At 41.0% G+C, this 267,373-nt stretch overlaps 4 protein-coding genes across 11 annotated transcripts in view; all 4 read left to right on the top strand.

Annotated features, from left to right (window-relative positions):
• The window catches only part of LOC114665731 (interferon-induced, double-stranded RNA-activated protein kinase-like), a 120,444-nt gene extending 108,500 nt beyond the window's left edge, over positions 1 to 11,944 (top strand). For all 5 annotated transcript variants that reach the window (XM_051919651.1, XM_051919650.1, XM_051919653.1 and 2 more), the window contains exons 21-22: positions 9,192 to 9,254; positions 9,351 to 11,944. In XM_051919651.1, the coding sequence (XP_051775611.1) occupies positions 9,192 to 9,254; positions 9,351 to 9,470 (183 nt within the window). In that variant the 3' untranslated portion in view covers positions 9,471 to 11,944. The remainder of the gene's footprint in view (positions 1 to 9,191; positions 9,255 to 9,350) is intronic.
• Positions 11,945 to 28,311: 16,367 nt separating this feature from the next.
• On the top strand, positions 28,312 to 84,030 carry LOC114642200 (interferon-induced, double-stranded RNA-activated protein kinase-like). Its single transcript, XM_051919241.1, has 16 exons — positions 28,312 to 28,633; positions 28,726 to 28,759; positions 42,991 to 43,083; positions 45,512 to 45,638; positions 50,341 to 50,456; positions 59,362 to 59,488; positions 61,849 to 61,895; positions 66,700 to 66,808; positions 67,541 to 67,605; positions 74,306 to 74,413; positions 77,060 to 77,158; positions 77,938 to 78,124; positions 79,892 to 80,035; positions 82,448 to 82,552; positions 83,001 to 83,063; positions 83,159 to 84,030. Exons 1-16 carry the CDS (start codon positions 28,312 to 28,314, stop codon positions 83,270 to 83,272), a joined length of 1,860 nt encoding a protein of 619 aa, XP_051775201.1. The 3' UTR covers positions 83,273 to 84,030.
• Positions 84,031 to 95,874: 11,844 nt separating this feature from the next.
• Positions 95,875 to 159,711, top strand: LOC114642199 (interferon-induced, double-stranded RNA-activated protein kinase-like). Of its 4 annotated transcripts, none has more exons than XR_007933609.1 (21): positions 95,882 to 96,201; positions 100,525 to 100,625; positions 102,709 to 102,818; positions 104,660 to 104,786; positions 109,936 to 110,042; positions 113,302 to 113,428; positions 114,374 to 114,432; positions 119,220 to 119,291; positions 122,259 to 122,319; positions 122,500 to 122,549; positions 124,038 to 124,098; positions 125,956 to 126,005; positions 136,786 to 136,909; positions 139,702 to 139,769; positions 143,876 to 143,995; positions 145,424 to 145,555; positions 147,709 to 147,895; positions 153,789 to 153,932; positions 156,546 to 156,642; positions 158,200 to 158,262; positions 158,349 to 158,425. XR_007933609.1 is itself a non-coding variant. In XM_028791175.2 (21 exons), exons 2-21 carry the CDS (start codon positions 100,536 to 100,538, stop codon positions 158,466 to 158,468), a joined length of 1,974 nt encoding a protein of 657 aa, XP_028647008.1. In that variant the 5' UTR covers positions 96,028 to 96,201; positions 100,525 to 100,535; the 3' UTR covers positions 158,469 to 159,711. The 4 variants fall into 4 exon arrangements, 2 of the variants coding, with proteins under 2 accessions (XP_028647009.1, XP_028647008.1); XM_028791175.2 differs by having other exon boundaries at positions 96,028 to 96,201; positions 156,546 to 156,647; positions 158,349 to 159,711; XR_007933610.1 differs by lacking the exons at positions 156,546 to 156,642; positions 158,200 to 158,262; positions 158,349 to 158,425 and adding an exon at positions 152,686 to 152,862 and having other exon boundaries at positions 95,878 to 96,201; positions 153,789 to 153,928.
• Positions 159,712 to 168,796: 9,085 nt separating this feature from the next.
• On the top strand, positions 168,797 to 171,596 carry map1lc3c (microtubule-associated protein 1 light chain 3 gamma). Its single transcript, XM_028791178.2, has 4 exons — positions 168,797 to 168,956; positions 169,058 to 169,113; positions 169,198 to 169,304; positions 171,269 to 171,596. The coding sequence occupies exons 1-4, from the start codon at positions 168,899 to 168,901 to the stop codon at positions 171,459 to 171,461; spliced, it is 414 nt and encodes a 137-aa protein (XP_028647011.1). The 5' UTR covers positions 168,797 to 168,898; the 3' UTR covers positions 171,462 to 171,596.
• Positions 171,597 to 267,373: the final 95,777 nt, after the last annotated feature.

The raw sequence follows: 267,373 nt of genomic DNA, 5'->3' as shown, positions 1-267,373 counted from the left end.
CCACTCGGGTCCCCAACAATGAGGATCTTACAAACTAGATCACCCTCGGGGAAATGCGCCACATGGCCGTAGTGCCGTAACTGACGCCCCCTCACAATGCAGGTAGTGTGCCTCATTCGGGACTCCATGAGCAACTGCTCATTCGACACAAAGTCAAACCAATGGTACCCAAGGATTTTACGGGGAGACACAGTACCAAAGGAGTCCAGTCTTCGTCTCAGGTCACTGGATTGTGTCCGTGTCACACAACCATATAGCAAGACAGGAAGCACCAGGACTCTAAAGACTTGGACCTTCGTCCTTTTGCATAGATAATGGGAGCGCCACACTCCCCTTTCCAATGACCTCCCAATCCGTCTACTCACTTCATAGGAAGAGTCACTTGTCACTGCCAAGGCAAGTAAACCTCTCAACAAGGTCAACACTGTCCGCAGACAGACACACTGCTGATGGCTGTGCCCAAGAGGTCATTAAAGGCCTGGATCTTGGTTTTTATCCAGGACTCTCGCAAGCCCAAACACTCAGACTCCTCACTCAGTCTCTCTAGCGCCCCGATCAGAGCCTCCATTGACTCTGCGAAGATCACAGCATCATCAGCAAAGTCAAGATCAGTGAACCTTTCTTCACCAGCAGATGCCCCACAGCTGCTGGACCCCACGACCTTGCCAAACACCCAGTCCATACAAGCATTGAACAGAGTAAGAGCAAGAAAACACCCCTGACGAACCCCAGAATCAACTGGGAAAAACACAGAGGTCCTGCCTCCACTCTGCACAGCACTCACAGAACCAGTGTATAGGCCGGCCATGATATCCAGCAACCCCAAGAGGATCCCGTGAATCCTCAGGATGTCCCACAGGGCAGCTCGATCAACTGAGTCGAACGCTTTGCGAAAATCGACAAAGGCTGCAAAGAAACTCTGCCGATATTCACGTTTGCGCTCCATGAGAACCCTCAGTGCCAGGATGCGGTCGATGGTAGACTACTTAGGTGTAAAACCAGACTGTTCCGGTCACTGGTAGGTGAGCACGTGATCACGGATCCTATTGAGGACGACCCTAGCAAGGACCTTATCCGGTACCGAAAGCAGTGTTATCCCCCTGTAGTTGCTGCAATCCAGGTGATCACCCTTCCTTTTCCAGATAGGGATGACAAGTCCCATTTTCCAGTCAGTTGGGATGATGCCACTCTCCCAAATGAAAGCAAAGATTGCTTGCAATGCCAGGAGGACAGCCTTACCACCAGCCTGGAGAAGTTCACCCCGGATACCACAGATCCCTGCAGCCTTTCCTCCCCTCAGCTGGTTCACCACCTGTGCAATCTCAGTGAGATTGGGTGGTTCACAGCTAATTGGAGGATCAGCCTCAAGAACCGTGGACCCAGAGATACCCAACATCCTAGCCAGAGGATCAGCTTTGAACAACTGCTCAAAGTAGCCAGCCCAGCGGGTCACAACTGCAGTGTCATCCGTAAGGACCGTTCCATCAGCTGCCCTGACTGCGACTCTCCGAGGAACAGATTCAGATGTGTGTAATGCTTCAATTTCTCTGTAAGCAGGACATGGGTTGCTAGACCACAGATGGTGTGTCACTTGCTCACAGATTCCTCTGACAAACGCCTCTTTATCTGCCCTCAGAGCCCTCACAGCCGTCCCTCTCAGTTTGCGGTACAGACCAGAGTTGCCATTGAGCCGTGCACTGCGTATCGTCTTGATGATATCCAGGGTGCCCTGCGAGATGAAACACCTCGTTCTGGGAACACCGGTAACACCAACACAACCCTCAGTAACCTTCAGGGTCTTGTCACAGAAGGTCTCCCACATCACATTAGGATCGTCTGTCGTACCCAAATCTGAAAGTTCCTTACACAAATTGCGTGCAGACTCATTAGAAACAGCCTGGTCTTGGAGTTTGGCCAAGTCCAGGCTCATTTTCCTAGTAGGTGGTAACCTACTGGACCTAAGCTGGATCCAAAGAGTAGCAACAACAAGTTTGTGGTCAGAATTCACAAACTGGGCACTTCTGTAGACCCTGCAGTTTTGCAAGAGCCTCCAGCATCTGCCCACGAGAATGTGATTGATCTCCTTCACCGCACCACCAGTATTGGAGTACCAAGTCCAACAATGCGGTTCAGGGCGCTGGAACCATGATCCAGTGATTCGCAGCCCCTGACCTTTTGCAAAGTCAAGGAACATGGAGCCAATTTCACCATGGTCGCCAGACCCATGGAGACCGAGACAATCATCATAGCCAGCCCTGTCAATGCCAGTGGCTGCATTGAAGTCACCCATGACCAGAGGAGTATCACCTCGTGGGCACCCGTCAACCACCGAGCGAAGTTGCGAATAACATTGAGATGTTGTAAAAAGGAAAAACCCATTTCTTTACTTTGTTCCAACAGCTTTTGAAACAACGTTGTATGTGGCAACTCATTTTTTGCCAACCAATACATGGATCTTAAAGCTCCCACAAAGGCATCTCTCTGTAAGTTATTTAACACAGATACAGATCTTTCAATTTGACTGATTCCAGTTTGCTCTAGTACACGCTTTCCTAAAAGGTCAGCAGAAGACTCCATGTGGGTTTTACTTTTTTCATGGTCCAGCAAGCTTTCTTTTCAAACTCCCTCCTTGGGGGGTGTTTGTTTGAATATTTTATGCACAATGAGCATCACATACCATTTTCTTTGACCATTAGCCAATCAAAATCTTTAAACCATTGTTTGTTTATGCCGGATAAGCGGTGCTTAGATTTATCAATTGGCAGAGTGTGTGCTGAAGAGATTTCCCCTGATGGACCAGCCTCCGCAATGCCTTTGGCTGTAATTGCCACATCAGGAGTTGACGCAGCACCGTCATTTGTTTGTGGCGCCTCTTTTCTGAAAAAACTGAGCAGTGTTGTTTTCTGAACACTTTTTTCTACTCATTTTGGTAAAACGTTTGGAAAAAATTAAAAGTACCTATGAATAGGACTTTTGAGTGGGAAAGTGGGAGCCTGTTGGATATTCAATGCACACTTGCACTACGGCAGGGCAAGATACGAACAAAAAAAGAATGGCAGATGGGTCACTTTAACAAAACCCTCAGCAATTCAGTGAAAAAACTTTTGCACAGTGTGTGCTGCAAGGATTTCTGCACACTTTATGCAATATGGACGCAGGTCTGAATATGTGCAAATATGAGAACGGCAGATGGGGTAACTTTAACAAAACTCTCAGTATGAGCAAATATAAAAACGGCAGACGGAGTCACTTTAACAGGAACCACAGTGAGTGCTACAAGGATTTTTGCACACAGAACACACCTAATGCTTAACACTAGAATTACCAGAGCCTACGAAAAAACTCGTAGATCCGGCCCACCTTAAATCGCTTCTTAAAACCCTTCTCACCTCTCCGCCAGCGTCTTTTGTCATCTAAATGTACTGATAAAGACAAGCTGCCAGCAGCCGGCTATTCCATCCCCCCAACGACTTAGAACGTAAACAAGCTTTTCTCAGCTCATGCCTTGATTGATTATCTGGGAGTGAAGTGGAGTTTTAGGGTAGAAATAATAAGATTGTTATTTGGAACACACGCATTTCATATGTGTTGCATTTCTACATTAATCTGTGTAAACACATTGTTAAAACAGAAATGGTTTACAATATTCTAGTAGCAAATGACAAAATGTAGGCATAAACTATATAATGTATGAAGCCTGAAGTCCAAATATCAAAAAAACACTTTCACAAAAGGTACAAAAAAAAAAGCCACCGCCAAAAAAAGCCGCCTTAGTGTGCGACTTTGACACGCATTAGCTATCACTGCTTCCGTGGCGCAACAGTATCAGTTGCTGACTGGGAATCCAAAGGTCGTGAGTTCGATCCTGCACAACTCCATTTTGAGAAGTGTTCTTATTTTCACTATTTTAGAATAAAAAGATACATTTGATTTCAGTCTGTAACAGCCAGTGTAATTTATGATATTATTTGTAAAGGTTAGCTTATTTTTTGTTAAAATTCACTTTTCATTGTCTCAGTCGCGTTCAGGATACTTCCCTACCGCCCCCCACCTGACACTGCTGTTTTCACATAAAGACGCTCTATAGTTCTGCAGTGTATCACGATACATACGACCACGTGTTTTTTCCCCCCAGTATTGCCAGTCCCCACGTGTTGCTGTATGCAGTTTCTTTTGTACTCCCGGACATGCAGAGGAAAGCCTAGTAAAGAGCAGTAACTTCAGCGCTATATGCAATCATCAGACACTCCCCATCTGATACTGCTGTTTTCACATAAAGACGCGCTAAAGCTCTGCAGTGTACTGAAGTGTCTGCATGCACTTTTCGTGGCATTATACGTGTATTTTTTGAGCATGCCCATGTAGCTCAAACACAGGAACATATGTTGATGTAAAAGTATAACAAAACAGGTGCACTTTTATTCAAGACTATAACCGAAGAAAAAAGAAAGCAAGTTACAGTAGGCGGTTGATATGACAGCTTGCGTGGTGCAATGCTAAGAACTGCTGATTTCCATTCTGTGCTATATAACTGTTAACATTTGAATCTGATGATTGCATATAGCTCGGTCTTATTCAGTGTGCGCAAGAACATGCAGGTGGCCAGTTGCTGCGTGCTACAACGCACATTTTAAAAAAGAAAGAGACAAATATATGTGACGTTTTAAAGAAATCATTTTATGACGCGAATAGTACCAATCAGAAAACATCGTCGAAGTAATGCAATATTATTTGAAAACGAACAGCGTCAGATCGGGTGTGAAGTTATACTGGCGCTGTTTGAGTCAGATCAGAAGCTGAATAAGCAGAAAAAGCTCCTGTTCTGACTCTAAGTAAAAAAGCATGAATTAATCAACAGAAATAACCGCGATTGACATTGTAAAGATAACGATTTACAGTGCATACCAATTTATAAATTCAATGTCCGTTTGAGGAAAAAAAAAAAAACTTTCTTCAAAGCTGGTAATCGAACTCACGTCTCTGTAGCACAACAGGGCTGTTGTGCCCCAAGTCAGCAAACCGTAGCGTTAAGCCACAGAAGCTGTTGTAGCATCCTTTTTGTGAAAATGTTTATTTGATGTTTGGACTTCAGGCTTCACAGATTCTATAGTTTATGCCTACATTTTGTAACATTTATTACTAAAATATGAAAAAGTTTCTGTTTTAGCAATGTGTTTACACAGATTACTGTAGAAGCGGAACACGCATGAAATGCATGTATTCCAAATAGCGATCTATTATTTTCATTCTAAAACTCCAGCAGTTCAGTCACTCCCAGATAATCAAACAAGGCATGAGCTGGGAAAACTTAGTGAACGTTCTGCGACGGTGGGGGGTGGAATAGCCAGCTGCTCGCTGCTCCTCTTAATCAGCACATTTAGAAGACAAAAGAGAGGTGAGAACGGTTTTAAGGTGGGCCGGATCTACGTGTTTTTTCGTAGACTCTGGTAATTCTAGTGTTAAACAACCGTATATATATATTGGTTTGCTATGTACTGAACAAGAAGAGAGCAGCTGTACGCTTACCAGCACTACACAGACTGCACTAAGAACAGAGACGTCACATCCTGACGCCCTTTTTCTGATATCTAACAGGCAGGTTCCACTCGACTTTTTTTATTTTATCACTCCTCCTCTCGCCAGCCCATTTCCACATCCTCTTTGCTTGTGAACTGCCACTCCGCTCCCACTATTACCATGTACAGCCCCCTCTCAAAAGCCCACCTCCCCATACTCTTTGCTTGTGAACTCTGCTCCGCCTCATCCCCGCTATTTGCTTATTCAGCATCGAGTAGTCGGCAACATCCCGCCCCGCGCCTCTCCCCTCGCCACATGCGATCCTGCTTCTAAAATATTTGCCTACCCGTACCTCTCGTCCCTTGCCATCTCTGCAGATCATTAGATCTGTCTGTGCCTGTAGATCTGCGGCTGTCATCTCGCAGTGTCTTGCAAGATGACAGCCGGGCGCTCAACTAAATTAGCCAGGCGGAGCACCTGGCTAATAGACACTAGGGAGAACACTGCTGGTATTTCCCTTTTTACAGTTATATGAAAAAGTTTGGGAACCCCTCTCAGCCTGCATAATAATTTACTTTCAACAAAAAAGATAACAGTGGTATGTCTTTCATTTCCTTGGAACATCTAAGTACTGGGGTGTTTTCTGAACAAAGATTTTTAGTGAAGCAGTATTTAGTTATATGAAATTAAATCAAATGTGAAAAACTGGCTGTGCAAAAATTTGGGTTCGCTTGTAATTTTGCTGATTTGAATGCCTGTCACTGCTCAATACTGATTACTTGCAACATCAAATTGGTTGGATTAGCTCGTTAAGCCTTGAACTTCATAGACAGGTGTGTCCAATCATGAAATATAAAGGTATTTAAGGTGGTCAGTTGCAAGTTGTGCTTCCCTTTGACTCTCCTTTGAAGAGTGACAGCATGGGATCCTCAAAGCAACTCTCAAAGATCTGTAAACAAAGATAGTTCAGTCTCATGGTTTAGGGGAAGACTACAAAAAGCTATCTCAGAGGTTTAAACTGTCAGTTTCAACTGTAAGGAATGTAATCAGGAAATGGGAGGCCACAGGCACAGTTGCTGTTAAACCCAGCAGGTCTGGTAGGCCAAGAAAAATACAGGAGCAGCATATGCGCAGGATTGTGAGAATGGTTACAGACAACCCACAGATCACCTCCAAAGACCTGCAAGAACATCTTGTTGAAGATGGTGTATCTGTACATCGTTCTACAATTCAGCACAATTTGCACAAAGAACATCTGTATGGCAGGGTGATGAGAAAGAAGCCCTTTCTGCACTCACACCACAAACAGAGTCGCTTGTTGTATGCAAATGCTCATTTGGACAAGCCAGATTCATTTTGGAACAAAGTGCTTTGGACTGATGAGACAAAAATTGAGTTATTTGGTCATAACAAAAAGCACTTTGCATGGCGGAAGATGAACACCGCATTCCAAGAAAAACACCTGCTACCTACTGTCAAATTTGGTGGAGGTTCCATCATGCTGTAGGGCTGTGTGGCTAGTTCAGGGACTGGGGCCCTTGTTAAAGTCGAGGGTCAGATGAATTCACCCCAATATCAAAAAATTCTTCAGGATAAAGTTCAAGCATCAGTCACAAAGTTGAAGTTACGCAGGGGTTGGACATTCCAACAAGACAATGACCCAAAACACAGTTCGAAATCTACAAAGGCATTCATGCAGAGGGAGAAGTACAATGTTCTGGAATGGCCGTCACAGTCCCCTGACTTGAATATCAACGAAAATCTATGGGATGATTTGAAGCAGGCTGTCCATGCTCGGCAGTCATCAAATTTAACTGAACTAGAGAGATTTTTTGGAAGAATGGTCAAGAATACCTCCATCCAGAATCCAGACACTCATCAAAGGCTATAGGAGGCGTCTAGAGGCTGTTATATTTGCAAAGGGAGGTCAACTAAGTATTGATGTAATATCTCTGTTGGGGTGCCCAAATTTATGCACCTGTCTAATTTTGTTATGATGCATATTGCATATTTTCTGTTAATCCAATAAACTTAATGTCACTGCTGAAATACTACTGTTTCCATAAGGCATGTCATATATTAAAAGGAAGTTGCTACTTTGAAAGCTCAGCCAATGATAAACAAAAATCCAAAAATTAAGAGGAGTACCCAGACTTTTTCCATATGACTGTAATATTAAATGCACTAACTTAACTTTTTCATTTATACTTTAAGGGTAGTGCAAGATTCACTGTTCCTATACACCTATAATTTGTCTCACTCCTACCTTTTTGACTTATTTGTATGCAAGGCACCCAATGGAGACATTTTTTTTCCACATTCAGCGCGTCCATAGTAACATCTCAAGGCTGCTAATTTATATGTAACAGTTAGGCTCTTCTCCACTGTTCCTAAAATGACATTCCTGTCACTGCAGGCTCAGTTTTATCTGGTAAAATGAAAATATAATAAAATGATGAGAAAAAAAACAAACAAAAACAAAACCATATACAGTCCTGGGGTGGTAATGTTCTACAAACTGCCAAAACCAGTTGCAGTAATACATCTTTTCTTGTTATTATTTAACAATGTCTCAAATGTTTTCTGACTTTTGTATGGTCCTTTAAGGTTTGTCTTGATTGGCAATGCTCCACGCAGGTAATGTATTGAGCCAACACCACTTTCCTTTGCACCAGTGTTTCTCAACTTTATGGTCTCACAACCCAGTTTTGGCTTTTTAAGTTTATTGATGAACCACACGCAGTAATTGCAAATCGGCCACTTGGTGAAATGAGCGTATTCAGGGGTCCCCATTGGTGTAACGCAGCCCTGCTGATCACTTAGGTGTCCCATCGCGATCCATTCATGAACCAACAATGGCAACCCACGATTCATAGGCAGCAACCTGGGTCATAATCCAGTGGTTGAAAAACACTGGCTTAGGTGATCCACTTGTGAGCCAAACTCTGAGTTTTGCTTGTTATTACTGACTTTAAGATGAAGAAAAGGAGAAGGTGGAGTGTCAAACTTAGTGACTAAAAGTAGTTAAGGAAGTGTGAGTGTAATTTTCTTATGAGTGAGGGACCCACATGATGAGCAGATACATTTCAAACGCTTTTGCAAGTCTTCTTTGTGTTGTGATTACCTGCTGTGTCATTATCAGCCCCATTGTTCATCATCTGGCACCCACGCAACCTACCTCTCCTTGAAATTTATCTTTTTGGATACACAGCCACTGTGCTGCTGTATAGTTACAAAATTTCCATGTGCACCATGCAGTGATAACATCATGTGTCTCAAAGTCTGTGGCCATTTTTGTCACATGATCCTCATTCCTAGTTCAAACATGTCAGGTATAAATGAAGCTGAACATGGACCCAGTGTGTGGATGCTAAGACCCGGACATTGGTTTGTGTTGCTTCGTACCTGCAGTTAGAGTATGCCTACCCGTTATTTACACCAGAACCACAAATGCAATGACCTGTACACTGTGTGACTGACATTTGGCCAATTTAACATATCACTTAATGCCTGGTCCCAAATGGAGCCAAAAGTCGGTGAAAGACCACATCTAATGAAACATTGATATCCATGGGAAAAGATAACACTAACACCTTTAAATATATGTTTGATAATTGCAAACATACCTTCTCCAAGGGGATTTATTTTAAACACTTTATTTTTTTGTGTTCTAGATTTGGCCAGATGTAAGAGAAGGACATTTCCCTGAACCATTTTGTAATGAGCATGGCCAAGAAGTAAGTACTGTTTGTTTCATAGAAATTCCTTGTAAAACTGAAAGTAAAGACTGAAAAATAACACCTTTGTTAAAACTGATTTCACTATTTTTACAGCGTTTACTTATTAGAGCGATGCTTTCAGAAGATCCAAAAAACCGACCAACAGCAAAACATCTTTCCAATCGAATGGGCAAAATGATAGAAAACAATTCTCACAGTTCAAATACTGTATAGGAGACATCTGTGAAGACATGGGAGAGACTGTATAGCTTCATATGTTGGATTCTAAACAAATGTATATCCTTCTGGAACTTAGTGGACTCCGTTTCTTGCGGTCTGAAAAGAGGCAAAAGTCAGGGGGGTGTGCTTTAAGGTAGCCTTATGAAGGCAACAGTTACCCAAGTGCAAACATTTTTTATAGACCTTTTACAGTCTTTTAAACATTAGCCATCATGGCAACCTCTTATTCTTCAGACTCGGTCTTAGGAAATGGAATTGCAAAAGGCATTTCTAAATACTCCCAATGTGAGCTCGCTTGTTTGTCGTTTACTTCTATTCCGCAATATATGATCACATTTAATGTGGGAAATATCAGCTAAAATTTTTTTCTTGATGAAGTAATCATGGGTCATAATACTGTTTTTATAGTTTTAATTGTGTAAATTGGAAATGAAAATCAGGTCTCTGAGAGTTTGATGTCAAATATGCTTAATCTATAATGTAAATGAAATTAGTTTTAAGTTATGTTTGCACTTGTCACAAATGAATGTCTTCAACAAGATCAAGTGTTCTGTTTAAAAAAACGATTATTGCACGCAATTGCACCAAGCTACGGCTTAACCATGTCGATCCCCACTCTCATTTAGATGCATAACTGACTTGAGTTCCCTACCAAGTTACATTTAGAGACGGAGGAAATCCCTGGAAAGAGAAGTGTCATAAGAAAAATTGCTGAACATTAACTGCACATCCAGTCCAGCGTACTGTTTTTTACTGGGTTATAGCATGTTGGAAACTATTAACTCTCTAACTGTTAACATCTTGAAAGATTACCACAAACTGCGAAAGAAGGCGCAGCATGTAGAGTGATTTTACGGGAGTATGCTTTTATGGGGTCTTTTCTATGTATGTTGTCACAAAGTACTAAACAGTGACTCTTCTAAACATACTAGCTTGATGTCACAGTTGAGATGTGTTAAATAGAAACCAAGTCTGTGCTCCAGAGGTCTGAAGCATCTACATTGTGTGGTTTTTCTGCTAAACAATTGTCGACTTTTAGTTTGAGTCTTGGGTGAAGTATGAAAAAGCAGCATGAAGCTGCGTTAAAGCACTTTATTTAATAAATTGTGCCTTTTGTCGACAGATGAGTGGCATCCTATGTAATGGGTAATGGGCTTAAAGGAATAGTCCACCCGAAAATATTTTATTTTATATGTATTCTATATGCTTTGTAGGGATTGCTGAGAAAAAATTTTAATCTCATGTTTTCATGCAGAACAGCAGTAACAAAGCTTATGGTTTAACGGAAGTAGGCAGTCACCAACGCTGGACAACAGCAAAAAAATGTCAAAAGTCCATAGGGAAAAATCTCCAGTTACTCTTTTTTGTTTTTTTTAGTTATATACACCAAAACGTGGAAAAAGCAAGCATTTTTTGCTTAAATATTGTTACATCGATTCCTCTGGTAAAACAAAAGCAGCCCACAACTTGTAAGCCCTTTCACATGAAGTTGTGCTTTTCAGTTGAAGACCTTCCTCTCACTACACTAATCAAGAATCCTGTCTTCAGTTCAAAAGTGTGACCCCTGTGTGAAAGGAGTGTGGGCTTCTTTCATTCTACCAGAACAGGGGTCCTCAATCACAGTCCTGGAGGGCTGCAGTGGCTGCAGGTTTTTGTTCTAAAATTTCATGGCTTGTTAGTGCTTTAACTGTGCTATGTCAGGTAATTCTTATATTCTGGATTTTCTTTCCCTTTCTAAGGATATCATCCAAATGACTTGAAGGCTAAAATGGATGAGTAATTCTCAGTCCTTCACTTTTTCCTCTTCAATTTCCTTCCAAGTATTTAATTTAACCCAATAGTGCATGATAAATACACACGAGTGGAAATGGTAACAAGCTAAATGGAGACATTCTCGTCTCTTTTGTCATTTGCATGTTATTGCTAATTAGGAGCAATTAAAAGCCAAGAATATGGCTGTTTAAGACTAAAATAAGCAGTAAGGGTTCAAAATCTTAACGAGCGAGACAACTAAAGTGAAACAGAAGTGTTACTTGAGCAATAAGTGCTTCTTATTAAGCATTTGGGTTGGAGCAAAAACCTGCAGCCACTGCTGCCCTCCAGGACTGTGTCTGAGGACCCCCGTACCTGAGGAATTGATTTTTCAGTATTATTATGTAACATAAGTAACAGAAGATTTTTTGTTTGATCCAGTATTGGTTGCCACTCTCTTCTATTAAAAAGCATAAGCTTTGACAAATAACGTTTAAAAAAAAAAAAAAAAGACTATTTTTCACTGGATATTCCTTTAAGGAAGGCAGTTACTTCTGTGTCATTTGAAGAAAAGCGAAAGATGTGCAGTCCAAATGAATCCTAGCCTCAGTGTCTTTGAATCATGTAAGCAGTCCCACTGTATTTGCTAACGTGTGTAAAATTTGACAAGAGTGGACGCAGATCACTGAAGTAATAAATTGTCAGATATCATTGAGTGGACTGTCTCTTTGTTTCATTTTGTTTGCCATGTTTCCTTTCCTTTCCAGTTGTTCTTGTGTTGAATATCCTCTGCTTTTGGCACCACTCCGGGCCTCTTGCTTCACAGTGACTAGGCTGCCGTCACCAGCCTCAGGGTTTGCTGCTTAGGGGTGGCCCACTCGTCTAGTGGTTAGCACTTTTGCCTCTCAAATACACATTCAAATTCCGTGTTGTTGTCAATGTAGATGTTGCCTGTTCTCTCCCCGTCAACACGATTTTCCACCAGTCGCTTCAGATTTTCTCACACATCCTTATGGACGCATTGTTGAGTTAATTGATGACACTATTTGGGGGTGGTCTTCCTACAGGGTGTTGACATGTTTGTAAGAATACAAAAAAAAATACATTTCACAAACCTGTTCCCTCTGAAGACACATCATGAAAAAACTGGAGTACTGGGCGTCACATTCTCACATGGAGAAGCTGTGTCCAAACTCTGGATCACTGAGCTAAAGGAAGTGAGAATTCAGGCATCTGATTTCTAAACTGCAACTGCAACGATGTCTGTGTCTCTTTTCAGCCTCACTACATTGTGGAAAGTAAAGAAGTATGACACCAAGTCCTGGAGGCCTTCCTCTTCCTTCAAGTCCCCACTATTTAGCATCTCTGAGGAGCTACATTAAGCCAAACACCTGGCCCACCATGACAATAGAAAGTACAATCATGGTGACCTCAGGATACTTGAACTGCCACAATTTCATGCTTTTCATCAGTCATAATGGCAACTTGTGTCTGTGAGGCTGGGCACTCAGACCGACAGATCACAACACATACTGGCTCTCAAGACAAGATGATAATGACGACAGTAGGTAGGTGTCTCACGTCCACCCAGAAGAATCTGGAAGGCCCTGAGGAATAGCATGAAATGACAAGCAAATCACACAACCGCTACATCTCATCAACACTTCCCACCATCGACAGCACAGGTGTCAGCCTCACTTCTTTTTAAGAGGCAGTAACAGCAGCAGATTTTCTTTTCAGTCGCATTCTTCATTAGTAACCAGTCATTTCAGCTAATGATACTGTCACACACGTGCACTTGGGAGTCAACCAAAGAGCCCAGAAGATGGCAATTCCACGCCACACCAGGGGGCGGTGGGTTGCGCTAAACCTCTCTCTTTTCTATCCGCAGATCAAACACGAGAAATTCTGCCTGTGTCCGATTATGGTCCAACAACGTCACTTCCTGTTCCTGCCCCAATGACATCACTTCACTTGAACCGCCTTAAAAATCCTCCATACTTGAGCAGTTCTGTTTTGGACTCATAACCTGTACACATTGTATGTAAATTTAAGCCTTTTGTAGCCAGGGAAACTATACGGGTAGCTGCTCTAAACCTTTGTTGTGTGTCCGGCTGTTTCTTTCACAGAATACACTTCTTTGGCCTTAATCTCAATGGACCTACCTCTTGAGATTGTCATTTTTTTGTCCTCCTTAAACCAGGGAACACAACTTGTAGTCGGGGAGGATGTTAAACTTCCTTTTTCATTGCCTTGAGGAGATTCCCTACTACATGACTTTGTGACGTGTCAGCAGCACAGTCTCCTATTACCAAAGCATTGCGAGCCAATAAGGTGCTGACTTTCCAGGTAATGGCCTTCCATATTCCTCAGTGCTGCATTATATGCACTGTACTTCTGGGTGAGCACTCAGTGGTTGTCTTGGAAAGGTGGTGCCCACCCCTAAAGTACTGCTGTCACTGTCCTGCTCCACAGACAGATTGAGGAGATCGTTCCTCCCCCAAACTATGCGACTCTTTAATTTAACATTATACATAGTTATTGTCTGTTTTTTCACCTGCATTATTATCATTCTTTAATTTAATATTATTTATTGTATCAGTATGCTGCTGCTGAAGAATGTGAATTTCCCCTTGGGATTAATAAAGTATCTATCTATCTATCTATCTATCTATCTATCTATCTATCTATCTATCTATCTATCTATCTATCTATCTATCTATCTATCTATCTATCTATCTATCTATCTATCTATCTATCTAAAGCCAAAATTAAACCTCTTTGATCCTGTCAGGGCAAGTCACAGATTGGCTGGACCGATTTGCAGAGAGAGTTAAACTAAACGACTAACAGTCAAGGGAGAGCGCCACAACTGCCTCCTACTCGCTAAGGTTACGAAAATGATGACACCGACTGAAAGTTCTGATTGGACATTTATGCATTTGCCATCCTGGGTTTGAGAAAGTTCAGCTACAGAGAAGAGCCTTAGTTTACTGTTTTACCGCTCATGTACTGTATATTATTCTTCTCAACATGTTTGATATGCGGGGACCGTAAACATGAGACTTGGTGCCAAGAGATTGTCCCAGGGCCATAGCAAAAAGGACAGCGGCTGTACAGGCTTTAAAAAGATCGAAGAGCAGCGCGACAGCAGCACTGACAACGCGAGCAGCATTATACGTCCTGCAAGAAAGAATTTAACCACAGCCGGGGCTGGAAATAAAGGACAAGTATTGTTTTTACAACGTCACGTGAGACCAGGCAGTGGGCCATCATTTAAAACAAGTCCACAGACATCTAACCTAGCAGTTGTTGGATTGCTTTTGGCAGACAAGCATCATGTGCTCCCAGCTCTTAAAACAACGACATGCGACAGGCAGAAGAGGCAGCTCACAAGCAGCAAAAAGACAGCAGATGATCCAAAGGCATATCCTTAGTGTGCGTTCAGCCGCCTCCCCACCCTTCACAAAATGAGCAGCATTATGCGTCTGGCAAGAAAGAGATGTAACCACGCACTGGGCTAGAAATAAAGGACAAGTATTGTTTTTACAAAAGTTTTTAAAGTAAAAGTGAAAATAATGCATATGTAACAATTCCCAAGAAAATAACAATCTCTTTAAATTGTAGATTGCCTGCCTAAGGTAAAGTCATCCCTGATGAATGGGGATGTGGGAATGAGGGGTCCTTTCATCGGATTAGCGCTATATCAGATGTGGAATGGCAAAATGGGGGAGGCAGCTTGATGAATGAGGTCTCCAGGACTTAAAACAAATCCAAATCATATTATGTGATATCATCTAATGTGAAATTCTACTCTGTACTTCTAGAATTTTTATTTTTATACTGTATTGAGGATTTATTCTGTTCTATGTATTGTACTTTATTTTATTGACCCCCTTCTTTTTGACACCCACTGCACGCCCAACCTACCTGTAAAGGGGTCTCTCTTTGAACTGCCTTTCCCAAGGTTTCTTCGATTTTTTCCCTACAAGGGTTTTTTTTTGGAGTTTTTTTCTGGTCTTCTTAGAGGGTCAAGGCTGGAGGGCTGTCAAGAGGCAGGGCCTGTTAAAGCCCATTGCAGCAATTCTTGTGTGATTTTGAGCTATACAAAAATAAATTGTATTGTATATCTGGTAAACCAAACACGGGGGTGGGCGAGCGAAGCAAGCAGGGGGTGGAGCCCCCTAGTTTTATAAAAATAAATGACATATAACTAAATCATTAACAAATTACACAGTTTGCTTTGAATTTATAAAACTTAAAAAAGGTGCAAGATGCCATGTTGATATCAAATTTCAAGCTCAATGTCAAATTTTAAAAACGTGATATCAAATTTCAGAAATGTGATATCAAAATGACAAAATATAATGTGAGAATTTAAAATACATATGCATACTTTGATGAAATAAGAGGACAAAAACCAAGAAAAAGATTTGGGGAAGCTTCCCCATATGATGTCCTGCATTCAGGTAACTCAAAAAAAGACAGTAATATGGTCAAAAAGTTGAAAAAACATTTGACCAAACGACAGACAGTCAGGTTATTTAAATAATGGTGGCAGGAAGGGAGTTGAGGGCAGACAGGATACAGTGTCATCATGGGTGGCCGGAAATGACGTCATCAGAGCTGGACTGGAAGTGACATCATCATGGTTGGCCAGGAGTGATGTCATCAAAGGTGGGTCAGAAGTGGTGTTTTTACAATGAGCCGGAAAAGATGATACCAAGTGGAACTGGAGTGGAAAAGAGTTTTAATCTTCTGGGGCCTCATGTATAACGCCGTGCGTAGACCTCACTCTATAACATGGCGTAAGCACAAAAGCAGGAATGTGTGTACGCACAGAAAAATCCAGATGCAGGAATCTGTACGTACGCAAACTTCCACATTCTTCCACTACATAAATCCCGATCAGCGTGAAAAGTAACGCACGTGCTCGCGCCTTCTGTCCCACCCCAACTCCTCCCAGAATTACACCTCTTTGAATATGCAAATCAATATAAATAGCCTTGCTGTGAAAAGACAATGGGAAAAGCACAGGGGAAATATAAGAATTTCAGTGAATACCAAGTGGAAGCAAAGGAAAAACGTACTATTTGTTGATTTAAACAGTGGTATAATCAACAAAAGGAAGTTGATCGAGTGACAGAGTGTCGGAGAAACTCAAAAGCTCAAGTTCACAAAGTCGCACAGTGCCCGAAATAAAAAAGAAATCACATATCAAAGTCGCCGTGAAAAGGCAAGTTGTAGCCCACCGTCTGAGTGTCATATGAAAGCTTATTAGGGTACAGACAAAAAAATAGGCACACAGTGGGAAAAAAGCACGAAATGTCAACTTTAATCTCGAAATGTCCACTTTAATCACGTAATTTATTTTGCCATTAAAGTAGAACATCATAAACTTCATCTTAAAATCGTTTAATTTACTAGTTTCTCAAATCCCACTGTAACTAAAGTAGGACGTTAAATGCTTTGTTCTGTATTTGATCTTCTTTGTGCTCTGTGTGTGAATCACTACCTGCTTCTTAAACGGGCTTTCTCTTTCTCCGACAGGACACATAATCCATTACATTCGTGATATTACAGCTCTCTGAATAATTAAAATACTGAGATGTATACGTGATATCTTTTTCATGATGATAGGAATGAAAGCATGTTATTAAACATGGGAACACGGTGGCGCAGTGCTTGTTCATGTCTCACACAAGAGGCTTGCTGCACCATGCCTGGACCTTCAATGAAATAATTTATTACAGAAGTACTGTCTCTTTCAAACGTACTAACCTCCAATTCCTGTCCTTACTTTTCTTTCTCCAAATACCCAATCACCACACAATCAGCTCTGTAATAGACGTGAAGCCATTTGTAAGCTTAGAACGCCGATTCTTCAAAACTTTTAAGGAACATTGAAATATCTTCGTAGTACATGTTTAATTATTCTATCCGTCTATCTTTCCAGTGTCACGTCAGCACCAGCAAGAATACAACGCAATGCAAGAACAATCCCTGAACTAGCTAGCGCTGCGGCACCGTGTCCTCACATGTTTAATTATTAACAATACAGATAATTTAAATGAAGTTAAAGTTTTATCTGTATAATATAATCAACATATTTTGCTGCATTTCATCTTAAAAATGATATCGTCATCACATGTAAATACGCACTTCATGAAGTGGCGCAGGTTGTGCAATATTATAACTGTAGTGCAAGTTTACAGTGAGGTAATTGTACTTATAAGTAAACAGTTCTACAAGGAGCACATGATGGACTGATTGAGTGCGTTTAGAGTTCTTGGGATGAAACTTTTTCTAAACCGTGAAGTCCGTACTGGGAAGTCTCTGAAACGTTTTGCCGTGGCTCAGGCAGCGTCTGCTTCATGCTGTGTACTGATAATTCTCTTTCCGATCAGCTGCTGCTGTGATTCACACTCAGATACAGTGATATAAATACTCCGAGTGGTGCAGTGAGAGTAATATGGAAAAAGATGATCTGCTGTGGTAACACCTAACGGGAGCAGCTGAAAGAAGAAGAAGATGCATTGAGAGTAACAACGCTAAAGCAGTTATGGTATTTGGAATACTATGGCTATTCCCTGGACCATTATATTGCTGCAGGTTAATTACAATCAGATGCATTACACTAATAAACAATATGCAGTTAATTTCAGTGTATTTATAAAGTCGCGTCAGGAATGTGGATCTAAGAAAGAAAGGGTGACCACACAGGAACAGTAGCACTGTTTTGATGCTGGGTGCCGCCAGTCTGCAAAACCGAGCGGAGAAATTGCGTACGCCAGGGTATGAGGTACCGTGGAAATGTGTGTGGCTTTACGCCAAGTTTAGGTTTTATACATCGCGATTTGAGCGTGGAAATATTCATACGCAACATTTCTGTGCGTACGCACCATTTATACATGAGGCCCCTGATGTTCTGTTAAAAGAGGGAGACCGTCATTAGCACTTCGTTCCAATCCCTTATCTGTTATTATTTCACGCTCACTTGGACCCTTTTACTGCCCCCTAAGTGCACGTTTGTGACTATACATATACTAGGGGGTTCGCCCCCTGCTCGCTTTGCTCAACAACCTCCCTGGCCTGCGCTACACGCCAGCCACTTCGCATCTCTGCCGCTCGTGTTGTGAAGAGGGGAACTGAATGCACCCCAAAGAGAGACAGACGCTCCTCCGAAACCCCCTCTTAAATGGTGATACAATGGGAAACAAACAGTTTTTTTTTACCTCCTCTTTGCTCCATCAGCTGCTGGATTAGACCATCCAGTTTGACTGAACTTGAACGGTTCTGTAAAGAAGAGTGGGCAAATATTGCTCAATCTAGATGTGCAAAGCTGATAGAGAAGTATCCCAACAGACTCAAGGCTGTCATTAAAGCAAAAGGTGGCTCAACAAAATATTGTTTTCATTTAAGGATGTAAAGCAAAAAAAAATGGGAATATTTCGAAGGGGGTCATTCTTTTCTATACCACGTAGCACCTTATCATACATTTACATGCAACTCAAGGTGCTTTCCACAGATTAATCAACAAAAACAAAGATATACCACATTTACTTGGATTATTATCATTAATTAATACTATGAAAAACTCTAATAAATGTTATGTATATGAAATACAAAATCAACAAGGTATTGTTAATCAAAATTTAACCACTAAAGTGCAAAACAAACCTTCACTCTTATCAGAAAAAGTTTTTCTAGTTACAATATTTATACATTAAGGCTGACAATAGAACAACCAGATCTAATTAATCGCTCACCAATACCTTAAACATCTGCTGTAACAACCAGTGCTACGTACCATTGTGAAGACGGGGGCTGTACACACCCCAAGGAGATACGGCCACTCCTCCGAAACTCCTCTGAAACGGTGATACATTGGGAAACAAGTAACAGTTGCTTTATTTACCACCTCTTTGCTCGATCAGATGCTGGCTTGGTGCTGTTGCCGCCGTGCTCTGTGATCTACATTTCGTGTGACGCTTCGAACATTTAAAAGCCTGTACAGCACATGAATATTCAATCTCTTTTCGCTGTTCCATTATTTCACCAAGTAATATTTTCACTTTATTTGCGCTAATGCAATATTTACTCTCATGTTTTGAGACTTTCAAATTTTCCTACTTCCATTTTTTCTATCCTGCTCTGCTTGTGCATCATGGGACTTGCTTCCAAAGGTTATAAGTATGACGTGACTTGTCCGTCTTGCGGGAAGTGAAAGTGTCTCTCTATCTCTGTTCAAAAGATTTATCTTCAGAAGATCACGTCTTGTCGTAAGGTTTTTTTTTATAATTGAGGGATATATTTACATTTTACCTAAGAAAATATGTACATGGCAACCCATTGAGTAGAAACAGTTTGATGTTCTTAAAGTTAATGAAAGGAAACAAAAGCAAATAAATCAATCCATAGCAGTTTCTGTTGATTGACGATGTAGGTGAAGTTCTTGAAGCCTGAATGTGAATGTTTGACAAGCTGACACGGAGGAGAAGAAAACCAAAAACTCCTACGATAGGCCATAGGAGAAACACAAACCTCTGGAGGGTCACGGTCAGAAGACAGAGATGAGCAAATCAAATCGTTAGGTCTGATGGTAATCGGTTTCTGCATCATGGAAGTCAGAATGACTTTGGCCAGCTGGTCGCCCTTCCTCCACTTGGCACAGGTGATACATTTGGCACAGTCATCAATAAAGGTGTCCAAGTCCTCCTCATTTCCTTCAGTACCCCAGGTGACTTCAGAATAGAACACTTTGAGCAGTTGTGGGTGGCACATAGCACCACCACAAAGGATGGGAGACAAAAAACATAAAAAAAGAACGGATTAATGCAGGGTGCTTATTAATGCATCAAGGAGCTAAACTTGCAATCAGATTACTATATTATAATATAATTACTGGAAAGCCAGACTAAAGAAGGGTTTTTAGAAGTTTTTTTGAAATTTTCCACAGATTTTGCCTGACTTCCACATTATTCCACATTTTCCTGAATATGTTCAGAAGCCATTAAGAAGGCAAACAGAATGTCAGGTTATATAGCGCCTTGATGTGTGGAGTACAAGTCCAAGGAGGTTCTGCTCAACTTTATAACACACTGGTGAGGCCTCATCTGGAGTACTGTGTGAAGTTTTGGAGATTAAGAGGAGACATGATGGAAGTGTTTAAAATTGTGAAGGGAATTAGTCCAGTGGAATGAGCTCATCAAGAACTCGAGGACACAGTTGGAAACTTCTTAAGGGTAAATTTCACACAAACATTAGGAGGTTTTTCTTTACACAGAGAACGATAGACACTTGGAATAAGCTACCAAGTAGTGTGGTAGACAGTAAGACGTTGGGGTCTTTCAAAACTTGACTTGGTGTTTTTTGGAAGAAATAAATGGATAGGACTGGCGAGCTTTGTTGGGCTGAATGGCCTGTTCTCATCTAGAGTGTTCTAATGTTCTAATATTTTTAGGTGTGTAAGAACAGAATACTGCATCACTAGTACTTTTATGCTTAGATCTTGGAATAAGCAAACTAGAATTTGCACACCTAAGACTACAATTTGGTACATAAGGAAACAGGCATTCTGAGATGTAGATAGGCTTAAGATTATATATACAAGTAGAAGTATTTTAATTGATTCTAAAGGACACTGGCAGCCAATGTAAAGACATCAATATTGGGGATATACGCTCATATTTTTTCCTTTTGCTTAAACTTCTTGCTGCTTCATTCTGGACAAGCTATAGCCAATTTATATCATTTTTAAGGTAAATCTCTTAGGAGAGCATTGCAGCAATTTAGTCAGCTAAATACAAATGCATGTATTGATTTCTCTGCATCTTTAAATGTTATAAGAGATCGCACGCTTGCAATGTTCCTTAGATGGAAGAAAGTAGTCGTGGTAATATTATTAAAATTAAGGTCAGAGTTAATGATAACACCTAAATTCTTGACCTCTGGTTTGATTTGCAGGGCCAGATGATTAATTTTGTTTCTTTAACCCACACAAGTGCTGAATGAATAACACATGCAGAGCTCTTTTAGAGACTTGCTTATCATTTGCAGGAACAACGTAAGATATTTCTTAGACCTAAATATTATTTTGGTTGACAAAGAATACATTTAAATATACAAAGGCTCAACATCTTTGGCAAGAGGTCATTTGTTAACTAATGAATGTCTTACTTTATCGCACTGTTCACTATTGGACCTCAGGTGATAAACCTTGGAGTTTGGCTCACAATCTCACTTCCTTACTACTTCAGGTGCTCTAAATATTTACCTTATTACTTCAATCGCTCCAGAAATAAAGACAAAGTATAAAAATTTAAAAGCAGCTTGGTATTTATTAAAGAACAATAATACCAGTAGAGGATAGTATAAAAGAAAATGTATATTGCAAAGTCTGAATATACATATAATCTTTAGAAAAAGCTTACAAAAAAGTGTCAAAGATGAACGTCCTTGGGTGGCTTTCGATCTAGGAGTCAGTATCATTCATGAGATGCTTTAGCTGACGATCAGATGAAATCGGTCACACGTCTCTCTCCCACTCTTTACATCGCTTCACTCTCTCCTGACGTCGCTCTCTCTTCTGTCCCACAGACAAGTTGTATTTATTTTAAAATTCCACGTGGGATTCCAGAACACACATTTAATTGGCTGTCTGTCAATATGATAAATGACTTTGCTTAAAGTTTTTGATCTTTTAAGTACGTCCGGCATTTCTTCCTTTCCCAAGCTGTAAACCAATTTGGCAATTCCGAATCCAAAGGGTACCCATCTGTTCACAGGATGTAAAGTAATCAATAGAGTCGGAGACATCATCCTAATCTTCCACTTTGTTTGCACAAAAGTTTTAAAAGTGTGGTACAATTCAGGAAGAGGAGATGCTTTTATGTTAATTACCACCTTGTAAAGTTAAATAAAAAATATAATAAAAAATGCAATTTAAAATCACAAAACTACAGAGATGGAGTAACGGATAGACTGTTACTCATCCTTTATGTGTTTTTTCTTGGAAAATGTTATTTTTAATCATATTTCCCTTAAGACAATGGTGAAATTCTATACAATATCTGAAAGTGCCGCTGCTGAAATGCTACCGTCACCTTGTAGCCGTACATACGGTACACCATTAACATATTAAGTTCTGCTGCTTAGAGTCTAAAAAAGAAAATCTCTGGCACAGTTTTGTAATAACTTCAAATAAAAATGCCCAATTTGTAACACCCATGGTAAAATTACACTTTTTAAATTAATGTGCTGTCTGTTTAGCTACAGTTGTCGTAGTTGCAATGTTATTTCATAATGTTGCAAGTCAAATTTGTATAGATTTTGCTGTTTGTATTACCCTCAAACTTACAGTTTCTGTTTCAAAGTGGCAGTGATATGTCCTTTATACAGAAATAATGTATGATCAGCTGGAAGACGTTAAGCAGGGACTCACAGCTCGAGTTGAAACAGCGGAACAACTGGCATCTAACGCCGATGAAAAAGCCACAGCTGCGAACTCCGAATGCAAAAAACTTGGAGACAGACTTGCAGCCCTGGAGAATGGGTGCAGAAGAAATAATATAAGAATTGAGGGTATACCTGAGAAACGAGAAAGCTCAAGCCCAGTGAAATTTGCAGTAGAATTACTGTCTAAAATAATTGGAGATGACTTTAAACTCGACATTGAGATAGCCACGGCTTATCGCACAAACAGACTAAGCGCCTTTAAACCTAGGTCTTTTATTGTCCGCTTCGAGCGACTACGATGTAAGCTTGATGTGATGGCACTTCTCAGACACAAGCAAGAGATTATATTCGAAAATAATCTTATTCGTATTTTTCCCGACTTCTCACCATCAACAGCTGCAAAACGCAGATCCTACATCGACATTAAAAAGTTGCTACGGAAAGCCGATATCAAATACAGCCTCTTGTATCCCACCAAACTGAAAGTGGAAGTTCAAGATCAACATATTTTCCTAAGCAAAGAAGAAGCTGAAAAGGAACTAAAGAAGCTGTTTCCGACACTTTTTTGAAAGTTAACAAGGAGCCATATTCTATCAAGGCACGGGAAGGACCTATGATCTGCTCTCTGGATCCATGTTTAAAGAGACTGGTATTATAATTATACATCCTTTTCTTTATCTGGACTTTATATGTTTATGTTTTAAACATTAAAGTTATAGAGTTATAGACATGAGTGTGAAAATGTGGAAGTAGTTAAAGTAGGATTCGTTTTTTTTCCTTTTTTTTTTTTTAAATTATTTTACTATACCTTAAAGTAGACTGTTTAACTTCATACCCTTGGTTTATTGCTTTTTCTACTATTTATACAATTACCATTATACTATTAAAGTAGGAATCACCAGGTTTACCCTAGACTAGTTTTTAAAATCATTCCCAGGGTTGATTCTTTTTTTTTTTTTTTTAATCTTAATATCTTAACTTAAAAGCACTGAAGATTATTTCAAGCTTAAATACTGTTAATGAGAATATTTTCGGCAGATAGTATTAAGAATTTAACTACAAAAGATATCTCTGTTTTAATTCTGTAACGCCGCTGCAGGGTGGGGTTTGTTTTGTTTTGGATGTGCTCTGTCTCTTCGTATGTCAGAGGACTGGAACATCGCGAAGTGGGGTCTAGCCTCATGTGGGGAGGCAAAATGGGGGGGTGGGGGGATAAAGGGGGGAGAGAAGGAGAGCAGGTTATATCTAATCTATTCTTGTAATCCATATAATTATAAATATCAATGCAACAATAGGCTAAAATGCAATAACTCATGGGGAATCTTGAAACTAAGATTAAAACTGCCATATTACCAATTAAAACTATAAATGACATTAAAAACTCAGAATCAATGTCTCCATGATGGGACAGCTAACTTTGTGAGCTGGAATGTTAAAGGCCTGAATCACGAATTAAAGAGAAAGAAAGTATGCTCTCACCTAACAGGCTTAAACGCTAAAATAGTATTTCTACAGGAGACCCACTTACTAACCAAGGATCAGTTCAGATTACAAAAAGGCTGGACTGGCCAAATGTTCCATTCTAGCTTTATAAAGAAAACTAGAGGGGTGGGACTTCTCATACATAGAACAGTTCCATTTGTAGCATCAGAGGTAGTGTCGGACCCTGAAGGGAGATATGTGATGGTCATGGGCAACTTATATAACAGTAAAATGATTTTGATAAATGTTTATGCACCCAATGTCGATGATAAGGAATTCATGCAAAATCTATTTGCATCCATTCCCAATGTGAACACTCATAAAATTATAATGGCTGGGGACTTTAATTGTGTTTTAAATCCACTCTTAGATAGGACTCCTGTGACAGGGGGGACGACATCTAATACTGCAGAGATAATTACACAGTTTTTAAATGATCACAACTTATCAGACCCCTGGAGGTTTCTTAACCCAAACTCAAGAACATATTCGTTCTACTCACCAGTGTATTATAGCTACTCAAGAATTGATTATTTTTTTACAGATAATAATTTCCTGCCTACAATTAAATCATGCAAATACGACACAATTGTTATCTCTGACCATGCCCCTCTAGTCTTGGAGCTAAAATCATTAAGCCCCTCACACTCACCTCGCAGATGGCGTCTTAACCCTCTTTTATTGGCAGATGAGAACTGCACAGAATTTATATCCAAACAAATCAGCTTCTTCCTAGAGACAAACACGTCCACAGAGGTTTCTGCAGGAACACTCTGGGAAACTCTAAAGGCTTTCTTAAGAGGACAGATTATTTCATATCTTTCCCACAGAAATAAATTAGAAACCAAGAAAGTGTCAGAGCTAAGAAATGAAATTACTAGAATAGATGAAGAACAAGCCAGGCGTCCAAATGAAGTTCTCCACAGGAAAAGGCAGGCCCTGCATACAGAACTTAACATCTTAACAACTAAAGAAACTGAACAACTTATTTATAAGTCTAGACAGCATTACTATGAACATGGAGAAAAAGCTAATAAGCTTTTAGCTCAACAAATTCATAAACAAGAAGTTCACAATGCAATACCAGTAATCACCAACAAGAATGGAGAAGAAATCATCGACCATAATAAAATAATGCACACATTTAGAGATTACTATAAGTCTTCATATTCCACTGAGCCCAAAGAAGACAACACACAATCTAAAGCATTTCTGGATACATCACAGATACCACAAATAGATGCTTTAAGTGCTGAGGAACTGGATAAACCTCTAACGCTAACAGAATTACTAGACGCTATAAAGTCACTACAAAGCGGGAAATCATCAGGCCCTGATGGTTACCCCGTAGAATTTTATAAGAAATTCTCCACTCAGCTAGCTCCCCTCTTATTGGCAACATTTACAGAAGCTAGAGACAACCAAATACTACCTCAAACATTTCGACAAGCATTAATCACCGTCTTTCCTAAACAAAATAAGGACTTGTTACAATGTGCATCATACAGACCAATTTCACTCCTGAATAATGATGTTAAGATACTCTCAAAAACCCTAGCTAGAAGGATGGAGAAAGTGCTGCCCTCAGTAATATCACAAGATCAAACTGGATTTATTAAAGGCCGACACCTATCTTCAAATCTCCGACGCTTGTTTAATGTAATATATTCACCAGCAAAATCAAACACCCCAGAGATATTACTATCATTAGACGCAGAAAAAGCATTTGATATTATTGAATGGAATTACCTTTTCACTGCATTGGAGAAATTTGGGTTTGGCCCGAATATTTGTGCATGGATCAAACTACTGTATACCAATCCAGAAGCTTCAGTTTGTATTAATAACATTTGCTCAGACTACTTTAAACTAGAACATGGTACCAGACAAGGATGTCCCTTGTCGCCACTGTTGTTTGCAATCGCTATTGAACCACTGGCGGTTCACTGCCGAAATTCTTATCAGATAAAGGGGATTGTCAGAGAAGGACTGGAACAGAAAATTTCTCTATATGCAGATGATATGGTTTTATATATATCAGACCCAGAAAACACTGTCCCCGCTGTTTTATCAGCACTAACAGAATTTCAAAAGATATCTGGTCTTAGAATTAATCTGAATAAAAGCATACTCTTTCCAGTGAATTCACAAGCATATAATATTAGATTAGACACCCTACCTTTTACCATAGCAGATCAGTTTAAATACCTAGGGGTAAATATCACAAGTAAACATAAAGCTCTTTATCAACAAAATTTTGGCGTCTGTATGGAAAAAATTAAGCAAGACTTGCATAGATGGTCAACCCTTCATCTCACTCTAGCCGGAAGAATTAACATCGTTAAGATGAATATCCTTCCTAAACTTCTCTTTTTATTTCAAAACATTTCAATATATATCAATAAATCGTTTTTTAAACAGTTAGATTCAATAATAACCTCATTCATTTGTAACTCAAAACACCCACGTATCCGAAGAGCGACCCTACAAAGACCTCAGGCAGAAGGTGGCATGGCTTTACCTAATTTTCAGTTTTATTACTGGGCAACAAACATACAAGCCATAAAAACCTGGACACAAATAAATGCACATACACAGGCTTGGTCTGCAATAGAAGTAAAATCCTGTAGTACTTCTTTATACTCCCTGCTCTGCTCTCCAATAAATGAAAGTTATCGCAAATATACTAATAACCCAGTTGTGCTTTACTCACTCAGAATATGGAACCAAATTAGAAAGCATTTTAAGATGGAAAATCTTTTATCAGTGGCACCTCTGCAAGGGAACCACCTCTTTCAACCTTCGCAAGTATATCCAGTTTTTAATACCTGGAAAAGTTTTGGGATTAAAATGCTCAGAGATCTTTATATAGACAACATATTTACATCTTTTGAACAATTACGTTCAAAATTCAACCTCCCAGCTACACATTTCTTTTACTATCTTCAAATTAGAAATTTTGTTAAACAGACACTGCCCGATTTCCCCCACCTTGCACCCTCCACAATTCTGGAAAAAATACTGCTCAATTTCGAGGAAATAAACACTATTTCCGCAATATATAAAATCTTATTAGAGTCCCTACCTTTCAAAGATCCAAGAGGACATTGGGAAGAAGATCTCTTAATCAATATATCAGAAAAGGAGTGGAAGGTAGCAAAGCAGAGAATTCACTCGAGTTCTATATGCGCAAAGCATAGAATTATTCAACTAAAAATTATATATCGAGCTCATCTGTCTCGCTTAAAACTGTCCAAAATGTTTCCAGGGCAGGATCCAACCTGCGAACGCTGCATCCAAGCTCCTGGGTCACATGTTCTGGGCCTGCACCAAACTAACATCATTTTGGACAAAAATTTTTAAGTGCCTCTCAGACAGCCTTGGTATCACAATTCCTCCTAACCCACTAACAGCTGTGTTCAGTGTTCTTCTAGACGGACTTGAAGTGGAGAAGGACAAGCAAACTGTGATTGCATTCACTACACTCTTGGCACGCAGACTTATTTTGTTAAACTGGAAGAATCCTAATTCTCCTCTTATAAGTCAGTGGGAAACAAATGTTTTATATTATTTGAAATTGGAAAAAATCAAATTTTCAGTTAGAGGATCTGTATAAAATTTTTTCAAAACATGGCAGGATTTAATCAGTATTATTTTAGAATAAGAGAAATAACTATTACCGCATTTAACTCCCTTCTCCATCTTTTATTTACATAGATATTTACTTCTCCCTTTCTTTTGTTTAATGTTGCCTTATTAAAAAGCCTTAAGCAATTTTCCTTTAGCTAAGCTCTCCTTCTCAGGGGTGGGGTTTGATTTGTCTTCAAATTTGTTGGGTTATTAATTGATCTGTTTGTATGGAATGATTACAATGAAAATTAATAAAATAAAAATATAAAAAAAAAAAAAAAAAGAAATAATGTATGATACAATTTATAATTGTTATGGTAAAATGTTAAATAATGTTGTTTTAATCCAAATAAATTGGTATATGACAGCTGACAACAATGCACATTAGTACTGTTTTCTTCATGTCTGACTGTGAATTATAGTTAGTCCGGCTGCCTCGCAGCTTGACTGGTAAGACTGTGTGAGAGTGGGCCCGGCCTGTTAAAGACTGACATCCACTTCAAGTTTATTTTCGATGATATTCTCAGTTCTTCTGGAGGTACAACCAAATAACAAATTTAAATGGGATGCCTATGCAAGTTTTGGTCCTCTATGTAACAGTGGAATGGTTTGCCCACAGCACCCAAACAAGGTGCTGCCCTCCTTGTACATCCTGGGGCTTCTTCCTCCATTCCTCTTCCTCCTGTCATTTCAGCTTTCACCTCCAGCCTTCCTCTCCAACTTGGTTGTGAAGTGGCTTTTAGATCCTCTCACGGCGTCTTGGACAGCCTGTATTAGCTTCAGGTGCACCAGACCAGAAAAGTCTTTGCTGGCTTTTCAAGTCCTTAAACTCCAGTGTATGCAAGGAAGGGCCTTGCTTGTTTCCTCAGTTAAGGGGCTTATCAGGTCCCAGATGTCTACTTATAGAAATGTCTTTTTGTCTTTTCAGGTATTCTTTCCAAAGTTTCTGATGAGAGCACCAGGTATCCTAGTCTACTGTTAGGCCACCTTCTTTCCAGTATCCCAGAGGAGCACTAAATACTTTGTGAATGCTAGGAGGTGCCATGGAGCCCCAAATCTCAAACATGAACACACAAACACAATCCTGGGTTCAAATAAAGGGGGTTTACTATAAATACATTGTACAAACAAGTAAACAAATGTCTCTCCTTCCTTCTCTTCCTTTTGTCTCTCCTCCCCTCTCCACTGCACTGCTACTCCTCCAGTCGAGTGTTACCCACCTCTGCTCCCAGCTCTGACTCGTCTGGACAAGGCAGTGCAGTTCCTTTTATTGAGGACCCGGGAGTATTTCTGGTGCCAGGGTTTTTGCATGCTGGAAACACTTCCGGGTCATATGGAAGTCCCAAATAACAGAGAGTGTATCTTCCTGCAGCAGGGCTGAATAACCAGACTACAATTCCCAGCATTCCTTGCTGGTTTCTGAATGGACACTAATATCCAGGGCCGCTGCCATCTAGTGTCCTGGGGGAATAAACATCCTGCCCTGTCCTTCCCTTGTTTCCCGTCAGGGAAGGTACTACGAATATAGCTGGTTTGGGTTAGCTGTCCATCTGCCTGGGGCTTCCCATCTGATTAAGGAACCTTCCTCTCCTTTGGCTGGGATGTCTGTCCATCCACTTGGGGGATTTTGTTTGGGTAAGGCACCTTCCTCTCCCTCAGCTGTCCACTTGGGGCTTCTCATCCAGGTAAGGTACCTTCCCCTCTCCTGGTCAGGATTCCCATCCCTCCCGTGTGGCACTTACAGCTTCTATCCCCATCAGCTCTCAGTCACATTGAACCTATTGTCATGATTTCCTTTTATTACTACCTGAGTTTTACTGTGCAGTACAAAATGGAACTTAATAAACTGACAGACTACAGACATGCATCCTTAACATCTCACATCATGAAAACTGCGTAAACACTTGTAGTTACTAACCTGAGTCATCTGGTGAAAACAGCACTCCGTCCAAAGCACTTTGTCTATTAGATGCACATTTGGACAGGATGATGTCGTCATTGATTTGTAATACAGGTCCTTCTCACTGGGTGTGACGAGGATGGACAGGATTAGAAATGAGTACATTAGAGGGTCAGCTCAAATTAGATGGTTGGGAGACAAAGTCAGGGAGGCGAGATTGCGTTGGTTTGGACATGTGCAGAGGAGAGACACTGGGTATATTGGGAGAAGGATGCCAAGGATAGAGCTGCCAGGGAAGAGGAAAAGAGGAAGGCCTAAGTGGAGGTTTATGAATGTGGTGAGAGAGGACATGCAGGTGATGGGTGAGCAGCCGAAAGAAGAAGAATAATTCACACATATGAGGTCCATGTTTTTGACTTCTGTGGTGCCTTTAACAACACAGAGCCCTTACTGCTCTGACATAAGTAAAGATCAATGAAGCTAGGTGATCCCAGATTCTCTTCCATTTCTTAACATAACAAACGGACCACTGTTTGAGGCTGCATAACTGTGTGTCAACTTAAAGGTTTGGTAGGTGACACAGGGGCTCTCCAAAGAACTGCTAGCTTCCTTCCTGCTTACCCTATCCATGTCAGATGGTTAGTAATATTCTAAGACCATTTGCTGAGATTTTTCCTCGGGTCTGCCATTGTGGGCTGTACAGAAGGCCAGACATGATTAATACATCATTAATACATGATTAATTCATGCATTAATTCATGCATTTATCTGTAGTAGGATTGACTACTGCAATGCGGTGTTCACTGGATGTTCAAACTGTTCTTTATACAGCCTCCAGTTAATCCAAAATGCGGCTGCAAGAATTATTACAAGAACAAGAAAATACGAACACAAAACTCCAGTTCTTAAATCCTTACACTGGCTCCCGGTTAAGTTTAGGGCAGATTTCAAAATCCTTCTTTTAACATATAAAGCATTAAATGGTCGAGGTCCGGCTTACTTGTCTGAACTTATCATGACTTACAAACCTGAGCGCACATTAAGATCTCAAGATGCCGGTCTGCTTATGATTCCAAGGATTAATAAAATAACAGTGGGAGGTCGAGCTTTTAGTTACAGGGCCCCTAAACTGTGGAATGGTCTGCCTGCTACTATAAGAGATACCCCTTCGGTCTCAGCTTTTAAATCCCAGCTGAAGACTCACTACTTTAGTTTAGCATATCCTGACTAGAGCTGCTGATTAACTGTACAGACTGCATCTCTATTGTTAGTCATTAGCACTAAAACATAAGTAACATGACAGTTATAATTGTATAATAACCCTCACTTATTCTGTTTTTCTTCTCGGTACTCAAATGTGGCACTTGGTGCCACGGCCCACCTGCCAAGTTGTTTTGCCTGCCTAAGGAAAAGTCATTCCAGATGGAGGATCGCAGGAATCGTGGGAAAGAGGGGTCCTTTCATCGGATTGGCTGGCCCAACACTGTTTCAGCCGTGGAATGGCCAAATGGGGGAGGCAGCTTGAAGGATGAGGTCTCCAGGACTCCACACAAATCCAAATCTTATTATGGGATATATCATCTACTGTTAAATTCTGCTCTGTACTTCTAAAATGTATATTTTTTATTTCTTACTATATTGAGAAATTGTTCTGTTCTGTGTACTGCACTGTATTGTATTGTCCCCCTTCTATTGACACCCACTGCACACCCAACCTACCTGGAAAGGGGTCTCTCTTTGAACTGCCTTTCCCAAGGTTTCTTCCATTTTTTCCCTACAAGGTTTTTTTGGGAGTTCTTCCTTGTCTTCTTAGAGAGTCAAGGCTGGAGGGCTGTCAAGAGGCAGGGCCTGTTAAAGCCCATTGCGGCACTTCCTGTGTGATTTTGGGCTATACAAAAATAAACTGTATTGTATTGTATTGTATACTGAGACCTCACATCTACTCGCAGTCCTGACCTCACTCCCGCCTGCCGCTCTGGAGACCTGCCTCCTCCTCCTCCTTATCCACTCTAAATTCGCCACTTTTCTCTGGTTGAATCAGTCGTGTTTAGACTCAGTCCTTTGAGATTACTCGCTGGGTGTTTTCCTTGTATTTAAAATTCCACAAAGTTCAAGTATACAGGCTGGATCCCCAAATCTCCCTGTCTCTCTTGTGTTCTTTCACTATATATCTATACATGTACAGTATATATAAAAACCACTGACTCACTCATCATGAAATTTTCCGAACCATGAGGACTTGGGACTTAAAATTTGGAATGTAGGTTAACCTTGGCCCATAGCTGCTCACTAAGAAATGGTTTTAAAAATTTTGTGATCCAAGTGAATTCTGTCTGTATGTCTGTCCACTTTCATTAGAGAATTACCTAATGGATTTAGATTGGGTTGTTTTCTATAATTTGTTTGAACTTTCCATTTGTTTTTGTGACTTCTCTCATCGCGCTAATTACCATAGTTCGCTTGTGGTACCAATGTATTTATGCAAATCCCGCTGACGATCCGTGGAGCAAGATGTTCTTGCGGGGTTGTAGGCACGCCGCTCCCGCGGCATGTGTGTGGGCGCACCTGCTGCGCCGAGCCATCCACAAAATTATTTTTTTCTGGGATTCCCTGCCTTGGAACAGGCGGATTGTCCCATCTGGGATGCCATTGTGGAGACTGACTCGGACACAGACAGGCAGAGACACTCATGTCACCCAACACACGTTTATTTACAATACTATTTACAATTACTGTGCCACAAACCCCAATCTTCCCCAAAGTCCAGGCCAACCACTCTGCCTCTTCGGACCACCTCCTTCTCTCATTCTGTCACCTTGTCCTGCTTCCACCCGACTCCAGCCTCGAATGAAGGGAGGCGGCCCTTTTTATCCATACCCGGATGTGTTCCAGGTGTGCACCGGCAATCCCGCGGACACGCCCCAGTGTGGCGGAAATGCCGACTGTCCTCCCGGAAGCACTCCGGGTGTTCCCTCTCTTCTTCCCCCCAGCACTTCCTGGTGTGGCAGAAGTACTGGGGTCCAGGGTCCTTCAGGCAGGGGGATGCTCCCTGGTGGTGACCCTGGGCCCCTACAGGGTTGGGCTTCCAAGCCCCTGTAACCGTGGCCCCCAATACAACCAGGGCGGACGCCCCCTCACGGTCTGCAGGAGGAATGAGCCCTCCTCCCATCTTCCTGGGCATCCCGGCCGGGCATGAGCCCCGTCTAGGTGCCACAATATATATATATATATATATATATATATATATATATATATATATATATATATATTGTCACAGATGGCCAGGATCCTCTTCGTTGGAAGGATCAGGGAAGTGTTACCTCCCCTGGGACGCTAGATGGCAGCCCCCATGGGTTGTAGTGGTGCCTTGGACTCCAGCAGAGCTTCATGGGAGATTAGGAGTTGTCTACAGCCCTGTTGGGAAGCGGAAGTGTCACCAGGAAGTGCTGCCAGAAGTGGGGCAACAAGCACTTGAAGCAGTTCCGGGAACCTTATATAAGGGGCCAGTGGAGAGTACTCGGGAAGCCAGAGTTGGGAGGAGGGAGACGAAGCTTGCTGAGGAGGAGTGGAGGAGAAAGAAAAAGAAAAGTAGTGTGTGCTGTTGTGCCTGTGGGAAACGGGGAAGGCGTTTCCCACGAGGTGAAGAAAATAAAAATTTGTGTTTTTATGAGTGTGTCTCCTGCATCTGTCTGTGTCGGGTTGGGTGGCTGGCACATCCCCTAGTGGTTTTGTCACAATACATATGTCTTACATAATGATATCTATATATAAAATATGCATCTGATATACTGTGTATTTACTTTTACATATTTGGCTGATGCGTTTTCCAAATATATTCAAGTACATTCATTTTTGTATTTCAGTTATGCATAGTTGAGGACATAGTTGAGGACAGGTTCATGGCAATACCTCCCTCGGAACACGAGAGGGCAACTGCCCTGGACTGTGTCGGTGCCATCTCCAGGGGAAGCTCAATCCTGCTGGGGCCAGTAGCCTCCGCCAGGGGGCACCTGGACATTCCCAGAGCCCTGGACTGTAGCACTTCCACCACACCTAGACGTGCTGCCAGAAGAGGATCTGGGTGCACTATAAAGGAGGTCGCCTCACTCCGTTGGAGGAGCCAGAGTCTGGAGGTGGAGGACAAAGCTTGTGTGGAGGGGAGTGATGACGGCAGAGAAAAAGAGAAAGAAAAAGGAGAAGAGAAAGAGAGAGAAAAGTGTTTGAGCAGAATTGTGGGACTGTCTTTACTTGTACGGAACGGGGTAGACGTTTCCCCCAAGGGAAAGAAATAAAAGAGCGTGTTGGTTTAGCACTTGTGTGTTACTATGCCTGTCTGTGTCCGGGTTTGGGGGGCTGTATGACCCCGTAACTCCACATTGCATAAATTGGAACCTACCAAACCTTTTAATATGATATGTGAGTGAAGAACAAGAAATCCGTTGCTACGGCTTTATCCCTGCGTTATCTACATCGTGACATATAAAGCAGAATCCTTCATTGTGATTCTTTATCTGAACTGAAACTTAAAGGAGAGCAAAACCAACCGCAGATTAATTTACAAGCCAGGAAACTTTAGAAATACAAGAGTAATCGATATGAATAATAAACACTGCTTATAAACTCTTACTGCTGACGCTGTTTCTCTAGCTTGATGCTTTGGGAGTTGTCATTAGGTAATTGTTCTACTAAAATGGAGTCAAAGATTTGATTTTAATTATGCGAAGGTATGCGGACATCTTCACGGAACTCTCCAAGATAAAACCCGCCCCAGGTTTGCTCTCGTGCTGGAGCTCTGAATCTTGTTAATAAAATTAGAAAAAATTAACAAGAGCAGTAAAGACTGGATAGGAGTGCTACTGTCCGACAGCCATCGATCCCAAACCACTGCGACCCCTGACCAAATATACCTGAGCTCCGAGATGAGGCAGCGGGGCAATGACAAGCGGCTGTCAACGTTCAGTGCGTTAGTTATTTCTTATTAGGCGCATATGAAGTCTTATTTCCATTGAAAGGTAATTGATATGAAAAAAATCCCCTTAATTTTTAAGAATATACGGCATATTCGATGTATCCCCACTCCACACACCCTGATGCTCACTGCACTGATTTTTCTCCAAATAATGAGGGGATTTCCCCCTGACGTGACAATATTTGCCAACTCCGTAATGCCGAGATATACGGCTGGGCCGATGTTCGCTTTTTACTTTTCAAATGGACACCAGAAGTTCTTTTCGTTATTCTTTTTGGTAGCTGCATGTGTCTCTCAAGAATATACATTGATAATATTTGATTCGTCCTAAGGAGGAAACTTAGCACGGAAGATCAGTGAAACTGCGTCCTAATCTCAGTCTCTTCTGCCAGAACAGCTTTCATAAATCCACTCAAGTAAGTCATCTGTTTTGTAAAGTTTGCCTCCCGAAGAGGTGTGTCCTTTTTGGGGTTGTCACTGAAACGAGAATGCGAACAGAGCTCACGGCAAGCACATCTGGTTTTCATATCCAATCGGACTGTCGGGTGTTCTTTCTTGTCGTGACGTAACGGCGGAGAAACTGAATCTGTCGTTCAGAAGAAATCTGACAAGTAGCCTAACACAGTGACACTCGGGTGGCAGCTTTTACAGTGGACACAGACTGCGAGTTGCACAAAAGTGAGTACTTTACTGTGTGTGGCTGAAAAAGTGACATGTCATGAGGTGGTATTAATGGTAATAAAGGAACACTTTGATGAGCGCAAAACATTGGCGGAGTTGACTGTCTTGAGGTCCGACGAGCTTCGCGGGGCAGGGGCGCATTGCTTTTGTACAGACCCATCTTGTATCAACATCCTTATTAAAACATACAATAAATGATTTAGAGAGGGGCTCGCTTTCTAAGGTGTTGTTGGTGGGATTGTGTGTGTGGGTGCGTGTAGGCGCTCATCGAAGAGATTTGTGTTTTGAACATCTGGAGAATAAGCCCGACATACGCCAAGTACCTGCACCTTGTCCACACCTGACTGGTACTCGCCTGCGCCCATCTGGCTCCCTGAGATCCTGTTCAGACTACAAAAGTACAATTGGAATCAGCGTTCAGTTGTGCTAAAGTTCTTATTTGTAAATCGCCGTGTGATGAGGTCTTCTACAGGAAGGCACTGTAGAAGTGAGGCAGTTTATCCATCCCTATGTTATTCCGTTAAGGGGTCGGACAGTGATCAAGTCAATCAAGGTCAAGTTGAAATCTGTTATCATGTGTACGCAGCACGAAAGTAACAAAATACCAACAACAGACAATGCATACAACACCAAAAACGAAATCTTTTAAGAAACACACACCAGGTATGCTCATGCAGTTGCCCTGGTAGCAAAGGGTGCAAGACATGAACCAGCAGGGGCAGATTAACAACCTTTGGGAGCCCATAGATTGAAGGCCAGCCTCGAGATTAAAACCCATCAACGTGCTCCACCTCACTGTGCCTTACCTTCAGTGGCCCGCAGCAAGCATGAAATGCTAAACACTCTGTGACACTTGATGCACGCAGCGTTGCTTTGAACATCCCATTGTAACAATACAGTACAGTGTGGGTCATAGAAACGTGTACTGTGACCAGCTTTAACACCAACCATTTAATATAAGCAGCAGTGCTTGAAGGAATAAGCAGTGAGAATCAGTTATGAACAACACAATACGAGCATCAGGCGGCAGAAGCCTGTAACACCCCTGAAGAGAAAAAAAAAAAAGACCCCAAGCTTCGAAGATGTGAGAAGAGTGACATCTGCTGGTTGACAAAGTCATAGCAGTCCTGACTTGGCCCTCGGAGGAAGCTCGCATTCGAACTGTTGTTGATCTCCTGGTTCCAATCGGACGTGTGCACTAAGCGCCTAAGAACACTCTGTGTGTTCATTTTGATGGTCATGTTGTTATTAAAATGCTGCAATAAATGTACTTGACATTTTGAATATTTTAAATATGGGTGATAGTTTTCTACAGTTTAATTTGTTAAACGTGCTGTCCTAAAGATGTAATATGTTGCCATTGTGGCTATTGCGGCGCGGTGCCAGTGCTCACCTGCACTGAATGCTGTTCATATCTGCCTCTCCATAGAGGACCACTTGCTGCTGCCACGCTAGTTAGAATTGCCATCAGGCTTGCTGTTTATACAGTGCATCCAGAAAGTATTCACCGCGCATCACTTTTTCCACATTGTGTTATGTTGCAGCCTTATTCCAAAATGGATTAAATTAATTTTTTTCCTCAGAATTCTACACACAACACCCCATAATGACAACGTGAAAAAAGTTTACTTGAGATTTTTGCAAATTTATTAAAAATAAAAAAACTGAGAAATTACATGTACATAAGTATTCACAGCCTTTGCACAATACTTTGTCGATGCACCTTTGGCAGCAATTACAGCCTCAAATCTTTTTGAATATGATGCCACAAGCTTGGCACACCTATCCTTGGCCAGTTTCGCCCATTCCTCTTTGCAGCACCTCTCAAGCTCCATCAGGTTGGATGGGAAGTGTCGGTGCACAGCCATTTTAAGATCTCTCCAGAGATGTTCAATCGGATTCAAGTCTGGGCTCTGACTGGGCCACTCAAGGACATTCACAGAGTTGTCCTGAAGCCACTACTTTGATATCTTGGCTGTGTGCTTAGGGTCGTTGTCCTGCTGAAAGATGAACCGTCGCCCCAGTCTGAGGTCAAGAGCGCTCTGGATCTGGTTTTCATCCATGATGTCTCTGTACATTGCTGCAGTCATCTTTCCCTTTATCCTGACTAGTCTCCCAGTCCCTGGCACTGAAAAACATCCCCACAGCATGATGCTGCCACCACCATGCTTCACTGTAGGGATGGTATTGGCCTGGTGATGAGCGGTGCCTGGTTTCCTCCAAACGTGACGCCTGGCATTCACACCAAAGAGTTCAATCTTTGTCTCATCAGACCAGAGAATTTTCTTTCTCATGGTCTGAGAGTCCTTCAGGTGCCTTTTGGCAAACTCCAGGTAGGCTGCCATGTGCCTTTTACTAAGGAGTGGCTTCCGTCTGGCCACTCTACCATACAGGCCTGATTGGTGGATTGCTGCAGAGACGGTTGTCCTTCTGGAAGGTTCTCCTCTCTCCACAGAGGACCTCTGGAGCTCTGACAGAGTGACCATCGGGTTCTTGGTCACCTCCCTGACTAAGGCCCTTCTCGCCCGATCGCTCAGTTTAGATGGCCGGCCAGTTCTAGAAAGAGTCCTGGTGGTTTTGAACTTCTTCCACTTACTGATGATGGAGGCTACTGTGCTCATTGGGACCTTCAAAGCAGCAGAAATTTTTCTGTAACCTTCCCCAGATTTGTGCCTCGAGACAATCCTGTCTCGGAGGTCTACAGACAATTCTTTTGACTTCATGCTTGGTTTGTGCTCTGACATGAACTGTCAACTGTGGGACCTTATATAGACAGGTGTGTGCCTTTCCAAATCATGTCCAATCAACTGAATTTACCACAGGTGGACTCCAATTAAGCTGCAGAAACATCTCAGGGATGATCAGGGGAAACAGGATGCACCTGAGCTCAATTTTGAGCTTCATGGCAAAGGCTGTGAATACTTATGCACATGTGCTTTCTCAATTTCACGTTGTCATTATGGGGTGTTGTGTGTAGAATTCTGAGGAAAAAAATGAATTTAATCCATTTTGGAATAAGGCTGTAACATAACAAAATGTGGAAAAAGTGATGTGCTGTGAATACTTTCCGGATGCACTGTAAATGCCCCCCCAAAGCTGGCACCCAAGCTGCTCCTTTGTATGATGGAATGCCACCTAATCATTTTGGCGACTCTTCCCCAGGCTGGTGCAACTTCTCAGCGCTGTCACAGCAACACTGTAAAGAACAGAAATCCATCTGCACTCTGAGTTGGGCACCGGGGTGACACTCACATATTATAAGCCAGCAATGATTCTGAATTATGTGATTTTTTTATATCAGAGGGATTTTTGCTTTGAGACAATGTGAAAGATGAATATTTTCTACCAGTATTATAAGAATTGGTTTGGACATGTGCAGAGGAGAGATGCTGAGTATATTGGGAGAAGGATGCTAAGGATAGAGCTGCCAGGCAAGAGGAAAAGAGGAAGTCCTAAGAGAAGGTTTATGGATGTGGTGAGAGAGAACATGCAGGTGATGGGTGTGCAGAGGACAGGAAGATATGGAAGAAGATGATCTGCTGTGGGAGCAGCCGAAAGAAGAAGAAGAAGAAGAAGAAGAAGAAGAAGAAGAAGAAGAAGAAGAAGAAGAAGAAGAAGAAGAAGAAGAAGAAGTAAGATTATAAGAATACTTGTACCAAGTGGCAAAGTGAATCCTAACAAGGTTTAGGAAATGTGCTTGTGCTACTGGACACATATAAGAAAGCTCAGAGAAGGAGTCTTGAGTGGGTTAGAATATTAAGGACACATGATGAGCTCCAGTAGAAAAGACCAGCATAACAGAGTGTTTACTTCACTGTTGGATAACAAGATCCTCACATTTGCATTTAGTTCAGTATCTTCTCCATATAAAATACGAGCAGTAGTTTCAATTCTTGAGGGACAGCTCAAGGTTTTGAAGCAGTCAGACCACTGCCAATGTTTAAGTGACGTTTGAAGCTTTGTACAGCATCAGTCACATGGCATAGCTTTGAAATAATGTGCTTCATTAAACTGAAACGAGCTTTGAAGCCTCTGTGTCAAACATTTTATCCCTAAAACCAAGAGGAACATTTAAACAACAACAAGGTTTTGGTGTGTCTTCTGAAGACCCTGCCACATTACATGACTTTTCCAATGATTTTCAGTTGTTGACTTTATTTCCACAATCTTATCAATTTGGAGGCAGACACAATGTGCTCCAGTGCTCTCCAATTGTGTCATCTCACATTCCCAGGGACTCAGCACAACAAGTCCGCAGCTCGTCCTGTCAAATCAAACAGGTCTGATTTATTTTGTTAGTCGCTGGGCAGGTTTTGTGTATATGAGAGCAGATATTCGATGGGCACTCACCTCGACGTACAACGCAAGTAAAGAAGCGATGAGGAATAAGAAATGCAAGTGTTTTGGACCTGACAGACAGAAGAGAGACTCCTCTGTCTAATGTCCCGTGTTTTACTTACCACAACAGAATGGAAGAAAAGAGGTGATGCCTGAATTCACTGTATTTGTAAAGCTCTTGCATGGACACCCACTCTGTCAGACAGCCTGCTATTGGCTGTCACAAAAAGGGTCATCTTGTGATACTTTGCATCTGTGAAGCTATGTTGAAAAGTCATCAGACAGTCATTGAATTTAACATACTGCCATATTTAGGTTACAAGATTGGGAACTGCAGCCCTCCCCTCTCACTAGAAGTCATGTACAGCTTTACAGTGTTAATATGTTCTGTTTGTGGGTTTGTGGGTGGGTGGCCATGTTCTCCTACAGGATCATCCTTCATGGAGTCAATTGGTATACTTAATGAAGGCACCAAGCAAAATAAAGCCCAGTAGGACACATCTGGACAGCTGTGGCCAGCCACCGATGAGGGAAGACACTCCTCTCTCAACATTTAATCCCTGTGACCTCACAAAAGTGGCATTTGAATGAAATGTCAGGAACCTTATTGCCATATTCTCTTAGGGGCCTTTAGCCCTTTGTTGTCTGACACATCTGCCCAGTAAGCAGGGAAGGAGCGGGTCTTGAAAAGAATAAAAGGAGGAACAGGGTGGCAGTGCATGGACAAAATCTCAAAGTCCACTGTTTCTGCTGCACAAGAGAGTTCAGACTTTCATGCATGGTTAAGAAGTGAAAATGAGGATTGCCAATTAAAATGGGATCTATTCTATGCATAGGTGGGCACATCACTGAGGAGCACTCAGCAGTGGCAACTGTGGTCAAAATTTAACTTCTTATTAAAGAAAGAAACATCCTCTAACAGGACAACTCAGTAATCAGGTAGGAGAAAAGCTGTTCATTGTATCTTTTAATTACTGCTCGGCAAAATGCCTTGGAGGGAGAATTCTTCAAAAGCAGTCTGTTACAGCCTGGTCAGAGAAACCAAGAATAGAGGTTCATTTTATCAAATGCTGAATTCACATACAGTGTCAGTCAATGCATATATTTTACTCTGGTTGGTCCGTTCGTTTACACCCAAATGATTTATATAAAATAAAAGTCTATTATATTCTAGTCTGGTTCTTCTTATACTTTTTGAGTTGAGCCACCACCCTTCAAATTTCTGTGCATATAACAACTGACCATTCTCGTTGTTTACAGGACATCTGCTGATTTCTTGGTCATCTCTCAGTCAGCCTTCAGTTCATTTTGTGTATTAGATCAACCTTTCTTCTGGTACATTTTTTATTTACTTGACCATCTAAGTATTTTTCCTAAACCAGTTCTTGTATTTCAGTGTACATTTTGTTGTTCACTTGACCTTTATCTGGTTTCCGACATTTATTAACCCTTTATTCTATTTCTTAAAAATGAATGCTGTGTTACCCTAAAATTATTCTTCCACACATCCAGATCAGGTTTGCTTCTGCAAGGGAGGGTAGCATAGAAACTGTTTGGGCACCACTGTGCTTTTAATGAGATATCTGGGAAAATGAATGGTGGACCCAGGAGGGCAGTAGATGGATTGGGAGAGCATGGGGGGGTCATGAGGTCGCTGGAAAGGGGTGTGTGGCACTTCCGATATCTATGCAAAAGGGAAAAGGTCCAAGTGTTTAGTGTCCTGGTGTTCCCTGTTTTACTATTTGGTTGCGAGACATGGACGCTATCCAGTGACCTGAGGCGAAGACTGGACCCTTTGGTACTGTGTCTCTTCAGAGAATCCTTGGGTACTGCTGGTTTGACTTTGCATCGAATGAGCGGTTACTCATGGAGTCCCGAATGAGGCACATTATCTGCATTGTGAGAGAGTGTCAGTTATGGCACTATGGCCATGTGGCGCGATTCCCCGAGGGTGAACCGGCTCGCAGGACCCTCATTGCTGAGAACCTGAGTGGCTGGACCAGGCCAAGGGGATACCCATGTAACATTTAGCTGTGACAGATAAAGGGTCATTTACAGAGGGTGGGAATGGACCACTTGTCTGCCTGGGGGGTTGCCAACCAGGATCCCAAGCTTTTTCATTCTGTGGTGGGTGCGGCAACGCGTTGTACCAGTGCATGCTCCCCAACCTGACCTGACCTGACCCTGGAGGTGACACTTTTGAAGATACACTTTCTTCAAGTAACAAGAGTGCTACTTGCCCTGTTGCATGGCTCCACCTCTGAGTTCTCACTGTTCTGCTGTCAGACACTGAGTTCTTTATTTTTTTATTTTTTTATTTTTATTAATTTTAATTAAAAGCAAATAACAATTCACACAATCAATTCAAACTGAACAACACCAAAATTCAACCCCCACCCAAAAGTAAGGAAAGAGAGGAGAGCTGGCCAACAAAGCAAATGTTTGAAGCTGCAAAGAAGGAAGAGTATGCTTTTCCCTGAAACGGAAGTGTCACACACGTGCTCACAGGGGGCAGTCAAAGGGCTTAACTGAGGGTAAGATGTCAGCTCGGGGGTTGATGTAGTGCACTAACCTCTTTTTTCCTCCACTACAGATCATCAGAAGGTAAGCCCAGCTAAACTGGTATCAACTTCTGCATTCTTGCCAACCACTGACCTCACTTCTGCCACTTCTCTCACGGATCTGCCTCTTCCTGCACACCACCTATAAAAGCCATGCACCTCTCCTCCATATTCAGTTCTATTAGGACTCAGCCCTTTGCGATTACTCGCTGATTTATTTTGCTCTTTTACGGTATAAGTGGTGGATCCCCAAACCTTTTTCTCTCTGTTCTCTCCCTTATAATAGAAGCTTATTCTAAAATGTTATTGATTAGATCCTGCCATATTTTAGATTTTTTCCAACTTCAAATAGCATAGAACATCAGTTACCCACTGACTTACAAGTGGTGGGGTGGGATTTTTTTCAGTTAAGCAAGATAAGTCTACATGCTAGCAGTGTAGCAAAGGCAATTACAGTTTGTTTTTCCTTCTCCACTTTAAACCCACCTGGTAATCCACCAAACATGGCTGGTATTGGATTAGGAGTGACTGATAGGCATGCAAAGATTTTTGTCCAAAATGATGTTGATGTAGTGCACGGCCAAAGCAAGTGGCCCAGTGAGGCGGGAGCTCGATCGCAATGTTCTCAGGTTGAATCTTACCCTGGAAACTCAAGTTCATTACAAATAATCCACAGGGTACACTGCACTGGCCCTGCTTGTTAGACTGGTCTTCATTGTTGTTTTTCCTTTGGACTCTTTCCAGCTCACAACGAAAAACACCTCCTGGTATGGACTACATATCCCGGCTTTATAAGTATGGGCAACAGAATTCCTTAAAATTGAAGCTTGTGGAAAAGTAAGTTGTGATTCATTGTTACTCTTGAAAGATGCAAGTCTTTATATCTTTGAGTTGATATAAAAGGGTGTATTTACTACATTAGCATATTGCAATTCTAGCTTGTCAGATCAAGCAAGGTGACAGCCATGACACACCAAACCTGCAATGCAGAAAAAATAAGAATTTTAATGATTTTTTAATGTACAACATACATAACCAAGTAATGTATAGCTAACATTCTCAGAACTGTCCAGTTTGTGGCCTTCAGTATGCGTGGAACATTCATTCAATGATAGCCTTTACTTACCTTTACCTGACTTATTATGTCAATCGCTTAGAATTATCTTCCACATATTTTCTTAGGAAATTGTGACAAAGAGAATGCAAAACTGTCCTGGCATGCAAAATGACCAAGTTTCTTTCAGAAGACTACTGGTATATTGTGAGATGTGTTGTGCTACATCAGGTTACTGTATGTGGCTTTTCCGGAGATTCTCAGTTGTAGCCTTCATTTTCATCTTGGCGAGTTGGAAGCAGTTTGGTGTTGGGCTCCCATGAATCTGATGCAGTGGATACAGTTCAAGATCTTCATTTAACATTCACATCAAACAGCAGAATGGAATAAAATGTGATCCCAGTGATTTGGACTGTGGTGTGATTGTTGGTACCAGACAGGTTGGTCTGAAGTATTTGTGTAACTGCTGATCTCCTGGGATTTTCATACTCAGCAGTCTCTAGAGTTTACTCGGAATGGTGTGAGAAATAAAAAACATCCAATGAGCAGAAATTCTGTTGACGAAAATGCCTTGTTAATGACAGAGGTCAGGAGAAAAGGGTCAGACTGGTTTGAGCTGACAGAAATGCTATGGCAACTCAGATAACCACTTGTGGGGTACAAATGTGAGGATCAGAAAAGCATCACCACATGAACAACATGTTAAACCTTCAGGTGGATGGGCTACAACAGCAAACTGCCATGTTGGGTTTCACTTATGTTAGCCAGGTACAGAAACACGAGGCTGCAGTGGACAGCTGAAGAATGGAATAGCATACTGTAAATTGGTCTGATGGTAGGGTCAGAATTTGGTGACAACAGCATGAATCCATCCACTCAGCCTGCCTTGTGTCAACAGCCCAGGTGGCTGATGGTGGTGTGACGGTGCGGGGAATGTTTCCTTGGCACACATTGGGTCCATTAATACCGATCAATCATCACTTGAATACCATGGCCTATTTGAGTGTTGTTGTTGACCATTTGCATACCTTAATGGCCACAGCTTACTCTTCTTCTGTTGACTACTATCAGGATGCAATTGCACCATACCACAAAACAAAGGTCATCTCAAACTGGCTTCCTGTACATGACAGTGAGTTCAGTGTTCTTCATTGGCCTTCCCAGTATTCAGATCTGAATCCAACAAAACAACTTTGGGATGTGGTAGAGCAGGAGATTTGCAGGATGAAGGTGTCAGCATGGACCACAATCTCAAAGTAATCTTTCCAGCATCTCATGGAATCCATACCATGAATAACTGAGTCTGCTTTGGGAGCAGAAGGAGGCTCTGTCCAGTGTTAGTATGGTGGTCCTAAGAATTTGCTCAGTCAGTCTATATTATAACATAACAATCATAATATTTAAATAAATAAAACAACAAAAAAATGCATATCTGAAAATTCCAAAAATATAACATAAAGACCCCAGGGAAACTACGACACAGATTCATTATACACATGATATGATTTAAACAAAAATGTTAAAATCGACTTCCTAAATGTTCTATATTTTTGAATGTTGCACACATAAATGAAAGGTTTGTTCTGCTTGATTAAAATTAATGTGTCGATGCAGTTATATATGCTGTGAAGACAGAATAACACCAGAGAGACACATAAAGGTTTGGGACCCAGTCCCGTATGCTGTAGGTCGTGAGGATAGCTGTCTTGTCAAAGTAACAAAGACTTCCATGAGAAATTGTTTGCATGATACAGTGGATTTTTATATGTGATGGACAGGAAATGACAATGATAATTGACAGTGACGTAGAAACGATGAGCCGGAGGTTATAAGACAGTTTGGAGGCAGAAATGAGGTCATCTGGAGTGAGCCGGAAGTTAGATCTTTTAATGGAGTTGTATCTTCGGTACCCGGAAGAGGACTAGTGTCTTGGATGGATTTTGAAAGGAGTTTCAGAAAGTAAGTCTTCTAATTGTCGGTTTTCCTGAAGGACAAGAGAGAGAGGCATTAGTGCTAAACATCAAATCCCCCTTGTAGTTGTATTCCTGCTGCGTTGAGTCCGTTGACTGCCCCCAATTCACACGTGTGTGACAATGCATACAAGATGTCAAAATCCAGCATATGAAATTCAGGTAATAGTAGTTGACGATTAAGCACAAAAATGTATGCCTCAAGTGTTAATTCTTGTTAATTTTTTTGTTCTTTTATTAGGTTTTCTTACCATGTTCAAATTGATGAAAGAGAATTTGCTAATGTGATAATGAAAAGAAAAAAAGAAGCAAAACGTGAAGCAGCCAAACTTGCATATGAAGAACTTACACGAGAAGGTAGTAGACAGGTAATGTAAAAAAAGAAACAAAATAATAACCATAATTACAGGCAAATGGAATTTTGGAGCATATTTTATGAAGATGTTGGTTTAAGGTACAACACAAGACACAAATTCTTTTCTAATTCATGTCAGTATGTCTCCCTTAAGTAGAAGCAGTTCCTGGTCAGGCTTGATTTCGCCTGTGGTAGAAAGTCTTGTTATTGTTGTTGTGATTGCTGAACAAAGGGGAGGCCACAACCTAAAAATCCTTCTCTGAAACACAGCCACTGATACATTTTAAACATACTGTATTTGCTTTAATTAAATAACAAAAACAAGAGCCTTAAGTAGTCACCTCAGGTAACTGCGGCCATAATGACTTCAGTATGTGCGTTTCGACATGCTGGTGTCAGAGAATTATTATGAGGAAAATCACATTCATTAAGAATTGTAGTCAGCCAGAAACTGGTCAAAGACAGAAAAAGACAAACAAGAAGGCAACCAAAACATGAGGGCAAAATGCAAATCAGAAGTTGAGAACAAAACTGAAAATGATAACCTGAGAGAAGGACTGCTTGGATGTGAAACTATGTTAAAATTCATAAACAAGGAGTTTTATCTGCCACAGGATAAGAGAATGATGTGACCACCACCCTATTTATCATGTCACATCCCGAGACATAATTGAGGTGATGATGGTAGCCATGTGATGCATTAACTTGCATCACATAAACAAAGAAATGAAACACAAACAAAAACAAACTTTTCTAATTTGCTTTGAAATAATTCAACGATCTCCTGAATTATTTGTATTTAGTGTAATCCTGTATGTATTTAGGAAGGGAGGATGAAGGTTACCAGGCATGAACAACTCTGTTTTAAATAAATGCTTTATCTGCTCTTGTTTAATATTAATGAGTACTAAAATAAAAATTTTAGATTTGATAATATGAATACATACTTCTGCTTTACACTGAAAATATCTAAAACTGTTCTAAAAGTGATGGTACACCAAAAACGTTTTCCAAAACTATAAATACTGAATATTTGGTGGACCAGATCTAAGAGAGAGACAGAGAGACACTGTGCAGAATTCTCGTGCAGGAGTGGTTGTGGTCAGAGAAGGTGAGAAAGGCTACACACCCCTCCTAAGATGCACCCTTTTGTAAAAACATTCATCAGTGCTGGGGTGTGGCATGAGGTTGAGAGTGAGAGGAAGCTCTTATGTCAGACCCCATGTGAGCAGTGGGAGAACTTTGATGCTGGAAGGAGCGTTTCTTGACACACTTTTGCTGAATGATTCAATGTATGAAAGTCCTCAGTGTTGGTGTGTAGAGAGAGGATGTGCAGCATTGTCCATAATCACACTGAGGTTTCTCTTCATCCTCTCTTTTGCTATGACCTCCAGGGGGTCCAGAATGCATCCCAAAACTGAGCCTGCCCTTTTATTTGGCCTGTTGACTGAAAACCATCACAGGTTTTTCCTCAACCTATTAACTAATCCATGGGTCAGAGCCATGAAAAACTGAAAAACCAAAACCAAACAGCAAGTCGCAGGCTCAGAAGATGAGTTGTCAAGTTTGGCTTAATGATGTGGAATACCAGCAAATACAGGTACAAGTTGAGAATAGGGATGGAAAGGCAGCCAACTGTATAAGAAATAAATCCATACTTTCTTTCACCCTTTTGTCATTAACATGAGCATCTTAGTGTCCATCAAGAAGATAATAATTTTGGCTGGATGTCTGATGTAATTCCTTTTAGATCTTCCATGTATTTCCCTTCTGTATGAGACTCACGACTGGTTGAAGTGGTATCACTCTGCTCCTTGTAACTTCTTCTGTTTCTCTCTGTCTTTATATCACTCCTTCCTCCTCTCTCTGACCATCTCCTATTTTTAAATGTGTGCTGCTTTTATGCCTCAGTACAGTCCCAAGCAACAACTCTGTTGACACCATTAGGCATAAGGTAGAGAGATGGCCCTAAACCATTCTTTTGTGTGGCACTATTCTTTCCATTCAGAGGTTAATTTCCCTTAAATGATTGATCTTAGTGAATAATGAATGAGGTAATGAATGATGTAGGTAAAGAATGAGGGATTTTTAGAATTGCTTCCTAAAGCACTTCATTGTTAGACATTTAACAAATGAATTTAAAGTAGTTCTTTGTTGGACTCTTCCCCAGTGTCCACTATATATATATATATATGTAGAATGTCGTAAAGAGGTTCCAAAATGTTGGGGTGATACACATGCAGAGCAGGTTGGAGATTATAAAAGCAGTGGAATTTGAAAGGCTCAAAAAAAAAAACATTGGCGTGATACACATACAGAGCAAGTTACAGATTATGAAAGTAGTAAAATTCGAAAGTATCAAAAAAATGATAGTAAAGATTGCATTAGCACTAACAAACGGAAATTATTACCCGGTGAAGTAACGGTACAGTGAATAGAGATCGAATGTATGGACATAGGTGATATGTCAGAAGTATGTAGATATTGTTTTGAAAACTTTATAATTCAAAATCTCCCAATAAAAGAACACTTATTTCAGAGTTTTTGAGTATTTTTAGGTAAACATAACTTCAACATCCCTAGAATTTGCAAAATTACAAACAAAATAAAACAAAACACTACTGAAATCTCCAAAAACCTTTGTACTTGTGGTAAGATGTTGTCGGAACTGTGCCTGTTACACTTGAACTTCAGCCTTCAAGTTTAAATTGATCAGCGCAGCTGCCGAGTGGAAACATTTGCAGCTTGCCCTGGTGAGGAATATTTCTGTACTGTCTCAAAAGAAAAATAAGACGTAATCAAAACACACTTGGATCATAACCAGGAAGTCAAGATGTACTTACCAAGTAAAAAAAGACAACTAGCGTCGTAATGACAAAGTCACAAAATGAAAACAAACAGTAAACATACATGGTATAAAATACATTTCAAAACGGTAAACAGAAGCTCAAAAAATAAAAGAACTACTTAAAAAAATAGTCCTGGGAGTGTAGAAAAATTAAAGACTGAAACCAATTGACCACAATTTCTGTAGACTGTGGACACCTTTTTGTCTTACTGTACGTATGTGTAGTAGTACCAGAAGTAGGGCCGTCAGGAAAACAGAGTACAGTACCATAAAATTCTGAATGTCCAACTAGAACACATTGCTCTTCTTCAGTGCCTGGATGAACATCACTACACGAGAAGCAGACACCTAAAATGTATAAGAAGACACAAAAAAAAAAAATAAATGACACAAAAAGTGATCTGGGAACTGTCTGTTTAAATTGTGGTCATTGTAATCTCAGGGGTCCCGAAAGCCCAGGTACAAAATACTTTCAAAAGTTGCCCACTAGTGAGGGAGAAAACACCATCAAAACCCAGACTAGAAACCCAAAGGGGCCAAGACAAATCTTAATAAAATAAAAATGTTTATTTTCAAAAGACTCTGAAATGCACAAAGTTCTGTTAAACAAAAAAGATTTGCCTGAGTAGAGAACAAAGTCCCAATTGTAACAGCCAGAAATCCCAGTTATAAAATGGAACAGAGGTTCAAAAATATCAGTAAACCCAGTTCCGATCCAAAATCAATAGGCGAGGTCGAAAACAGAGCAGAAAATCACAAGCGATAGCAACAGCACAGAAACGCAAGAAAACACTCCACTGCCAGCGCGTTCAATGACCTGCTGGGAACTGTGGGAGGCCCTCCCTTAAATTGACTAGAGGGCTGTTCCTGGCAGTGATTGGCCAGTGGCCCCGCCCCTTGGGGAGCCACCCACAAAACACAAGGGACCTTACCTAGGCCACGCCCCTTTCCCAACACACACACACAGAAAAAGGTACAGGATAAACAAAAGAAACATTAATACAAATAAATACTACAAAATGAAACAATACAAACATAAAACACAACTGTGAACACCGGCTGGGGGAAAATGCGGGCTGAAACATGACAGTAGTAACCACAGCTGTAACACACCCCAAGTTCAACATGAGGGACAGTGCAGCTGCCAAAAGGTCCCCGTGAGTAGCAGGATGTTTTCTTCTTCCTTCTGTTTTTCCTTCTCCTTCTGGAGTCGATTCTTACTACTCTTCCCAGACATAACACAACTGATCTTGATGTTGTCCTACCTCTGTTAGAATCTGGTGTTTAATTTTTTTATGTAAATTTCTAGACTATTTTATTGATATATATACACCCATCTTGGGGGATTTCTGCCCAATAAATTCATTTTTAACATTTGTTTGTTCCTGCCGATAACATTTTTTTTAATCATTATATCACATCACCATTTTGTATTCTTATGGTGCCATCATTTTCTACACTTTAGTGTGATGGATACCATGAAGATATACCCAGAAGGAATTGGGATTCTTTAAGTCAATATTGGGTAAATTTGTGAGGGTTAGCAGTTCTCTAGTGGTTACATTCTTTTGTATTTTGGGTTTAACGACTTTGCTTTTTGATTAATGTTGTGGGTTTGCCAAAAGATATTCTTGACTTCCTTGTTTTGACTGCGTCCATCTCCTGGGCCTGTCGCTTTAAAATCTCAGACGTGAGTCAGAATAGCCTCCTGTTTTATATCCGCTGGGTGTTGTGGCCTCCCTGTAAAGAGCAACAACTTTGAATGACATGAATGGGTACAATAATGGTTCATATAAATGTTTTAGCCTTAGAATTGTATTTCATGCTGTCATTTAATCACTTTGTCATTCTGGATCTTTTTCTTTAGTCTGCGAGTAGAACAAAGTGGGGTATGCCGTCACTTCCATCAGGGAGTGAAGACTACATATTTTGGCTTAAAGAGTACGGGAGAAAGAACAACAGAGTTGTCAGATTTGTGAGAAGGTATGTAGATATTCACCTCGAACAAGTCTAATTTGTACGTCATTTCATTTACCTAAAGCACAGTACAATGCAGAGTGACACCTTGGCACAGCAGTTAGCCTTAAATTCAATTCCTGGCTGACTCAGTGTCTGAATGCAGCTTGCTAGCCTTGCCCTCGTCCTTGTAAGTGTTCTCCCATATTATAGAGTTTATTTGCAAAGCTAAACTGGCCTGGTGTGTCGTGATCTGCGGGAGTCCCAAAAGCACAGTTGCCATAAACACTTCCAATGTGGCCCACGACTAGAAACCCAAAGGTGCCGAGACGAGTCTTTATAAAATAAAAGGTTTATTTTAACACAGGCTGTGCAAGCCCCAACGCTCCAAAGAGCACAAAGGAATTGCCTGAAAGGCAAGGTAATACACAGCAAACAAAGTCCCAATACGGAATCCAGAAGCGTGGTCAAAAACAGAGCAGAGCGTCAAGAAATCAACAATCACATTCCCAAAACGAAATCCAAAGACAAATTTGAAAAATAAAGCACAGGGTCAAAAATCCAGAAAACAGTAGCAATAGCACTAGTGTGTTCAATGAACTGCAAGGAATCATGGGGAGGCCCACCCTTAAATAGGATGGAAGACCGTTCCTAGTAGTGATGGGCTGGTGACCCGCCCCTGGTGGGACCACCCTCAAAGCACAAGGGACAAGGACAAATGAACAGAAAGAAAAATGTACATAATAAATAAAATAAACCTTAATACAAATAAATGGCATAAAATCACAAGAAACGAGCAAGAAACACAACTTTGAACACCAACCAGGGGGAATATGCTGGCTGAACCGTGACATGGTGTGAGCAAGTGTGTGTGTGTGTGTGTGTGTGCAGGAGTGTGCTCTGTGATGAACTGGAGTCCTGAGCAGGTGCTCTCCATACCTTGCATCCAGTGATGTTGAAATGGGTGCATCCAAAAAGTGAAGTTTTGTGCAACCTTCGGCTTTATAAAATGGATGAATGGATACATTTCAAATATGCTTAACTTGGATTCTGGTTGTAAATGTAACGCTCGTATGTGTCTTTCTATACAGGGGTGTATATCTCTTTGGATTTTGTGCTTTTTTGTTTTGGGATTAGTAGTTTATATTGCTATCACAAGCAGAGAAATAGTCCCTTATTGTGACCGTGCGCGTGCCTCTTCTCAGTTGGGAGCCTCTTGAACCAGACACTGTCGATAGTCTTGATCGAGATGAGCTGTACAAATGAGGACACCACATGAAGCAAGGGGAAGGTGCAAAAGAGTTCAGTGCTTTTATTAAAACCAATCAACCAAAAGGTGTTCAGAAAGAAAGTGAAATGCTCAAAATTCATAAATAAATAATTAAGTGTTAAGTGGAGGTTAAAATAATCCCAATAAATAAATCAATACATTAAAACAAGATTAAAAAAAAAAAAACACTGGCAGAAAACAGTCCTTTTTTAAAAAGCCCAGTGCATTCCTCTATTAACTGGTGGCTACTCTGCTTGTCCTGTACGGGCCTTGCAGCAGAGGAGTCACCGTAACAGCAGACGCAGCTGACATTCCTTCAGGTCCAGTAGCCTGCCATCCCATGGCTATGGAAAGGCTCCCTTGCCGGACCAAGACTTGGTCCTCCACAGCCAGGGCGCTCATGCTGAAGCTCTCCTACCAGGCCTCCTCGACCCCTGCTGCCTTACCGGTCTTATATGGCGAGTTTCTCCTTTAACACACATTTCTCTGGCTCCCCAAGTTGCTCAGCCAGAGTGATTACTCCTTCAGCCCCAGGCATCAGGCTCTCATTTCCCAGCTTGCCTGCCTTCTCTCACTCATGCCTGCTCTCCTCAGCTCGCTCACACCGACTGCTTCCGCCTCCTGCCCACCCCTCTTTCTTTCTTTCTTTCTTTCTTTCTTTCTTTCTTTCTTTCTTTCTTTCTTTCTTTCTTTCTTTCTTTCTTTCTTTCTTTCTTTCTTTCTTTCTTTCTTTCTTTCTTTCTTGATCCCCTGCTCTTGCACTCGCAGTTCCCATTTTTAAAATGGGGGTGTGGTATAGCTGTGTCGATTAGCAGCTCGCAGTGCCAATTAGGGTCACGGATGACCACATCGTGCCCAGGAACCACTCTCACCACGCTACCACACCCTCTCTTAACCAAGACGCTAGTTCAGCGATTATTTATTTATCAGTCGCGGACTTCACTTTACCACACTTACAGTTAGGTCCATTAATATTTGGACAGAGACAACTTTTTCTAATTTTGGTTCTGTACATTACCACAATGAATTTGAAATGAAACAACTCAGATGCAGTTGAAGTGCAGACTTTCAGCTTTAATTCAGTGGGGTGAACAAAACGATTGCATAAAAATGTGAGGCAACTAAAGCATTTTTTTAACACAATCCCTTCATTTCAGGGGCTCAAAAGTAATTGGACAATTGACTCAAAAGCTATTTCATGGCCAGGTGTGGGCAAGTCTGCCATTATGTCATTATAAATTAAGCAGATAAAAGGCCTGGAGTTGATTTGAGGTGTGGTGCTTGCATGTGGAAGATTTTGCTGTGAACAGACAACATGCGGTCAAAGGAGCTCTCCATGCAGGTGAAAGAAGCCATCCTTAAACTGCGAAAACAGAAAAAACCCATCCGAGAAATTGCTAAAATATTACGAGTAACAAAATCTACAGTTTGGTACATCCTGAGAAAGAAAGCAAGCAATGGTGAACTCAGCAACGCAAAAAGACCTGGACGTCCACGGAAGACAACAGTGGTGGATGATCGCAGAATCATTTCCATGGTGAAGAGAAACCCCTTCACAACAGCCAACCAAGTGAACAACACTCTCCAGGGGGTAGGCATATCGATATCCAAGTCTACCATAAAGAGAAGACTGCATGAAAGTAAATACAGAGGGTGCACTGCAAGGAGCAAGCCACTCATAAGCCTCAAGAATAGAAAGACTAGATTGGACTTTGCTAAAGAACATCTAAAAAAAGCCAACACAGTTCTGGAAAAACATTCTTTGGACAGATGAAACCAAGATCAACCTCTACCAGAATAATGGCAAGAAAAAAGTATGGAGAAGGCGTGGAACAGCTCATTATCCAAAGCACACCACATCATCTGTAAACCATGGTGGAGGCAGTGTGATGGCTTGGGCGTGCATGGCTGCTGGTGGCACTGGGACACTAGTGTTTATTGATGATGTGACACTGGACAGAAGCAGCCGAATTAATTCTGAGGTGTTCAGAGACATACTGTCTGCTCAAATCCAGCTAAATGCAGTCAAATTGATTGGGCGGCGTTTCATGATACAGATGGACAATGACCCAAAACATACAGCCAAAGCAACCCAGGAGTTTATTAAAGCAAAGAAGTGGAAAATTCTTGAATGGCCAAGTCAGTCACCTGATCCTAACCCAATCGTGCATGCATTTCACTTGTTGAAGACTAAACTTCAGACAGAAAGGCCCACAAACAAACAGCAACTGAAAGCTGCTGCAGTAAAGGCCTGGCAGAGCATTAAAAAGGAGGAAACCCAGCATCTGGTGATGTCCATGAGTTCAAGACTTCAGGCTGTCATTGCCAGCAAAGGGTTTTCAACCAAGTATTAGAAATGAACATTTTATTTCCAGTTATTTTATTTGTCCAATTACTTTTGAGCCCCTGAAATGAAGGGATTGTGTTAAAAAAATGCTTTAGTTGCCTCACATTTTTATGCAATCGTTTTGTTCACCCCACTGAATTAAAGCTGAAAGTCTGCACTTCAACTGCATCTGAGTTGTTTCATTTAAAATTCATTGTGGTAATGTTCAGAACCAAAATTAGAAAAAAGTTGTCTCTGTCCAAATATTTATGGACCTAACTGTAGGTGGTGCACACTAGAGAGTTTTGGTAATTCAATAAAGAAGTGTGAGTAGTCGGATACTCTGCGTCATTATGGAAAAAGTCAGTGTCGGTGTGTGTTTGTCAAATTAGTAGCACGCAACATAACACTGGGAGTGCAGTGTGTTTTCTTGTGTTTCTGTGCTTTTGCTATTGCTTTGTGATTTTCTGGATTTTGAACCCTTGCTCAGTTTTTGACCTCACAACTGGATTTTGTATTGGGACTGCGTTATTTGATATTTTTTGATCCTCGGCTTTGTTTCGACCACCACCTTTGGATTCTGTTTTGGGACTTGTTTGCTATTTCTGCCTTCACTCTTTAGGCTTCTCCTTTGTGCTGTTTGGAGCTTCAGGGCTTGTAAAGCTTTTTGCTAAAATAAAACGTTTATTTCAATAAAGATCTGCCTCGGCCCTTTGGGTATCTAATTGTTTTCCCCCTCTAATGGGCCACTTTCGAAAGTGCTTTGTGCTTTCGGGACTCCAGTATTTCATGACGCTTATAGCACCTGAAGTCACTTCCACAGTGGACGGGCATCAACCAAGAATTGTGTTATTTTGCTGCCTTAGATTTCCTTTACTTGAGATTTGTTTAATGGCCATTTTGTCCATTTAAGTCTTGGATCTTTCAAGTTTTTGGTTTTTGGATTAAGAAATTGGTTTTTGGCTTTTTTTACTTGTATTTTAAGGGTAATCAGTTTTGGCTTTTGCTTTTCATTTGTTTCTTAGTATTTTGAGTCTACGTTTTAGATTTTTAGATTGCAGACAATAAGAGTATTTGATTCTTTTTTTTCTTTGTATTTTATTGATTTTATTGTAATCATTCCATACAAATAGATCAATTTTTACAAAAAATGGGATTGAAAACAAATCAACCCCCACCCCTGAGAAAGAGAGCATGGCCAACGGAGTAAAACTTAAAGCTAGTAAAAATAAATAAATTGAAGAGTTTAATAGGCGGATAAAGATAAATGGAGAAGAAAAAGAAATGGGAAGAGAATGTGCTTCCTCAGTGCTTTAAGAGCTTATTCTAAAATATTACTGATTAGATCCTGCCAGGTTTGGATAAAGTTCTGCACAGATCCTCTAAGTGAGAATATGATTTTTTCCAATTTCAAATAATATAAAACATCTGTTACCCACTGACTTAAAAGAGGTGAGTTAGGATTCTTCCAGTTTAGCAAAATAAGTCTGTGTGCCAATAGTGTAGTGAAGGCGATCACAGTTTGTTTGTCTTTCTCCACTTTAAGCCCATCTGGAAGAAGACCAAACACAGCTGTTAGTGGATTAGGAGGGATTGGGACACCAAGGCTGTCTGAAAGACACTTAAAAATTTTTGTCCAGAATGATGTTAATTTGGTGCAGGCCCAAAACAAGAGTATTTGATGCTATGTATAATTAAAGCAAACAAGTTTAACAGGCTCCATTGAACATTTAGGCCCTAAAGAACAACAAACACAAGTATACCTCTGGCCACTTCCACAAAAGTGGTGACACCAGTGATTTCCAATTAAGAGTCACTGGATGAACTAAAGTAGGCATCCGTCCATCTCAGAACATGATGGCCAGTCTCTCTTAGTGCTGCTGAGTACAACATCTGGAGTGGCTCAGCAATCTGATCCTTGCATGGCGGTCCCTTCTGCAGGTACTGCATACAAGGTTGCATTTTGAAACTGGAGCCTGAGTTTGTTGTCTCTGCCTCCTGCGTTGTCTTCTGTCCTCTAGCTGCTGATTGCATCTTTCTTTGCCTCTCTTGATGGCTTCTTGACCGACCCAGTGCCAGCCACTTCAGTTGCCTGTGAGCTGTTCCCAATTCTCTGGGTCAATACCTTTCATCTTTAGGTCACGCTTACAGATGTCTTTATACTGCAGTGCTGGGCAGCCCACTGGACGATGTCCTCTGGCCAGCTTGCCATACATGACACCCTTGGGAATGCAACCTTCTGGCATTCGATGTACATGTCGTCTCTGGCTAAGGAGAAGATGCAAGCTCAGTCAGTCAGCTTGCTCCAGTATGGCAGTGTTGGTTACTTTGTCTTGCCATGTGATGTGATGTGTCTACAAAAAATACATGAACTAGGTTATAGAAATAACCCGTGGACACCACAGCTTTCTCATTTGGTTGCCTGTAAAGCAACAGGGTTCCACATGCTAGGGAACTAACTGCTTGAGCAATAAAGAAACCATATTATGAAACAACATAAAGATGGGAGAAGCTACAAGAACATTGGTAGGCCCCAGAAAATAAGCCAAAACACAGTTACAGCAGTGTTTAGGAGATATAAGACAAGCCACACTACCAATAAACAGAAGGAGAAAGAGATCTTCCTTCAATAAAGATGCTAAACACAATTCACAATTTACATAAATTTGCATTGAGAAACAGATTGGCAGGTGTGTCCGACTTGACACAAGGATTATCTGTGGATACTGATGTTTCAGTGACTGCTCAGACAGTGCAAATAAGATGGCATGAAGTCAGCCTACACTGACCACCTCCAAGAGGAAAAGCACTGCTGACAAAAGAGCAGAACACTGCAAGATTAAACTTTGCCCATGTTTCTGAACAAAAAGCGTGAAAACAAGCCTGATGAACATCATCTGCCTATTCTTTGGTCAGGTGAAATGAAAATAAATTTGTTTGGTTCAGGAGGGGTTCATCATATTTGGCCTGAACCCAGCCAGGACTTTGACTGTGACTGCATAGTGCCGGTTGTGAGACTTAGAGTTTGCTTGTTTGAGGGGAGATGACATTAATAGATGCCACAATAAATGGAAGTTTGCATACCCTGTACTATAACAAATAATTGACTCCAGCGCATGACAGAGTTTTGGGGAATAGTCCTGTATAATGTCCAGTGGACAGATCAAAATTAAATTTGGGTCAAAATGAAATTTGAAATAAAGCTCAAAATAAACATTCAAATCAGGTTCAGGTACAGGGGGGTATTTATACAAAAAGAAGATGGCTACAGGAAATGAGATAACAGGAAATGATGTCATCACGGCAGGCCCGGAAGTGACGCCTTCAATGCAGGGACGGAAGTGGAAAGGTGGATTGTGTAACGGAGTTAAGTGCAGTTATTTGTCGTCTTTGTTTCTGGAGGAAGAGAAAGAGAGGCTTTAGTACCCATCAACACCCTTTCATCTCGCGAGCCTTTACTCACCTTAGGGCGTGCTGGCTGCCTCCTAAACGCACGTGCGTGACAACCCACATACTCTATAAAAAGATGACTGTGAGTCAGTCCTAAGAAGCTGGACACCATTTTCCACCACACTGTAAACATCATGCAAGAGTTTTTAACAAAGAAAAAAGTGAAAACTATGACCTGGCCAAGCTTGTCCCCTGATTTGAATCCACATTTGTGGTATTTTAAAGTGGAAGGTAGAGCAACAAAACCTTTCCAGGAAAGAGAAGCTGAGAAGAACCAACTGTACAGAATGGCAGAGCATCTCTTCACAGATTTCTGTTAGACTGATCACATCCATGCCAAGGAGGAGTAATTATGTTATGAAAAATGAAGGTGGGCATGCAAAATATTAAAAAAATAAAAATAAACAAAAGAATGGACTCTCCTTCCGAGAGCCGATTGGTTCTTACGTATAGACCTTTCCTTACTGCCTCATTAGTCACTTCTTTCAGGTTTTCAATGCATTGCCTTAATTCCTCTTGGATTTTGTCTAAACAAATAAATGTTTGTAATTGCTTAACATTTTAGTGATAATGGCCAAGAGTGTATTCTTTTACGTATGCTCTCTCTATAAAAGTCTCTTCATTATAACATAATTGATTGTCAGGAGAGCTCAGAAGAATTAAGCAAAACGTAAACACAATAAAACATGGCTTAGGTTTAGGTTTATTTGTCATATATAGGTTAACACAGGGTCAACATACAATGAAATGTGTATGACGAGAAAAACAAGTCACTCAGTCTAGATCCAATAAAGCTAAAAAATAATTAAAAAAAAATACAAATTAAAAATAAAAAAAATTACAAGTTAAAAATAGACAAGCCATATAAAATAAAATGTGTACATTTTAAAAGAAGTTATAGAGCAATATGAGTTGAATGAGCAGCAAGTACAAATGACAGTTATTGCACAGATAATGTTTTATAAGTACAGATGCATATTCCATAAAGTGCAGATGCATGTTCCAGTCAGTATTCAGAGTGTGTGCAGGTACAGTTTGTGTGTGAGTAGTGCAATGTAGATGTAATGTACAGTAAGTGTATGTAAGTGTTCAGGTGTTGATGTTGAGGAGTCGAATGGCCTGGTGGTAAAAACTGTTCTTAAGTCTTGTAGTCCGAGCAGCAAGACCCCTGTATCGTCTGCCAGACGGTAACAAGGAGAACAGCTGGTGTGATGGTGGTCCTTTATGATGCTGCTTGTCTTACGCAAGCACCGATGGAGGTAAATGTCTTCAATGGCAGGGAGACTCTTGCCCGTGATGTGCTCTGCTGCCTTCACCACTCTCTGTAGTGATTTCCAGCTGTTGGCAGAGCAGCTCCCATACAAGACGGTAATGCAGCCCGTCAGCAGACTCTTGACCACACTCCTGTAAACGTTTGAGGTGATGTTGGCATTCATGGCAAACTTTCTCAGCCTCCTCAGGAAGTAGAGCCGCTGGCGAGCTTTCTTAACCACAGTGTCTATGTGAAGGGTCCATGAGAGATCCTCGGTGATGTTTACTACAAAGAACTTGAAGCAGTTAACCCTTTCAACTTCTACGCCGCTGATGTAGATGGCCTGGTGTTCTCTGCCTTGCCTTGAGTCCACGATCATCTCCTTGGTTTTGCTGACGTTAAGAGACAAGTTGTTATCCAGACACCAATTACTCAATGCCAGCACCTCCTCTCTGTAGGCCGTCTCATTGTTGTCAGTGATAAGGCCTATGATGGTTGTGTTGTCTGCAAACTTGATGATGGTGTTTGTGCCGTGTTTTACAATGGTGACATATAATGATTAAGCACTTGCAATAAAGCAGGACTAGTTCTTATACTTATTACTTTGCTTTTTTTAATGGTTTTTTTTTGTCAGGTGGACTTCCCAGTACATAACTAGTAACCAGGAATTTGATTATGCTGTAGCTGAAATAAAAAAAGAAGCAAAACACAAGGCAGCAAAGATGGCATACGAGGAACTCATTAAAAACGGCCATGCACAGGTAATGAGAGACATTTGGACAGTGCAAACATCAAACATTTCTGTTACTTTGGATTTGTAATGAAATAATACTGTGAGAACAGTGGTGTCTTGTTTAATCCAGTTGTCATTAGGCAGGGATAGCTGTGTAAATGCCTGTATTTGCAAAAATAACCCATTTAATAAAGTAGTTAGCCACCTAATACAGCATTTCATCTGCAAAAGAGACTAAAATGTAGAACTTAATTCAAGCACACTTTCCGTGAATAAGGTTAAAGGCTTTTAAAAGGCAGCCTATAATAATATGGCTACGCCAGTTATTTGCTCCTGGAGTCCACTGAGTTTGCAGAAATGGTTAAACATGTACTTCAGTCCATCTCAGCTGCCACACTGTTGAGTAAGTAACTCAGTTTTATGCCTTTTTATTAGTGATTAAAGACAAAACAACTGCTTATGCTCCACACAAAGACTTGGCAGTTGAATTATTTTTTCTAATCCTAGTGAATAGTGTACTGAAGATAAAATAAAACTTTTGAAAGACGCACCCAAAAGAAAGTTATTGTCTTAAGCTGGGTGGCGCAGTGGGTAGCGCTGTTGCCTCACAGTTAGGAGACCTGGGTTCTCACCATGTCTGTATGGGTTTCCTCTGGGTACTCTGGTTTCCTCCCACAATCCAAAGACATGCAGATCAGGTGCATTGGTGATTCTAAATTGTCCCTAGTGTGTGCTTGGTGTGTACGCCCTGGGGTGGGCTGGCACCCTGCTGGGGTTTGTTTCCTGTCTTGTGCCCTGTGTTGGCTGGGATTGGCTCCAGCAGACTCCCTTGACCCTGTAGTTAGGATATAGCGGGTTGGATAATGGATGGATGGATGTCTTAAGCTAAAATTGTTCAATGCAAAAGACCATGATGGATAGAGGGTCGCTTTGGTGCTTTGCTGATAACTGATAATGTTGGAGAAATGCAGAATCAATACAGATAACGGCAATGTGAAGTTGTTTTTCAGTGTAATATAAATACTGACAGTAACATTTCAGGCTTTATTTACTCATTCCGCCTTACCAGATCCCCTAAATACCAGCCTGCCTACAGTTTCTTATTTCATTTGCACAAATAACTAGTACAAACTTTCAAGGGTCTTTTTGCGGTGTTCCAGACTATTAAGCTACAGCCTCTTGTAAATGCCACAAGTAAATTCACCTTTTAGTGAGAGGCACCATATTGCAGGATGGACAGGTTGGGGCCTACCAACTCACAGACTGCTTGTTGATCTGCAGACTCTAAACTAGTGACAAATCGACTTATCCTTGTGCTGTTCTCATACATTTCAAAAGGAATTATTGGACTTAAATAGAAAGAATTATACTTTTTATATAATGATGACAGCATTCAAGCTGATCTTGGTTTTAGGAATTGATATTTCATGAGTTAAGCCAATATGTCGGTACTGTAAAAATTGCTTTAATTAATAGTGGAGAAGAAAGGCAGCAGCCAAATGAGTCTGGTGGGTCAAAAGTGACACTGAGTTAATGTAGGACACTAATGTTCTTTATAACGATGTATAGAGAGATAGAGAGGTTGTTAGCACACAGTGATACAGCGCATTGCCGTACCCACCACATGACAAACCACCCGAGGATCCCAAATTAGGACCCAAGTGCAGCCGTGCAGTGGGTGACACCTCAGCAAACGATGTACAGAGCAGAAAGAAAACAAACATATTTGCAATGTTTTATTTGTTGATATTTCTGTATATATATCCATAAAGCAATAAGATGTCTGTCCTTCCAGCATCTGTGCCCTTGTCCGGGCCACAGGGTGCGAATGTCAATGGTTGGTGTTGGATAATAATCCACGTGGCATACATCTGGGTGTCACATGGTCCAGCATTCAAAACAGGGTCGGAATGTCCAATGAAAAAAATGCAACAAGATGTACAAAGAAAGAGGGATGTAAAGCATATATGGTGAGAAAAGGATCATAAATGCATCATGTAGTCGAAACAGAAGGACTTACCTTTGTACCATTAAAACAGGGGTTATGGCAATGCCAGTCTGTTTATAAAACCTTGTACACTTTATCATCCATTCATCCATATTCCAACCCGCTGAATCTGAACACAGGGTCACGGGGGTCTGCTGGAGCCAATCCCAGCCAACACAGGGCACAAGGCAGGAACCAATCCCGGGCAGAGTGCCAACCCACCGCAGACACTTTATTATTTTACTCAAATTCAGACTTAGATTACCACACATATAGAAAAAGTGCATTTTAATTGCAATCCACATGCTTTCTAGCTATCTCTTTCTATATAAGATAATAATACACAGTACAGTATTACTATACATAGTATAATAGCTAATATAATATCTTCTTTTTTTCAGTTTTCAGAATCACATAACGGGTCTTTCTCATTTTCTACATGCACAAGGTAAGAACAATTTTCAATGAAATTGGTTGGTAATTTAAATAAAATCATAATATTTTTTCGCAAATAAAAAAATGTTTTCTATTAAATGAAAATGTAGACCCTTTTCTCTTGTTTATTTAAGAAGGACACTTTCTAAAGTTTGTGATGCTGACTTAAAATATTACAAAGAGCCATCGCTGATGCAGAAAATGACCTCCAGGATTGGCAAGCTGTGCCCCTCGGACAGAGTTTAGGCCATAGTCTCAGCTGGGCCTTAGCTTGGGAGATGAGTACGGGTAAAGACTCGCTGTGAGTTTGAAGAGGCAGAGAGAGAGATAAAGTGATTCATGTGTTCACTCTGACTGCCCTGATTTAAATGGATGGCAGCAATGACAGCAAGCTGCATCACTTCGAGTACAATATGAGAAAGAAATCTTTAATTCTGTGGGTCAGATGGGAAAACTATATAAAGGAAAATGTAAGAAGCTTCTGCATCAGTCTCTGTTGGGGATATCATCAACAGTTCTCTCCTTGAAGACCAAGGTTTTGACTGACAGTTTAGGTTAATATGTCCTTTTAAAAGCTCCAGATTAATTTGTTTATAAAGGGAGGGCAGGCTTCACATACTCTGGGCATTTCCACTCTGGCTGTTGCAGCACTTTATAGGCACACTTACCAAGAGCATGTCAGCCCATACTTGTGAGAACAGCTTACATTTATTCAAGAATTGACTCAAAAAGCTATGCTGGCCTGTGTCAACTACAATGTGTTGCATAATTGTAGGGATTCAAAATAAACAGGCAGGATCCATGTAATCGTGTGTTTGTCCAGTTTAGAGGGACAATGAGCAAGACTAACATATTTAACTAGTGTTAGACATGGCATGTTATGGGACAACAACAACAACATTTATTTCTGTAGCACATTTTCATACAAACAATGCAGCTCAAAGTGCTTTACATGATGAAGAAAGAGAAAAAAGACAAAATAAATAAGAATTAATATAAGGGAACACTAATTAACATAGAATAAAAGTAAGGTCCGATGGCCAGGGAGGACAGAAAAAACAAAAAAAAAACTCCAGACGGCTGGAGAAAAAAATAAAATCTGCAGGGGTCAAAGGCCATGAGACCACCCAGCCCCCTCTAGGCATTCTACCTCACATAAATGACCTCAATCAGTATTCAGGGTTCACATGGAAGAATTTGATAATGATGGTTATGTGGACCTCTGGCCTTTAATCCATCAATGGAGGGACATCACGGTGCTTTGATCAGGTGGTGGTGGAGCAGAAAACCGGAAAAAGAACAGAAGATAGAGTAGGGGTTTGTACGGATTTTGAATATGAATACCATGAATAATAATGATAATTAATTGAATATACAGAGCATCAGGATTTAACTAAGGTGAAGTTATGAGAAAGCCATGTTAAAATAATGAGTTTTTAGCAGTTTTTTTAAAGTGCTCCACCATATCAGCCTGGCGAATTCCTATTGGCAGGCTATTCCAGATTTTAGGTGCATAGCAGCAGAAGGCCGCCTCACCACTTCTTTTAAGTTTAGCATTCGAAAAATAAGCAGACACTCATTTGAAGATCTAAGGTTATGATTTGGAGTGTAAGGTGAAAGACATTCTGAAATATAAGATAAAACATAAGCAGGATTTTAAAGTCAATTCTAAATGACACAGGTAACCAGTGTAGTGACATCAGAACTGGAGAAATGTGCTCAGATTTTCTTTTCCTAGTTAAGATTCTAGCAGCTGCATTCTGCACTCGTTGCAATCAATTGATGTCTTCTTTGGGTAGTCTTGAGAGGAGTGCATTACAGTAATCTAGTCGACTGAAAACAAAAGCGCAAATTAATTTCTCAGCATCTTGAAATGTTAAGAGGTCTAACTTTTGCTATATTTCTTAAGTAGAAAAATGATATCCTAGTAATCTGATTAATATGTGATTTAAAATTCAGGTCAGAGTCAATAGTTACCCCTAAATTCTTTATCTTCGTCTTGACTTTTAATCCTAATACATCAAGTTTTTTTCTAATACCCTCATTATATCCATTATTGCCAACCACTAAAATTTCTGTTTTCTCTTTATTTAGTTTGAGAAAAATACTATTCATCCATTTAGAAACACAAGTAAGACATTGTGTCAGTGAACCTAGAGAGTCTGGGTCATCAGGTGCTATTGATAAATACAGCTGTGTGTCATCAGCATAGCTGTGGTAGTTTATGTTATGCCCCGAGATAATCTGACCTAACGGAAGCACGTAAATCGAAAAGAGCAGCGGACCCAGGATAGAGCCTTGTGGAACACCATATAGAATATCATGTGTCTCTGAAGTATAATTACCACAACTAACAAAGAAGGGACACCAGAAATGATACCACATCAAAGACTCTGATGGTGGTTTGCCAACAATAGTGAAACTGGGGTATTACAAATGGGAACACATTTAAACTCTTTCGCTCTGTATTTTATTCCTGATCCTTGCAACAATTCCTGTAAAGAACTCAGTCTCAGTTTTCCTTCCTGCATACACTTTCCTTATTTCCATTGGTGTTACCTACTACTTGATAGTCATTACTTAGCTGAAATAATTCACTTCCTTGATAATAACATACAGTACTTAATACAGTCAGTCAGTCAGTCTGTTATTCCGCTCATAGTAGTACATTTTTTGCTCATTATTACCCCATCAAAATAAGCCAAGTCATTTTATTTTGACATTAAGTCACTTTAATATCTGTCCCTTTGATATTATGTGCCACCTTTCACTTTGGTAGTAGTATTATTTGCACAATTCTCACTGCACTGGCATTATTGTATGTAGTGTACTGTGATGACATTATTACTTCAATGTTTGTATTTAACTTGGTAGAATTAATTCTTGTGTACTGGTACTTGAATTTCCCTCGGGGTCAATAATCTATCTATCTATCTATCTACAGTGGTGTGAAAAACTATTTGCCCCCTTCCTGATTTCTTATTCTTTTGCATGTTTGTCACACAAAATGTTTCTGATCATCAAACACATTTAACCATTAGTCAAATATAACACAAGTAAACACAAAATGCAGTTTGTAAATGGTGGTTTTTATTATTTAGGGAGAAAAAAAAATCCAAACCTACATGGCTCTGTGTGAAAAAGTAATTGCCCCCTGAACCTAATAACTGGTTGGGCCACCCTTAGCAGCAATAACTGCAATCAAGCGTTTGCGATAACTTGCAATGAGTCTTTTACAGCGCTCTGGAGGAATTTTGGCCCACTCATCTTTGCAAAATTGTTGTAATTCAGCTTTATTTGAGGGTTTTCTAGCATGAACCGCCTTTTTAAGGTCATGCCATAGCATCTCAATTGGATTCAGGTCAGGACTTTGACTAGGCCACTCCAAAGTCTTCATTTTGTTTTTCTTCAGCCATTCAGAGGTGGATTTGCTGGTGTGTTTTGGGTCATTGTTCTGTTGCATCACCCAAGATCGCTTCAGCTTGAGTTGACGAACAGATGGCCGGACATTCTCCTTCAGGATTTTTTGGTAGACAGTAGAATTCATGGTTCCATCTATCACAGCAAGCCTTCCAGGTCCTGAAGCAGCAAAACAACCCCAGACCATCACACTACCACCACCATATTTTACTGTTGGTATGATGTTCTTTTTCTGAAATGCTGTGTTCCTTTTACGCCAGATGTAACGGGACATTTGCCTTCCAAAAAGTTCAACTTTTGTCTCATCAGTCCACAAGGTATTTTCCCAAAAGTCTTGGCAATCATTGAGATGTTTCTTAGCAAAATTGAGACGAGCCCTAATGTTCTTTTTGCTTAACAGTGGTTTGCGTCTTGGAAATCTGCCATGCAGGCCGTTTTTGCCCAGTCTCTTTCTTATGGTGGAGGCGTGAACACTGACCTTAATTGAGGCAAGTGAGGCCTGCAGTTCTTTAGACGTTGTCCTGGGGTCTTTTGTGACCTCTCGGATGAGTCGTCTCTGCGCTCTTGGGGTAATTTTGGTCGGCCGGCCACTCCTGGGAAGGTTCACCACTGTTCCATGTTTTTTCCATTTGTGGATAATGGCTCTCACTGTGGTTCGCTGGAGTCCCAAAGCTTTAGAAATGGCTTTATAACCTTTACCAGACAGATAGATCTCAATTACTTCTGTTCTCATTTGTTCCTGAATTTCTTTGGATCTTGGCATGATGTCTAGCTTTTGAGGTGCTTTTGGTCTACTTCTCTGTGTCAGGCAGCTCCTATTTAAGTGATTTCTTGATTGAAACAGGTGTGGCAGTAATCAGGCCTGGGGGTGGCTACGGAAATTGAACTCAGGTGTGATACACCACAGTTAGGTTATTTTTTAACAAAGGGGCAATTACTTTTTCACACAGGGCCATGTAGGTTTGGATTTTTTTTCTCCCTAAATAATAAACACCATCATTTAAAAACTGCATTTTTTGTTTACTTGTGTTATATTTGACTAATGGTTAAATGTGTTTGATGATCAGAAACATTTTGTGTGACAAACATGCAAAAGAATAAGAAATCAGGAAGGGGGCAAATAGTTTTTCACACCACTGTATCTATCTATCTATCTATCTATCTATCTATCTATCTATCTATCTATCTATCTATCTATCTATCTATCTATCTATCTATCTATCTATCTATCTATCTAGGATCTTGGGCCATCAAGTCTTGCTGTTAAACCTTTAATTAATGTTCTTTTAACCTTCAGTATGAAGAACAAATGCTTTACAAATAAAAGTGAGTATAAGGACAATCATTAATGTGTTAAATGTTTTAACTGTTCATTTCTAATTGTATTTGTTTTCAAGCTCTGAACAAGAAGCACAGAGTTCGAACTCTGGGGACAGTGATGACTCCATTGTGTTCAAGGACAGCAGTCCCCGGCCTGAAGCTTCTGCCGCCACTTCGCCTTCACTGGTATGGAGCTCACTTCTTTAAAATATGTTTTATTGATGCCTACTAGCAGAGAGCAAGTCTTCCTGAATTGTGAAAAAACAGATGAAGTACGCTGAGGAAGACTATTGGTCTTTACAATAATTACTACAATAATAATCATTGAAGATGAGACCAGTTAAATCTTAGGCAAAGCTGCATTGGTACACGCGTGTTTTACTCACTTCTGCATCAGGTCCTCCAAGGTGAACATCTGCCTTTATGTTACAACAATGCTGTTGAATAAAGTACTACAGCCATATCTGTGTTTCTGTTGGGCGAGCAGAAGTGCAGCTTTCCCCCTTTGGAAGGAGAGATGAGGAAGCTTTTAACAAATCAGGGAATCCTGTAAATCTTTCCTGCATAATGGCAACGTCAACAATGTCTGCTGTTAGCAGAGCTGAACTGTATGCTCATTATAATGTAATTAATGACTTTAAGAGTGGTACAGTGACTCAGCGTGTAGCGCTTGTAGCTTACATCTCCAGAGTTCTCTGATAGCAGCTCTGAATCAACACTTTATAAAAGAAAGTGGGTGTCGGGTGATGGTGCTCCACCAAGGGCTAATGCCTGCTTTGTCTTTGTGATTTTAATGGCACATTGGAATGGGATTCAGCATTTTCAGTAGTTTGTGAATAACTGTTTTATTGCTGGGGGGTCACTTATTTTGTACAGAATTACAATATAGAAGTCTAACTTACATTTTTGTATTTTAAGGATGGAACAGTGAGTGGAACTATCAATGGAGAAACCAGGGCTCCAGTTGTTCCAGAGCTTAAAGAGTGAGTATTTACAAGTCCACGGATTTTATCATTGCTTTAACGTTTTGCGTGTTATCCACAGAATGTTGACAGCTCCATTATACATTTAGGTGTACCTATAAACAGAACACTGTTAACTGTGATTGTTCAGAGATTATGTTGTTTTTTTGCTGATTCCATTATGAGTTTAGATACGTCTGTGGTCCTTCTTTGATGTATTTTCAATTATGTATGTTTTCTAGTTATGCAAGATTAGATTTATACAGTATATGCTTGATACTTACTCTAGCAAAAGTAGTTACTGAACACAATACTAAAATCTTTGAAAACAAGAAAAATACTAAGTGCCATCTTGTTTTTATTATTGAAACATTCTTGTTGTATTATTGTTTAGCACAGGTAAAATAAAATAAATAAAGGCACTGATCAAAAAAAGGTGTCAGGGGGATCAGTCCAGTGATTAGCGTCACTGCCCTGCAGAGCCAGGAGGCTGACTTTGCATTTTGCGGAGGTCACATGTTCTCCCCATAGTGCAGTGCGTTATTTTTTTCCCTCATGTGCTTTTCATCCCACATGCCAAAGAGGTGCAGGATAGATTTATTGCAAAATAGCTCTGAGAGTGGCAGGCCACCTTTCATGTTTGAATTGAACAATATCTATTGCAATAAATACAGCCATTTACAAATCCATGATGCACTTGTGCATAAAATAGCTGCTTCCTAATCAAAGAGCGTTTTACTTACTACAGTGGTGTGAAAACCTATTTGCCCCCTTCCTGATTTCTTATTCTTTTGCATGTTTGTCACACAAAATGTTTCTGATCATCAAACACATTTAACCATTAGTCAAATATAACACAAGTAAACACAAAATGCAGTTTTTAAATGATGGTTTTTATTATTTAGGGAGAAAAAAAATCCAAACCTACATGGCCCTGTGTGAAAAAGTAATTGCCCCCTTGTTAAAAAATAACCTAACTGTGGTGTATCACACCTGAGTTCAATTTCCGTAGCCACCCCCAGGCCTGATTACTGCCACACCTGTTTCAATCAAGAAATCACTTAAATAGGAGCTGTCTGACACAGAGAAGTAGACCAAAAGCACCTCAAAAGCTAGACATCATGCCAAGATCCAAAGAAATTCAGGAACAAATGAGAACAGAAGTAATTGAGATCTATCAGTCTGGTAAAGGTTATAAAGCCATTTCTAAAGCTTTGGGACTCCAGCAAACCACAGTGAGAGCCATTATCCACAAATGGCAAAAACATGGAACAGTGGTGAACCTTCCTAGGAGTGGCCGGCTGACCAAAATTACCCCAAGAGCGCAGAGACGACTCATCCGAGAGGTCACAAAAGACCCCAGGACAACGTCTAAAGAACTGCAGGCCTCACTTGCCTCAATTAAGGTCAGTGTTCACGACTCCACCATAAGAAAGAGACTGGGCAAAAACGGCCTGCATGGCAGATTTCCAAGACGCAAACCACTGTTAAGCAAAAAGAACATTAGGGCTCGTCTCAATTTTGCTAAGAAAAATCTCAATGATTGCCAAGACTTTTGGGAAAATACCTTGTGGACTGATGAGTCAAAAGTTGAACTTTTTGGAAGGCAAATGTCCCGTTACATCTGGCGTAAAAGGAACACAGCATTTCAGAAAAAGAACATCATACCAACAGTAAAATATGGTGGTGGTAGTGTGATGGTCTGGGGTTGTTTTGCTGCTTCAGGACCTGGAAGGCTTGCTGTGATAGATGGAACCATGAATTCTACTGTCTACCAAAAAATCCTGAAGGAGAATGTCCGGCCATCTGTTCGTCAACTCAAGCTGAAGCGATCTTGGGTGCTGCAACAGGACAATGACCCAAAACACACCAGCAAATCCACCTCTGAATGGCTGAAGAAAAACAAAATGAAGACTTTGGAGTGGCCTAGTCAAAGTCCTGACCTGAATCCAATTGAGATGCTATGGCATGACCTTAAAAAGGCGGTTCATGCTAGAAACCCTCAAATAAAGCTGAATTACAACAATTTTGCAAAGATGAGTGGGCCAAAATTCCTCCAGAGCGCTGTAAAAGACTCATTGCAAGTTATCGCAAACGCTTGATTGCAGTTATTGCTGCTAAGGGTGGCCCAACCAGTTATTAGGTTCAGGGGGGCAATTACTTTTTCACACAGGGCCATGTAGGTTTGGATTTTTTTTTCGCCCTAAATAATAAAAACCACCATTTACAAACTGCATTTTGTGTTTACTTGTGTTATATTTGACTAATGGTTAAATGTGTTTGATGATCAGAAACATTTTGTGTGACAAACATGCAAAAGAATAAGAAATCAGGAAGGGGGCAAATAGTTTTTCACACCACTGTATATTTCACATGGACAACTCAGTTCTTTCTTTTTTTTTCTTCAGTTTAAGCAAACATCACTAAATGAGGACATTATAACTGTATACAGAGTTTTGTAAAATGTACTTTATTGAGCAGACCTTTAGTAGCTATTGGAGAAGCACACATGCTGATCCTTTACCAAGGAGCCCCAAGCAGCCAACCATCTCTGATGAATCAGATTCTTGCATTAGTTACAAGAATCCATAATAAAATGTGGTCATTTTGAAGGCAACTGCCAAAGCAACCTGATGAACCCCAACCCCTGAGGAGAAATGTGGGCAACGGAAAATGGGAGGCATGTGCAGAAGTTAATGCAGTTCAGTTCAAAGGTGGAAAATGTCCAAAGCTGCTGCAGTACATGCAACTAAACTTTCTCTTTAGGTTGGGAGCAAGAGGTGAGTTTTCTAGTTTCATCTTTCATCACATGTGAGTGGGCACAGAAGAGCTCACTTACTACAACCAAACATTACCATTAATGCTGGAGCAGTTCTGAATGCATCTTCAGCCCATACCAGGGTTACTTCAGGGGGTCACATCAGGAACCACTTCTGTAACTAGAAATGCTTTTCGAAAGTACTATAACCATACTTGTAGCTTCTTGTGGTGGCCTCAGATGCTCCTGCACCTCTGAATGCTAATTCACCATTAAAGTACAATTCTCTCAGTTATTTGAGCCCTATACATTCCCTATAGAAACAGTGTGTGTCATCCAAGTGTTTAGAGGCAAACTCTGTAAACAACAAGCTGTCTCCTCTGTCAAGTCTCTTATGGAAAATGCTGGAGCACTGTCATGATATGTGGCTGTCACTGGCATGATGGTACATATTACTCTTGACAAGGTGTGCTTCTGTTTCATTACTTTAGCCTTGTAACATATTCCTGCCAGTACTAAATCATATATATTGCATCCATAACCACATCAAAGAGGTGAGGGCTTAAAGAAGATCCTTGGTGCAGATCTACTCTGACAGGGATCTTTCCTGTTAGCACAACACGGCTTCTTACCTGTGTCCTCACTTACTTGTACATATCCTAGACAATCCTCACATGCTTCTCTGGCACTCCTTTCTCCTTCTTGCGCCTCCAGACCTCTTGACATGGCGCTCCATCATAAGCCTTCACTGAATCAATAAACACCATTTGCAAACCTTTCTGTTTTACTTGCTGTGTTCACTCGTGGGATGAAAGATCCGTTCCCCTGGTGCAAGCTTTTTGCTAAGGAGGAAGTGGAGAGGAACTTGGACAAATCGAGAAAGGCTTTGGAAGATAGATGACTGAAGACTTTTAGAAAGAAGACAGAATATCTGATGTTTAATGATAAGCAGGATTCAGAAGTTAGCCTGCAGGGAGAGCTACTGAAAAGAGTGGATATGTTTAAATACCTAGTAGGATCTGGTTAAATACCTTGGGATCTCCCAAGATGGGGAATTGGATGTAGAGATAACCCACAGAGTGCAGTGTGGGTGGAACAGTTGGAAGAAGGTACCAGGAGTATTGTGTGATTGACCCCATTACTATGAACATGAGAAGAGAAAGAGATTTTAGCTCAACAAATCCACAAGCAGGAAGCTCGCAATGCAATCCTAGCAATTACCAACACAAATGGAGACAAAATCATTGATCATAAAAATATAATGCATACATTTAGAGGCTAGTATATTGTGGTGGGCTGGCGCCCTGCCTGGGGTTTGTTTCCTGCCTTGCGCCCTGTGTTGGCTGGGGTTGGCTCCAGCAGACCCCCATGGCCCTGTGGTTAGGATATAGTGGGCTGGATAATGGATGGATGGATAGAGACTAGTATAAGTCTTATATTCTACTGAGTTTAAAGAAGACAAGACATAACCTAATGCATATCTGGATGCATTAAAGATATCACAACTAGATACTCTCAGTGCAGAGGAATTGGATAAACCTCTGGCACTATCAGAATTATTAGACACTATAAACTCACCTCAGAGTGGGAAAGCAGCAGGCCCTGAAGACTACCCTGCCAAATTTTATTAAAAATTCTCAATTAAGCTAGCTCCCCTTTTATTAGCAACATTTACAGAAGCTAGAGACAATAAACTTTTCATCAAGCTTTAAATACCATCTTTGCTAAGCAAAATGAAGACTTATTACAATGTGCACCATACAGACCAATCTCACTTTTAAATAATGATGTTAAGATACTCTCCAAGGTCCTAGCTAGAAGGATTGAGAAAGTGCTCCCTTTGGTAATATCATAAAACCAAACTGGATTTATTAAAGGCAGACACTTAGCTTCCAATCTTTGATGCCTGTTTAATGTAATATACTCACCCACAAAGTCAAACACCCCGGAGATATTATTATCGTTGGATGCAGAAAAAGCATTTGCCATGGTTGAATGGAACTACCTATTCACCATATTGGAGAAATTTGGGTTTGACCTGAACATTTGTTCATGGATCAAACTACTGTATACCAGTCCAGAAGCTTCTGTTTATATTAACAACATTAATTCAGACTTCTTCAAACTAGAATGTGGTACCAGACAAGGATGCCCCTTGTCACCACTGCTGGTTTCAATCGCTATATAGCCACTGGCAGTTCACTGTCTAAACATTTTCAAAACTTGGGCAGGATCTAATCAATAACATTTTAGAATAAGCATTTACATTGAGGAAGCAGATTCTCTTCCCTCTTTTTTATTCTATTTATTTTTATTCATTTATTTATTTTTATATTTTTACTATTGTTAAAGTTTTGCATTGCTGGTCTGACTCTCTTTCTCATGGGTGGGGGTTGATTAGTTTCGAAAATAGTTTTATTAAACCTGACTTGCTTGTATGGATTGTTGTTTGATTCTAATAAAATAAATAAAATGTTATAAAAAAAAGAGTATTGTGTGATTGAAAAATTAAGGAGAACATAAAAGGTAGTGTTTTTAAGACAGTGGTAAGAGTAAGCAATGATGTTTGAAGCTGAGACATGGACAGTAAAGAGAGAAGGAGGAGAACAAGAAGGAAGCACAGGAGAAGTTGGAGGTGGCAGAAATGAGAATGTTGAGATGGATGTGTGGAGTTACAAAGATGGAGAGAATGAGAAATAAGACTTATAATCAAAGTCAGAGAGGTGAGATGGCGTTGGTTTGGACATGTGCAGAGGAGAGTTGCTGGGTATATTGGGAAAAGGATGCTGAGGATAGAGCTGCCAGGCAAGAGGAAAAGAGGAAGGCCTAAGTGAAGGTTTATGGATGTGGTGAGAGAGGACATGCAGGTGATGGGTATGACAGAGCAAGATGAAGAGGACAGGAAGATATGGAAAAAGATGATCCACTGTGGCAACCCCTAATGGGAGCAGCCGAAGGAAGAAGAAGAAGAAGAGGTACAACAAAAGTGTGGGAGATATCTAAGAAAGTACAGGAAGGTATGCCAAAGTGGTATGGACATGTGATGAGGAGAAGCAATGAACATGTGGGCCAAGGAGTGATAGGATGGAAGTACAGGGGAAGAGAAAGTGAGGGAGGTCAAAATAGAAGTGGATGGATAAAGTAAAAGAAGATTTGAAGGAAAAGGGTTTGACTGGGGAAGAGGACTGAACTGTATGGAGAGGTCTGATCAAAAACATTGACCCCACATAGAAGTGGGAAGAGATGAAGAGGAAAACAAAGATTAAATTGTGGGAGAAAACAGGAGTATAGGTTGTGAAAAGAGAACAGACAAAGGGCAACGTACAAGGGCTGGGGTCTTTCTGCACACTCTATCTAATAGCTCCAGGGCTAATAACTGAAAAAAACAGAGTAGATAATGTTAAGTTTCTTAGCCAGGCAAGGGTTCCAAATAGAAGGTTTCAGTGAGCAAATGCAGATGATGTTTCAAAAGGGAATGCCGCCTTTCAGCTGAGTCTGTACCTTTATCAGGTGCTGACTGCAAGAGACGTGTCATTAGGCTCACCAGAAGTCAGGCTACTTGTCTGGAGTGGGATTGTCTTTCTCTCCGGAGTAGATGAAGGAAGAAGAGTTAGTGTGTCTCATCTAATCCTGTTCTTCATCTTACCTCTGTTGCAGAGCATCCAGCATGTTCCCATTGTGAGCGTGCATGGCACCGTGTGTAGGCTCATTATTGTCATATGTACAGAGCACAGTGCACTTGTTACTTCCATGTACTAATCAACATGCAACTTACTGCCACTCTTTGATGCCACGATTAAAGTAAAGTCAAGTTTGAGAAAAAACCTCCACAGTCAAGGGGAGAACATATAAACTCTATTAACACCAAAGACACTGCATATTCTGAAAAGTCCCAAACTTGGAGAGATGTTTTTAACCCCTTATTTTAGCAAGTGCATTAAAACATTTTTTTTTAATTTGCAGTTTTGATCAGATTAGCCCCCTTGGTAAAGGAGGCTTTGGATATGTTTGGAAAGCAAGAAAGATTTTGGAGGATAAATTTTATGCAGTGAAGAGGGTAAAATATACAGAGTAAGTTTTTTTTCTTCCTTTAATTAAATATACTTATTTCTAGTGAAACAATTGATTGTAATAAAATATGACAGAGGTATTCTATAACCATCTTGCATGCAGCTTATAAAATTACAGCTTTTAGACTCACCTCCATTGTTATACTTTATATAACATAAATAATTATACATACAGTACATACTAGTGCTTGGACATTGTATTTTCATATCAGAACCTATTTAAGGTGTTAAAAAATTAATATTGTAAACAATAGGCATTTGAGTGCACTGCCTGAGTGATGCTTATTATTATCATAAGCAGTTAAATCAGTGGTTACATTAAAATACTTAGATATCTTGGAGCCAGATGATTTAAAATGTGAATTATTATTCATTAAATAATAATTTGTGATTGCTACAATGTTCAGAATTGAAGTGCAGAAGTGTGGTGTAACAGTCCCGCTAAGTGAGCCCCCACTCACACACGTTTCAGTAATGCTAGATTACTCCATTTAGGTCATCTATTAGTATCAGTTCGTTATTTGTGTGTCAGGCATGAAAGTTTGATGGAAGACACTTGAGGCCAAAAAGACTCCAACAAGTGGTGCATGCCCAAGGGCTGCCCCCATTTCTAATCCACGGTTCATTTCCGTAATGAATTGCGTACAGAGTGTTAAACAAATTTACAGAAACACTACATTCATATATTGTAATTGCATTAGGCATGAGGGTCAGAAATTGCCATACCAGAAGCGATGGTTGACACGGAGTGTTGTCAGAATGGAGCATGAAACCAATTGCCCATTTCTCAGGTTGTTTTCTACGCACATTGTTTCTTAAATGCTCTAATAAGCCCTTATAATATTCAGAGTTCACCGTAGTGTTCCTGGGTACAAACTCACCTCGCACAGTTCCATCAAGGACAAAAAACACATTCATCATCACCTTGATGTTGGATCTCGATTGGTGTGCAGAACATCGAGGCAGCCATGATAGCACAACTAAAGACACTCATGAAAGAGGACTTCCAGAACTCCTTCAGAAAGTGGCAAGAACAATGGGATAAGTGTGTTCAAAGTGAGGGGGATTAATGGCAATGTGTCTTTTACTGTAATACATTTTTTTTAATTTAAACTTTCACCATATTTTTTGATCACACCTCATAGAACACAAAAGGTTAGTTAAGAGTGTAGTGTTTCACTTATTACCACATCGGGTAAACTAGTTCTGTTTTGGGTGATTGAATTTTTCATGTAATCTTACAACAGTGTAGTTTTATTGGAAACAAAAAAAATTGCTTTTGTGAAGGTGTGGGGATCCCTGGGAATGTGTTCTCAACAAAAAGTGTGGTTCTTTATGCAAAATATTACACTTTAGGAAATAGTCACATACATAAAAGTTGATTATTCAAAGTTAAATCAACTTAATTTAACTGTGTGTGGGCAAAATGGGAGTACGATTTTTGAGGATTAGAAAAGTATTAGATATGAGTAAGATTTCTACTTGTGCATGCAACAGCTTTTTTACAGAAGCTCTGTATTTCTCACAGTTTTTCTTTTTGTCTGAACGTATTTACTAGTTACTAGTCTTATTTAAGATTATAATGAATCAGGCTTCTGGCTTGTCACAATTAGCAGCTACTGGGATAAATGGATTGAAAGTGGAGCTTAAATGTACCAGCGAATGGCAATGCATGCAAACCCGGGCTCTGGCTTATCATGACTGCACTTCAGATGGGTTTTGAAATTTGAATGGAATTGCGAAGAGGATCTGAAGGCTGCCTTATATGTGCATCACCTGTTAACATAAGTGAAACTGAGACAGAAAAAGTGAAGTGTGTTAAATAGTCCTGTAATCAGCTACTCACTCTGCAATCGTGTGGATTTCAGGATGTCAATCTCCAAAAGGTCTAAGGAGGGCAGCTTCCAGACCCAAGCAGAGTGCTTTAATTCCCCAGAAAGAAAAGCTGGCTGTGGCTGGATCTTCAGGAGAAGCTGTAGCCTCTGCTAGTTGGATTATCATCTGTTTCCAATTATGCCTGTTTACAGGTGCATGAGTGTGTCCCTCACAGAAATCAGTTGTTTGGTTTGGGGTTACAAGCTTAACATGACTGCCATTTTAAGCGATTTTCAGTCGGCAGACATGTCAGTTAACCTTTCTGGTTATTATATGAAATACAAAACGCAGGCCGACCAGATGTTGGACAGTGGGAGAGCTGCAGAAAAGTTTATAAAAATGATTGTCCTTCTGAAATCCCAATGAGGGAGGAGAAGATGGCTTTCTGCGTTGTGGTCAAGTGTGGTCTTTCAGCTGAGGATACCTTGTGTGTCACTGATGTCCACCAGAACTGTGCAATGCCAGTTTTGTTCTACAACCGTCTTTCTTTAGGAAACAGGAACAAATGAAAGTGTTAATTGCGTAGCACAGAAAGAATGCTTCAGTGTTAAGATCATGTGTGTGAAATTTTCTGTTTGTATAATTAACCCTTGCTGTATTTACTGTTAAGTAAAAGCATTTAAAAACTTTAAGAAAAAACATATGGGAATTGCTTTAGCTATTGAAAATAAACATAATCTTTCGTTAAGGTGAATCAATAATTTTAAAGTTACAGTTCACAAGTTATATGGATTAAGTTAATCATTTTTGATTTAACAATTTTATATTGTAGCAAAGCTTCCCGTGAAGTTGCTGCATTAGCAAAACTGGACCATAAAAATATTGTTCAATACGTTACATACTGGGAACCTGGAAGCAGCACTTCTGACAGGTAATGTAGTTTAAAATTAATTAGAACTTAACTCATTTTTTAAGACCAAAAGAGCTACCGAAGTGTTCATTTTCATTCTGCTAGTTTTATCTTTCAAAAGACATCACATTAAAAATACAGAAAATGTGCACAAAGCTCTTTTTTTATCATGGCGCAGGCCAAATTATGTTTAAGTGGAGTCAGATCTGGCAGCTATTAAAGAAACATCTAAAAAGTAAGTCCATGTCCTCATAGTATGTTTTTAATAGATACATGTTTTATACGGTTACCAGAGGAAAGCCAGAAATTTGCTCATTTTTAAATTTTCAAGACCAAGTTTTCATGATAAAAACAACACCACCTCACAGTCCTCGATGTCATGCTGCATTTCTAGCTGGGATAGTTTCTTTGCAGAGATGGCAGGTTCCTGCAGTGTGTTCATGTGCGCTTTCTCTAGATATTCTGCTTTAATCCCATAGTCAGGTTGGAGTTTTGAATTCCCTTGATATGAGTGTCTATTTATGTTCGCTGCCTGAGGTGGATCTGAGTTCCTCCCAACGTACATTGCTACCCCAGCCCCAGCTCACTAGTTTAGAAATGGTACAACAAAACTGGTATTTAATATAAGAATTAGAATAGTGCATTTTGATGGTCTGCCCAAGCAAAAACCGAGGAAATCATATAAAACACAGCATGTCTTTAATGCACAGGATAGCATCCTGACATGTTGTCCTTAATAATAATTGTATGAAATAGATGTACTGTCACTTTGTGACAGAGCACATTTCTTTGTTCTTTAGCAGTTCAAATCCCAGCACTCGACAGAGATATCTGTTTATTCAAATGAAACTATATGAGAAAGGAACTTTGGAAACTTGGATGAAGGACAATAAGAGAAGCAAAATTGAGGCTATATGCATGTTTGCGCAGATTGTTGATGGGGTTGATGAGATTCATTCCAATAATCTAATTCACAGAGATTTAAAGGTAATTGCCCTTCTTCTTCTCCTATTATTGTCTTCCCAAAGTGCTATTAAAATTTATTGTGGGTTAAAGCAGGGTGAAATGTATGTTTTCTTTTGATTACTTCCATAATCTCATAAATTTGAAAATGTGAGTTGTCAAACTAGAAGTTACATAATACAATTCCACCTTCTACTTTAGATCTTTGCAGTGTTTTTACATAAACAAATGGGGCCTCGAGTATAAAATGTGTATACGCGCAAAAATTGTTGCATACGCCCATTTCCACACTCACTTTGAGATGCATAAAAACTAAACTTGTTTTCAATCCTATTTTTTGTAAAAATTGATCTATTTGTATGGAATGATTACAATAAAGTCAATAAAATAAAAAAAAAAAAACAACAAAAAAAAAAAAAATAAACTTGAAGTAAAGCCACATACATTTTTATGGTAGCCTCTCACCTTGCGTACACACTTTTCTGCTCGGTTTTGCAAACTGGTGGCATCCAACCTTAAAAGCACTGCTACTATTTCTGTGTTGTCTCAATTTTTTTCAGATTTGCACCAATGACATGGGATTTATCAAATGTACCAAAATTAATTGCATATCGTTTACCAGTTTAATTCACTTGATTGTAATCATTCTGCAACAATATAATGGTGCATGGAATGGCCAAACTATTCCAACTACCATAGCTGCTTTAGCGTTGTTAGAAGACATCGCAAATAGAGAAATCAGAGTAGACTGCACATTTACAGATGATGATGTTGACTGGTTTCTAAGTTGATTTCGATTTCCAAGAGCTATGTCTTAGAGTTGTGTACTGAACTGTCACCGGCTTTACAAAGGCAGACTTTGAGGAATTGTGATCTACCTGATCCTTTTCAAGTTTTGTCCACTCTCAGGTTTTTAATTACAGGAGCTTTTTAACGTGAACTTGCTGACTTATCGGCTATTTCACAAACATCACTGAGTCACACCATGCCAGCAGAATGGGATGGTATTATCTGCTTGTCATCCAGTTCACGTGCGTTAAATTTCACATTCTTTGGGATTTATAAATGGGACGTGCGTGGAACTTAGGCATATGCAAACTGTTATGCATCTGAATTTGTTTGTCATACACACGTTTCATGTTTTAATGTGAATTCTATGCATGGCATTATATATGAGGCCCCTTTACACCGACAAGAAGCTTTTTGGAAGAGTCGCACAAAAGAAGCCCTTCTTAAGAACAGGACATAAACTGTAAAGTGTATTGGTCAGATTTCACACATTTTGAGTATTTTCAATGGAATATCATTTTCTCTTACCTAGGCCAGTTCTAGAGGTTTATCTCCGGTCTGGTATTCAGTCTTTTAGTTTTGGCAATCCTTATAATTATCCTAATTAACTACCAGATTACTTGTATTTGGATGATTTGTTTGTTCAACTGTTCAGTTTTCTTGCCGAAGATTATATCACATTATTATTATATTACATGTACTAACATTATATCAAATTCAGATTGAAGATAAGGCATCTTTAGGTAAATATTTCTCTACTTGGCTGTAGATGAAAAGCTACACTTGCAAGAAATAATAATAATAATAATAATAATAATAATAATAATAATAATAATAATAATAATAATAATAATAAAATATTATATGTAGTATTATACTCACCTTAAGAATAACTTTATACTTTTATTGTTATTATTTTTGCTGGTATAGCAATTTAAAAAATGGACCATACAGAAGATTTGTTGAAAATCCCTCTCATTCATTTTTTTTTTATTGTTTTAGCCAAATAATATATTTATAGGTGATGATGGCACAGCAAAAATTGGAGATTTTGGATTAGCATGTATGACAAGTAGTGATGATGATAACTTATTAATTGAACGCACAAAAAATGCAGGAACAAACTCGTATATGAGTCCTGAGCAGGTAATCCTAAAAGTTTGTCTTTGTTTGTTTTTTACTCTGTGAATTACACTGTGTAGCTGTTGCTTTTTTAACAAAATAGTATATTTTTTTGACAAAATTAAAGTCTATTAGATTATTTGTGACTGTTTAAAATAAGATGGGCCTCTCAGGTAAATTTCTGTTCCATCCAAACTGGTCAGAGCTGAATACCCTTCATATGACTAGGCCTTTATATAAATATTAGTAGCACTGGAGGAAAATGTTTGCCATTTCTGTCTAGACTCATTGAGTTCCTTATGAGTGAAGAGATGAGACTCTGAGACATTTTTATCGCATACTTTAGGGTATTGTCACTTGGGTGATGGACCCAGAATGGAATATTAGTTTATCAAGTAGTCAATTCTGATCATATCCTTCTTTTTAAACACTGAAATCTTCCACAAACCTATAATCCCCCAAATCCATTTTGCCACTCTGCCGCTCATGAAATCAAAGGTTAGGAGCATTCATACGCGCTGATACAGTGCATTGCCGCACCCACCACATGACAAACCAACTCAGGATCCCAGATTAAGACTCGAGTGCAGCCTTGTTCCCCAGTTCAGGTGGAACGGAACTAATGTGAGTTTGTTTATGGTGGCTGGAGTGCCAATTCTACCACCAACCCCCAGGTTTTCCCTGTAAATTGGATGGTAAATTGTGGGATTTGAGCTTAGGATGCTGGAACATCAGGCGCCATAACATCCATCCATCCATCCATTAACCAACCCGCTATATCCTAACACAGGGTCACGGGGGTCCACTGGAGCCAATCCCAGCCAGCACAGGGCGCAAGGCAGGAACAAATCCTGGGCATGGTGCCAGCCCACCGCAGCACACACTAGGGACAATTTAGGATCGCCAATGCGCCTAACCTGCATGTCTTTGGACTGTGGGAGGAAACTGGAGCGCCCGGAGGAAACCCACACAGACACGGGGAGAACATGCAAACTCCACGCAGGAAGGACCCGGAAAGCGAACCGAGGTCTCCTTACTGCGAGGCAGCAGCGCTACCACTGTGCCACCCGCCATAACATTTGCACATAAACATACTTTTTTCTTTTGTCAAATCACATCTTAGGGAGTTTCCGAAATAAATCTTAAAATTTGTTTTAAAAATATTAATTATATTGTATACACTATTATACTCACATAACACACACCCTTGATAAATTTAACCAAGATGTTATCTTAAACATACAGAACTGGAAGCAAGGTGTAGTTTTTCAAAATAGGGTGGCACAGTGGATCAGTGCTTTGTGGTGATGCCTCATGGATCCAATGTCTTGTGTTTTATTTCTGCACCAATGAGTTGCCCCCTAGAAGATGGCAAATTCTCCCACATGTCATGTTTTTTTTTATTTCTTTATGTACCCCAGTTTAGTTCCTACATCTCTGCGACACGTGTGGTGGGTTAATTGTTCATTTTAAATTGGCCTTGTAAGTGTTGGTGTGCCTAATGCATGCTAGGATAGGCCTGGAACCTTACAACCTTAATTTGGATTTAAGGGAGTCTGAGAATGAATGTAAGAATTGATTTTTTTAATGAGTTATATAAAGTTGGTAGTACTTGGCACTGTCTCCTTTTGCATCTACAACAGCATAAAGTCTTTTTTCCTTTAAAGTTGCATAAAAGCACAACTATATTTGTTACATCACACCTCTTTGTGCACATCTCTGATATTCTTAGCTCTACATTTACAGATTGTCCACAGGATTTCATTTGTGTACAAGTCCACAGACTGAAATGACTGCTCTTAAGTGATGTTTTTGATTTATTGATTTTGTAGAGTGTTTAGGGACATTTCTCATGCTAATAGATCCATGGATGACTTTATTGCAGAGGCCTAAACAACTTACTTAGTGAATCATGGAAACGTAGTTAGTCTTAACAGAGCCAGAAGCAACAGAAATGCCCCACAATTTCAGCAGGGCCCCTAATTTCATATGATGATCTCCCATCTGTTGAAGACATTTTAAATAACACTGATGGTCTCCTTTATCCTTTTATCACTGTACATGAGGAGAAGATGAACCTACCCCTCTATTGGAGTGTTTTTGAAGTTCTTGAGTATTCCTAAACATTTCTTCTGTAGCTTTGACTCCTGCCTTGCAGGCTGCGGCCTCTCATAACCTTGAAATAAATGAAGTATCTTTGAGCAAGTCCTGTTGGGGATAAAACTGTGGTCATCTTACTGTTCCCCATGAAAAAGTAGATGTAATGTGATTGTTCACCAGTTCTCAGTATTAGTGCAAATTACCAACACTCAGCAACACAATTAATATACAGTATGTTTTGTGTTTTAGCTTCAGCTGGAGTGCACTACTTTTTCAGATATACAAATCACATGAAATACTATTCTCTTATAAAGATTTTTCTGTTGTGTATTGTAGCAGAATAACCTACGGAACTATGGGAATGAAGTAGACATTTTCTCACTTGGACTTATTTTCTTTGAACTGCTTTGGCCAATGTCAACAGACCTTGAAAAGTCTAAGGTAAGGTTGGTGTGAGACTGTTGTGTAAGGTGTTTTATGTTACAGGTATTAACATTTATATTTTAAGGGGAGCACACGTTTCAGTGTTCCTATCTACCCCAATTTGTTGCACGACCTTTTTGCCTTGGTTGTATGGACGACATCCTTTATAGATGCCTTTCTTCACATTCAGGGGTCCATAGTAAAATACAGAGGCTGTTGTTTTATACGTAACAGTTAACTTTTCCTCACATTTCCCAAAATAACATCCCTGTCACTGTTGGCTCAGTATTATCTGGTCAAATACAATAAAAAATGGCATGAGGTTCAATTCAATTAAACACATCTAATGAAACATTGTAATCCATGGGAGATAATAAAACCAGCACCTTTAAATATATGTTTGATAATTGCAAACTTACCTTCTCCAAGGGGATTTATTTCAAACACTTTATTTTTTGTGTTCTAGATTTGGCCAGATGTAAGAGAAGGAATCTTCCCTGAACCATTTTGTAAGGAGCATGGCCAAGAAGTAAGTACTGTTTGTTTCATAGGAGCTCCTTGTATAACTGAAAGTAAAGACTGAAAATAACACCTTTCTTACAACTGATTTCATTATTTTTACAGTGTTTACTTATTAGAGCGATGCTTTCAGAAGATCCAAAAAAACGACCAACAGCAAAACATCTTTCCAAAGGCGAAATGATAGAAAACAATTCTCACATGTCAAATACTGTATAGGAGACATCTGTGAAGACATGGGAGAGACTGTATAGCTTCACATGTTGAATTCTAAACAAATGTATATCCTTCTGGGACTTAGTTACACATTTGTGAGAATTTATATTTTTATAGACTCTTTACTGTCTTAAACATTAACCATCATAGCAAACTCTTATTCTTCAGACTTGATCTTAGCAAGTGGAATTGCAAAAGGCATTTCTAAATACTCCCAGTGTGAGCTCGCTTGTTTGCGATTTAGTTCCTTTCCACAATATATGATCACATTTAACGTGGGAAATATCAACTACAAACATATTAATTTTTTTACTCGATGAAGTAATCATGGGTCATAATACTGTTTTAACAGTTTCAGTTGTATAAATTGCAAATGAAAATCAGGCCTCCAGGACTTTTATGACAAATATGCCTAATCTATAATGTAAATGAAATTATTTTTAAGTCATGTTTGCACTTGTCACAAATGAATGTCTTCAACAAGATCAAGTGTTCCGTTTTAAAAGCAATTATTGCAGGCACTTGCACTAAGGTACTGCTTAACCATGTCGATCGCCACTCACTTTTAGATGCATAACTAGCTTGAAGTTTCCTACTGTTGTGGTGTGAAATGTTGTATACAAGTTGATAAATATTTTGTATGTCTTTATTTGTAAATTAGGCAAAACAATGTAATATTAGTACTGTATTTCATTAGCAAAAAGAATTCATGTTTACCCCCTAGGACTAAGTCAGGATAGTGAATTTTTTACGACAGGGTTGGGGGAATGTGCCTCAAACCAGTTTGGCAAGGGAATCTCTGCAGGACTCTCTCAGTCAGCCCCCACAGGAAAGCCAGACTGCCTAGCTGGGAAACTTCACCTTAACAGATGGTTTTGGGGGGTGGCGGGTGTGAAGGTATTCTCTGCCCTATTGATCTGAAGTATGGCTGTTAGGAATTGGCTTGTATCAGAAGCCTTTAAGTACCGTGACGCCCTATTGGCTGTAGGGATTGGACATAAAATCTGTAAATTTGCTTGCTTTACCTCACCCTCTCTCTCTTACCAACTGATGAAAGACCATCTCACACACCATGAACTGAAAAGGACAGCGCAATGAAGAGCACAGCTTGACAGCCATATTGAGACAGGCATGCTGCCTGTTCTGAAGAAAGCTGACCAAAAATGAGGACTTAACTAGAGACATTTAAAGTAACTACAAGCCTGTGTGCCGTCTGAAACTACACATCACCATTTTTTCAGGTTATATGGTTGCCAGTATTCAAATATACTTTGCATATTGTTATTATTTATGAATATTATCAATAATACATTATTTAAATTATAACTTAACTCCTGTTTGTCTTTTACTACACCTAATCGCCTGAGGTTAAAAATGTAGAAGGGAAGGTGGGGAGAAGTTATATAGTACAATACCTTATGAACAGTGGTAAATCTGTAAGATTTGAGGAATTCTGAGAAAGGCTACATAATAATACAAAAGTGGAAAGTAGAGTAATATATTACGTTACATAGATCAAAACACCTACCAAGTTACGTTTAGAGATGGAGGAAATCCCTGGAAAAGTTGAAGAGAAGTGTCATAAGCAAAACTGCTGAACATTAACTCCACATACATGGAGCACCTCCTCAGAACGCATGCTGTCTGTTACTGGGTTATAGCATGTTAGAAACCATTAACTCTTTAATTGTTAACATCTTGATAGATTTGAATATCTATGCTTTTAAAAAGAGTAACCAATAAGTGACTTTCACTTAGTTAATGTGAAACAAGCTGGGATACTCCATTAGACCACCTTCTCTAAAGTAACTATAGCGTGTGTCTGTGAGTCTGCACATAATACTAAATTTGCAGTGCACTGCATTTCTCAGTATTTTGTAAACAAATGATATTTACTTCAATATTCAATTAAGAACATTTAATTAACACACTATGTATAATGGTGTAGTTTCATGGAAAGGCCATTGTAAGATAATTTAGCCATCAATTATTTTTCCTACATTAGTTTGTCTTAATTCTCAGAATGCACTCCACACTTTGGATAAGGAGGGTGAGTTAGTAAGTCTTCATGCTTCCTTAAAAATGAAAGAACAAAGTCTTCACAATTGGGGAAATAAAGGCTGAATGTAGACCTATCTATTTACCGCGGAAATTCAATGTGGTAATGATCACCGTTGTTTACATACCACCAGCTGCTAATGCTAACTTGGCTCTGAGACATTTATACAGCAGCATTAGCAGCCAACAGAGCCGTTACCCTGATGCAGTGTTCATTATTGCAGGGGACTTTAATCACGTGGATTTAAACGCAGTGCTCCCCAAACTCCATCAGCACGTAAAGTGTGCTAATAGAAGAGCCAACACACTGGACAAGGTCTACTCAAACATCAAGCTGGGCTACAGAGCTTCCACACCTGGCCCAGTCTGACCACATGTCACTGCTGATGATTCCTGCATACACCCCTCTCTGCAAATCTGCTCTTACCACCACAAGATCCATTGCAACCTGGCCTAACTGGACTAACTGGGACATTTTAGAAAATCCAGACCTGGAACTCTACACAGACAGTGTATTGTGATTCATCAAAACCTGCATTGACACTGTCACAGTGGAGTATCTGTGTCTATCCAAACCAGAAGCCCTGGATGACAAGAGAGGTTCAGTGGCAGCTAAAGGAAAGGAACACTGCCTTTAGGTGTGGTGACAAGGCTCTCTACAGCATGACACCGTCCAACCTGAAGAGAGGCATCAGAAAGGCTAAGAGGGACTACAGGAGAAGGACTGAGGAGCACCTGGACAGTAATAACAGCAGGCAGGTTTGGCAGGGAGTCCACCACTTCACCAACTACAGGACCAGTCATGGAGCTGCTGAAGGTGACGCCTTAATGGCAGAGGAGTTAAACCACTTCTTTGCTCGCTTTGAGGTGGAACTACCAGAGGCAGCTGTCACACACGCAGCAGCAGCCCACAACAACATCACCCCCTCCCTTAGGGTGGAGGAACATGAGGTGAGACACTCGTTCCAGGCTGTCAATCCTAGAAAGGCAGCAGGTCCCGACGTTTTCCCTGGACGTGTGTTGATGAGCTGTGCAGAGCAGCTGGATGGGGTCTTTACAAACATCTTTAACTTGTCACTGTCCCAGGCCTCAGTTCCTCCCTGTCTGAAATCCTCCATCTTACTCCTTTTACCAAAAAAATCGCCATTAACCTGCCCGAATGACTATCGGCCAGTAGCGCACACCCTGGTGTTGATGAAGTGTTTTGAGAGACTGGTCCGGAGTCATATCATGTCCTTCATCCCTCCCACCTTTGATGCACACCAATTTGCTTACAGGGCTAACAGGTCTACTCAGGACGCTGTTGCTGCTTCTCTCCATGCTACCCTGTCCCATCTGGAGCACCAAGGGAGCTACGCACGTCTCCTCTTTATTGATTTAAGCTCTGCTTTTAACACCATCCTTCCTCACAGATTGGTGGGCAAGCTGCTAGCCCTGGGACTCCCATATTCCACCTGTATATGGATTAAAGACTTCCTGACAGACCGCACACAAAGGGTTAGGGTGGGCCCTCACATCTCCTCAGCCATCAGCATCAGCACCGGCTCTCCTCAGAGCTGTGTGCTGAGCTCCCTGCTCTTCACGCTGAATACACATGACTGTGCCCTTGCCCACCACAGCAACACCATCGTCAAATCTGCAGATGACACCACTGTCGTCAGAGATGGTGGGGCTCATCTCTGAGGAGGATGAATCCGCTTACAGGGACGAAGTGGAGCGGCTGACAGCATGGTGCACTGACAACAACCTGCTCCTGGACACAAGTAAGACCAAGGAGCTCGTTGTGGAAAAAAAAAACGGACATCAAACCACTTTACATCGGAAGGGACTGTATGGAGAGGGTGTCGGACTTCTGCTTCCTGGGAGTCCACATCATGGAAGACCTGTCCTGGGGTGTGAACACAGCTGAGCTGGCGAAGAAGGCTCAGCAGAGACTTTATTTCCTGAGAGTCCTCAGGAAAAATAACATCCCCCAAAAACTGCTGGTGTCCTTCTATCATTGCTCTATTGAGAGTATCCTGTGCTACCGCCTCTGCGTGTGGTTTTCCAGCTGCACAACAGCGCAGAGGAAAACACTTCAGCAGATCGTAAAGACTGCCCACCAGATCATCGGCTGTTCTTTACCCTCTCTGGATGAACTGCACAGCTCTCGCTGCCTCAAGAAAGCGGAAAACATCTTAAAAGACTCCTCACACCCGACTCATGACATGTTCCAACTGTTGCCATCAGGCAAAAGATATAGGAACATCAAAACAAAGACTAATAGACTGAATAACAGTTTCTACCCTGTTGCTATTTGGGCACTGAATGCCACCTAATCACCACCAATGCAGCAGTGCAATAGATGACATCTTGTGCAATAGTGTTTCATGTGCATTTAAGGTCTTATGTTGAATGTTTGTGTTCTACCTCATTTCTTCTGATCCTTTTTTTTAAATTATATTAATTTATATTTTGACACTACAGGGACTGCACCTAATTTCGTTGTATTTGTTACAATGACAATAAAGATATTCTGATATTCTGATTCCGATATTCTGAATTTACAAATGGGTTTTCATTAGTGAAGTCCAATAATCGTAATGAAGCTCTCACCAGGTGGAGTGAAAGGCTCTTCGCCATTGTGAACTTCATTCTTGGTTTAGATTCTAATTGACAGTCAGTGCCGAGTCCAATGAGCACAGGCCTTGTTGGAAATGAGCACCATTCAGCAGGCAGGAGGTGCTGTGCCCTCCGCAGACATGACAGTCACTTGAGGCATTTTGTGCTCTACTGAGGTTATGCTTTTGCCAATTTTTATTCATTTTTTTATATTTGTCTTATAAATACCACCTTTTACTTTTGTTAAATATCAAAAAAATATCTTAATATAATACTGTACACTAAAAGTATAGACCAAGTTCATTTGGTCTATGTTTATCAAGTGATGAAGCTAAGGTAATTGGCTTTATGACGGCACAACTTTCTTCGAAATGAAAAGATGTTATCATAATTATTAAATAAGCCATTTAATAAAAAAAGGTATAAATGACAAAGGTGATTTGGTGATCTAGTATTCTGGGTTCAAATCCGATACCCAGAAATAGTCAGTGTGGGCTTTGCACATTCCCCTGTGTCCTTATGGATTTTCCATCCCCAAAGACATGCAGGTTAGGCTGATGGCCACCTTTGTGAAGGTGAACAGGAGAAGGTTAATAAGCTGGTCTGTGTCAAGCATGGCTTACTGTCCAATGCTGTTTACTGCAGGTACCGTAATAATGGAGGAAAGAGGTTGGAGAATAAGATGAGTTGAGATAATTTTTCAATGTTATTACCACTTTATTCAGTTTGAATAAGTTGCTGCTTAACCCCTTAACTGCCCTCTGCCGGATATATCCGGCATCGTAGCTTTATTGCTGACGCCTTACTGCCGGAATTATCCGGCACATTTGCCTGTGGTTATGTGAATGCCTGGCGCGTAGTATAACTGACAGTTTGGCGTGGGTATTATTACTACGTTGTATTTCGACAACTCTGCGCTTGTATTGGTCGATCACGTGATGTGATTCGAAAGTGAAAGCTGTGAATATGGCGAAACGTAAACTGACTTCAAGTGAGGTTTTGCAGGCGATTTTGGACAATAATTCTGATCATGATTGTAGCAGTTCTGAAGAAGATTTTAGCGACAATGATGATCAGCAACGTGCGCTGCATGATACTGTGAATGACGACGCATCGGATGATGGCGATGAGTGGGTGTATCCCCAGCATCTCAACTGGACTGCTGCCCGTTATCTGAGCCAGATATGAAAGATCCAAACCGTGACCGCTTGTTCAAGCTACGTCCTTTGATTGACCATTTATTTGAAACATTTCAGCAGGTATTTCAGCAGGTAAATACTGCTTGAATAAATGTAAAGTAAAAAAACGAAAATTGTTCAGATTTCTCCTGGCATGGGGAATATTTAGGGAGTTGGCGGTTAAAAGGTTAATAGCAGGATGCTGTGGTCTGACTAGTAGACTTTAAATCATGAGATTGATTCACCACAAAAAAAAATCCCATAACTAGCTCTCTAATTATAGTGATGAATAAATGTAGATATTGTGGTAGAAATCGAACATGTTAATTTAACAAAGAAATGTATCCTCTACCAGGACAAGTTTGATCAAAGCTTTCTGAGTCAGTGATGAAGCAGGAGAAAAGCTTGTCCATCTGCGTCATTTATTTCCTCTTGCAGCATCGTGCTGAAGAGGGAGCACTCATCACAGCAGTCTGCTACAATTTGCACAACAGGGCTGAATTAATGCTTCCATATCATACTCTGATTGGTTAAAAGACATGAGGTGCTTTAGCATAGAGCAGTGGTTCTCAAACTATGGGGCGGGCCCCCCTATGGGGGCACGAAGTAACAAAAAGGGGGGTGCAAAGATGTGAAAAAAAGAAAACAAGAATCAAAAATATGAAAAATACATTTATTGAAACCAAAACAAATTAACTTAAACTACATTCTGATACTAGAAAAATAAATATAGAGTTAGATAAATGTCGATAAAAGTTAAGTAGGTATAATAAAATATGCATCTATGATATATCATTAATTAAAAAAGAACAAATTGATATTAGTGGGCTCCTTTCAAAAGAGCACAGCTCCTGTGGGGGTCCGTGACTACCACCAGAGGGCACCTGGATGGTTCCTGAGTTCTGGAGGACAGCACTTCCGCCACACCAGTAAGTACCATCACAGAGCACCTGGAGCACATCTGGGGCATTATAAAAGGGGCTGCCTCAGTCCATTCGGAGAGCCAGAGTCGGGAGGAGGGAGATGGAGCTTGTGAGAGAGGACTGGAGGTGGCTGAAGGAAAAGGACTGAGTAGTTGTGTGAGTTGGTGGAAGTGGATTGTGTACATAGTAATTGTAAATAAACCGTGTGTGTTGTGGACATCTGGTGTCGTGTCTGTCTGTGGCCAGGCTATCTTTTACAATAGATAAAAATAATTTTGTTACTGTAGCTGCTCTTTCCCAAAATTACCAAATTTCAGCAGCTCTAGAATACAAAATGGGAATAAACAAAAGCCTGACGCATCGTCAGGTTCCACAGACAAAATATCTTCGTTTTTAAAAGCTTTAGGAAAAGTTCAAAGTAAAACAGTTCACACAAAAAAGAAAAAATTAAAATAGCAAAAATTAGAAAAGGTCTTGTTTAAGAGAAGTTCTGTTCAAAGCTTATAAATATTGTTTCATTTCTAGTCGTTACAAAACCACTTCTAAGTGTTTCTGAACCATTTCAAAATGGTCAGAAAACTGTTTGTCTATCCCATTTCTGTGTTGAATTTTAAGTCCCTGTGAACTGGGACCTCTTCTGAACAACAACTGACTCGATTATCACACTGTATCTTAATTAGAGCAAGAAAGTTCTATCTCATACTAACTTACAGGGGGGTAAAAGGCTATTCCATTGTCTATGACTATGAAAGAAATTTCTGTTCTATTCAAATTAAGCAAACACTAATATGGGTTTAACTCAAAACTTTAACTTTCTAAGATTGGCTCTTACTGTTACTGTATATAATTCAGTTCATTTCTTTGTGGTCTCCTAATTGGCTGCCTTTCCCTTGGACCGCGTAAGTGAATTAGTTGGGACTAGAAAGGGAGAGAGGTGGAAAAAATAAAAGTGATATATCCTTCATGAACAGGAAAAAAGGAAATGAAAGGTCGTACAGGAACTGAGAACCTGTGGCTTCAGTGCTTTTACTCATCTCTATGAATCGTGTAAAGTTAATCAAGTACTCCAAAATAAACATATCCATATATAGAAAATCCAGCGTCTGGCTGTCTGTCTGTCAACTTTTCATGAGAGAACTACTGAACGGATTTAGATCTTTTTCCATCAATCCATCCATCCATTATCCAACCCGCTATATCCTAACTACAGGGTCACGGGGGTCTGCTGGAGCCAATCCCAGCCAACACAGAGCGCAAGGCAGGAAACAAACCCCGGACAGAGCGCCAGCCCACCGCAGGACACACACACACCAAGCACACCTTAGGGACAATTTAGGATCACCAATGCACCTAACCTGCATGTCTCTGGACTGTGGGAAGAAACCAAAGCACCTGGAGGAAACCCACGCAGACACGGGGAGAACATGCAAAGTCCACGCAAGGAGGACTAGATCTTTTTTTTTTCTATAATTTGCTTGAATATTCTGGTTGATTTTGCAACTTTTCTCATTGCGCTAAGTATCATAGTTCGCTTGCGGGAATCCGAGAGAGAGACGCACTGGGCCGAGGGGGAAGGGGCGGGGCCCTCCTCATTGACGTGCCAGCCTCGGGGCGTAACCTAACCTTCTCTTAGCTAGCGAATGAGAGAACTACTTATTGGATTTAAAATGTTTTTTTTTTTTCTATAATTTGCTTGAATATTCTGGTTAATTTTGCGCTAAGACTCATAGTCCACTTGAAGAAGCGATATATTCGCACTCATCCGAGACAGAGGCTGTGGGCCGAGGGGAGGGGGAAGCATGATGTCAGGAGTAGGGAGCCGGTCAGGGCCCTCCTCATTGTCCTTTTTCACTAATATGCGGGCGGAGCCGCGGATGATGGCTAGTCAAAACTAAATATCCTTCCATTATCCAACCCACTATATCCTAACTACAGGGTCACGGGGGTCTGCTGGAGCCAATCCCAGCCAACACAGGGCGCAAGGCAGGAAACAAACCCTGGGCAGGGCGCCAGCCCACCACAGGGCAAGTACACACTCACACACACACCAAGCACACACTAGGCACAATTTAGAATCGCCAATGCACCTAACCTGCATGTCTTTGGACTGTGGGAGTAAACCGGAGGACCCGGAGGAAACCCACACAGACACGGGGAGAACATGCAAACTCCACGCAGGGAGGACCTGGGATGCAAACCTGGGTCCCCAGGTCTCCTTACTGCGAGGCAGCAGTGCTACCATTGCGCAACCATGCTGCCCTCAAAACTAAATATTTACAAGAGTAATGACAACAGACATGTGATTTGAGATAAATTAAATGGAGTTGACACACTTATTGCGGCTTCTGGAGAGTATATACACAACATCATACAGCAGTTAAAATTCTGTGACTTCTGACAAGCAGAATTAACATTTAGAGATATCTCAAAAAGAATTTCAGATAACTTACAATGTAATTTACTAAACTCGCTTTTAGATATCTTAAAATAAGTTCATTTACATTTTAAGACATCTGCAATACATTTTGAGATTATCCATCCATCTATTATCCAACCCGCTGAATCCGAACACAGGGTCATGGGGGTCTGCTGGAGCCAATCCCAGCCAACCTACTGTCACAAAACTGAAGCACCAAGTAGGCCATTAGCACAATTTGTACACTCGGCTGTTTGAAACAAGTCCTTCAGCGTATAAGCTTAGGAACGCACAATTTTCAGGTAGTTTTCAACTTGGAGGTTGGTGGCAGGATTGGCACTCCAGCCACCATAAGAAAACTCACACTGTTCAGTGTGGTGCTGAGGTGTCAACCTCCTCCTCCTTTCAACAATGTGAAATAATTTTGAAAAAATGCACTGGTGTGCAATACCCACCACTGTATTTTTTTTTTCCCAGGGCCATCCCCAATGATGTCACTTCCATTTTATAATTTCCTGTTATGACCATTTCCTGCCACCATTTTCTGCTAAATAAACTCCATTGTAAGCAATATCTCTTATCAAATGTTTCAACTTTTTCATTCTTTTGGTCTCATTTTTCATATTGTCCTTCGGACATTATATGGGAATATTCCCCAACTCTTTTTGAGTATTCCAATGTATTTATTTTTATCACAATGGATATGTTTAGTTCACTGGAAAATTTACAAGCAGATGGACTATCAGTATTAAAATGCCTTTTACCTCCACTTGCTTAAACTCAAATGACTTTTCAGGGATCTTTTATGACCACAGAGAGTCACGACTTTGGTTTTAACTTTCATCTGGGGAACGGTGCCATTATTTACAGCACAGCATCCCCGTCACAGCACACAGGGGCTTTGGGATCCACACTCAGACCACCGGTAAGTGCCCCCTGCTGGCTTCACTAACATCTCCTCCAGCAGCAACCCCAAGCTTTTTTTAGATGTTCTCCCACCCAAGTACTGGTCGGGCCTGATCATGCTGAGCTTCAGGTGGATAACTTCTTCTGAAGTGCAGGTGGTATGGCCATCGGACAGTAGTGTTCTCATTCTGCAACAGTTTGTACTCCTCATCTTAGTTTTTCTAACTTTGATAAAAAGATTCAGATTTCTGGCTAAGCATGCAAGCAAATCTTCAGCTGCTATGAGCCTGCAGAAGGTCTCTGAAGTTGTTGTCTTAGCTTCACAAGATTTGAATCAAATCTTTTTGAGTAAATTTCATTGGGAAAATTACCAGAGATTCAGTGTTAAATGGAGAACAGGGCAAGAGAATATAGGTAGTGTCTATTAGTTAAAAAAATTCCTTTGTTTTTCAAGATGTTTTGGCTTGTAAAGGTAACTGTGATTGCATATTATATTTTGGGGTAGACAATACCTTGAGTTATTCACAGAACACTGCCTCATATTTAGAGTGCTATTTACATCTATCCATCCATCTTCTTACACTGCTTATCCAGGTTATGGCGGCAAGACAGCTGGAGCCTATCTGAGGAAGCATCAGGTCCAGGGCAGGATCACCCACTGGACAGTGTGCAGTGTGAACAAACACACACACACACACACACACACACACACTAGGGCCAATGTAGCAACGTCTGCCCACCTAACCTCTATGTCTTTGGACTCTGAGAGATTTTATATGCAGTCATTTAATTAAATAGTAAAAAAAAACATTCACTGATTTTTTTTTTCCATCAGTGTGGTTGTTCTTCAAGTGACATGTTTTAACTTTGGATAAATAATAATAAAATTAATAATAAAAGGTGCCCATTATTTATAAATATCCTCCATGTAGTGCAAAAATGTATTTCTTTTGCAGATGGAATACAATAATGACCGATAGATAGATAGATAGATAGATAGATAGATAGATAGATAGATAGATAGATAGATAGATAGATAGAATTGTATTTATCCCCAGGAGGAAATTTGTCTTTTTACAGAAGCTTCTGAAATAAATATATATATATATATAGATAAATATATATATAGATAAAATATATACAGTATATACATGGGGCGGCACGGTGGCGCAGTGGGTAGCGCTGCTGCCTCGCAGTTGGGAGACCTGGGAAAACTGGGTTCGCTTCCCGGGTCCTCCCTGCGTGGAGTTTGCATGTTCTCCCCGTGTCTGTGTGGGTTTCCTCCGGGTGCTCCGGTTTCCTCCCACAGTCCAAAGACATGCTGGTTAGGTGGATTGGTGATTCTAAATTGACTCTAGTGTGTGCTTGGTGTGTGAGTGTGTGCGGTGGGTTGGCACCCTGCCCGGGATTGGTTCCTGCCTTGTGCCCTGTGTTGGCTGGGATTGGCTCCAGCAGACCCCCGTGAACCTATGTTCGGATTCAGCGGGTTGGAAAATGGATGGATGGATGGATGGATATATATACATATATATATATATATACATGCACACCATGGTTTGAACACACATCAGAATGATTAAAAAGAAGATAATTTAAGAAGAAAGAAAACTTCTTACTTGGTTGTCCCAGTCACAGTGTGGCACAATACAGGCGTATCCCCGTTTCTGGACCCACTCTTGCTGAATGATTCATTGGCTGAAAGTCCTCAGTGTTGTTGTCTCACAGAGAGGATGTGCAGCATTGTTCATAATGACACTCAGTTTTGTTTTAATTCTTTCCTTTGCTATGACCTCCAGGGGGTCCAGAGAGTGTCCTATAACTGAGCCTGCCCTTGTTGATAAGAAACACCGTCTCCTAAAGAGGAAGGGTCTGCGCTGTCCTTTCTTTTATACTTCCTCTGTGTTAGCGGACCAGTCCAACTTGTCATTAGTGTGGACCCCCTCTACATCCACTCCCTGAATTGTGACTGGACAGAAAGGCTCTTTGGTGCGGCGAAAGTCAATAACCCTTCTGCTGATGTTTAGATGCAGACAATTCTTTTTGCATCAAAACCAATTCTCCACCCGACAAAGGACATACGATCGTTTGAAATGAATTTTATCGCAGTCATTTAAACTACGAGAGACGGAGGTGTGGAAGTGGCCTCTTAACGCAGATTTCTGTTGAGTGGCTCTAAAGAAGGACCGCCGTTGACTTAAGTACCCTGGTTCTCAGATATAGTCTTGCCAATTTTGGATGAAGAGAGATGTTACAAGTAACGACATGGAGATACTTACTGCATTTTCAATGTATATTTGATAATTTTATAATTATTCGGACATCTTGGCTGCCTCAGTGAATAAAAAAGAGCTTTCGATTAGCAACGAGACTCCTGTATTCAGTGTTTTTTTAACTTGATAGCTACAAATTATTTCTAAGTTTTAACATATTGGAGAGTCAAAGCAGTGTCTCGTGTGCAGTGGCTGAGCGAGGAGCGGCTACAATCGCGGGCTCCGATTGCGGGACACACTGCATGCCTTAATGCGCACTTTCTGTTTTTTAAAGCGACACCATAAAATACTCTACGTAATTTGAATAGCACGGAAGAACACTGAGACTGAGTCGTAATGTCAATAAACGGAATCATCTGCCTGATCAACTTTCATAAACCCACCCCGCTGTGTTGCTGTTTAGGAAGGCCCTTCAATCAGATTTTGGTAACCAATCGGTCGCTGGGCTCTTCTTTCTTGTCGTGACGTAACGGCGGAGAAACTGAATCTGAAGTTTACAAGAAATCTGACAAGTGACAGAGCAGAGTGACACTCGGGTGTGTGTGCCGGCTGGCAGATTTCACAGTGGACACAGACAAAAGTGAGTACTGTGTGTGACTGAAAAAGTGTAATGTCATGAGGTGTTATTAATGGTAATAAAGGGCGGCGACGGGGCAGCGTTGGGCGTCGCGAGGCTCATTGATGAGCGCACAACACGGCGGAAACGACTGCCTTGTGGTCCGATGAGCATTGAGGTTGGGTTTGGTAGAGGTCTCTCCTCAGGATGGAATAGCTTAAATGACATGTGAAGTTATCAGATTTCTTATTTAAATACACATATTTGTATGTATGACGGTCAGCAAATTGATTTTAGGTGCACGATTTGTGTTTTGATTAGCTGGAGCACAAGCTGGACATGTTCCAAATATGATCTCTAACAGACATGTGCCTTGTGCCCATCTTGTGCCCATCCGGCTTCCTCAGACCCTATCCAGACGTGAACTACAGAAATATTACGAGTGCAACTGAAACATAGAAAAAGTAGTCTGGCTGGTAAAGAGCATGCGCTGACAGCCACACCCACCACACGACGAGCCACCCGGATTGGGACCCGAGTGCAGCGGGCTGCTAAGCGCTGTTAAGATGTAATTATTAGATATCAATATTTATAGATAAAGTGCTCTTATTACTTTCAAATGTATTTTACTTTTTAGTATTTGAACACTTTATACCAGGGGATGTGGCACTTTTCAAACCCTGAGGTTTTGAGTTCCGATCCAGCGATTAAAGGCATCAGCCAAATAATAAGTACATTTAAAACAGATACAGTGCGTAGGTCACCGTTCAGTTGTACTTAAGTTCTAATTTGTAAAGTGCGTCGTGACGGGTTTGTCACAGGAAGATACCATATATAATTAAAGCTTGTTTATCCATCCATGTATTATTCCATTAGGGGGTCAGCGATGGAGTAAATCAAGCACAGGGACAAATTTATTATCCTGTAAATGCAGGCAGCAGTTCTCCAATAGACTAGTGAAAGTAACAAAGCACTAACAACAAACGAGGCATATAACACCAAAAATTAAATAAAACTACCTAAGAAAAACACCCCAGGGACGGTCATGAAGTCAGTTGCCTTGGTAGTGCAGGGTGCAAGGCATGAACCAGGAGGACAAAAAAAAGAAAAAAAGAAAAAGACATTCAACAGGTTTTGATTGTGAGGAGACTAAAAGTAATGAATACCATAATCACACCCTTTCACACTATAACATGGTCAGTTCTTTAGAGCAGTGCTCCGCAACGCACACTGGTGTGCCTTGAGCCGATACAGGTGTGACGCGGTCAAATAAGACAATTTTCTAACTAAATAATATTTCAACGGTCCTCCTTAGAAACACAATAACGAGAATACGTGCAATGAAATATTCGCGTAAATAGCCTTTTAAAGGTTTCATAATTTTAAGTGTCATTTCTCTGAAATAATAAATCCCATCGCCTGGCGCCTGTCGCCTACGACGTAGGCCCTACGTAGTCGCCAGACAACTCCGTAGTATGCTTTGATAGGCAGATCGCTCCGTGCCCTCACATAGATTCAATTCAAGCCGACGTATTAGTCGTGCTACGTCGCATTCACTCGTCTTGCGACAGTAGTTATCATTCATTACTATTAGTTGTGTTGCTGAATTGTGTATGGTTAACGTTCTTCGTGTGATTCATATTTAGTTTTATACCCCTTTAAATATGGATAAATTTTTACGTGGAAATGATTCGTCTTCACGTACAGATGATGAAGAACCCAGCACAAGTGTTGCAAAAAAAAAAAAACAAAGAAGATTGCGAAAAGGAAGTACAACGAAGACTACATTCGATATGGATTCTCGTGATATGGTGACGAAACGGCTCCAAAGCCACAATGCATCATTTGCGGCGATCAGCTATCAAACGAGGCAATGGCACCCAGTAAACTAAATCGCCATCTAAATTCAAACCATCCCAGTTACGCCAAAAAAGACAAACAACTCTTGTGTTAATTAAAAATGATAAGCGGTCATGCTTAAAAGATCTTGACCAAGAACTTCGGGTTGCGCTGTCAAATATTGAGCCGAATATAAAACTTTTGTGTTCATTGAAACAAGCGCAGGTATCACATTAATCAGTCATTATGTTATAATAATTATTAAGATTGCATAAAAGTTTAATATAGTATAGTTTTTATGTATGTATACTTATAATAAAAAATGAAAATTTATTGTAAAATTTGTGTATTAAATTCATATCTATATATCAGTGGCGTAGCTGGAGATCATGTTGCCCGGGGCGGTGAAAAATTTGACGCCCCAAAGCTGAAAGAAATTTTTTTTTTTGCGCCTCCTTAAGGAACAAAAAAAAAAGAAAGTACCGTAGTTTGGACGCCCCTAAATAGCTGACGCTTGGAGCGGACCCCCCCCCCCCCCCCCCCCCCTTTTGACGTGCCGCGGAATTCTAGGAAGAACTTTGGTGTGTCGTAGGTGAGAAAAGGTTGCGGAGCACTGCTTTAGAGAGTTGTGGACACATTAACAACAAAAATTCTTACTTACTAAAAGCCTGCGATTAAGCCGCAGTACATAAACACCATAACAAGTTGTTCACATTATCCATCCATCCATTATCCAACCCGCTATAGCCTAACTACAGGGTCACGAGGGTCTGCTGGAACCAATCACAGCCAACACAGGGCGCAAGGCAGGAAACAAACCCCGGGCAGGGCGCCAGCCCACCGCAGTTGTTCACATTATCGTAGCTTATATGGAATGAAAGTTATTAACGTCTTAACAAAACTGCGCACATTAAAAAAAAAAACTGGTATGAAATGTAAATTATTAATATCTTACTAATTTCAGAAAATGTTTTGCAAATGTTACTAAAGACCTAGCCTCATAATGGTGCCTCGTAACAAACGTTTCTCAGCAGCCCAGGGTTGCACACTCTTGACAGTAATACGAGCAGTGATGACGAAGTGAATCTGTGAAAATAGGCGGTGAAATCGAAACAGACAATGAAATCGAAAGTGATTCTGATGAATCCGAAAGTGACGCTTGTGTCAATCGCACATGTGCAGTGCGCTGTTCAAAAGTTGATCAGTCTGGAAAGAAAATATGCAAGGAATCACGTTACTATTGTGTCGACTCCGACTATGGATTGTGTATCTCACCGTGCTTCAAAATATACCACATAAATGACACATTTTGACAGTATCTACGATATTAGTATCATTTTTGTTATTATTATGATTTGTATCATTATTATATTCTACACTTCTGGCTTTATACTTTCAGCGTTTTGCATGTTTTAAAGTAGAAAGATGAGATTTCATAAATATGTAATTTTTTCAAGCCAAAAAATGCAATGCTTTTTGCAAATTTTTCACAAAATAATGTAATGCAAAGGAGGCTATAAAATCTGGGGAGTTTCCTGGCCTTGGAGAAAATATTTTGATGTTTTGTTCCCTGAGCCTCATACCGTAGTTATCACCCAGTGCTCCATCATGCTGGAAAAGGCATTGTTCATCACCAAACTGTTCTTGGATGGATGGGAGAAGTTGCTCTCAGAGGATGTTTTGGTACCATTCTTTATTCATGGCTGTGTTCTTTAGTAAAATTATGAGTGAGCCCACTCCTTTGGCTGAGAAGCAACCCCACACATGAATGGTCTCAGGATGCTTGACACAGGACTGATGGTATCGCTCCCCTTTTCTTCTCCAGATGCCCCAAACAATCAGAAAGGGGATTCATCAGAGAAAACGACTTTCCCTCAGCAGTCCAATCCCTGTACCTTTTTCAGAATATCAGTCTGTCCCTGATGTTTTTCTTGGCTTCTTTGCTGCCTTTCTTGACACCCACCAGGCCATCCTCCAAATGTCTTCACCTCACTGTGCGTGCAGATGCACTCACACCTGTCTGCTGCCATTTCTGAACAGGCTCTGCACTGGTGGTGCCCCGATCCAGAGCCATGAATCAACTTTAAGAGATGGTCCTGGCGCTTGGACTTTCTTGGGCTCCCTGAAGCCGCCTTCACAACAATTGAACTTCTCTATTCTAACTCAATCAGCATGACAGAGTGATCTCCGGCTTTGTCCTTGTTGACACTCTCGCCTGTGTTACTGAGAGTATCACCGAAATGAGGTCAGCAGGTCCTTTTGTGGCAGGGCTGAAGTGCAGCTTTTTGGGATTAAGTTCATTTTCATGGCAAAGAGGGACTTTGGAATTAATTACAATTCATCTGATCGCTCTTCATAACATTCTGGAGTAGATGCAAATTGCCATCATAAAAACTGAGGCAGCAAGCTTCGTGAAAATGAATATTTGTGTCATTCTCAAATCTTTTGGCCACAACCGTATGGTGTTAACTTGTTCTGTTTGTGGGTGGGGGTCATGTTTACCTACAGGAGGATCCTGCATGGAGTCAATTGGTAGAACTAATGAAGACACCAAGCAAAATGCAAACCTGGAGACACCACCTGGACAGCTGTGGTCAGCCAGTGATGAGGTAAGATACTCTCCTCCATAAATGCTACAACATTTGAGCTCTGAGTTGACATAAAAGCAGCATTTGACAGAAATGTCAGCAATGACTTCTTTATAAATACCTTACAGCCGTTTTCTCCTTGGGGTCTTTAACTCTTTGTTATCTTCCACATATGGCCAGTAGGCAGGAAGAGGAGGCCTGGAAAAACAATTTCAAGTAGTAGCATGGTGACGTTGCATGGACATAATCCCGAAGTCTGCTATTGCTACTCCATAAGACAGTCCAAACTCTCACCCAGGGCTGAAGAGTGAAAATGAGAACTGCAATTCAACTGTTTTGTGTATTACTGTATTACCTGGGTGGACCCACCAATGAAGGACAGATCTACAGTAGATCAGGCCTACTTCTGTAAGGGGAACAACATAGAACCTGTTTGGGCTCCATTATGCTTTTATTGAGATAGCCGCTCAACACTTTTGAGTATCCACTGGTTTCAAGTAACTAGAGTGTTGCTTTCCCAGGTGCCTTTTTCATTTGTAGGCTTCAAGCGAGTGACATCTCATTTAGGCCATTTGTCACCAGCCCTCTTCCTTGACTAGAGCAATGGCTGATGTAATTAAGCAGGTAATCATCCCCCTGTGGTAAAGCAAGGTCTGCGGCTGATTTCCGTCTTTTAGATAAATAATTGCTGCAGTCGTGTCTTTGTGTGGTGAGAGTGGTTCCTATGCATGATGCAGGAGCAGACGGTCCTACCGATAGATAGATAGATAGATAGATAGATAGATAGATACTTTATTAATCCCAATGGGAAATTCCCATACTCCAGCAGCAGCATACTGATAAAGAAAATATTAAATTAAAGAGTGATAACAATGCAGGTGTACAGGCAGACAATAACTTTGTATAATGTTAACGTTTACCCCCCCAGGTGGAATTGAAGAGTCGCATAGTGTGGGGGAGGAACGATCTCCTCAGTCTATCAGTGGAGCAGGACAGTGACAGCAGTCTGTTGCTGAAGCTGCTCCTCTGTCTGGAGATGATACTGTTTAATGGATGCAGTAGATTCTCCATGATTGACAGGAGCCTGCTCAGTGCCCGTCGCTCTGCCACAGATGTCAAACTGTCCAGCTCTGTGCCTACAATAGAGCCTGCCTTCCTCACCAGTTTGTCCAGGCGTGAGGTGTCCCTCTTCTTTATGCGTTAGTGCACAGGTTTAGGATTGCCCGTGACGCTAATTGACGGAGGTTAAAGGGAAAGAGAGAACAGAAGGCAGGACAAGGCGGAAGGAGCCGGAAATGAGCGAGCTGAAGAGAGCAGGCTCGGGAGAGAGAAGGCAGGCAGCTGGGAAGAAAGCCCCAGTAGAAGAGTGCATGGTAGACACTTGCAGGGGTTGAACATGTTTGAAAGACTGGGAAGGCAGCGGGGGTCGAGGGGGATTGAGCCCCAGTGTGAGTGCCATGGCCGTTGGGGACCCAAGCCTAGGTCCGGAAAGGGAGCCTTACCATAGCCATGGGACGGCAGAGACCCAGACCTGGTGGAAGGTCAGCTGCACCTTTTGTTAGGGCGACTTCTCTGCTGCAAGGCCTGTATAGGATAAGCAGAGGAGCCGCCAATTAATGAGCAATGTACTGGGCTTTCCTGCCAGCTGAGTTTTAACCTCGTTTTTAATTTTAATTTTGTTTTAATTACATTATTTATTACTGAACTTTCCCGAAGCACTGCTGTTTTTGGACACTTGTTTTGTTTATTTCTTTTTTTTTTTTAATAAGAGCACTGAGCACATTGCACCTTCTCCTTGCTTGGTGTGTTTGTCCTCATCTGCTCAGCTCATCCTGGTCATGACTATCGACAGTGGTGGGTTCAAGTGGCTCCTGGTGACACCCGGTACCGTGGAGCAGACCCACACTGTTACACCCCCACACTGTCCCTTGTGGTATAAGACTTTTAAAGGCTTTGTAAAGGAAATACCTGCACCTATGAGTTCTCCTTTGTTCTGCTGTCAGGCGTCAAGTGAATTATGAAATGATCCAAAGCACACAGGGAGGCACTGGCCCTGCCTATTAAACTGGTCTTCATGGTTGTTTTTCCTTTGGATTCTTTTTAGCTCACATCAAAAAACAAGATGCAAGTAATGTCTCTTCCAGGTGTGGACTACGTGTCTTGGCTTTATCAGTACGGGAAACAAAATTCCATAGACGTCAAGTTTTTGGAAGAGTAAGTTGTGATTCATTGTTAAATCTCGAAAGATGCAAGACTGAAATGTCATATCTGAATTGATACAGAAATTGGCATTTACTACATGTGAAACCCAGGGTGCGCACAGCCTCCCTAAACCGACACAGGCAGGTAGAGAGGCGAGTTTAGTACACAACACCCCGTTTATTTACAGTTCTTCACAGTGCACAAATCACCACAACCCAACACAGCCCCTTTTTTCCACCAGTCCTTCCACCTCTACTCCTCCTCAGGCTTTGTCCTCTTCGTCCCAACTCTGGCCATTGACTTCTGGCGACAGGCCCCTTTTTATAGGGCACCCAGAAGGACTCCAGGTGACCAATGAGCTTCTTCTGGCCATACTTCCAGGTGTTGCAGAAGTGCAGCCAAATAGGGCCCTGAAAATGTCCATGCGCCCCCTGGTGGTGGCCACAGGCCCCAGCAGGTTTGAGCTCTGTAATAAGTGTATAAGTTTAATATGTCACTGTGCTCTGTACAGATATATATTTTATAAATCTGCTTTTTTCTACTCATAAGCACATTTGACACAGAGCCAGATTTAGCGCACAGGAGTTCACCATATAAGAACTGCTAGGCAAGCATTTAAAGACAAGACAAGTTAGGGACAACTGCGAAATGGGCATTCACAGTGAGGACTGTTGTATGGTATTTTTGTGTCAAACTCAGCATGAAACTGTATCTTCTTTGTCATGTTTGGAATGTCATGATTCACCGAAGTGGGGGCCTGCACATGAAGAAAGAGTATAAGCCTTAGAACATCACCCGGCACACCTTTGAAGCCGACGGACAGATGGAAGATGTTATCTGATCCGGAAAATTCCTCCACTGAATGGTGAAAATGGCAGACTCTACACATTGGGCCCCCACTCCCGAAGTGAGTTCTTGCCATTGGCTTCCTTCGTCTGTTATGCAGCATAAGCCGTCATTAAAGAAAGCGAAGTTATTTCTCCTATGTGATTTCTTACCACCGTATCACTAAGGGAGGAGTATCGCCTTTTTATATCATATCTATATAGTTTCAGGTTATGTAACACACTGCAATTACAAAAGAACTCATTCCCAGGGAGCTAATGCCCCCTGCTGGATACAAGCTCCCAAGCTCACGACCCGTGGCCCCGCTGGAAACCAAAGAGGCTGCCCTTTGTCAGTCCCAGGGATAAACTGTCCAGGAAATACTCTTTCCATAATCAGGGCGTACCCGGCCCTCCACCACATACCCTAGACATATTGCACTCCTAACTTGTCAGATCAAGCAAGTTGACAGCCATAACACACCGAGGCTTCAAAACAGGAAAAATAATCATTTTTAATGATTTTTTTCATTTACAGTATAAATAACCCAGCCATTTATAGATGACATTCTCCAATCTGCTTAGTCCAGTTTGGGATCATAGTACAATATGTGTGGAGTATTCATGCAGTGACAGGCTTCATTTTCATTCATCAAACTTATTTAAATTTCAGTTGCTGAGAATTTCAGTACTGGTGTGACTGAAACATATGCAGGTACCCTTAAATGAAAGTCTGCAATGTGCACTTTAATCACGGTGTCTGAATTGTTTGATTTGTAATTTTAAACTGTGGCGCAGGGGTAAATCAATGAAAAATATGTCTTTGTCCCAAACATTATGGATGGCACTATATAAATGAAGGGTTTTTCCTGCTGGATTAGAATTGACGGGTCATGGCAGCTCTATGCAGTATGCGTACAAACTGTCAAAACCCCTTGTGTCAAATTCAGATAGTAGTAGTTGATGCTTGAGCACAGAAGCACATGGAGAACAATTATTAATTTCATTTTTCTTTAACTCTTGTATTAGGTTTTCCTGCCATGTAAGAACTGATGAGCAAGAGTTTGCTAATGTGGTAACTAAACGAAAAAAAGAAGCAAAACATGAAGCGGCCAAACTTGCATATGAAGAACTTACACAAGATGGCAGTACACAGGTAATGTAAAAAAAAACAAACAAAAAACAATCACAATTATAGACTGTAATAAGTATATGTTTAATATGTTACTGTGCTCTGTACAAATATTTTATAAATCTACTTTTCTTTCTACTCATATGCACAGCTAACACAAAGCCAGATTTCGTACAGGGGCTCATCATTTAGAACTGCTAGGCAAGCATTAGAAGACAAGACAGAAACAACTGCGAAATGACCATTATATACTATTTCTGTGTGTCAAACTCAGCATGAAAGTGTGTTTTCTCTTTGCCTTGTTTGGAATGGCATGATTTACCTAAGTGGGGGCCTGCATGTGAAGAAAGAGTATAAAGCCTTGGAACATTGCCCGGCACACCTTTGAAGCCGACAGACGGATGGGAGATAACGTCATCCGATCCTGAAAATTCTTTCAACGCAGCAACAAAAATGGCAGACTCTACACATCGGGTCCCCTCATCCGAACTGGTTCTTGCCATTGGCTTCCTTCGTCTGTTATGCCGCGTAAGCCATCATTAAAGAAAGTGAAGTTATTTCTCCTATGTGATTTTTTTACCACTGTATCACTAAAGGAGGGGTATCGCCTTATTAGATTATATCTATTGTGATAAAGGCGCTATATATCGCCCGACCCAGCACAGACTGACACAGAGGCACGTGTAAAAACACAACAAGACTTTTATTTTTCTTCAGTGGGAGGGCACGTCTTCCCCGTGAACCCCCCAGCCACAACACAGTCCCTAAAGCACTTAACTCCAAAACACACAACTCTCCACCTTGGCACCACCACTCCTCCCAGGCAACCTCGTCCTCTTCCTCCCAATTCTGGCTCCTGAGTGGTGGATGCTGGCCTTTTTTATAGCCCACCCGGAAGTGCTCCAGGTGCTTGATCACCTGTTTCTAATTGTACTTCCAGGCGGGGCTGTAGAGGTGTCCATGTTGGCTCTGGGATCCATTCAGCACCCCCTGGTGGCCACCCCAGATCCCCACAGGGTTGTGGAGAACTCCATCTCCCATGGAACCCTGCAGGAAACTGAGGTACCATCGTCAACTAGGGAGGCTGCCACCAAGAGTCCTGGGGGAGGTACTAAGAAGCCCATGGCTGCTCCCCCGGAACATAAGTAGAAGGGTTGTCCCGGCCAGGCATGGGACCCGGCCACCCGCCACACTATATAGTTTTGGGTTATGTAACACGCTGCAATTATAAAAGAACTCATTCCAACAAGGGAGCTAGCGCCCCCTGCTGGATACATAGACAAATATAATTTTGGTGCATATTTGGTGAAGAGGTGGGTTTAATGTACATTTTGAGACACAAAGCCTTGTTTCTTTTAATTCGTATTGGTATGTCTCTATTTTGTAGTAGCATTTCCTAGTCAGGCTTGATTTCACCTGCCCTAGAAAGTATTGACGTTGTTGTGATTGCTGCACAAGGGGGAGGCCAGAACCATGAAACCCCTCTCTGAAACACATCTACCAATACATGTTAAAGATATTCATTTAGCTATAACTAAATAACAAGACTCTTTGTAGTAGTAGTAGCAGTAGTAGTAGTAGTAGAGCTTTATTGTCATCCTAACAATATACTTACAGTACACAGTGGGATGAAATATCGTCCTCCAGAGTCAAAAGGTGCAGTACACAAGATATATATATATATATATATATATATATATATATATAACTAAAAAACATGTACAGTATTAAGTAGTATTTTGTAATCCAGAGAGTGTGTGGAGTAAAGAGTCCAGTGTGGAGGAGGGCAGCATGGTGTTCAGGAGCCGGACTGCTTGGGGAAAGAAATTATTGCACAATCTCACAGACCTGCTCCTGATGCTTCCAGATGGATGATTGTCATCTCAGTTAACTGTGGCTGTAATAACCGTAGAATCTGTATTGTGACATTGTGACATGCTGGGTTTGAGGTCTTATTGTGAGGAAAATAAGTAGTCGGGCAGAAATAGGCGAAAGCCAGAAAAGAACACATGAGGAGACAACCAGAGCCCAAGGGCAAAATGCAAATCAGATGTTGCAGTCAAAAAATCAAAATCAAAATCAAACCGGTATCTGACACAAGGGCCTATATTCATCTGAAAATAACGGCAGGAATTCACAAACAAAGAGTCTGATCTGCCGAGGGATAAAGTATGCTGTCACTGCAGCCATATTTGTAGTGTCAAATCCCGAGGTGTAATTAACGTGATAACTGTGGTCATGTGATGTACTTAAATGCGTCACATAAACAAACAAAATGGGAATAAAATAAAAGTTTTCTAATTTGTTTTGAAATGATTTCATAGTGAGATAAAAAATTAAAATAACCCAAAATAAACATATGAGACATGTGTACATTGTAAGGTTTCTAAACTCTTTTGGGGCTCCCCCCAATAGGATAACATGCCGAAGAGTGTTCCAAAGTGCGATCGTCGCGTCTATGAAAGATAGCCTGTCAGTTGATGGGGCACCGCTGTGGCAGCTTGCCGCGAAAACAAATCCGAAATGACTGCGGTCACACTATGAGCGCCTGCCGTTAATGGGTGATGCAAGGAACGTTATAAATGAAGGGAACAGTATTACTTGGACATTAACCTGGCCACGACCCTGCCCGATTGCTGTGACTGTGTATAGGAGAGTGATAGATCCCACTACAATAAATAACTGTGCTGTTCCTGTTTCAAGTGGAATAAAGTTGGTTTTACTAAAGTACTGAGACTCAGCTTCGTGTTTTGGGGTGCAAGACAGGGACTCACACGTCACAACATGCAGGAATGATGGAATGTGGCTGTTACTCCTGACAGAGTTTTAGGAGTTCTCTCAAGAAAGGTTCTGATCAAAACAAAACATTCAGCTCCAAATAGCTTGTCAAACCTTATTCACCTAACTCATTTAAAATGTTGTCAGACTGATATTTGAAGACACCCTAAGTACCCTACAGGACCAGGGCTTCCCAAACCAGTTTAAGCCAATGTTCCAAAAATGTTTTTCTAACTAGTCAGCATACCCTAATACTTCAATGCAGAGCATAATCTTGGTTACTGCTAGCAACTGTCACACTGCAGGAGTTTTGGTAAATAGTAGACCTGTTATTCAGAGCAACCATTTAACTACAGCAGACCTTTTGTAGTGTAGTACTATGTAACTCTTTCAAAGAGACAGAACGATTTTGAAAAATGGATGGAGATAAGGTGAAAAATGAAACAATTCAAAAAGATCTTAAATGAAAAACAAATATTTGCAAAGTTACTAAGGGGAAGAAGTTAAGTTTTCAAATACAGGATGGGAGAGGAGAAGCTAATCAGAAAGAGATAAAAGAGAAAGAGAAATTGGAAACCGTGAGTAGGAAGACAAGTAAGAAGATGGGTTGATGACATCAACGAATGGCTGGGAGTAGGAGAATGGACAGTCGTAAAGATGACCAAGGAAATAACAGAATTCTGGAAATCATCTGTAAAAGAAGGAAAAGCACCATTGGCCTCCATAATCCCCAGATGGACTACAGAGGCTCTCTGGATCTGGAACCCCTTCAAAAATTGTATCACCATTTTTTGGTCTTAAATTGTTAAGTATTGAGCTTTTATTAGACACAACTAAAGGTGATAGTTCTTAACTCAACAAAAATTCCAACCATATTGAATATGGTAATTTATAGATTGTTTTATTTGTGTGTGGGTTTGTAACTTTTCTTATGTATGGCATATGTTTTATTTAATGGATTATTTTTTCATGTAAGAACAGTAGTGTGATTTGATATAGAATAAAAAGTGGCAAGCCAAAAATGATAGTTACACACAAATTCAGATCAAAAGAAGTAGAAAAATAACTCACAAGTTACATAAAAGTTAAGGTCAACCAAAAAAGAATACAACACAAAGTCATTCCGAAGGCTGAGCCTGCTTCATGATGGCCCAGTTCTGCTTTGAGGATCAGCCTGTTCTTGTATGTACAGTATATATGGGTATTAGTAGCAGTACTGTAATGTGTACAGAGTACCATAAATTTGCCAAACCAAAACACATTGCCACCCATCAACCCCATGACAAATAGCACTAACAATGAAAAAGCATAAAACTGCCTGTAACACTTTAGTTTAGGTACTGAAAAAAGGCGTCTATTACTTATTTACTGTTATGTAACAAAACCTTAACAATGGCTTCTTTTGTTCAACATAACACTTCTAAAACATCAGCAGATGGGTCATTCATTTATGTGCGGTGCGGCGTACTGACATGCTGGTAAAATGACTTGTCAATATGAAGAATTCACAGGTCTTACATTAAATATGAAATAACGAGAGAAACCACTCCAAAGTGATGTTTTATGAGTGGGTCACATTGCAGAGATGAATAAACACTTCACGGATGCTTTGTAAGTGTTATGAAGACCCAAAGAAGTATTTGTTAAGGTCCTGTTACATAAGAGTAAAGGAGTAAGAGGTGTAATTTTTCAGTACCTGAACTAAAGTGTTCCTAAAAAAATGTGGTGCCTATTATTCCCAAACACAAGACTACTGATCTTGTCTCTCCCATGTTATCATCTGGTATTTACTTTATTTTTTTGCAGGAATTACGGAGTCCTTTATGATATGTATGCATCCATTTTGGAGTTTTTCTGCCCCAGGAATTCCTTTTTAACATTTGCGTGTTTCTGAAAAGTTTTTATTGTTATATTGCAATTTTGTGATGGTTACCATGAAGACATACCCAGAAGGAATCAGGATTCCTTAAGTATCCGAAATTAGATAAACTTTGTGTAGGTTAGCAATTCTCTAGTGTTTACTTTCTATCGGTTTTACGAAAAATATCTCTGGCTTAATGACTTTGACTCTATATTAATGTGCTGGATTTGATGAAAGATATTGTTGACTTTCTGGTTAACAGAATCATCTTGACTTTTGACCGCGTCCATCTCCCAATCCTCTCTCGTTACAATTTCTTCTGTCTCAGAGGTGACTCAGAAACACCTCCTGCTTTAAATCTACTATGCGTTTGCAGGGACTTAAACCTTCTACCCATATGAGGCCTTCCTGTAAGAAGAACCGATTGTGAATAACAATAATGTTTCCTATAAATGTTTCCAGTAAATGAATTAGCTCTTAGTAGTATATTTCATGATGTTTGCTCACTGTGTCATTCTGGATCTTTTCCTGTAGTCTGCGAGTAGAACAAAGTGGAGTATGCCGTCAGTGAGTGAAGACTATATATCTTGGCTTCATCAGTATGGGAAAAAAAACCGCACCTCCTTCAGATTTGTGGAAAGGTATGTGGCTACTTACTGTTACCTTGAACAAGTCTAATTTTGTATATGCCAGTATTAGGTGGCACCTCAGCACAGTGGTTAGCCATTCAGAGTCCTAGGTTCAATTCCTGGCCTAATCATTGTCTGGGTGCAATTTACAAGACCTCACTTGTTCTTGTATGTTTGCTCACACCTAAACAGGTCTGGTGTGAGAGGAACTGGTGTGCTGACCAGTTTTGGTCCATACCTTTCTTCCAGTGATGTTGGAATTGGCTTCAGGTCTCTGTAACACTTAACTGGGAAAAATAGGTTTAGAAAATTAATGCATGAATAAATAAATGTGAATGATTTCAGTTCTGGTGATAAATGTAAAAAGTGTGGAGAACACATATGTTTCTTTGTACAGGTTAAGGCCCTTGCACCTCTAAACATAGCTGCAGGATGTTTGGATTTTTGATTTCTGGTCTTGTATTTGGCAATTAACAGCTCAGTTATGTTGCTGTCCCAAGTAGAAAAATACTCCTTTATATTAGAACAAAGAGTTGGTCACCAGAAGTGTCTTGATTCAAACCTGAGAGTCTGTTTACTACCAGAGTGTCCAGAAAACAAAGAACCATGAACCCATTCTAAGACCTCAGCTTAACAAAAACTAGAAACAAACATCAATTCACTAGGCGACTCATAAGGAGGATCTACATTGGAGAGAGGATTTTGTTTAATGAAACAGAGGGCCGTTCTACATCAATAGGTGCCATAAACCTTTCCTATAGAATTATACTTTCAGATTCAAAATGCAGTTTTTCAGTCTCATACTGCTTAGAAAGAGCATTTAGCTGTGGCATGCTTCTACTTCAGCTCAGCGCAAAACAATGCAACTAAACCGACATATAAAGAAAACCCAATGAGCTTGTTGGCAGTTCAGATGTTTAGCAGAATTCAAATAAGTTGTGTTTTTAGGATCTGTGAATATGATGAATGGATGTTCAGTTCCTTTCAGCCAGTGGCACTGCTCTCCCAAGGCTAACTTTTTGTTAAAAAATTCTTAATTTTGGTTTGCCAGAGTGAGTGTTTTATTTTTTAAGAAAAAAATGTACGTAGGTTTAATATGTTGGTACCTAAGAAGAGATGAAAAAGAATGGTCTACAGCAAAATTGGAACCATCAACCTCAAGATTGAACTGTGAACTTACATCTGGTGTGGACCACCAGGGTGTGTATGGCTGCCCTAACCTGACACAGACAGTCAAATGTAGCACACAACACACCTTTATTTACATAGGGGTGACAGTTTTTTTCTCGCTCCCGAGAGCACAGCACAGTACAATGCACCACAGTACTAGCTACAGTCCTTTTCTTCTGTCTCTTTCTACCACCACTCATCTTCCAGCAAGCTTCATCCACTTCCTCCCGACTCTGGCCCCTAAATGGAGTGAGGCGGTCCCTTTTATGTTGGTCCTGGGGGTGCTCCAGGTAAGTTTAAGGTAAAGCTCTGCAACTCCCCCTGGTGGCCCCCATGGAATCCAACAGGGCTGCACAAAACTCCAACTCCCAGTGTGCCCTGCAGGAATCCAGGAGGGCTGCCCTCTAGCATTTCCGGGGATGTAGCGTCTTGCAGATGCTTTCACCCCCGGTCCTTCCATCCAGCTGGCATCCCGGCTGGTAATGGCCATGGCCGCCCACCACACTGGATATCTCAGAAAAGGATTTTTTGTAAATGAGTCTTTCAAAAGCTTATTAAGAATCAGTAGCCAATTGAACCATACTGGCAGTCTTTGCAGAAAAAGCAGTAATGGGTGCACCAACAAACTTACGTTTTTAGTGAAGCAGCTTTAATAATCTTTAAAAAAAAAAAAGAAAAAAAAAGCATTACACTAGTTTAGCTGATTTAGGGGCTTGTCACTGCTTTATTTTCGCTTCATTCACACTCATTCCAGAAGACTGGAGGCTGTTATAGCCATCAATAGGGCAGCAACTCCATATTAATGCCCATGGTTATAGAATGGCATGTCCAAGGTCATATAGGTGTAATAGCTGTGTGTCCACAAACTTTTGACCATGTAGTGAACCATCATGGATGTGCTACACATCCTCTCCATGACACACTAACACTGAGGATTTTTAGCCAACAAAATATTCAGCCAATGTTTGTTTGGAAACGCTACTGGGACTCCTTCATACCAACGGAAATACGGCTGTATAACACATCATTGTGAATGCCAAGTCAGAAGTTTTACTTCCTTTTTAGTCATTCTGGTGTATGATCAGAAAAAAAATGTATGTGTGTGAATCTACCTATCTATCCATCCATCCATTCATCTATCTATCTATCATTAATTTTCTTACAACAACATTCTAAAACACACCAGTTAGGGCAGTCTGTGTGCCATAGCCTATAAGGCAGGAACCAGCCACAGGCAGTGTGCTAGTTTATCTGTGCTTGTTCAAACACAGACCCTCACTCATGTGAGATAATTAATCTCATATACATAACGTTGGATTATGGGAGGAAAACAGGAGTAAATGTAGCCTAGAAAAAAAGTCACTGCACACACACAAGGTCAGGATTCAAACCCAGGATGCTAAATCTGTGAAGCATCAACACACACTGCTGAAACACCATGCTGCCCAATATTCATGAAAGTCCTAATATAAAATAAAAAGAAGACTGAAATATTTTGAAATATATTTCTGGCGATTATCATGACAATAAAACATTCTTTTAAAAATTCTAATTATAATGAAGCTGAGAAACTAAACACAAAATAGAATCTGTCTTATGTGAATAAGGAGCTTAGAGGCAAAAGCCATACAGGATTACTTTTATGCTTGACCTTTCTATAAAGGTCTTCATTTATTATAACATGTTTGATTGCCAGAATAGCTTAGAAAAATGAATCAACACTTCCACCTTAAAAAGGATAAGTGTCTGTGTGTTTGTCTGTGTGTCTGTCTGGTCAATATGTCCATGTCATTCCAAAAGATGGCACATCATAAACTTTTTTAGTAATAATATGCTTTGCTTTTGTCATTGCAATAGGTGGTACATCACAAGCATTAACATGGTTTTTACAAATCCCATAGAAAATGGTATATAGCAGAGGCATATGCATTGCGTGGTGCACTGCAAGCATTAAGGCTGAGTTCTACATTGCCTACTTAAATTTCAACCTGTCTTAGGTGGGTAGCACAGCTAGTAAACAGAGTAAAACATGGTGGCATACAAAGATCAGTCACTCAAAAACAGCAGGTCTCATCCTTGTTTTTTAAATTTTTTTTGTCAGGTTTGCTGGACAGTTCATAATTGGTAACCAGGAATTTAGTAATGGTGTAGCTGAAAGAAAAAAGGAAGCAAAACATGAAGCAGCAAAGATGGCATACGAGGAACTCACTAAAGACAGCCATGCCCAGGTAATGAGAGACATTTTGACAGTTCAAAATTCATACATTTCTGTAAGTCTGGATTTTTAAAGAAACAATACTGTGAAAACAGTGGCGTTTTGTTTAATTTAGTTATCATTAGGCATGAATAAATGTGTAAATACCTATTTCTACAAAAATACTATAGTTACCCACCTAAATACAGCATTTCATCTGTAAAGGGACTAATATTTTAAAATTAATTCAAGTACACATTCCTGTGAAAAAGGTTAAAAAATGCAGCCTATAATAATATGGCTACGTCAGTTTTTAATTCCTAAAGTCCAAGGGCATCCTTTCCACCGACTTTGCAAAATGGTTAAATAGGTACTTCAGTCCATCTCAGCTGTCACACAGTTAAGTAACTCAGTTTTATGCTGATGGCCTTTTTTTATTAGTGATTAAAGAAAAAAACAACTAATTATGCTCCACACAAGGACTTGGCAGTTGATAATTTTTTTTATTGGTGTGAATGGTATACTGTGGAGAACTTTTAATAGACATACCCCAATGAAAGTTACAATCTATGTTCAAGTTTCAAGCTAGAATTGTTGGCTGCAATGAAGCATGATGGTGTTATGTTTCACACAGTCCGGCCCTCTCTATGTCTTTTTACATTCTTATTACTACTACAGCTCTCATGGTACAGAACAGACACCTTCACCTCATTTTACATAGATGGTTTCCAAAAACATCATTGAATAAATTCCTAGGTCTATAATGGATTGATGATCTGTGGCAACAGAGTTGTGATCCCAGAGATGTATCTAATATCCCATATTAGACATGCTGTATGTTGCATTGTGAGTAGGTTTTGGATTCCAAAGTGCATTGTCTAACCTACACCATGAGCCACTTAACAGCAGGGTAGTCATAAGTGGCCAAAAGACACATGAGGAATGAATTTAAAAGATGCTTTCCTTTATTTTTTCCTAGATTACAAAAAAATCTAAAATACAGAAGCATCTACATGGAACCAGCACTGTAACACCAAGGTAAATTTGGATTTTTTTTTGTTAGTTAAGAATAATAAAAAATTGGGAGTGAGCTCCCCTTGACTTTCTCGTATACTGAGAAAGAGAAAAAGGTCATCAGAACCACTTCCAGTTGCGCAATATTTCTCAAATATCATAAGTCTTTGTTTCCCATCATAACTAATTGACACAGTCATTTATCTCTATTTGTAATCAAACTTTACATTAAAATATTTTCGCACTTAGGGAGGTCGAAAATGGAGGTGGAATTTTTTCATGATTACATATGCATTACCCAGATTATGTTTAAAGTAAAAAGAGTTACAGTCACCTAGAAACATAGAAAAAGTGTTAGTATTATATAATATTTGTTACAATAAATTGCTATAGGTAAAACTGCATTTACCTACATTAATTATGACGATAATGGCAGAAATTTAAAAAAAATCATAAAATTAGATGCATTACCAGGAATACAACGGGAACGTAGCAGCTTATTGTTCCCATTACATCTTTATATTTATGAAGCATGCTCAATGTTTACACGTTATTGTTAAACTGATGAAGTATAAATTAAAATAAAACTAATTATAATTATTGAAAGATATGCGTTATATTGAATACAGTTTTTAATATCGTGTACACATTTATATTTCATGATAAAAAAAATTTGGATGGTTGTTTAAATAAAACTAGCCAACCCGCGGTGTAGCATACGCCGCATAAGTATGTATTGATGGGTGAACACTTCCTGAAAGACACAGTTGTCCAAATGGGGTTGGTTTTGAGGATACGACTGTAGATGAATGAAACTCTGGAGAGGTCAACATACAATACAGCGTTTTACACGCTGCATACAGCGATTCACATCGAAGCATGGACACTGCTAAGACCATGGAATACCCCTCGCAAACTGTTTTACAGGCTGCATACAGCGATTCACATCCGTGACAAGCAAATTGTTTTACACGCTGCATACAGCGATTCACATCCGCGACAAATATGATTCTTCTTAGATGGTGCTGTCGCGTCCACCCTCGCTCTCGAAGCATACACACTGCCTGGTCATGTGCCCGCTCACAAGAGCAATTAACAGAGACCGCCCACCAACTGTAAGACCATGGGATACCCCTCGCAAACTGTTCTACATGGCGCATACAGCGATTCCCATCCGCGACAAACAAGCTGTTTTACACGCTGCGTACAGCGATTCACATCCACGACAAACATGCTTCTTCTTATGGGGTGGGTTTGAGGATACAACTGTAAGGGAACTCTGGAGAGAGCAACATACAATTGTCCGTGACTGAAAACTGGAGGACCGCCGCCGCGCTCCCACCTCCCAGAGCGAGGGACGGGGCTGGACGAAGGGGGCGCACGGAGGGTGGAACGGGGTGTGAGGGGAAGGACGCCCAGTGAGGACGATGTATTGATGGGTGAATAGTCATCTCTTAGTCATCGTTCAGTACGCACTGCCTGCTCATGTGCCCACCCCCAACTCCTCACCTGAATTGCTTTTGTCTGTGTACAGTCTACATGCACTTGTGAGTCACGTTGACTATTCATTTTCCAAACACCGCCTCAGTCGGTTTCACATCTGCTACAGTCCACATGCACCTCTGAGCCACGTTGACTGTTCATTGTTCTTTTTGTCCGGGCCGGGTGAGGTTTCCCGTGTTGAGTCTAATTAGGCCAAAGGCTCCACACCTGGTGGTGCCCTTCCGTCAATTCCTTTAAGTTTCGGCTTTACAACCATACTCCTGCCGGAACCCAAAGATTTTGGTTGTGCGGCGGATCATGGGAATAACGCCGCCGGATCACCAGTCGGCATCGTTTATGGTTGGAATTACAACAGTATGTGATCGTCTTCGAACCTCTGACTTTCGTTCTTGATTAATGAAAACATTCTTGGCAAATGCTTTCGCTCTCGCGCAAATTGTTGGTGGGCGGGGCTCTGACGTGCGTGTGCCATGGTTGGCTGCTTAGTGAATTGTTGGTGGGCGGGGCTCTGTGAGTTGGCATGCGTGGCCCCATCGTGCGTATCACACGGTCAGTCTTGCGTGCTGCTTCTTGTGTGCCCTGGTTGACAAACAAACTGTTTTACACGCTGCACAGAGCGATTCACATCCGCGACAAACATGGCAGCTGCCTGGCGGGTCATGGGAATAACGCCGCCGGATCGCCAGTCAGCATCGTTTATGGTCGGAATTATGACGGTATGTGATCGTCTTCGAACCTCCGACTTTCGTTCTTGATTAATGAAAACATTCTTGGCAAATGCTTTCGCCCTCGTGCGAATTGTTGGTGGACGGGGCTCTGTTGTGTGTGTGCCATGGAGACGGAAGGACTTTCGTGGTGTTTGTTGCCTGGAGAGCGAGGGTGGACGCGGGCCGGGGAATAAGGAGTATTGTGTAGACAAATGTTTTCCGTGTTCCTGCAGGACCATCTAAGAAGAAGCATGTTTGTCGCGGATGTGAATCACTGTATGTAGTGTGTAAAACAGTTTGCGATGGTGGACGCGGTAGTGCGTCGTAACCGAAACGTCAACGTGGCTCAGAGGTGCATGTGGACTGTAGCAGAGACAAATGCAAATGACGTCGTGTTTTGTGAGTTGTCGCGTCTGAGTTGGTGGGCGTGGCTCTGTGAGTTGTCGGACGCCGTGTTTTGTGAGTTGTCGCGTCCGAGTTGGTGGGTGTGGCTCTGTCAGTTGTTGTCCTATCCCATTTGGTGGGCGTGGCTCTGTCTTCTGTGCTCCATGGGTGAATTATATATATAGATATTACTTCCGGTTGAGTAAGTTTTCTCAAATTTCATATGTTTGCTTTTTATCATTATAAATATCTATATAAAATTTGAATCATCTATCTGTAATTATAACCACAGTTTACTTGAAAATTCATGAAAGTATTCAGTTAAAGTACCATGTCCAGCTGCCGGAAGTGGCCCAAAAGTTGATAGGATTCCTTATATATGATATAAAGCATGTGTACAAAATCTCATTGACCGAGGTGAAAGCGTTTTTGAGTTATCGTGTTTACACACAGACAGACATAATTTCAGACATGGTATTTTCGGACCCAGGAAGGTCTAAAACATCAAGATTCATCAAATTCTTGAGGTTGACTTTTTTCACGATTCCTACTGTATACTTTCTTTATAATATATGCAGTATGATATGAAAGTAAAAAACAAAAAAAAATTAATAATTGATTGAATTAAATACAAAAATTCTTAACTTATACATCCCCTTTCTAAACTAAATACTATGCGCTTTATTAGTTTAGAGCCCATGTTTGGTAGCGGAGTGTCACAGAAGCTTCAGGGATTTATTTCATATTTAAGAAGCCAGTTTTACTGCTAAACCAGTAATATTTACGTACTTCATTTTAGTTAACTCAGCTTGTTAAGATTCTTAGCTCTTAGTTGCTTCTTTTTGTGTTAAAGGAATATTCTACCCAAAATATTTTTTAGCATGTTACTTAACCCATGTAGTTTGTGGAAATCATCAAGAACATTCTTTAATGTCATGTTTGCATGCAGAACGAAGAAAACAAGGTTTCTGATAGAAAAGGACCAACATTGGACAACAGCAAACAACACCAATCCATCCATGAAAAAAATCTCACATTACTCATATCGCCTAATCCACGTGCCATGTCATCAGGTTGTTACCTCACATTGTCCCAAACATATATTTTAATGAAAATTTGCTAAATAAATATCTTCCGGGAAATGCAATTGTGAAGAAATTACTAATGTAGGCCACTGTCTTTAAACAGTAGGCATGCAATTAGCTGGCAACAACTTTATTTAGGTTTATAGGGTCATTTCTGTCACATGTACAGAATACAGTGAAATTCATACTTACCTGTACATAAGCTAACGCTCATACAACATGTTACCACTCTCTGGTGCCATGGTTAGTTCAGCAGATACCAGTGTAATGTGCCTGTATATACTTCTCAGACTGAAACATGTTTTTTACACAAGTAAGAGATATGTTGTTGATTAATTGTGCACGATAAAAATACATGTACTATTTTATGAATATATATAAACCCCTGTGCTATTACTACAAGTAAAGCGGCTGCTGCCACAAGCAACAATGCAAAATGTCAATGTCCACCAAAACAAAATGGCACCATTAACACCTCATCAAACATAATGATCATGCAGATTAAATAAACTGGTCAGGGTACCACATCAAGTAAACTCAGAAATGGAAACATTTATTGTTGAAATTATAAAGGTTTAAAGGTTTGCCTCATGTACAGAGTACAGTGAAGTTCTTGTTTGCATGTGTTAACCAACATGTAAAACATCGCCACTCTAGGGACTATAAGAATAGACAGATGAAAGTCCAACTTGTGACCACGGGCTCTGTGGTGGACATTAACGCAATAAAACACGGCACAGACTTACTGTGTGATTTGGTTACTTCAGTTTTTGAAGTTTTGGTTTCAGTGTCCTTCTAGGAGTGCTCATCTGGAGAGTCTACTGTAAATGTGGCACACCCAGTCCATGAGCTGTTCACTGTGCTTCTGAAAGATGATACACTGGTCAAAACACCAGAGCCCACCCTCTCAGCTTTGATGGGTCAAAGTGACAGTCCAAATTTCAAGGCCTTAGGTCATTAAGGCCAATATTAATTCTTTTAAATGTATATTTGTAGATATGTTACTTTTTGTGTTGTATGTTTGTTTCATTTTGTGATAGCTAGTGTGCTACATTTTGTTGCCCAGTGAGTGAATACGGAATACTTACACAGCAATAACAATCTGCCTTTCTTATTTATCATGTTTTTGTAGTTCTTCTGTGGTAGGAGATGTTGAAATGAAGTCGCTCACAATGCCAAGAAGAGTGCATGCCAGGCAGTCAAGGTAAGTTCTCTTTTTTAAGTGCTTTGATTTTACAATCATGTATAGTGCAGGAAATAATGTGAAGTCTGATGCCCTTTCAAGACTTTTTGATCCAGACAAAACATTCATAGAATCAGAAAACATAATACCCCTCAACAATATGGCAAGTGTCACTATAGCTGATTGTGTCATAAGGGAGGTCAAGGCTCTTCAAGGGCTATAGTGCATAAGGGTAAGTATAAATGTTATGTAAATCTTGTTAATGAGGAAAATGGCTGCACAGTCACAAATGTCTGACCAGAATAGTAATTAAGGACATGGGTGTGGAATGGGCACACCTATCCGCCATGCATGGACATCCTGATGTTACAGTATTTAGAATTATTCAAAAGAAATTTCTGATGGGAGAAGATGGGATAAGAAGTACACGATTTTGTGTTAGCCTGTGAAGGGTGTAACAGGGCAAAACTTTCCCAGGGGCTCCCACTCGGGTTACTTCAGGAAATTCTGCCCCGTAGTTGATGCAGCAGTCAATTCTGATGGATTTTGTGACAGACTTTCCCAATCACCAGGGCAAGACAACAGTTTTAGCTGTTGGGGATTGTTTCTTTAAGTGTGCTTATTTCGTTTCACTTAAAATGCTCTCATCAGCAAGATAACTTGTGGATATATTCATTCGAGAAGTAGTCTGATTACGTAGTTACTCTTCCTCAATTATTTCTGATTACCATCCTCAGTTTGTGTCTTGCTTTTGGTGCTAATGAACACACAACACGATACTACTCTCTGGCACCATGATTAGTTCAGTAGACACCAGTACAATCTGTTTGTATATACTTTTCAGATTAAAATATACTTTTTTACATAACTGACAAATGTATTAATGATTGTGCACCTTAGCAATACATTAACTATTTTATGAATATACATAAACCCTCACAAATAAAGTGGATGCTGCAGTGAAAAACCATGCAACATGGTAAAGAGAACCACCAAAATAAAATGGCACAGTGAAACAGTCATCAAGCATAAATGAAGTGCTCAGGGTATCAAATCAAGTAGAGTCGGAGATTGAACCATTTACCATTCAAAAATTTAAAAAGATATCTGGATAAGGAGGAGGAGGAGGTTAGGAGCATGGACTGATATAGTGCATTGCTGCACACACCACATGACAAACTACCTCAGGATCCAAGATTAGGACCCGAGTGCAGCCATGCAACAGGTGACACCTCAGCACCACAGTGGGTAATATCAGAGTACAGTGAAACTGTTACTTCCATGTTCTAATCAACATGCCAAACGTTGTCATCCTCAAGAGCCATTATTATTTCAAAAGATACCATACCACACACTATAATGTGCGTGTGTGTGTGTGTGTATGTATTTTTCATACTGAAAAGTATTTTTATACAAGTAATAACTGCATGAATACATAATAATAATAATAATAATAATAGTACATTTTATTTATATAGCACCTTTCCCATGCTCAAGGCACTTACAGAATATAAGAAAGAACGACAGGGTCTACAGTATATAGCATTGTACTAAACCAGATAAATAAATAAAGAAAATTACGGCAGTGAATTCGGAGAAAAAAAAAACAGACAACATAATTGATGGTCTCACACTCACACAGGTTACATGAGCATCTTCACAGAGAAGTAAACTGAGAGAAGGGTGATAGTCAAGTAGAGCTAAAAGCCTTCCTGAACAGATGAGTTTTGAGTTGTTTTTTAAAAGAATTCATGGAGTCAGCTGATCTAATTAATTTTGGTAGGTCATTCCAGAGTCTGGGTGCTATACAGCTGAAGGCCCTGTCACCCATGGAGTGTAGATTAGTGTGGGGCACAACAAGATTGCCAGAATCAGAGGACCTTAGTGGGCAGGCAGGCACATAGTTATGGAGAAGGTCACTGATGTAGTTTGGCGCGAGGTTATTTAAGGCTTTGTAGGTTATTAGTAGGATTTTATATTCAATTCTGTAAGACACAGGGAGCCAGTGAAGACGGAGCAGAATGGGTGTGATGTGCTCGCTGCTGCTGGTTTGAGTAAGGACTCTTGCAGCCGAGTTTTGAATAAGCTGGAGCTGTGATAGAAGATTAGAAGGGGCACCTGCCACTAGGGAATTAAAATAATCGATGCGGGATGTGATAAAAGCATGGAAATACTTGTGCACAATAACAATATATGAACTCTTTTGTGAATACACATAAACCCTCATACTGTTACTATAAATACATTGGCTTCTGGCATGAAAAACAATGCAAAATGGTGATACCCACCAAAACAAATTAGCACCTAGGAGACGTCACCAAGCCAAATGATCATGCAGATTAAATTAATTGCTTTGGGTACCATGTCAAGTAGGGGTTGAGACTGGAAGTATTCGGTGTTCAAAATGTATACATTTATAGCACCATTATTGCCATGTGTACAGAGTACATTGAAATCTGTACATGCATGTGCTAATGAGCATGCAACACTTTGCTACTCTCTAGTGCCGTGATTAGTGAATATAATAATAGAGAGATAAAATTCAAACTTGTGACCACAGACTCTGTGGCAGACATTAATGCAAGAAATATTGCACGGAATTACTGTGTGAAGCGGCTGCTTTATTTCATGAAGCTCTGGATTCAGTGTCCTTTCAGAAGTCAACATCTGGAGTGTCTGCTGTAAATGTGGCACAGTTAGTCTACGGGCCACTCACTGCACACCTGGAAGACAATGCGCCAATCAAAGCACTTGAGCCAACCCTCTCAATTATGATGGATGAAAGCGATAGTCCAAATTTCAAGGCCACTGTGCAATCCTGCTTTAATTGCAAATGTTTTAAATGTGTATTTATGCATGCTACATTTTGTCTTGAAGGTTTCTTTCAATTTTGTGATGGTCAGTGTCTTTATTGTTGACTAATGAGTGAACAAATAATACTTACACAGCAATATCCACTTGCCTTTCATATTTTTCACATTCTTGTAGTTCGTCTGTGGTGGGACCACAAGCAGATATTGAAATGAAGTCAGTGACAATGAAAAGACGGGTATGTGTTTTTCAGTAATGGGAATAAAAATATGGCTTTACAACTTAGTAGCATTGTTTGTGTGATATACATACGTTAAAAAGGACAAAACATACATATATTTCCTTTGTGGAATACAGAATTAGAAATGCAATTGTTTGTATTTTGTATGTACCTTATTTATTATTTTATATTGTCCAGCTGGAATCCCCCACGCCAGGTAGCAAAATGTCATCCTGTTCAAAAATTAGGTAAGCAGAAATGACACTAATTTTGTATATACAGTATGATCAACCTAGCAAGCAAAAACATTATTTAGTTCTAATTGTGTGATCACTATACATTTTGACACATACACGGGCAATTCATTAGCTCATGTATTTCTGGTTCATTATTTCTTTTTAGTTACTCTGATGTCAATTTGTGTTTCTGTCACCGCCCTTTTGTATCTGTCTTTACTTTCCTGTAGCATTACTCTTTAGAGGTGTGAAGCCATTTTGCTGGTCATGTGACATGGTAGTCACATGACATATTGTGTCATTACTTTCAGCATAATGAAAATCCTATACTTTTCATACTGGAATGTATTTCATACAGGTAACAAACATATTAATGATTAATTGTGTACAATCACAATACATTCACTATTTTTGAATATACATAAACCTTTATACTGTTAATATAAATAATGCAGCCGCCACCATGAAAATCAATGCAAAATGGCGATGTCCACCAAAACAAAATGAACAAAAAACTAGAAGAAGGACAAAACTAGAAGATGTCATCAGACCAAATGATGATGCAGATCAAGTGAATTGCTTAGGGTACCATATCCAGTAGAGTTTGAGTTTGAAGCATTTGCCATTTAAAGTTTATACATTTATAGCGTGTACAAAGTACACTGATATTTATACATGCAACACTAATCAACACGCAACACTTTGTCACTCTCCAGCGCCATGATAAGTCAATATAAACTTGTGACCACAGACTCTGGTGGTAAACATCAATGCAAGAAAATATTGCATGGAATTATTGTGAAGTGGCTGCTTTAATTTGTGAAGCTCTGGATTCAATGTCCTTTCAGGAGCTTGCCTCTGGAGTGTCTGTGTAAATGTAGCACACCCAGTCTATGAGCAACTCACTAAGCATTTAGTGTTCAAAGTTTATAGATTTATAAGGTAATTATTGCCACATTTACAGAGAACAGTGAAATTCTTATTTGCATGCACTAATCATCATGCAACACTTTGCCACTCTCCAGGGCCATGATTAGTGAATATAACAACAGATAGATAAGACTAAAACATGTAACCAACCAACTTGTGGCGGACATTAGTGAAAGAAAATATTGCACAAAATTACTGTGTGAAGTGTCTGCTTTAATTTATGGAGCTCTGGATTCAGTGTCATTTCAGGAGTTGGCATCTGGAGTGTCTACTTCACATCCAGTCTACGAGCCACTCACTGCACTCCTGAAAGATGACACACCACTCAAAACACTAGAGCCACCCTCTCAGCTTTCATGGTTGAAGACTTTAGGCCACTACGCCATCCAGCTTTAATTCTACATGCTTAAAATATATATTTATAGTACATAAAATATGTTATATTTTGGTCTTGTATGTTTGCTCAAGTTTTGAGATGATTAGTATCTTATATTTGCTGCCAAATGAGTGAATAAATAATACTTACACAGCAATGATAACTTACCTTTCTTATTTATCATGTTTTTGTAGTTCTTCTGTGATGGGACCACAAGCAGATGTTGAAATGAAGTCGGTCTCAATAAGTAGACCGGTATGTGTTACACTGTAATGAGAATAAAAATATGACTTTACAACTTAAAAGCATTGTTTGGGAGAGATACATACATTTATAGGACAAAACACACAAATATATTTCCCTTGAGACAAATACAACTATAAATGCTATCTCTTATATATATTTCTCTTCTGGTTCGTCCTGCTTCCACTTCAAAACCAGTCCTGCCCACACGCAGCTGACACGGCATTTCTCAATTCCTATTCGTTCTCTTCCATGTCATGCACTGTACTGGCCTGCTGAGCGTAATACATCCAACAAGTACTCAAAGTGCTGCCACAACGGTAAAGTAGCTTTACCACCTTTGCAGGAGTCACCTGTGTCTTTACAACAGCTTCTTACACAACAAACATCAGAAGCTAAAAATTATTGTGAACACATTTGAGAATACAACTCTTCTCTAGCGTTTGCTTCCATGGGTGTACAGATAACTCAACCTCCTGGCCATGGACCATACTGTTTTAAAATCCATCCATCCATCCATTTTCCAACCCGCTGAATCTGAACACAGGGTCACGGGGGTCTGCTGGAGCCAATCCCAGCCAACACAGGGCACAAGGCAGGAACCAATCCCAGGCAGGGTGCCAACCCACCGCAGACTGTTTTAAAATACACGGGCAAATTTATCACCAAATATCTCCACTATACGCTAACACTTCTACCTCTCCAGGATATAGACAGTTGTATGTTTTTGACACAGCGCAAGCTACTTAAGTACAATTACAAAATAAAGCGAACTCTGTATGCAGCGAAAATGTACTTCACCAGCTAGATTCCATGCTCAGAACCATCAACCCCTTCGCTAAATCATACAAACACATGCATGAAATCGCACAGTCGAATCCAACAGCATCTGTACGAATGGTTGTCAAGGAAAACCCTGGGCAGGATTTACATCGATACAATGCCACTACATGTCACACCGATGTTGCAGTGATTTTCGACGGAGAAGATGGCGAACAGCCTGCCGAAAGGGACATTTGCATCTATCCCATAGGCAACTCCTGTAAACAGATTTCCACACTCTATATGAATTGCGATCCTATGGTTTACCCACTTTTATTCCCTTACGGAGACATTGGCTGGCACAAAGATTTACAACATGTTCGTGATAAAAGAACCGCCAAACAAATAAGGCTTACTCAATGCCAATTTTACGCATACAGATTACATTTGAGGAATACATTTAGTATTTTGCACTCCAGCGGCAAAGTATTCCAACAGTCCGTCGTAGATGCGTATGTTAACTATCTCAGATTACATCAACAAGATCTGCGCATGGAACAATACAATGTTTGAATACAGACGCACTGCAAGCAAACGCTGAAAATAACAATGTATGTGTAGGCAAAATGATCATATTACTGTCCACATTTCCAGGAAGTCCAAGATACATGCAACAAAACTATCAGGATGTCATGGCCATAGTACGTAAATTCGGAAAGCCTGATTTATTTATCACTTTAACATGTAATCCTGCTTAGCCAGAAATTCTACATGCATACTGCATCTTTCAAGAAGTTTTTATTTCTTCTTGATTTCTGAATTCCTTTCTCACCGTTTTCCGTTCCTATTCTTACACCGCCGTATGCTACAGTGGGCATCGGCTAGTTGTATGTATTTTGCTTATTAGATTAGATTACATAAACTTTATTAATCCCAATTGCATGCAGCAGCAGAAACTTAAAAACAAGGATACAGACTCACAGGGCAAATAATATACCCAATCAATCAATCAATCAGTCAATGTATATTGTGCCGTAAAATTTAAAAATGAACTAAACAGATACTTTGGGAGGAATGTTACTATATTTTATTTGTTATATTTTTCAGCTGGAATTCCAAACCCCAAGCAGAAAAACATCATCATCTTCAGGCATAAGGTAAGCAGAAATGTCACTGAAGCTGTAAGTGTGATCAATTGAAACAAGACTGTCAACATCAGGAAATGTACTGTGATTTGAAAGCTTGAGACTTATTTAAAATGATAAGAAACATTTTAAGTAATTAATACCCAATAAGTATTATGAGACTTGGTGCGTTGAATCTACATTTTGGAAAATTTTGTATAATTTTGTTTCAGTTGAAGAATATTTGCACATGTATTTCTTGTTGAATATTTATTTTTTGTTAATTTGGTGATGGCATTTTGTATTTTTGTTCCGTGATTTTGCAATTGCCTTTACTTTGCTGTGGCCTTAATGTTTATAATTGCTGGTCATGTGTCTTGGTGATCAAGTTGACATATTTGGGCATTACTTCAGTATGCTGAAGATTTTATCCTTTAATTCATTCAATCCCACATCCCTTAATGCTGCTGGTGTTTAATGAGTAAAAAAGAAAGTCATCAGACACTCACATTGTACTCGTCTTAGCTATCTCTGTCTTCTAATTAAAAAATGGAGGAGCCACCACAGCATACCAAAAAGGAGCTTTTCTCCACTAAAAGTAATGTTGATCAAACAACTGCTGATTCATGCAAAATGCCCATCGATATAAAATTGGCATTAGCCATTGACTTTAATAAAGAATATTAGGTTGTGAAATCAAAATTTTGTAAATAAACTTCTTTTTATGTTTTAAAGTGTGGAGTTTAAGTTTAATGAAATACAAAACCTTAACTCTCCACCGAGTCAGTGCCTTAATGTGGCCGAGTGGTCTGCATGTTCATTAATCCCCTGAGCGATACTGTTGGGAGTCTTGTACTCGTAGTAGAACCACACATGCCAGCAAGGTCAGAGGTGAGGTCCTGAGTAAAGCTGACTTAACCACCGCTCCTGCCACTACCATAGTGGTGCAACTTCCTGCCATTTCTTGTTGTTCTGCACATGGCTTGCCACGTGGATCCTCAACAGGAATTGAAGTGCTGTGATTCAGGTTTGCGTATCCTCACTACCACTGATATTAACAACTCCTTTGCACAGGCTCTTTCTTTTATCCCTCTATCTCATCCTTTTTCCTGTATTGGAAGAAACGCTGGAAGGACTATTTGAAGTATTCTCTCAAGGCCTGCTGCTTTCCACTTTGGTAGCTCGAGACACTTGTTGGGGAATGCATGCTTTGGAGATGGACTGTTATTGAACGAGTCCATCACTTCAAACAACAACACATCCATCAGTGAGAGGAGAAGAAAGTGGCAAGACATCACTATTGATGCCAACCCCAGTAAATATGGTTGTGGTTTCTTTGTGCATTATCCCTCGGTATATTCGCATCTTGAAAAGTAAAACTCTATTAGTGATAGCTTGTATACCAAGTAGGCTGTAGTGTCAGGTTTCTGTTTTTTTGAACACTTTTCATCTTCGACTTTTGATTCTCGTTTTCCCTCATGTTTTTTATGCCTCACGTATCAGGTCTCTCAGCTCTGACCTTGATTCCCCTGGCTACGATTTGCAGTTTGCATTTTGCTTGCTGGTAGTTCTTACTGTTACATTTATAATTTCTAAACAGAGAAACTGATGTTGTTTCCTCACAACTCATATTTGCTACAATAGTTTTAAAAGTCACAATATAATCATTAATGGATGTATTCCCCTGCTTAAAATCCAATATGCAATATATGACTATGTCTTTTCCCTCTGGTTAATCAAACATTTTTGTAAATTCACTTAGGAAGACCTCAAAAGAGAAACAGCACATATGATTTACCTCATACAATGCAGAGACCTGCTCTAACAGCTTATCATCCAAAGTGAGATATTACAAGAAATTCTATATATGCTTGCAGTTTTTGATTGAAAACCAGTCAATACTGATTTAAAAAGCCTCTACATTTTTTTGAAAATCTATAAATCTGTTTGGATGTTGGATCAGTGACTGTTATAACAAAGGTGGGTTAGTTAAAGAGTGCAGTCTTTTCTGCACATGGCTCATCTCTGGCACCATCTGCTGAAACGATACCATAATGTCACTCACTTGTTTTTGAAGGCTTTTATATCCTTCCACATTTGCTTGAGTTTATACTGTAAAATAAATGTTTCATCTTGGAGCAGTCCAAGTTTTTGATCTGCCAGAGTGAGAAGGAAGGCAGAAAAGGAAAACATTACTGGCATAGATCAGGAGAACTGTGGTAGTTAAAAGACAAGCTGAGGTCCAAAGACAAAACAACAAAGATAGAGCCATAAAATAACAATGTCATATTCAAAAATCATAAACAATATGGTGTTGTAAAATAACAACAAAACCAATGGAAAAATATTACACATAATGCCACATACTACTATGACACACATAATCAAGCTAATATTCACAAAATGTCCAAAATCACAACCTAATCTGATGATATTTGTATATAGGCTGTAGCTTGGGACACCAATCAGGTCGTCCTGTTTAACTTTTACAAGTCCAACAAAAATAAACACCCTTGAGCATACTAGCCCTCCAAGAATTAGGGCAACAATAAGCTAAATATATTGACTGGTTAGCCACTAATCTTCGGTCAGTTTCTCAGTAGCTCTTGCCAAAATTGACACCTGCTGCTGGGAAGCCCGAACTTTTATGGAGAGTGAATTGGAGGAAGCAGACTCCGTTGCCCTCACTGGGCAGTTCTTCAGCATCTGTGGAGAGAGAAGGAGATGACAGCGTTAGTGTTAGTGTCCCCTCTTGTTCCGGAGTGTTATTACATACCTTGACAACCCTGTAAGGGGATCCTCCAATGTGCAAGTGTGAAAATGTATTTCTGTATGTATACAGTTAGATCCATAAATATTTGGACAGAGACAACTTTTTTCTAATTTTGGTTCTGTACATTACCACAATGAATTTTAAATGAAACAACTCAGATGCAGTTGAAGTGCAGACTTTCAGCTTTAATTCAGTGGGGTGAACAAAACAATTGCATAAAAATGGGAGGCAACTAAAGCATTTTTAACACAATCCCTTCATTTCAGGGGCTCAAAAGTAATTGGACAAATGAAATAACTGGAAATAAAATGTTCACTTCTAATACTTGTTTGAAAACCCTTTGCTGGCAATGACAGCCTGAAGTCTTGAACTCATGGACATCACCAGATGCTGGGTTTCCTCCTTTTTAATGCTCTGCCAGGCCTTTACTGCAGCGGCTTTCAGTTGCTGTTTGTTTGTGGGCCTTTCTGTCTGAAGTTTAGTCTTCAACAAGTGAAATGCATGCGCGATTGGGTTAGGATCAGGTGACTGACTTGGCTATTGGTTGCTTTGACTGTATGTTTTGGGTCATTGTCCATCTGTATCATGAAACGCTGCCCAATCAATTTGACTGCATTTAGCTGAATTTGAGCTGACAGTATGTCTCTGAACACCTCAGAATTAATTCGGCTGCTTCTGTCCTGTGTCACATCATCAATAAACACTAGTGTCCCAGTGCCACTGGCAGCCATGTACGCCCAAGCCATCACATTGCCTCCACCGTGTTTTACAGATGATGTGGTATGCTTTGGATAATGAGCTGTTCCACGCCTTCTCCATACTTTTTTCTTGCCATCATTCTGGTAGAGGTTGATCTTGGTTTCATCTGTCCAAAGAATGTTTTTCCAGAACTGTGCTGGCTTTTTAAAATGTTCTTTAGCAAAGTCCAATCTAGCCTTTCTATTCTTGAGGCTTATAAGTGGCTTGCACCTTGCAGTGCACCCTCTGTATTTACTTTCATGCAGTCTTCTCTTTATGGTAGACTTGGATATCAATACGCCTACCCCCTGGAGAGTGTTGTTCACTTGGTTGGCTGTTGTGAAGGGGTTTCTCTTCACCATGGAAATGATTCTGCAATCATCCACCACTGTTGTCTTCCATGGACGTCCAGGTCTTTTTGCATTGCTGAGTTCACCAGTGCTTGCTTTCTTTCTCAGGATGTACCAAACTGTAGATTTTGCCACTCATAATATTGTAGCAATTTCTCGGATAGGTTTTTTCTGTTTTCGCAGCTTAAGGATGGCTTCTTTCACCTGCATGGAGCGCTCCTTTGACCGCATGTTGTCTGTTCACAGCAAAATCTTCCACATGCAAGCACCACACCTCAAATCAACTCCAGGCCTTTTATGTGCTTAATTGATAATGACATAACGACGGACTTGCCCACACCTGCCCATGAAATAGCCTTTGAGTCAATTGTCCAATTACTTTTGAGCCCTTGAAATGAAGGGATTATGTTAAAAAAATGCTTTAGTTGCCTCCCATTTTTATGCAATCGTTTTGTTCACCCCACTGAATTAAAGCTGAAAGTCTGCACTTCAACGGCATCTGAGTTGTTTCATTTAAAATTCATTGTGGTAATGTACAGAACCAAAATTAGAAAAAAGTTGTCTCTGTCCAAATATTTATGGACCTAACTGTATATATATATAAAAAAAATCTTGGAAGGAGACGAGACGTGATTTTCTCAGAGAGACACTTTCACGTCCCGTGAGATGAGTCTTTGTGCCAAGAGATTTAACCACGCCCGGGGCTGGAAATAAAAGACAAAGAGTAGATGACAAAGTAGAACATTGTAAAGAATTCAAAAACGTGGGCGCAATACACATGCAGAGCAGGTTAGAGATAATGGAAGTACAAAAATTGTAAAGTCTCAAAAAAAGGATAGTAAGGATCACATTAGTGCAAACAAACAGAAATTATTACTTGGTGAAATAACAGAACAGCGAAAAGAGATCAAATATATTGTTTGGATTTAAACTTTAAGTCAGAGACTTGTAGATCGTTTAATTCGTATTGCCATCAGGGAAAAAAAAGTAGTGTTTCTTCCCAATGAAGAGGTGTATCCACAAGAATTAAAAGATGTGTTATTTGGTGAAAGTGAAATCCACATACGCGAGCGACAGAGACGCAAAATTGCTGGCGTGTAGTGCAGGTGGGGAGGTTGGTGAGCAAAGTGAACAGGGGGCACAGCCACCTAGTATATATATATATATATATATATATATATATATATCTGCGGTGGGTTGGCACCCTGCCTGGGATTGGTTCCCTGCCTTGTGCCCTGTGTTGGCTGGGATTGGCGCCAGCAGACCCCCGTGACCCTGTTTGGATTCAGCGGGTTGGAAAATGGATGGATGGATGGATATATATATATATATATATATATATATATATATATATTTGTAAATTCAATGTCCTTATCTCCTTAGATGATACTTGGTTCTCAGAAATAGAACAGTATAAGTTACAGGTCAAAACCTCAGTTATTTTTCAAATTTAATCAGTTGAAATGCAATGAATGACCTAAAATGGTGAAAAAGTAAGCAATAAACTGCCAGATGTTTAAAAATAAAGTTTAGGCTATCGAAAACTGAAAAAAAGGAAATTTCAGAATATTACAAATGGGCCTTCTTCAGGGAACAACTAAAATGTTACAATGTACAGATGTTCTGCAGCAATTAAAGTAAATGAAGCCTTGCAAGTTGAAGCAAACAGTTTACACTGGTGTCCCAACTTCTGCTGATTGCTTAAAACCCTCTGTCTGTCTTAAAGCAGAGTTGGAACAGACTGTGTTACTACACCCTCTGGAGTCCTATTTGGACAATATTACATTGTAGAAAGATGTAAATTCCAGTGATAATGACAATAAAATGGCAGTTAACAAATGGAATGAGACAGAGCTTTATTACCCTTAGAAGTGTTGGCCTTTCATTTAGAGAACTTGTAAAAAAAAAACAATCAAAATGTCAGTGAGTACAGTGGAGACCTACACAATCCAAAGGCAACTGGAAACTGGAAAAAAGTCTGATAGGAAGATATCTGCAGACCCAAAGTCACAAGCCAATCAGAAGACAAGTTTCTGGGGGTCACCAGCTTGCGTGATCACAGACGCCTCACTGTGTAACGGCCAACCCCTTACCCAGACCGGCCACTACACTACCAAGTCTATAATTTGGAATACCTAAGGTTTCTTGCTCTAATATCAAGCCGTACTCCTTACAAGATGTCTTATTTTCCCGACACAACGAAATAACCAGAGACAGTAAACGGATATGTCAAATTAAACACAGATATATTGTAAAATGAAAGACAGAAAAACATACAATAATAAATAAATATGTATAAATGTGCGCAAATTACCACTTATCCCCAAAACACCAGTGACTAATTAATATATATATATTAACACAAATATTTACAATAAAACCTCCCTTGCCCCAAAACAATTAAGAAAAACACACAACACAAATACAAACATAGATCTGAAAAACACGGCAGTTAAAAATGTGGTGAAACAATGTGTCCCAAAATAATGTGCGGCAGTAGAAAAACCGGTTGTGGTGTTATGGTGCTTCCACCTGACAACAAAACGACCTCACCGTAAACGTCCTGGCAATGGTTGGAATGACTTCAACACTGGGTTTCTCGGCTCTGGCTGTCGTGATGAATGATCGGTTGATAAAAAAACAGGCAGTGGAATAAAGCAATGAATAGCAGTAATGACTTTGTAGAAGGTTGGATAATCCATCCATCCATCCATCCATCCATCCATCCATCCATCCATTGTCTCCCGCTTATCCGAGGTCGGGTCGCGGGGGCAGCAGCTTGAGCAGAGATGCCCAGACTTCCCTCTCCCCGGCCACTTCTTCTAGCTCTTCCGGGAGAATCCCAAGGCGTTCCCAGGCCAGTCGAGAGACATAGTCCCTCCAGCGTGTCCTGGGTCTTCCCCGGGGCCTCCTCCCGGTTGGACGTGCCTGGAACACCTCACCAGGGAGGCGTCCAGGAGGCATCCTGATCAGATGCCCGAGCCACCTCATCTGACTCCTCTCGATGCGGAGGAGCAGCGGCTCTACTCTGAGCCCCTCCCGGATGACTGAGCTTCTCACCCTATCTTTAAGGGAAAGCCCAGACACCCTGCGGAGGAAACTCATTTCAGCCGCTTGTATTCGCGATCTCGTTCTTTCGGTCACTACCCATAGCTCATGACCATAGGTGAGGGTAGGAACATAGATCGACTGGTAAATTGAGAGCTTTGCCTTGCGGCTCAGCTCCTTTTTCACCACGACAGACCGATGCAATGCCCGCATTACTGTGGATGCCGCACCGATCCGCCTGTCGATCTCACGCTCCATTCTTCCCTCACCTCGTGAACAAGACCCCGAGATACTTGAACTCCTCCACTTGGGGCAGGATCTCGCTACCAACCCTGAGAGGGCACTCCACCCTTTTCCGGTTGAGGACCATGGTCTTGGATTTGGAGGTGCTGATTCTCATCCCAGCCGCTTCACACTCGGCTGCGAACCAATCCAGAGAGAGCTGAAGATCACGGCCTGATGAAGCAAACAGGACAACATCATCTGCAAAAAGCAGTGACCCAATCCTGAGCCCACCAAAACCGGACCCCCTCAACACCCTGGCTGCGCCTAGAAATTCTGTCCATAAAAGTTATGAACAGAATCGGTGACAAAGGGCAGCCCTGGCGGAGTCCAACTCTCACTGGAAACGGGTTCGACTTACTGCCGGCAATGCGGACCAAGCTCTGGCACTGATCGTACAGGGACTGAACAGCCCTTATCAGGGGGGCCGGTACCCCATACTCTCGGAGTACCCCCCACAGGATTCCCCGAGGGACACGGTCGAATGCCTTTTCTAAGTCCACAAAACACATGTAGACTGGTTGGGCAAACTCCCATGCACCCTCCAGGACCCTGCTAAGGGTATAGAGCTGGTCCACTGTTCCGCGACCAGGACGAAAACCACACTGTTCCTCCTGAATCCGAGGCTCGACTATCCGACGGACCCTCCTCTCCAGGACCCCTGAATAGACTTTTCCAGGGAGGCTGAGGAGTGTGATCCCTCTGTAGTTGGAACACACCCTCCGATCCCCCTTCTTAAAGAGGGGGACCACCACCCCGGTCTGCCAATCCAGAGGCACTGTCCCTGATGTCCATGCGATGTTGCAGAGGCGTGTCAGCCAAGACAGTCCTACAACATCCAGAGCCTTGAGGAACTCCGGGCGTATCTCATCCACCCCCGGGGCCCTGCCACCAAGGAGTTTTTTGACCACCTCGGTGACCTCAGTCCCAGAGATGGGGGAGCCCACCTCTGAGTCCCCAGGCTCTGCTTCCTCATTGGAAGGCATGTTAATGGGATTGAGGAGGTCTTCGAAGTATTCCCCCCACCGACCCACAACGTCCCGAGTCGAGGTCAGCAGCGCACCATCCCCACCATATACAGTGTTGACACTGCACTGCTTCCCCTTCCTGAGACGCCGGATGGTGGACCAGAATCTCCTCGAAGCCGTCCGAAAGTCATTCTCCATGGCCTCCCCAAACTCCTCCCACGCCCGAGTTTTTGCCTCAGCAACCACCAAAGCCGTATTCCGCTTGGCCTGCCGGTACCTATCAGCTGCCTCCGGGGTCCCACAGGACAAAAGGGTCCTGTAGGACTCCTTCTTCAGCTTGACGGCATCCTTCACCGCCGGTGTCCACCAGCGGGTTCGGGGATTGCCGCCACGACAGGCACCGACCACCTTACGGCCAAAGCTCCGGTCAGCTGCCTCAACAATAGAGGCACGGAACATGGCCCATTCGGACTCAATGTCCCCCACCTCCCTCGGGATGTGGTCGAAGTTCTGCCGGAGGTGGGAGTTGAAGCTACTTCTGACAGGGGGCTCTGCCAGACGTTCCCAGCAGACCCTCACAACACGTTTGGGCCTACCACGCCTGACCGGCATCCTCCCCCACCATCGAAGCCAACTCACCACCAGGTGGTGATCAGTTGACAGCTCCGCCCCTCTCTTCACCCGAGTGTCCAAGACATGTGGCCGCAAGTCCGACGACACGACCACAAAGTCGATCATCGAACTGAGGCCTAGGGTGTCCTGGTGCCAAGTGCACATATGAACACCCCTATGCTTGAACATGGTGTTCGTTATGGACAATCCGTGACGAGCACAGAAGTCCAATAACAAAACACCGCTCGGGTTCAGATCAGGGGGGCCATTCCTCCCAATCACGCCCTTCCAGGTCTCACTGTCATTGCCTACGTGAGCATTGAAGTCTCCCAGCAGAACGAGGGAGTCCCCAGAAGGTATGCCCTCTAGCACCCCCTCCAGGGATTCCAAAAAGGGTGGGTACTCTGAACTGCTGTTCGGTGCATACGCACAAACAACAGTTAGGACCCGTCCCCCCACCCGAAGGCGAAGGGAGGCTACCCTCTCGTCCACCGGGGTAAACCCCAATGTACAGGCTCCAAGTTGGGGGGCAATAAGTATACCCACACCTGCTCGGCGCCTCTCACCGGGGGCAACTCCAGAGTGGTAGAGAGTCGAGGTGAGCCCGACTATATCTAGCCGGAACCTCTCAACTTCGCGCACTAGCTCAGGCTCCTTCCCCTTCAGAGAGGTGACATTCCACGTCCCAAGAGCCAGTTTCTGTAGCCGAGGATCGGACCGCCAAGGTCCCCGCCTTCGGTCACCACCCAACTCACACTGCACCCGACCTCCTTGGCCCCTCCCATAGGTGGTGAGCCCATGGGAAGGGGGACCCACGTTGCCTCTTCGGGCTGTGCCCGGCCGAGCCCCATGGGTGCAGGCCCGGTCACCAGGCGCTCGCCATCGAGCCCCACCTCCAGGCCTGGCTCCAGAGTGGGGCCCCGGTGACCCGCGTCCGAGCAAGGGAAAACGCCGTCCAAAATGGTTTTTCTTCATAGGAGGTTTGTTTAACCGCTCTTTGTCTCATCCCTCACCTAGGACCAGTTTGCCTTGGGTGGCCCTACCAGGGGCATAAAGCCCCGGACAACAGAGCTCCTAGGATCATTGGGACACGCAAACCCCTCCACCACGATAAGGTGACGGTTCAAGGAGGGGAGGTTGGATAAATTGTCTTCTTTTCTTTTCTTTTCCTCTCTCTCTCCGCCTCTCGCTCCTCTTTATTAAATGTAAAATGTCCCTGATGTAACTGGTGTGTAAACAGGTGATTTCCGTCCTGGGGCTGCAGTCTCTCTCCATCATCAGTCCCCTCTGCACTTACAGGGATAACATTCACTGACATACACATAACGGACAGTAAACAGGACGATGAAAACAACACGCACTCAGCACACACATAGAATGTACTATTACTATGTAGCTCTGCTACAACTGCATAACAGCTTCAAGCACAGATCAACAGTGCAGGTCAAAAAAAAAGCAAGTGTCAGTTTCTACTGTGAAGGAGGTTTTGTGCTGCAGGTTTGACAGGGCGAGTAGCAGGATGAAAGCCATTCCTTAAAGGATAAAATCGTGCCTTGGAGTACTGGCTATAGACTACTGCAGACTGGAAGGAAGTCTTGTGGACCGATGAGTCAAAATTTGAAATCTTCGGTTCATCACACATGGTGTTTGTAAGCCATCGAGTTGGTAAAAGGATGGTTCCTCAGTGTGTGACACCAACTGTCAAACATGGTGGAGGAAGTGTGATGGTCTGGGGTGCTTTTGCTGGAGGCAGAGTGACTGACATTCTGAATCAAAAGGGTTACCACAGTTTGGCTGTTATATCAGCAAAAAGTGCAGGCTACTTTGATGAATCAAAAATTTAAATAAACTTTTGTACACTTTCGTTTTTTTATTTGTGGTTCATTTGTTCTGTGCCTTGATTTCATGAAACATTAAGACATTAAACTGCATTCATTTCATAAAAACTGACAAAACAGATGTCCTAACACTTTTGACCAGTAGTGTATGTTTTTAGTTATGTATTCATTCATACAATTGATTTTATGTTACTTATTTGTAAGCTCTAATAAGAAAACAAGGTATGAAGAAAATCTAAGTGATGGTCATGATGACAGTGATGAGGATGAGTCCATTATAGACAGTAAACCAAGACATAAAGAATCGAAGACCAGTCCTCCTAATTTGGTAAGGAATCCAGTGTTTTATTTATTCATTTTTTCTTTTCATAAAAGTACTTTACTTGAATGTGTGTTGCTATTTCTATTTCTGGGATTTAAAGCAAGAATCTTATCCTCTCAAGGCAGAGCATATCTCCACACACTAAACAGCCAAAATCATAGCTCATAAGCAGCATAAGATACATTATCTGCACCATCTAAAATATACTGTTTCTCTGCTTTCTAGCAATGAAAGCTTAAGTAATCATTTTCACAATTGCTTTTCTACTATATAAAATAATGTTATGGTTCTGCAAAGAAAAGAAGAATTGCTATTTTTTTCTATCTAATTATCCAGATTTGCCACACACTTTCCTCCTGACATCAATGAGGTCTCTTGTCTGGTATGTCTTTCTTCAAATAAGCACTTGGGGCCTGTCCTATGTGTTGCCAGCTTACAAGACGGAGAATAATAACTGGCCTCCTGCAAGTCCTTACCCTTAAAAGTCTCTCTTGATTTGGGACCATGATTTCCCCATTATTGTCCAGGACCTATTCAGGCTCTCTATAATTAATGGCCCGGTGTTCTTGGCCCACATGGGGCCCAATTGCCTGCTTCCTCATACCTTTGTATGGTGCTGAGTGAGTCTTTTCCAAATCTTTTCTAGGTACTGCTCTTTCTGTTTTGGTCTTGTATTACTTAATGGACACTCACTACGTGCACTGGGCCTACCATCATCATTCGTGGCTTTATCTTAACACTAGCTTTGAAAGGTACATGTACTGTAGCATCAGTCTTTATATCTGTGTTAAATGTAAAATGATTGCACTGTGTTGTCAGGGAAGGGCAGTGTCTTCATAACCACTGCAGGCACTTAAAGGTTACGGGATGACCATGTGAGCTGCCATCACATGAGTACAGTCTTCACAAGAGGTTTGTCATGGTAGGGTCCTAGGATGATCCAATTTTCTCCTTATACTGCTTATCATGTAGACCTGATCAAAATGTCTAGAAAATCTCTCCTACAGCCCTCATTTGTTACACTACCTTTTATATCCATGAATTCAGATAACAAGACAGAGTACTAGAACAGGCAGGAGAAAAAGTTACAAATTTATTTATATACCGATTAAATTAAGATCTCCAATTGTGCCTAAACATAAGCAGACTAAAACTGTGAGTAGGGCCACAATACCAGTACAATAGGATAATAATAGTTCATCTTTCTTAGGCTACCAGGTGGCTCTCTGTCTTAATTAGTCTCTGATCCAATGTGGTTGGGCATGGCCCTTGATCCAGCATGCCTTCTGCAATGGCCTCTCCTCCATAGCAGAGAGAGAAATTGAGGGAGAGATTAAGCTTCTGTATTAGCCTTAATTTAAAGGAATCCTGTGGCTTCTTGACACAAATCTTGAAAAAGTGTCGAGGTGCAGGTCCCAAAGACTCAACTTAGGCATGAGCCAGTTCCCCTAAGTATAGCCAATGCTTTGTTCTTGTCAGCATTTTCAGACAAGCAAGAAAGAAAGAAAGGATACACCGATGATTTGGTCACAAATAGCTTTCTCAAACCAGCTTTCCAGTCCAGGTTATGCCAGCCTGTAAGGAGAATTTCACCTCAGTTCGACTGTATTCCCCCAGGCTAGCTAACCAACCAGTTTTCCAGTTTTTTTCTATACTACTTTTAGTTGTAACCTGTAGTAAGTATTATAGTATAATTTTTTTAATAAGTACATACAGTATTTTTTCTTGTAATATTATTACATCTTAATGACATGCAAAAATGATACTGTCAAAAAAAAAAAGGTGACCCGAGTGGCTGGACCAGGCCAAGGGGTCGCCCACGCAACACCTGGCTGCGGCAGATAGAGGGTCATTTCTGGAGGGTGGGACTGGACTGCGTGTCTGCCTGGGGGGTTGCAAAGTGGGATTGCAAGTTGTTTCGTCATGTAGTGGGTGCGGCAACGCACTGTACCAGTGCATGCTCCCCAACTTGACTTGACTTGACTTCTGTTATCAGGAGATGCAAAAAACCAAACTGACCCTGTCCTGCCATGTCAAGCTGACTGGATAGTGACAAAGGGCCCTTTGGGTGTGTTTATGCATAGGAGCCTAGCTGAATTAGAGTAACTTGTGTATCAGGGATTTGACTTGTGTTTTCTATGAAATAATACAAGGTTATGTATTTTCATGTATTCCTGTTGATCATAGTGCAGGAGTGTGGGATGTATTTTATGTTAGTTGGACATGCAAGTATCAATTTCACTGTGCTCCGTATATATTACAGAACTTTTACTGCTGTTGCTACAACTACTTTACTGTTTTATTGGTATTGTACAATAATGTATTATCCATTCTGAATGTCCTCTCCCTTGTATGTGTATTTACAAATGTACATTAAAAAGTGAAATATTTTCAAGAGCAGTGAGCTAGCCTATATTTGTCCAGAAGTGAAAATGTAAGAGATTTAAAATGTCAGAAAATGAAATTTCCATTTTCTGAAGAATGCTTACAATCACCTAAAATAGTATTTATTTAATAATAATAATACTCTATGTATTTGCATTAGGCTGGTAAATGAAAAGAAATCAGGTATTTGAAAAAAAAAAACTTTATGAAGATTTATGGCCCTTACTACATACTCACTGTTATTGCACTTTTATATTGAGTTTAATGTTACTTAGTAGTTGAAAGTGATTGTACTTTGTACCCATCTGTTTAATACAGTAACTACTGTAAATCATTTAAAGCTAGATAAAGTCTATGATTTTATTCAAGCAATTATGACGTGTAAAATCTGCTTTTAACTTTGCATGTTTAAGGAAAACAATTTTATTAAAGCCAAAAGTGACCAAGTGACAAGAATGGCGCCTGCCCCAAATGTCACAGGGTAAGTACTAGCAATTTGTTTTGCTTATCAAACACTAAAATGAATTAGAAAAGCTCAGCAATTTATAAGATACAGTTAAATGCATTTCAGATTTTTTTTTTGCAAATAAATCATGGAACTCTACTACAGTTCATTAATTTTATGACCCATATTAACCACTGCAGGATTGTGGACAGTTAGTGCCTACCCCAACAGTAATTAGGGTTGTCATTTAAACTAATATTTTTTTATTAAAAATACCCAATTCCTGCAGGTATTTTCAAATTTAAGTTAAGTCCACAAGCACTTCGTGCGTACCACTTAATTCGGTCTCCATACACTCCTGACACTGTTAAAAGAACAATTGGATACATTTATAGTCCTGTATGAGGTTCATGACACTAACAAAAGGACCTTACAGTATTTATTAAAGCTTAATACATTCCTCGAGTTTTGACAGTAGTATTGAAAGGGAGTTTTATTGTGAAAGGGTTTTGGTTTGACTCTATCCTGTGTAATGGATGGCAGGCATGGGCTGGCAATCCAAGCATGGTGGTGCATGATTCCTTACCTGACTGGAAGGCCACCATACTGAATGGCTAAGAAGAAAGCCATGCTGTTCCCTACCTTTGCCAAGAACCTCAGAGTGATTATGCTGGAATATCAGCAGGAATGGACTGAAGTTCCTCTCCTGACCAGGAGACCAGTGTTACAGAGGAATGGGGGAGGCCACCCATTCAGGAAATTTACTCCCCTGATATGCTAGATGACAGAAGCCCTGGGATATGGTACCCATACTGATACCTATTCTGGGAATTGCAGTCCTGTGGGGCAGCCCTGTTGGGTTCCATGGTTGCTGCAGGGATCTGTGGTCCTTGCTTTGGGGAGTTTCTTCCTGACCCAGAAGTGCTTCCTACAGGCAATGCCCTGGCACCACAGGTATTCCCGGGTCTTCCATTAAAGGAGCAGCTCTGCCTCACACAGATGAACTGGGGTCGGGTGAAAGTGGACAAAGCTTGCCTGACAGGAGTAGAGGAAGAGAAGAGAGACAGACAAGAGAATTGTGATTTTGCAGTCCTTGTTAAGAAGCCTGATGGGGGTATTGCTAAAATAAATCATTAACTTGCGGCAGGGACTTGTGTTTGTAGAATTGTGTCTGGGATGTGGAGTGCTGTAATGCCCCCTACAGGCCACCCCTAAAACATAAGAATCTTTTCTTTCCATGCCTAATTTCTTTGTTACACAGACCCATACATATGTCATCCACCACAACACTGGTTTTCCTATCCTTGAACTCACCTGGCCTGGGCGGAGACAGCCTGCTAGTGCAATGCACTCCATGCAATATTTTGCCTGTATTGTATCTTTAATGTTTGAAATCACAAACATAATGTGAAAAAAATCATAAAGAAAATTTTAATATAAGCAAAAATGAAACTCTATTTTCAGCAGCACAGAGCACAACGCTGAAACCAACCTTGGATGTTATACCAGTCAATTGCTGGACACACCTGTTCTGCCACCAAGAGTGGTAGTGCAGAAGGTAAGAAGGACCTTGAAAGAGAACAAAGCCAAAAATTAAAGCATGGATCAAAACCAAAACCAGTTAAGCCATTCTTTCGTCAAGTGAACAAAAGAAGCGCAGAAATATAAGTCTGAGAAAGATAATGCAAGACTCTTGCAAAGAAAAAATCTTTAAACAAGGCACATAGAATGTTAACAAAAAATCCATGAACTTGGACAGTGAGATCCCAGTGGTATTGGCTTAAAAAACCATCATGTTGATGATGTCATCTGTCATCATCTGATGTGACCTCTGGGATTGGGGTCACACCTTTAGAAGCACACATTCGTATTCTAGCAAAAGGGTCTCAAAATGACAATGTCCATAAAAATACATAAATAAAATGCAACCAAAATTCAAGCACCAGAAGAATATTTTAATTTATGAAAATAATGTTAACTCTGAATGACCATGTGATTAAAACATAAATTTACACTGAACTGGATAGAAAGTTTGATACAGCATGGAAAAAATGAAAATATAATGAACTCATGATGGATCTAGCATGAATGTTTTTGCAGTGCTTTAGGAAACTATGATGTCCAGAAAAAAACAAAGCACATATGGCTGAAATGTGCAAACTCCACGCAGTGAGGTAGACATTGTGAAACAGCAGTCCAAAAAGTTAAGCACAGACATTGGAGATAATAGAGAAAATTGCAAAAAGTCCCAAACACTAACCAAACTCGAAGATATCATTAAAATGCAAAGTTCTGTCTCCCTAAAAGATTTTCTAAGTTTGTGCAAGCTAATGAATTCAACGTTTTTGATATCCTATCTTCAAATTTGGACAAAGGGCAATGTAGTGAAGCTACACAAAGCATTTCCTGCTGTTACATGGTAGCAATGGAATCAGTACTTTCAACAACGTGCCATAGAAAAAACACATCAAATGGCAGCGGCCATGAACAATAGCAATAAACAAAATGGTGTTAAGCAAATGCCAAAATCATAATGAGAAAATAAAAATATTAGAAAACATTAGATGAGAACTGGCTGTTCGGCCCAACAAAGCTTGCTAATCCTATCCACCAAGTTTCTCCAAAAAAATGGTGCATTCCATTTACCTCAGAAGCTGGATGTTGGGGCTGGGAATGAAATCACAACCAAGTTAAATGTGTTCCAGTAAAACATTCGGAAAACCAAAATGGATGCATCTGACAAAACCTTTGTTGTGTTTGCTCCATCAGAATAATTAGCAGTTGATAACAATGCATTTCATGGTATTCTGCATATCCAAGCACATCTACGAATAGAGGTTGGACAGTACTATGTGTACGACTGATGTAATGAGACACAAATAGATATTTGGTAATAAACAGTATAATACTACCCATATATGATATGAATATCAAGAACAAACACATTTGTATTAATCAAAGCAATTTAAAGAAGCAAAATATACGTTACTAGGAATGGTGCTCGTGGTCTGTCATTAAATTATGTATGCTATAAAGAAATGGGTAACACTGTACAAATGCTGCTGCCACCCATACCCAACACAGATAGACACAGAGGCACAAGTATGAACACACGGGATTTTTATTTTTCTTTTCCATCATGGGAAACGGAGAAGGCGCAGCATAGTTCCAAAAGCACAGCACAAAACTTCTTCTTTCTCTTCCTCTTCTCCCACCTGACTCTGGCTCCCGTAGTGGCTGCTTGCTCCTTTTATAAGGCACTGGTAGTGCTCCAGGTGTTTGTTGAACTACTTCCGGCAGCACTTACGGGTGTGGTGAAAGAGCTGCCCATAAGGGTTCAGCAGCAGCTGCAGCACCCCCTGGCGGCATCCACGGAACCTAACAGGGCTGTATCACTTTCCAGGGAGGCTGCCACCTAGTGCTCCAGGGGACGTAATGCTTTGGTTATGCTCCCTCCCTGGTCCTTCCAGCATGAAGGTGTACACCAAAACGCATCTATTACTTAGGTAATGTTGTGTAACAAGACCTCAACAATGGTTTCTTTTGGTCTTTGTAGCACTTGCAAAGCATCAATTAAGTGTTTATTAATCTCTGCAATATGGCCTTCTAAAATCCCTTCACTTTGGAGTGGTCTGAGGTGCCTTAACAGACACACATTTCTCTTAATACTGCATATCAGTGTATATAATGCCTGTGAATCCTTTATAGTTACAGTTAATTTTACCAGCATGTCAGTATGCCACACTACACATAATTAAATGATCTCTTTACTGATGCTTTGTAAAAGTTAGTAAGACCAACAGAAGCCTTTGTTAAGGTCTTGTTACATAACAATATATGAGTAATAGAGGCATTTTTGAAGTACCTAAACTGGAGTGTTGCCAAGAATGTAGTTTGGAAAAGGTCTTAATAAAATTAATTGAATTGAAACATTTACCAGATTTGCTAAGCTACAGGCAAGCAGCACAGATTTTATCTTCACAAAAATAAAAGACCTGGCCTAACAAGCTTAAGTTATACATGACTTTACCTATGAAAGATCTATAATTTGCATGAGAGGATGATGAACACTAATTATCGTTTCTTAACAGTACATTTATGAAGAAAAAGAAAAAAGAAAATATTCTATTTCTGATTTGCAGATTGGAGTTTGAGTTTCAGGAAATAAGCCATCTTGGCAAAGGAGGTTTTGGAAATGTATGGAAAGCTAGGAAGATAATCGACAAGACTTTTTATGCAGTGAAAAGAGTCAAGTATAATAAGTAAGTGTTTCATGTGTTTGTACACTCCATTTTGTTTTTCTTAAAGCTTGGCCTCAGCAAAACAAGGAATGGGCAGTGTCCTGTAACTGCTGGACATCTTGTACTTGTGGAAAGGAATTTGGGGTAAAATAACAGTTATTTATGAATGTTCTAAAAGGGGACTGCTAGTGTCCTGCTGGACATTAGAATGGGCAGAGTAGGAGCAGTTCTTAATACATTTAGGTGACAGTGGTCATGGCAATTAATGAGAGAACGTCAGAGGGAGATGGGAAAACCAATCAGCTGCTTTATTAGCTAGTGAGTGATTGACACAAATTCGGACAAATTTGTACTTGTACTGTGATGTGTTGTGTTTTGTACACTACCAGTCACCCTGTAAGCATAACAAAAAATAATACCAATTCATTTCACTTGCAGAAATTTTCTGACGAATCTGCACTAAAGGGGTGTATTCACAAGTAGGATGACACAGAGCATAGGAACCCAGGGGAGAATTTTACTTCTTGGTGCAAAGAGAACTGCTTGCAACTTGTCAGCAAAACCAAGGAACTGGTTATTGACCTCCGCTGCACAAAACAGCCTCTAAGGCCAGTTAATATTCAGGGAGTAGCTGTGGTGGTTGTTCACTTCTGTAAGTGCTTGGGGGTCCACGTCAATGACAGACTGTAACACAGAGCAATTATATCAAAATAGACAGAGCTGACTCTTTTTATCATAGGAGCCTGTATTCTGTTAATGTGGGTAGTGACATTTTTACATCTTCTAAAATTTCTAAACTGTACTATACTTAGTTGGTAACATTACTTCAAGAGAGGCCTAGTGAATCAACAAGTCGATTAAGAAAGCAGGCTTAGTTATGGGATGCACTCTCGACCTACTGAAAATATAGTGAAGGATAGGCCCTTTGAGTAGTGAGAAAAGCGCTATATAAATGCAAAGAATTACTATTATTATTATTAAAAGGAAGACAGAACTGATGGCCATTATGAACAATGCTGCAAATCCTCTCAATGACACACTGTCATTAAGTACCTTCAGCCAATGAATTGCTCAGCTGAAGTGAAACACTACTGGGGTTTGTTCTTCTTTGTAATTCTTGTGTGTATTTGAGGAGGGCTGTTATTTTTTATAATATTTCTTGAGTTTTTGTTAAAAGCTAAATTTCCTTCTTGGGACAAATGACATAGCATCTATCTGTTACTCCTTCCATGCTACATTAGGCGCTTTTTGTATAAAAAAATCTTTGGTGACTTGATAATCAAGTCAGCTTTGTGGGGAGAGGCTGGGTCATGTGCAGTTACATGAGATATACTGTATATCATATTATTATATATAGTATAGGATGTACAGTATAGTATAATATTATATTACATGTACTGTATATAATGTATATTATACAGAACTTTATATTATTGTTAACCATTTTAGGAAAGCTTCCCGTGAAGTTGCTGCATTGGCAAAACTGGAACATAAAAATATTGTACGATATTTTACTTCATGGATATCTAAAAAACTACCAGAAATCCCTATGGGTTTGTCAGCAAGCTCCAGTAGTTCAAGGTAACCGCATTAAAAATAGCAAACCTAAACTTGGTCACTCCAAAAGTTCAAACTGCATGTTTATTAATGTTTACAATGGAGGGTAACTTACAATTGTCCCATACAACTACTATGAACTACTATTTGGAGTGCTTTTCACATATTTTTTGTTTGATTAATATGTCTTACTTATTTTTGTTGGCTACTGTATGCTGCTGTCTTCTACTTTGCAGGATGACTGTATTGTTGTGTTCTTACTGTGGCAGTTGTCGGTGCCATTTTCACTGTGTGTGCTTAGCAGATGGCTTACGTTATGCTAATCATTCTACAAATAAAAAAGAAGAAGGAGGCACCAATGGTGTCAGCTTTTTCTGATTTCATTTTTTTTTTTATTTTCCACTTTATTTTATACTTGTACAGGTTATTAAGTTATTATGATGCCCTGTTTATTTCAAACTCCTTTTCATAGCTGTATTTCCTCTCACCAGAGGACCAAAAACAACACCATACTGTATATTAAAAGTGATGTCAATGACTTGATCTTCAATCTGCCAGTGATGCTTTTTGCTTATCAGCTTCAGGGGTGGTATTAACAAGGAATTACTTTAAACTTATCTGTAACTTGTCCAGATAAGAGAGATTTTGGGAAGAACAAAAATTGTTTATACATACATCATAAAGTTGCTCATTAATCTTTATGAATCATCATTTTCCAGAAACTTGTCTCCTATCTCAATGGGTTCAGTTTCACATTTTGATGCTGTGAAAACACAAACATGAACGCAGAATTTATTACTACACTAGCTGAAACACCCGGTGTTGCCTGGTTATACAGTATTTGCAGAATGGATTAAAGAAAGAAAGCAAAGGTTTATGTGTTTTAAAAATGGTGTCTCTGTTGTTATTGATAGATGTCCAATATGTCATCCACACTGACTTTCCACCAAAATCTATATTCTTGAGCTGAAAATTTGTTATTTTTGTATCCGATTGGATTGTAGAATTGCGGTAACACCTTGCTGGGTTGTAACCATAGACACTGTCATGTTTGACTTGTCCTCCTAGTTCAAGGTGGACAGTTCCTAGTTCTAATTAAACTATAAAGAAAAGCCAACAAAGCAGTAGTTAAAAATCAACCCTTTGATTTTTCTTTGTATTGTGCCACACTTCCACTTTCAATCAAGCCTCATTCAACTCCCTCCTGCAAAAGCACATAATACTTCTTTTTTGTATTATAGTAGATAGAAGCAGCAAACAGGGAAAACAAAAAAAAACACTGGAACCCCAAGGGTGAAAATTTTGGGTTCCAAAGTTGCCCGTCTTGTCCATATGTTCCTACAAAGCAATGATACCAAATTTGGCCCAGATTGGTCAAAAGGTGTAGGACTTTATAGCAAATATATAGACAGACAGACATTCTGTTTTATATATAGAGATTATAAACCTGAACGTGTGCTAATGGGGTCATTATATTACTTTTTCTTAGTTTTTAATTTTTATGCCATGTTGAGCTTTGATTATCCATCCATCTATTATCCAACCCGCTATATCTTAGCTACAGGGTCATGGGGGTCTGCTGGAGCCAATCCTAGCCAATGCAGGGCACAAGGCAGGAACAAATCCCCGGACAGGACGCCAGCCTACCACAGGGCACACACACACCCACACACCAAGCACACACTAGGGACAATTTAGGATCGCCAATGCACCTAATCTGCATGTCTTTGGACTGTGGGAGGAAACCAAGCACCCGGAGGAAACCCATGCAGACACAGGGAGAACATGCAAACTCCACACAGAGAGGACCCAGGAAGCGAACCGAGGTCTCCTAACTGCGAGGCAACAGCGCTACCACTGCACCACCGTGCCGCCTGCTTTGATTATTAATATTTAAATTAATTGAATACACATTTAAATATTATTTGAAGTTTCCTTTAATGCTTACATATTACATAGGCTTTCTGCTCAGTGTAAGGGGTACACGTAATTGGCAGCATATATCTGCAGCCTGCAACCAAAATACCTGTAAATAAACAGAATTACTATTTATCTTTAAGATCATAAACTGCAGAATGAAAATGATGTCTCCCAAGAGACTCATAAAATATACAATACAATTGTAACTGTAATAATCATGTTTGGTCACACAGCTTATTTTTTCATTTCTTTAACAGTTCTGATCCCAGTATTCCACAGACGTATCTGTATATTCAAATGAAATATTGTGACAAAGGAACTTTGAAAGACTGGATCTATGGAAATCCCAAGAAAAGTAAAATGAAGGCTTTGCACATGTTTAAGCAAATTGTTGCTGGAGTTGGGTACATCCATTCACATAATCTAATTCACAGAGATCTAAAGGTATTTTTTTTTTTATTTTACACTTCCATGGTGTGTCACATTCAATACATTTTCTCTGATAGTGTGTGTCTGTGCTCAGTCTTGCTAATGGTCGAGTACATTTGAACAGTACATTCTAATAAGAGTGTCAACCTGTTCTTGCTAAAAGACCCTCAAACTAACCCTGTCTAGATGGATTGCTTTCAGCTGCCTCTGACTTTGCTGCCTTATCATTTCCTTATCCAGTTTTGTCCCAACAATCTTCCATGTATTCTATTAACTGGGAAGAAACGTTCAGATCTAAGCCTAATAATGAAAGTGACTGCCATTCTGAATGGTCATCACTGATCTGTCAGAAGTTAAAAATTTATTAATAACTAGCAACACACGTACCTCCCATTCCTCCCAAGATTAAAGTTCCAGCCCTGATAGTTTGTACATACAAGTAGCTTGCTGTGACGCATGTGCTTGATGCTTAGAAGAAGCTGGAGCTACCATTCTTCTCCTTCCTATCATGTAATCAACTTTTGCAATATGGTTCATGCTCAGCAAATGTCACTGCTATTCTTTTTCCCTCTACCATGTCACCTTCTTCATCGGTTTGACTATGGAGTTTGCTGTAAAAAGAGACACAAACCCTGATAACTTTCTATGGTCTGCTGTCAGCCAAATGCTACACTAGCCTCAATCACGCCATAAGCTTTCGATTAGGACCATGATCAACTTTGTGGCCCCAGTGGTCCTCAAGGAGAAATTCAAATATAGATACCTGGCGTATGACACAGCAGCTAGGGAAATGACCTTACAATCAGAAAGCTGCCAGTTCAGCCCCTGCCTCTGATTCACTAAGTGACCCTTAGCAAGTCGACTGTAAAGAATGAATATACAATAAATTCTACTAGCCAACCCGCGGTGTAACATACGCCACATAATTATGTATTGATGGGTGAACACTTGCTGAACGACACAGTTGTCCAAATGGGGTGGGTTTGTGGATACCACTGTGAATGAATGAAAAGATGGACCTCTGGAGAGAGCAACATACAATTGTCCGTGACTGAAAGCAGGATTGTCTGTGATGATGGAGGCCACGCTGGTGAAAGTTACTTCGTCGGTAGGGATAAGTTTCAGCACTTGTTCATTAAGGTGTAGCGAGTCTTCGTTGTTGACGCTTAATATAGCTTGCGTACTGAGTTGTTCCGGAGTCACAGTTGAGAAACACTTTTTTAATGTCTTTTAAGCACAGGGAAAAAAATTAACATGTAATAAGCCCCCAAGAAAAGAAACATTGCAACAATGCACGCTACGATCCGATCGCTGTAAACAGAAGTGAAAACAAAATCGAGGCCGGTGCATTCTTTAACTGCCTTGTAGCGCAGTGGTAGTGCTGCTGTTTTGCAGTAAGGAGACTGTGGAAGATTTTGGGTTCGCTTCCCGGTTTCTCCCTGTGTGGATAGCGCTTTGAATACTGAAAACACTGGTATATCAATGTAATGAAGTATTATTATTCTTATGCGTCCAGCGCTCTCTCGCGCACCTGTATGCGTGTGTGTGTCGCTCGCTTGCTCTCGCTCGCTCGCTGCACGTGTTCCTGCAGACATACCAGTAAGTGAATGAAAAGATGGAACTCTGGAGAGAGCAACATACAACTGTCCGTGACTGAAAACTGGTTTTGGCAGATACATGCACATCTTTTTGAAAGTTTGGCCCTGTGCCTTATCAATTGTCATCGCAAAGGCAAATCTAACAGGAAATTGTCTTTGTGTTAAAGTAAAAGGCAAATTATCCGCGACAAACAAACTGTTTTACACGCTGCATACCAACCTGCGGCATAGTATACGCTGCATAATCATGTTTTTTAAGCAGAGGGAAAAAATGAACATTTGCAAAATCTGTAACGCCGCTTTCAGTAAGTACAATGCACACGCGTTTAATTTGTCAGCCACTTTTTGCCAGCTGTCTTTTCTGGTTTGGGCTGCTTTTGCAGGGTTACCGCTTGTGCATATTAAATCTTGAAATCCTTCGAGTAACTAATTAACTAACACCCACCCACCCAGCTTGTGAGAAAAAAATGTGCCGTTCTTTCATCATTTTGTTGCAGCCTATCAAAGACTTGCTGATCATGTTTTCTAGAGTCAATATACAGTGGAACCTCAGTTCACGACCATAATTCGTTCCAAACCTCTGGTCGTAAACTGATTTGGTCGTGAACCGAAGCAATTTCCCCCATAGGATTGTATGTAAATACAATTAATCCATTGCAGACCATACGAACTGTATGTAAATATATTTTTTAAAGATTTTTAAGCACAAATATAGTTAATCATTACACCATAGAATGCACAGTGTAATAGTAAAAACATTGAATAACACTGACACAAACACCCAGGCTCCCTGCTCAGCTGCATGCTCTCTCTCTCTCTCAGCAGCACGCGAGCCCCCCCCCCCCCCCCTCTCTCTCAGCAGCACGCGAGCCTCCCCAGCCCCCTCTCTCTCTCTCTCTCTCAGCAGCACGAGAGCCTCCCCAGCCCCCCCTCTCTCTCTCAGCAGCACACGAGCCTCCCCTCTCTCTCTCAGCAGCACGCGAGCCCCCCTCTCTCAGCAGCACACGAGCCCCCCCCCAGCCCCCCCTCTCTCTCTCCTCAGCAGCACACGAGCCTCCCCAGCCCCCCCTCTCTCAGCAGCACGCGAGCCCCCCCCTCTCTCTCTCTCAGCAGCACGCGAGGCCTCCCCAGCCCCCTCTCTCTCTCTCAGCAGCACGAGAGCCTCCCCCAGCCCCCCTCTCTCTCTCAGCAGCACGCGAGCCCCCCCCCTCTCTCAGCAGCACGAGAGCCCCCCCAGCCCCCCCCCTCTCTCTCTCAGCAGCACACGAGCTCCCCAGCCCCCCCCCTCTTTCAGCAGCACGCGAGCCCCCTCCCCCTCTGTCTCTCAGAAGCACGCGAGCCCTCTCTCTCTCTGTAACATTGCAGCAGTTGTATAAACACTTTTTTAAAAAATGAGTTTTAAGCACAGGGGGAAAAAAACCCAGCCTCCCTGCTCAGCTGCATGCCCCAGGCTCTCTCTCAGCAGCACGGGAGCCTCCCCAGCCCCCCTCTCTCAGCAGCACGCGAGCCCCCTCTCCCTCTCTCTCAGCAGCACACAAGCCTCCCCAGCACCCCCCCCCCCTCTCTCTCAGCAGCACACGAGCCCCCTCCCCCTCTGTCTCTCAGAAGCACACGAGCCCTCTCTCTCTCTGTAACATTGCAGCAGTTGTATAAACACTTTTTTTTAAAATGAGTTTTAAGCACAGGGGGAAAAAAGGAACATTTGAACAAATCCGAACTTTGTTTAAAAGCCAACCAAGATAGTAACATTGCAGGAGTTCACCATTTTTAATCAGGCGACTGACAGTAGTGGAGTCAGGCACAGAGAAGGTCAGCTGCTGAGAAAGCGTCTCGACTGTTGCAGGGCGTGAAGCAGGTGAGACGCTAATGAAAAAGAGGCACAGGGCTTATTGGTTTTTAAAGACTGCTTCCTTCATTGTGTTTTAACCTCAGTTTTAAAGGATTGCGCGGCTCTCTCTGTCGCGCTGCCTGTGTGTGTGCCTCTGTCTCTCTTTGGCGCTGCCTGTGTGTGCGCGGCTCTCTCTGGGGCTGCCTGTCTGTGCCTCTGTCTCTCTGTTGCGCTGCCTGTGTGTGTGTGGCTCTCTCTCGAGCTGCCTGTGTGTGCCTCTGTCTCTCTCTGGCGCTGCCTCTGTGTGAACCAAGTTTCCACTGAGGTTGACTAATGAAAAGTTAACGTGGCTCAGAGCTGCATGTGAACTGTGGCACAGACAAACAGAAATGACGGCATGTTTTCCGAGGCGTCGCATCCGAGTTGGTGGGTGTGGCTCTGCGAGTTGTCGTCGCATCCAATGGTCTTAGAGTTGGTGGGTGTGGCTCCTTCCGGCGTGCTTTCCATGGTCGGCTACTTGTCTTCTGGCTTAGTGAATTATATATATAGATATTCATAATTTATTCAAAAATAACAATATTCACATACTTATTTGAAGGTTACAACCTAAGTATTCAGATGACTACAAAAACTGGACAATTAGGTGACTGGAACTGTAAATGACAAAAATCTCAATTTAAATGTTAAAAACAATATTTAATGGCCTTACAAACTTATTCCTGAGTTATTCCCTATACACAGAATGTGAAAATTAAACACAGTGTACTATTCAAAGGAGTGTGAAGATTATTAATGCATACTGTAATTTATTTACTCATCTTCATTTAAGGATTGTAGAAAAAAAGATATATAAATGAAATACACTATTTTTCAGGAGCTTATGGACACCTGGAAATCACACCTATATGAGTTTTTTGGTCATCTCATTACAAAACCATGGGCATTACTATGGAGTTGCCCTTAAAAACCAAACCCAACTGCATTTGTCAGACCAGGTTCACAAAGACATAGTTTGACGAGTTTGGTGTGGTGAACTCCAAAGTGGCCTACACAGAGCCTGACCTCACTCCTACTGGACACCAGAGCTTCTAGTCGAACATGAGTATATGACCCCACAAATGCTTTTTTGGCTGAATGGGCACACAGACAAACTCTGGTGGAAAGCCTTCCCAGAAGAGTGGAGGATGTCATAACCACAAAGGAGGATGGCAACTCAATATTAATGCCCATGGCTTTGGAATGGGATGGTCATCAAGCTCATATAGGTGTGATGACCAGGAGTCCACAACTTTTTGGCCATAATATCTGCCTTGCAATTATTGTTTAACCATTTGTACCAATGAGACCCAATCATTCTCCGACATGATCTTTTCTTGAAGGCTCAACAATAGAGAAAAGCAGTGGAGGAGTGGCCATATTTCTCATTAAAAAAACCTAGCTTTTATGTCATCAACCCAGAATGAAGAAGCAGAGGTGCTGGTGAATCTTCTTCACATTAGCTGAAATGTATTGTGCCAATTTCAGTTCATAAAAACCCTCAGCTCACCCTAACATAAGTAAGGCACTCTAATAAACATAACACAATAACAGTCTTACAGCCACCTAATCCAATTCAGGGTCACAGGGTCCTGGAGCTTATCCTAGCAGCATGGGTGCAAGGCAAGAACCGACCCTGTACTGGACACAACTTATGCACATACTCACATTTGGCCAATTTGGACTCACTAATTACTAAACACTTACATGTGGTAGTAAAACTGGTGAACTCATAAAAAAAAATCAAATTGACACAAGGAGGACATGCAGACTCCATGTGGGCAATGCTCAGGAGTTGGATTTGAAACTAAGGGATTAGATCTGTGAGGCAACTTTGTATCATCATGCTGCCTATTTAATAAGCAAATCTTCCCAAAAATATTATGATGATTTTAAGATAAAAGAAAAAAATATTAATTTTAAGTGCAGGAAAAGCCAATGAGGCCTTTTTCTTTTTATGATTGATACTTGGATGAGAACTGATCCCTGACATCTGCAGGTGGCTCAGTTTTACTCCTCACCAGGATGCTGACTGTGGGCAGTTTGCATGTTCACTATGTGTCTGCAAGATTTCAGCTCAAAACCTTAAAACACATGTGTTATATTATTTTATGACTAATATTTTAGAGGGTCTTAGGGTAAATGTGCTCTGTAATGGAGAGCAGTCAAATCCAGAGGAAGTACCTACTGCTGCTTCTGATCCTGCAATTGGATTAAGAAGCTTTGAAAATTAATGGATGGAACTCTAGTTTGTATATTTTTTACTGAACTGTGATTGTGCCTATTGTGTAAAGTGCTGTGTGACTTTAAATTAAATTCAATCCAATGAAAAATTCATTTGAACTGTTTGATTAACAGCATTCAAAAGTTTGAACTTACCACCTAGTGTCACTAGGGGCAGTATTAAACATTATTCATTTATTTATATATGCGCTTGTTTTTTTAGCCAAAAAACATATTTCTAGATGCAGATGAGACTGCAAAAATTGGAGATTTCGGTTTAGCCACTTCAAAAAGTGATGAAAATGATGACTCTTTACTTCAAAGGACAAAAGGAACAGGAACACCGATATACATGAGTTCTGAACAGGTAAAATTGAATGTTTATTTAAGTAGTGTTACTGCTTTGATATGTTTGAAGAAAAAGTATCCCAGAAAGGTTGGGTTCTTATCTGGCTTTCTAACTACTATATCGCTAGGACAGTTTAGGTAGAAATGCAGTTGAAAGTAAGAGTGAGATGAGATGAGTTAATCTGTAGTTGAGCTCCTAGTAAAAGTATATCAGCCTAATGCCAATGCCTTGACTGTCAGGCATCAAGGAAGTAACCATTTTGTCATTTATAAAATACATTCTCAGCAAAATCAATTAAGAAATGCTTTGTTCTGGTAGTCAGGCAACATATTCTTAGTTAATTATTTTATAAAGTGTAGTTTATGCAGGGTGGCATGGTGGAGCAGTGGGTAGCGCTGCTGCCCTCGCAGTTAGGAGACCCGGTTTCACTTCCCGGGTCCTCCCTGCGTGGAGTTTGCATGTTCTCCCCATGTCTGCATAGGTTTCCTCCAGGTGCTCCGGTTTCCTCCCACAGTCCAAAAACATGCAGGTTAGGTGCATTGGCGATTCTAAATTGTCCTTGGTGTGTGGGTGTGTGTGTGCACCCTGTGTTGGCTGGGATTGGCTCCAGCAGACCCCCCGTGACCCTGTAGTCAGGATATAGCGGGTTGGGTAATGCAGTATTTTATTTGATATGTTAACATTTTGAGTTTACTGTTGATGGTTTGCACTGCATGAAAGCTTTATATGATAGCTTTCAAACATTGCACACTTTAGCTAAATGTAGGCTTTAGCATAAATATATTTTTTAATCAACTTTTTAAAATTCAGTTTGTCATGGTAGATGAAGTGTCTTGGATCTCAACTAAAAAGGCTTTCTGAGTGGAGCAGGCATCTTCTCATATTTATGTGGTCACTTTCAGAAGACTCTTAGTCTCCTTTCACAATGTAAGACATTCTACCAGAGCAACAATCAAGTCTAAAATAGGTTTAGTGTGGCGATGTGTGTACTGGTTTTCTCTGAAGAGATGGCATGCTGTTCAGCAAGTACCTTGCATCTGTTGTTATTGTTGTTTCTGACTCATATTGAGACCATGAATAGATGCACTGTACATGCATGTTATCTTTCATCCATGAATCATCAATCATTCTTAATCAAGTCGATCATCTTGAGGATTTGAGCCTATGTTGCCAACATCAGGTGGTAAGGCAGGGACCAAAATTGGATGGAGTGCCAATCCAGTTCAGACCATATTGACAACAAACACAACCACACCCACTTCTACAAGCATAATTAAATCTGTTTAACATGGACACATGAAACATGTTATATCTGCTTCTCATCCAGAAGAGATAAATACTAGAGGTGATGATCAATACATTTTAAATCTTTACCTATTAACAGAGACACCAGTGAAACCATAAAGATTTTAATTTTCAACTTAATCGCCAATGAGCACTACTACACTTTTTGCAATATTCACAATACTTTTCTATGCTACTCAAATAAAATAATTTGTTTAAATGATTGATTATCTTCACCTCTCTAGCTGACTTGACATCTTCATTGGTAAAGGGCCTCCAACAGAGATAGACCTTCAGGTGTCAGTCACACATGGCCACATTTGGAGAACCTGCTGTGGGTACTATTTCACTGAATCTGTAGCTTGCCTTTGCAGCCCATGAAGGTGAAACAGTAGGTGGTGCTGGCCAATGACTTTCCTCAAAAATTTTAATAGACTTGACTGCTGCAAATGACAAAGCAAATCAGCATTATATTGGCATGTTCTGTGAGCATTTTGATGCATATAATCCATATGGACTACACCCTCAGCTTAGATCTTTAATTTTTTGCCATTGGAGAATAACTGTGCTTCAACTGTTGTCTGGATTCTTGTTCACAGTAACAAACCCCTATTTAATCATCAGTTACAGATAGAGAGATAGCGATATGTAAGGCAATAGAGAGATAGAGATATGTAAGGCGATAGATAGATAGATAGATAGATAGACAGACAGACAGACAGATAGACAGACAGACAGACATTTTGTCCCAAAGTAAATCTTCATAAACTTCTGATTAATAATTTGTTAGCTAACAGTACTCGGTGTTAGTGTCACAGAGAGGACGTACAGCATTGTTTATAATGTCCATCAATTTTATTTTTTTCTCTTGAAACAGACACACACTGTGTGTGACTACAAGCACTTTGAGCTACATTATTTGTATGAAAAAGTGCTATATAAATAAATGTTGTTGTTGTACAAATTAGTTTACTGTTTCAATTTTACTACTATCACACTAATGTTTACAGGCTTGGTACAGAATTACAAATACACTGTAATTAATATTACACAAAGATTATATCAAGTACATAATAAGAAATAATTGTACTGTTTTAAAATTAAAGTTCTAAAAATGTACTAAATTTAGAACAGCACTTACAACAGATCACCTAGAGATACTGCGGAGTGTAAATGTCATCAGCGAGTTAGTAAGCAGCAGCTTTTGAAGTAAGCATCCACTTGGATTAAACAGAGCTGAGCGGGGTCTGCCTTCTAATCTGCAGCTGTGAGGGGATCATATTGTACAGAGGGATCTCACTTCCTCTTACTATAATAATGAACACTTCACTTTCTGTATTTCAACAGATGAATCAGCAGAACTATGAAAACGAAGTGGACATTTATGCCCTAGGACTCATTTTCTTTGAGATGCTTTGGCCAACTTCAACTAAAGCTGAAAGAAGTAAAGTTAAGTTTTGTGCAGCTCTTATGTCATTTATCCTATACTACTTACTGTTCTGCCATAATAGTTCCCCTGCCTTACTGACTTTAGTAACAACTTCATTTAGTACTGCTAACTGGTTGCTGAGGACCAAGTATTAAAACCTGCTTTAATGTGTATGTTTTTATATTAGCATCTTCTGCAACATTGAGAGAAATCTCTTAGAATTTTGAGTACTGTATGTAGTAAAATCCCTGTATCATAAGTACTTTGTGGTTTACAGAAGCAATAATTTTCATATTGTGTTACTTTCAGACTTATGACAGGGTTATTGTGAATAGTACAGGAGACAGATTTCATGGCTTAAAAATATCATTTTATGTGCTGCACTGAGGACCAAATAACTATATTTTTAATCCTGAGCTTACTTTCTATATACATATTAATGAGCTGGTAATGTGACCTTGTTCAAAAATGACAATACACATGAGTAAAACAGCAATTATGTGCAGATTTCTTTTAACATTTAATTACTTGCTTATTCTATCTATCATACTAGAGCTCTAAGAAAGGCAGCAATAAGGAATAAGCAATAAGGATACTATGCCTCTGTGATAAACTGGTTTTACTCAGGGTCGTTTCTGGCTTTACACCTAATGCTGCCGGGATGAGCTCTGACCCACCACAATTCAACGTTTTTTAAAACACCTTCAAGAATGTTTTTTTTATACCTGTGATAATCATTTTGCAACTGCACTTGTGAATAAAACTTACAAAATCATCTTCCTATTCTTCTCTGATCAATGTTTGTCTTGACTTTCTGGCTTGATGACTGCTAAGAATCCTACTGGGAAGTGCAGTATCTCTTCTTACAGAAAAAAGATGTGGAAGGAATAACACAAATACATAAGGATTACTTACTATATATGCTCCAGAGTGACAAAAAGATAATTTGGGGGCTGGCAAATATAAAGAAGAACATATCTAGACCGTAAAGAGGCAGTACACAAAGTCTACTGTTAATTTTTGTCAGCATGCAGTATGGCAGACACCCTTAAATAAATAGGTGGTCATGGATGCAGGGATACACGGTGCAGTTATATCAGTTATATTTCAAATGTTATTCCTGATCTCTGAGGTGATGCAAAGGACTTACTAGACATAACCCCTAGGTGCAGGTTAAAGGCCACTCCTTGCCAATGACCCATTGAACTTGGAGTTGGGAAGTCGTGTCCAACACTCATGCAGGAAGGTAATAGGGAATAGACAGAGTGGGAGGTGACTGGAGGAGTGTCACGATGGTGTTATTTTATATGTTAGTCTAGGGGCGGAATCAGTAAACCCTGTCAGCAACCAGAGTGAGTACACTCATGTTCAATAAAGAAGTGAAGGTATATTATCTGTTCTGTTTTATTTGAAAATAAGTGTTCTTCACCTACCGACCTTCACTGCTGCATTTTTGGTATAGCTTGACGCTTTAGCATTTTTTTTTCCAAGTTTAAATGGCCTCCCATCACAGTGTTGACAGCGGTCCCTGCTCTTTACACAATTACTAAGCATATTCCTATTCTGTTCCAGATTTGGCCTGAAGTAAGAAAAGGAAGGTTTCCTGAACAGTTTTATCAGAAGAACATACAAGAAGTAATTTTTTATTTTACCTATTCTTAATATGTAGCAATCACAAGTAAAACAGCAACATTTTAACACTAATTTTAATATTTATTCAGAGTGTGCTAATTAGAGCAATGCTGTCTGAAGACCCAAAAACGAGGCCAACAGCTGACTTTGTTGCTAAAAGAGTGGAAGAGATAATCTTAAGTCATGGTCGGATTTCAAAAACTATATAGGAACTCTATGTTTTCTTTATGCTGCAGGGCCAGCTACTACCAACAGGGGAAAACTGGATCTTCTGTTTAATATGAACAGTTTAACTTTTCTGTAAAAAATATTACGTTTTTTTCTATTTTTATTGAACAAAAATATTTTTATTGACTATAAATCAATAGTTTGTTTATTGTTTGTTACATTTTATCAACAATATCCTGAACAGAAAACAATTTTGATCATTTCTTAGTTTGTGCTCCTCTGGTTATGCAGAAACCCATACATCAAACCATCTTGGTTAGCAGGAGCTCAGGAAAGCTGGCACCCATCCCATCAAGCACTGGGCATAAGGCAGGAATAATCCATGGGTATTGTATCAGCTCATCACAGGGTGAACACACACACACACACACACACACACACACACACTAGAGGCCAATTTAGTATTGCCAATCCACATAACCTGGATATGTTTGGACTATGGGAGGAACCTGGACCATCTGCAGGAAACTCATGCGGACATGGCAAGAAAATGCAAACTCCATGCAGGGAGCACCCAGGCCTTGAACCCCAGTGTTCTTGTTGCAAGGCAGTAGCACTATCACTGTACACCTTATGCAGAACCCAATACAACTGGTTACTTGTAGTCTAGGAGCCGAAATGGAGTAAAGTTTGTCTACTTCTTAATTCTTCTGTGTTGACTTGAAGTGATGTTTGAATGCCAAAATGCATATGGAGTAATACACACGGCACTACTTGTCAATAGACTGCTTCTGAAAACAACAAATTTATAAGCAGATTATTTACTGTTACTAGATAGACACTGCTATACATGTTACTTTGGTTGCGTGGTAAACCAGTACTAGAAAAGTATCGAAAAAAAATTTAAAATGGTATGGTATCAGCATTTTGATGGTTTTGGTACCTGAAGTAAATGTCAGCTTTCCTGTCAATAAGACCAACATTTTTTTTATGTTGCATTTTTTGCTGTTACTTTTGTATTCTTTAGTATATTATTTATTCTAATATATGCAGACATGTATCTTTGAATTATTTGTCTCATTTTATGCAGAAATTTACCAACATAAATACCTTGTTGTATGTTTATTTTTTTTGTCAGAGGGATAAGTTTCTCCTGCATGTCACTGAAAGAAAGGTGGACAGTGCAATACTGCTAGCATAGATGATCTTGTTTTTCTGATGTAGTTCCATATGCTTAACTCACGTACTGCATTTGTACTATTAGTAATAAAAATCAGGCATTCTAAGATTTTGTTTCTTTGTTTGTGATTCATCTCATAATGCTCTCTCTCCATTTGCCATGATCTTTCTGGTGTTGAAAGTCACCCACATTCCCCTGAACAAAGATCAGTACAGATTAGATGGTTCAGGCTGGCTGATTTGGTGCTGGCTTCTCTTGAAAAGACATCTATATATCCATATGAATCTCTGGACCCTGCTCCTCAAAGAGTTACATACTGTTGTGAAATAAATAGCTTTGACATACAGAAAAAAGGTTTGTGACAGCCAACCGTATACTAGAGCCCTGGCTGCAAAAGGTCAAGTAGATTGCACAGATAATGTACAGAATTACAGTAAGTCCAACATAGAACTGAGTAAACATAGGAAGTGGTCTGGGTTTTAAAGCAGGGCAGTGCAGGATTTACGTATAAGCTACACAAGCTATAGCTTAGGGTCCCCACCTTCTTGGGGGCCCCCAAAACAAATTGTCCGAGTGAGCAATTGTCATATATACTTAAATATACTACAGCATTATTTGTCCCAATCTGGCCCGGCCTTAGGCATAGGCGAAGTAGGCAACCGCCTAGGGCCCCGGATTGACTCCTTGGTCTAATTTTCACGCATTTCACAGAGCTTCCAGGGGGGCTCTGCCCCCCTCAGGGGGCCCCTGGACCCCCCTTTCGCCTAGGGCCCCATAATACCTAAGACCGGGCCTGAGGCAGGGAACCGGAAGTGATGTCAGAGTGGCGGAACCGGAAGTGATGTCATCATGCCCTGACCCGAAAGTGATGTCTTTGTGGCCAGACTCAGAAGTGACATCATCGTGGCAGGAATCAGGCAGAATTTCCCATGTTTGGTTTGCAGGGATAACAGAGAAAGAGTTAGTGCACCCCGCCACCCCCTTGCCCTTAGCCTAGACCCATCGGGTCGGATGTACCTGGCCGAGAGGTTGCGACTCCGGGAAAGGGCATCGGCATTGGGTTGCAGGACACCCTGGCGATAAAGGACCGAAAACTTGTACAGCTGTAGGTCTAAAAAACACCTTTTTACTCGTGGGTTTGACTCCCTGTGCAAGGCCATCCACTATAAAGGAGCATGGTTTGTCACCAGGGTGAACTCGCGACCCAAAAGATAGTACCCCAGCTCCACAGCTGCATACCTGGTCTCCCGGTCCATCGGTTTCTGACTCAGAAACATGACAGGATGTTCAACTATGTTGATGCTTTGGCTCAACACGAATCCAAGACCTGTGTCTGAAGCATCCGTCTGGAGGATTTTCATCAAATAAAAGAAAAGAAAAATTGGAAGCTTTCAAAACTGAAGCTGATGTAAGGGCCTGTTTTTAGTCACCAAATGCAGCTTCTGTTTTATCATCCCATACCACATGATTCAGTTTCCCCTTCCTTGTGAGATTGATTAAGGGTGTCGCTGTCTTGGAGAAACGGGGTACAAACCGGTGATAGTATTCCACCAATTCGGGAAAGGCCTGAACCTGCCTCTTGGTTATCAGATGGGGCCAATTCAATATGGTATCAACTTTGCGCACCCCGCTACCCCCAGGCCTGGAGTGGAAGTACCTTCATTTGGTCCTTTTAGCTGCCTCCCATGCACACGTGTGTGACACTTAAATGTGGACGTGCTTTGTGGCATGGGCGATTATTCTATTCTACCATCAAAAAAGATTTTGTTATAAACGTATGATTTTTTGTATCTTTTGTGAGTTTTTCATGTACCACATCTAGATGGATGGCCAATTAATGTGAAAATAATTCTCATAACATAGATAATGCCACATACTAGGACTCATTCCCTATCCATATTGTACTGTATCCATATTGTATACCTAGTGTTCTCCTTTCAGCTTGTTAATATATCCACACATTCATGAATGTATGTCACATGAAAATTTTAATTTTGCCTGTTGAAATCTATGAAATCTAGAAATGCAGCTGGTCATTAGGTTACCAAAACCAATGCAGGCACTGTGGTGTAGTGGCAGAGGCACTATGTTTTAAACTCCAAGGTTGTTGGTTTAGTTCCTTCCTCTGCCTTGCTGCATAATCTGGACCACGTCACATAAACCGAGTATGCTGCTGTTATTAAAACCGGTTTGAGAATTTTATATTATGCCTTTTAATTTTTGACTTACAATAGCACAGCTTCCATTAAAAAATATCAACTGTTTACACAGTAAATACTTTCATATCATTATGGAGGCAAAAATAATGCATCATAGCCTGCCAATTTGTAGCAGCAAATAAAAAAGAGTCACACAAAACCTTTTACCAGATCTAATGCATATATGTAGAGAAATAACATTTCTTCTCACCTTCTTAAGGTGTACAGTACATATTGCATTAACTAATATCCTATACAAAAGGTTCATTAATATTATTGAATTTTTTTCCATTCCCAATGTAAAACATATTCAGGTAATCAATCCATCCTTTTGCTAAAACCACGATTTTCAGATAAAACAGTTGTAATTATATAAATACTGTACATATTGTTTACATTAATAAACTCTAGTATGAGGCTTAATCACACAGCATGATCGCCAGTGGCAAGTGTTTTTGCCTTTCAAGATTACAACCCTGATCTAAACCATGGCCTAGTCACTGTCTTTGTGGAATTTGCACATTCTCCTTTTGTCTATGTTTCCTTTTTTTCTCTGACTTGTCCAGTTTCTGTCCTTCACCTCAAAGATTTACAAGTACAGTAAGATAGCAACTCCAAATTTTCCCTGAACGAGTAAGTGTGTGTGTGTTTGTGGTGCAATATATGGGGCCCCGCCCAAGACTGAATTCTGCCTTGAAATGCTGTTCGTATTGGCTTCAGTGCACTGAAGACCACTTCTAATCACGTTTAGACAGACGGATGGATTAAGAGTTTTCCATGGTACACTTGATACACAGCAGCAACATTTAATAAAGTATACAATCTGTTATCCATCCATTATTGAAACTACTTAATACAGCTGTAGGGCTTTCAATAACACTGGGTACAAAACTGGAACCAATGCCCTTCGTAAAATGGACAACTTTAACAAATCCTCCTGAGGATCGGAAAAAGATAAAATAATTTATTCATAAAGTATTCTTAATAGAATTCAATACATTCTATAATGCTTACTTATAATAACTGCATGTTCTGACTGGATCTCAATTTCACATTCTAGATTCTTAAGCTCGTTTTGTTCTGTTTGTTACCATCACTGTAAGAAATGTTCCTCTTCTTCATGCTTCACTTTGACTGACAAGCAACAAAACAAGAATAAGGTGTGACATGAAAACACGATAAAAAGCTAATGATTAAACGAAGTTAAAAAAAAAAGGTGAATTGACTGTTTTACCTTTAACAGCAGATAAGAAAATAAAAAGATAAAAGGTTTTCCTAATACAATTCCTAGGTCAACAATAAGAATATTCTTTTGCACTGAATGAAAAAATAACTAAATGAATAAAATGACTTACAATGGTCATAAAATACATGTACCTAAAAGGCATTACTCTTTTAAAATTTTAAACACTGCAAACAAAAAAGCAATGTATTATGTAATAAAAAACTCAAGTTGTGAATGAATGATTAGGAATATTTTGATTGTTGCACCTTCTGTCAAGAAGGAACACTTTAAAAGCATTATATATATAATTTTATTTTATTTTGGTTACATAAAACAAAACAAAAAAATAGCATTTGCTAAAGCTCAACATCACATTTAACCTACAGCACTATAATATGAAAAAATATACTGTACACGGATTTTTCAAGTTTTATGTGTCATTTTTTATTTCATAGAAATGAAAGATTTCATATTCCTCAAAACAGTCCTTTATATATAAATAAAAAAAACTATTTACAAAATTCATTTTATAGCTGCTATGATATTTACTTTTTTTTAAACAAATCTCCATTGTTTAAATATACTATTGAATAATTTACACTTTTAAAACAGGAAATTCAATTAAATCCTTCTACTCTATTCATCATGTTTTATTTCTACTCTGTTTCTGTAAATCTACCATTATAAAACCATGTTATACAGAAAAGAAAGTATATTAAAAAGTTCAATATCATGCTGAAAGAATAATAATAAATGCATTAGTAACCTAACATAACATCCAATTCAGGGTTGTTGCCTATCCTAGCAACACAAGAAACCATTCCATCACAGAGCTCAATCTAACACACACAGTGTGTCTGTTTGGAAGTAAGCTTAGTTTCTAAAATGAACATTTAGATAACAAGCCATAATTACAAATATTGATTCAAGGCATTCCAGAGCTTGTCTGGGCAGCAATGCCTACAATATAGGAAAGAAAACTGGCAAGGATAAAATAGGTAGACTCACAGTTTAGTAATGAGGATCAACTTGACAGCATGTATAGAGATCATGGGAAGACAGATGGAAACCGTAGTCATTGGAGAAAGCCCACACATACATGTAGAGGACATGAAACTACTAGGAGGAACTAGTATGAAGTCAAACTGAAATTTAGGTGCCATGAAGTGGTGATGCTCTCCACTACAACATCATGCTATGTATGCCAAGTTACTAGGTAGAAACAAAATCCAATATTAATTTTATAACATTTTTCATAAAATGCCATGCATCTGTTATAAACAGTTACATAATTTTGTAGAATATGCATGTTCAGGAAAAGATGATTCATATAAAACACTGCTGTTCAACGGAACACTAAAAAGACAATACAAATAGCAAAATGGTGGTGCAGTGGTAAGAAAGTTCAACTCCTGAATTCACTCACTGTCTGTGATACAAGTGAAAAGGGTTTCTTCCCGAGTAAACCTGCAGTTTTTTCACAAAGTAGTTTAAAATGTTAAGTTGTCCAATCTGAATGAACAAGGGTAACATGTGCATGGATTTACTCTGCAGCTCTTTTGGAACCTGCAGGTCACGTAATATTGCCAACCCAATGTTCTTTTCCCTACTGTGATGAAAGGAAATAAGCAGGTTGCAAAAAATTATATTGCTAGTAGGTTTAATGAATATCGCTTGATAATTGGGCAGTTTGATTTTACTGAACAAGTGCTAAACTTGAGGCAGAAAGATTCGTATAAGGGACAGGAATTTTTTGTTCATTGTTTGAGAACATTTTTAGAAAAACAAATAAAAGTCATGGACCAGACCATTTAAGAGGAAGGCTCTTGAAATCTTTCTTTACATTTAAACAGCAGAATGTTTCAGATTTATGCAATCAGGCTGCAGTAGTTCCAGTAACTAAAAACCTTAAATGACTTCAGTCCAGTGGCTCTGATGTCACTGATTATATCATTTGAAAAACTTATAAAGAGGAAGCTAACACGGAACTCTCATATTAGATCCATTTCAGTTCACCTACCATTCTAATAGTGGGACTGAGGACACCAGAGGGACTATGCTTCATCTGTTATATAACAAACTAGCCAACCCCTGCGGCTCTGCCCGCATAGTAGTGAGACAGGACAAACTTTAACTGTGATTCTTAGTGCGATGAGAGAAGTCGCAAAATCAACCAGAATGTTTAAGCAAATTCTAGAAAAAAAAACCAATCTAAAGTAGTTTTCTCGTGAAAAGCGGACAGACATACAGACAGATGTTAGATTTTATGTATATATAGAGATGGGGGGCATCAAGACTCATTTAAGGCACCTATTTGTATACTTCATCTTTTATTCCATCCAGCACCACCTTCTTGCAGAGACTCAAATAAAAGCTTTTAATTTGGATTTCAGTTTGGTAGGGTGGCTGACTGAAAGTCAGTGGCTGACTGTCTCATATGCTTTCCTCATCTACAGGGCCCCCTCAGGGGTGTGTGTTTCACCTCTTTTTTTATATCCTCTACAATAATGGCCATTGATATAAATTTACAGTGCATCCGGAAAGTATTCACAGCGCATCACTTTTTCCACATTTTTTTATGTTACAGCCTTATTCCAAAATAGATTAAATTCATTTTTTTCCTCAGAATTCTACACACAACACCCCATAATGACAACATGAAAAAAGTTTACTTGAGATTTTTGCAAATTTATTAAAAATAAAAAAATTGAGAAAGCACATGTACATAAGTATTCACAGCCTTTGCCATGAAGCTCGAAATTGAGCTCAGGTGCATCCTGTTTCCCCTGATCATCCTTGAGATGTTTCTGCAGCTTAATTGGAGTCCACCTGTGGTAAATTCAGATGATTGGACATGATTTGGAAAGGCACACACCTGTCTATATAAGGTCCCACAGTTGATGTCAGAGCACAAACCAAGCATGAAGTCAAAGGAATTGTCTGTAGACCTCCGAGACAGGATTGTCTCGAGGCACAAATCTGGGGAAGGTTACAGAAAAATTTCTGCTGCTTTGAAGGTCCCAATGAGCACAGTGGCCTCCATCATCTGTAAGTGGAAGAAGTTCGAAACCACCAGGATTCTTCCTAGAGCTGGCCAGCCGTCTAAACTGAGCGATCGGGGGAAAAGGGCCTTAGTGAGGGAGGTGACCAAGAACCCGATGGTCACTCTGTCAGAGATCCAGAGGTCCTCTGTGTTGAGAGGAGAACCTTCCAGAAGGACAACCATCACTGAAGCAATCCACCAATCAGGCCTGTATGGTAGAGTGGCCAGACGGAAGCCACTACTTAGTAAAAGGCACATGGCAGCCCGCCTGGAGTTTGCCAAAAGGCACCTGAAGGACTCTCAGACCATGAGAAAGAAAATTCTCTGGTCTGATGAGACAAAGATTGAACTCTTTGGTGTGAATGCCAGGCGTCACGTTTGGAGGAAACCAGGCACCGCTCATCACCAGGCCAATACCATCCCAACAGTGAAGCATGGTGGTGGCAGCATCATGCTGTGGGGATGTTTTTCAGTGGCAGGAACTGGGAGACTAGTCAGGATAAAGGGAAAGATGACTGCAGCAATGTACAGAGACATCCTGGATGAAAACCTGCTCCAGAGCGCTCTTGACCTCAGACTGGGGCGACGGTTCATCTTTCAGCAGGACAACGACCCTAAGCACACCGCCAAGATATCAAAGGAGTGGCTTCAGGACAACTCTGTGAATGTCCTTGAGTGGCCCAGCCAGAGCCCAGACTTGAATCCGATTGAACATCTCTGGAGAGATCTTAAAATGGCTGTGCACCAATGCTTCCCATCCAACCTGATGGAGCTTGAGAGGTGCTGCAAAGAGGAATGGGCGAAACTGGCCAAGGACAGGTGTGCCAAGCTTGTGGCATCATATTCAAAAAGACTTGAGGCTGTAATTGCTACCAAAGGTGCATTGACAAAGTATTGAGCAAAGGCTGTGAATACTTATGTACATGTGATTTCTCAGGTTTTTTTTTATTTTTAATAAATTTGCAAAAACCTCAAGTAAACTTTCTTCACGTTGTCATTATGGGGTGTTGTGTGTAGAATTCTGAGGAAAAAAATGAATTTAATCCATTTTGGAATAAGGCTGTAACATAACACAATGTGGAAAAAGTGATGCGCTGTGAATACTTTCCAGATGCACTGTATAAACAGGTTCATCTTGCAGATGACTCAGTGATTGTCAGACTACTGAATGAGAATAGAACTAGTCATGGTCCAGTGGTTGATGATTTTTTAAATTGGTGTGATGTGTGTTTTCCATGCCTAAACAATAGAAAAACTAAGGAACAAATAATTCTTTTTTGAAGAAACACCATTCACCCACAAGGAACAATCATCAAAGACCGGGCAGTGGAGATTATCCCCAGATATTTATAACTGTCAACAATCATTGACTCAAAACTGATTTTAATTAAAATATAGAAGCCATCTGCAAAAAGGGACTGCAGCACCTCGGAGTCCTACTTTTATAAATCTTTTATTGAGCCCGTTTACCTATGTTCTGCCGGCTTGGTTTGGACATCATAATGTCAGCAACAAAAACAAAATACTGTACATCAAAACTACCTTCTCAATTTCAGTCGCTGCCATTGGGTCACAAGTTCAAAGTTCTAAGGATAAAAAGTAGCCAGGTCAAATATTCTATCATTCCAACAGCTATTAAACTTCTAAATAAGTTTAATTTTAATAAACATAAACAGGCTTAAATAATCTGATGAACTGCTATTATTTACAGAATTCAAGTCTAAATGTTGGTTTAATTTTTATGTGTAATATGTTTAGTTCAATGAATCACCTTCGGTATCATGTTCAGCAATATATTATGTCAATTAGAAATAAATTTATGCTTGTTGGCTGAGTTCATTGTTGATGTGCTTTTAATGTTAGACTCTCTGTAAAATCTGTTGATAAACCAAATTTCCCTCTTTAATGAATTTTTACATTTTTGCAGTGTTTTATATTCAGAACTTCAAACTCAATATATTTCATTCTATAAGCTAAATATCCTGCAATCTCACTGAACTGTAAATTTGTCTTATTTTAAATAAACAGTCCCAATGTATAGAAAATGTATCTGAAAGGCACTGTACGCGAACATTTAAGGGCTTAACGAACTTTACAGTGGCTTTATACATGAAAAAAAGTTAATTCTAGTGTGCCCAGGTATAAAACTTTGAAACTGTACCAGTATTGAGGTGGAACTTACTAACCCGTAGCTCCATTAATATATCGCCTATCTCTCCCATTGCAAACGAATGAACAAGGCAGACGACAGGATTACCTACATCGTTATTGGATTACTAATTTATAACTTCTAAGACGCCAAGTTGGTCAGTTCTAAATATCATCGTTAGAAGTAATCACCGTAAAAGTACGCTTTACTAACCTGGATAAAAGGCCTCACAAAAACTTAAACATCTATCCACTTGGCAAATAATTGTCAAACGAACAATACGTTAAATCAACGGGTATCGATTTCGTTGTTCGTCTTGTATAAGTCTCAAAAGAAACAATTTGAGTCAAATATGTTCCATTGTTCCCCACTGCCACTACTAAGTAAAAAAATAATACAGCTATATCGGTCTTTCTTTAAAGAATAATTTGATTAAATTAATAACAAAAAACACTATCTCCCCGAAAACGCCCACAACTCACAGCACTGAGCCACTAGACGGCGCGACTCCTGACTAGAGGGCGGTGCTCGTCACGTGGGTTTGCTGACGACACTAAGCCGGGCTCTTTAAGTGAGCCACCGACTAGCAAATACTTCATTCCCGCGACAGGTAAGCAGGAGGACGTACTTGAAGATTTGCAGTGTGAGGAGAAGTAAAGGTCGGGAAATATTTATTATGCCTCCCCTGGATAAGTGCCCACACGCCAAGCCGTTCAAGCAAAGAAAAAGCTTGGGTGAGTCAGATTTTCCCCCCTCCACTTGTATAATAATCGCTGCTCCTATTCGCTAGCCTTCACTCTGGTTAACTTGTTTATTTGTATTTTCTCTGAAACAGCCACGAGGATGGAAGAAGTTGCTGGTATTCGAGCAAAGTTCCCCACCAAAATTCCGGTAAGACTGTTGTCTTCTGTATTCGTTGGGTACAAGCGTAGTTTTATTTATGTAGTGAGTAACATTTTTCTAAATGTTTTGTAGGTTATCGTAGAGCGGTATCCGAAGGAGAAGTACCTGCCACTCTTGGATAAGACCAAGTTTCTGGTTCCGCAGGAGCTAACGATGACTCAGTTCATTACCATCATCCGGTGAGTGGACATGGGTCTAAGTGTAGCCTGCAATAACTTCGTTGTAGTGACGTGTCGGCCTGCATGCACTTTTATTTTATTTTTTTTTTTTAAACCATCACCGAGGTTTACAAGTTAAAGCCCGGGGGCCACCTCTGACTGCAAATTTTTGTTCCAGCTAGTTTTGTAATCCGTCAGCCGTTTTATTTAAACCCATTGTCGTAGTACAATATACTTTTTCCGTTTAGAACAGTACATTTTGTCAATTTTTTTTTTTTTTTTCCTGTATCTTTCTAAATGTTTGACTTTAAGGATTTTGCTTTCCTAATTGTTGCTGAAAACTGTTTAAGTAGAGCAGACACCAAACAACTTAAGTAGTTTTATGCAATTTTTATAATTTTAATTTACTAACCTATAGCCTAAACAGTTTGTAATTTTTGGATGGGTGCAAAAAACTGGGAAATATCCTTGCTTAACTAATGTATGTAGAGAATGGCTGGTTTACCAGCTGCTAAATTCCCTTGTTGTTGAGTAGGAATTGGGTAGTTTGTAGAGAATTCTTTACTCCAAGTGGAAGGCTGAAGGTGCTGTAGATGTGTTCCAACTGCTTACCTAGCAGTCAAAGCTGGTAAGTTTTTTTGCCTTGTTCATGACTGACTCCTTAGCAGTCAAATGAGATGCAGAGTCTTAAAAAGCAAGTCAATGTGAGCCAATAATCAGCTGTCAATTGCAAAATCTAGAAGTTTTAAGGTGAGGGTCTTGGAAATGCTGATCTGCTCTGGTCCACAATTATTTTGATGGGTCTCTTGAAAATGGAATCGACAGTTTTGGAATTTCCTGCTGTGGCAGGATGATTGCACCAACAGGCCATGGAATTAATGGGCTCAACTGACTTCTAATTAAGATATTGGTTGGTGTCTATGGCCCAAGCTTTGCTGGTCTTCTGTTGGCTCACTCCCACACCCCCCACCCCATCTCTCCACATTGCCATACTGATGCCCAATATCGGAAATCGTAAGCTTCAGGGATTCTAGTGTTAACTGGCTGCAAGTGTGGGTATACCTTGAAGCATGGAGAAATAAAACAATCTGATGTTGGTCAGCACAATCGTATGAATCCTTTGCAGGTTCTTTCCAGATCAGCTTTTGAAAAGTGCACTGCATATGTGATTGACATGAGCATTCATATTAATCAGAATTTCGATTTCACTGCCTGAAGACTGTCACTTGAGTGTACAACACCTGAGCTGCTGAAATGTTTTATGAGATGTAATTATGAAGTAGGATGACACATCTGCACCCTTGTTTGGGTAACAGTTGGGCATGTTTAGACAAGACCCACCTGTGTTGTCTTGAGTAATCCTTGGGTCTAACGCTTATGTGAGAGACATCTACAGTATATGGTTGCTGGAGTGACTCTCGGGAGTAATGCTAAGGAGGTTAAATGTTTGCATCATTACGACTGGGAATGGGCAGTGCTTGTTTTGCCTATGCAAGAAATGAAGAAAAAACTCTCAGACTTTGCATGTCCGCTTTTGTTGGATTTGCTTCACCACATCAAACACTGAAGCATACAGATGGATCCTGTTATGTGACAGAAGGCTTGCATTTGTTGATAGTAAACAATGTTGACATAATACCAAAACTTGAGCGCACATGCCCCCATATTTCTGCTGGTAGTGAAACTTGCGGATGTCACATTTTTGACAAGGTGCTCGGGAATATGAGTCAAAGGAACACTGGGAACATTTGGCAGCTATGATGTATAAACTCTCCCTTAGATGGAGTCCCTTGGAATTATCAATTGTTTGTGGCACTGTTTTGGAAGTAGGATAATCTCATTGTACTGTAAAGTTGTTGTAGATTTGGGCTGCCTAAGGCTTTTGAGGGGATTTTAGTAAGATTGAAAACTGCTAAGCTGTCTGGTCTGTAAATCCTTCTGTAATATTTGCACTTCTAATGGCTTTTTAAAATTTATTTCCCTAGAAATCGCATGTCCTTGATGCCAAGTCAAGCATTTTATCTCCTTGTGAACAACACTAGCCTGGCTAGCATGTCCCAGATTATGACTGAAGTCTATAGAGATCACAAAGATGAAGATGGTTTCCTCTACATGACCTATGCATCCCAGGAAATGTTTGGGTCCATTGTTGCCAATTTCTTTAACATTGACTTTTAATTTCATTTGCTTGTTTTGGTGTCCGTGCATTGGCAGGTCCAAGGGATGGATCGACTTACTGTGACTTTTTATATGTAAATTTTGTACCTTTACATTTTATAGTTAATGAAAATAAAATTATATTTATGGAATTGGGATGAATTTCTAGAATGAGTCATTTGAAGGGAATCTAACTGGAGTGATGTGGTTTAAACCATTTTGAGTTCTGTTTTCTAATCCTAAATTGGCTTGATATTTTGCATTCTGAAACTTAAAGTGTACTATACAACAGCTCCTTGGTGTATTATAAAAAATGATCTGCAGAAATCCTGAGCTTGCTTCAATGGAAGATGTAGACTACTTTTGGGGCATGGTTGTATGGCTGTTTTTATATTGGTCACCAGCTGATCCTCTATTTCTACATTAGAGATGCATTTTGAAAAACAGCGTAAATACAATTGCTGCAGTTGAGTCTCTACCACCTTGAGTTGAGGATGGCTTAATCATATTTTGTGGAAAGTGTCCTAATGGCTTTTTGGTAGGTAAACTTTAAATGTTTGACTTCTACAGTAGGTCTTTTGGCCTGTAAAAGATCTCTCTCTCTCTCACACACACACTGACCCAAAGTCAAGGTTTTAACAAGGGTGTGAATACCTTCTTAAATGTCTTGGAAGGCTGTGTGGGGGTTTTCAACATTGGATATTTTTGCCTCCTTTTTACAGGTCAGTTTGAATTTTTAGCATTCTCTGGTACTGTCTACATGCTGACCAGATGGTTGTGAATACCATGGAGTAGTGTCTATCCCAGTAGATTTTTAATTTCCTTCTTAGCACTCAACTCCACAAACAGATTTGTCTGAATTCAGGTTTTGCTGGGACTGCTGTAGACCTGTCTTACTATTTGCTACAGCTATAGAAGTGTTTGAGCTTGTGGGGTGTTTTTGCTTTTCATAAGGGTTGATATTCCCAATTGATCCTTAAATTGTTTGCATTACTGACCCAGTACAGCACGTGTTTTGGTTTATGCTAGCAGCTGTTCTGTATAACTTCTAGAGGAGGGTGAGGTCTGGCTTTTATGGATAAGGTAATTTGCCCACTAGGGCGACTACACTGCTTAAATCCTCCGGGAAATTGGGCCAAAAGGAAAATCTGGGGATATCATCCTTGACTGATATAAAAGAATGTATTCTGCTGCCTCCACTTCCAGAAGTTCAAAGATCCCCAGTGTAATATGCAAGAGGTCATGTTAATAAGAGTGCAGATTTCTGTTCATTGCACAAGGCCGGTGTGGTAGTCTTCACAAAGGTTTATTCAACCTTTTTAGGGCAATAGGTCAAAGACCTCAATGTTTCCTTTTAATTTCTACCTTTTTATCTGCCAAGAGAATGGATTGATGGGGCTCAAAATTGTCTGGCCTTCTGTATTGCTTGGTAGTAATGTGAAAACTGAGGTTTTAAAATTTTATATAGTGCCTTCTGTAATTATCAATACATTTGAATGCTTTTTAAAGGACCATGTTAATGCTAAACTGTCTTGCTCCCCACCCAGTACCCCATATTTTTTTTTTTTTTTTTCCTATTTTTGGGTTTCGGGATATGGAAAAGAACCACCTTGTTTCAAGAAGGTAAAGTGCTCCTGTTGCTAATCTGTTGGTGTGTAGTGTTACTCAAATGCTACAAATAAAGTTCTTTATCTGCACTTCTCATGTCTTTCCATTCTGGAGCCCCATTGGAAAGATGTTTAAATTATGCGTCAAAAGTACTATAAATGGGGATGTATCCCCTCCCCAAGGATGTATTGTTTAAACTACAAAGTGGTAAAGCAAAATAAATCTCCATACATAGAGCAAACTAGAGATTGACATTATTGGTCCTAAAGGATTGCATATTTTCCTTGCAATCATTTTCTTAAAACATTATTTGTTATTGGAGTACAGAATTTGCTTTGATCACTTGAATCTCTTCCTGAAACAGATTTATTGGTCTATCTGCTACCTCCCACCATGATACTGTTCAAATGGTTCAGATAATTCAGTGTTTTAAGTTTAAATTAATTTGGGTATGTGTTTGTTTGCTCTGGGAGGGCCTTGTAACCCATCCTTGATAGGTTTTGTTGTGATGTAAGGGTTTTCACTGCCTGCCTTGCTTCCCCTTTAAGTGGAAGACTGGAATGAATGAGTAGATGTGTGCAGACTATATGAAAACAATTGGGGTTTTGTCAATTAATAGGGATTGAATTCATAAAGAAATTAACTTGAAACAAGCCATACAAGTGCATAGTGTGCACTTTTTGACACCTTGACTTTATTGTAAACATTTTGTGTATAGTTGCTTCATTCTCAGTGATGCTGGTTTATATTCAAATGCAGCAGAATTTAAGGAGCAGGTGTGTTTTTTTTTTTTTTTTTTTTTTTTTGTTTTTTTTTTTTTCTTCAACTGAATTTTCAGTTAATGAGTAAGATTTCAAATTTGGCTAGAAAAGATCAGAGGTGAGAAGGTAAGACAACCATTGAGAACATACATTGTGGCAATATTGGTTAACACAATATACACACACTTGAGCATCTAACACTGAAATTAAATTGGGTTTACAGAAGTGATGTTTTAATATTTTAAACTAGTATGATAGACTACTCCTATCCAAGTCCCATTGAATTATAACTTGGAATCAGACTAACTGTAAGCACAATTTCTACAGTTGTATCTTGCCTTAATTGAAGTTCTTGTTAGTCTCCAGTAAAAAGAGAATGAATGGTTGGGGATCATCAAGACTTTCCTCTTCAAAGGTCCATTATTACCAAGCCACCCAGATAACAATTGTGATCCATGGACCAGTTATGCAAGCAGGGGAAAACCACACCTCATTAATATGAATGAGAGCTTCAAGCCCTGTTATGTTCTGAAATAACAGGGATAGAAGAATCAAAACTGCTGCTTTTTGACCAGTGAGACCCCTGCTATTTCTGAAAGAAGAAAAACATTTCCTTTACGAATAAGATTATGCTGTCTCTCAGAGGATGCTTCGGGGTTATGTCTGGCCATCTATCCATCTGTGAGCTTAAGATGAAGTACAGCTAGGTCGGGTAGCAAGACAATGATCCAAAGACAAGTCTGCATCAGATTGGGTGAAGGTAAAGAAGTTTAAAGTAGCTTAAACGTTTAGTAAGTAATTAAAAAGTAGTTTTAAACTTTAAAGTACTGTTTAATTTGATGGTAGCAAGCAGGGATTCAGGATGATGTCACAATTATGTAACTTCGAGTTTTGGGTATGTCCTATTTACCAACAGCATTCACTGATCTCCTTACCAGATCATGTCAGTTTAAATGACTGAAAATTGCTGTACATGTCTATTATATTGACCGAGCACTGATCTTCAGTGCAGTTGTCCTTGCCCCTTTTTCTGACAGCCAGTAGTAAGCTGCCTGATAGATCCGGTGCTGTACAAATGATTAACATCTGCATCGAGTTTAGCTGCAATCTTGGCCCCTTTATCCATTTTGTCTTGGTACATAAAACAATAGACGACAATCAGATGAGTTTTTGTTCTGTTTGTGAGGTCCAAACCCCCCATCTTCCCTAGTCCTCATTGCTGCCTTCTAGTTGGACTGAGCTGCTGGGTATGTCCTATTATGCAACCAGCTTCAACGGAGCAGCCCGCCAACTGCCTCCGACTCACTAAGAGTGAAAGTTGCTGGAAAAGTTGTTTGATATGATATAGCTTAAGCAGATTCTGAAAACAGATGAATGTAAAAGTCTAGTCAAAGACAATACCTAAATTCTGTTGATAGTGTAATAGCTAAATATGGAAAATATGTTCATGATTGAAAAAATGACAGCTGTTATGGAGCTGAAGTAGTTCTGGAACAACCATAGGAAACGTCTAGTTGAAATTAAACATGTCTGATAGTGGCTTAAACCTTTAGTGATTCCCTGATCTCCAGTTATGAGTGCAAATGTATGGAATACAGAGAACCTACCTTAGTCACAACACTGCATGAGCTGAAGTGTCTGGCTTGTGTGCTGTCAAATGTGCTAACCTTTTTCAGTGATTGAGAAGTGGCTTTAATGATCCCAGTCTGCACCAAATGCCTGAGTCACTATATCCTGTTAGGTGAAAAGCTGCAGACTCCACATACTCTTTAACCATGTTTAAATATACTGTAGTGGGTAGGTACCAATGTTCCCTCTAAGCTGAGCGCGTGAGCAATCGCTCACACGAATTCAGAGCGCCGCTCATACTTCCCGCACGATCGCTCATTCCAACGGCGTCGCTCGTACTTATCGCACGATCGCTCACTCCGACCGTCGGAGTTGGTGCTCATAAATTTTTGGCTTAAACAAAATGTCGCTCATAAACAATGTTTTTTGCTCACTATATGCTACTCCTTAGAGGGAACATTGGTTGGTACCCCTCCTCGAAAACAGAAGAACCCGCAATTTTCTCAGAAATAACATGAAACATACAAAAGTAATTGGACCCCATCATTGTTTATTCCATATTTAACAAAAGTCAGACTTTGCTTTAGAGTTTTGATTCAACAGAATATTTCAAATAATAACACAAATGAAAATGACATGGACAAAAATGATGGGACTCTTCACCTAATATTTTGTTGCACAACATTTAGAGGTCATCACTGCACACAAGCAATTCCTGGAGCTCTCCATGAGACTTCGGCATCTGTCCACAGGTCACTTGGCCCACTCGTCCTGAGCAAACTACTCCAGCTGTGTTAGGTTTGAAGGGGGTCTTGTTCAGACTGCATATTTCAGTTCTTTCTATAGATGTTTGATAGAATTCTAACCAGGGCTCACAGAAGGCCACTTCAGAAGGTTTTGTTCTTAGCCATTCTTGGGTGCTTTTAGCTGTGTGTTTTGTGTCCTTATCCTGTTGGAGGATCCATGACCTGTGACTGAGACAGAGCTTTCTCACACTGGGCAGTACTTTTCACTCCAGAATGTTTTAATAGTCCTGAGATTTCATTGTTTCTGCACAGACTCAAGGTACCATGTGCCATACACAGCAAAGCAACCCCAAAACTCAACGGAGCTTCCACCATGTTTCATAGTAGGTCTGGTGTTCTTTTCTTTGATAGCTTCATGTTTTTGTCTGTAGACGCAGAGCTGATGTGACTTGCCAAAAAATTTCAGCTTTGTCTTATCTGCCCAAAGGACATTCTTCCAGAAACATTGTGGCTTGTCAATATGCATTTGGGCAAATTCCAGTCAGGCTTTTTTATGGTTTTCTTTCAACATTGAAGTCCTTCTAACCCTAATTCTAATTCCATTGAGGCAACTGTCACTCAAAGTGCAATGGATGGTGCAAATAGACACTGATGGACCTTGACCTTGGAGGTCAGCTTGTATCTCTTTAGATGTTGTGCTTGGCTTTTTGTCTACCATTCACACTATCCTTCTGCCCATTCTGGGATTGATTTTCCACTTGCAGCCCTATCCGGGGTGGTTGGTTACAGTCCAATGAACCTTAGACTTCTTAATAATATTTGCAACTGTTGTCACAGGAGCATCATGCTGCTTGCGTATAGTCTCCTAGCCTTTGCCTTTAACATGCTTGTCTGTCATTTTCTTTCTGATCCTCTCAGACAACTCTCTCCTTTGTTTTCTCTGGTTCAACATTCAGGCTGATTGCACAATTGAAGTTAGATATGTGATACGAAATGAAGAAAAGATCTACCGGTACTTCGAATAATCACTCTAATCCAATTCTTTATGTTCTTTTCCAGGGGGTCCCAACAAATGTGTACAGGACATTTTAGAATATCTTTGTAGAATAAGCAATACTTGATCTCTTTTCATGCCTGCTTTGTTTTACTTGATGACATATCAAAGTCATGTAGGTATGTATACAGGAGACAATCTCTTTTCAATTCATCACTTTTCAGGAGGCAGACGTTCAGAAGTTTTGTAATGACCTGTAAGGAGACCAAGAAATTTGCCCATATATGTATTCAGAAAGTATTCAGACACTTCACTTTTTTCACATTTTGCTAAGTTGCAGCCTTGTGCTAAAATCATTTCAATTCATTTTTACACTCAATACCCAGACTGACAAAGCGGAAACATGATATTGGAAATTAAGGCTAATTTAATAAAAATAAATTTTACACTGGCATAAGCGTTCCGACCCTTTACTCAGTATTTAGTTGAAGCATCGTTGGCAGTGATTACAGCCTGGAGTCTTCTTAGACGTTAACGTGACAAGCTTCTAACACCTGCCTTTGGGAATTTTCTGCCATTCTTCTCTCAAGCTGTGTCAGGTTTAATAGAGTCGGTGGACAGCTACTTTCTGGTCTGTCCAGAGGTGTTTGATCAGGATCAGTCTGGGCTGTGGGTAGGCTACTCAAGGACATTGACAGAGTTGTCCCTAAGCCGCTCCTGTGTTGTCTTTGCTCTGTGCCCTCTTGGAAGATGAGCCTTTGGCCCAGTCTGAAGTCCAGAGTGCTCTGGAGCAGGTTTTCATTAAGGATGTCTCTCTGTGTCTCTCCATTCAGTTTTTCCACTAACACTGTCTAGTCTCTCAGTGCCTGCTGCTGAAAAATAAGTGTGATGGTGCGGGTCGGCCCCATGCTAGCGGGTCCCACTGGGACCCTCTGGAACCCACCATAGCCGTTTATGTTTCCGAGGGATGAGCTGAGCAAATGTCCAAGCCTCTGTCATTGACTCCCTTTGCCTTCCCGGACATACGTGGAGCCGCACTCCTCCTGGTCACTCCCATTCCCTTAAGTTGCTCAGCAGAGCAAACCATCACCGCAACCCTGAGTGTTGGTCACATGCTGTCCTCCTGGGGCTCTCCTCCGATTGGCTTCTGCCTCCTCACACTTGCACTGGCTTTTTCCCGTTTCCTGCCTGCTTCACACACTCTACTTTAACCTTCACCCCGGGCTTATATTAAGACAATCAGACCACCCGCACGTGCTGGCAAGGCAACACACGAATGGCTGACCACTCGCACCAACCCAGAGACAAGCTGTCTTCTCTGCAGATTGCTCACACCTGCTTCACTCCCCAGTGCTATCATGTTCATTATTTCTTTATGTAAAATCTACCATTTTTTTCTGAGCTGCAGACACCACATCAAGGCATGATGCTTCATTGCTGAAGTGGAATTGCACAGGTGATGAATGGTGCCTGCTTTCTTTAGAATTGCAGCCAAACAGTTCAATCTTGGTTTCATTAGACCAAGGAATCTTGTTTCTCATACCCTGAGAGTCCTTTAGGTGCCTTTCTGCAAACTCCTAGTGGGCTTTTATGTGTTTTCTGGTGATTCTGCCATATAGCCTTGATTAGTGGACTGTTCAAGTGTTGTTTATCCTTCTAGAAGATTCTCCCATCTCCAAACAGGTTGTCCAGAGCTCAGTCAGAGTGACCATTGGGTTCTTTTCCACCTTTCTCCCCCAGTGGCTCAGTCTGACTGGGCTGCCAGCTCTAGAAAGAGCTGTGGTTATACCAAACATATTCCATTTAAGAATTAGGAAGGACTCTCTGCTCATGGGAAACTTCAATGCTGTGGGAGTTTTGTGTAGCCTTCCCCAGATCTGTGCTTCAACACAATTCTGTCTCTAAGCTCTGCAGGCAATTCTTTGATTTTTGCTCAACTTTCGAGACCTCATATAGACAGGTGTGAGCCTTTCCTAATCACGTCCAATCGATTGAATTGACCACAAGTGGACTTCAAACAAGGTGTAGAAACATCTCAATGATGATCAACAGAATGGGGTGCACTGGAGCCAAATTCCAAATGTCATAGCAAAATGTCTGCATATTTGTGTCAATGTGATATTTCATTTTTTTTTTATTTAAAAAAATCCAACAATCCTGTTTTCATTTTGTCATTCTGGGGTATTAAGTGTTGTGGAATGAGGGAAGAATAATTTACAAAATTTTAGCATAAGGCTGCAACATAACAAAATTTGAAAAAAAGTGATGGGGCTGAATGATAATATGTACAGTAAATATATTAACTGTAATAGATAACATGGATGCTCCTTACCTGGTCGGGAGGTCTTTTTAATAGATGGATGTCAGTGGATTGGCATCCTGACCAGGTTGGTTAGTGGTACCTTTCCTGGTCAGAAGGCCGTTATAATGGATAGACAGGGGGAGATAGACCCATGGCCATGTGGTTCTCCAGTACACTGGGTGGTGACATCCCTCTGGCGTGCACCCTTCTCAGACACCTGCAGGGCTATATGGCAGTTGTAGTTTTGATGGGTAGCCAAGTTCACATCCATCTAGTAAAAAGGTCACCTGGCCAGGTAAGGAACCATCCATTCTGGCTGTGTGTGTGTGTATATATATATATATATATATATATATATATATATATATATATATATATATATATTGTGAGCTGTGAAGCTGATCACACCCCCAGAAGTTACAGACGCCCCTGGGAAAGCCCTTAAGAAACACATAGACAAATTACCTTCACATTCCTCCTTTCCCTTCTAGCCGGCTCTGTTGCGTAATATGCCTCTCGCGCGGTGCTCCGCCTTCTTAAAAAGCCTGCACGGGCTTCTCTCAGTTTGTTAAACTGATAGCTTGCTTCTCCTTATCCCTCTCTTAGACATTCTCTCCTCCTGGGGAAACTGTCATCTCTGACTTGTCATGGATGAGCACGTTTAAACTTTTGAAAAGAGACAAATGTTTGTTTGCAGTGTTTTGAATAAAGTTCCTTTCTTTTCTACAACCTCCTGTGTCTCTGTGCAAATCTGTGACCCAAGCATGACAAGTGGTACCAGAAGTGGGGTTCTAGATTTTTCCCAACCGCCACCAGTTCCCTGTCTTCCTCCCCCAGACTGAGTTCAACAGGCGAATCGTTTACTGGTGAGCGATGTTCAGCCATTAGTCTAGGAAAAAGGGCATTCCTTCTGTCTATCAGCAAAGGCCAAGGGCATGAGTCAGAAACAGCAGACCAAACTTTAAAGTGACGACCCTTATAAGTTAAAGGAAGAAGCAATGTCTCATAGTCTTTAACATCTCCATGTACACAACGTATTTTTACAGTCTCAGTATTACTATGGTAACTGTCGTCAAGACAGTCACGTCTGACCACACAAAGGTCACTACCTGAGTCCAGCAACGCGTTCACCTGGTGGCCCCCGAAGTTCACAGAGAAAAATAAGCCATTTTTCTTTTTCGACGGATCTGGAATATTCGAGCAACAAACCTCCGCTGCGCCAACTTCCATTGATTGAGCTGGAGACAGGCGACAATCTCTCACCAAGTGACCCGGTTGGTCGCACCGGAAACATCTTTGTTCAGCGCCACTGCCGAAATAAACTCGGCGACGTCCACGACCACGGCCTCTTTCTCCAGAAGCAGGCATCTCATTCGTAACTGCACCAACTGCGTTCCCTGGAGGCCTTCCCGACAAAATCCGAGGATCAGTTGCTGACGGTTGATGACGTTCTGGTCCACGGTCAAGTTGACGAGGATGCCCTGGGCGGTCCCTCGGAGGTTGTAACACAGCATACGGAGCACCGAACTCACCGCCTGTTTTCCAAGCGGTCTGCGAGCCTTCCAACCGTTGAGATATAACCGCCAGTGATTCAAGATTGTGACGAAGAAACTCATCTCGGAGAGGTGCAGGTATCCCGAACAGCACTATGTTCATAACAACCTTTTCCACGATGCGCTCCATCTTATCTCCCTCGAACCAGCAATGCACTTTATGAATCAAATCTTGTATTTGTGCACGGATGGAACCATCCAAATTCAGTCTCCAGTCGTAAAGTGCAAAACCTTTAGACAAAAATGTTGTGGTTTTACGCAAAACAATTTACCCCTTCAAAAAACCATAATCGACCAAGCTTATCGGCAGGTACATTTTGTAATGAAAGAAGGGCGTCATCAGATAAAAACGGGGTGACGATAACAGCCCAATGCCATTTGTCCCATCCCAACAAAGTCGCCACTTGCTCAAAAGCCAAAAGAAACATCTCTGGGTCATCAGACGGACCCATCTTCATCAGCACATTCTTAGCGTTGTCCGGAAGCGGAGGCAGAGGAACAACTTGTCTATCATTTTGTGGAGGATGCGGAACATACTGTTGAGGGACTGGAGTAGCTCTCCGTCGGACACTTGGAGGTCGGACACTTGGAGGACGCTCGGGAGATAAATCATCTTCTGGATCGTAAGGGAGCGGAACATTCTGGGCAAGTTGAAAAATGTATTCGGCTTCCAACTGCGCATCCATTTGTGCAACCACTCCAGAACCCCAATTAGATATTGAACCCGATCTCTCCAGTGAGTCTGAGGGAGACACCCCCCCCCCCCCCCCCCCCCCCCCCCCACATTTTCTAGAGAAAGACAGTTGTCTTTTCAGAGTGATTACAGACCATTTGATGGGGGAATTTATTGAGCAGCTAGTAGTACCTGAGGGGTGTAGGGAAATTCTTTTACAGCTGGCTCACTCTCACATCTTGGGAGGGCATCTGGGAGCTGATAAGACCAGAGAGCGGTTATCAAAACGATTTTATTGGCTGAATATGGGAAAGGATGTTGAACGGTTCTGTACTTCATGTCCTGACTGTCAGATCGTCTCCGCTTATAAGCCTCCTCGGGCTCCCCTTTGCCCTATGCCTATTTTGGATGTCCCCTTTCAGAGGGTGGGATTAGATATTGTAGGCCCTTTGCCTAAGACTAAAAATGGTTTCCAACTCTGTGCGTGATTTTTACTCGTATTGGCATTCCTAGGGAAATTTTGACTGACCAAGGCACACCTTTTACTTCTTGTGTGATGAAACAATTATGTAAAAGATTCGCTATTAAGAAATTGGGCACCACTGTTTACCATCCCTGCGGTGGGTTGGCACCCTGCCCAGGATTGTTTCCTGCCTTGTGCCCTGTGTTGGCTGGGATTGGCTCCAGCAGACCCCCGTGACCCTGTGTTCGGATTCAGCGGGTTGGAAAATGGATGGATGGATGTTTACCATCCTCAGATTAATGGTTTGACTGAATGGTTTAACAAAACCTTAAAACAAATAATCAGAAGAGTTGCTCATAATGATCCCACAACTTGGGACACCGTCCTGCCTTTTGTTTTGTTCGTGGTGTGGGAATCGCTGCAATCATCCACTGGTTTGAGTCTGTTCGAGTTGTTATTTGGCAGGCGCCCAAGAGGCATCCTAGATGTGGTACGAGAAGAATGGATAGGACATGAAACAACATCTCTCGGGGAGAGTTTTGCAGAGCGGGTAGTTTCCTTGCAAGATAGAATTTCTAGACTTTCTTCTATTGCTGTGGAGCATCAACAGCGAGAACAGGAAACAGAAAAACGTCTTTACGATAGACGCAGTCAGCTTCGTGAATTCAAACCCGGCAATCGTGTTTTAGTACTGGTACCATCTGACCCGCACAAATTTCTAGCTAAATGGCAGGGGCCAGCAGTTATCGAAGAGCATATGGGACCAGTAAACTACAAGGTTAGAATACCAGGCCAGCGAAAACCATTCCAAATTTTACATATTAATCTCTTAAAGAAATGGCACAACCGACAAGAGGTTCACACTTCCTTGGCTGCTGTTTCTCAGACTGATGTTGTCATTGGCAATGATTTGACTGATTCACAAAAGACAGAGTTATTAAACTTGATAGAACAGAACACTGATGTTTTTTCAGACTTGCCAGGCATCACTAGTTTAGCAGAACATATAATCACCACTGAACCCGGTGTTCGGGTGCAGATGCGGCCATTTCGAATCCCGGAAGCACGAAGAAATATTGTGCGCAAAGAAGTCAAGAAGATGCTGGAGCTAGGTGTAATTCGTGAAAGCAAAAGTGACTGGTGTAGTCCGGTCATGTTAGTTCCCAAGCCAAACAGTTCGGTTCGCTTCTGTATCGATTTTAGGCACTTGAATAAGGTGTCTAAATTTGATGCTTACCCAATGCCCCGGGTAGACGAACTCTTGGAAAAACTGGGTCAGGCGACCTATATTTCCACGCTAGACCTCACAAAGGGTTATTGGCAGGTGCCTCTAGAGGCTAACAGTTGTGAGAAAACAGCATTTGCGACTCCTGATGGACTTTATGAATTTACAAGACTCCCATTTGGTCTTCATGGGGCCCCTTTAACGTTTCAGCGAATGATGGATCAGATACTGCGTCCACATTCTGAATATTCTGGGGCATATCTTGATGATGTGGTGATTTTCAGTAATGATTGGCATTTGCATTTAAAACGTCTCCAGGCTGTACTTGATAGCCTGAAACAAGCTGGATTAACTGCTAACCCTAAGAAATGTAAACTAGGTATGTCTGAGACTCATTATCTAGGTTACTCCATGGGCAGGGGTTTACTTCGTCCACAATTAAGGAAAATACAGGAGGTGCTCGCTTACCCACATTCTAAAACGCAAAAACAGGTGCGCGCTTTTGTTGGACTAGCTGGTTACTACAGAAGATTCATCCCTGACTTCACAAATAGGGCTGCTCCTCTCTCAGTGCTTACTAAAGGAAGAAAAAACCGCCCTATTATATGGACAGAACCAGGCCCAGTCTTAGGTATTATGGGGCCCTAGGCGAAAGGGGGGTCCAGGGGCCCCCTGGAAACTCTGTGAAATGCGTGAAAATTAGACCAAGGAGTCGATCTGGGGCCCCCCGGACGCCGGGGCCCTAGGCGGTCGCCTACTTAGCCTGTGCCTAAGGCCGGGCCTGATTGGGACAAATAATGCTGTAGTATATTTAAGTATATATGACAATTGCTCACTCGGACAATTTGTTTTGGGGGCCCCCAAGAAGGCGGGGGCCCTAAGCTATAGCTTGTGTAGCTTATACGTAAATCCTGCACTGGACAGAACCTTGCAAACATTCCTTTTCAGATTTAAAAAAAGCTTTGTCTTCTTATCCAGTGCTACGAAATCCCGATTTCTCTAAAGATTTTATACTACAAACAGACGCTAGTGCTTTCGGAGTAGGTGCGGTCCTATCCCAGGTATTTGATGGGGAAGAACACCCTATCACATACTTGAGTAGGAAATTACTCCCCAGAGAACGCAATTATTCAGCTATTGAGAAAGAATGTTTGGCGATTAAATGGGCTGTAGAAGCACTACGCTATTACTTATGGGGACGAAAGTTCACATTAGTAACTGATCATGCTCCACTTCAATGGTTATACCGTCAAAAAGATACAAACTCCCGTCTCATGAGGTGGTTCTTGGGATTACAACCTTACAGTTTTGAAGTCAGGCATTGACCTGGCTCTGAGCACATTAATGCTGATGTCCTGTCACGCCTGTTTGAACCTGGTCTGGAGAATTGCTTGATTCACGAAAACGAGAATAAAGCTGAGGGAGGGGGTGTGAGCTGCGAAGCTGATTGCACCCCCAGAAGTTACAGACGCTCCTGGGAAAACCCCTAAGAAACACATAGACAAATTACCTTGACATTCCTCCTTTCCCTTCTAGCCGGCTCTGTCGCGTAATATGCCTCTCGCGCGGTGCTCCACCTTCTTAAAAAGCCTGCACGGGCTTCTCTCAGTTTGTTAAACTGATAGCTTGCTTCTTCTTATCCCTCTCTCAGACATTCTCTCCTCCTGGGGAAACTGTCATCTCTGACTTGTCATGGAGGAGCACGTTTAAACTTTTGAAAAGAGACAAATGTCTGTTTGCAGTGTTTTGAATAAAGTTCCTTTCTTTTCTACAGCCTCCTGTGTCTCTGTGCAAATCTGTGACAACTTTTTTCTAATTTTGGTTCTGTACATTACCACAATGAATTTTAAATGAAACAACTCAGATGCAGTTGAAGTGCAGACTTTCAGCTTCAATTCAGTGGGGTGAACAAAACGATTGCATAAAAATGTGAGGCAACTAAAGCATTTTTTTTAACACAATCCCTTCATTTCAGGAGCTCAAAAGTAATTGGACAAATTAAATAACTGGAAATAAAATGTTCATTTCTAATACTTGGTTGAAAACCCTTTGCTGGCAATGACAGCCTGAAGTCTTGAAAACATGGACATCACCAGATGCTGGGTTTCCTCCTTTTTAATGCTCTGCCAGGCCTTTACTGCAGCAGCTTTCAGTTGCTGTTTGTTTGTGGGCCTTTCTGTCTGAAGTTTAGTCTTCAACAAGTGAAATGCATGCTCAATTGGGTTAGGATCAGGTGACTGACTTGGCCATTCAAGAATTTTCCACTTCTTTGCTTTAATAAACTCCTGGGTTGCTTTGGCTGTATGTTTTGGGTCATTGTCCATCTGTATCATGAAACGCCGCCCAATCAATTTGACTGCATTTAGCTGGATTTGAGCAGAGAGTATGTCTCTGAACACCTCAGAATTAATTCAGCTGCTTCTGTCCTGTGTCACATCATCAATAAACACCAGTGTCCCATTGCCACTGGCAGCCATGCACGCCCAAGCCATCACACTGCCTCCACCGTGTTTTACAGATGATGTGGTGTGCTTTGGATAATGAGCTGTTCCACACCTCCTCCATACTTTTTTCTTGCCATCATTCTGGTAGAGGTTGATCTTGGTTTCATCTGTCCAAAGAATGTTTTTCCAGAACTGTGCTGGCTTTTTTAAATGTTCTTTAGCAAAGTCCAATCTAGCCTTTCTATTCTTGAGGCTTATGAGTGGCTTGCACCTTGCAGTGCACCCTCTGTATTTACTTTCATGCAGTCTTCTCTTTATGGTAGACTTGGATATCGATACGCCTACCCCCTGGAGAGTGTTCTTCACTTGGTTGGCTGTTGTGAAGGGGTTTGTCTTCTGCGATCATCGACCACTGTTGTCTTCCGTGGACGTCCAGGTCTTTTTGCGTTGCTGAGTTCACCAGTGCTTGCTTTCTTTCTCCGGATGTACCAAACTGTAGATTTTGCCACTCGTAATATTGTAGCAATTTCTCGGATGGGCTTTTTCTGTTTTCGCAGGTTAAGGATGGTTTCTTTCACCTGCATGGAGAGCTCCTTTGACCGCATGTTGTCTGTTCACAGCAAAATCTTCCACATGCAAGCACCACACCTCAAATCAGGCCTTTTATCTGCTTAATTGATAATGACATAATGACGGACTTGCCCACACCTGCCCATGAAATAGCCTTTGAGTCAATTGTCCAATTACTTTTGAGCCCTTGAAATGAAGGAATTGTGTTAAAAATGCTTTAGTTGCCTCACATTTTTATGCAATCGTTTTGTTCACCCCACTGAATTAAAGCTGTAAGTCTGCACTTCAACTGCATCTGAGTTGTTTCATTTAAAATTCATTGTGGTAATATACAGAACCAAAATTATATATATATATATATATATATATATATATATATATATATATATATATATATATATATATATATATATATATATATATATATATATATATATATATATATATATATATATATATTAATATTAGCATGTAACATATATAGAACACATATCCATTCTCTCTTTCCATAAACAATATAGAATACTAATCGCTCCATCTGTCCATGACATCTCTCAGAATGACACTGATGAGTGCATCAAGTATTGATAGAACAGAAGGATTTGTCTTAGATGGACCTCCATGGTGATTCCACATATAAAGAGAGGGAATAGTCAGTCAGTCAGTCATTATCCAACCTGCTATATCCTAACACAGGGTCATGGGGGTCTTCTGGAGCTAATCCCAGCCAACGCTGGGTGCAAGGCAGGAACAGATCCTGTGCAGCGCACTAGCCCACCGCAGGTCACACACACACACACACCCACACACCAAGCACATACTAGGGACAATTTAGGATCACCAATGCACCTAACCTGCATGTCTTTGGACTGTGGGAGGAAACCGGAGTACCCGGAGGAAACCCACGCAGACATGGGCAGAACTCCATGCAGGGAGGACCCGGGAAGCAAACCCAGGTCTTCTAACTGCGAGGCAGCAGTGCTACCACTGCACCAAGAGAGGGAATATTTCATATAAAAAGTTTGGTTTGGGATCAGTGATGCAAATTAATCACAGGTCAGTCCCTGTTTCCATCCTTAATTTTGTCACGCATGTGCATCTGTTGATCACACTCAGGGTTCCTCTAAGGTATGTGATACCACCTGGGGTTGAGAGGCGGCACTGTTGCTAATCATGTCCTCTCGTATTCCCTTTCAAAGCACAGAGAAGATGCCCAGTGAGTGCACTTGACTCCTTCCCTTCTGAGCTATCTATGCATCATTGGGGTTGACAGAAAGAGACGTCACTCTGTGAGCAGAGCGCGACAGTGGATGGTGTTTCTGCACGAATGACTTACTCATACAGAAACAAAGCCTGAAGCTTTTTGTTTTCATTATTTCACTGTCTCCGTGCCATTGAGTTTTTGTGCTTTTCATATTTTTTTTAAATGGGAATGACCAGGTTGGCACCCCAACATTTATCAAATAAGATTTGTGATTCCTCACTCGACCATGATTTATACACATCAAAATGCAAAAGCACAATTTTCAAAGAGTTCCATCCACTTTCTTAGCCTACTTAATACAGAGTGGGGGTAACATTAGGCGGTTATCCCAACAGCATCAGGTTTTAAGTAAGAACCAGTTCTACTGTAGATGTGGTGCCAGTCCATCACAGGGTATACATTTTTTGTAGGCAATTTAGCCAGATCTGCACACCTTTGGGATTCATGTAGTTATGATGTGGTGATATGGCCAGGATTCTGGCCCTCATCACTATGTCCACGTTGCTTTCCCTAATACATTATGGGGAGGTTTATGCTGAATTTTGGTAACTACAGTTTGTTGTTTTTTTTTTGGTTGCTTGCTGCAAGGTTTTTCTGGCCTTATCATCTCCTTTCAGCTTTACGTTGTCAGACCTCTGCACATTTTCGACCTGTGCACTTGTTCAGTTTTTTTAACACCATTTTAAAAGTGATAGATAATAGCAGCACACCATAAAGTTGCCTTTCTAGATGTCAGGGGAACAATTTATGCTTTGTTTGCAGTTGAAGCAGAATAAGGCTAATCCCCCCAAAAGCTTTGTACAAACACCAAATTGAGCAACTAAAGGCAAAGTTTGACTATCAATGCCTGTGCAATGCTGTCTCGTAAATTTTCAGCTAAGAGATAAATTACACTGAGGGGGGGTTTGGGGGGTTAGAAGTGCCATTTTAAAGAAAAAAATCTTCAGAACAAATAAAGCCAAGTTTACCTTTCTTCACTTTGAAAATATGCAAACATGAGCACAGTGAAGGCGCCCAGCAGCTGGAGACAGCTTGATTCCATGTGAACACATCTAACTGGTGTTGTCTATTCAAAAACATTGAATATTTCATTCTTTAATCCTGTGTCACCACTATGGGGCATCCAGAGCCCAAAAACCAGACTCAACTCAAGTGCACACCAGGCAGTCAGCCATTTTCTAATCTGCTTATTCCTGAACTTGGAGGTGGGGGGTGCTGGATTCCATCCCAGCTAGTACAGGGTGCAAGGTAGGAGCAAACACTAAACAGGGCACCAGTCCAGAGTGAACACCATCCAGACACATGGGGTAATTTAGTGTTGTCAAATGTTCCTAACCTTTCGTCTATGGGAAGAAAATTGGGCACCTGGAGGAAACCCACACGGATAAAGGGAGAACATGAAAACTTTACACTGGGAGGACCTGAAACGCAAACCCAGGTCTCCTAACTGCCCCAGTTCCACACCACTTCAAGATAAAACAAAAGTGCTGTTTATTTAGGTGTCAGTACCTTTTCACAATAATATCTCAGTCCAGCACCATACCACCAGCCAATAAAGTGCCTCTTTCTTCTTTTGTGCCTCCGCTGTGAGTGCCGTCCAGCTTCCGCCCGACTCTGACTCTCCGTATGAGGCAAGACGCCTCCTTTTATGTCGGACCCAGGAGCACTTCTGGTGTTATGGCACTGCATGCCGGAAGCACCTTTGGGTCATATGGAAGTTCCTCAAAATAGGGAGGTCTGTTCTGCACAGTGCCCCCCTTCTGCACCCAAGGACCCCAACAGGGTCACCCTACCATACTACATTTCCCAGGCAACCCTGTGGGTGCCCAGACTAGGCTCCAGCTGGGGGGAGCACTGTCACCTTTTGTGCTTGGGACAAACTGGTAGCGGCGCTACTGGGTAATGAAATTTCAACTCCCAGCAGTCCCTGTAGTGACTCTGATATTTTGCCTTCTGGGGACAAGGAGGCTGGCAGAAGATTTAAAAGGTTCTACAGCTAAAAAAAAAATCTTTTGTTGTTTTGTGTCTTGAGTTGCCTGTCTGTTTGCCTTCCCGTTTACTACCAGTGGATTCTTGTTTTGCCCTGGATCAACTCTTGTGCGTGTGTATGGACTGTCTGGTGTCTGCCTGCTGCGTGAGGACTGATTTGGATTCTGTGTCGATCTTCGAAGAAAGGAGTGCTCCTGATCCTATCATTTGTCATCTTCAGGAAATACCAGTAGGACTGTTTTTACATTCACATACAGCGAGCTGATCTCTGGACTATCTATCTCCATCATTTCATTCCATTAGTTGCCATTTTTCATGAACTTTACCGTGTGTGGTTTTTGTTAGTGGTTTTATTATTGTTGAATTTGTGTTTATTGCATATCGCCGTAAAGGGAATGGGGTGGGATTGTTGTAGTTTGTATAGTTATATTTTGTTTATTATTGTTAAATACAATCTTCTATTTCTGTTTCATTACTGATTGCTTTTTTGTCTCTGTGAGGGAGTATGTATGAGTCAGGCCAAGGCTGGGTGCGTTCCTGGAATCCCCACTGAAAAAATAAATAAATCACCGTCAAAGGCGGTGTGAATCTTAGCTGGGATTTAGTCCACTACAAACTGTTCAAAATCTATTATTATATTATATTATATTATATTATATTATATTATATTATATTATATTATATTATATTATATTATATTATATTATATGTGACAAACAACCCGGGAAGGTCCCCGACCAGGTCACCCCTATGATGGAAGGACCGAGGGAGAGGACTTATTGGTGACAATACCTCCCCTGGAACACGAGAGGGTGACCCCCCCCCGGAGTATGTCGGGACCACGGGCTTAGTGCTTAGAAGCTCAGCCTTGCTGGGGCCTGTGGTCATGCTTGTAGAGCTCTGGACGACAGCACTTCTGCCACACTTAGAAGTGCTGCCAGAAGAAGGTCCAGGGGCACCTGGAATACTTTCGGATGCCCATGCAGCACTTCTGCCACAACTGGGAGTGCTGCCGGAACCCATTCCGTTAGCACCTGGTGCACTTCCAGATGTGGTATAAAAGTGGCCGCCTCACTCCGTTCAGGGAGCTGGAGTCGGGAGGTGGAGGACAGAGTTTGCAAGGAGAGGAGTGGAGGCGGCAGAAGAATAGAGAAAAAGAGAGAGAGAAAAAAAGAAAAGACTGAGCAGTGATTGCTGGGGATTGTGTACTGTGTGCACAATAAAAATGTATCTGCTTGCATTTGTGTGGTCTGCCTGTCTGTGTCGATGTTAACCTCCACATATATTATACAGTATTATGTGGGCATTCGAGATAATGGATGGACGAGGGACAAATGGATATTTGGGGGGAGAATCTGGGACAGAAACAGAGGACCATCCTGGTCAGTTATGCCTCCTCTCTGTCCATTATGGCTTCCCAGCCAGGTAGGAGTTCATTCTCAACCCCAGTTGGAATGTCCATCCATCCAGTCCGGCAAGTACACCTGATAAAAAAAAAAGAAAACAGCCAGTTCAAAGAAAGAATGATAGACAGAATATTTTATCCAGTGATTAGCATTAAGAAAAACAGGTTTGAGAATAAATGATTTGGAGTATTGTATCCTGTGGCGTAAGCTAAGGAAAATTATTTAAAAAAAAGAAAGAACAGATGCAAAGTTTTTTTCATAATGCAAGAGAGAAAAAGTGGTTTAGAGTTAGAGATCCAGAAAGATGATTCGGATGAAATATTTTGTCATGTAATCCAAAATTATAGTAAAGTGAGTTAGAGAATGGATGGGTTGTTCAATCAGCATTTGGACAATTCATGGAGTATTTTTATCCCATTCTCAAGACCAGAAAAAAAGTGAGTTAAGGAATGCAATGATGGATTGGCAAAAGTCACTTGGAGAAAATGGGAGGGACGGTAAGGGATCAGAAACAGCAGGCTTCATTAAGGGCTGAAAAAGTGATGGAATATTTTATACTGTAATCTGGATCAACAAAAATTGGGTAAGAGAGAAGAAGGAAAGGGAATAGATTAATGTAATATTTTAAACTGTAATTCAGACCTAGCAATGGCAGGTTAGACAGTGGGATATGCAGATTTCTTACGCTTGATTTCATGTTACTGATTTTTAATTGAATTAGTATTTAAAAAAATAATGGTAGAAATTCACGGCAGGTTTTTATGGAAGTTGCTGTAATGGAAGGCAGGCAGGGACTGGCGTCCTTGCTAAAGTGGATTCCCTTCCCATGCTTGGCCAGAAGGCTCAGGTGGTAAACAGGCATGAAAACAGACAGGGGTCTACCTGCCATAACATGGATCTGGGCATAGGATGCCATCTGAAGAGTGGGTACGCTGGCATCCCTGCAGTATTAGATGGAGGAACATTACCTAGCTGGGAGGCCAGCTTGAAGGAAGGACAGGGTGAACTGAATTGTCCAAGCTACATGCTTCCCCGAACTGCTAGGTGGCTGCAACCCTGAAGTCCAGCTCACCAGGGCATCCTGGGAATTGCAGTGCCTTAGAGTAGCCCGTTTTGGGTCCCTGGGTACCACCAGGGGGTGCTACTAGGAGCTGTGCTTATTGGGTCTTGGGACTTGCCACTGACCTCGAAGTACTTCCATTGTGCTATGCCCTGGCATTGGAAATACTTCTGGATCCTAGATGAAAGGAGCCTCTCGACTTCATCCAGGGAGTTGGAGTCGGGAGGAAGGAGGACAAAGCTCGTCTGGAGGCATGGAGGAGAAGGAAAGGGTGAAGGTGAAGGTATTGCTGTTAATATATTACTTATTTGAATCCGGGATTTGTGTTTGTGTTGTGGTGTCTGAAGTTTGGGGTGCCGCAATGCCCCCTATTGGTTACATTGTCTATAGTGACACAAACAGCATTGTGTTTTACATTTTGTAAGTCATCCTTAAAATGAAATAAAGTAAAGTTCAAACATAATTTTATATTGAATCACACTTAAAAACACAAAAGAATTAAACTCGTAAAAAGTTTTTAATTGTGAACGGTTATTTTTATCTGCATTCAGGAACATGATGGAAAATGTAATTAGAATGTTGCCATTTTGCCACATTTAAATACTGTATAAAATGGAAAAGAAATTTAATTAAAATGTAACAAATCACAGCACTTATTCATGTATACAATAATGTTCAAATTCCATTTAACTTGAGAATATTTAGTAAATTTAATATTTTTAAACACAGATGTGAAGAAAACAATTCATTGACCTATATAGACCTTCTCTTGTTTTTGTCCCTTTTTTCATTTGGTGGCCTGTAGTTTGTACCCTTTCTCTGGTTCGTCCCTATGAATCGCTATCATACTGACCTCCCAGTTGACGTCCCTGATGTCCTGATGGTATCATTCACCCTGCTCTTCACTCACCGCTCCAAGACCTTCAGCTGAAAATTCCAAATGTGAATCCAAAAAGTGAACTTTAAGACTCATTTGGCAGCCCGTTTCCTTAAACATAACTATTATGTTTTTCATAATTTCTTCATAATTTCCATCTTTATTGTTACCTAAAAAACCTTCTTTGCACGATGCCCAAACCTCTAGTTCAAGGATGTTTGTTGCACCATCAAATTCTGCGCCAGAAGTCAGTTTTCTAATATCAGGGTGTAGCACTGCCACATAAATATAATCTGATTTGCTTTATGTCTCTTTGCCATCCTCAATGTAAACCCTGTTGCTGCCCAAACACCTATAATATAGTGGTGATGTTGGGTTTGGGATTAGGCACATTGGGCAGATGGTCATAAGGAGGACCCTTTTTTTTTATCTTCTCTTGCTGTAGCTTCTGGGGGTTGCCATGGAGAAAGGACACTAAGATACAGTTAAACACAACTGCAAAAATGGGAAAAAAATGTAGGCTTATACACAGCCAGAGAAAATATTGCCTCACCCAGATTGTGGTCCATTCCCACCTAGGGAGGTGGCCACCTTGAAGACTTTGCCAACAGGCCCGCTCTGGAATAGAAGTAGACGGGAAAGTCAGGGTGAGCTAAAAGTGGTCCTTGCCCGTCTGGGATAGGAGACTTTCGGAGAACATGAACAAGGAAAAGGACTAATAATACCACAAGTGTCAGAACTGCTTGGACTTTGTGGAATGTCTGTGGTGAAGTGGTTTCTTTCTTTTCCGTTATTTGTGTACTGAATTTATTTTATTTACTGAAGTTATTTGTGTTGGGGTACGGGGAAGGTGCGTTCACGTATATGGTTGCTGCTATTTATGTTTGTATAGTTTCATAAGATTGATTTAATAGAATGTGGACCACCAGGCGGGCACACCACCGCCCAACCCGACACAGACAAGCGTGAGACACAAGTTCAAGGCAAACACAGCTTTTTATTGTTTTTTTTTCCTCGTGGGAAACGCCCTTCCCCTGTTTCCCACAAGTATAGCACAGTCACAGCACTAAACAACACTGTTCTTTCTCTTGTTTTCTCTCCTCCACTCCTACTGGCAAGCTTTCTCTTCTCCCACCTTACTCTGGCTCCCGAAGTAGTGGCTGCTGGTTCCTTTTTTAAGGCACCCGGAAATGCTCCAGCTGCTCGTTGACGCATTTCGTGGTGGAAGAGCTGCCCATAAGGGCTCAGCAGCTGCTGTAGCACCAACTTGTGGTGCCCACGGATCTCAACAGGGCTGTATTCAACTCCAACTCTCATGGAGCCCTGTGGGAGTCTGAGACACTGATGCAACCCAGGGGGGCTGCCACCTAGTGCTCCGGGGGAGGTAATGCTCTAGATATGCTCCATCCCCCGGTCCTTCCAGTGTGGAGGCATCCCGGCTGGGTAGCAATTGTCTGCCGCAACAATTATTTTTACCTTTTCTGTTTCCCACTGTTATTCTGTTGATATTGTGTAAACTATATTATTTAATCTATCAGTATCTCAGGAAGGGGTCCAAGGGTGATATGGGGTTGACCTGCTATTTGACTCACATACACCACCAAAGCGGTGAAGTATAGCAAAATCGTCCAGGAAAGGGTGAAGGGTTATAAGGTCCTTCTTTCAATTCAGTGTTGTTTGGTACAAATCCATAACACGGACTCCATCTTTTCACCGGGCTGCTACATTTAAACAAACTTAACCTTTAAACCACCGGAACCAGCTATAGTTGCTTCCCAATGCAATTTGCCTGCACGCCGGAGCCGTGTATATTCGGCAAAGTACATTCGTTGAACGCTGCAACCGGCTAAAGTCGGTTTCCAATGCAATTTGGAAGCACGCCAGAGACGGATATATTCGACGACATATATTCGTTGAATGCCGCAACCGGCTATAGTCGCTTCCCGGAGCAATTTGCCAGCACGCCGGAGCTGATCGGTCAGTGCTGTACATTCGTTGTGCAGTTAGGTCTTGACCACTGCTGACCCTGGCAGAACTGCAGCATAATTGTCCCTGGGATTCAGCCGCTGCACTAGACTAGCCAGCAAGCATCAGCGCTTACCTCTGTGTGCTTGCGTGCAGCCAGTTCAAGCACAGTTGGCTTGGTGATTTACTGAATTTCATCAATGGCATCAGTTGCACCTTGTAAATATAATAATAGATTGTTCCAGTAGTGGGGCGGCACGGTGGCGCAGTGGGTAGTGCTGCTGCCTCGCAGTTGTGAGACCTGGGGACCTGGGTTTGCTTCCCGGGTCCTCCCTGCGTGGAGTTTGCATGTTCTCCCCATGTCTGCGTGGGTTTCCTCCGGGTGCTCCGGTTTCCTCCCACAGTCCAAAGACATGCAGGTTAGGTGGATTGGCGATTCTAAAATTGTCCCTGGTGTGTGGGTGTGGGTGTGTTTGTGTGTGTCCTGCGGTGGGTTGGCACCCTGCCCGGGATTGGTTCCTGCCTTGTGCCCTGTGTTGGCTGGGATTGGCTCCAGCAGACCCCTGTGTTCGGTTTCAGCGTGTTGGATAATGGATGGATGGATGTTCCAGTAGTTTTTTAATAGTTTTTACAGTTCATTGGCAGTGTATAAAATGATCAGTTTTGCAGTAATTGTGATGCTCTTTGCATGAAAAAAAATATGTGTTCACATTTTCTTTGTGAATTGTGACATTTACTTAAAAAGTGCAGCAAAAAAGTATTTGGTGTCCAGGGGTGCATTAACCCCCAAGTATGTGGCAGTTTAAGCGTTAACATGAAGCAATGGTAGCAGCATTTTATCTAGATCCACCAAGCCAGGTCTGATGATGTTTTGGGCACCAAGCTGTATCTTTTTTCTAGCCGGCCATTCCTTCTGAACCCAAAGTCAATTTGTGGCTCTGCTGTCCCACTCACATGGGAATTTGGTGACTGCTGACCCAGTGAGATATACAGAACTTGCATGTCCCCTCCCTTTGGTACTCTTTGTGGTTCATTTTCTTGAGAAGATTTTCAATATTTTCTTAGGTTTTCTTAGGATTTGATGTGTATTTATTACAGTTATGTAGAAGGACATCTTTTAGAAGTCTGTAAGTAGTCACCTTCTTCATTGTGATCTCTGCACAAGGCCACTGTGCAGTAAACGATGGATCCATCTTTCTTGAAACATGCTGTTTTGGTACCAATAGAAAATGGTGTCTGGATGTAGTACGTTTTTATCTTTTAATAAGGACCCTGTCTTTGGGAAGGCCTACTGTACATCTCTTACTAATCTTTAAGTTCATCCTGAGTGAATGGCGATGACTCATTGCTTGAGCATATTGAGACAAATTATTCATCATCTCCACCTGACGTACTTGAGGGAGTTTGTAGAGAATCGAGACTCTCCGGTGCAGTAGGGATCGGTACATCAGGTCCATGTTGATCAGGTCTTGTTGCTGATGGATGATTAGGAGAAATAAGTTCATTCTGATTCTTTTAGTTCTACTCCTGAATTTTGCAGGAACAGAAATAAAAGTCATCACTCTGATTTTTGTATCCTCTCCGTATCACTAGAATAGCTAAAAGCAAGTGCCTACTTTTGTCTATTGTCATAGTTCCTCAACACAAATAGAGCAGACACTTTGAGGAGCCCACTGTTTGTCTTGGTCACCAAGTTTTATTCCAAAGCAGGCGTAATAATCTTTTTTCACAAAGTCTGTTATATCCTATCCCTGTTTTTCTGTTGCAGACTTTCCAGAAACATAACAAAAAACATCAGGACTGTTCACACCACCTCTGGAGGCCATAATATGAATTAACAGTTCAGTGAGAAAAAGAAACTCTGCACGGATCATTTGGCAAGTGCACCGATCAAATGACAGAGTCACAGTGACTGTGTGTAATAGACGGCACACATGGACTGGCATCCCGACCAGGATTGAACAAAGATTCTTACCGAATTGGAATAACAGAGGAGATGAGTACGGCTGAACATTTTCTCCCCCAATACACCAGATGGCAGTATCCCTGGGCTGGCATTCCCACAGGGACACCTGCAGGGTATTCTGGGATCTGTAGTCCTGTGGGGTTGCCCTGTTGGAGGAGTTGCTGAGATTTGTAGTTCTTACTTTCCAGGACTTCCTGTTGATCTGGAAGTGCTTCCAATGGGCTCTGCCCTAGCACCAGCAATACTCCCATGTCTTAGATAAAAAAAGCCACCTGATCTCAGCCAGGCGAGTCTGAGCTGGGTGGAAGAGGACAAAACTTACCTGGAGGAGTGGAAAGGGAAGGAAAATAATTGGTATGCAAAAAGCTTATGTAAGATATTTGAAAACAAATTCACCCTTTGTGACGCGTGAGTCACTGTCTTGCATCCCAAAACACAAGGCTGAGTCTCAGTAGTTTAGCAAAACCAACTTTATTCAGCTTGAAACAGGAACAGCAGGGTTATTTATTGTAGCGGGATCTACCACTCTCCTACACACAGACACAGCAATCTGGTAGGGTTGTGGCCAGGTTAGTGGCCAAGTAATAATGTTCCCTGCATTTATAATTTTCCTTGCATCACCCATCGACAACAGGCGCTTATAGCGTGACCGCAATTGGTTCCGGATTTGCAGCACTTTGAACCTGCGGTTGCCCTAGCAGTGGACAAGCAATCTTCCATAGATGCAGTTGTAGCGGTCAGGGGCCGCTAAGATTCACACCGTCAAAGATGACGGTGATTTATTTATTTTAATTGAAGAGATCCCAGGAACGTCCCCAGCCTTGGATCGACCCACACACACTCACAACAGAGACAATAAAGCACGCTGGGAAAGACAAACAATTACCAATATAATGACACCAAATAAATAATGAAATCAGTAATACCACCCCTGACCCCTTCGGCGATATTACATATAAACATATAAACACAAACACCACACAGCAAAGTCCATATATACCAAACAGGATGAAGACAAAAAGTGACCAAGTTAAGTCCAGCAATCTGTATGTTGAAATGGAGAAGGAAAAATACAGTCCTACCAGTAGTTACTGATGATGTTGATGGTTGATGGTTGATTCAGGAGCGCTCCAATCTTCCGGAAAACCAAATAATCCAACACAGTTCTCAGTGTACAGGTAGACAGACAATCCAGACCCCAACAAACGAATACAGTCCAAGACAAAATGATTAGAGTTCCAGTAACAGCAGGCAGAGACGACAAATAACCGCAACAAACCAAAACAAAAACTTTTTTTCCTCTTTGCCCTCTGCCCTCCTTTTAACTTCCTGTGGCTACCTTTGACCCCAGCAGCCCCAGCAAGGCTGCTGGGAGATGCGGTTCTTAAATAGCACTGCTACACAGTAATCTCACTTCGGGACACACTTTGAGGTGTTGTCCCGTTGAGGGGAGGGGGGTCCAAAAAGAGTTCAGAAACCTCACACCTTTTATTATATTGGGACTTGTGTGTGTGCAATTGTGTATAGGGTGCTGTAACACACCCTGGTGATCACACTCAGTTAAGACAGAGACCTGCTTTCTTAAAAACATCCATTTACATCTGCAAGTCTGCTTAGGGAGTTCTACTTCAGCAATACGCTCCGACATCAGGAGCTTCCTTAGTGTTATGTTAACCTACAGAAGAACGAGCCAAAAATGTTGATTTTTTTTAAAACAAGAAAAAATGTTATTACATGTAACAGAAACATGGAAAGGCCAACACATCAACATAAATACAGCAGTAAAGGTCTGTCTTGTGTCCACTGCTGTACTGCGGCAGATTTAGTATGTGTTCTCTGTATGACGTTTTGAAAACAGTCACCGAACGTAGAAGTGTGCTTCTTTGTGTGTTTTTATCATATTATTTTTTCTGATGTCTGAGTATGAGAAGATTGAATGCCAGTGCTGCACCATCAGTGTGCCACTTGTGTCATTGTGGGCTACTACAGTAGAAGGCTTAGGGACTTCCATATTTCCACTGACACTGACTGCATTGTGAACAGTGCTCAGGGGTCTTCTCCTTGCATTTGACCATAATCATATCGCCTTTTTGGCACACAGGTACTGCTGCACCACGGTGAAGCTTTACGTGAATGAGGTTACTGGGTGGTTTAGTCATCATGTCAGTGTCATATGGATCAGTTTCGCCATCTGATAACCAATGCACAACGTCACTAGCGCCCAATTCAAGCAATGGTTCAGTTTCAGTTTGTTGTAAAACTGGCTTTATGGCTTTTCATTTGCCATTGTGTTTTTGGGTGAAGGCTCCACCCAACTAATGAATATTAATAAGTTAACATATAGTGGTAGAATGCATATAAATGTTCATGATTTTTTGCAGCATGATGTTATTTCATCCAATGGATAGCAGCAGGATACTGTCCTGAAAGTTGTTTGGATTTAACTCTGTGAAGCAAATCATTACACTCACCCCAATCGTGACTCGGGTTTAACCGCAATAACATAGAATTTTGCTTTGGGTTAACACCAAGGAGGTTAAACTGCTCAAAAAAGAGTTAAACTTCATCATTGGCCATTGTGATTCCAAAAACAAGCCAACTACAAAATCCCTACCTGCAATCCGGTTTAGGGTTTACATAGCCACATAATGGGGTTACTTGCTTAGAAATGTACATGTTTTAACCGTCTTTTCTCAGAAGTCACACTCCTGGTTTTTGTATGTGGAAGAAGGGTAGACTTGGCAGGCAAGAGAGATGGACATTAAACACGTGAAGGACACACAAGCAGGCTGTTTTAAAAGTGCTGATGTCTGCTAGATCAAAACAGAGCCAAACTCTTCCGAGCCATCAATGATAAGAACAGGGGAAGATGTTACCGTGGCACACAGCCTGTCTGGTAGTTACCCATATCTGTCAAGAATTCTATGAATATGTAAATATGTGAGTGGTTATAATGACAAGGATCCAGCATGGAGTCAGAAGTGCCTCCATGACATCGACATTCTGGTTGCCAGCATTCCCCCACTTGGCTGTGATGCCCCTTGGCTTCTCTCCAGCCTGAATATGTATGTATACAGGATTATACATTGTATTATTTGGACTGAATGTTACCTTTTAAAGCAAGTTAAATACATATATCTCTTTTGTGCCATATTTCTCTCTTGTAATTATTTCTGTCATGGTTGCCAAAGGGATGGTATTGGCTCTAGTCTGTTCTGCATCAAGAAACACATCCCGGGGAGAAACAGCATCCCCTGCTGGATACAGACTGTGGAAGGAAATCAGAGCAAACCTGCACAGACACAAGAAGAACATGTAAACTCCATACAGGGAGGACCCACAATGCAAATCCATGTCTCCTTCCAGCGAGGCAACAGTACTACCACTGCGCCACCACACCATGCCTCTTAAAGATGGAGTGGTGGCTCTGAGGCTAAGGACCCACTCAATTCAGACCAGGGAGGTTGACTGGAGCCCATCCCAGCTAGCATAAGGTGCATGGCAGGAGCAAACCCTGGACAGGGTGCCACACGCATTGCCAATTCACCTAAACTGCATGTCTTTGGACAGTGGAAGGAAACCAGAGCACCCAGTGGAAACCCACACAGACTCATGGAGGACATGCAAGCTCCACACAGGAAGGACTACTAATCTGCTACCATGCCACCCTGGTATGGAAGTGCTGCTGCTTTTATGTTACATCCTGAGTTTCTTCCCTGGCTGATGTTTATTTTTGGTTTAATTTCTGAATTCCATTTTGGTTCTCTCTGCTATGCAGAGTGGTGGTGGCTCTGCGGCTAAGGATCTGGAAGGCTGCCATTTTAAATCCCAATGCTGCGAGAAGTTATCCTATTCCATTGGGCCCTTGAGCAGGCACTTAACCTGACAATTCCTCCAGGGGATCTGTACAATGGATGACCCTGTGCTCTGACCCCCAAAAGTCATGCAAAAAGACAATTTGCCCTCAGGTATTAATAAAATATATCAAATGCAAAAAATATAGTGGGAAAACAATAAAAGCTATAATTGACATCTAACAATATGTTTTGTAAAATAATGTTATATGATGGAGGCAAATGGTTTTCATTTCATTTTTCATTGCACCCAAAAATATTTATAAATTACATGAAATAATCAAGAGTGAAAGTGAAGGTCTATAAAACAGTAGTAAGACCTGCTGTGTTGTATGGTTTGGAGACGGTGGCACTGATAAAAAGACAGGAGGCAGAGCTGGAAGTGCTGGAGTTGGAAGATGCCACGATTTTCACTTGTAGTAACGAGGGTAGACAGGATTAGGAATGAGTATATTAGAGAGGCAACACAGTCTGGTGACCTAGCGAGAGAGGCTAGATTGAAGTGGTTTATGCATATGCAGAGGAGACATGAGAGGTACACTGGGAAAAGAATGTTGAGGATGGAACTGCCAGGTAGGAGGAAAAGAAGAAGGCCAAAGAGAAGGATTATGGATGTGGTGTGGGAGGACATGAAGGCAATCGGTGTAAAAGACTGGGATAGACAAAGACAGACAATCTGCTACAGTGATCCCTAAATGGGAGCAGCCGAAAGAAACAGAAGTCCTATTTCCATACACAAAGCATGATAACAAATTTAAGAAACATAAATAAAATTGTTTTGTTACAGAATCATCAGTGAATGAGACCTGTAGAGCACATGATTTGTTTGTGAATTAAAGGAAGGAGAATCATTAGACTGATTCTCCTCAATGGAGTGGAGCTCTGGTGGTCCGCACCTGTCTATTGCCAACACTCATGAGTTTGATGGTTCAGGCGCATGCGCTTTAAACATCTTATCAGCGAAACGAAAGACGCTGACGACATCACGCAGTAAGTACACGCATGCGCTTTAGCACGTCGATTCCGTTGCGTTCATATGATTCTACCAGTTAGACGGGACCTGAACGAAGTAAGTAAGGGTTGTAGCTTGTATGCCGCTATGCGATATGTGCAGTGTAAGCTAGCAGGTTGTCATAACTGTCATCAGGAGAGCCCTGTCATTTTGTTTAAATGTGTGCTGTTAGATCAGTTTCTTTGCACCTCTGTTGGGCTCATTCACTATTATATCTAACTGCCATCATTTACTGTATGAAAAGACTGAATTTTGTAAGGGACCATCTATATCTGATACTTCTGTCCCATGCTTCGGAGATCACTGATCGGCAGCTTTCAAAGTTGCCCACCACTCTCGTTCCATCGCACACATTTTATACTGCAAAGAGAGTGCAGGCAGGGTGGAATGGGTGGAGAAGAGTGTCAGGAGTAATTTGTGACAGATGGGTATCAGCACGAGTGAAACGGAAGGTCTACTGGACGGTAGTGAGACCAGCTATGTTATATGGGTTGGAGACGGTGGCACTGACCAGACAACAGGAGACAGAGCTGTAGGTGGCAGAGTTAAAGATGCTCAGATTTGCTCTGGGTGTGACGAGGATGGATAGGATTAGAAATGAGTACATTAGAGGGTCGGCTCAGGTTGGACGGTTGGGAGACAAAGTCAGAGAGGCGAGATTACATTTGTTTGGACATGTGCAGAAGAGAGATGCTGGGTATATTGGGAGAAGAATGTTAAGGATAGAGCCGCCAGGGAAGAGGAAAAGAAGAAGGCCTAAGAGGAGGTTTATGGATGTGGTGAGAGAGGACATGCAGGTGATGGGTGTAACAGAGCAAGATACAGAGGACAGAAAAATATGGAAGAAGATGATCCGCTGCGTGGCAACACCTAATGGGAGCAGCCGAAAGAAGAAGAAGAAGATATGCAAATAAATCATCACCCCCATCTACTTCACTATCACAAAAACTAGAATCTATGATGCTGTCACTAGTCATTACTGAAAAACAGTCACTACTGTAACAGGACACATGGCCTAATTGTTCTGGACGAGCTGATCAGCTCCCCTGCTGCTTGTTATCCGACAGCCGCCCTTCGCTGCTGCCTGCAGGTGACTGGAGACGCGCAGCCTCGGGGGTGGCGGGGTGCGTACGACTAGCAGCGGACGAGTTGAGTCAAGAATGAAGGTAAATGAAGCCCGTATCCGTCTAACGGGAGGTACATTAATAACAAAGAACGACACTTTATTTCATACATCTTAAATTATTGGGGGACCCCGGGCCGCAGACCGGCCGTGCCTAGAAGTCCTGTAGTAAAACTGTTAGTGCAAAACTCTTTATTTGCGTGTCCGACCACCATGCAACAATATTTCATTTTTAAAATACTGACCTGGTTTAATGACACAAGTCATAGTATACTTTTAAAACAATGCCTCTTTCTGCACTCAGAATTGAGATGTGTATAGCTAATTTCAACTTGAAATCTGATACTAATTTTAATTTTACTTGTTTATGATGCACGCAATAATTTAACCGTTTTCAACAGACGGGACATTGACCCGATAACTATAAGGAGTATCTTCAGAAACAACGCATTCATCCACTAGGAGTCGCTCTCTACCTAGTTTTGCCGATTCCGTCGCGCCTCTTCACTCGGCGCTGTTTTTGACAACGGCAAGCAGAAGAAAGTCAACGCGTTAAGCTTATAAATGTCATCTCTAAAATATACGCAGCCCTGCGCTTGGCTCATCTGCGAGCTGCAGCACAACAGAGAAGAGAGAATGAGATGAGTAACGATAATAATAATTCCTGATTTTTGAAAGAAATGACTGATGTGAAAGCGCGTCTCTTTGGCATTCAGGTTTGTAAAGCTTTACTGCCATCTTTAGGAGAGCAGACGTATTTCAAGTTCTGAAGAGATCAGTCAGTACTGAGCTGTATGCGAACGCCTTTTATGAAACAAATATTCAAGCATTTTTTATGCCCAGTGACTGAAATTCCGTAACAGTGTACAAAGCCATGATGCGGTTTGTGAATCTGCTTTAACTCAACACGGAGTGTCGGGGGGATGGAGCCTGTCCCAGTAGCAGTAATCAGCTCGACGGATTTGTTAATTAAATGATACAGCACTGTTTATTATCACCCACACCTCAAGTACTTCACAAGCTAACTAATGACGTCCACACGATTACAGTCTTTTGTAAAGCAGTCAGTCAAGCACCACCTTACCTGGCACTTTGCATAGTCAGCCAAGTCTTCCATAAAGCAATCAACCATCAATGTCCTGGAAAAAATTATTTAATTTCAGGGTTGTAGATCTGAGCAGTGCTGGGAGGCAATGTAGGAGCTTACTCTGGATGGGATGCCAGTCTATTGCAGGGCATACTGGAACAGTTTATAGTCACAAAATTACCTTTGGGATGTGAGAGGAAAACTCAAATACAGGGAAGAACACCATGACAAAGAGAGAATATGCCAACTCCTTACAGATTAGTACTGGCCAATTCTGAACCAAGACTTGTAGACCGATGAGGTGGCATCATCCCCACTGTGTACAAACATGTCTGTCACAAACCAGGAAGAAATCCATCACTTTTAAGAGTAGCTTAAATGGTATTAGCATCTAATGCAGGGACATTGGACCCAAAACTGCTGGCATAGGCCCTGTACCTCCATGCCTAGAGTCACAAAACGGAGAGCTGGATATTTAAATGTTAGCACTTTCACAAAGTATGGTGCAAATCACTCACTCATGTACCACTTTATAGTCTGCACTATTAGAAAATGTTTAAAATGGTTATTCCATATTCATTTTATTTAGTGTGCTTTTTTAATCTGGAAGAGTTATATAGTGCCTTTCTTATCTATCTATCTATCTATCTATCTATCTATCTATCTATCTATCTATCTATCTATCTATCTATCTATCTATCTATCTATCTATAAGTTATATAGTGCCTTTCTTATCTATCTATCTATCTATCTATCTATCTATCTATCTATCTATCTATCTATCTATCTATCTATCTATCTATCTATCAGTTATATAGTGCCTTTCTTATCTATCTATCTATCTATCTATCTATCTATCTATCTATCTATCTATCTATCTATCTATCTATCTATCTATCTATCTATCTATCTATCAGTTATATAGTGCCTTTATCTATCTATCTATCTATCTATCTATCTATCTATCTATCTATCTATCTATCTATCTATCTATCTATCTATCTATAAGTTATATAGTGCCTTTCTTATCTATCTATCTATCTATCTATCTATCTATCTATCTATCTATCTATCTATCTATCTATCTATCTATCTATCTATCTATCTATCTATCTATCTATCTATCTATCTATCTATCTATCTATCTATCTACATTGCCATGTGAAACTTTGGACCTCCTTGCTTAAAATGTTTGTTACTGTGATCAGCTGATCACCAAAAGGCATTACAGATGACACATTTCTTTAATATTGTATTTTAAGCAAGACTACATTTTTATTTATCATTCACAGGTACAAAATACCAAAGCAATGAAAAGGGCCTGAAGCAAACGTTTGGGTAGCCGACATAGTCAGTACTTAGTAAGACCCCCTTTGGTAAGTAACATAGCTTGTAAAGGCTTTTTGTAGTAAGCTAAGAATCTTTCAATATTTACTTGGGGTATTTTCACTCTTTCATCCTTGTAAAAAGGCTTCTAATTCTGCAAGATTCTTAAGCCGTCTTGCATGCATCTATCTATCTATCTATCTATCTATCTATCTATCTATCTATCTATCTATCTATCTATCTATCTATCTATCTATCTATCTATCTATCTATCTATCTATCTATCTATCTATCTATGAAATTAAATAAAATAGGCCTATTCACCCAAACTGTGCCTCATATTCCTTTATTGATACTTTTTAGGTCCAGCAGGGGGCACTGTGGTACAATGTTATGTTGCATAAGCCTACCATGATTTTTAATTTTTTTCTGTAAATAACTAAATGCAATGAATGCTCTGCTGAGGGACACACATAAGTGGGATTTCAAGCCCTCTGTCTCCACAGAATACAAAAACTCAACTTTTCGTGTAAGCTTTCTCCTGTGCAGGCCACAAGGGACTGCTTAACACAAACAACTGCATGCTAGCAGGCACACACCTAGTCTAATCCTTCAGGGCCTCCTGTACGCAGCGGGACCTGGGTTTCAGCTGGCAGTGCCAATTATCTTGTTGATGGGTACATTGGCATCAGTGGTTCATTGCTTGTTTTCATTTTATTAGCATGATGAACCTCTAACTGGCTGTGCAGTCTGGTGATTAAGCAACTGGAATGGAGTTAAGGAGAATAAAGAAATACCATCGCCAGCTCACTTGGAGCCATTTTTCTGGACTGATTTGTGTATATTTCCGTCAACGCAGCACTCTTCTCTAATAATTCAGGCCAAGTGTTCTAATATCCTTTAGCAAACCATGGCTTAAAATAAACCCTCAAAAGTTTTCTCAAGACTTTACATTTGGTAAACTCTAATGAGGGTTGTAACATGCTGGGAGATGACACATGATCCTAACATGCAAGTGGCGTGGCACATGACTGAGGATTACAGGAGATCAAAGACCGTTAGACTTTGTGAAGTTCATCAGCAGCTGTTTTGCTACAGAAATTCATGAGAGGCAGTAGCTGCTTTAGTTAACAGAATACTGGCAGGTGGCACAGCGAATGTCTCTAGTCTGAATTTCAGCCAGGTTTCTCTGTGTGGAGTTTCTCTCCATTCCTGGGGGAACTGTTCTGTGCTTACTCCAGCTTTTCTCCACATCCCAAATCATTCATTTTAGGCTAATACTATGTGACTTGAAGTGACCCCTAATCGAGTGAGTGTGTGTCCTCTGATAGTCTGATGCCACATGTGAAACTGCTTCGTGTCCTGTGCCCAGTGCTGCCTGGATAGGCATTGGCATTCTACAAACCTGAATTTGGATTAAGTAAAAATTTATTATAAAAGTTTTAAAGGATGTATGATGCCCTTATGAAATATGAGAGATACAGTAGATAGATATGAAAGGCACTATATGCTAGATAGATAGATAGATAGATAGATAGATAGATAGATAGATAGATAGATAGATAGATAGATTTGAAGGCACTATACGATAGATAGATAGATAGATAGATAGATAGATAGATAGATAGATAGATAGATAGATAGATAGATAGATAGATAGATAGATAGATAGATAGATTTGAAGGCACTATACGATAGATAGATAGATAGATAGATAGATAGATAGATAGATAGATAGATAGATAGATAGATAGATAGATAGATAGATAGATAGATAGATTTGAAGGCACTATTAGATAGATAGATAGATAGATAGATAGATAGATAGATAGATAGATAGATAGATAGATAGATAGATAGATAGATAGATAGATAGATAGATAGATTTGAAGGCACTATACGATAGATAGATAGATAGATAGATAGATAGATAGATAGATAGATAGATAGATAGATAGATAGATAGATAGATAGATAGATAGATAGATAGATAGATTTGAAGGCACTATACGATAGATAGATAGATAGATAGATAGATAGATAGATAGATAGATAGATAGATAGATAGATAGATAGATAGATAGATAGATAGATAGATTTGAAGGCACTATTAGATAGATAGATAGATAGATAGATAGATAGATAGATAGATAGATAGATAGATAGATAGATAGATAGATAGATAGATAGATAGATAGATAGATAGATAGATAGATAGATAGACAGGAAAGGCACTACATCACAGTTGGATACTATTGCATTGGTGAGTCTGATTTTAGCATGCATCACAGTATTTTAGGGCATGTCTCTTTTCACATTTTCCGTTTCACATTCTTTAGAATGGACGCACACCAGCTGGAAGAAGCCCTGGTGTCCCCAAGTCCTGAGATGCCGCTGAGAGGCCCCTGTCTGCTCTTCTGTGCAGTTTCAGGTGCTGCTTTGCCTATCATGTAGTATGGTTGCCAGAACTGCACCCTGACCTCCAGTTGTGGTCCTATTGGTGTGTTATGTAGTCTGAGCGTAACGTCCTTTGATTTATGTTCATTAGTTTTATTTGATTTTTGATTGCTTCTGTACATTGATTGGTCAATGAAAAAATGTTGCGTCAACACAAACCCCTAAATCCTTTCCAGAGGTATCAGTGTCTCCCATCTTGTGTTTCTTTTGCTCACATGTAGCACTTTGCACTTTTCCACATTAAACTGCACGTTCCTGGTGTTCGCCCAGCTCTGAAGCTTGTCCACGTCATTTTGAATTCTATTTGCTACCACCACAGTGTCTGAAAACCCTCCATTTTTAGTGTCATCTGCAAGTTTGACAAGTTTACTTAATTTACCAGTATTATTGTTATTAATAGAAATCAGAAAAAGTAACGGGCCAAGGGCAGACCCCTGAGGGACCCCACTGATGTCTTGCTCCATATGAAGCATCTTCCTCTTATCTGCACCATTTGTCTTATGTATTATGAGGACAATTTAAATGAGAAACTTCTCAAGGAAACATAGTGTTTGACTTTGAAATGTATCCTGTTCATCAATTGATCGCTTGTCTTGTTTTAATGTTTCATACAGCCGACCACACTCATTTTAATTAAAGGGTTCCTGGAAATATCTTGTCAGTCATGACACAGAGGGGCCTCACTGCCTGCCGATGAACACAAATAAATTGCACCATTAACACCTTAAAGAAAGCAATGCGGCAGCATGTCCCTCGTCCCCTAGGAGTTGGTATTGCAATTTGATAACAGTGCGTCTATTTTGAGTTCGGTGTGCGTTCATGGGGCGACTGCACAAGCTGCTAATTGTGCCGAGCTGACGGTGTTGGTTGGGCCCTGTTAGCTCGGCATGAAGCGTTCCCCCCAGACAAGCCGTTAATAAACTCTAGCGTTACCCAGGTGCTAAAAAGTCAACTTATTACTGCTTCACCACTCCCAGCGCCACCTCGACTGCTCACGTTTTCTCACTCGCGCTTGCCTCCACGACAGGTTGTCCAAAGTTTTCTGAGGACTTTCAGTTGAAACTGCCATTAGGCTTCCAACACCAGCAGCTATCACCTTTTGTTATTTTCAGTTTTAGGTCTTATTCTAATTGCCATTATTTTCTTTATTTCTGTTATCCTGAAACCTTTAGGCCTTTGCTACTAATACGAGAATGCATCTCAAAAACAATATTGCATAACAATGGCTTATGTTCTTACTGCTTGACCTCCCTAACACATGGCTTTTGCCACTGGTCGACTGACCCTCGATGTGCGTGGACATCCTGTTGCTCCTCAGCAACCATAATATGAAAAAAAAAAACATAAAATTTCCACCAGACAGAATCTGCACCATCGTGTTGATGAAAAACAATGGGTCTTGCTTAATACCTTTCTGGGTTATGGTCTCCATGGTGAAAGGCGCTATGTGAAGTAGGTAAAAGTGTAAATCGTAAAGGAGCCAGTGAAGTGCCCACCTGGGTCACAAGCTTAACCCACCGGCACACCTACTGTTAAAAAATGTGAACAGAGGGACAACACAGCACTGGTAAAAAGTAAAAACAGTGTTGGTTGCTTCAAAAAGGAGCAGGTGACAGCAAGCTGGAATATGTTCTAATTCTACTTAGTAGAATAAAGACCTGTGACTTGTGATGATCTTTATCGTGAATGGTGCTGTGCTATGTGAAGCCTGTGTTAAAGGAACAACAGGTGGACAAACTCCAGTGACGATGTCACATGGAATGGTGTCAATCATCCTTTTCTGCAGAAGGGAAGGAAGAGAGGTCATTAGTGCACAGTGCCACCTCCTGTCTTGATGGAGAATTACCACCACCTTCAAGCTGTTTCCATTGTGCACGCACGTGACACCTGATGGATAGCTTGATAATTACAGTTAGTTTGAATTACACTGCATAACATAACTGTACTGTTTTTCCTTATGGTGGTATGTAAGTCATGTCATTTTCTAAACTACTCAATCCAGACCAGGGTCGCAAGGAAGGCTGGCTGGAGCCCATCCCAGCTAGCATAAGGTGCAAGGCTGGAACAAACTCTGGACATGGTGCCACACACACTCATACACAATGGCCCATTTAGTGTGGCCAATTCTCCTAACCTGCATGGCGTTGAATGATGGGAGGAAACTGGAGCACCCGGTGAAAACCCACAAAAGGCATGGGGAGAACATGCAGACTCCACACAGGGAGGACCCAAATGTGAATCCTGGTGTCTTTACTGTGAGGCAGCAGTGCTATCACTGTGCCTCCATGCTGTGATGATGTGGGCTCCACTTCATGGTCCCATCTCTTTTTTAGGAGCTCTTAAACCCAACACCGTCAGTAATGTCACCGGATGAACTGGACAGTGAAGACATCATGAAACAAGGGGATGGGGCAAAAAGGTGCAAAGTGCTATTATTAAAACAATCTAACAAAACATTGTCCAAATAAATAGTGCAGTGCAATCAAAACGTTATTAAATAAATAAATAAATAATACAATAAAAAGGTAAAAATCCCAGGCATTAAAACAAGGCTAAAACGAGATTAATATCCTATTGACGATATTGGGGTCACACCAGCCAAGCTCAGCTCCTTCCCAGTCTCTCCAGCTCTTTCAAGTTATGCTCAGCGGGTGAAACTTCAGCCACTGCGGTCCTCATATTACTGATCCCTGTCCTGGCTGCCTCCGCCGGCGTCTACCTGACCGCCCGGGGTCAGTTGTCCTCCCGTCTTCCTTCTCACACTCGAAGTTGTCCCTCGGATCCCTTGGACGGACTTTTCCCTGCTCATACCCACTCCTCTATTAACTCAGTGGGTACAATCCTGTCCCACAAGCGCCGATCATTCGCTTAATCTGGGACCCCTGACTGCGCTGACCTTTCTCTTCCTCAGCTGGCTGACTTGTACACTCTTTTCCCCAATGCTGCCCTCTCGCTCTCTGCCTCTTACTCTCTTTTCGTCTTCCGCCTTTCTTTTACTGTTCCCCCTTCCGCCTCGCGCTTCTCCAATTTATTATGGGAATGCGGCTCAGGTGTGGCGATTAGCATCCCCCGGCTTCAATTACAGATGTGGACGATTCCTTACCTGTGCACATAAGCAAGGAAACGCCCGCCTCACATAGTGTCCAGGAACTGCTCCGGCCACACTACCACACCCTCTCTTTAAGCCGCGAGTGTGGCGGTTATTTATTTAAAAACTGGGCTTTTATTCTGAACCATAGACCCGCAATATCACACATGCCACCCTGGTATGGAAGTACTGCTGCATTTATGTTACATCCTCAGTTTATTCCCTGGCTGATGTTTATTTTCGGTTTGATTTTTGAATTCCTTTTTGTTTCATTACGCTATAAGAAAATACTCTATGCTATGTAGAGTGAGGTTAAGGATTTGCGTTGGTATCTGGAAGGTTGCCGGTTCAAATCCTATTACTGCCAGAAGAGATCCTACTCTGTTTGGCCCTTGATCAAACACTTAACCTGAAAATTTCTCCGGGGATTATTAAAGTGTGCCGAAAACCAAAAAATGTAGTGTGAAAATAATAAAAGCTATAATAGACATCTAAAAAATTTGGACATGAGCATCAGTAGGCTTTGCACCCTAGGAACCAAGTTAATCGAGCTATTCTATAACATTTCAATAATTATTTACTGCTCCGACGCTGATAGGCCATTATGATAGCAATTGATGAGAAGAATACATAATTAATTGCAGAATTACGGTATTTGAGGGTTCCTCCAGAAGGCGTCTTTCTCTCTCACGATTTCACTCAAAAATTAATCAGTACATTGTCATCTCATAACAGGCTTAGTTCCGACTTTGGTATGTTTCCGTCCAGCCGTTTTAGCTCTAGCCCATCCTAAAAAACCACGACACACACACACAGACAGATACACACCCATCATCAAAATATCGAGCTTTTCGCTATCAGGGGATCCTAAAACATCGCGATCCGTTGAAAACCAGAGATTGAAATTTTTGGCGAATCTAAAGCTTTCACTCCTCCCCAACAGACGATAGGTTATGGTGGGGGAGAGCACAAACCAAAAATGTTTATAAGGTGGAGTGGTGACTCTGTGACCGACAGAATGGTGACTCTGTGACTGGCAGTGTGGTGACTCTGTGAATAAAGGATCTGAAAGTTGACGATCGAATCGTGGCAGTGACAGAAGGACTGCTACTCTATTGGACCCTTGAGCAAGACCCTTAACCAGCAATCACTCCAGGGTGCTATACAAATAGCAGACCCCAAAACTCTCTGGAGAGTAAGTGGAGGTATGCAAAAAATTATAAAGTCCTAATACAAGGTAGTATATATGGCAAATAAAGGATTAAAAAAAAATAACAGGCATCGTATACAGTAGAAATGAATTGTGCCAGAAACTTATATGGTAACCTTCAGTTTTAAAGGGATTCTAAAATGAAATTTTTAGATTGCTTCTTTTGTTTTTAGAGTGACAGGTATAGTATAAGATAAAGATCATCAATCTGTTAACCGCTGTGTGATAGACTTCATCATGAAAGGTGCTACACTTCTGGTCAAAAGCTTTAAAAGACCCCCACTTTTAAAGTTTTTATTAAAATTTAAGCAGTTCAAGCCCATCCATCCATCCATTATCCAATCTGCTATATCCTAACTATAGGGTCACGAGGGTCTGCTGGAGCCAATCATAGCCAACACAGGGCACAAGGCAGGAAACAAACCCCGGGCAGGGTGCCAGCCCACCGCAGTGCGCACACACACACACACCCACACACCAAGCACACACTAGGGACAATTTAGAATCACCAATGCACCTAACCTGCATGTCTTTGGACTGTGGGAGGAAACCGGAGTGCCCAGAGGAAACCCACGCAGACATGGCGAGAACATTCAAACTCCACACAGGGAGGACCCGGGAAGCGAACCCGGGTCCCCTAAGTGCGAGGCAGCAGCACTACCCACTGGCAGTTCAAGTCCCGTCGATAAATTGAAATGGTACAAAAGGTATGCAGTAAACTACTAAAGCTTAGAAAAAAAGTTGAGGTCATCCAAAACTGGAAAATAATATAATTTTTAGAGTTATACCAAAAGGCTGTTTTCAAGGAATAAGTAAATGGGTCAACAACAGCTTTTCTGCAGAAATGGAAGTTCATTAAGTTGATGCACACAATTTGTGCAGGTGTCTTGACTTTTGCGGATTACTTACTACAAACCCCCCATCTGCATAAAAGCAGTGTTGGGACAAACTGTGCTGCTAGACCCTCTGAAGCTTTACTTGCACAATATTGCACTGTATTGTTTTTACTGTAATGGCGAGAGAAAGTCAATTAACAAAAGAGGACCATTATAAAAAGTGTTGAAAGATGGATAGATGGATGGTAACATCTGGCCTCTGTTTTTTAAACTCTGGCAGTTTACCACTTACTTTTGTACCATTTCAGGTTACTAACTCGGCTTCTACTGTTTATATTGCAACAAACTGGAAACATGGAGGTAGGAGAGGGGCTTCTAATACTTTTGAGCCGCAGTGGATAAACTCATGTTAATCTCATGAATTGCTTTCTTTTCTCTGTGATATGAAAGGTCTGTCAGTCATTTTCTAACCTGCTTAGTCCTGAATAGGGTCACAAGGTTGGGTACTGCAGCCTATCCCAGTTAGTATAGGGCACAAGGCAGGAACAAACCCTGGACAGGGTACCAACACACAACACACCAAACGCACACACACCAAACACTCTTTAGTGTCATCAGTTCACCTAATTTGCACATCTTTGGACTGTGGGAGGACACCAGAGTGCCTGGAGGAAATGTGGGTGAACGTGCAAACTCCACACAGGAAGGACTCGAGATGTGAATCCTGCTCTCCTTACTAACACTAACACTGTGGCACCATGCTGCCTGGTATGAAAGGTGCTGTAAACAATTTAGATCATTTGCTTCATAAATCGCTGTTTGATATCTTCAGCATGAGTGGCACTATATAATGTAAATCCTGACTGATTGCCTTTTATTTTTCCTCAATATGAATGGCACTCTATAGCAACTCATGTTTGACTTTATTAACATCTCTTCCATGATGGATGCCCAGTGTCACACATTATAACTACCCACCCTGTAATTCTGCTTGCTGTGCTGTGCTACGCAAAATAAAGATAGTTACATTGTAAAAGGTGCTATATGAAGTAACACTCTTGCATCACCTTCTGGTTCTTGGTGTGAAATGCGTTAAATAACATGAAGTTGAAAACTCCGTCAATCACAGTGTGACAGTCTTCACACTGAAAGATACCGTTGGGGTGTCACAAGGGACTGTTTAAGCCCCATTGCTGTTCACACTATATATAGCAAACTTTAAATATAAGTAGTACCTTTGAAGTACTCTGGTGATACAGCTGTTGTGCCATGTATAAGGAAGAGGAGTACAGGGGTTTGAGTGGAGCTTTCAGTGGCAGGAGTAATCAGAACTGTTTAGTTCTGAACACAACGAAGACCAAGGAGATGATTGTCGATTTCTACAGGTCTACGCTCCCCCTTCAGCCTGTCAACATCCAAAGGGAGGACATTGAGATGGTGCAGACTTACAAATGTCTAGGTGTTTACATTGATGACAGACTGGACTGGTCTGTGAACACAGATGTCCTCTAGAGGAAGGGGCAGAGCAGGCTCTTTTTCCTCAGAAGACTCAGATCATTCAATGCGTGTAGCAAAATGTCGTCTGTGTTCTATCAGAGAGTCATTGCCCGGGTCCTCTTCTTTGCTGCCATTTGTTGGGGAAACAGAATGACAAATAAGAACACTGAGGCTGGACAAGCTGTTGAAGAAGGCTGGCTTGGTGCTGTGCAGGACTGTGGACTCACTAGGAATTGTGGTGGAAAGGTGTATGGGGAAGAAGGGACAGGGAATCCTTGACAATAGCATTCACCCTCTCCACACACTCTCACCTTGGAGTACTACACCCTCCACCCATCCTTCTGCTGATACCAGCATAGGAGAGAGTTTTTCCCTATCCACAGTTACAGCAGCCCAGGTAAGCAGAGAGCTGAGCAGACTTTGTGCCAGCAAAGCAGTGGGTCCTGATGGAGTATCGCCACGACTGCTGAAGGCCTGTGCGTTGGAGCTGGAGAGTCCTCTGCAGCGCATCTTCAACCTGAGCCTGGAACAGGGGAGAGTCCCGAGGCTTTGGAAAACATCTTGCATCACCCCAGTCCCAAAGGTATCATGTCCTAGTGAGCTGAATGACTTCCGGCCTGTCGCCCTGACGTCACATGTGATGAAGACCATGGAGAGGCTGCTGCTTCACCACCTGAGGCCACAGGTCTGCCATGCCCTCGACTCTCTGCATACCAGGAAAAGGTGGAAGCGGAGGATGCCATCATCTATATGCTACACCGATCCCTCTCCCACTTGGACAGAGGCAGTGGTGCTGTAAGAATTATGTTTCTGGACTTCTCTAGTGCCTTCAACACCATCCAACCTCTGCTCCTTAGGGACAAGCTGACAGAGATGGGAGTAGATTCATACCTGGTAGCATGGATCGTGGACTATCTTACAGACAGACCTCAGTATGTGCGTCTTGGGAACTGCACGTCTGACATTGTGGTCAGCAACACAGGAGTGCCTCAGGGGACTGTACTTTCTCTGGTCCTGTTCAGCCTATATACATCGGACTTCCAATACAACTCGGAGTTCTGCCACATGCAAAAGTTCGCTGACGACACTGCTATCGTGGGCTGCATCAGGAGTGGGCAGGAGGAGGAGTATAAAAACCTAATCAAGGACTTTGTTAAATGGTGCAACTCAAACCACCTATAACTGAACACCAGCAAAACCAAGGAGCTGGTGGTGGATTGTAGGAGGCCCAGACCCCTCATGGACCCCGTGATCATCAGAGGTGACTGTGTACAGAGTGTACAGACCTATAAATACCTGGGAGTGCAGCTGGATGATAAACTGGACTGGACTGCCAATACTGATGCTCTGTGCAAGAGAGGACAGAGTCGACTATACTTCCTTAGAAGGCTGGCGTCCTTCAATATCTGCAATAAGATTCTGCAGATGTTCTATCAGACGGTTGTGTGCTGGGGAGGCAGCATAAAGAACAGGGACACCTCACGCCTGGACAAACTGGTGAGGAAGGCAGGCTCTATTGTAGGAACGGAGCTGGACAGTTTGACATCCGTGGCAGAGCGACGGGCGTTGAGCAGGCTCCTGCCAATCATGGAGAATCCACTGCATCCACTAAACAGTATAATCTCCAGACAGAGGAGCAGCTTCAGCGACAGACTGATGTCACTGTCCTGCTCCACTGACAGACTGAGGAAATCGTTCCTCCCCCACACTATGCGACTCTTCAATTCCACTCGGGGGGGTAAACGTTAACATTATACAAGTTACTGTCTGTTATGCCTGCATTCTTATCACTCTTTAATTTAATATTGTTTTGATCAGTATGCTGCTGCTGGAGTATGTGAATTTCCCTTTGGGATTAATAAAGTATCTATCTATCTATCTATCTATCTATCTATCTATCTATCTATCTATCTATCTATCTATCTATCTATCTATCTATCTATCTATCTATCTATCTATCTATCTATCTATCTATCTATCTATCTATCTATCTATCTATCTATCTATCTATCTATCTATCTATCTATCTATCTATCTATCTATCTGTATAACATAGAGCAGACCTCATAGTGAAAGGCAGTATATAAATTCAGTCTGTTGGGTTGCTTCCTGGCTATCTATGCTGTGATCACCACTGTATTCAGTAAATTAGTGATGGGTAATTCACAAATGATTTGTTTTTTCTCTTTGACTCTTTTGACTCTGAGACATAGGCATTGATTAGTGAGCTTAACCGAATCGATTCGGTGAAGCTCAACAAGAGTGCCAGAGAGCATGCACGATGTCATCAACATCTTTCATTTCCAAGTAGATGTTTAAAGTGCACGTTCAAGTACCACCTGTCTGATTCATGATTCTCACTCACTTCACTTGTGATTCTTTTGAGTTTGAACTGGATTTCAGGTTTCCACCACTGTTCCAAATCTGGGAAAGTCCCCACTTAGTAAAGTATTGTAGGACTACTTTGGTGTGGTCTTTTGCACAATTGAAAACAAATGACAGATGACTCATGGTCATAATAAAACTGAGGGCGTGGTGTGGTGGGTCTGAAGGCGGAGAGGTGGGTGGAGTTATGAGGGGTCACTCTTCTACTTTTGAGTTGGAAACAGGCAGATATGTGAGCCCGTTGGCTTTACATAGAACCCTCTCCTGTGATCCATCTTTTTTATTCCCAGCAGGCATATAGCTTTAGTTCATATAGTGTCTTTATACTGAGATTAACAAAGTGATAGAGCTTTAGTTTAAATAGCCCTGAAGCCACAAGGCAACTAATCATACACCATTTATAGTAAGGACTCATTGATGAAACAATCATAAAGAGTGCTTCAGGTCAATTACTTCATGGTGACGACCATCATGAAGTGGTTTTATATAGCACTCGTGCACAATCAGAAAGTAATCAGTCAAGCTTAACTTAAGCACCTCTCACACACAGCAGTAATTGTCAGAGCGACTGGCCTCGGGCCAGCATAGCTGTGCAGTCAGTCACTCCAGTCACACTCAAGCCTATCATGCAGTGATTTATGGACCACCTAGTCTTAATTTTATAAAGTGCCTTTTCAGCCTCAAGGAGTCAGAACCTTTTGATATCAGTAGAATTTGTTTCTTTAATTGTTTTCAAGCACTCGCTGCCATGATGTTGCTCATTTTGTGTGCGGTTGCTACCACCTTGCTATGCACAGGCGATGTTCTGGTTAAGCCGGGGTTTCTCCTCTGCTTGTAATGAATTTTATTTTCTGTCTTCTTTGATCTTTTTTCACAATTGTTCATTTTTTATAATATTGTTCTGTTCATTTATTATCAGTTTAATTCTGGATTATTGTGTTCATAAGAATTACTCACACTTTGAATCACTTCAGACTTTTTTTTCACCCGGTGCCTTCTGACTCACCAGTATGAAAAGACCCCCACATATGATATATCATTCGACTCATATTATTGATGTTTACTTGTGCAACATATAGAGTTTTTTGGGGTTCCCCTTCATTTTTGGCCCTTTAGACCCAAATCCCCTTCATTTCTAGGCCATTTCTGGACCATGAGAGTCACCTTCCAAGTCCCTCGCAGATAGGTGATATCACCCCCAGCCGAAAAGGGGCACTACCTCCGTTAACTACCTTGTCTTCTCTTTATTCTGCAGCACAGAAAGACTAACCATTGAAGGCAACTAACTCCACCCCTTCTGCTCTCTGGGCTCCAAATTCCAGACCGTCCTGAGGAAAATGTCACTAGTGCAGTAAGCGACCAAGGAGAGGAGCTTCAGCAGAGCCTTGAGAGGAGCCTTAAATTACCTGATTATTGTGGGACAAACTTATTTTTATTTATGTTCAAATCCACCAAGTGTTGTTTTACTTTGTATAATTTCGACGAATAAACGGGGACGGCTGGCTTGGTACCCCAATTGTATTGACCTGTAATTTCTCGGACGACCACAGCATTTTTTAGTTTTCACGGAAATCATGATGATGCTGGGTAGTTTTTTGATACTAATGCTACAGCTTCGCCACAAGTATTATATATATAATAGCAATAATAATAAACGGTAGAACATGCAGACATACAGTCCTCAAATTAAAGGAAATATGATACAATGATAAAGTTGAGTTTGAACACGTAAGCAACATGCCCTTGGGGGAGTATCAGTAGAGGCTCGTGTGGATGTGTTTGTCTGGAACTCAAATAAAAAGGAACTGAACATATGGTAAGAGGTGGAATGTATGGAAGTCCCAAATTAAAGAAATGTGCTATTGAAAAGATAAAGCAATGCAAGAAAGTGATGAAATGCTAAAGCAAAAGCTTGAAATACTGGGTGTTCTAATAGAGTTGTTCTTGTGCAAAAGTGGGGAGGAATTATATTTTAACTCGAGGATAAAACTAGAATTTACTTATTATTAACTGATGCACAAAACAGACATTTTTGAGGATGTGTGGTGTGCGAAAGGGGTACTGTGTGCTATAGAGGAGGGAGAATTGAAAATCAATTTATAACTCACTATTGAAAAACTGTAAAAAAAGGAAGTTATATGTAGCAAGTGTGAGATTTGCCCGGACACCATGAGTCGGAAACCATATCTTTATCAATTTCACACGTTTATTCATCACAAATAAACACAGTCCCAAACACCACGCAATGCATTCAGCAATAATCACCCCAATTCCAGACTTCACAATATCCTTAGCCACCTCTACTCTCCTCCTGGGAGCTTTGTCCAACTCCCACTCCCGACTCTGGCTCCCTGACTGTTAGGAGGCGGTTCCTTTTATTCCTGCCCGGATGTGCTACAGGTGGCTGAATACGATCTTCCGGCCACACTTCCTGGTGTGGCGGAAGTGTTGCCCTTTGCCCCGGAAGCACTCCGGGCGTCCCTGGCAGGTTCATCCACCATCTTGCCTGGTGTGGCGGAAGTGACAGTTCCCCAGGTCCCATGAGGCTTAAAGCGCCCCCTGGCGGTGGCCACGGTTCCCAACAGGTCAAAACCTCTTTGTCCCTTTCTCGTGGTCCTCTTTTTATCCAGGGTGTCTGCCCCCTTGTGCCCTGGAAGCTGTTACTGTCCCTTTCCGGTCTCTCCAGGCATCCCGGCCAGGTAATGACCCCAGTCATCTGTGACACAAGTAATACTCTGTGAACAACACTAAGAATCTGGGCTGACTGGGATTTTATTTTATTTAAATGAGGAAGGTACTGTGTGTGGGGTTACACGGGGTTAATAGGGATATATTGATGTTTGTTCTTTGTAACTTGTGAAAGGTATATGACAGTTGTCTGTGCTTGTAGTTTGTATTCTGTCTCTAAACGTTTGGTTGTGTGGACAAAGAAAAGTATCTGCTGTAGGGAGGATAGTGCAGGACATCAGCAATAGTAGGATTTGGTCATTTTTAAAAGGTGACATCATTCAAGAGATTAAATATTATTATTCAATGGGTTTGAATAGATGTCTACCAACCAAAAAATACTACCAAAGTGCAAAAAAGCTAAGAAAAATATGGAAAATTCTAATAAAAGCATAAAGGAACGATTTGTAAATTCTTCAGTGTTTACCCTGTACCATATTCAAATCCCTACAACAACACATTATTTGGTGTTTTACCTTTTGAATTTAACTATTTTCTTTGGAAAATTTACACTCGTGTCAAATCTGATGACTGCAAAAAATTTGGGATAGTCGAGTGTTTCTCACTGTGTCCCATCACCATTTCTGTTAATAACACAGATGAAGCATTTGGAAGCTGAAGACACACTTTGGTTAAGCTCATCAAGTGGAGTTTCTCCCATTCATCCATCATGCAGGTCTTCAGTTGCACCTTTGTGTGGGGCCTTCATTGCCGTATTTTACTCTTCATAATTCTCAGTCTTAGACAGGTCAGGACTGCTGGCAGGCCAAACTCATACCTGTACTCTCTATCACTTGTAACCCGGGCAGAAGGTGGTTTGGTGTTGTCTTGCTGGAAATGCAGGGATGTCCCTATAAAAGACAGCGCCTACATGGCAGTGTGTGTTGCTCCAAAATGCGTACATATCTTTCAGTATTAATGGTGTCCTCACAGATGTGCAAGTTACCCATGACTGCTGACTTAAGGTTGTCTCTTTTCAATCCCTTTTCCTGCGTCAGGGCTCCACACCGTCACCTGCTACAAATGGCAGATCCCCTTGACCCTCACAGTATTCCCGTTTTAATAACCTGGGGCTTGAAAACTGTGGAAGAGACAGAATGCTTCTAAAGAGTCTGCTGTCAACCAGGAGGCCCCCATCCAGTAACACTGCGGATACTTGGTCCCGTGCAATTAATAAGTGCTTCAGTCTGTCACAATCCCCCGAAACTCAATGGAATTAAATTCTTATTATAACAATGGACCTGGTTGTCCTGCAGTTCTCCTCCGAAATCTTGCGGTTAAGTAAAGACAGAAAACAAGAAAAAATAATTTTACTATGACATTCAAAATAAAAGATATCGATATACTTTTTTCTTTCTCCAAAGTTCTGACTAAATAAAGTCACATTGAATTGCCCCTCAATTAGTTTTCCACATACAAATACCCATGAACACACTCAATCCCACGTTTAACTGTTAAGGATGCCCTGTACAGATAGCCCCACATATATATACATAAATATACACAAAAGACCTGCGATATGAACTTACAACACAAAAGACTCTCCTGATCAGATAACCCACATATACATATGATAAATATACACAAAACACTCAAGACAAACTTTATCTCCTCCAAGAATTCCAATAACAGAGTCCAAAGCTGTAATGTGCATGAGGAGCGGGGAAATTGTTGGAAGATGGAGGGCAGATTGTTTTATGAATGAAGCTAGAAGACACTATCTTGAAAGCAAAAAAAAAAAGCTTTAAATCTCACCCTCTGAAAATTGGTCCACCAGGGCATAATGACAGTCTTAAAAAGGCATGCAGGTGGCCCCCTTACTAACTTTGCAGCGGGAGGGTCGTTCCTACATTTTTTTTGATTGGCGTTGATAGAATCCGTTTTTCTGGTCTCTGCCTTAATTATGCTTGCTACACAGATCGGCCATTCTTCCAGATTACTTTCTTCTTCCCGGTTGAAATTTGGTGGCCACACCCGTCATTGGCTAATGACTGGAAACGTTTCAGACGTACCCTCCCAGATCCCATCCACAAAGGGTGATGCCTTGCAGTTCACAGTCCTGTCCTGTAAGAAGCTCTCCCACCTGTATTTAGATGTGTGGGAGCCCAGGCAGTGACACACAGCACATAAAAAAGAGCAGACAATGTACAATACAAAGCACATGTGAGGCAAGTAAAATATTATTATAATATTTTTCTTATGTGGCAGTGCTACAAGTCTGTTGGCTGCTACAATAGTAATAATAATTATCCAACAAAAAATTGGGCAGGCATTTACCATTGGAATATTTTTGTTATTTGCTGTGGTTAAATATTGGGAGGATTCCTAACAGACACAGAAACACTCTCTCTAATATGGCTGCTAAAACACGGTCCTTGTAAAATAAAGGAAGAAATGGAAGGAAAAAATATGTATTTAAAATCTGCATTAATTAAATGTCAAGATAAAGATGAAAAATTAAAAAGAACAAACTGGCCAAAAGGCAAATAACACTAAAACAAAAAAAGTACTGCAAACTTGCATCTGAAAGAAAATTAAAAAAACAAGAATATTCAATGTAAAGAGTGCTTCTGTGCATCCTGGGATGTGGAAGACCACCTGTCCTTAGACATTGCTATTATGTGATGTGGCGGTCGGCTGGGGGCTTATGCCCAGCCTGGACGCCTGGAAGGACAGGGAGAGGGATTATACCTCCCCTGGGCCACAAGAGGGCAGCTGTCCTGGTTTGTATGTGGGACACAGGAACCGAGCATGGAAGCTCAACCCTATTGGGGCCCGTGGCCACCACAAGGGGACGCCAGAGGATTGAGGAGCCCTGGATGTCAGCACTTCTGCCACACCCGGAAGTGCTGCCAGAAGGAATACCAGGGACACCCGGAGTGCTTCTGAGTGCTCATGCGGCACTTCTGCCACACCAGGAAGTGCTGCTGGAAGATCGTCAGAATGCACCTGGTGGATATAAAAGAGGCCGCCTTCCTCCAGTCAATAGCTGGAGTCGGGAGGAAGAAGACAGAGCTCGGGAGAGAGGAGCAGAAGCGGTCAAGGAAGGACCATTGAGAGGCCCAGACTTTAGAAAGGTGTTTGGTGCAGGGGGTACTGTGTTGTGTGTGGGACAATTCTGTAAATAAATTGGGTGTAGTTTGGAACTGCCAGTGTCTGTCTTTTGGTGTCCGGGCTGGTTTATCACAGCGAATACAATAAAATGGGGTTAACAGAAGTAGCGCTGAGTTTGAGTGTTTGTAAGTCAGGGTCAGTATTGTGCAAAAAAATGTTGCCTCCAAGATTTTGCCTCCACAGGTGACCGCCTGGATCACCTAAATGGTTTAGCTGGCCGTGCGAGAAGGTCCACTGACATCCACACTTCCTCTCACTCATTCGCTCATAATACGGAAGCTAATCCACAATAAGAAGAGACCAAAATACCAAAAACAAAATCCATGTAGACATGGAGGACACAGGGAGAACATGAAAACTCTGAGTCCTCCCTCTGGATCTGTGAGGTTAGTGTGGAAGAAAAATTAGAGTTAGTGGTCACATTGTCATTTAGGGGTAATATAGTTATTGTGTATGAAGTGTTTTGGTATGCTTTCCAGTTTAAAATATAGCATTTATCCTAAAAGTAGCATAAAAGGTTGTTGAAGCATATCTGCAAGCCAGATAAAGGTCAAGTGACCAACGGACAAAACTGTATTAGGAGATGGCTGATGTCATACATAGGAGATTCTAGGAGGATTAAGAAATCAGCAGATGTCCTGTGCCCAGCAAGACTGGACAGTTGTCACATACACAGAAATTGAAGGGGTAGGATCTGAACCTCAGAGATACTAGGACAAGACCAAGAGTGTAGTAGAGTGAGAATTTTATTTGGATATGGTATTTGGGTGTGTAAGCCAGGGAACCAATCAGAGTAAATGTCAGGTGATGACTATGCATTAATTGGGCACTGTTATGCAAAGTCAGTTATCTATAAGAATGAAAACCTCTGCCCAGGGCACTGTCCCTTAGTAGATTGTTGTACAGGGTGCTCCCTCTTCAGCATTTTCTAAAGAATAATAAAAGATGCATTGAACAAGCTTCCTCCTGCCTGATTCCTGACTTAAAGAGGTCTACCACAGTAGCAGTGCTGACCCATAGGTTGTTGTGCTGCCCTGTACGAAAGGTGCATGATAAAACACTCTGGTGACCACTATGCTATTGTGAAAAGTGCTATGAAGTGGAGAAGCTGCACTAGTTGTCTTACACAGTGTGAAGTCACTGGACAAAGCAGACCCTGACTGACTGCATGCTGCACTACACAGTGAGAATGACGGCATGCTACTCAATGAGTGATCGGTTTCTTTGGCTAGTGGTCTCACAGGAATTAATTTTTTATAAATTATAAAGACTGTGAGAGATGGCCGGCAGTTTATCCTGGCCAGCATCCCCAGGCCGCTAGATGGAGTCCTCCCTGCAATATGGAGGTGCCCCGGATCCCCGCAGGGCATCATGGAAAATGGAGTTCGGCTTCACAGCCCTGCTGGATACCGTGGGTGCTGCCAGGGGACGCTGCAGGGAGGCACAGAGATTGTTATTTTCCCTATAGCCCGGAAGTACTCCCTAGTCATGGGGACGGAAGAACTGAAGTACTTCTGGGCTGAAGAAAAATAAGAGTTTTCATCTGACCCGGAAGTGCTATTGGATCACGTGGACTGAAGGACAGGAGCACTTCTGGGTCAAGGACTATTTAAAGGACTGTGGGAAACCCAGCAAATAGAGCCGGAGTTGGGAGGAAGTGTGACAAAGCCGCTGGGTGGAGAGGAGGATTTATTGTTGATTGTTATTGTGATTATTGATTATTGTTTTGAGTATTGTGGAGGTGCTTTGTGCACATTATTGTAATAATAAAAATATTTCTGGGACTTTTACCTGGTGTTTGGACGTATTGTCTGTGGGTTTTACGGGGCAACAGCAACCCCTAGTGTCACAAGACATTGTAGCTCTTTATCAGACAGCCAAAACTTATTGTGAAATAAGGGGTGATGTTCAGCTAGCGATCTGCCCCGTCATCTCTGATTATCTCTCATTGTTGGACTTCTCATCGTTTTGTGTGTTGTTATGAGACTGTGATGCGCCAGGCTAAGCAGTCCGGGTTTCTTGGGATTTTAGGATCGATACCCTCATTTACTTCACTTTATGGCTAGCCTTTCAAGTACTGTTATAAATAGCTGCTGGGCGCACATGGATGCAAACATGGTCAGTGCTGAGCTTATTTTAAGCATGTTAGTTAAAGCTGAGACAGCCAAACATTGCAGGTTTTCATCCTACTGCTTTTTCTGAATCGACACACAGGGCTGTAGGCTGGTTCCATAGCACGTCCTCATTCTGCTGATTGTCACCTGGGCACACGCTGACACGGCACAGTGCCCATAGAATTAAAAAAAACAGATTGAGTGACAACAGCTTGAAGTGGCCAGTCCAATAACAAAGAGCGTGTTTTGCTTGCTGGAAGATGCACTTTGGCTTTTTTTTTTTCTTCCAGGTTTTGCAACCGACCTCACGTGTTTCCAGCAATTCAAACACCTCAAAGTGGGTCGCCAGTTTATTTTTAACAGCTGACCTATATTTGAATTCTGTTATGGTTATCTGTTTAGCACTTCAGGAGGAGCGGCTATGCATGTTAAAGCAGGGAAAGCAAAAACCGCAACATCGAGATTCAGTGTATATAGTGCCTTTCAAATACCTGATGCCACCCGTAATCACCTGACATATCCAGGGCAGGTGTTGAAGTTCCCTCAGGTTGAATGACTTTCTCAGGGTTGCACAGTGGGAAGTGGCACGATTGTGATTTTATGCAGCATCATTCCATAGTGAATGCCATCCAAGGCACTTTACTTTCATAATACGCTTGTTTCTGTTTGTATAAAGTGTGCACTGGAAAGGGGAATGAATGGGCTCACTAACTGGGCATGAGTCTGGGAGACTGAGTGAACCCAGTGATCTAATCAGTAAGGAAGAGCAAAAGCAACAATGCCAAGATTCTATGTAAATAGTGCCTTTTTATACTAGATGCCATCCTAAATCGCTTGACATTTTTACAGCAGATATTTCTAAATCTGAAGCACCCTAAAGTTAAATGAATCACTCGAGGCTGCACACGTTCTTAGGGTCCTTAGGGTGCGATTTCTGCATTGATGCAGCCCAGAGAGATTTTGTACCTCTGTGACTTAGTTTTGAAAGAAAGGGGCGCCGTAAGTGAATGAATAAACATCCCAACATGCACTGCCATTACTTCTGAGTATTGATTCTTGCTAAGTGTTTGAAGCTGAAAGAAAAAGCTTCACTTCCGCAAACTGTGCTGGATTGAGTGGATTTGCACAATGAATGAATGAATGAATGAATGAATGAATGCACTGAGAGGGACCAATTTACAGTTGTAATCGAAGCAGCTACAATAGGTGAGTGAACAAATAAAGGCCCTAAAATAGACTGACGTTACCATGTGTTTGATGCTGCCAGTACTGGCTTAACTCCCACCCTACACTGGAAGGAATGAATTCCTGATAATGGATTGACATCACAAGCAGAGTTGGTTGTTGCTGTCTGTTTGATGTTGCCAGTATAGAAGTGTAGTGGAATAAGCGGGTAAACACAATGAATGAATTAATGGGTTTTGTAAAGATGTGGTTCAGAGTTAGAAGTTTTAGGTTTATAAAATAAATGAATAAATTAATAAATGAAACCCTGTGGCTCTGTGTTGCACAATCAGGCTTACAGAATGAATGAATGAATGAATGAATGAATGAATGAATGAATGAAAAAAACCCTGTGGCCCTGAGATGCAATAATTCAGTTTATGAAATTAATGGATGAATGAATGAATGAAACCTTGTGACTCTATGTTGGAACAATCAGGTTTATAAAATGAATGAATGAATGAATGAATGAATGGGGTGGCATGGTGGTGCAGTGGGTTCGCTTCTCGGGTCCTCCATGCATGTAGTTTGCATTTTCTCCCCGTGTCTGTGTGGGTTTCCTCTGGTTGCTCCGGTTTCCTCCCACAGTTCAAAGACATGCCGGTTAGGTGGATTGGCGATTCTAAAAATTGTCCCGTGTGTGTGTGTGTGTATGCCCTGTGGTGGGCTGGTGCCCTGCCCGGGGTTTGTTTCCTGCCTTGGCTCCAGCAGACCCCCGTGACCCTGTAGTTAGGATTTAGCGGGTTGGATAATGGATGGATGAATGAATGAATGAAACCTTGTGGTTCTGTGTTGGAACAATCAGGTTTATAAAATGAATGAATGAATGAAACACGGAGGCTCTGTGTTGGAACAAGCAAGGCTTGTAAAATGAATAGATGAATAAACAAAACAATTACAGTCATATATAATTCTATGGATTTTTGTTTATCATTGGCTTTCAAAGTAGCAACTTCCTTTTAATATATGACATGCCTTATGGAAACAGTAGTATTTCAGCAGTGACATTAAGTTTATTGGATTAACAGAAAATATGCAATATGCATCATAACAAAATTAGACAGGTGCATAAATTTGGGCACCTCAAAAGAGATATTACATCAATACTTAGTTGAGTCTCCTTTTGCAAAAATAACAGCCTCTAGACGCCTCCTATAGTGTTTGATGAGAGTTTGGATTCTGGATGGAGAGTATTTTTGGCCATTCTTCACTACAAAAATCTCTCCAGTTCAGTTAAATTTGCCGAGGATGGCCAGCATGCTTCAAATCATCACATAGATTTTTGATGATATTCAAATCAGGGGACTGTGACGGCCATTCCAGAACATTGTACTTCTCCCTCTGCATGAATGCATTTGTAGATTTCGAACTGTGTTCTGGGTCATTGTCTTGTTGGAATATCCAACCCCTGCGTAACTTCAACTTTGTGACTGATGCTTGAACATTATCCCGAAGAATTTGTTGATATTGGGGTGAATTGATCTGACCCTCGACTTTAACAAGGGCCCCAGTCCCTGAACTAGCCACACAGCTCCACAGCATGATGGAACCTCCACCAAATTTGACAGTAGGTAGCAGGTGTTTTTCTTGGAATGCAGTGTTCTTCTTCCACCATGCAAAGCGCTTTTTGTTATGACCAAATAACTCAATTTTTGTCTCATCACTCCAAAGCACTTTGTTCCAAAATGAATCTGGCTTGTCTAAATGAGCATTTGCATACAACAAGTGACTGTTTGTGGCGTGAGTGCAGAAAGGGCTTCTTTCTCATCACCCTGCCATACAGATGTTCTTTGTGCAAATTGTGCTGAATTGTAGAACAATGTACAGATACACCATCTGCAGGATGTTCTTGCAGGTCTCTGGAGGTGATCTGTGGGTTGTCTGTAACCATTCTCACAATCCTGCGCATATGCCGCTCCTGTATTTTTCTTGGCCTGCCAGACCTGTTAGGTTTAACAGCAACTGTGCCTGTGGCCTTCCATTTCCTGATTACATTCCTCACAGTTGAAACTGACAGTTTAAACCTCTGAGACAGCTGTTTGTAGCCTTCCCCTAAACCAGGAGACTGAACAATCTTTGTTTTCAGATCTGTTGAGAGTTGCTTTGAGGATCCCATGCTGTCACTCTTCAAAGGAGAGTCAAAGGGAAGCACAACTTGCAATTGACCACCTTAAATACCTTTTCTCATGACTGGACACACCGGTCTATGAAGTTCAAGGCTTAACGAGCTAATCCAACCAATTTGGTGTTGCAAGTAATCAATACTGAGCAGTTACATGCATTCAAAACAGCAAAAGGGTGCCCACATTTTTGCATAGCCAGTTTTTCACATTTGATTTAATTTCATACAACTAGATACTGCTTCACTAAAAATCTTTGTTCAGAAAACACCCCAGTACTCAGATGTTCCTAGGAAATGAAAGCCATACCACTGTTATCTTTTTTATTGAAAGTAGAGTAAATTATTATACAGGCTGAGAGGGGTTCCCAAACATTTTCATATGACTGTAAAAAAAGACCTTGTGGCTCTGTGTTGGAACAATCAGGCTTATAAAATAAATGGCTGAATGAAATAATCAATGAAACGCTTTGGATCTGTGCTGGAACAATTAGGTTTATACACTGACTGACTGACTGACTGACTGACTGACTGACTGACTGAATGAATGAATGAATGAATGAATGAATGAATGAAACAAAACCTGTCTCTCTGTGTTGGAACAATGATACTTATAGAATGTGTAGATGAATAAATGAATGAATGAAACCCCGTTGCTCAGTGTTGGGCTTCTAAAATGAATGGATAAATGAATGCCCCTCAGTGGACTGATGTCAAATCCGTGGTTGATTCTTGCTATTTGTTTAATATTGGCGGCACCCTGTCACTCTCCAATGCAGTAAGTCCGTTCAGAGAATACTGCCATCCTGTATGCGGTTCTTAAGTTGTTACTGAATCACTTCAGATAGATGTTGTGTTCCAATGTCTGTTTTGAAATAAACAGGTTTAGAAAAGAGTGACGGGATGAAGGAAGGATTGAAAAGCTCACTTCAGCTTGAACAATGGTTTATAGGGGGTAAAATGCTGTACACCCTCAGGAAGAACCTGATAAGAAAATGGATGAACCGATGAGTGGCTCAGTGAAGGAGAGTCTCATTAAAGACAGTGAAAGGCCTTCTCATACATAACTTGAATAATAACAAACACCTGCTGAGACCCTTCTGAAAGCAAAGCTTAAAACCTCTGAGGAAGACAACATAATCACAACTGCAAACGCTCACCTTCTGCCATTAGAAATGGCAGCTGAACGTGTCTTGGTGAGCCCAGTCTTGCTGAAGCTGGAAGCTGCCATCCCTTTTGTGCACAGAGGAGGAGGCCACAGGGCTGGAAGAACAATCACAAGAAATGCCAACGAACATGGGGGGGGGGGGGTTGGGGGTCTTTTGTTCATTATGATGCCATTTAACAGAAAGTGCAAACGTACGCCCTTCAGACATTTACCTTTGACGGGAGTCTGTCTAGCCACTCAGCACCACGCGTTTCAACTTGGAGCACATTAAGATGTTTTCGGGGGGCTGCGCAGCAGGCATTCTGGATGACTTAAAGTTTTCATTTCAGCATGACAGTTTGAGATCTATCACACTACAGTTTAAAGAGGCCAAGCAGCTCGAGACAGCTTTATTGATTCCTATTGTTGGGTTGGTAGGGGGTGTGGATAGCTTTGCCTTGTGATTGTGAGGAGAAATCAATAGAGTAATGTTTAAATATCGTCTTTTTGCAGAGCAGATTCTTTTACGATGCTTGGCATGTCCTGAATCTGCCCGTCACAACCTTACAGGGGCCCCTCAGCTGAAGTCACCGCTTGACCCTTATTAAAGTCAAGTCTCTTCTCTCCTGTCACTACGCTCTAAAAACAAAAAACAGAAAAGCATCAGATGTGAAAGTCTGCTGACAGCCAAGTCCAATTTGACTTACTTCAATGTGATCCGCCACAGACGACAGCAGTAGGTAGAAAGTGTAAAGTTTTGTCAGGGAGCAGGTCGGTCAAACTAAAAGTAAATGAATGACATTACATTTGACATTTACATGTATTTGCTTATCAGATGCCTTTGTCTAAGGCGACTTACAAAAGAGGTCAATGTAATTGAGTAAACATCAGTCTGGGGGACAGTTTGGGAACAAGGGTGACAGGATAAGGGTACCAAACAGACCATTGCAAGTGAAGAGCTCAGAATAAAGATATCAATTAGACAGAATTCATCACACAAGAGAGTCTTCAAACACTTCTAAACTGCAATGAAGGAGTCAGAATTTCAAATGGAGATGGATAGCTTGTCCCACCAGCTAGGAGCTACATGTGAAAAGAGTCTAGATTGATATTTGATGCCAAGTAGAGGTGGCAGCATCAGATGCCATGTATCAGCAGACCTGATTGGTCACAAAAATATCATAGGACCTCACAAGTGTCTCTAATTATATTGATATTCTGACTCACTGATGACTCTGTAGGCATGCATCAAGGCTTTAAACTTAATATGTCCTGCAACAGGAAGCCAATGCAGTGATCTGAATGGCAGAGTGACATGTGCCCGCCTCAGCTGGTCCATCACCAAACATGCAACTGTATTTTGAATCATCTGCAGAGGCTTGGTGATTTCCTACCAGCAGAGAGTTGCAGTAATGCAGACAAGACAAGACCAAAGCCTGGACCAGGAGTTGTGCTGTGTACTCTGACACATTCGGTCTGATCTTGTAGGTGTTGTATAGAGAGAGGGACAGTAGCAACATGGTCAGTGAAGGACAGCTGGTCATTGATCAGCACCCCAAGGTTGCAGAACAGACTTGGCAGGAGTCTGAGATAAGATGAAGAGAGATGGGGTGATCAATCGACAGATGAGCTGGGATAACAAGAAGGTGCCAAGTGGAGCTGGAAATGGTGCTCCTTCATCCAGAGAGACACGCAGAGATTGTAGCTGATACCGTGTGGTCCTCTGGAGAGGCTGACAGGTACAGTTGTGCATCATTGGCAAGGCTCTGAAAGGAGAGGCCATGGAACAGGATGACAGGACCTAGTGGGAAGATGTGTAGAGAAGAGGAGAGGGCCCAGCATCTGAGGCACCCCTGTGCTTACCTGGTGAACCCTTGAAATCTCTCCACAATTCAACACCTGGTAGGATCTGCCCAAGAGGAAGGTGGCAAGGAGGATCTGTTGGTTGACTGTGTGAAAAGCAGAGGAGAGATCTAGCAGGAAGAGGACAGATGCCATGCTGGTAGTGTTTTTTTTGCCATAACGTGTTGACAATGGTAAGTAGAGCCATCTTGATGGAATGGCATCCTTCATGAAGCCTGACCGTTTAGGATCTTAGGAATCTTAAGGATCCTAGGATCTTAGGAAATTATCCTACATCCAGCAAACGGTTCAACAACAATTTCTGCCATTCTGCCCATCTCACCTTCCGACTTAAAATCTGGAGCAATCAGACCTTGAAACTTTTTGTGGGTAACACCACACTGGTTCCGGAGTCAGTAATGCCTTCTAAAAATCTTGTAATTCCTCTACAAGAATGCCCTCTACTGGACCCAGATGTCTCTGCAATGCTGAGTCCCTTAAACACCCCTCTCATTGCCTGTACTGGCAACAAGGGTGGGAAAATGTACGGATTTGCGTTCAAAGTGTTGTGTAAAATTTGAGAAATGGTTGGTTGTGACATACACAAATCATTGCTTTTGGCCTATGATGCATATACTATATTCTGAATTTCATTTTAAGGTTCGAATTAAGGCTATGAAAGTTAACACCTTTATTTATGTGATCCTGTTTTGAAAGTCATATGACCTCGATCATCGCACTGGAGACTAAAGCCAATATCACATTACACAACTTCTAGTCATTGGGTATGTCAGACTTGCCAACCACAATTGATGATTACATCGCTAGACCATGTCAATTTAAATGACTGAAAATCACTGGGCAGGTCTGATTTAATGACTGCATGACCACCTTCCGGACCTCCAATAGACAAGCTTCTCTTCCCTTTGTGAGGTCCATTGTGTGTCACTGATTACATGCATTGTACTTTTGGATGAGCATTCGTTGGGTGTCAGCTCTCATGCACTCAGAGTCCAGACCTATAACTAAAGAAAAAACAAGTCATGGACTGGCCAGACTGAATCATTGTGTATGTCAGACTAGACAATGGATTAATGGTTGTGTGCCATCGACTGCCTCCAACTTGCTAAGATTATGTAAATGAAGATTATTATTGAAAACTGCTGGAAAAGTCATCTTATGTGACATGGGCCTTAGTGGAATTGATACTATAAGATACAGCAGCAACCACACTATGCATTATCCCTTGTTGGATAAAACAACCTCAAAAATCTTTTGTCTTAGTTAGCTTTTTCTAATGCAGGCTCTAGCAGGAGGATTTTTTTTTGGATTCTGTTCACAAGATAGTGAAAAGGGGTGATAAGCTTCAAAAAAGGACCAAAACCAGACTAGAAACAGGCCTCACCCAAGGACGCCTAACCCCAAACTCACCTTCTCTGCCCCAAAATGGGCCATCAGCTTTACAAAAGAAAAATGTCCCTGTTATACAAAATAATGTCCTTCAAGGGAGAGGAAAACTGCAGACTTCTGGCCTTTAGGACATCGAACAAAGTGTTATGTCAATGAGCTGAGTAGAGAATGGGAGAATGGCAAACACAATGCTCGGGAAAATCAGAACAAAAGGGGAGAGCCAGGAAATATTAAGGTGAAGAAATCTTTAAGAAAGAACAATTTGAAAAATCGAGACATATGCATGTGAAATGACTGTGGAATGAGCTAAAGAATAGTCAACATGGAAAAAAGGATGTCGTCAGAAAATGTGGCTTTAGATGAATTGATTTGTATGGTATGAAACCCTTAAATCGAAGTGAAGTGGTGTCAAGCAAGTACTGTAAAATAACACAGCATTCCTCAATAAGAAGAATGTCATGTTAAAAGACAGTCTTAGTTATAGCTTACAGTTGGAAGGTGTCACACACGTGTTCGTGGGAGACAATTTGTGGGCTCAAATAGTGCTGCTTCTCAGTTGGACCAGGGGTTCTCTCTGTCATCTGTGCCTTTCTCCTCCTGTCCTGGTGCACACCAGCTGAAGACCAAGCCCTTCAATGACATCACCCACTGATCACTTCTGGCATCGACAACCCACCTACAGACAACATCACTTCCTGTTCTGGATTCCCTCATCCCACCTCTTCCTGTTTTGGCTATATTTATAGACCAGACTAATCCTGTTAGCTGTTTTGAACTACAATCTGTAAAGACATGTTTCTTTTTGCTTTGCGCCCTCCCTTACCATAACCTATCTTCTATAGGGGAGGAGGAAAAGCTTTAGATTCATCAAAAATTTCGATCTATGGTTTTCGACGGATCATGACTTTTAAGGATCCCCTGATACCGAAAACCTAGATATCTCGATGATGGGTGTGTCTCTGTGTGTCACGGTTTCCTATGGAAGGTCTGGAGCTGGATGGACAAATACCAAACTCGAAACTTAAGCCTGTTATGAGCTAATGATGTTCTGATTAGTTTTTGAGCCAAATCATGCAAGAGAAAGAGGCCCTCTAGAGGAACCCTCAAATATCGTAATTCTGCAATTAATTTATGAAGTCTTCTTGTCAATTGCTATCGTAGTGATCTCTTTTATGATCAAAAAGCTCAGCATCAGAGTGGTAAATAACTACTGAAATGTTATAGAACAGTTCAGGTATGCTTTTTCATACTCTTTTTGAAGTATACGGGGTGGCCATCCTCAAACGTTTTTGTGGTGTACTGCCTTATCTCTTGACAACAGGTAGACCACCTAGTATTTACGTAAAGCAATTTTAACAAAAATTACATAAAAGCAAAATGCATATGAAAAATAATAAAACAAAAACAACAATAAAAAATCGGTAGTGGTCTCCCCTTGACTTTCTCGTATACTCAGATATGGGGATGGATATTTAAGGAGTAAAGCACAAGACAATGATTATATTTTTATATTATGTACATTAAAGACCACCAAAAACAAATCAAATCAAATTAATAATATGTTGAACAATTTTTATAAAAGTAAAGTTGAATAAATCAGATTCAGTAGCGGCATGAATTAACGGTAAAGTACTACTTCCGGTTAACGGAATTAGCCCAAAAGTTGGTAGAAATCTATGTTTTGTACCTTATACTTGCATGCAAAATTTGGTTGACCTAAGTGAAAGCGTACTCAAATTATCAAGTTTACACACACACACACACACACACAGAAACTGATATAATTCCAAAAATGGTATTTTAGGACTCAGGAAGGTCTAAAACATCAACACTCATCAAAACCTCAAAATGGAATTTTTGGAGCATTCCAATACTCTCCCTATACTTTGTATACGAGAAAGTCAGGGAGGTCTAAAACAATGAGATTCATCAAAATTTCAATATCAAATCTTTGAACGATTGCAATACTTTCTCTATACTTCGTATACGAGAAAGTAAAAAGGAAAATGTACTTAAAAGAGTGGATAAACTGTAATTGAAACATAACAGTTGACTTGCCTTTGACTGGGTGTATCATCCTGTCTGTAATGATTAACACATTCTACACATGTACTTTAAGTTTTTGTGTTGTGTAGAATCAATTTTTGATTTTTTTTGTTTTTATCATTTTGTACTTTGTTGTCATTCCATTTGTTAACGCGACATGACAGAATGTGTCATGTTACCACGATCATTGCATCATTTCCGTCACTGAATGTGATATTAGTGGTTCACATTGCAGATTGTCAGCTTGCTTGATTAAACATCTTGAATCTCAAATCTAGCGGTTCTTAGCTTCTTGAACAAGTAGGCCCTAGTATTAGGTTTTGTTTTCGGTTTATTGAAGGTCTTTCTGCCTTCGACTTCTGATACTTGTTTCATTTTATTTTCAGCTCTGAGCCGCTTTTTCCTTTACTATAATCATTATGCCACGTGATCATCTCACCTTTCTCACAACAATCCTCAGACACCTCATGCCTCATAACATTGTGTTTAGGTTTCTTGGTAGCCTGGTTATATTTTTCATCTCACAGTGCTGTCCCCTGCTTTTCTTGTCCATGTCGGGTTCTTGTTATCATCTCTCAGTATTTCTTGTGCTCACAATAATCTCTGGGTACCTTAATGTGTCTTTACCACCAACATGGGGCACTCATGCATGCACATCATTAATCTGCAGAGATAAAAACCGAATATTTGAAGAGAACACATACATTAGAACCTCAGGTAACACTTTAGTTTAGGTATTGCAAAAATGCATCTATTTCTCATTTACATGTAACAAGACCTTAACAAACACTTTTTTGGGTATTCATGACACTTAAAAAGCATCTGCAAAGTGTTTTTTCATCTCTGCAATGTGAGTAATTAACAAAACGTTACTTTCGTGTGGTCTGAGGTGGCTTAACTGAGATATATTTCGCTTAATATTCCATATTTAGTATCAGACCTGTGAATCCTTCATATTAACAAGTCATTTTACCAGCATGTCAATATGTCACACAGCACAGAAAAGAATAACCCATCTACGGATGTTTTATAAATTTTATGAAAAATGAAAGGAAGCATTTGTTAAAGTCTTGCTAGATAAAAGAAAATAATAGATTTTTCTAGTACCTACACTAAAGTGTTACTGAACATTAGAACAATCCAGATGAGAGCAGGCCATTCAGCCCACCAAAACTCGCCATGTCTTATCCACTTCATTCTTCTAAAATAACATCAGGTCGAGTTCTGAAGGTCCCAAAAGTCTGCCACCCTACTTGGCCACTTGTTTCAAGTGACTTTGGTTCTCTGTGTGAGTGTGAAATTTGTCTTTAACCAGTTTCCAACTGTGTCTCCGTGTTCTTGATGATCTCATTTTACAGTCACAGTCTCGATCCACTGCACTAATTCCCATCATAATTTTAAACACTTCACTCACGTCTCCTCTCAGTCTTCTTTTGCTTGCCTAGTCGCTCTTCTCTGGACTTTTTCTAGAGCTGCTATGTCCTTTTTGTAGCCTGGAGACCAAAACTGCACACAGGACTCCAGATGAGGCCTCACCAGTGTGTTATAAAGCTTGAGCAGAACCTCCTTGGACTTGAACTCCACACATCAAGGCACTATATAACCTGACATTCTGTTAGCCTTCTTAACGTCTTCTGAACACTCTCTGCCAGTTGATAGTGTCGAGTCCACTACAAATCCTAAATCCTTCTCATAAGGTGTACTTTCCATTTTAAGACCCCCCCATTGTGTATTCAAACCTAACATTTTCACGTCCTACATGTAATACTTTACATTTACTTACATTAAATTTCTTAAAAGCCTGTATGCTGTTTAAGTCCCCCTGTGATGTTTCAACGGATTTCAGATGATCTGCCAGTCCTCCTATCTTGGTATCATTTGCAAACTTCACCAACTTGTTACTTATATTGTTATCCAAATAATTTATAAATTAAAAATAGCAGTGGCCCTAACTCTGGACTCCATTCTTAATGTCATCCAGTTCTGTTGAGGTTCCTCACACCACCACCCTCTGCTTCTTGCATCTGAGCCAATTCTGCACCCATCTACACCCTGAATTGCTACCTCTTTTCATTTGATGCCCACCCTCTCATGTGGCACCTCATCAAATGCTTGTCTATAGACAGTGCAGAGTATGCACTGCTGGAAATTGCGATGAGAGGTGACAGTGCAAATTAACGGTCCACTTATAATGTCTTCCAGTGTGTTCCAAAAAGTCAACTGTTATGGAAATGTGCAGAGTTGTGTGTTTTGCAACTGTAATTTACACCATTAGCATCACAGATCAGAAAATGTCATTATTAGGCAAGAATGGAGTCACCATGGCATCATGGCCTTTTTTTGTTCCTTTTTTAAAAAGTGCAATAGGTTTTGCGCCTCCTGATCTTCTCCCCCACTTCCCAACCTTATTGCACCCCATTTATATTTTATCTGGAGCAGACGGAATTTAATTTTAGATATTTTTTCACTGACTCTGGGGATGTGAGACTGCTCTGCCTATAATGATGTCAGAGTTATCTTCTGTCTGAATCGGTCATCCCTCGGGGGTTGCAGGGAGCGCACAATCAAATGAAACAGTCTGCGAGCTAAGTGCTTCTGTCTGCCAGTGATGCGAAATGCCGCTGATTCAGGGAAAAAAAAAAAACGTAACGGAGCCGCTTCTCATTTCAGCTTTTAAGTGGTGGGGTTGAATGGGAGGGGGGCACAAAAGCCCACATAGTAACGACCAGTAATACAAATGAAGATCAAACCTGGAATGACAAGCCTTCAGTTGGTTTATTGCCTTTCTGTTTCATTCTGTGGGCTGCTCTCTTCAGGTAATGCCAGGGTGACTGCCCCCTAGTGGAGGTATGTGGGTCTTTGGCTGGATCCATGGAACCAGAGGATGGATTGAATTTTTGCACCAAATTCTTGACATAATGTTGGTGAACAAAATCTTCAGATCATGCTTGCAAGTGTTAGAAATGAGGCCCTCTGGGCAATTCGGGGTCTGCTGTAACCACCACATAACAAAGTGCCAGTGGAGATGGTTTAGTGATGGTTAAGATGGGCACGGCACACTAAGGAGAGACCCTGCAACATCAAAGGACATGGCAGAATCGCTATGATGATGGGGAAAGGCTACTCTGCTCATCTTAACTCCCTTATCTGGACCAGCGGTTTGAATGACCTAAGGGTGGATGTCAAATTAAAGATATGCAACCTTCACCGTTTTGGATTATCAGATCTCAGCCTGGTAGGAAGATACCTGAATTTGGGAGGTGACATCTAGCAGCGGAGGAGCTGGGATTGTGTCTGCCGGTATCTTCATTGTACCAGTTTGGAAACCAGTAAGAGTGACACAATAAAAGACAGGAGGGTGCAGTGTTTAGTCAAATCTCACTCCCGATCACTGTCTGTATGCAGTTTGCATTGTCATCCAGGATTTCTAATTTCTTTTCCCCTTAAATCATGTCCTCTGTTAGCTGGCCCTTCTAACCCGTCCATGTGTGAGTGTGTGTGTGCCAATGGACTGCCACCTTCACTAAAGATGGTTCCTGTCTTGTACCAAGTGCTTCCAGCAAAGGCACCGAGCTCCTGCTATTACCAACTGGATTCTACATAATGCAATTTTTGAATATTTTATATAAACTCTAAACTCTTTCTTCCACCATTAGGAAAACCCACTTAATCCAATTCATTTCTGGGGAAGCTGGAACCTTTACTGACATCACTGGGCACAAAGCAGCAACCAAACCCAGGCAGAGAGCCCATCCATCACAAGCACGCAGTAAACCTCCAATTGATTTGAAATATCTGTCGGTTCAGCATTCACTGACCACAGAACTCTTTTTGGCCTTTGTTATTAAATTATAATGCTGTTATTAATATTTTATATGGCCTATAAACTGTATCCTTTTTTTCTGTTCAGGAAGGGCACTGTCTGAATTCACAATTGGAGCAAGACACAAACTGATATATGGGGAATGCTGCATGGCAGATCCTGCCTACAGATTTTATGACGAGCTGGACTCTCTCTGATGACATACTCTCTGCCGAATATTCATCCGACCAGGACACACACATTGAGGCTACAACGCCACTAAAGGGATAATAAATAACATTCATAGCGGCATTCAAGCGTAAATGCTGGACGCATAACAATAATGCTTCAGAAGCTCGAGGCTGCAAAAACAAAGAGCGGCATTCGATATTTAGTGTGGGTCGCTGGGACTGGCGCTGCTCCAAGCTGTGCATGGTGCTGCTTGTTTTTGTACACCACATGCCCTCTGGGTAATAAAATATCTACTGGACTGAAAAATGCATGTCCCAAACAGCTGCCACAACGACAAAGCCATCACACTGATTAAATTGCCATGGCAACAGGATGCCCTAGATACAGGGCATACCAGGCTGCTTCCACGCTGCTAGGAAATGAGAAACCGAGGCCAAACAATAAACAGGCCCGCTCCTAGCTTCATGCTGCAGTGCCTTCAGCACCTGAGTAAAGAGACATTGCGTTTGTGTATTAAAGAATGATATTTACAGAAAATATCTGGTGAACGCTGTGCTTCATTTACAGTACAGTATATTTATCTATATAGGCTACCTTTCATTTCTGACTGTCTTTTTAACCATTCATCTCTATTCTGCACTGCACATGTTATCTATCTATCTATCTATCTATCTATCTATCTATCTATCTATCTATCTATCTATCTATCTATCTATCTATCTATCTATCTATCTATCTATCTATCTATCTATCTATCTATCTATCTATCTATCTATCTATGATAAATCAACCTGAAGAATTCCATGAAATATGGGGAATTAATGAAGTGTTATGATCTGTTGAAGAAGAATATTTGAATTTCAAATGATAGCACCTTTGTAGAAAAAGCTGTAACTGTTTCAATATGCTATCGATATATATAAAAGCCAAATACCACTGACTCACTCATAACGAAATCTCCCGAATCATAAGGACTTGGGACTTGAAATTTGAAATGTAGGTTACCTTTGGCCCATAGGTGCTTGCTTAAAAATGGTTTTAAAAATTTCGTGGTCCAAGCGCTAAATTTCTTAAAGTTTTTTAGACCCGTTTGTATGTCTGTCTGCTTTTCACAAGAGAACTACTTAACGGATTTAAATCGGGTTTTTTTCTATAATTTGCTTGAACATTCCATTGGTTTTTCGACTTTCTCAACACGATAAGTATCATAGTTCGCTTGCAGTACCGATTTATTAGCACAAATCCAAGAGAAACTCATCAGGCTGAGGAGAGGGGAGCGGGACCCTCCTGACTCATGTGTGTGCCTCAGGGCGTAACCTTAACTCTGCTTAGTTAGCGAACAAGAGAACTACTTAACGGGTTTAGATCTTTTTTTTTTTCTTTAATTTGCTTGAACATTCCGGTTGATTTTGCGACTTCTCTCATTGTGCTAAGAATCCTAGTTTGCTTGCAGGAGGGATAAATTCTCGCTAATCCGAGACAGAGGCTGTGGGCCGAGGGGAGGTGGAAGAGTGACGTCAGGAGTAGAGAGCTGGGCCGGGACCTCCTCACTGTCCTGTTTCACTAACCTGAGGGCGAAGCCGTAGGGGAAGGTGAGTATATCTCTAAATTAAGGTGAATTTACATATTAATAATATCTCTCTTTTCTGCCAGGGACACTTGTGCAGAAAATACATTAAAATATTGTGGATTGGAGGTGGATAGACAGTCTAAATCTAAAAAGAAGGTAACGCAGAATAATTGTTGTCGAAGCCCAAAAGGAGTCATCACCCAGCTCAGCTTCTCTCTCTAGTGCCCAGTTACTTCTTTGCCGTCCCTGGAATGACTTGTGGACATACTATAAAATGTCCTCCAGTCTTGCTCCCCTGACTTTTTGAATCTAAGTAACATAATGGTTTCACTTCCCGTAGATGTTTTGTGGTTTCCAGTTATTTAAGATCCCAAAGAGATCCTCCCTGAGCTCACCTTCAGCCCCATTTCTATTATGCTGTGACACCACTCATCTGCAGGTGGTAGGTGACAGTTGTCCACTGTATAGCGTCAGCTGCTGATTACTCACAGTATTTAGGAGGCCATAGTTTTAAGCATCTGAATTCCACAGTTATTTAAATTCTTCTTTTTTCATTGCTTCATCCCCGTGTTTCTTTAAGGTTTTAACATGGTCCATATTCACTAGGTAGCATTTTGATCTTATCTTGTAACATTCTATCTTTACTCAAACAAAGATTTCATTTTTCAATTCGAAACAGATACTGGATGAAGGAAATTAATAGCAAAAGTGTCCCACGATTGACTCCCAGTGTTGATTTATAGGTGGAAAACACATACTGGGGGTTCAGGATGAAGAAACTTTCAACTGCACATCACAAGACTAAGCCATCAAAAGAAATGGATCCATCAAAGGCCAAAAAAAAATTACATTCTACAGTCACTCAGCGGGGAGCACACTGAGGCTTTTTAAAAAACACAGCAGTTAATTGTCTCCATGAGAGATCTGCAGGCCTTGATCACTCAAGCAATGCCTCCTTGACATTCACCAGTCCATGCAGTGTAATAAGTCATGGTGGTCGTGCTTAAATCACTGAAGACATTGAGTGTGAAGTATTAATAAGAAAACGGGAGGCTTTTTCAGGTTTAATTGTGTTCAAGAGCCTACAGGTAACTTAAATGGCTTTCTTGCTAACTAGAAGGAGTTTGCTTTGCTGATAGACTTACTGTGGCTCTCGGGTGTTCAGATTGAGCTTTATGGATTTCGGGCTACTAATCAGTATTAAAAATTAAATGGCTAAACTGCAAGACCTGTTGATTTGTGAACTCCCAGCCAACCTTGGACATCAATAATAACTTCAAACTTGAGAAGCTTTTTTAGAATCTATAGTTTCTACTAAAAAGCCTTGAAAAAGGTTCACCACATGCAGCCATGATTCCTACAAACAGCCTTGGAGCAAAAGTTGGAGCGTTTGTGCTCAGTGGGAAAGTGTAGTGATGTACAGCGGCTATACAAGTACGTGAACCCTTTGTAAATAATCATCTTTTATATATAAATAAGGATAGATTTAAACATCCTGGTAGTACATCTACAATTACATTAAGACGGTTTGAGAATGATATTTTACAGAGGCAAGGAATAGTATGTGAACCCTTTGGAAATGACCACATTTATGCAAGAATTATCTTAAAATATGGTTTTATTGTATTCTATGTTACAGTAATGAACAAGCACAATCTGTTTTAACTAATAGCAAAGAAATTATTATTACGCTCTTGTATATATTGAATACTCTATTCAAACATTCACATATGTAGGTTGGTAAACATATGTGAACCCCAAGACTGGTGACTTCAGCAAACACTAACTGCAGTCAAGAGTTGGGAAAGCAGGAGTCCAACCAATGAAATGAGACTGGAGGTGTGGCTTAGAGAAACTTTGATCTATAAAAAAAAGATTTAAACATTTTGAGTTTGCAATCCACAAGAAGCATCTGCTGAAGTGCTGGCAGTGTGGCGTAGTGGTTAAGGCTTTGGACTTCAAACCCCGCTACTGACACCACTGTCTGACCATCGGCAAGTCCCTTGACCCACTTGTGCTGCATTTGCAAATGTAATCAATTGAATCATAAATATTGAAAGTCACCTTGGAGAAAGGGGTCAGCCAAATAAGTCAATGAAGTGTGAAATGCCTCACAAAAAGATCTGAGAAGAACCATAATCCAGAAGTGGTTCTTTTACTGCAATAAAGCTGGAAAGGGTTACAACATCATTTCATTGAATTCCTCAGTTCACAGGCAGACAAACTGTGTATAAATGTAGACGATTCAGTACAGTGGCTGGTCTCAAAAGAAATGGTCGTCTAGATGAGAATGGCCAGCAAGGTAAAAATCAACCCTAGAGTAACGTCTAAAGGCTTGAAGGAATCACTGAAACAGGTGAACATCTCTGTTCATGAGTCTACTGCATGTAAAACATTGAACGTCCATGGCATGACACCAATGAGGAAGCCATTACCCTCTATAAATAACATTCCTGCACGACCGAAGTTTACCAAAGACCGTCTTGATACTCCACAGTGTCATTGGGAACAAGTTTTGTGGACTGATGAATTGAGTCTTTCTGGTAGAATATGCAATAGTACAAAGGGTAACGCACATCAACATGAAATCATCATCCCCAACAGTGAAATATGGTTAAGGAAGCATCATCATTTAGGACTGCTTTGGTGTCTCGTGGCCTGGACAGCTTGCCATCACTGAAGGGAAATTAACTGTTTAGAGGCTTAATTTTTTTGTTTTGTCAAACTCCTTTTTATTACCCAAATTATGAAAAACGTAAAACTAACAAATTGTTTTTTCAGCAGCATTCTCATTGCCACTTTCCTCCAACAGCTCAAAATCCTCATCTGACAGTGCAGAATCCGAGTCATCGACAATACACATACTGTCTCTGGCAGAGGATTTATTTGACGATAGCGGGTGGTAGTATTTGATGCAATGGTTTAATAAAAATGAAGGGCGATTCATCTTTTGCTCATGGTCTTTGCTGCCATCTAATGGATTAAACTATATAATACATTCAAGGGCTGCGGTGGGTTGGCACCCTGCCCGGGATTGGTTCCCTGCCTTGTGCCCTGTGTTGGCTGGGATTGGCTCCAGCAGACCCCCGTGACCCTGTGTTCGGATTCAGCGGGTTGGAAAATGGATGGATGGATGGATGGATACATTCAAGGGTGATTTTTCTTGACGATTAGCCTTCAGTTCTTCATATGTTGACTGTTGTCGACACCCACCTTGAAAGTGTTAATTCCCAAGTTTAACAAGGTATCCTACAGTATAAGTTCAGGGAGGCTGTACTCTACCTGAAGCTCCGTTGACGTTGGGTAATGCTGCAGGACAATGATGCTAAATATCAAAGTAAATCTACTATAGAATGGTTTCAAAAAACCTTTAGAGTGGCCTTGTCAGATTCCAGAGCTTAACCCAATGGAGATACAGAAAAAATATTGAGTTTTTCAAAAGCAATGGTGTAGTTTTATTTAAATTGGCAACCAGAAAGTGTCATGCGAGCTTTTATTTTACACTGTTCCACCACAAATGATGCACAATATCAATAAAGAAAAATATAGGTGAATATATGCAATATTATATATGCAATAAATGAAAAAAATTATATTCACATCCCTTAAGGTAATCTTCCTTGATGTCAGTTGGGTCAGGAAGATGATCCCCAAACAATACTCAGTCCAAAAAACTTAATTCACAAAACTATTGAAAAATAAAATAAGTTTATATACAAAGATTAACAGTGCACCAAAAACTCCATTTACATAAATACTTCCACCAAAAGAAACAATTCCATGAGATATTTCTATGTACAAAAGTAACACACAAGCCACAATGTTTGTTGCTGTATTTATATACTTGCTACAACAAACACTCACCAGATGGTCAAAAGATGATTCTGAGGTTAGAAAGTGCATTTTATATGTGGCACCATCTTTGCTGCCCAATCATCCCTTACATTACCTACTCCCTCCAATCGTGTTCAAACTACACAATCCTTCATGCTTCTGCAAAGCCTACCATCACTTCTGACTGTTCAAATCATGCTTTATGCAGCTTTCAGTTAATTCAAAATGCTGCTGCAAGAATCCTTACAAGAACCAGAAAATATGAACATATAAGGTGGCTTAATGATATCTGAACTTATTATTATTTAAAAACCAGAGCACACATTGAGATCTGATGATGCTATCCTACTTATGATTCCAAGGATTAATAAAATAACAGTGGGAGGTTGAGGTTTTAATTCCAGTTTCCAGAAGATGTGGAACCATCTACCAATTAATATAAGATATGCTCCTTCAGTCTCAGCTTCTAAATCCCGACTGAAGACTCATGACTTAAGTCTGGCATACCCTGACTAGAGCTGCTGATTAGTTGTGCATGCTGCATCTCTGTTTATTAATCATTTCTACAGAAATATAGATAATGCAATATTTATAGTATTTCTGGTTTGATTGGCTACTGCACTGTTATTCACTAGCTTGTGCAAAACATTCTTTATGCATCTTTCAGTTAATTCAAAATGTTACTACAAGAATTATTACAAGAACAAGAAAGTACAAACACATAACTCCAGTTCTCAAGTCCTTGCAATGGCTCCCAGTGTGGCAGACAACCAGGGATCCTGCCCCACCAGGACGCCTGGAGCAGGGAAGGGCCATGAGAGGGGCAATATATTTCCCTGGGCGCAAGAGGGCAACCCCCCTGGATTACATCAGGGCCACGGATATGGAGATGGGAAGGTCAACCATGTGGGGGTCCGTGGCCACCACCAGGGGGTGCCGGGACGATCGTGGAGCCCTGGAGGACAGCACTTCCGCCACACCAGGAAGTGCTGCTGGAGGTCCATCAGGGTGCACCTGGAGCACATCCGAGTGCAATATAAAAGGGGCCGCCTCACTCCATTCAGAGAGCCGGAGTCGGGTGGTAGTAGACGGAGCTTGCAAGAGAGGAGTGGAGGTGGCAGAAGAGAAAGAAAGAACAGAGCGGTATTGCGGTGATTTGGGCACTGTGTGTGCTGTGTGCGCCAAATGAAAAATAAACGGTGCATGTTTTGAACATTTGGAGTCCATGTCTGTCTTTTACACCGGTTAAGTTTAGGTTGGGATCATACGCTGATTACAGAGTGTTGCTGCACCCACGATATGATGAACCACACAGATTGGGATCCAAGTGCAGCAGGTGACACCTCAGCATCACACTGAACAGTGTGAGGTTTATTTACAGTGGCTGGAGAGCCAATTCTGCCACCAACCCCCAAGTTTTTCCTACAAGTTAGAGGACCTGCTTGGAGTGCTTGATGCAGATTAATGTCATACCCAGGATGGACTTTTAGTTACAGGGACCTGAAGCTGTGGACTGGTTTGCCTGCTAAAATAAGTGGAGCCCCTTTAGTGTCAGCTTTTAAATCCCGGCTGAAGACTTCAGTTTAGCATACCCTGACTAGAGCTGCTGATTAGCTATGCACACTACATCTCTGTTTGTTAGCCATTTGTACAAAAATATAAATAATCAATATTTTTAAACTATTACTACCCCTCCACTATTCTATTTCTTTTCCCAGTGTCCTATGATGTAGCACTCGGTGCCACAGTTCTACTGCCAAGTTGTTCTCCTGTCTATGGAAAAGTCAATTCAGATAAAGGAATCATTGGGTTGAAGGGTCCTTTGATCAGATTGGATGGCCCAGCACTAACACTGCTGTAGAATGCCCAGGAGGGTGTAGGTGGCTAGTTGGCTTCAGTCTACAGGACTCTGACTGTGTCTGACTTTATCTTTGACTCATTTTCTTTCAATTTTATCTCCAACTTTGTCAACTGGCTGTAGATCTCCAATTAATTAATTGAAGATAATTGAAGAACCATAGACAGATATAGTTAGTTTCCATTTACGTTAATCAGTTTCTGCTTGTATGTGCTTGTTTTGCATTTAGTGATTGGTATAATCTGTCCTTTCATTTTGCCATAAGAGTTGTCATAACTCTCTGTGCCTGCCTGCATTCTGTGAAAAAGAACAAATTCTGTTGCATTATTGTATTGCATTTCTGAGGTGCCAGTGGTAGATTGGACATCTAGCTCTGAGAAAAGGCTTTCTTGTATTCTGTTTTGTGTGTTGTATTTACCCTGCGTTTTGACACCCATTGCAAGGCCAACCTACCTGGATGGGGGTCTCTCTTTGAATTGCTCTTCCCTTTTTTCCTGCAAGTTTTTCTTGTCTTCTTGAAGAGTCAAGGCTGGGGGACTGTCAATATAAAATTAAAAAAATTGAAGCATTCATTGTGTAATATTTCATTATATAAAAAATAAATGGTTGTTGTTGTTATTGTTATTGACATCAACGGTCCACTGCATTCCGCCTCTGGTGACTTTCACCACCCATGCAGATCTTGCTGGTCTTCTGTGCAGACTGCTGGTTTGAACTAGACAACTGCTGCCTGGGCAGTCCCTGTCTCCTGTGATGGAAAACCCACTGTGAGATTTGTCAAGGTCATTAGAGTGAGCCTTTGTATGAGACGCAATCACCCGCCAGAACTTAATTAAAACGGGAAGCACGCTGCGACGTGGAGCTCGATCGCAGGCAGTTCTTTGTGTCTCAAGACTTCAGGCTATTGTCAGAAATTTAGAAAACAGCAATTGTGGGCTGCGCCAGCTCTTTGAAAAGGTCACGTCAATTACTTTGGCCGCCCATGTGCAATTTCCATATGCTAAAGAAAGTGTGCGGCTGACAAATTAATTCTTTCTATGGCCCTATGTTTAAGACAAGGCTTTTGAGGAGAGGAGACTGGTCTTTGTTGTGTAACATCCTGTATAGTCTGTAGAGGTGGAGTGCTACAGCATGTATTTGTTTTCATGTTTATTAAAATGGAGAGACTGAGGGGGGAGTTGGCGATGCTCACATCAGCCCAACCTGACAAAGAAACACCAACACAACAAAAAGGAATTCAGTTTTATTGTGTGGAATGGAGTGATGAATGGGAGTGTGAGGAAGACAAGCAAAATTAACCAATATGAAGAAAATACATTTTCCCATTTGTCTGCTTGTTTGGTGGGGGCCTTTCCTGATTTCTCAAGTAAACTCTCATTCAGTCTTCATGTGTTTAACAAATTTGGAAAAAAGCATATGACTGTGTCCCTCAGCATGTGTTGTACGGAATATGGGCCGCTCTTGTGGGCTACACTACATGAAGGCAGTGAGAGTTGCGTCCGAATACTTGCCGTTAAGTTGAATTTGTTCACCATATGTGGTGGGCTTCGTCAAGACTGGGACTTGTTACTGCTCCAGCTTGCAGTTTTCACAGAATATCAAAGTGCAGCCAAGAATACGAGAGTGTCCGGTTGAGGAGGCCAAGGGTAGCATCATTGCTTTATGTGTCATCTGTATACCATTACCAAGACTCTCTTCCTCTTCTTAAGGTATATTTAGAATTATTAATGGTTTTATTAATTAATAACATTAAGATTTGCCCTGTGACTTGTTACCACACATTTTTTAATAATTTTTTTAAACTAAATTGAAGAGCTGCTTCTGTCAACGCAGACTTGTACACCAACATACCTCAACTGCCTCTCAGACAAGCTGCGAACTTGAGAAGTGTCTCCCAGTGATTGTAAGAGATCTGATGGCTACCTACATCTATAACATCTGAGAATATAAAAGACTCTAAAAAAATTAAAAGTGGGATGTATTAAACATTTCCATCCATCCATTTTCCAACCCGCTGAATCCAAACACAGGGTCACGGGGATCTGCTGGAGCCAATCCCAGTCAACACAGGGCACAAGGCAGGAATCAATCCTAGGTAGGGTGCCAACCCACCGCAGGACACACACAAAGGCAAATTTCGAATCACCAATCCACCTAACCTGCATGTCTTTGGACTGTGGGAGGAAACTGGAGTGCCTGGAGGATACCCACGCAGACACAGGGAGAACATGCAAACTCCACGCAGGGAGGACCTGGGAAGCGAACCCGGGTCTCCTAACTGTGAGGCAGCAGTGCTACCATTGCGCCACCGTGCCGCCCGTATTAAACATTTCTCATATTTATTTAGTAGCACTGGGATCACCGCCGCCTAAAGGGCCCCACCACATCCATAAATGAAACTGGGCTAAAGGAAGAATATCCCGAGTTCAGTTATGGTGAGATCAGGTACTGTGATGTTTGGGTATTGCGGAAAACTGGCTTACACCTCACATTTCAGATGATATGTTAATGCTAGATGGGTTTCATCAGACTGAGTGGAAAAAGCAGGAGGAGGAGTGGAGGTTTTTGTGAATGTGTAGTGTTAAGAAAGGGAGCCCAGTATAATTTAAACTAAATGTATGATCCAGACATTGAATTGCGGACTGAATTCATCCATGTCACTGCATGGGAAAGAAAGTTACATCATCCTGGCTTATCCCAGCTAGATGCACAAAAAAAATCTTTATAAAATCATGCAACAGTCATGATTCACTCTGTGCCAATATCTTAATGATAAATCATTGTGAAGGCAAGTGATTTGAAACAAAGAATCAAGTGTCTTTTAGACCTGATTTCATTTGTGGACAAATATTAATACTTTTAAATATAAAGCTGTGGCACAATCCAAGCAGGTCTGACCTCATCTTACTGCCACCTACAGACCTGCTATTGACAGTAGCAGCTCTTTTTTATCCAAGCCATAAGTGTTTATGTGTGCTTTGGGGGTGGGAGGTATTTGGGGGGGGGGTTGTTCTTTGGTGTTATCATATTTATTTATTTATTTATTTTTCTTTGGAGCATCTGTAAGGTTTTAATTTCCCCTTGGAGACAAGTAAAGTATAATAAAGTATAATGGATGTCCTCTTCGTCTCATCTGACTCTGGCCTTCAGCATGCACTCGAGGAATTTGCTGCTGAGTGTGAAGCGGCTGGGATGAAGATCACTACTTTCAAGATTCAGGTCATGTTTCTTTCTTGGAATACAGTGGATTGCTCTTTTCAGATGGGGGGGGCATCTGCTTTTAGCAGATGAATTCAGGTATGCTGTTGTGTGCTCTAACTGTAAAAAATGTAATATATCCTGACCTCGTAAGTCACCCTTAATAGAAATGTTAGGTAGTTATTGTGAAAATGAGTAAATATAGTCATAAGGAGGGCTGGGGTGCCAACCTGGTACCATGATTAATGGCAGGAAGGTAGCAAAAAAATGAATACAAAAAGGTTTGTGGACTGTCCGTCCATTAGGATAGCTTCTAGGTTGGAGGTTCCATGGTACCACCCCCTCAAATGAACAGTAGAGGGGTGAAGAATGACATCATGGTTCCACCAGATATTCTTGCTCAAGTCTAAAGGGAAACACTGATACTCCATACAGACCACCTCCCTTAAACTCATTTTACTGTAGGGGCATTTAATTGTTCATGAATGAGGACAAACAAGGACGAGAGATTTATAAAAAAATGAGATTTCAAAGATCTATACAAACCATCAACGGAGTCTATTAAATAATGTTTCCATGGTGAATGAGTTAAAATCTTGTAAATAAGACAAACAAACATTAGGAAAAGAAAAAAAAAACAATTCAAATCATTTCTTCTCTATCAGCAACCTACTTAAGATACCAAAAGGATCCGAAAAGAAAAAAAGTTACTCAAACAAAAATAAACCACCATCCAGCTCACCAGATTACCCCCGGTTTTCACTTTGCGTAGGATGAACTTCTTATTGGTGTTATCTGTTGTTTATGCATTTGTTCCATCCATCCATTTTCCACCACTTACTGGTTGTGGGGGCAACAGTCTTAACAGTGAGGCCCATACGTCCTCTTTCTATCAAACACATATCAACTCATACTGTAGGATCCCAAGGCATTCCCAGGCCATCTGAGAGATATAATCCTCTCAGCGAGCCCTGAGTCTTCTCTGAGGTCTCCTCCCAGCTGGGTGTGCCCATAAAACCTTCACAGGGAGCCGTCCAGGAGGCATCCGAATCAGATGCCCGAACCACCTCAATTGGCTCCTCTTGATGTGGAGGGTCAGCAGCTCTACTATAAGCCTCTCTTGGATATCTATGATTCTCACCCTTATCTCTAAGAGAGAATTCAGACACTTAATGGCCACTTGCACCCGCAATCTCATTCTTTCAGTCATTACCCAAGGCTCATGACCATAGGTGAGTGTAAGGACGCAGATTGACTGGTAAATCGAGAGCTTTGCCTTTTGTCTCAGTTCTTTCTTCACCACTACAGATCAGTATAGTGACCACAATAACTGCTCTCACAACTCCAATCCGTCTGTCGTCGTCTGTAGTGAGGCAGTGAACAGTCCATGGGAGTCAACATAATTTGTAAAGCTTTGTGTGCTCCCAAGGGCACAGGGGCCTCAACAATTGTGAAATGGAAGAAGTTTACCACCACCAGAACTCTTCCTAGGGTTAGCCATCCATCCAAACCGAGTAACCGGGGAAGAAGATCTCAATGACAAGTCTAGCAGAGTCTTGGAAGTCCTCTGCCTTGGTGGGAGAACCTGTAGGATGTCATCAGTACTTCATCGATCAGGCGTTTGTGGCAGAGTGGCTAGACAGAAGTCACTCTCGAGTAAAAGGCATATCACAACATTTAAAGGACTCTGAGAGCAGGACAGAAAGGATTCTGTGCTCTGATGAGACACAAATTGAACTCTGCGGGCAGAACTCTAAGCAATATGTCTGGTGAAGACTAGGCTTTGCTCATCACCTGCTTAATACCATCACTGTCGTGAAGATTGGTTTTGGCCGAATCACATTATGTAGTTGCTTCTCAGTGGCCGGGACAGGGAGACTGGTCAGATTTGAGGGAAGGATAATTGTAGCCAAACATAGAGAAGTCCCTGAAGAAAACCTGCTCCAGAGTGCATGGCTCCTCATACTGGGGCGACGGTTAACCTTTCAGCTTGACCATGACCCAAAGTGTAAAACCAAGACAACACTAGAGTGCCTTATTCTCTGAATGTCCTTGAGTAGACTAGACAAACCCCATAGAACATGTGTAGAAAGACCCGAAGATGGCAGTTTATGAACGCTTCCTATCCCATATAATGGAGTTTGAGAGGATCTGCCAGGAAGAATGGGATCAGATGCCCAAATCCAGGTGTGCAAAGCCTGTAGTGACTTGCCCAAGAAGACTCAAAAGTCTGCCTTTATATGTGTCCATCTATCCACTCCTAGCTACCGGCCTACTTTTGAAGGGATTACTGTCCTCTTTTACCACTGAGAGACTTTACCTTGTTCCAGGGCTGTCAATTAATCTTTGCTCTACCAATAAATCATTTCCCAGCTGCCGTGTTGCTTTCAATTAATAACATTCTGAGACTTATCATTCAATTTTCAGGCTCAGGAGTCAGAAAGCTGTTCAGCAGCCGACCTTCTTCATAAATAACTGGCAAAGTTATTTTAGGGAAGAACATTTTGCAGATCACATTAATGAATGCAAGCTGACGGGGCCTTGAGTTGGCTTAATCAACACATTCGTCTCTAGGGGACGGGCAGCAGAATTTGTACATACAGGAGGATTTATGGAGGAGTGAGGCTGGCTATTAGGACTGCATGCTCGCTGTGCTTGCATTGATATTCCTGCCACTTATTTTTCAGGCCCTTCCTATCTGATCCTTAATGACAGCGTGAGACGATAACATGAGTTGTTTTTTTAGAGAGAAGAGTCTTAAGGTTGTGAACATAAATGTTGTGAGGCTGCACTGGGCAAAAACAAATTAAGCAAGCAGAGTGCTCACTTGAGTGCTGCTGCTCTTGCAGGCCAGATGAAGATCAATACTCACCAACTTTTAGTCGGAATTTTGGCTACTAGAAAAAGATATGCATATGAATTAATAATGATATTAACAATAGTAATTCTTTTGAATATCATAATAGACTACTGCTGTAGAGTCTAGTCCAGGGGTAGACAACGTCGGTCCTGGTGAGCCGCAGTGGCTACAGGTTTTCATTCCAACCCAATTGCTTAATTAGAAACCAATCATTGCCAATCTCAGACCTTATTTAATTTTATGGCTTGTTATTCTGTGCAATGTAAGGCTCTTATATCGTAGATTTTTTTCCTTTCCAAAGATATCATCCAAATGATATGAAGCCTAAAACAGATCATTTTCAGTCTGTCACATTTTTCTATTAAGTGTTTTATTAAATCAAACCGTGCATGATGAACACACACAGATGTAATTGGAAAAAAGCTAGCTGGAGAACTGCTGGCTGCTTTGTCTTTTACATCTTATTGCTAATAAGGAGCAATTAAAACACTGAATGCAGCAGTTTAAGATTGAAATAAGCAATTAAGGTTGGAGAACCTTAACAAGCGAGACCACTAAAATGAAGCATTAAAATGTCACTTAAGCAATATGTGCTTCATCAGCAATAATTGAGTTCTCGTTAAGGAACTGGGTTGGAACAAAAACCTGCACATACTGTGGCACTCCAGGACCGAGGTTGCCTACCCCTGGTCTAGGAGAAAAAGAAAGAAGGGCCAACACTGCAAATATGGACTCTTTACATAAACTTAATGTAATTGTCAATAAAAGCCTTTGAAACTTACGATATGCTTGTAATTATACTTCAGTATACCACAGAAACATCTGACAAAAAGATGTAAAAACAGTGAAGCAGCAAACTTGTGAAAACCAATACTTGTGTCATTCTTAAAACTTTTGCCACAACTGCACATCCTTCTTATCGATGTGAGACTGGGGTTGGTGATGTCATTATAAAACATGTAACACCTTATATTTCCCAACCGCATCCAGCAGGGGGCATTCACTCTCTGAGAATATGTTCAATAGAGATTGCAGATTTTACTAAACCAAGCCTATATGTACAGTATGTTTATATTATATCCTTCCCTAGTGATACAGCAGTGATTGTAAGTTGAAAAGAGAACAAAAAAATAACACTAAAGAAAAGATACACTTAGCTTCTTTTAATATCAGCTGGACACTCATAATAATACAATTTTCAAAGACAGCTCCTGGCAAAGTGTGATGCAGTTATAAAGTTCCTGCAGTCGGCTCTGGCTGCCTTGAGAGAGTCCTGGAGCCATTTTTCTCAGGAGTCATGTCTTCCATTTGTATGTCAGTGAGCTCTCATGTTCAGTGTTGTTGCCAGCACTTTATACTTTTCTAACAGTCTTTGTTTCCAAAATAAGAACATGAATTTGGGATTCACAAACAGGGAAACTCCAAATAGCACATAGTAGCCCCCGACCATACAGTCAGGTCCATAAGTATTTGGACAGTGACACAATTTACATACTTTTGTCTCTATATGCCACCAAAATGGATCTGAAATAAAGCAACCAAGATGAGACTGAAGTGTAGACTTTCAGCTTTAATTCAAGGGGTTTACCAAAAATATCACATAAGACATTTAGAAGCCATTATTCTACATATCCCCCAGCTCCCCCCATTTTCAGGTGCTCAAAAGTATTTGGACATTTGACTGACGTGTTGTTCCATAGCCAGGTGGGAGCAGGCCCCTCTTAATTTCATTAACTATTAAGCTCTCCCTTTCAGCTGGTTTGCGTAGTATCGATGTTTTCATCTCGTCAATTCATGGTCTTAGTTCTGAGTAAAATCATGTGCTGTGGAATAAACCTCACAGATCACAGTGACATCTTTTGGCCACTCCAACTCACACCATTGTCCTCAATGAACTGCATCCCACCGCTGACACAATCAGCTTGAGACTAACAGTGATGGAGCCTAACACTAACTTTCACTTCATGGTAACTTGTCAGCATACTTTATAGCCCATTCACACACACAGACACAAAAATGTACAGAAAGCTAGTAACAAGTGCACAGGAGAGGGGGGACCATATAATCCATATAACAACCACCTGCTCTAGCCTACCTGGCCTCTCATACTCTTTCTTTTCTTAATTATTTAGATTTCCACCACCCTACAAAAAGTAGCAAAAATCTGCCAGAGTTACAAAATAATTTAAAAGATTAAGAAGCTACTGAAAGGTGTTGTCTGTTGCATGTGCTCAGGTCATCCCTGGGACAAATGGTACCGAGGTCACTGAAACCTTCAATGCTTTGTAAAGTGCTTCATGCTGGTGTGCTTAGACAAAGATGCGCTACAAAATAAAATGTACTCATTGATTCATTCAACAACTGTACTCGGGGCAGCAAGAAAGATAATATGGCCGGTAGGGCTCATATTATTACATGATGGATGACCAGGGGGAATGAGAACAAAAGAAATTTAACAAACAAGAGGAGACCATCCAGTCCACCAAGCCCATCAAGTTTATCCAATATCTCATCCTGATTCTTCTTAAAGGTGGTCAGAGTTTCTGCTTCAGTTCCATATCTGGGTAGTTTGTTCCAGAGTCCCATGACACTTTGTAATGGCCGACCCCTTACCCAGCCGACAACCACACTACCAGGACCCGTGGCCTGGATAAATCACTGAGGAGAACCTACTTACACCAAGCCGTACCTCTGACAAATAATATTTTCCCTCCTCCCCAATTGACGGTTTAAAGACTAGCAAACAAAAACAGATATGTAAAATAAGTGTAGAAATAAATGAAATAAAACACAATAACAAAAACAATAATACAAATCCCAACGTAAAATATATCTATATATATCCCTCCACCAAACCAGCAAAGTGAAAACACCACATATATAATAAAAAAAAACCTCCCTTGCCCCTGCCAACGTATAACAAACACAAAACACAAATAATATCAATGGAAGATTACTAAATGTCAATGACGTGAAATTGAGTCCAGGTAAATCACTGTCCAGAATATAGATAGCTGATCAAAAATGAATGTGTTTGAATCTCCCGACTAAAACAGAAAAATCTCACCGTGCTTCCTCGGCGAATTGTTGATAATAATATCTAACCCCGGGGTTTCTGGCGATGATTTAGCTGTCATGATTCTGGCGGAATGAGAAGCAAACTGGTACAAGGCACGATGTAAATAATGGCAGAAAAATGATGATCGGTTGTCGGTAGTTGAAATCTCCGTCTCTCTCCTTCCTCCTCTTCTTTCCCTCCTGATCGTTTAAACAATGATGAGTCGGATGTAACTGAAAAAACTCCAGTACTGACGTGTCCAGGGGTCGCTGCCTCCCCGCAACATCCTTCCCCGTTTCTCATTACAGGAACAACATTTAAACAGACACATATTAGTTTAGACGGGGTGCTGTGACGATACGTGATTGGGTGCAAACACTATAAACAACAATGTGGCCCGCTACAACTTTGCATAAAGAAATGTTTCTTGGCTTCAGTCTTAAATGCACTTCTCCTGAGTTTCTATTGGTGTCTTCGATTATGCGATTCACCATTTAGTTAAAAGAGCTCTGCTGGATCAACTTTATCAATGCCTTTGAGATTGTTGAAGGCCTTGATTTGGTGTCCATGCAGCCTCCTCTGCTCGGACTAAGCAGGTTTAATTCCCTGAGTCTGTTAGAGCACATGTCCTTGAGTTATGGAAGACACTAGATGGTTGTTCTCCACTGCACAACTTCAACTCTATGTTGAGGTGCTGATAAGAACAGTCACAAAAATAAGTGATGTATGGCCATCATAAACCGCATTCAATTTACAGACCTTGACATTACACCATTTGACAGGCAAGAAAGTGTTGGAAGAGCTTTTGGATTTGTCATCCAGTCAGAACATCGAAGTCCACACACATGCATCCTTGTCAGTCACTGAGGGGGCACTGACCTCTTATTTCTCCAAAAGCGCCTATTTACTTACTTTACTAATTGCTTGCAATTTTTCTTCTGATCCGTGCTACTGACACTGAGGCGTGTTACATCAGAGAAATTTGTGGACAGCTGGCTTTTGGTTACAGTGTGTTGTGTTTAATTGAATGCAAGGAAAGCAAGTCACGTACCAATTTAGAAGGAAGCTCAAAAGAGTCTCCCTAGATGGCAGCGTCCTACTTTTAGGCATTTGAAAGCAGACGCTGGCTCACTTGAATCATAATAATTACTGTGTTTTCAGTCACTGTCTGCTACATGTTTCACATTTATACAGTATATTATTTCCTTTTCTCCTTCAGAATATAAGGTCAATTTTCCTTAGTTGTTTAAAATGCTAATCACTGTAAGAGATACCATAGAAATCCATTTGTTTCTAGTTTGATTCAATATCTATCTATCTATCTATCTATCTATCTATCTATCTATCTATCTATCTATCTATCTATCTATCTATCTATCTATCTATCTATCTATCTATCTATCTATCTATCTATCTATCTATCTATCTATCTATCTATCTATCTATCTATCTATCTATCTAACAAACAATATTCATATCTTTAATGGGATACAGCACTTGTATGTTGAAATAAATATTATTTTATGTACCTGGTAGTGATTGTTGAAACTTTCAATAATTTGAGAAATAACTGGTTCAGTAGACGTAGTGACTCAGTGTTGGGGACAGGACTGACATTCTTGGCCACCAGGGGGCTGCACTGCCAGTAATTTGGAAGAATGCTAATGCAGTTTCTAAAAAAGTCTTCACCCCCTTGGAAGTTTTCACCTTTTATTGTTGTACACCATTGAATCCCAGTTGATCTAAACAGACTTTTTGACACTGGTCAGCACTAAAAACACTATTTAATGTCAAGATCTTTGCAAACTGTTCAAAATTACATACAAACTAGGGGGCTCTGCCCCCTGCTCACTTCGCTCACCAACCCCTGTGTTTGGTTTACCGGATATACAATACAATTTATTTTTTGTATAGCTCAAAATCACACAAGAATTGCCGCAATGGGCTTTAACAGGCCCTGCCTCTTGACAGCCCTCCAGCCTTGACCCTCTAAGAAGACCAGAAAAAAACTCCCAAAAAAACCCTTGTAGGGAAAAAATGGAAGAAACCTAGGGAAAGGCAGTTCAAAGAGAGACCCCTTTCCAGGTAGGTTGGGCGTGCAGTGGGTGTCAAAAAGAAGGGGGTCAATACAATACAGTACAATACATAGAACAGAATAAATCCTCATTACAGTATAAAAATAAAAATTCTAGAAGTACGGAGTAGAATTTCACATTAGATGATATCACATAATATGATTTGGATTGGTTTTAAGTCCTGGAGACCTCATTCATCAAGCTGCCTCCCCCATTTTGCCATTCCACATCTGAAATAGCGCTAATCCGATGAAAGGACCCCTCATTCCCACGTCCCCATTCATCAGGGATGACTTTACCTTAGGCAGGCAATATACAATTTAAAGAGATTGTTATTTTCTTTTGAATTGTTACATATGCATTATTTTCACTTTTACTTTAAAAACTTTTGTAAAAACAATACTTGTTTCTTTATTTCCTGTCCCGTGAGTGTTTACATCTCTTTCTTCCCAGATGTATAATACTGCTCGTGTTGTGAAGGGTGTTGTGGCTGAACGCTAAGGATATGCCTTTGGATCATTTGCTGTCTTTTTGCTGCTTGCTAGCTGCCTCTTCTGCCTGTCGCATGTCGTTGTTTTAAGAGCTCTGAGCACATGATGCTTGTCTGCCAAAGCAATCCAACAACTGCTAGCTTGGAGGTCTGTTGACTTGTTTTAAATGATGGCTCACTGCCTGGTCTCGCGTGACTTTGTAAAAGCAATGCCTGTTTTTTATTTCTGGTCCTGGGCGTGTTTGAATTCTTTCTTGCAGGATGTATAACGCTGCTCGTGTTTGTTTAGGGTAGCTGCCGTCGCGCTACCCTTCGATCTTTTTAAAGCCTGTACAGCCGCTGTCCTTTTTGCTACGGCCCTGGGACAATCTCTTGGCACCAAATCTCATGTTTACGGTCTCCGCGAGACGCACTGTGGCAAGTCTCCTTGGTCTCGCGGGTCTTTAAAATGTCTTTCGAGATTATCACGTATCGTAGCCTTGCATTTGCTTTCCATTGAAGGATTTTCTTTTATATATAGAGAGATATAAAACACCAAATAGCTATACTCACCCTCGTCAGGTTATGACATCCTGCAGTCTGTATGCACAGGCATCTCTCTTTCTCGTTCAGCTTTGCACATCTCAACACTGCCATTTTCTCCGCTTCTTCTTCACTGATTATGGTTCAAGCTCTGTCAGGTTGCATGCTGATTATGAGTTAACAATTTCAAGAACAATCACAGATTCTTAAAACGATTGAGGTCCAGACTCTGGCTCGGCCACATCAGGAAATTAACACTTCTAACAAAGCTATGGCTTTCTTCTGTCTTCTTCTACCAGGTTTCTTGCAGACTTGCTTCATGTTTTCTTCCACATTTTCCTTGCATTTTGCTGCGTTCATTTTTTCTCTTATCAGCCTTCCAGGGCCTGCTGCAGAGGTTTGTCCTTTTAGCATGGTGCTGCCACCGCCATTCTTCCTGGTGGGGACAATGTGCATTGTTTGGCTTACACCACCATCATACTTTGTTACATCTCACAGATTCAGAAACCCTACCTTTGCCTTGGAGTCTTATTCATGAGTGAAGGTGAGCAGACTCGTGTGACTGATGGATGGTGTCACGTTTTGTACTGGTTCATGGTGGTGAAGCTCTATGCCACTTGTGTGATCTATGCTGACATGTGATTATAGACCTTGGATAATGTCTGAAGACTAGGAAGAATCACAAATGAAGTTTCTACAAAGGTTTCTTGGCTCAACGTTAATAATAATATGAGAAATGTGGCAATAAGGAGAGACTTTATCTTCAATTCACGCCCCACAGCCTCTCACTGGCACTTGATTTATCATCTTTCTTTAATGTTCAGGCGGCTGCCCTGTTCAGAGCGGGGAAACAACTGTCTCTGGTGGAGGAGAGTGAGGGGTAGTGTTTATGGGATTGACTGAAGGCCACGAAGAGCTTACAGATACATCTCCACTTTCAACATGTCACCCATTGTATAAAGTGGTGTGTATAATTGGAAGAAGTAGGGCTGTTGAACCCGCACTCTGTGACTTTAAGTTGGAGTGAGAATGGTGCAATCTGTTGAGGACAAGGGCCAGAAATGCCAGCGTATGGATGCTCTGGTACACTCAGAGGATTGGAAGTGTAAAGGAATCCCTTTTTAGAAGCTGGCATCAGAGGAGAGGAGGGCATTGTCTACTCTATTTAACTTGCTGCAGTCTCAACTTTCATCTTGACACGTGAAACAGTGCAAAATATATGAATAGATGGAAGAGTGACTGATTGACTGACGGAGATCAATTACTTCATCCTTATTTTAGAAACAATTCGAGGGCTAAGCAGAAAATCGGTTAACAAGGCTGTCAGTTAATAAGCTGGCAGTCTTACTGTAGCATCCAAGTCTCAGAGGAAACATGTCGTAATTTGAATTATTCCTCCTAATTCCGATCATTTTGAAACCAAAGACTTCATGAGAGGCAGTACTGTAAGGCCTATGGGGTGGAAACGTGTGATAAGCTTCACACTTTCTATCTGTATGGTGTACTTATTTATTTAACTTTAGATTTACTGCCTTTATTAAGTCTGTACAAGTCTGCTTTTCATAAAAATGTTCAGATCATCTTGAGCAAAAATGATAAAAATATTGCAATGTAAACAAAATGCTGTAAACTACATATAATTTGCGTAGTGAGTTTCCATGTTTTTATACACCAGGCACTAGACTTTAACCACAACTTTAAACTGTGGACATCGATTACCTCATTGCAATGGCACCTTCTTGATGGTGATGTGTGGGGCAAGTGTAAAGATTTGAGCGACTTTGACAAGGGCTATATTGTGACTGGGTGAGAACATCTCCAATGTGGCAGGTCTTGTGAGGTGTTCCCAGAATGCAGTGGTTAGGTTACCAAAAGTGGTTCAAGGAAGGACAACCAGTGAAACGGCAACAGGGTCCTGGGTTCCCCCCTTGGCTTTCCAGATTCTGAACTCTGTGCTGCTCCCCCGGCCCTCAGATCTGCCTCTAGAAGCGAATGTATATGCAGTACATTTGTTACACTGAGTGACCACCAGGGGGTGCACCAGCTCCCCAGATATCCAACACAACAGATACCAGGAACAAATGAAGCACAACACAAGTTTATTTAGATGTGGGAAACGCTTCCCTTTCGCTCCCCACCTGCACAGTACAGTGTAAAGCACCATTACAGTGTATAAAATAGCACACAGCACTTTGTCTCTTCTCTCTCTGTCTTCTCTTTTCACCTTCACTCCTCCTCAGGCAAGCGTTGTCCTCTCCCTCCCAACTCTGACTCTTTGAATGAGATGTGGCTGTTCCTTATATTAATGATTCCAGGAATACTTCCGGTGTCACATAATTGTGGCTTGGAAGCACTTCTGGGTAAGACGGGAGCCCTATATAAAAGGCCTCAACATTCCATGCAGCACCCCTTGACGGTACCCCTGCGCCCTCACAGGGCTGAGCCGACAAATACCAATTCTCATAAAACCCTGTGGGAATCTGAGGTGTCGTTGCAAGCCAGGGGGGCTCCTAAATAGCAGCTTGGGGGAGATAACGACCTCCATAAGACATCTCCCCCTGGTCTTCCATTAATGAGGCATTCTGGCCAGGTAATGATCCTGGCCATCCTTCACAACTGTTATTTATCAACACAGGGATTAGCAAGAGTAGGAATGCCAGTGCTACAGCCAGGATGATTGCATTAGTCAAGGAGGGTGTGCCGCCCATGGAAAAGAACCAAAAACAACTGTTGGCTTACTCTATAAGGCACAAGACTGGGTGATGACAGTTGACCTAGATAGGCAGCTGAAAATCCTAGCACATATCACCAGGTCCACTCTGAGACCTGACGTCTTCCTAGTTTCCGAGATTACAAAACAGCTCATCCTCCTGGAGCTAACTATGCCTCGGGAGGAGAGGATGGATGAGATGCAGAAGAGGAAGAGGGAAAAGTACCAAGGACTGCTGGAGGCCTACCGTAGAAAAGGGTGGAGGACCAGGTGTATGCCAGTGGAAGTGGGTTGCTGAGGGTTTGCAGGTCATTCCCTCAGCAAAGAACATAGAACCCTGGCATCACTGGTGCAAGTAGGAGAAGTGCCATCAACAGCAGCGTGGAGGATGCAGAGATGGCATCAAGATGGATCTGGCTGAAAAAGGGGTGAGATATGGGGACCGTAAGCCATAAAATGCCAATTAGGCACAGGCTAAGACATGATCAACTGCAGTGGGGTTGCTTGTCTGTTGTAAGACCCAAAATATCCTATGACTCCTGGAAACAACAGTGATGGTGTGTCCAGGTCTGGGCATCAGTCAATGTATGATTAATACGATCCTGTAATTTAGTGTCACTGTATGCTGCAATACAATACAATACAATACAATTTATTTTGTATAGCCCAAAATCACATAAGAAGTGCCACAATGGGCTTTAACAGGCCTTGCCTCTTGACAGCCCCCCAGCCTTGACTCTGTAAGAAGACAGGGAAAAACTCTCAAAAAAAAACTTTTAGGTTTTTTACAGTGTACACAGTACAGTGTATGGATGGTGTGACAATAAAGCCACTAGACTTCGTTTGATTGGACTTGACTAAGGCTCATTAATGCATCTAGGGATCAAAGAGTGACCCATCTGGTCCGCTCCCACAGAAAAATGCTGGCCACGAGAGAAAGTCATCTGAACTGATAAGTGTGCCCCTGCTGAATCCTGTCCACCACTGAAGCATCTACAACAGGCACATGAGTGTCAGAAAAGGACTATGGATCAAAGAAAGAAGGTAGCCTGGTCTGATAAATCATGTTTTATTTTAGATCATGTGGACGGCTGGCTGCATATCTGCTGTTCACTTCAGGGAGAAATGGCAGCAGGATACAATATAAGAAGAAGAGAAGTCAGCAGTGGCAGTGTGATGCTCTTGGAAGTGTTCTGCTGGCAGATCTTGGGTCCAGGCATTCATATGGATGTTACTTTGACATGTACCACCCACCTAAAGATTGTTTCAGACCACGTACACCTCTTCTTGGCACCGGTATTTCCTGATGGCAGTGGTTTCTTGCAGCAGGATTATGCCATACTACAAAAATTGTTCAGGAATGGTTTGAGAAACATAAAGAGTTCAAGGTGTTGACTTGGCCTGCAAATTTCCCAAATCTCAATCAACAGGAGGAGGGTTGAGATCTGATTGGAGTGTCGTTTTATGCTATTTCGAGGTTTCTGATCACAAATATAATAATACTTCATACTATATATTATATAATAATATTATATTATAATTATTATAATAATTATATACAGTATATATATATATATATATATATATATATATATATATATATATATATATATATATATATATATATATAATACTTCATATTTCATGCTTAGTGGTCCAGACCCTCTAACAGCCACTCCAAGAAAGTTAGAAATGACAAATTTCAGACTTAAGTATGTGGGGGGCCGTTTTAGATAATTTCAAGATCAGTGATTACAAATATGATGTTATTTTTGATTTCTGGTCCTTTACTAGTCTGATACAGATTTCTATCAGAAGGTGAAAAATGTCTATTACAATCAAGAATATTTAGACTTTGAACACTTTGAGTGAGTACAGGTCAAGAAAAAATAAAAACTGGGACATCTAATTTAATTAACAGAAAATGTCTAACAGAAATAACGCCTCTTAGTGTTTATGCTTCTCTTCCTCAGGATTAACCTAAACAAGTTTGTTCAGCTCTATCCGTGGATTCGGGGTCTACCTGACTCTGGACACAAATGACGTCTTGTTCTGGGTAGCTGGGTTTCTTATAGCTGGTGAATCAGAAGGGGAAGAGAACATTAGTAACAGTGCCCCCTCTCATCCTGGGAGGTTATTACACCCCTCGATCGAGCCCGTGTGGAGATCCTCCGCCACACATGGGTGGCAACATTTAAATTGAAGCACACATTTCAATATTATAAGTACTGACACAATAATTCTTGCTTATTATTATACAGTATGTGCCCCTACGTTTTGAAGTAAATCATTGCATTTCTTATGAACACCCCGAATTAGAATGGCTTTTGCTGATTCTGACTTTTTCCATTTTGTATTCCTAGGAAAATTGCTTTTATTTATTTATCCCATTGTTTTATGCATCATTCTGTGTTTCTCATTGCAGGTTTTACCTCCAAGGACCCTGTCCTGTTGCAGCTTGCCTCTGTGCTTGTGCCAGCTGATGACATATCACACACCATTAAGTATAAAATCTAAGGGAAGCGGTCAGAGTCACGATGTACTTTCTTCAAAAAATAGAAGAAAGGCTTTCTTCTAAAAAAAAAATTATTCAAGGTCCGTTTTTGTTAAGAATTTCAGGTCACTAACTAAACGCTCTTCAGTACAATTCCAGGTCTGTGAGTTTAACAAAGGTTTGTGTGATTGATTGACCCTTTCTTGTTCCAAGGTTAGAGTTTCTGTTTAGTGTGCTGTGATCTCTGCCACCTGGAAAATATTTTACTAGGAATTCACTCTTTACTCAACTATCACGGCTTTCTTAGACAGTTCACCTTGGACCTTGATCTGTCATAAAAGATGAGAACTCTCTTTGACCTGCTCTTTGCACAAGACCAACTCCTGAGGAGCCCTACACAGTTCTGCCATAACATCAAACCTATATAATAATCTCCCAGTTTTGACTCTTTTTCTGGCTCACTCTCAAACCTTGTCTGTTCACAGACATAGCAACACCACTTTTGTTTGCATTTCTGATATGGAAATGTTTTTGTTCTGGGTATGACGTTAGCCTGCATCTAGCCCTGCAAGCAGGTCCTCCAACTTTCAGGGAAAACTTGGGGGTTGGTGGCAGGACTGGCACTCTAGCCACTGTAAAAAAACCTCACCTTGGTCCACTCCATTCTAGATAGATAGATAGATAGATAGATAGATAGATAGATAGATAGATAGATAGATAGATAGATAGATAGATAGATAGATAGATAGATAGATAGATAGATAGATAGATAGATAGATACTTTATTAATCTCAAGGGGAAATTCTGAGGTGTCACTCATCACATGGCTGTGCTTGGGTCCTAATTTGAGATCCTGAGGTGGTTTGTCGTGTAGTGGGTGCGGTAACATGCTCCTCCTGCTTATGAGAGTGCAGAGATTGGCATATCTGAACATGGATCCTTACTTGGCCAGGAGACAACTGCAATGGAAGAAGAGGCAAAGACTATTTACTCAAGTTGGTTTCTTTCTCAAAACACTGGATGGCAGCATACCCAGGCTAGGATTCCCAAATGGACACCTGCAGGGTAGGCTGAGTGTTGTAGTCTTGTGAGTCGGCCCTGTGCTGTGGGGTCCGCCAGGGGGAGTTGCAGTGATCACTAATCCCTACTTCATTGGGCTTCAGCTTTATTCAGAAGTGTTTCTGAGGGACAGTCTCATAACTCCCAGTACTCCCAGATTCTGTGTAAAAGAAGCTCCAGTACAGAGAGCCAGAGTCGGGAGGAAGCAGGTAAAGCTTGCCTGGAGCACAGAAGTGTGAAGAATAATATTGAAGAGAGTTTTGTGTTTACTTGTGTCTTTTAGAGACCTGTGTAATGGGAGTCTCAAGATTAAACCTTTTGGTCACACAGAGGCTTGTTTCCGGGCATTTGTGTCTGCAGTTTGGGGGTGCTACAACACCCCCTGGTGGCCACACTTTTTTAAAACTACCGTCTCCCAAGTTGCCTCTATTAAACTGCTCTTGTTAAATAATTTTGAACAGGACAACATAAGGTCCAGACCTCTAACGCTAGGCTTGTGGAGTTCAGTTTTCCATTTCTGTGAATGTTAAGACCCACCACTGCCTTTTTAAAATTTTTTTGCACATTCCTTTTTTGCCTACACATGCATTTTAGAATTTAACAAGCATTTTTTTTTTATTCATGTGTGTGGTTTATGTTCCATTCTGGAAAGTGCGGAAAAAAGTCATCAACAACAATTCAAGCAACTGACCACATTTAAGCATCTGGCAATTGCTACCATCTCAAAAAGAGATTTGAAATGAACCCTAGAAAACGGGACATTTACTTGCACATCAAGAGTACAGAATGGTTTTCAAAGGAGATGCGGTTGCCAAGGCAACAGATGTCATGCAAGGCTTTCTGTGGCGCTGTCATGTGGTGGGGTGGGGGGAGTGGGGGGGGGGGGGCCCAGATGTGTGCGTGCGTGTCGGGGATGTGAAATTGCTTTTACAGTTTGGCTTTTTCTGAGGCTCATTCAAACTCTTAAGAAATGCGGCTGCCAGGAATAAACGTGTCTTTTTTTATAAGAATAAAGAACAACAAATTCCTAAATTCTCTTCTTATTACCCTATTAAGGAGACACTGACACTTTGATCATGACATCCTTTCATATATTACCCTCTTATTTTTGTTATAATAAACACACAGAAACAATTCCAAATTGACAGCAGTAGCCCCCTGGGCCAAAATAATTTTTACAAAGGAAGATTGGCTGCCACTAGGGGGTGCACTATGGGGTGGTAGTGTACCTCCAGCTAGAAGGTGGGCCCTTCAGAAGCTGGCTACTAAGGGGCAGGAAACTTTATAATAAAGGTTTTTTTTTTAACAATTCTGGAAATGTTTTAGTATCCTAGTGAAACCATAAGAATGTTCAGTTATTAGAGGCTTTGTCTCTTTTGGGCCCTGCTTTCTCATTTTTCTTTTCTTTTCATCTTTTTGATTTGCTCCTCCACCCCACCATAATCTGTCATCTATGGGGGAGGAGTGAAAGCTTTAGAATCGTCAAACATTTTGATTTCCAGTTTTCGACATATTTCAACATTTTAGGGTCCCCTGATACTGAAAACATTGGTGATGGGTGAGTGTCTGTCTGTCTGTGTGTCACAGTTTCCTGAGGACACTCTGGATCTAAAATGGCTGGACGGAAAACTCTAAGCGTTGTTATGAGCTGACGATATGCTGATTCGTTTTTTGATCCAAATCGTGCAAGAGAAAGAGGCCCTCTAGAGGAACCCTCAAATACTGTAATTCTGCAATTAATTTATGAATTCTTCTCATCAGGGGCGGCACGGTGGCGCAGTGGGTAGCACTGCTGCCTCGCAGTTGGGAGACCTGGGGGACCTGGGTTCGCTTCCCAGGTCCTCCCTGCGTGGAGTTTGCATGTTCTCCCCGTGTCTGCGTGGGTTTCCTCCGGGTGCTCCGGTTTCCTCCCACAGTCCAAAGACATGCAGGTTAGGTGGATTGGTGATTCTAAATTGGCCCTAATGTGTGCTTGGTGTGTGGGTGTGTTTGTGTGTGTCCTGCGGTGGGTTGGCACCCTGCCCAGGATTGGTTCCTGCCTTGTGCCCTGTGTTGGCTGGGATTGGCTCCAGCAGACCCCCGTGACCCTGTGTTCGGATTCAGCGGGTTGGAAAATGGATGGATGGATGGATTCTTCTCATCAATTACTATCATAATGACCCCTTTTATGATCAGAAAGATCAGCATCAGAGCGGTAAATAATTACTGACATGTTACAGAATAGTTTGGGTAACTTGATTCTTATGGCACAAAGCCTACTGACGCTCACGTCTACATTTTTTATTCTAGTTTGACTATGAAGTCATTTGTTGTATAAGTTAAACTTGACTGTATGGAATGTTCTTTTCTTCAGTGTATAAGTTCAACTTAATTGTCTGGAACGTTCTAGAGAATGTTCAGTTCTTCCATGATATGAATTATAGGCTCCACCCCCTCACTTTTTAAGGCCATGTCACATTAGACGTCTTTTCCCATGATTTTCAGTCACAGCCATCATTTACATAATCTTGGAGAGCTGGGGACTCACCAAGTGTGACGAGACCTGATAAAATTAATCAGGTTTGATTTTGTCTTTAGTTGTCGGGGTGGGCTCTGTGTGTGTGAGTGCTGACAGCCAATGAAAGCTCATCCAGATGTACAATGAATGCAGCAATGAGGAATAAGGCAATTGAGTATTTTTTAGACCTCATTAACAGAAGAGAAGCTCGTCTGACTGATGTCCTCTGTTTTAGGTACTGTGCCAGAATGGTAAAAAATAGAAAAAAGAACAAAAGGTTGAGGCTGAATTCACCATAATTGTTAAACCTTCATGCAGGCTGCACGCTATTGGCTGTCAGAAAAAGGGGCGTGCACCACTGGGCTGGAGAGTCCTCCGTGCAGTTGCTAAATTTGATACACTTAGTGATTTTTGTTTGTGTAAACTGACACGGTCTGATGACAAGCCGAAGTCGGCAAGTTTAACACTTGTGGTGGACAGCCGGGTCCCATGCCCGGCAGGGACGCCCCTGCTACTTATGTTCCGGGGGAGCAGCCATGGACAGCTCAGTACCTCCCCTGGGTCGCTTGGTGGCAGCCTCCCTGGCCAACGGTGATTCCCCAGCCTCCCGCAGGTCTCCATGGGAGATGGAGTCCTCCACAGCCTGGTTGGGGCCTCGGGT

The sequence above is a fragment of the Erpetoichthys calabaricus genome, chromosome 15 (genome assembly GCF_900747795.2).
Source record: "Erpetoichthys calabaricus chromosome 15, fErpCal1.3, whole genome shotgun sequence".
Classification (NCBI taxonomy): Eukaryota; Metazoa; Chordata; class Cladistia; order Polypteriformes; family Polypteridae; genus Erpetoichthys; species Erpetoichthys calabaricus.
The sequence above is the reverse complement of the archived record's forward strand: the minus strand, read 5'-3'. Positions and strand labels throughout refer to the sequence as shown.

Excerpts from the sequence above, each read along its gene's own strand:
- LOC114642200 (XM_051919241.1), top strand. The coding sequence starts at position 28,312 with ATGATATTCTCAGTTCTTCTGGAGGTACAACCAAATAACAAATTTAAA. Across the intron at positions 78,125-79,891 it reads TAATTCACAGAGATTTAAAG|CCAAATAATATATTTATAGG; the intron begins GTAATTGCCCTT and ends TTATTGTTTTAG. Across the intron at positions 80,036-82,447 it reads CGTATATGAGTCCTGAGCAG|CAGAATAACCTACGGAACTA; the intron begins GTAATCCTAAAA and ends TGTGTATTGTAG.
- LOC114642199 (XM_028791175.2), top strand. The coding sequence starts at position 100,536 with ATGGAGTCAATTGGTAGAACTAATGAAGACACCAAGCAAAATGCAAAC. Across the intron at positions 124,099-125,955 it reads CGGTCTCAATAAGTAGACCG|CTGGAATTCCAAACCCCAAG; the intron begins GTATGTGTTACA and ends TATATTTTTCAG. Across the intron at positions 136,910-139,701 it reads AGACCAGTCCTCCTAATTTG|GAAAACAATTTTATTAAAGC; the intron begins GTAAGGAATCCA and ends TGCATGTTTAAG.
- map1lc3c (XM_028791178.2), top strand. The coding sequence starts at position 168,899 with ATGCCTCCCCTGGATAAGTGCCCACACGCCAAGCCGTTCAAGCAAAGA. Across the intron at positions 168,957-169,057 it reads CAAGCAAAGAAAAAGCTTGG|CCACGAGGATGGAAGAAGTT; the intron begins GTGAGTCAGATT and ends TCTCTGAAACAG. Across the intron at positions 169,114-169,197 it reads AGTTCCCCACCAAAATTCCG|GTTATCGTAGAGCGGTATCC; the intron begins GTAAGACTGTTG and ends AATGTTTTGTAG.